Raw genomic sequence first — 228,603 nt, forward strand, 5'->3', positions numbered from 1 at the left:
AATAATATATATTTAGTACAGCTACATATTGTATATATTGTAATCTATATCAACTAACAAATTAATATATTGCATACATGGTATGCACAGAAGTGAAATCGGGATGGTCTTCACCTGAGCACGCGCGAGAATTGAGTCCCAAACGATGATAACAACACACGATGAAACGCAAAGGCTCATGGGTAGACGCTTGTTTATAAACAATGACACGCTGTGGTCATCTGACGCATGCGCAGGTGACGACTCCCCCGCTTTAATTTAACTTGGGCTGGAACATTTGGAATTGCTGAACTGTGACAAGAGCATAATCTTTTCATAGAATAAGTTTATACGGAGCTGACGCCAGAGATAATTCTAAACGTGTGCAGATTTAATTGAACGAGGCAGCTGGTGTTATCTACAATTCATTTCACAACATTGGTCTGTGTACTGAAATAATGCCTGTATAATGTAAGCAGGTGGATCTTTCATTGTTTGAACTGTTAACTCTTTATTCAATTATGTGCAACCTGATTGGAAGGCATTTAATGCGCTATTTCACCAGATGTAGTGACTGTAACAAATTTGCATGTCCATATTCTATAAAACGAGTCTTCGTTTCAACATAAGGAACAGAGCACAAATCTACTGACGTCTCTGTGATTCTGGCCAAGTTACCAGAGGACCCTGCCTGTTTGGTGAATTTGTGAAACTGGGGACATTCCAAGACCATTGAATTGTGTTGCTGTCATCTCTGCCATACCAAGTGTTTGCCTTACGTGACTGGTTTCACCCAAGCATCGACGCCTCACCTGGAAGTCTTCAGAACACAGGTAATATATACACAAACATGAATCAGCCATGCAGCTATTAGTTCTCCTTTATACCGCATTACTAGTTTGGTAATCTCTAAAATTATTCAAAATTTCTTTTAATGCCGCTAACCGGTAATTATTTTATTTTACATCGCATTCAAGTTGTTATTCTTTATTATTTTGTCATTTTGTTAAATTAAATGTACCGTTTTTTATTTTATTCTTTTATTCTTTTTTATTCCATGTACCAATCACGGCTATTGACTAAACAGTGCATTATATTCCTGTTTTCTGTCTAAGCATTTATTTCATTTTCCAAGCTTTTTCCATGAACATCCATGTTGTAGATCTGCACGTGAAAACTGTGTATTTTTTTTATACAAACTTCATCCATTTTCAATTGACGGTTCACAAACGCCTTCAAGTTTAACGTTTGGGGACAATGGTTCACGTAACTTCCATGCAGGCTCACGTGGCGTTGTTAAATTACTTCAAATTTCAAAACTGCGAGTTAGTAACAGAATACCACAAGCCGTCGAAGCATCCTCAATTATTTATATTCTGAATCTAATTAGTATTACTAACCCGTCCTTTATTCTATTTGTTAATTATACCCATAAGTTGACACAACAAACCCCTTTCCTTCCGCATTTTTTGAATATTTATAAATTTTAAAAAGCAGTTGAATCCAATCAACGAGCCCAGTGTGAAGTGATTTCTTTGAAAATATTCCAATGTCATTCTATCACACGATTTTGACGAATATGGCCTGACTTATTTGAATTGTGAAAATTACAAATGTTTATAAAAATGATGGGAACGGGTTTGTTGTGTTGATAATACCTCGCGTACCAAATTGGTATTAAACTATGTTCGTCGCACGATTATATTATGTTGTTTCAACTGATTACATCAACTGCAACCACAGCATTTCCATCAAATTTAGGTAAACGTGTTTTTGTTACTTTTACGTAATTTCATATTTTCGACATTCGATTGTTGTCTGCATACGTAACGGCCCTGACGTAACGCGAGTGTCGGTTCTGTAACACCACGAGTTGCGTGAATATGACATAATACCAACAAAGTATAACGACCTTGAATGGAAATACTAATACGAATATAATATTTGTAGGAGATAACAATATTATTCAAGATAAAAATTAAATTAAATACTTCGTCTCTGGGTGACCTGGAACAGTTGGTGTTAGGCGCCTAACCTTTCACATGCTTAACAATTCATAATTATATTATTTGTGACAGTATCGTAAATTTATTTTGTATTCTTTCTTGATTTTTAATATTTTAAAATATGAACCTTAACGTTACTTTTGTTTATACAACCCATCCACTCCTACGTGTAATATTGAACTTCAAAAAAATAATGTTTGGTCCATGGCTCACGTTTAATATTCTAAATTTATAGGGCCGTTCCCTTGTCATGTTTGCTATTTGATTGTTTTCACGTGGCCTCAGTTTGAGATCTGCCACATAAAATTGTGAACGTACCATGCAATGTATTATCTTCAGAAGGACGGGAGATTTCATCATAGTCACTGGTTACGTAAACATAATACAAACAATGATTGTGTATTATTCTGTGTATAATTCTGGAGGGAAAAATGAACTTTTTATAAACATTTTACCTTTTTTTGACTTCGCGCACAGATTAAATTTGCCAAATCATTGCTTCATCTAAAACAAAATTGTTTGTGTCCGATTTCACTGACCCTATTTGCATTTTTTTGTTACAAATGTATGTTTTCAATTTTACCCCCTGAAAACCTTTCGGATTTTGTATGATCCATCCTTCACCGTAAAGTGATTACCACATAAATATGTATAACTTTAATCGCAAATAGACGAATAAAGTCGTGCTTAACAACCTTGAAATCTTGTCGATAGAGGGCGCCACTGGAACATCTGCAGACATTGCTCAGCCTGAGAATGTCTCATGCGAGGTAAATGTGATATCTGACCCTAAGATGTTGTATAAATCAGTGATGAGTTTATAAATTTATCAAAGACGTATGCACTTTCAATTATGGTGGCGTAAATATGTAGTATGAGAATCCATATGTTTCGTTTCATGATGTTCAAATAATATTAACCACAAAAAGACAAGTTCCGTGATAGTCACGCTGTTGTATAACTACTACCTCTTAATCATATATACTAGTAGTCAATTATTCGTAAAGCCACCCGTCATGTGTGTTGTTGCTACACGTTCAAATTTACACCTTTGTCTAAATGAGTAGCGGAATACTATACCTGGCAACACAGGGACTCATTACAGTCACTTGGTTCTGAAAATCAATAAATACTATTTTTTTTTAAAAGTTATCCGCTATACGAATATAAATAATAAGTTTATTTATATGCGTATAGCGGATGATTTTTATTTTTTAAATAGTATTTATTGAATTGTAGCCCAAGTGACTGTGACTCATTACTACATGCGATGGGAGCACGTATAGGAATGAACCCTTGTGTCTTGCAGTTGTTCAGAATTTGCGCTTGTGGGGCATTTTGAATTTGTTCCAGGTCACTACCTCCACATAATACAGGAATGAATGGATAGGAAACCGTAGAGCGGATATGTTTAAGCCAACGAAATGAACCCCATATCAGATTCATGAGAATCGGTAAGTTGGATTTAATCGTACAATGATCTTGACAATATTGGGGGAAAATGTTGTTAATGATTATGATTTGTAGATGTCACTTTATGATAAATACCCGTATGTTCAATGCAGTCACGTGATTGATATTGACGCAGTCTGTCAGAGTAAATAGTCGTAATCCTTAGCATTTATGCCACGTGATTAGATCAGTCTACCCATGGAACTCCCTGGTCTACCAGACCAGTCAGCTGGCGCACACGTGATAATAAAATAAATACGATATTTACTATATTTACTATATGGGGGCCGGTTTTATCTTACAATACTTCCGCCTGCACTTCGTGTCAAGGTTCAAAAACCACGTGATATAAATACAATGAATGGGGTGACGTCGTTGCATAGAAAAGAGTGTTGATGTTACGAATTTCAATAGAAAATTTCAATTTAGTCGATTAGGGTGATAATACATGTTGCCAATACAACGCATAAAACTAAATAAATAATATTTAGTTTTATGCGTCATTCAAGATGGCGGCCCCCATATATTAATTATCGTATTTATTTTATTATCACGTGTGCGCCAGCTGACTGTGTACCAGACCTGCTTATTGAGGGCGATGTTACCAGGGATCGCTCAACGTTGTATTGGCAACATGTATTATCACCCTAATCGACTAAATTGAAATTTTCTATTGAAATTCGTAACATCAACACTCTTTTCTATGCAACGACGTCACCCCATTCATTGTATTTATATCACGTGGTTTTTGAACCTTGACACGAAGTGCAGGCGGAAGTATTGTAAGATAAAACCGATAGACGTGACAACTGTTGGCTAACCATGGCTACGGCAGAATCGAAAATACTTGAAAAAATCGATGACAACTTTCTTGTATGTACGGTGTGTTCTGAGAGATACCGTAATGCTAAGATTCTACCATGTCTGCACAGTTTCTGTGAGCAGTGTATCGACAAACTGGTAGAGAAATCGGGAGGTAAGAATATACCCTGCCCAGTGTGTAGACGAGTTCATGACCTCCCAGAAGGAGCCAGCAGTGTGCAGTCGAACGTCTTTTTACACGAGTTGGTCGTCTTACTTGGAAAACGAGACAAAAGGACAAACGAAGTAGAAAAATGTGAAGGGTGTCAGCGAGATCCGATGACCACCCATTGTATTGATTGTGCAGTAGGACTGTGTGACATTTGTATATCGACCCATAAACGACTTCCGTCTACGAAGTCCCATAAACTGATGTCACTGCAAACGTACCAGGCTGCAAAGTCAGCTGATATTGCTACGGTTCAACCGCCTGTCTACTGTAGTCATCACCCTGGTAACCAACTGGAATTACATTGTGATACCTGTGATATTCCAATTTGCGTCGCGTGTGCCGCTCTAAATCATAAAATAACTGATCATAATTACCGATATCTGAAAGACGCTGTCTCCCAGTATACCACGGATTTGATCAAGGTGACAGACATGCTAGCAGAGAAAGGAAAAGAAGCTACGGAGAGCAAAGAAAACGTTCAGCAGATGACAGAACTGCTAGAAAATCGATTTAGTGAGCAAGAACATAAACTAAATGTTCATATTGAGAGGGTGGTGGCAGAAATCACGGCTAAAATTCGTAAAAACGGAGACGAGTTGCTGCATGAAATGAACAAGGTTTTCAGTGAGAGAAAACAGAATTTGCATGCGCAAATGAAAGAACTGGAAATTGCTGAAAGTGATATGAAACATGCACGTGACTTTGCCACACATCTAATGAATTATGGGAATGCTGCACAGCTAATGTCTGCTAAGAAGGGAATGACGTCACAGATAGATGAACTGCTGAAACTAAAAACCAAACAGCATCCAGCTGAACACGACTACATGGAGTTTCAAAGCTATGATGACTTCTGTGAGACCAAAACTCTGGGTGAGATACTTCACAACAAATACATTTTGGAGATGAAAGATGTATCCACATATCATCGGACTGGTGATGATGTATCCATAACCATGGCAACAACTGATGGCAATGTGGTGGACTTTGTGGCACTAAAACAGAAAATCCAATCTAAAATGAAGACTCCATTCAACGCGATAGAAGAAGTGGAAGTGACTGACAATAAAGACGGAACTTGTAGTCTGACATATCAGGCTAAGTTAGAAGGGGTTCATGAATTGACAGTTTTAGTGAATAACAAATCAGTGCAGGGTTCACCTGTTAAGATTAATGTAATTCCTAAATATGGGTTGGTGGGTAAATATTGTAAATATGGGTCAGGATTGAGTCAGTTTAATTGTCCTCTGGGTGTCCTGATAACCAGTGAGGGGGATGTATTAGTTTGTGACCATGGAAACAATAGACTTCAATTACTGACCTTGGATGGAAAACATAAACGAATGATTCAAATCACTGGTTTTAATAATCCATTCTATCCATACCTTGTTGCAGAGTCACAGGATGGTAATTATTTTATAACAGACAGTAATAACAGACAAGTAGTTGTATGTAATAACAATTTTGAACTAATTAGATGTTTTGGCATTGGGGAACTGACATATCCTGTTGGTATTAGCATTAGCCCTGTGAATGGAAGGGTATATGTTGTTGACAATAATTCCCATTGTATAAGAATCTACAACCAAGATGGGGGATATATAAAGTCAATCGGATCATGGGGTGATGGGGACTGTCAGTTTGAATATCCTTGGGGAATTACTACTGATAGTAAAGGTAATGTCATTGTGGCAGATCAACATAACCACCGCATACAAGTACTGACTGGTGAAGGAGAATTTCTATTCAACTTTGGAAGTCATGGAAATTCTGATAGTCAACTACAGAATCCTTTAGGTGTAGCTACTGATACAGATGGATATGTGTATGTGAGTGAATATGGTAATAGGGTTAAGAAGTATGACTCTGATGGTCAATTTGTATGTCGTATTGATAGTCCTGCTGATGGGTTGAGTGGTCCCCGTGGTATCTGTGTCACAAATGATAAACCATTTGGTAAGGTTGTAGTGGCTGATAGTTGGAATCACTGTATTAAAATATTTGCACAATAGTTTAAATAAGTTTATTTATCAATAGTTATGAATAATTAACCTTGTATTCCTCAATGAATCTACAATGTTATTACATTGACATCCACCATTTACAAATTGTATAGTGTATGTGAATGTGACCTTATATATTATATATACACCCTCGTTCTCTATTTGTACAGATGTGTAATTTCAATTGTAACTACTATGCATTTCAAGAATGAGTGATTTTTTTTGGGGGGGGTGGTTTAAAAGAATATTAAAATATTTATCTTGGACGATTTTCACGTTTCAATTTAAAAATGCTTTCATTTGCTGTAAAATCCATTTGGTAATGCCTATTACCCATGAGTCTTTGCAGTGTTCACTCCATTATTGTCCAATTTACTGCCATGTACACAACATGTATACCATCAAATTTGTTTAAAATTAGTGATATTTGCCGAGAATTGTACTAATTTTGTTTTTTGGAATAGATTGTTAAAATGTGAAACGTATCTGTTTTGGGAAATAAGCCAGTGTCAAAGCAGGTGTTAATGTCGTGGCTAGAGGGCGTCTGTTTTTATCCAGGACATGTGATTGGTTGTTTTCAATTGTCATTTTAAAAATATTTCATATAAAACAAATTTATGCCTTGATAGTAAATTTTATGTAATGTAATTTTGAAATTCACAAAATTTCAAACAATCTGAAGTCACTTTAAAATTTTGTTTTGCGATTTCGCCATCTAAATATGCAAGTCAGTATTTGATAATTTTGAGTCATCTTTTCAAGCATTACGCTACAACTTTTCATATTTTAGCAGACATAAGATTATATTTAGTCAATACATATATATTTCAACCATTTTTTTTCATTAAAAAATAAGTAGTTTGAAATTTAATATTTGTGAAATTCTTATGGATTTATAGTTTCTGTATTCCATGCCTTTAAACCCAAATATCACAGATGTATGGTTTGTGTTCTGATATATTATTATCTATACCAGAAAACGAGGTGATTTTATAATAAACTAGTCATTGTAAGTACTGATTTTGATTGTATTGTATTGAAGGTGTAATCAATCCTACAATCATTTTTAGTTGTCTTATGTAGATCTGTTTGGTGACATCTGAAATGTAATTATTCTGTCATTCAAGTTGGTAAAAAAAAGAACGATGCATTATGGGAGTCTGTGCCAATGTCAACATCCATGCATGACTATAAGCCTGCACATTGTGGCATAATTGACATTTTTGACAACCATTATACGCAATGTTGGGTGGGTGTTGAGTATGGGTCAGCATCTTCAGTTTTCTTTGCCCATTTATTCAGATTTGTAATTAATTTGTAGCTAATTTTAAAAATTTCTTGGTTAATTATAACATCAATTTCCAGGAAATCTATTTTATGGAACTGACAATATGTAATATTGCTTCTCGTTTTTAATGAAAGATTTATGCAACATTTCGTATAGCCTGAAGTTGGTTAAAATAGTAGTTAGTTTCTCCAATGATGTTTAGAAGTTCTTAGTGCAAACTTGTACAAAGTTTATTTTGGGGGTCATGACACAGTGTCTGAACATGAATCTCAATGCTTTATAGGTTCATACTACAATTATACCTCCCATAGACGACAATGTAATTGAAAAGCAGGGCTGCCCGTAGACGACAATGTAATTGAAAAGCAGGGCTGCCCGTAGACGACAATGTAATTGAAAAGCAGGGCTGCCCGTAGACGACAATGTAATTGAAAAGCAGGGCTGCCCGTAGACGACAATGTAATTGAAAAGCAGGGCTGTCCGTATACGACAATGTAATTGAAAAGCAGGGCTGTCCGTAGACGACAATATAATTGAAAAGCAGGCCTGTCCGTAGACGACAATATAATTGAAAAGCAGGCCTGTCCGTAGACGACAATATAATTGAAAAGCAGGCCTGTCCGTAGACGACAATATAATTGAAAAGCAGGCCTGTCCGTAGACGACAATATAATTGAAAAGCAGGCCTGTCCGTAGACGACAATATAATTGAAAAGCAGGCCTGTCCGTAGACGACAATATAATTGAAAAGCAGGCCTGTCCGTAGACGACAATATAATTGAAAAGCAGGCCTGTCCGTAGACGACAATATAATTGAAAAGCAGGCCTGTCCGTAGACGACAATATAATTGAAAAGCAGGCCTGTCCGTAGACGACAATATAATTGAAAAGCAGGGCTGTCCGTAGACGACAATATAATTGAAAAGCAGGGCTGTCCGTAGACGACAATATAATTGAAAAGCAGGGCTGTCCGTAGACGACAATATAATTGAAAAGCAGGGCTGTCCGTAGACGACAATATAATTGAAAAGCAGGGCTGTCCGTAGACGACAATGTAATTGAAAAGCAGGGCTGTCCGTAGACGACAATGTAATTGAAAAGCAGGGCTGTCCGTAGACGACAATGTAATTGAAAAGCAGGGCTGTCCGTAGACGACAATGTAATAGAAAAGCAGGGCTGTCCGTAGACGACAATGTAATTGAAAAGCAGGGCTGTCCGTAGACGACAATGTAATTGAAAAGTAGGGCTGTCCGTAGACGACAATGTAATTGAAAAGCAGGGCTGTCCGTAGACGACAGCTAGTCGATTCACGTACTAGCATCTTCACTCCTGTCACAGTAAGAAGGAATAGCCAACTTTAAAATACAAATGAAATAACATACTGGGTACAATCAATTGTCAAATGAACACCAGATCCAGCTGGTTATTTATTGAAAAACAAAATGTATTCTAAATTAACAATAATATTTTTAGTTTTGTTTTGTCTATAATTTATTTAAAATTAACAGAATCTACAGACTCGTTGACACATACATTAGAAATGTTTTCCTTGTATTCTACAATCCAGTAGTGTTTGTATACCTTGAATAAAAATAATTTTGATACTAAATAGCAAATTGTCCTTGAATATAATAAAATAAGTGATATTTGTTGTGTATTATGTACATATTTACATCAAAACACTAATAATTTTTATCTAGCAATTCGTGATTTCTATATTGTTTACCCAGTTGAAAACATTACAATCATTTGTTTACAGTATATTATGATGTGATATATTACATGTGTGCCCGTTTGTACGGCAATTGTATCAACTGACCCCCCCTCCCTGTAAGCATCATAAGGGTTTTTGAGTTTTGTACAGTTCACAAGAAATATTATTCAACAGACCCAGCAACAGTGTTTCTGTCAAGTGTATTATATAGCTTTAGTGCTCCAATATTTCCGAATTTGTTGCCATACCAACTGCTTTTGCCCAACAATTGGTGACTTTCCGTCCACTGTGACATCTTGTATAATGAATTAATGGCATGGACCGAACGTTTTGTGATGATACACAAATCATTTGATTTTGAACTAGAATTTTCTTTTAATGCCCAGAAAGTGATCCTTCAGAGGGTATTATGGTGTTGAGATATTCTTCCTTGACCATCAAATTATATAGGACATTATTGAGAGCGAAAAAGCCTCAAAATACTTTTATGTTTGTACAATCTTACATGATGACCTTTGATTTTGTTTCTACGTTTGATTTCACGTATAATGCAGGATGTTGCAATGAATGGAAAATTCTCCATTGGTGAAGTTGCATGTATAATTAGATTAAAAACTGATACAGCCTTTGAAAGATAATATACAAAGATAATATGGAATCATTTACATGTAAAATAACATCTTAAATATGATATAAATTTTACAAAATAAGCTTTGTAAATGTACAATATCAAAAATACTATTTACATTTATTTACAATATAACGTAAAAACAGGAAATGTAATTTAAATAATTTTAACCTGTGTAAACCAAAGTGATGTACCTTTTGTGATTTACAGGAAATAAGATGAATCCAGTCAGAGGTATTTTGGTAAGTAAATTAGAAGTAATCTGGGAAATTAATGGTCAGTTTATTGACTGGATCCCAGTTGGCATAGGGTTTGGTTTAGACAAGTTTTACTGTGGTACCATACTTTCTCTAATAGCTAGTCACTATTTCAAGCCGGTGTCGCAGTTACTGGTATACTGCCCTCAATGGTACTTATTATATACAGGGACACAGACTGGAGAATCATGGCAGCAGTGGGTTTGTGTATCTCTGTTGTGTACCGCTAACCAATCATGGTAGTTTTAGTTATTATTCGTCATGCAATTGATGTGCCGAGAAGGCAGTGTCGTGGCAATAATTGCTAAATAAAACAGTTGTGTTTAACTAGATCATGCACAGAGATACGAGTAAGAGTACAGTAGATGGAATATAATTTCTACTGAGGTACAGACTTGTCGTTTGAACAAATCTGTGAAAACAAGAGAACCGAGTAAGAGCAGCAGCCAAGGACTAGAACCGAGTCTATTAGTACTATACGCTTATATAAATAGCAGAAATGTGTTCACGTTTGTCTTGTGTGCACTTTTCACAAAGATGTGCTTCTATTAGGTCAAATACAGTTTGGTATAGGAATGACAAATCTCTCCATTGTATTGAAGGAACATACCACACTGCTGTTTACATTTCTTTTTCATTATATGGTTAAAGGATCTTAAGATACTACACAGGAGGATGCATTATCACCATAATATTCCTGTGTATCGTCAGTTGACAGTTTTGGAATACCATCAAGTTCCTTTAAATCTGGTAAAGTCTTGAATACTCTGAAAAGATAACATAATATTATACGTGTTAGTTATAAATACTTAATTCTGTATAATGTGATGAATATAAATGTATATAGTATTTTTTGTGAAAATGCGAACAATTGTTTTTTAATTCACATTTTTCAATTATTTTAGAACCAAATTAAGGAGTTTCACTCTTCCTCGGCGCCTAAATTAAAGATTTTATATTGCCCAAGAACGTGTTTATGTGGATTGGTGTCAATGTAGAAGATAGTGGATAAAAATTAAAACGGCATTAATTATTTCATTTTAAAAGAAATGATGCATTTGGCTGCTGTATCATGAAAACATGACTGTGACATTTAAAATTTCGCATGTACCGGATTCTGCCGTAAATTTGCCAATTCGAAAAATCTTCCTGGGCGGTTTCACGGCTGGTGGACCCTTATTTGGGGTTCAAATTTTCAAAAAATTATCATCAAATATGTTTAGGGGGCATATATTTTCATTGAAAAATCCACCTAAGCCGATTTTCAACACCGGCAGTTGGACCACCCAAAACCAAAGAAACCATTACAGAAGCTAATCTAAAATGTTATACATTTTTTTTCTTGCTGGATTAAAAGTAGACAGCGCATCTTTCTCCAAAAAAATCACATTAACAAACCTCGTGCGCCAAATACAATTATATTGTTTCATTTTATTAGTAAAAGACGTTTCAAATAAAAACGAACTGCAACTGCATTGCTTAGTAGCAAATGATCGCGGTATCTCAATCCGGTTATGCTGTGTTTTACAATTGTTGATTTTTACCGAGTAATGATTATAATAACGTGCAAAAAATAAATTCGTTGAATTGTTATGAAATGCAAATAAATTTCAACTTGTTTCATCGTAAGCGAATGTTTCCGATCGCATTTTCTGCACTCGCATCTCCTCGATGCTGTAGAAATGAATATCCGCCATGTTTGACCTGAGACTGTGTTCTTTGACCTGACTATCAAATCGATAATTAACCAATGAAAACGATGGAAAAGTGTTCAAAATACCATAGCTCATATAAATGTTAATGTTATTGAACGCAGCACGGAAGAGATTTGCCGATGTTGTTGTACGATCTTTTGGCTTGAATTTTGATGGAAAAGCGGCATGATTTGTTTTTAAATAAAACAAATGGTTGTTTTCAAAAGATAAACTGAGCATTTAACGAATAATTTAACATTGTTTACAGTGATAACAGCTCATTGTCGAAACGAAGATAACCCATTCACGCTAGTCACAATAAACATCAATACTCTTGAATGGGCGACTACGGCAAAACTTTTAGGCATCAGAAATGATTAAAATACCACCTTAAAAAAACTGCCGAAAAATCGCCCTGGGCGGTTTCTTGATCCCAATTTTTTTTTTTTAACCCGAACTGCCGTTTAACAGCCCTGGGCGAATTTACTGCAGAATCCAGTAGTATACAATACTGTAGAAATGTGGGTATTCATTGGGTTAAATTATGGTGGTTTAAATAAATTGTGTCGATATTCCAGAAGTTTCAATTTCATTGATTTGGGAATTAAACAACGCTACACCGGTATTCCCAGTGTTTCAATTTAGCATACATAGCTATGAGCAAAATGAGTAAAAATGACAGATGTCATATGTGACTTTTGAATTTTGAGAGATTTTCTGGGTATTATACAGGCCTTGTCTATAATTCAAATTCTACACATTGTATACATCAATGAACATAACATTGAGAGTGACTTCAGTGAAATATCTCACCTGTATCGATAATTCTCTGTAAAGACGAGGGGATTACCTCTCATGTCTAAACTTTCCAGTGGTGTCCGCTTCCTTAATACTGCAAGTCCATCCAGAGTTTGGATATGATTGTCAGCAAGGTTTAAGATCTTCAATTGTGGGGCTTTGGGAAGGTACTGGAAATTAAAATGAAACGTGTACAATATGTGAGATTTTAACTGATATGACTGTAAACGTTGAAACCTGAAAGTGTCACAAATACAACTTGGAGCGGGACAAAATATGATGGTCACCACGCAAGTGTCTAAGTCACGGCTTTTATTAGAGAAAATAACATAAAAAATAACAAATTTAGTGACAATTTCAAAATACAAAGCATCATGAGGGCTCAGTATTTGTACTGCTAACAAGACCACAATGACAATTATTTATCACTTGGTGATTATAGACCACAACCTGACATGTGTACCAAATTTAAATCAAATTGGTTCATGCATGTTCAAGTTATGAGCCTACATTCCCAGCACATTCGTGTTCAGCAAGCACTAATAACACATGTGATCAATCAAAAAAGCATGAATTCTTAACCCCCAAAAATGATACTTGAAAATATCAAGAAAGTACAGCCTTTATAAGAAAAGAAAACAAGTTTACTGTAAATGCATTAATTATTTGCTGGTTTTATGTGAACATAAAGAATAACAATAGAACTCATTGTTTTCCTGTCAAGTTCATGGACTTAGAAAAACAACAGTGAAATGGCTTGAAACATCGAAATAGTGAAAATAAATTGTTTTACAGTATTATACAAATAAACTGCCTGTGTGCACCAGCAATAGAAACCAGACGTAATGTACACATACCATTGTAATGCATAATTATTGTATGTGAGCATACAAAAACAACATTTACTGTCTATATTAAGACTTACCATAGTGTTTACATGTTAAATGAATACTTACCTTAAAGTGTTCAAAATAATTCATGCACAATGTCAGGTGTGTACATCTGAAATAGATCACGTCAGCAAGACAGAATTAGTATTACCCAGCACCAAATCAACAGTAACAAAACTTATAAATGGCGTTGTTTTTCCCATAATTCATTTTGGCTATCCGTGGAGTCTTTTATAATAAAAAAAAAATTGTAATCATTGTTTTCTAAATTTGTTGCATGCAGCAGTCTTTTTTATGCAATAGCAGAAAAAAACAATAATCTAATGCGTCAATTGAAGTTAGTGAGGTTAGAATGATCATCGTAGAGTGATGTTAAAGTTCTAAGACATATCCAGACTGTACACAACACAGAGAAGGCAGATTTGAGTGTAAAACTGAATAGGTCTGCACAATGTAACAGACCATTTGTGTACCAAGTTCCCTTGAAATAGAATAATTAGTACTTCAGATACGGTAAAATTCCTTTTTGAGGCCACGGCTTTAATTAAAATTCATTTTTTCAATGGACGAATTTAGATGCGTGAAGTCTTGGTGCGGCTTTAATTAGAGCATTCACTTCGGTAATAGTGGGAATTTTTTTCAGAAAACAAAGGCCAGAATGGATAATGATATGCTAATGAGATGCACGACACTCGATTGCAACTTTGTTGCGATTCTAAGGCACTTTCGAATTTTTACACACAGACAAACTTGTACACAAACGAAATTTCACACTGTATAACATACTGCACAATAAATAATATCTACAAATAGATTTGTATGCATTTGCAGATTACGGTACTGTATACTACAATCTCTAGAATGGACTAATTCGTTAGCACCGGTCACTCTTTTAGTAACCGTGCAGACAGCCGTCTGACACAGTCGATTGCGGCATGTTCGACTTCCGGCAGAGTGACAGTAGATTCCATGTTTAATCTAGACATCGGGGAAATTCAAATAAAAAAGTCAATAAAAAAAAATGATAACGAAAAAAATACTCAGTATATTATTTAATGTAATATATATTTATTTTCTTATTTTTGATAAGTATATTCTAAAAGAAGTCAAAACAAAAACGAATGCATTCTTAGTAGCAAATGATCACGGTAACGGTCATGCTGCGTTTCACACAAGTGAATAACTTACTTGTTTTCGAAGTATAACAATTGCTGATTATTAATCAGTAGTGATTACAATAATGTACAAAATATAAATTCGTTGAATTGTTGTGAAAATTCAAATTAGTTTCACCGCAAGCGAATGATTTTGGTCACATATAAATGCTCGATCCGCCATGATATCCGCCATGTTAGTTCAAACATCTTTAGTGACTTGAAACTGTTATGTTGACGTGATAGGTCAAGTCGCTAATTAACCAATCGAAACGCTGGATGGTGGCAACGTGATTAAATTACCATAGCTCTTTTAAATACGTTAATGTAGTTCAGCGATCTCATGGTAAACGAAACACGGAAGAGATTTACCGTTGTTGTAGTGCGATCGTTTGGCTTTGATTTTGATGGGAAAACGGCATGATTTTTTTTTAAATCAAGAAATTAGTTGTTTTCGAAAGATAAGCTGAGCATTGAAGAAGAATTTAACACTTTTGAAGATAATAACAGCTCATTGTCGAAACGCAGTTTAGCCAGTCACGTTACCCACAATAAACCTGTACTCTGGAATAAGCGTCAATGACTACGAAAAACCTTAATTAGAATATAATTTAAGCGTCGGGAATCATTGAAATGTTCGAAAAATTATGCCTTAATTTAAAATTAAATGGTATATCTTTTTCTGAAATATGTGATGGCTGTTTGGTTTGTGAAAGTTTGGGGTGCGGCTTATATTGCAGACTTTTCCCTGGGATCAAAACTTGTCAATTTCAACATGAAACAATGTCTCAAGTTAGGGGTGCGGCTTCTATTAAAGCTGCGGCCTTAAAAAGGAATTTTACGGTATTAGTTTGAAAGCTTAAAATTGGTTAATTATGCAATTTAGGAAATTAACATGTACAGATTTTAACTCAAAATTAATCAGATCTGTCTATTGTCTTAGAGCATCTATGTACCAAATTTCATTGAAATGTGACAATTAGTACTTGAGATATCAGTGGAAAAGCTGAAAATTAACTAATTATGCAAACAATTGATCTCTGCATAGTCATTGAGTATGTACCAAGTTTCATTGAAAAAGCATCAATTAATTATGCAAATTAGGTAATTAATATGTACTTATATTACTCTAAAAACTATCAGGTCTGTGCAGTGTCCTATGACATCCATGTACGAGGTTTCATTAAAATGAGATGATTAGTATTTGAGATCAGTGGAAAAGCCGAAAATTGATTAATCATTATGCAAATTAGGTAATTAATATGCACGGATTTTCACCTAAAACTAATCAATTCTGCGCATCTATGCACCAAGTTTCATCAAAAAATCCGATGTATGGTTCTTGACACACACACACGCACGCACGCACGCCTATTGCATGCTTTGCACATGGCAGTCAATGAAAATGTATTTACCTTGGTAAAGAAACGGACTGCAAATTGGTAAGAGTATTGTCAGCAAGATTAAGTCTTTCCACACGAATGAGTCTCTTTAAAACACGGACAAAATTTTCAAGCTGATATCGGTGTCCCAGATCTTGGTATGACAAGTTGACATCCTGTAAGAGAAACAAAACTTATAATAATTTCAATGTGATTCAGACCAAAATGAATTAGGGGGTATTATAGAAATTTACAAAGTGTGAATTTACGTTCACAATTGGATCACTTCAGGTGGTTCACAATTGGTTCACTTCAGGTGTGCCATAGATGAGGTTTTGCAATATACTGTACACAGATAAATTTCAAAATGAACGCCATTAGCAATGATGGACATTCTTATTTCTGCAATGAATCCTATTTCAGATGATATGATATTCAGACAGTAAATATTGTCAATTATAAGACAAGAAGAAAAATTACAATAACAAGTCATTGACAATGACACAGTCCCCGTTAAGTTCTCTTTTTGCTCGTCATATTAAAGCGGAGGGGTTGTCGCGAGTGTGTCCTTGAAACTCAAGTTCCAAGTGGCGTATACAACAGACGTGTTTCGTGTCATAGTAATATGGCCAAAATAAAAACAGCCGTTATTCGGCCATCTCTGATCTGATTATGAAACACACTGATATGTATGATGTATGTGCCAAATACGAATGAAAATAGTACATAAATTGTGGAAATATAGTAGTAAGGCCAAAAAGTCAGATGGCTGTCAATCGGCTATCCTTGATCAGATTTTGAAACAAATTGTCATGGACATGCATCCTAACATGTATAAAGTACATTTTAACTGACAGAGCACGTCCAAGATACCGCATAAAAAAACAAAAACAAGATGCCTGCCAGTCGACCATCTTTGATCCAATTGCGAAATAAATCGTCATGGACATGTATAATCTATGTACCAAGTTTGAATGACAATTGACAAAGCATGTCCAAAATACAACATTTTCAAAAAACAAGATGGCTGGCAGTCGGCCATTTTGAATCGAATCGCTAAACCACTGCATTTGCATATGTCCCACATAAGGTACTGGGCACATGCAAAGAATGAACGAAATCGGTCCAAGGGAATCTGAAATATGACTCCGGACGGACGCACGGACGGACAGAAGGACGGAGACCGAATTATAAGTCCCCGTTTTTGGACTTCGTCCGAACGCGGACTAATAAAAAAATAACTGATATAAATACTGGTCACATTTGGCACACATAATACATGCAAAATACATTATTTTTAGGCGAGTAACACGTATCTATAAATGCAAGTGACTCACCGTACAGTTTTCCCAGTTTTCAGTTTTATTTCGATGATCTAATTTATCCTTTCCAACTTTGGAATGATGCAGTTTATTACCGTCTTCATCTGTCACTCTGTACAAGTTGTGTTCTTTTTTCTCTGGTGCTTTCCTAACCCGTGGACAGTTTAGTTCGTTTCCCTTCACGTCGGTTTCTCTCAAATCATGCCATACCGAATGGGGTAATTTATGGGACGGTAACTGTGAAACCAAACATGTGTACAGACAAATTCAAATTGTATTTTATACTAGTACATGTAATTTATGTATTAATTCATCCAGCTTCTATATACATAATGTTATAATATAATCTCCAAATAGCACATCAGACAGGACATGATATTAATGCTATTATGCACCACGATCAATTCCAATAAGAACCCAACTTACCTGAGTGGAGTCCAGTCTGTATGGTGGTGGTAGTCTTGGCTTCTTTGTGGCAAATAAGGGCACACTGGGTTCATTGTAAGTCAGCGATACAGCAGTAGTACTAATACAAATTTAAAGACACAACAGCAGCTTCAGTATATCAAGAACTCAAGTCACCCTAATAACAGAACACAAAAATACTACCTCACACGGAAGCCTGTCACCAAGTTGCATTGATGTTGTCATGACAATGCTATGGGGCGACGCTAGTCGATAGAGGGCGCTATCCACTATCATATGATAAAATTTAGAACAATGGTTTAATGAAGCATTTTCTTGATCAGAAATTTCAGAATCCAATAATATACCCTCTTTTGATTTATACGATCTTCTAGAAAGTGCATCGGGTTGGTGGTGTAGTTTTCCTTTCTTATGAGTTAAAACGAAATTGTAATTTTGTAAAGCCATAACCCATCTGCAATCACGACCCGAGAGATTTTGGTTTTTAAAGAAATGCAGTATGTTTCTATTATCGGTGTAAATCTTGAATTGTCTACCTGCCACGTAACTACTACAAGATTTGACGGCATAATATAATGAGTATAGCTCCAAATCTCCAATTGACCAACGTGCTTGTTGTTTTGATAATTTGTGACCTGACGCGAAAATTAATCTTTGTTTAGAATCTTGTACCTGTTCTAGAGTGAAGGCCACTGCTTTAGTACTGGCATCGCAATAAATTTTGAATTCTTTGTTAAAATCTGGGAATCCTAAAACTGGATAGTTACATAACTTATCTTTCAACTCGACAAATGCCTGTTCACATTTGTCTGTCCATACGAATTTAGTGTTAGATTTCGTTAGGTTATATAATGGACTAGCAATTTCTGAAAATTTCTAATGCATTTTCTGTAATAATTTGCTAGACCAGTGAAAGCTCTGACTTCGCGTACTTTGGTGGGATGAGGATAATTCGCAATAGCCGATATTTTCTCTGGATCCGGCGAGATACCTTCGGCTGACAGTACGTGCCCCAAGAATTTAATCTGACTTTTAGCAAATTGGCATTTACCTGGTTTCAGTTTTAGACCACTTTTAATGAACGTCTGCAGAACAAAATCTATATGATGTATATGCGATTCAAATGTAGGGGAAAATATAACCATATTGTCAATATATATCATGAGGTATTTCCATAATACATTGTTGAAAATAGTGAATAATGTTCTTTGAAATTGGGCACTAGAGTTACATGAGCCCATGGGTACACGCTTGTATCGATACGAGTTGTTTGCTGTTTTAAACGTTGTACAGTCCCTGGAATTCGGAGATGATTCTAATTGATGAAAAGAAGACTGTACATCCAGAGTTGTAAATAGAGTAGGTTTATTAACGCCCATAGATTCTAGACAATCGTGTGCTTTGGGGAGGGGAAAATTAAACGGGATGGTTTGTGAGTTGAGACCTCTAAAATCACACGTAAAACGTATTTTTCCATTTGGTTTAGTAACTAGAACGATAGGAGCTCCCCATTGACTGACTGATTCCTCAATTATGTCCTGATTTAACATTTCGGTAATTTGTTCATTAAGGGATTCTCTTTGATTTGGGTTAATTCGACACGGTTGTCGGTTTACTGGACGCACGCCAGGTTTTAGTTGAATTTCATGAGAAAAGATATTACAAAACCCAATTTGACCATCTCTGCCAACGAATGCTTGTTTATTTCGCAGAATCGTATCCCTTAGTATTTCTCACTCATGTGAGTCAATATTAGATTCGGATAATTTAATTTCGGAGAGTAGATATTGATCATCCTCACATAAATTGGGTTCCGCAGGAGTATTAGTGGGATGTTTGTCTGATTCAGGGAGAGGGACAATCGTAGCTTGAGAGGGCAATGGGCAGAAGTTCCCCAGTTTTGTGTTCTTTTTTATATATACTGTATTATCTGATGGGTTAAGAATGCGAATGTGGATTTTATTTTGTTTAGCGGTAGTAAGAACTCGACCAGTTGTATATCCTTTAGCTGTGGTATGGTTAGCTGCAAACGTTGTCCCAATTAGGCTATCTGGCAATTTTGATTTCAGTCGGGCCACTTGAATACTTTCAGTTTTAGGTGGAATAGCGAAACTATGAGCAGCGGAAAATGTTGTAGGCGTTTGAAAATTAAATTTATTGGAACTATAATCTACTTTAACTTTATGTATGGCCAAAAAGCCCTGGCCTAAAATGCTATCTTGCCATAATTCTGGGATAATGTGGAGACGTAATTTTACTTTCTGAGAGCCAATAATGCCAGAAGTTTCTAAAACACCTTCTACTTTTAGTGGATCACCCGAAGCTGTAGTGACTCTAGAAACTGTTGGATTAGAGCGCTGAATGTGGCGGAGGGAGGGAATTTTCTTGAAAATATTATTATTTGCGCAACTTATCATGGCACCACTATCTAATAAACATTTAATATTATAGCTCTTAATTTGAACATTAATCAAATTATCAAAATATATGTCGTGCGATTCAGGGAGGGCAATGGAATTTAATGGGAACTGTGATGGGTTAAGTTTATTGTGATCATTTGAACCAGACACACCACCACTTACCGTGACTGGTTGTGGTAGTTTAAAGACCTCTGATTACATTGAAATGCTTTATGGTTTTCCGAACCACAATTATAGCAAGCAGGACGAGAATTGCGGTCGTGGTAATTTTGTGGTTGTCGTCGTTTATAGTGCGAAGGCTGGGACCAACATTCAGAATTGTCGTGACCTGGTCAGTTGCAAAAATCATAATATTTGCTAGATCTATGCATGCATTTCTCTGTAGCGTGACCCACCATTTGGCAATTTGAGCAGTACAAAGGTTTACGGTGGCTAGAAAATGTACCATTACTCCTTCCTTGGGCATATCCATCACCCTTTTGTGAAAACCTCGGAACGGAGTTTGTCAAGTCAGAGTGATGTCGATTATGTTGCGGTGTGCGTGAGTGTGATGTACTCTGAGAATGTATGTGGTTTATACTGTCAGTAATGTTTTGTTCGTCTTTACTCATCTGAAGCTCTGATAAATGTTTTGTGATTTCTCCCATTTGTAATTGTAATTTATCCAGTTTCGTCGAAAGTGTGTGGGTGGTCAGATTATTAGCGCTAGCACTGGGTACGCCAGGAATTAGTTGTACGACGGTTTGTTCAGATTCTTTGGTATGTGCGATAAATTCATATTCATAACATATATCCAACGCCTCCTCCATGGTTTTGGGATTTTTTAGAATGATATACGGAGCATACTCGCTTCGCAAACCTTTAAGAAACATGATAAGTAAATTGTCGGTGTCGCCATTAGATTTCTCGATCTCTAAAGTTAAAACACGCGCATATTCTGCGGCACTTTGACATATCTGTTGTTTTACATTATCCAGAGATTTAGATACAAACCATTCGGGAGATTTACTGCGAAAATGGGTTTTAAACTCGGTTTCTAGTTCCGTGAATGTAGTTTTAATTCGTTGTGAAAGATTCCTATGCCAATCAAATGCTAAACCGGATAAAAATAGTGGCAATGCGCGCAACGTTTTTTCTTCCGCCCACTGATTGAAAGTACATAATTGGGTAAATTGGGTCCACCATGATATTGGATTACAATCACGGTCGCCATAAAATTTGGGTGGTGCGAACGATGAACCTAGACTAGCGCTTCGAGATTTTGTTTCGTTTTCAGACAAAGTTTTTACGTGAAGAGTTTGTTCAAGAGAGGAGGAACGTAGGTTGTCTATTACATTGTGTAATTGTTTCAAGTCGTCTAATGTACTGGTAACAAGTTCAAGTTTTTCTTCAATGTTAGACACAAATTCTTGGGTTCGAGTATGAGTCATTTCGTTTAGTTTAGCTCTAGATCTTGTCTGAATAATACGAGGCAAATCAGAGGCCATACACTAAGTATATATCAAAATTAATAAAATAGTACGTACCTTAGATTGAAGATAATCTTGTGTCTTGGCGTCGAGTGGATTCTCCACCATGTAAACAATGCGGGTTTTGTCTATCAGGGGTTGTTATGGGTGGATGGTTCGTCAGGTTGAATACACGGGAAGTGGTTGTAACGGGGAATGGGTAACTCGCAAGGCAGTAAGTGGTACACTAGGATCGCTCGACACTTATACGCACCATTCAGTCATAAGGACACCAGTAATATAGTATAGCCGGATATTTATTACAACTACAATCGTCACCATAAGCCCCCGGTCCTCTTCTCCCTTAATACGCTAGAACCCCCCATTTTTATAAACGACAGTGTTAATCGTTCAACCAATAGTCTAAATACTTTGCATGCGTTGTCATGACGGCATGTGGACTCCGCCAGTGAGGGCGTCGCCCCATAGCCTCGTCATGACAACATCAATGCAACTTGGTGACAAGCCAGGCATAGCCGACAAAGCGGGCGTCGAAGTACGAACACAGTTGACAGCTGCAAGTCACATGTAAAAACAACAGACACGAGGATCAAGTCACGTGCAACAACAACAGATACGAAATAGGTCCCTTCTTTTGTATTGACCCCCTAAGAATTGCTAATTCCCCCTTTCGAACTCTTCCCCGAAAAATAATATATCGCCCTTTTAGAATATATTGACCCACAATTTGATCTTCTGACTTGTTACTGATTTGAATGGTGAGTGGAAATTGAGGAAACACCGTTAAAACAAATTTAAGTAGGTCGGTATTCGAGGTCATTGTGAATAACTTGAACCTGCTGATGAGACAAGGTGTCTCTCAGAACGTTTCCCAGCATGTATGTGGTACGTTTTTTTTTTAGTTTTGTGGGAAACTTTTGAAGTGAATATAATTAACTTGGGGTCTTACACTGGAGTTGAGTCGACTGAACGACGGAAATGATCCTGCATGATTGGCAGATCAAGTTCAATAAAAGTAAAATAAATTCACGCCGCACATTCTAATTATGGTGTGAAACCTATATGAAATCAACGCCTCGGACATAAGAAGTATACGGTCCGTTTGGTGCTAAAACGTGAGGACATGTCAAGAAATTGCAGAATTAGTTTATATAATTACAACAATGTCCTGTTGTGTGTTATCATTATCATATCATACTAATTTCCATATATCGACGAACACATCTTGGTCTGTCACGCTTTGATGTGATTCGCTGCAGCCATTGCTAGCACATGTCACGTGAACCCTTTGATCCGAAACAAAATAATTCTTCAAACACATCAACAAATTGAAAACGTGACACTTTTAAAATAGGAGAAAAATATAGCGTTCAAAACATGAAGAAAACAGTGAGTCACCTAGCCACAATTCTATATGGTTCACACTACAATTTCAAGTCACAAAAGCAGAATAAAAATAGCTGAACGAGAACAATAAAAGTGCCTATCAGATCAGTGATAGTCATCGCAAAGTTTTAGAATTATACTTCTAGTAGTTGACGGACATCCAAAATGAAGATATGTCAAAGCGTCGATATTGTTACCTCTAGTCGTCTAATATTTAAGAGGTCTATTATTCTTAGAGGTTTTACTAATATTTTAGATTAAGAACGACGACACATCTAAACGCATTTGTCGATTTAAACGACACCGTACAATAAATCTTGAATATTCCGGATGTTGTCATTCTTACCGTGACAATAGTTGCTGAGGATAATCATGTGCCGATTAGATATTGTTTCCCATTGACCATGGCAGCCTGATTGATGTAGCACTCTGAGTCGTTGCAGCGTGGATCGTAGTGTGCAGGGGTAATGAAATGTTATGTAATGCTGAACACATACAGTAAAATGCCATCGACAAAAAATGCCAAACTCCACAAAACGTACCTACACATGAATTGATGACATCACGAAATACACATCAAAATAAAGACCTGAGGTAACAACTTGAATAACAACTACATGTATTCGAAATTTATGACTGTCAAGGTTTTCTTTTTCTTTTAATTCTGATAGTGCACATCCTAAGCTAGCTTTGAATAATATATATTTAGTACAGCTACATATTGTATATATTGTATTCTATATCAAGTTTAACTAACACATTAATATCTTGCACACATGATATACACAGTAGTTGAATCGGGATTGTCTTCACCTGAGCACGCGCGAGAATTGAGTCCCAAACGACGATAACAACACACGATGAAACGCAAAGGCTCATGGGTAGACGCTTGTTTATAAACAATGACACGCTGTGGTCATCTGACGCATGCGCAGGTGACGACTCCTCCGCTTTAATTTAACTTGGGCTGGAACATTTGGAATTGCTGAACTGTGACACCCGCATAATCTTTTCATAGAATAAGTTTATACGGAGCTGACGCCAGAGATAATTCTAAACGTGTGCAGATTTAATTGAACGAGGCAGCTGGTGTTATCTACAATTCATTTCACAACATTGGTCTGTGTACTGAAATAATGTCTGTATAATGTAAGCAGGTGGATCTTTCATTGTGTGAACTGTTAACTCTTTATTCAATTATGTGCAACCTGATTGGATGGCATTTAATGTATGCGCTATTTCACCAGATGTAGTGACTGTAACAAATTTGCATGTCCATATTCTATAAAACGAGTCTTCGTTTCAACATAAGGAGCAGACCACAAGTCTACTGACGTCTCTGTGATTCTGGCCAAGTTACCAGAGGACCCTGCCTGTTTGGTGAATTTGTGAAACTGGGGACATTCCAAGACCGTTGAATTGTGTTGCTGTCATCTCTGCCATACCAAGTGTTTGCCTTACGTGACTGGTTTCACCCAAGCATCGACGCCTCACCTGGAAGTCTTCAGAACACTGGTAATATGTGTACACAAACATGAATCAGCCATGCAGCTATTAGTTCTCCTTTATACCGCATTACTAGTTTGGTAATCTCTAAAATTATTCAAAATTTCTTTTAATGCCGCTAACCGGTAATTATTTTATTTTACATCGCATTCAAGTTGTTATTCTTTATTATTTTGTCATTTTGTTAAATTAAATGTACCGTTTTTTATTTTATTCTTTTATTCTTTTTTATTCCATGTACCAATCACGGCTATTGACTAAACAATGCATTATATTCCTGTTTTCTGTCTAAGCATTGATTTCATTTTCCATGAACATCCATGTTGTAGATCTGCACGTGAAAACTGTATTTTTTTATACAAACTTCATCCATTTTCAATTGGCGGTTCACAAACGCCTTCAAGTTTAACGTTTGGGGACAATGGTTCACGTAACTTCCATGCAGGCTCACGTGGCGTTGTTAAATTACTTCAAATTTCAAAACTGCGAGTTAGTAACAGAATGCCACAAGCCGTCGAAGCATCCTCAATTATTTATATTCTGAATCTAATTAGTATTACTAACCCGTCCTTTATTCTATTTGTTAATGATACCCATAAGTTGACACAACAAACCCCTTTCCTTCCGCATTTTTTGAATATTTATAAATTTTAAAAAGCAGTTGAATCCAATCAACGAGCCCAGTGTGGAGTGATATCTTTGAAAATATTCCAATGTCATTCTATCACACGATTTATAAATTTTTGGCCTGACTTATTTGAATTGTGAAAATTACAAATGTTTATAAAAATGATGGGAACGGGTTTGTTGTGTTGATAATACCTCGCGTACCAAATTGGTATTAAACTATGTTCGTCGCACGATTATATTATGTTGTTTCAACTGATTACATTAACTGCAACCACAGCATTTCCATCAAATTTAGGTAAACGTGTTTTTGTTACTTTTACGTAATTTCATATTTTCGACATTCGATTGTTGTCTGCATACGTAACGGCCCTGACGTAACGCGAGTGTCGGTTCTGTAACACCACGAGTTGCGTGAATATGACATAATACCAACAATGTATAACGACTAATACTAATACGAATATAATATTTGTAGGAGATAACAATATTATTCAAGATAAAAATTAAATTAATACTTCGTCTCTGGGTGACCTCGAACAGTTGGTGTTAGGCGCCTAAACTTTAACATGCTTAACAATTCATAATTATAATATTTGTGACAGTATCGTAATTTTTATTTTGTATTCTTTCTTGATTTTTAATATTTTAAAATATGAACCTTAATGTTACTTTTGTTTATACAACCATTCCACTCCTACGTGTAATATTGAACTTCAAAAAAATAATGTTTGGTCCATGGCTCACTTTTAATATTCTAAATCTATAGGGCTGTTCCCTTTTCATGTTTGCTATTTGATGGTGTTCACGTGGCCTCAGTTTGAGATCTGCCACATAAAATTGTGAACGTACCATGCAAAGTATTATCTTCAGAAGGACGGGAGATTTCATCATAGTCACTAGTTACGTAAATATAATACAAACAACGATTGTGTATTATTCTGTGCATAATTCTGGAGGGAAAAATGAACTTTTTATAAACATTTTACCTTTTTTTACTTCGCGCACAGAGGCAATATTTTTTTGAAGATTAAATTTGCAAAATTGCTTCATCTAAAACAAAATTGTTTGCGTCCAGACCTTATTTGCATTTTTTTGTAACAAATGTATGTTTGCAATTTCCCCCCTGAAAACTTTTCGGATTTTGTATGATCCATCCTTCACCGTAAAGTGATTACCATATAAATATGTATAACTTTAATCGCATTTTGGTGAATTATAATGATAGACCGTCACAACACAGTATCATAATAAAATAGATGAGTGAACTCCAACCACCTTAACATTATTTGCAATGCACACTCGTGATTAAACAAAGTCTTAAGACATTTTTAATAATCGTTGCCCTCTTTCTCTGCTTAACAACCCTGAAATCTTGTCGATAGAGGGCGTAACTCGAACATCTGCAGACATTGCTCAGAATGTCACACGCAAGGTAAATGTGATATCTGACCCTAAGATGTTGTATAAATCAGTGATGAGTTTATAAATGTATCAAAGACGTATGCACTTTCAATTTTGTTGGCGTAAATCTGTGGTACGAGAATCCATATATTTCGTTTCATGTTGTTCAAATAATATTAACCACAAAAAGACAAATTCCGTGATAGCCACGCTGTTGTAAAACTACTACCACTTAATCATATATACTAGTAGTCAATTATTCGTACCCGTTATGTGTGTTGTTGCTACACGTTCAAATTCACACCTTTGTCTAAATGAGTAGCGGAATACCTGGCAACACAGGGACTCATTATAGTCACTTGGTTCTGAAAATCAATAAATACTATTTTTTTTTAAAGTTATCCGCTATACGAATATAAATAATAAGTTTATTTATATGCGTATAGCGGGTGATTTTTTTTTTTAAATAGTATTTATTGAATTTCAGCCCAAGTGACTGTGACTCATTACTACATGCGATGGGAGCACGTATAGGAATGAACCCTTGTGTCTTGCAGTTGTTCAGAATTTGCGCTTGTGGGGCATTTTAAATTTGTTCCAGGTCACTACCTCCACATAATACAGGGATGAACGGATAGGAAACCGTAGAGCGGATATGTTTAAGCCAACGAAATGAACCCCATATCAGATTCATGAAAATCGGTAAGTTGGATTTAATCGTACAATAATCTTGACAATATTGGGGAAAATGTTGTTCATGATTATGATTTCTGTTCATGAAGTTACTTTTTTATTGAATAAAAAAAACAATGGTATATTTCGTTCAAATAATTAAATATATGTTCTTGTTTCCTAATTTTTTTTTTGGTAATGTGGAACAAGGCCTCGTATACGTCAGTGATTTGTAGATGTCACTTTATGATAAATACCCGTATGTTCAATGCAGTCACGTGATTGACATTGACGCAGTCTTTCCGAATAAATAGTCGTAATTCTTAGTATTTATGCCACGTGATTAGATAAGTCTACCAGACCTGCTTATTGAGGGCGATGTTACCAGGGATCGCTCAACAGTGTATTGGCAATAGGTATTATCACCCTAATCGACTAAATTGAAATTTTTTATTGCAATTCGTAACATCAACACTCTTTTTCTGTGCAACGACGTCACCCCATTCATTGTATTTATATCACGTGGTTTTTGAACCTTGACACAAAGCGCAGGCGGAAGTATTGTAAGATAAAACCGATAGACGTGACAACTGTTGGCTAACCATGGCTACGGCAGTATCGAAAATACTTGAAAAAATCGATGACAACTTTCTTGTATGTACGGTGTGTTCTGAGAGATACCGTAATGCCAAGATTCTACCGTGTCTGCACAGTTTCTGTGAGCAGTGTGTCGACAAACTGGTAGAGAAATCGGGAGGTAAGAATATACCCTGCCCATTGTGTAGACGAGTTCATGACCTCACAAAAGGAGCCAGCAGTGTGCAGTCGAACGTCTTTTTAAACGAGTTGGTCGTCTTACTTGGAAAACGAGACAAAAGGACAAACGAAGTACAAAAATGTGAAGGGTGTCAGCGAGATCCGATGACCACCCATTGTATTGATTGTACAATAGGACTGTGTGACATTTGTATATCGACCCATAAACGACTTCCGTCTACGAAGTCCCATAACCTGATGTCACTACAAACGTACCAGGCTGCAAAGTCCGCTGATATTGCTACGGTTCAACCACCTGTCTACTGTAGTCATCACCCTGGTAACCAACTGGAATTACATTGTGATACCTGTGATATTCCAATTTGCGTCGCGTGTACCGCTCTAAATCATAAAATAACTGAACATAATTGCCGATATCTGAAAGACGCTGCCTCCCAGTATACCACGGATTTGACCAAGGTGACAAACATGCTAGCAGAGAAAGAAAAAGAAGCGAAGGAGAGCAAAGAAAACGTTCAGCAGATGACAGAACTGCTAGAAAATCGATTTAGTGAGCAAGAACATAAACTAAATGTTCACATTGAGACGGTGGTGGCGGAAATCACGGCTAAAATTCGTAAAAACGGTGAAGCGTTATTGCATGAAATGAACAATGTTTTCAGTGAGAGAAAACAGAATTTGCATGCGCAATTGAATGAACTGGAAATTGCTGAAAGTGATATGAAACATGCACGTGACTTTGCCACACATCTAATGAATTATGGGAATGCTGCACAACTGATGTCTGCTAAGAAGGGAATGACGTCACAGATAGATGAACTGCTGGAGCTAGACACCAAACAGCGTCCAGCTGAAGACTACTACATCGAGTTTCAATGCTATGATGACTTTTGTGAGACCAAAACTCTGGGTGAGATACTTCACAACAAATACATTTTGGAGATGAAAGATGTATCCACATATAGGACTGGTGATGATGTATCCATAACCATGGCAACAACTGATGGCAATGTGGTGGACTTTGTGGCACTAAAACAGAAAATCCAATCTAAAATGAAGACTCCATCCAACACGATAGAAGAAGTAGAAGTGACTGACAGTAAAGACGGGACTTGTAGTCTGACATATCAGGCTAAGGTAGAAGGGGTGCATGAATTGACAGTTTTAGTGAATAACAAATCAGTGCAGGGTTCACCTGTTAAGATTAATGTAATTCCTAAGAAGGGGTTGATGGGTAATTATGGTAAGAACGGATCAGGAGTGAGTCAGTTTAGTTACCCTCGTGATGTCCTGATAACCAGTGAAGGGAATGTATTAGTTTGTGACAGTAAAAATATTCGACTTCAATTACTGACCTTGGATGGAAAACATAAACGAATGATTCAATTCATTGGTTTTAATAAACCATTCTATCCATACTTTGCTGCAAAGTCACAGGATGGTAATTATTTCATAGTAGATGATAATAACAAACAAGTAGTTGTATGTAATAACAATTTTGAACTAATTAGATGTTTTGGCATTGGGGAACTGACATATCCTAGGGGTATTAGCATTAGCCCTGTGAATGGAAGGGTATATGTTGTTGACTATAATTCCCATTGTATAAGAATCTACAACCAAGATGGGAGATATATAAAGTCATTCGGATCACAGGGTGATGGGGACTGTCAGTTTCAATCTCCTTGGGGAATTTCTACTGATAGTAAAGGTAATCTCATTGTGGCAGATAGCTGGAACCACCGCATACAAGTACTGACTGGTGAAGGAGAATTTCTATTCAAGTTCGGAAGTCATGGAAATTCTGATGGTCAACTACATAATCCTTCAGGTGTAGCTACTGATACAGATGGATATGTGTATGTGAGTGATTATAATAATAATAGGGTTCAGAAGTATGACTGCCATGGTCAATTTGTATGTCGTATTGATAGTCCTGCTGATGGGTTGAGTTTACCCCTTGGTATCTGTGTCACAAATGATAAACCATTTGGTAAGGTTGTAGTGGCTGATTATGGGAATAACTGTATGAAAATATTTGCACAATAGTTTAAATAAGTTTAATTATCAATAGTTGTAAATAATTAACCTTGTATTCCTCAATAAATGAATCGGCCATTTACAAATTGTATCTATTCTACATAACCCTAGTTCTCTATTTGTACAGATGTGTAATTTCAATTGTAACTACCACGCATTGCAAGAAGGTGTGAATTTTTTTTGGGAGGGGGGGTTTAAAAAAATATTAAAATAGTTATCTTGGACGATCCTCGCGTTTCAATTTAAAGATGCTTTCATTTGCTGTAAAATCCATTTGGTAATGCCTATTACCTGTGAGTCTTTGCAGTGTTCACTCAATTAATTGTCCAATTTACTGCCATGTACACAAGATGTATACCATCAAATTTGTTTAAAATTAGTGATATTTGCCGAGAGTTGTACTAATTTTGTTTTTTGGAATAGATTGTTAAAATGTTAAACGTATCTGTTTTGGGAAATAAGCCAGTGTCAAAGCAGGTGTTAAGGTCGTGGCTAGAGGGCGCCTGTTTTTATCCAAGACATGTGATTGGTTGTTTTCAATTGTCATTTTAAAAATATTTGATATAAAACAAATTTATGCCTTGATAGTAAATTTTATGTAATGTAATTTTGAAATTCACAAAATTTCAAACAATCTGAAGTCACTTTAAAATTTTGTTTTGCGATTTCGCCATCTAAATATGCAAGTCAGTATTTGATAATTTTGAGTCATCTTTTCAGGCATTACGCTACAACTTTTCATATTTTAGCAGACATAAGATTATATTTAGCCAATACATATATTTTAACCATTTTTTATCATTAAAAAAATAAGTAGTTTGAAATTTAATATTTGTGAAATTTTTATGGATTTATAGTTTCTGTATTCCATGCGTTTAAACCCAAAATATCACAGATGTATGGTTTGTGTTCTGATATATTATTATCTATACCAGAAAACGAGGTGATTTTATAATAAACTAGTCATTGTAAGTACTGATTTTGATTGTATTGTATTGAAGGTGTAATCAATCCTGCAATCATTTTTAGTTGTCCTATGTAGATCTGTTTGGTGACATCTGAAATGTAATTATTCTGTCATTCAAGTTGGTAAAAAAAAAGAACGATGCATTATGGGAGTCTGTGCCAATGTCAACATCCATGCATGACTATAAGCCTGCACATTGTGGCATAATTGACATTTTTGACAACCATTATACGCAATGTAGGGGGTGGGTGTTGAGTATGGATCAGCATCCAGTTTTCTTTGCCCATTTATTCAGATTTGTATTTAATTTGTAGCTAATTTTAACAATGTCTTGGTTAATCATAACATCAATTTCCAGGAAATCTATTTTATGGAACTGACAATATGTAATATTGCTTCTAATTTTTAACAATTCATATAGCCTGCAGTTGGTAAAAATAGTAGTTAGTTTCTCCAATGATGTTTAGAAGTTCTTGGTGCAAACCTGTACATCATTGGTGAAACTGAGAGCATTCAGTGTATGAACATGAATTGTGAATTTCAATGCTTTATAGGTTCATACTACAATTATACCTCCTATAGACGACAATGTAATTGAAAAGCAGAACTGTCCATAGACGACAATGTAATTGAAAAGCAGGGCTGTCCATAGACGACAATGTAATTGAAAAGCAGGACTGTCCATAGACGACAATGTAATTGAAAAGCAGGACTGTCCATAGACGACAATGTAATTGAAAAGCAGGACTGTCCGTAGACGACAATGTAATTGAAAAGCAGGACTGTCCGTAGACGACAATGTAATTGAAAAGCAGGGCTGTCCGTAGACGACAGTGTAAATGAAAAGCAGGGATGTCCATAGACAACAGCTAGTCGATTCACGTACTAGCATCTTCACTCCTGTCACAGTATTAGAAGGAATAGCCAACTTTAAAATACAAATGAAATAACATACTGGGTACAATCAATTGTCAAATGAACACCAGATCCAGCTGGTTATTTATTGAAAAACAAAATGTATTCTAAATTAACAATTCTATTTTTAGTTTTGTTTTGTCTATAATTTAAAATTTACAGACTCGTTGACACATAAATTAGAAATGTTTTCCTTGTATTCTACAATCCAGTAGTGTTTGTATACCTTGAATAAATATAATTTTGATACTAAATAGCAAATTGTCCTTGAATATAATAAAATAAGTGATATTTGTTGTGTATTATGTACATATTTACATCAAAACACTAATAATTTTTATCTAGCAATTCGTGATTTCTATATTGTTTACCCAGTTGAAAACATTACAATCATTTGTTTACAGTATATTATGATGTGATATATTACATGTGTACCCGTTTGTACGGCAATTGTATCAACTGACCCCCCCCCCTGTAAGCATCATAAGGGTTTTTGAGTTTTGTACAGTTCACAAGAAATATTATTCAACAGACCCAGCAACAGTGTTTCTGTCAAGTGTATTATATAGCTTTAGTGCTCCAATATTTCCGAATTTGTTGCCATACCAACTGCTTTTGCCCAACAATTGGTGACTTTCCGTCCACTGTGACATCTTGTATAATGAATTAATGGCATGGACCGAACGTTTTGTGATGATACACAAATCATTTGATTTTGAACTAGAATTTTCTTTTAATGCCCAGAAAGTGATCCTTCAGAGGGTAATATGGTGTTGAGATATTCTTCCTTGACCATCAAATTATATAGGACATTATTGAGAGCGAAAAAGCCTCAAAATACTTTTATGTTTGTACAATCTTACATGATGACCTTTGATTGTTTTGTTTCTACGTTTTCACGTATAATGCAGGATGTTGGAATGAATGGAAAATTCTCTATTGGTGAAGTTGCATGTATAATTATTAGATTAAAAACTGATACAGCCTTTGAAAGATAATATACAAAGATAATATGGAATCATTTACATGTAAAATAACATCTTAAATATGATATAAATTTTACAAAATAAGCTTTGTAAATGTACAATATCAAAAATACTATTTACATTTTTGTACAATATAACGTAAAACAGGAAATGTAATTTAAATAATATTAACCTGTGTAAACCAAAGTGATGTACCTTTTGTGATTTACAGAATTTACAGGAAACAAGATGAATCCAGTCAGAGGTATTTTGGTAAGTAAATTAGAAGTAATCTGAGAAATTAGTGGTCAGTTTATTGACTGGATCCCAGTTGGCATAGGGTTTGGTTTAGACAAGTTTTACTGTGGTACCATACTTGCTCTATTAGCTAGTCACTATTTCAAGCCGGTGTCGCAGTTACTGGTATACTGCCCTCAATGGTACTTATTATATACAGGGACACAGACTGGAGAATCTTGGCAGCAGTGGGTTTGTGTATCTCTGTTGTGTACCGCTAACCAATCATGGTAGTTTTAGTTATTATTCGTCATGCAATTGATGTGCCGAGAAGGCAGTGTCGTGGCAATAATTGCTAAATAAAACAGTTGTGTTTAACTAGATCATGCACAGAGATACGAGTAAGAGTACAGTAGATGGAATATAATTTCTACTGAGGTACAGACTTGTCGTTTGAATAAATCTGTAAAAACAATAGAGCCGAGTAAGAGCAGCAGCCAAGGACTAGAATCGAGTCTATTAGTACTATACGCTTATATAAATAACAGAAATGTGTTTGTCTTGTGTGCACTTTTCACAAAGATGTGCTTCTATTAGGTCAAATACAGTTTGGTATAGGAATGTCAATTCTCTCCACTGTATTGAAGGAACATACCACACTGCTGTTTACATTTCTTTTTCATTATATTGTTAAATGATCTTAAGATACTACACAGGAGGATGCATTATCACCATAATATTCCTGTGTATCGTCAGTTGACAGTTTTGGAATACCATCAAGTTCCTTTAAATCTGGTAAAGTCTTGAATACTCTGAAAAGATAACATAATATTATACGTGTTAGTTATAAATGCTTCATTCTGTATAACGCGGTTGAATAAGGTAAATATACCATATAGTATTTTTTTGTGAAAATGCCAACAATTTTTTTAATTGACATTTTTCAATGTTTCGTTTCGCCTATTTTAGAACCGAATTAAAGAGTTTCACTCTTCCCCGGCGCCTAAATTAAAGATTTTATATTGCCCAAGAACGTGTTTATGTGGAGTGGTGTCAATGTAGAAGATAGTGGATAAAAATTAAAACTGCATTAATTACTCCACATATGCATATCTTAAAAGAAATGATGCATTTGGCTGCTGTATCATGAAAACATGACTGCGACATTTAAAATTTCGCATGTACCGGATTCTGCCGTAAATTTGCCCATTCCAAAAATCTCCCTTGGCGGTTTCACGGCTGGTGGGCCCTTATTTGGGGTTCAAATTTTCAAAAAAATATCATCAAATATGTTTAGGGGGCTTATATTTTCATTGAAAAATCCACCTAAGCCGATTTTCAACACCGACAGTTGGTCCACCCAAAACCAAAGAAACCATTACAGAAGCTATTCGAAAATTTTATACATTTTTTTCTTGCTGGATTATAAAGTAGACAATCACATTAACGAACCTCGTGCGCCAAATATAATTATATTGTTTCATTTTATTAGTAAAAGAAGTTTCAAATAAAAACGAACTGCAACTACATTGCTTAGTAACAAATGATCGCGGTATCGCAATCCGGTTATGCTGCGTTTTACAATTGTTGATTATTACCTAGTAATGATTATAATAACGTGCAAAAAGATAAATTTGTTGAATTGTTATGAAATACAAATAAATTTCAACTTGTTTCATCGTAAGCGAATGATTCCGATCACATTTTCTGCACTCATATCTCCTCGATGCTGTAGAAATGAATATCCGCCATGTTTGACCTGAGACTGTGTTCTGACGGTCAAATCAATAATTAACCAATGAAAACGATGGAAAAGAGTTCAAAATACCATAGCTCATATAAATGTTAATGTTATTGAACGCAGCATGAAGGAGATTTGCCGATGTTGTTGTACGATCTTTTGGCTTGAATTTTGATGGAAAAGCGGCATGATTTGTTTTTAAATAAAAAATAGTTGTTTTTAAAAGATAAACTGAGCATTTGAAGAATAATTTAACATTGTTTACAACGATAACAGCTCACTGTCGAAACGAAGATAACCATTCACGCTAGTCACAATAAACATCAATCCTCTTGAATGGGCGACTACGGCGAAACCTTTTAGTCATCAGAAAAGATTAAAATACCACCTTAAAAAACTGCAGAAAAATCGCCCTGGGCGGTTTCTTGGTCCCATTTTTTTTTTAAACCCGAACTGCCGTTTAACAGCCCTGGGCAAATTTACGGCAGAATCCGGTAGTATACAATTCTGTAGAAATGTTGGTATTCATTGGATTAAATTATGGTGGTTTAAATAAATTGTGTCGATATTCCAGAAGTTTTAATTTCATTGATTTGTGAATGAAACAACGCGTACACCGGTATTCCCCATGTTTCAATTTAGCATACACAGCTATAAGCAAAATGAGTAAAAATGACAGATGTCATATGTGACTTTTGAATTTTGAGAGATTTTAGAGGTCATTGGGTTGCCCTGCACATGGCAACATCTGGGTATTATACACGCCTTGTCTATAATTCAAATTCTACACATTGTATACATAAATGAACATAACATTGAGAGTGACTTTAGTGAAATATCTCACCTGTATCGATAATTATCTGTAAAGACGAGGGGATTACCTCTCAAGTCTAAACTTTCCAGTGGTGTCCGCTTCCTTAATACTGCAAGTCCATCCAGAGTTTGGATATGATTGTCAGCAAGGTTTAAGATCTTCAATTGTGGGGCTTTGGGAAGGTACTGAAAATTAAAATAAAACGTGTACAATATGTGAGATTTTAACTGATATGACTGTAAACGTTGAAACCTGGAAGTGTCACAAATACAATTTGGGGGCAAAATATTATGGTCACCACGCAAGTGTCTAAGTCACGGCTTTTATTACTGAATTTGAGAAAATAAAAAAACAATCCATTTTCATGAAAAAATAACAAATTTAGTGACAATTTCAAAATACAAAGCATCATGAGGGCTCAGTATTTGTACAAATAACAAGACCACAATGACAATTATTTATCACTTGGTGATTATAGACCACAACCTGACATGTGTACCAAATTTAAATCAAATTGGTTCATGCATGTTCAAGTTATGAGCCTACATTCCCAGCACATTCGTGTTCAGCAAGCACTAATAACACGTGGTCAAAAAAAACATGAATTCTAAACCCCCAAAAATGATACTTGAAAATATCAAGAAAGTACAGCCTTTATAAGAAAAGAAAACAAGTTTACTGTAAATGCATTAATTATTTGCTGGTTTTATGTGAACATAAAGAATAACAATAGAACTCATTGTTTTCCTGTCAAGTTCATGGACTTAGAAAAACAACAGTGAAATGGCTTGAAACATCGAAATAGTGAAAATAAATTGTTTTACAGTATTATACAAATAAACTGCCTGTGTGTACCAGCAATAGAAACCAGACGTAATGTACACATACCATTGTAATGCATAATCATTGTATGTGAGCATACAAAAACAACATTTATTGTCTATATTAAGACTTACCATAGTGTTTACATGTTAAATGAATACTTACCTTAAAGTGTTCAAAATAATTCATGCACAATGTCAGGTGTGTACATCTGAAATAGATCACGTCAGCAAGACAGAATTAGTATTACCCAGCACCAAATCAACAGAAACAAAACTTATAAATGGCGTTGTTTTTCCCATAATTTATTTTGGCTATCCGTGGAGTCTTTTATAATAAACAAAAATTGTAATCATTGTTTTCTAAATTTGTTGCATGCAGCAGTCTTTTTTATGCAATAGCAGAAAAAAACAATAATCTAATGCGTCAATTGAAGTTAGTGAGGTTAGAATGATCATCGTAGAGTGGTGTTAAAGTTCTAAGACATATCCAGACTGTACACAACACAGAGAAGGCCGATTTGAGTGTAAAACTGAATAGGTCTGCACAATGTAACAGACCATTTGTGTACCAAGTTCCCTTGAAATAGCATAATTAGTACTTCAGATACGGTAAAATTCCTTTTTGAGGCCGCGGCTTTAACTAAAATTCATTTTTTCAATGGACGAATTTAGATGCGTGAAGTCTTGGTGCGGCTTTAATTAGAGCATTCACTTCGGTAACAGTGGGAATTTTTTTCAGAAAACAAAGGCCAGAAGGGATAATGATATGCTAATGAGATGCACGACACTCGATTGCAACTTTGTTGCGATTCTAAGGCACTTTCGAATTTTTACACACAGACAAACTTGTACACAAACGAAATTTCACACTGTATAACATACTGCACAATAAATAATATCTACAAATAGATTTGTATGCATTTGCAGATTACGGTACTGTATACTACAATCTCTAGAATGGACTTATTCGTTAGCACCGGTCACTCTTTTAGTAACCGTGCAGACAGAGTGACAGTACATTCCATGTTTAATCTAGACATCGGGGAAATTAAAATAAAAAAGTCAATAAAAAAAATGATAACGAAAAAATACTCAGTATATTATTTAATGTAATATATATTTATTTTCTTATTTTTGATAACGAAAAGTATATTCTAAAAGAAGTCAAAACAAAAACGAATGCATTCTTAGTAGCAAATGATCACGGTAACGGTCATGCTGCGTTTCACACAAGTGAATAACTTACTTGTTTTCGAAGTGTTACAATTGCTGATTATTAATCAGTAGTGATTACAATAATGTACAAAATATAAATTCGTTGAATTGTTGTGAAAATTCAAATTAGTTTCACCGCAAGCGAATGATTTTGGTCACATATAAATGCTCGATCCGCCATGATATCCGCCATGTTAGTTCAAACATCTTTACCCTTACGAAAATGTTCTATAGAAAGTCTATAAAACTTTTGATAGACTTTCTATAGACTTCCATCAACATTTTTCTATTGATTTTTATAGAAGTTTTTCAAAGAATTTCTATAGAAAACATATAAAAGTTTTATAGCATTTTCGCCCGTTGTTCTATAAAAGTTCTTTAGAAAATTCTATAAAATTCCTATAAACATTCTATAAAACTTCTATGGAAATCCTATAAAACTTCTATAGACATTCTATAAAATTTCTATAAACACTCTATAAAACTTCTATAGACATCCTATAAAACTTCTATAAAACTCCTATAGACATCCTATAAAACTTCTATAAAACTCCTACAGACATCCTATAAAACTTCTATAAACATTCTATAAAACTCCTATAGACATTCTATAAAACTTCTATAAACATTCTATAAAACTTCTATTAACATTCTATAAAACTCCTATAGACATTCTATAAAACGTCTATAAACATCCTATAAAACTCCTATAAACATTTTATAAAACTCCTATAGACATTCTATAAAACATCTATAGACATTCTTTAAAATTCCTATAGACATTCTATAAAAACTCCTATAGACATTCTATAAAAACTCCTATAGACATTCTATAAAAACTCCTATAGACATTCTATAAAACTTCTATGGACATCTTATAAAACTTCTATAGACATTCTATAAAACTCCTATAGACATTCTATAAAACTTCTATAGACATCCTATAAAACTTCTATAGACATCCTATAAAACTCCTATAAACATTCTATAAAACTTCTATAGACATCCTATAAAACTCCTATAAACATTCTATAAAACTCCTATATACATTCTATAAAACATCTATAGACATTCTATAAAATTCCTATAGACATTCTATAAAAACTCCTATAGACATTCTATAAAAACTCCTATAGACATTCTATAAAATTTCTATAGACATTCTATAAAACTCCTATAGACATTCTATAAAACTCCTATAGACATTCTATAAAACTCCTATAGACATTCTATAAAACTCCTATAGACATTCTATAAAACTCCTATAGACATTCTATAAAACTCCTATAGACATTCTATAAAACTTCTATAGACATCCTATAAAACTCCTATAAACATTCTATAAAACTTCTATAGACATCTTATAAAACTCCTATAAACATTCTATAGACATCCTATAAAACTCCTATAAACATTCTATAAAACTCCTATAGACATTCTATAAAACATCTATAGACATTCTATAAAATTCCTATAGACATTCTATAAAACTCCTATAGACATTCTATAAATCTCTATAGAAATTATATACAATGTCTATCAAAGTTAAATGCTGTAGCATTTACATACATAATTCACATCCAATCTTGAAAAAATAACGAGCACAATACATGTTTTATGTCATATATTAAATAATTCCTCTGAAGTTTCATACAGACTCAAAAAAATTGCAATAAGTAAATATATACTTTGTCAATAAATTAAACTTATATCAATGTGGTTAAGTAGGTGTAAATGGTAGGAACCGCATAATAGTTTTTTTGCTAGAAATTGCGATAACAGAGTAAAAAGCTTTTCTTTCTTATGATTACAACTGCATCATACACTTTGGACTTGAAGAACTGCTGATACTACAGTCTGTAATGAAACAAAACAAAATAACTAAATTAATAAATGTACACATTGTTATAGCAGCATTCTACTTGCATATACAGTATGATGCTAAATACAACTGATGTCATTACGATGCAGTAGTGTTTTATCATTCTTGTGCAATGGAATATTTAGTTTTGTTTTCAAAATAGCAAACTTGATTAGGTTCAAGGTGAACACAACCCTAAATCCTATATACTAAATTATTTGGAATACAATTGTCATGACAGGGGTTGCAGATATCAAGAATATTGTAGTCGGTATTATATTTTAGACGTCTAATGAGAATAAAATTAAGACCTTCAACTGGTTCTAAAATACTTTAAAGCATGTTATTTTAGCTAATTTAAACCATAATTTCAAGAATTCACTCATTTACCTAAATTCAAATTCATTAAAATGGCATGTACCTATTTCAAAGAAATACAAAAAGTACTCTTACTTTAATGTACCAATATGCACTGGTTTTAATTTGGGTTATTAAATACAAGTAAAAACAACTTAAATAAAAATGTACTACATGTACATTAGGAGCAAATGATCATGCCATTTCACAGGTGAAACTTAATTAATTTAATGTAATAATATGCACTGGTTTTAATTTGGGTTAGTAAATGCATTTCACAGGTGAAACTTAATTGTTTTGTTGCAATTGTTGATTATTACTCAGTCGTAATCATAAATGCATATAAAATATCAGTTTGTTGGTTTGTCATGAAGTAGATGTACAAGTAAAATTTATTTTCATTCTAGCAGCAAATGTTCATGATCGCTGCACACACAAACTCAATGTAAAATAAAACCCGCCATGTTTATTTTATGCATCAGCTGACTTGAAATTGTACGCATTATTTGACCTGATAAGTCAAACTGGTTGTTAACAATTCCGAATGGTTAGGGTTAAACATATCCAGGAATTTTTGATAAATTGAAGATAAATTGAAAAAGTACTGTGGAATACTTTATTTTTGCTGGAAATAATTTTCACTGAAAAGGCTTTTTGGGTGTTTTGCTTGGAATTTATTTCCACTGATTTTTGATGAGTTTAATGTGAAATATAGGAAAAAAGTATATTTGCTAGATTTTATTTTCACGGAATCATCCCTTCAGCGAAAATAAATTCCAAGCGAAAATAAAGTATTCTACAGTATTTAACACTTTTCAGCACGATATCAGCTAATTGTTAAACAGAGTTTACCTATTCATTTTCGTCATGATTTTGTATCCTTGAATGGGCTTCAATAACCATGAAACAAAGTTTTGTATGGGTGTTGTATCAATCAAATTCTTTAGCATTAATTCAATAATGATTGTGCGTATGCAGTTATTTTTTAACTTAAATTTTTATTGTTTTTTCATGAAAGTTGAATTTCTCTTTAATTTTGGTTTTACTTGTTTTACTTACACAAAATCTAAAGAAGTTGTACACACATTTTTAACTTACATCCGAGATGCAAAAACAATTAATTCTGGATCTAAGGAAAATGTTATCCATGTATAAGCTCATATTCATTAGAAATAAACTTCAGAAGTTTCAAATTACACAATGTGACACTCTATTTATAAATCATTATTTTTGAAAATCAAATTAAGAATACAGAGTTGTCAAGGACCAGACTCAGACACATGCTCAGTCATTGTAAAGTTTACTTTACAATCCTCATTTGCATAATTTATGCATGACGCTATTTTAAAAATAGTAAACAAAGGAATAAAATGAAAGAAAGAAAAAAATTATAATATGGTGTGTCATCTTCATTTATATTGTTCTCAAATGAAACTTGAATTTACATGGCAGGAAAACAATTACATTTGAACCACTTACCGATCTACAGGCTTCATAATGCTCTGACAGCATTATCTCCTTTGTCTTGAATCTTTGTCAAACTTGTCTAGCTGGGGAGATCCCAGAAAACTGTCTGGGTTATGATCACAACTCCTTCCAGACACCAAATAAATGTGCATTGATTTTGTATCCATGTGTACTCTGCTATTTCACTGAGTGCCTGCCCTCAGCATAAATGCAAGGTGCACACATGCTTCAAACATTTGAACTGAGAACAATCAACAGCAACTAAGCAACAGTCGGCCATTTTGAAAAGTGCATTGCATTATGGGAACCCCAGTCTGGTCAGGAATGAAAATTGAGGGCGCTTCAGTAGTGGGGGGTGGTGGTGGTGGTGGTGGTGGATAGATTGACAGAATGTAGGAATGAAAACAAATTTTAAAACACATGTTCTGACAACCTCAGTTGAGCACTTCATATTAGTAGCAATTACAATAAATGATGGCTTATGACATACAGTTTTAGGTTTCATAGAAGTTTTATAAGAATCGTATAGTTTTTTTTATAAAATATTTATCTAGAAACCAATATGAATGAAAGTTAATAGTAAAACAAATTACATGTATGTCATGTCCTAACCACCTCAGTTTAGCACTACTCATTAGTGGAAATTACAATAATTGCTGGCTTTGCATTTATTTTTGGGCTTTTGACAAACAATATTAGGTTTCATAGAAGTTTTATAAGAATCGTATAGTTTTCTTATAAAATATTTACCTAGAAAACAATATGAATGAAAATTAATAGTAAAACAATTACATGTATGTCATGTCCCGACCACCTCAGTTTAGCACTACTCATGAGTGGAAATTATAATAATTGCTGGCTTTGCATTTATTTTTGGGCTTTTGACAAACAATATTAGGTTTCATAGAAGTTTTAAAAGAATCGTATAGTTTTTTTATAAAATATTTACCTAGAAAGCAATATGAATGAAAGTTAATAATAAAACAAATTACAAGTATGTCATGTACTGACCATCTCAGTTTAATACTACACATTAGTGGAAATTACAATAATTGCTGGCTTTGCATTTATTTTAGGGCTTATAACATACAATATTAGGTTTTATAGAAGTTTTAAAAGAATCATATAGATTTTTGATAGATATTTTTTTATAAATTTTAGGAATGAAAAACATCTCTTATAACCATTTTTCCATTCCTGATTTGAGTTTACAAGCGAGAATGAGATGAATACAATTTAATAATGAAACCTCATTGTGTAAACAGAGTTGATCTGCTCTTCAGAAATTCTTTAGAAATTCTATACAGATTCTACTAATCAGAAATAAGACTTTAATAATACACTATATTGACTTAAACATGAAAAATTATATAAGAAATCTCCCCTCATTAGAATTAATGTAAATACAATCAGTTTATAAAAGACCTAAAGAGAATCCTTAAAATGTCTATAGAAATGCTATAAAGAAAATCTATACAAATTCTACAGAAAAGTCAAGTCTATTCAGATTCTATAAGATTTCTACAGAAGTCTATACAAGTCTATAGAAGTTTTATAGAACTGTTTCGTAAGGGTAGTGACTTGAAACTGTTATGTTGACGTGATAGGTCAAGTCGCTAATTAACCAATCGAAACGCTGGATGGTGGCAACGTGATTAAATTACCATAGCTCTTTTAAATACGTTAATGTAGTTCAGCGACCTCATGGTAAACGAAACACGGAAGAGATTTACCGTTGTTGTAGTGCGATCGTTTGGCTTTGATTTTGATGGGAAAACGGCATGATTTTTTTTTAAATCAAGAAATTAGTTGTTTTCGAAAGATAAGCTGAGCATTGAAGAAGAATTTAACACTTTTGAAGATAATAACAGCTCATTGTCGAAACGCAGTTTACCCAGTCACGTTACCCACAATAAACCTGTACTCTGGAATAAGCGTCAATGACTACGAAAAACCTTAATTAGAATATAATTTAAGCGTCGGGAATCATTGAAATGTTCGAAAAATTATGCCTTAATTTAAAATTAAATGGTATATCTTTTTCTGAAATATGTGATGGCTGTTTGGTTTGTGAAAGTTTGGGGTGCGGCTTATATTGCAGACTTTTCCCTGGGATCAAAACTTGTCAATTTCAACATGAAACAATGTCTCAAGTTAGGGGTGCGGCTTCTATTAAAGCTGCGGCCTCAAAAAGGAATTTTACGGTATTAGTGTGAAAGCTTAAAATTGGTTAATTATGCAATTTAGGTAATTAACATGTACAGATTTTAACTCAAATTAATCAGATCTGTCTATTGTCTTAGAGCATCTATGTACCAAATTTCATTGAAATGTGACAATTAGTACTTGAGATATCAGTGGAAAAGCTGAAAATTAACTAATTATGCAAACAATTGATCTCTGCATAGTCATTGAGTATGTACCAAGTTTCATTGAAAAAAAATCAATTAAATATGCAAATTAGGTAATTAATATGTACTTATATTACTCTAAAAACTATCAGGTCTGTGCAGTGTCCTATGACATCCATGTACGAGGTTTCATTAAAATGAGATGATTAGTATTTGAGATAATGATTAATCAATTTTCGGCTTTTCCACTGAATCATAGTAATATGACCAAAATAAAAACAGCAGTTATTCGGCCATCTTTGATCTGATTATGAAACACACTGATATGTATGATGTATGTGCCAAATACGAATGAAAATAGTACATAAATTGTGGAAATATAGTAGTAAGGCCAAAAAGTCAGATGGCTGTCAATCGGCTATCCTTGACCAGATTTTGAAACAAATTGTCATGGACATGCATCCTAACATGTATAAAGTACATTTTAACTGACAGAGCACGTCCAAGATACCGCATAAAAAAACAAAAACAAGATGCCTGCCAGTCGACCATCTTTGATCCAATTGCGAAATAAATCGTCATGGACATGTATAATCTATGTACAAGTTTGAATGACAATTGACAAAGCATGTCCAAAATACAACATTTTCAAAAAACAAGATGGCTGCCAGTCGGCCATTTTGAATCGAATCGCTAAACCACTGCATTTGCATATGTCCCACATAAGGTACTAGGCACATGCAAAGAATGAACGGAATCGGTCCAAGGGAATCTGAAATATGACTCCGGACGGACGCACGGACGCACGGACGGACAGAAGGACGGAGACCGAATTATAAGTCCCCGTTTTTGGACTTCGTCCGAACGCGGACTAATAAAAAAATAACTGATATAAATACTGGTCACATTTGGCACACATAACACATGCAAAATACATTATTTTTAGGCGAGTAACACGTATCTATAAATGAGAGTAACTCACCGTACAGTTTTCCCAGTTTTCAGTTTTATTTCGGTGATCTAATTTATCCTTTCCAACTTTGGAATGATGCAGTTTATTACCGTCTTCATCTGTCACTCTGTACAAGTTGTGTTCTTTTTTCTCTGGCGCTTTCCTAACCCGTGGACAGTTTAGTTCGTTTCCCTTCACGTCGGTTTCTCTCAAATCATGCCATACCGAATGGCGTAATTTATGGGACGGTAACTGTGAAAGCAAACATGTGTACAGACAAATTCAAATTGTATTTTATACTAGTACATGTAATTTATAATTCATCAAGCTTCTATCGTATGGCTACATAATGCTATAATATAATCTCCAAATAGCACATCAGACAGAACATGTTATTAATGATATTATGCACCATGATCAATTCCAATAAGATCCCAACTTACCTGAGTGGAGTCCAGTCTGTTTGGTGGTGGTAGTTTTGGCTCCTTTGTGGCAAATGAGGGCACACTTGGTTCATTGCCAGTAAGCGATACAGCCGTAGTACTAATACAAGTTTAAAGACATAACAGCAGCTTCAGTATATCAAGAACTCAAGTCGCCCCAATAACAGGACACAACAATACTACCTCACACGGAAGCCAGTCATAGCCGACAAAGCGGGCATCGAAGTACAAACACAGTTGACAGCTGCAAGTCACATGTAACAACAGACATGAGGATCAAGTCACGTGCAACAGCAACAGATACGAGGATCATTGCTGCTCTCCAAATGGGTCCCTTCTTTTGCAATGACCCCCTAAGAATTGCTAATTCCCCCTTTCTAACTCTTCCCCGAAAAATAATATATCTTCCTTTTAGAATGTATTGACCCACAAATTGATCTTCCGACTTGTTACTAATTTGAATGGTGAGTGGAAATTGAGGAAACACCATTGAAACAAGTTTAAGTGGGTAGGTATTCTAGGTCAGTGTGAATATCTTGAACCTACTGATAAGACGATGTGTCTTTCAGAACGTTTTTCAGCATGTATGTGGTACGTTTTTTTTTAGTTTTGTGGGAAACTTTTGAAATGAATATAATTAACTTTGGGGTCTTACACTGGAGTTGAGTCGACTGAACGACGGAAATGATCCTGCATGATTGGCAGATCAAGTTCAATAAAAGTAAAATAAATTCACGCCGCACATTCTAATGGTGTGAAACCTATATGAAATCAACGCTTCGGACATAAGAAGTATGCGGTCTCTTTGATGCTAAAACGTGAAGACATGTCAAGAAATTGCAGAATTAGTTTATATAATTACAACAATGTCCTGTTGTGTGTTATCATTATCATATCATACTAATTTCCATATATCGACGAAGACATCTTGGTCTGTCACGCTTTGATGTGATTCGCTGCAGCCATTGCTAGCACATGTCACGTGATCCTTTTGATCCGAAACAAAATAATTCTTCAAACACATCAACAAATTGAAAACGTGACACTTTTAAAATAGGGGAAAATATAGCGTTCAAAACATGAAGAAAACAGTGAGTCACCTAGTCACAATTCTGTATGGTTCACACTACAATTTCAAGTCACAAAAGCAGAATAAAAAGTCAAAGACTAGCAACAGCTGAACGAGAACAATGAAAGTGCCTGTCAGATCAGTGATCTCAGTGAATTTCACATGAATAGTCATCGCAAAGTTTTAGAATTATATTTCTAGTAGTTGACGTACATCAAAAATGAAGATATCGAAGAAACGTTTCAGTGATGTGAATGAGTGTCACGTTGGCCGGTCAAAGTGTCGATATTGTTACTTCTAGTCGTCTAATAATTAAGAGGTCTTATATTCTTAGAGGTTTTACTAATATTTTAGATGATGAACGACGACACATCTAAACGCAGTTGTCGAATCGTACGACATCGATTTATCCACGAGTGGAGTGTGAAGACAGTAAGCTGAAACAATAAAATTCGAAAATACAGGATGTTTTCATTCTTAGTGTGACAATAGTTGCTAAGGCTAATCATGTGCCGATTAGATATTGTTTCCCATTGGCCATGGCAGCCTGATTGATGTGGCACTCTGAGTTGTTGCAGCGTGGATCGTAGTGTGCAGGGGTAATGTAATGTTATGTAATGCTGAACACATACAGTAAAATGCCATCGAGAAAATGCCAAACTCCACAAAACGTACCTACACATGAATTGATGACATCACGAAATACACATCAAAATAAAAACCTGAGGTAACAACTTGAATAACAACTATTCGAAATTTCTAACTTTCAAGGTTTTCTTTTTCTTTTAATTCTGATAGTGCACATCCTAAGCTAGCTTTGAATAATATATATTTAGTACAGCTACATATTGTATATATTGTTATCTATATCAACTAACAAATTAATATATTGCATACATGGTATGCACAGAAGTGAAATCGGGATGGTCTTCACCTGAGCACGCGCGAGAATTGAGTCCCAAACGACGATAACAACACACGATGAAACGCAAAGGCTCATGGGTAGACGCTTGTTGGTAAACAATGACACGCTGTGGCCATCTGATGCATGCGCAGGTGACGACTCCCCCGCTTTAATTTAACTTCAGTTGGGCTGGAACATTTGGAATTGCTGAACTGTGACACCCGCATAATCTTTTCATAGAATAAGTTTATACGGAGCTGACGCCAGAGATAATTCTAAACGTGTGCAGATTTAATTGAACGAGGCAGCAGCTACAATTCATTTCACAACATTGGTCTGTGTACTGAAACAATGCCTGTATAATGTAAGCAGGTGGATCTTTCATTGTTTGAACTGTTAACTCTTTATTCAATTATGTGCAACCTGATTGGATGGCATTTAATGCGCTATTTCACCAGATGTAGTGACTGTAACAAATTTGCATGTCCATATTCTATAAAACGAGTCTTCGTTTCAACATAAGGAGCAGACCACGAGTCTACTGACGTCTCTGTGATTCTGGCCAAGTTACCAGAGGACCCTGCCTGTTTGGTGAATTTGTGAAACTGGGGACATTCCAAGACCGTTGAATTGAGTTGATATCATCTCTGCCATACCAAGTGTTTGCCTTACGTGACTGGTTTCACCCAAGCATCGACGCCTCACCTGGAAGTCTTCAGAACACCGGTAATATGTGTACACAAACATGAATCACTCATGTAGCTATTAGTTCTCCTTTATACCGCATTACTAGTTTGGTAATCACTAAAATTATTCAAAATTTCTTTTAATGCCGCTAACCGGTAATTATTTTATTTTACATCGCATTCAAGTTGTTATTCTTTATTATTTTGTCATTTTGTTAAATTAAATGTACCGTTTTTTATTTTATTCTTTTATTCTTTTTTATTCCATGTACCAATCACGGCTATTGACTAAACAATGCATTATATTCCTGTTTTCTGTCTAAGCATTGATTTCATTTTCCAAGCTTTTTCCATGGACATCCATGTTGTAGATCTGCACGTGAAAACTGTATTTTTTTTTTATACAAACTTCATCCATTTTCAATTGGCGGTTCACAAACGCCTTCAAGTTTAACGTTTGGGGACAATGGTTCACGTAACTTCCATGCAGGCTCACGTGGCGTTGTTAAATTACTTCAAATTTCAAAACTGCGAGTTAGTAACAGAATACCACAAGCCGTCGAAGCATCCTCAATTATTTGTATTCTGAATGTGATTAGTATTACTAACCCGTCCTTTATTCTATTTGTTAATTATACCCATAAGTTGACACAACAAACCCCTTTCCTTCCGCATTTTTTGAATATTTATAAATTTTAAAAAGCAGTTGAATCCAATAAACGAGCCCAGTGTGAAGTGATTTCTTTGAAAATATTCCAATGTCATTCTATCACACGATTTTGACGAATATGGCCTGACTTATTTGAATTGTGAAAATTACAAATGTTTATAAAAATGATGGGAACGGGTTTGTTGTGTTGATAATACCTCGCGTACCAAATTGGTAAGCCCTCTCTCAGTGACCTTTGTAACCAGTGACAACGGGTCTCCCTAACGTCACAGTAGAGGCACTCGAAGCAGACAAATTTATAACACAGGTTCGGATTATGGCATGGACAGCTTCACCGATATTTACCAGTGCAAGGGAGGTGTATGACCAAACACATGAAATAGTTTCTCACAAAAAATTATTTAATAAATAACAACAACAAAATTGCACACTGGCTAACTATACACAACATCAATATAGTTTAGCCTAAAGCAGCAAAATGTATACACTAGACTTAGAATAGAAAATACTAAATGCCCAATACAATTTCTCCTATCAGTAACAGGAATCCACTCAAAATTTACAACTTACCACAATGTCAGTAAGTATAACAATTTAGTACTCGCCCTTTAACAAATAGGCCAAACATAAGAATAGTTAAAGGGGTCTACGTAAGATATACCACAGAACAATCTATGTTTAGTTCTCAATACAGGAATATGTAACAAACGCAATAGAAATACGGTTTATGCTCCCTAACGCTTAAACGCACAAACCCGTATAACAACAATTTTAGCCGGAATGGCCGAAAATGTAAAACAGAAAACTGAGCGCGCGGTACGCTGAATAGTGCGACGGAAAGGCCAAATATATGTCAGTCGCACAGACAATGAAAACGTCAAAACACACGATAAACGCTAAGTAGCCAGATTCATTGAACAATCAAGAGAAAATTACTATAAATGCAACAAGTTATTCATTGAATCCGGTACTCCCGAAACTCTTCACTGATAGTGTACTCTATAGGGCGGTAAATTCAAAGGACGATAAAATACACTATGTCGTAACAAAAATTAAAATTATACGCTACAATAAAAACAACTCATATGGGGAAATTACTAAGGAACCTTAGATTATAAAACATATGGCATGCACTATCGAAATGGGTCCAACTGAAGTTTTTATGGACACAGTATACGGGACTCACGTATCTTCAACGGCGGTTCTGTCGGTCCACAAACTTGATTTCTTCGTACACAATAAACGATGCTTGAAAAACTTCAAAAGATCCGGAATTTCTGTCACATCCACGCTGAGTTTCTCTGCAGCTTGATTATTGACTTTCCGAGCACATAGTCCGTCAAAAATGTAGAAATATTCAAAATGTTCCGGAGACTTCTTGTCGCACGTCAGCTCACAACATCCGCCATAACAACCGCCTCCCTCCGTCTAGCTCTTAGGTAGGTTCGTACCAATTGCAAGAAGGCCGGGGGACCAATCTAAAATCCCTGCAACTCTAAATATTTAAACCCTAACTACGAAATTTATATCATCTAAAATTATAATAATACTATAAAATAATACAACCCATGAAGCGAAAAAAACAACGCGCTGACACAATACAAAGTCATAAGCGGTGCGCAGCAAAACCCTCTAAAAAACAACTGGTCATGAACCCTACGCGTGTTGAAATCATGACGTCACTCACATAGCAACTTTCCAAGACCAACTTGTCAACAAAAGTCACGCCGTTCAGCCCATACTGCGTCAAATTAGAACACACTCATAAATTTTAAAACACAAGAAAATTCCCTATCAAAATAGCACGAAAACGACCAAAAGAAATACTGCTTACTCCTAGGAATATACAAGACAAATATATAAATAACTCAAAATATAAATGTAACTCAAAAACTAGGTCACCGACATAATTTATGCAAATTATCCTTGGCACCAGAAAGATCTTCAAAACAAAACGCGCTGGTTAATACAACTCAATGCTGACTAAATAATAAAAATGAGGGTCTCGTTCACAATACAAAATGAACTACTCTAGGTGATTTTAACCCAATCATGTGTGGCCTACCTACACTAATATCCTCCTTTGAGGACAACAAATTAACCCCATGGGTCTAATACCCATTGGCGCAACTCGACAGAAGTCGTGGTTACACCCTCCCCTTTCAATTCTAAAGCGTCCTCGCTTACTAATGCATGTGTTCAGTGACCCGGATCTTCCTTCTGTCTTCCGGAGACCCCAGGATCATCTTCATCTGTGGGACCCCAGTTTGAGATTTTTGCCTCCTCTGCTCCGTCTTCAGGTCACACGACGCAGGTTTGGTTTAATTTAAAAAACTAATAGTATGTGTTTGTAAATGAGCAACACAGTATTACGGAGACTACATGCCTAAACCAGGCATACTACGGTGCCAAGCCACACTAGTTCACACTACTCCCATCTGGAGTTTCATTGACAAGGCTAGAAGTCACAACAAATCCAAACGTCACCACAGTACTCATCAGTAACACGGAAAAAATCCTAAAAGCAGAAACATACACTCTGACTGCTCACCAATCCTGTATAAATGTGCTTAGTGCACTAAAGGATCAAGACAAAGAGATACCAGAAGGGTATCCTAATACATCAGGTGAAAATGCTTTTCTTACACACGTATCCACACAATTCACAAGAAATAAAAGGCAACTCATACTGTTTGGTAATCCCGCCAAAGTCCCGTCCTTATTAGAGGCCAAACTTTCCTAGCTAATTAAATAATTTTTCTTCTTCCAGTCATGTGAGTCTACATCTCTCACTATTCAACAACTCTTCCTGTCCATCATTTTATAGCACTTCATCACTAAATCCAACATCTTGGACATCATCTCATTCCTATTGTTCCATTTAATGTCCACGGATTCGTCTCTATTTGTGAGGCATTCTTCATTTCGCAGTATTTGTCGTTGAGACCATCCAAGCCTATTCGGCGGTTTCCTTTGTCTTCCTGACCTTCGGGGTATCGTTCTTTCAGTATCGGTAGTTGAGTCTATGTTTTCTTCATGATGGGGTTCAATGGGCTCTGATACCACTTCCTCATAGGTTAGTTCCTCCTCAGCAAGATCTTTCCCCATGACACTATCGATTCTCTCCATCATGTCTGGACTCTCTGGGACTACTACGCTTTCCCGTGTAGTGGGTTCTGACCTGCTTACACTATCTTCTACCCGCCACACCATAACAGTAGGATCATCACTACTGGTGCTATCATCATCTGCATCATACTCCATAGCCACTTCCTTATGTGTTTGTCTTGTCACTCGACGCACTTTCGAAGGTGACTTTTTCTCGATCGGTGCAAAAGGTCTCTCTGGATATGGTATGGGGAGCGAACTACATCGCAGTAAATGGTTACGATGCAGGATACGTTCTGGACCTCGTCCATCTTCCCTTTTTATGCGGTATACAGGCAAATCCTCACGATCCTTCGCCACCACTACGTACACCTCAGATTCCCAACGATCTGCCAATTTATGCTTTCCCCGTATATTCAAATTTCGAACCAGTATGCGGTCACCAGGTACAAGCAAGGCCTCTTGTGTCTTGATATCATATCTCCTCTTATTTGCTATTTCCCTCTTCGCAGCATGTTTGCTAGCGATGATATAAGCCTGCTTCAAGGATCGTTGCCAATTCTCCACATACTCTCCCACATCATCCGTGACACCACCATCTGGTATGTCTACACCTAGTAGCAAGTCTACAGGCAATCGTGGCTCATGACCATACATAAGGTAATATGGTGTATAACCTGTCGCCTCATTGACAGTACAATTATAAGCATGTACCATGGGAGAGATGTACTGTTTCCAGTTTTCCTTGCCTTTTGCATCTAACGTCCCAATCATATCCATCAATGTTCGGTTGAACCTCTCACACTGTGAGTTAGATTGAGGGTGGTACGGTGTAGTGCGGGTCTTGCGAACTCCCAGCAACCTACAAAGCTCGGCAATCAACTTGCTCTCAAAATTTCGTCCCTGATCACTGTGTAATCGCACCGGAAACCCATAGTGCAACAAAAAGTGTTGCATCAACACCTCTGCAGTGGTTCGGGCTGTCTGATTCTTGGTGGGGACAGCAACAGTATAACGCGTAAAATGATCTGTCATCACCAATATATCCTTATGCCCTCCTTTGCTGGGCTCTACGGTCAGAAAATCTATGCAAACCAAGTCGAGCGGATGACTAGAGGTTAAATGCCCCATAGGCACTCGGATGCGTCCATCCGGGGTGACTTTTCTTCGAGTACAACGGTTGCATGTTTCAATTTGCTGGGCCACATCCCGTCGCATGTATGGCCAATAAAAACGGGAACGCAACAGCTCAAGCGTTCTATCAACTCCAGGATGACCCATGGTGTCATGGAGGGCCTCCATGGCAGTTCCCCGGTACTTTGTTGGCAGCACCAGCTGAAAATAGTCTTTTCCATGGACATCCGTCCGTCCACGATACAGCACACCATTACGCAAACACAACTTATCCCACTCTCTTAATACCAACTGGACTATCAGGCTTTCCTCAGCCCTCTCCCGAGGTGTGGCCTTTTTCTTCCTTTCTACATACCATCGAACCCTAGAAATTATCTCATCCTCCTGCTGCTCTTGCCTCCACTGCATGGGCGACATACGGGGTAGTGCAGACTGAGTTACCCACTCCTCCACCTGAGCTTTGTCATGCTCTATGACGCTAGCAGCTATACCCATCACCTCAACACCAGGGACTATGGCTGTCTTCTCACCTTCCTTTACCTCTGAACATAAAGCTTTAACTGATTGTCTTCCCATCTTTACTGTTTCGACAGGCGGTACCCAGTCCATCCAATGATGGCGGCCCTCACTATTGGTGGAGTGGCCTTGAGAAGGTCTTCGCGACAAACCATCAGCATCTCCGTTTAATCGACCTGGCCGGTACAATATCTCAAAATCAAAAGCAGCAAGTGCTTGCAACCAACGATGCCCTGTAGCATCTAATTTCGCAGTTGTTTGGATGTATGTAAGCGGGTTGTTGTCTGTGATTACAGTGAACTTCCTTCCATACAGGTAGTCTTTAAAGCGATCAGTCACAGCCCACTTGAGGGCGAGAAACTCTAGCTTGTGAGCTGCATAATTTCTCTCACTCCGAGATAAACGCCTGCTAGCATAGGCTACAACCCGTTTCAGTTTCCCCTCTTGCTGGTACAAGGCTGCTCCCAGCCCCAAAGTACTGGCATCAGTGTGCAGCTCAAATTTCTCAGCATAATTAGGATAAGCAAGCACAGGCGGGTGGGTCAGTCGATCGATTAAAGTATCAAATGCGTGCTGGCACTCGTCTGTCCAAACAAATGAAGGCCTTTCTGCTGCACGAACCATCCTCATTTTTCCTTGCTTATTTACTCTCTGATATAACCCTATTGTCAGGTCGTTCAAAGGTTTGGCAATCTTTGAATACCCTTGAACATAGCGTCTATAGTATCCTGTGACCCCCAAGAAAGTCTTGACCTCACGAGCATCCCGAGGAACAGGCCATGACTTCAGAGCCTCTGTTTTGGCTGGATCTGTCTGTATCCCTTCAGCTGAGACAACATGCCCCAAAAACTTGACTGACTTTCTAAAGAACTTGCATTTCCGAGGCTTCAGTTTCAACCCTGCCTGTTGTAACTTCTGAAATACCTTCCTCAACATGTTGAGATGATCTTCCACAGACTTCCCATAAACAATTATATCGTCAATATATACAATACAACCATTATAAAGTAACTCGCCCAAACACTTTTCCATCACCCTCTGAAATCCAGCTGGACTTGTGGCCAATCCCATAGGCATGGTACGGCATTCAAAATGTCCCACTGGTGTGGTGAAGGCAGTCTTCTCAACATCTCTAGGATCCATCATGATCTGCCAGAAACCATGTGTCAGATCACACACTGAAAATACTGTTGCTCCTCTCAAGGCATCAAAGGCTTCCTCAATACGAGGCAAAGCGTAAGCATCCTTTATGGTCTTCGCATTTAACCTACGATAATCTATGCACAGCCTCATAGAACCATCCCGCTTGCCAACCAAGACAATGGGTGCAGCATAAGGGCTGTGGGATTCCTGAATAATCCCGCAGTCTAACATTCCTTTCAAAATCTGGCGCAACTCCTCATACATCCCTGGGGGAATACGTCTGTGTCGTTCACTCACTGGAATATCGTCCGTTAATCGAATCCTGTGTTGAACTAGGGCACATACTCCCAAATCATTATCATTCTTTGAAAACACCTGGTGTTCTTCCTTGAAACACTGTTTGACAGGAGCTAATTCTCCTGGTTTTAGATCGGCCTCTGTCAAGTCAACATCAACTCCTTCAACAGAGAAAGTCACTCCAGTATTCCCAGGCTCCTTTTCATCCTCACTTTGGTGTTCAGCCATTGCTGATCGTTGTCCTTGACTTTTTATCCAGCTGACAGAATGTGCCTCACCCAACACCTCTCCTGGGCGGATAGAAATATTGGTGTCAGTGGTATTACTGACCCTCACAGGCACTTCGATCGTCTCCTACAACACTTCAGAACACTGGCACTTGCACTCACAGCCACACATCTCTTCGTGCGAGGGGTAGGCTCAATAGTAACTATATAGGCATCACCAGGTGTGCCTCCTTTCACACAACCCATTATGACCTGGTCTGTGTCAGGTCGTATTGTCCTTGGATAGGGAACTAACGCTCGCACCTCACCCAGTCGGCCTTTACTTCCTACGAATCTATCTCGTCTTTCTATTTGCCTACATATCTTTTGTCCCACTACTGACATCCGCATTGAGTGTACCCGCTGTTGACTGCGTGTCTTTCGTCCCATGGTTATATATTTAAAAAGTATGTTCGTCCCAACTGTGAAGGGTATGTCTACATTGTAGTCATTATCTGGAGATACCAAAAGCACCGTGTCATACTCTTCTAGGGAGTCAAATAGCTCCAATGGGAATGACAGCTTAAGCTCAACATATCCTATATAAGGAAGGACCTCTCCTCCAGCTCCTGTTACCACAAACTCACTCGGCAAGGGATCCACAGGGCAGTCCTTGAAATTCTCCATGTAACATGAATGCGAAATGGTTGACACCTGAGAACCAGAATCAAGAAGACATTTAAAAGGTTTCCCATTAGCAAACATTGTCTCTTTGGGAGCAATGCCCACAATCCGCTTCCATGGATCAGTCTTCATCAGGTATGGTATTCTCTCCTGCTTAGCAGACATAGCAAAACCTCCTTTTGAGGGATGCCTCCCCTGGTTAATGGGTGGCCTAGCAGCTCCACTTGGACCCTTTGGCTGATATTTCCCCTGGACAGAAGATTCAGCTGTGGTACATGTGCCCGCCTTAACATTTGTCTCAGGGCATCGCGGAGAAATATGTCCCTTTTCACCACAATTGAAGCATACTACTGGTCCACCAGAACGTCCACTTCCTTTTTGAGCCATAGGACAACGGCTGACCCTGTGACCAATCTCACCACAACCGTAACATCTCATAGGTTCTCTCTGAGTGCGTATAACAGGTTCAGTATTTGTATTAGTACCCATCATTTGAACAGGATTTACAGCAGCAGCTGGTTGTGTTGAGTTGTGTGGCGGAACACCAGAGAATGACTGATACTGTTGTGTGCTATGCATTCTCAACTCTATTTCATTCTGTCTAGCCCACATTTTATCCATCTGTTCCTGTACATTCGCCATCATCTTAGTACTCATTGATACTGCCTCAGTCAGCAATTCCATCTTTTTATCATCTACTGTGGTCTGTGCACTTTTCACATGAGGACTTCTTTTAGCCGACTCCTCCTTATCATCCACCCTCGTCTGGTGTAGTCTTGCTGCGACCGTCTTCTTAGGGGTATCCTCTCTGCACTCCCTTTTCAGCCAGTCAGCGTTCTCTTGTTCAACCACTCGTGCCTCTAACCAGAGTTCGCGAAAAGGCCCTTTATCCAGGTATTTCTGTCTTAATGTCTGTTTTATAACTGGGTCTTTCAAATGGGACCAGAATGCAGTCTTGAGTGTATGGTCCATATCAGCCTCTGCTATTCCTCCTCGTTCTTTAACAGCATTCAATTTCAGCTGCAATCTCATACCAAACCGTTTAACATCTTCCGATTCTTTCTGGTCACAGTTCCTATTGAAACTTTGCATCAATGCATAACCATCACCTACTTCTCCATAAGGGTAGTCCAATGCCTTAAATATTTCATCAATTGTTGCATGGGGTCCGAAATTAATAACGTATTCACCTGCCTCCCCTTTCAAACTTCGACGTACAGCAGCTGTTAGAGAGCTAGCTGACAAAGTCGGGTCAGTTTTAAGGCCTTCAATTTGTGCTTTCCATGCTCTGTAAGACACATCTCCCTTGCAGCCTTCTCCAGAGAAAATAGACACTGGCGGCTTGGCATAACTCTGATGGCTCGCCACCCTACGCAAGTGGTCATCTCTACCACGATCACTATCCCAGTATCCTGGGGTAGATGGATGCCGATCATATTCTCGTCTCTTTTCCCTTTGGCGGCGTTCTTCACTTCGTCTCTCCCTTTCTAGACACAAGACTCTTTCAAATTCCTGGGCTTCATCTTTTTCACGTTGCATATTCTCTTCCTTGTCTAGTGCTTCACATGCTTTTCTCCTATATTCCTCCTGTTTAATCTCATATTCCTCCTGGTCCAACTTATTATTCACCAAGTCTAGAAGGCTACGCTTATCATCCTCCATCTTCGCTTTCTCTTGTTCTCTTTCTTTACTACGGAGAGACTCCCTCAGTCTGCTATACATACCAAGTGGCTTAACATTCATGGGGGTGTCCCAGCCATTAGCCTTATCGTCAACATCCTTTAGACCAAGGCCTCCTGGTTCTTTACCTCCAGTAGCCATATTATAGTGGTGTGTGTATCCCTAGTATCGAGAAACCCCCACCAGACAATAAGCTCAAATAATCACAATACACTTCCAGACTCAAACTCACAGTAATATAGTCACCAGTGAAAAAAACTCACAAATCAGCGTAGGGAAAAAAAAACACTGTGCAACACTACGTGTTTACAGGTCAACAATATAATATCTAAGGTATGCTTCGCACAATCACCCTACAAAATAGGCAGAGAAAAAAACTAAGCCTACATACACCACAAAAAAAATCAACAAGCGCGCATAGCAGGATGCAAATGACAGGTTCAGTGACATAAGATCTCACTAAGCAAAAAAATACAGTTTCTCCACTCTACAAACTAAAAGGACAGAGCATGTGAAAAACTGGATTTTCTCTCACACCTTTTGCACAAGTAAAAAAAATTCTGCTGTCAACAATTTGTTTACACCATAACACGGCCATCAAAAGTTGGGCGCCAGTCTGTAAGCCCTCTCTCAGTGACCTTTGTAACCAGTGACAACGGGTCTCCCTAACGTCACAGTAGAGGCACTCGAAGCAGACAAATTTATAACACAGGTTCGGATTATGGCATGGACAGCTTCACCGATATTTACCAGTGCAAGGGAGGTGTATGACCAAACACATGAAATAGTTTCTCACAAAAAATTATTTAATAAATAGCAACAACAAAATTGCACACTGGCTAACTATACACAACATCAATATAGTTTAGCCTAAAGCAGCAAAATGTATACACTAGACTTAGTAATTTCAGAATAGAAAATACTAAATGCCCAATACAATTTCTCCTATCAGTAACAGGAATCCACTCAAAATTTACAACTTACCACAATGTCAGTAAGTATAACAATTTAGTACTCACCCTTTAACAAATAGGCCAAACATAAGAATAGTTAAAGGGGTCTACGTAAGATATACCACAGAACAATCTATGTTTAGTTCTCAATACAGGAATATGTAACAAACGCAATAGAAATACGGTTTATGCTCCCTAACGCTTAAACGCACAAACCCGTATAACAACAATTTTAGCCGGAATGGCCGAAAATGTAAAACAGAAAACTGAGCGCGCGGTACGCTGAATAGTGCGACGGAAAGGCCAAATATATGTCAGTCGCACAGACAATGAAAACGTCAAAACACACGATAAACGCTAAGTAGCCAGATTCATTGAACAATCAAGAGAAAATTACTATAAATGCAACAAGTTATTCATTGAATCCGGTACTCCCGAAACTCTTCACTGATAGTGTACTCTATAGGGCGGTAAATTCAAAGGACGATAAAATACACTATGTCGTAACAAAAATTAAAATTATACGCTACAATAAAAACAACTCATATGGGGAAATTACTAAGGAACCTTAGATTATAAAACATATGGCATGCACTATCGAAATGGGTCCAACTGAAGTTTTTATGGACACAGTATACGGGACTCACGTATCTTCAACGGCGGTTCTGTCGGTCCACAAACTTGATTTCTTCGTACACAATAAACGATGCTTGAAAAACTTCAAAAGATCCGGAATTTCTGTCACATCCACGCTGAGTTTCTCTGCAGCTTGATTATTGACTTTCCGAGCACATAGTCCGTCAAAAATGTAGAAATATTCAAAATGTTCCGGAGACTTCTTGTCGCACGTCAGCTCACAACATCCGCCATAACAACCGCCTCCCTCCGTCTAGCTCTTAGGTAGGTTCGTACCAATTGCAAGAAGGCCGGGGGACCAATCTAAAATCCCTGCAACTCTAAATATTTAAACCCTAACTACGAAATTTATATCATCTAAAATTATAATAATACTATAAAATAATACAACCCATGAAGCGAAAAAAACAACGCGCTGACACAATACAAAGTCATAAGCGGTGCGCAGCAAAACCCTCTAAAAAAAAACAACTGGTCATGAACCCTACGCGTGTTGAAATCATGACGTCACTCACATAGCAACTTTCCAAGACCAACTTGTCAACAAAAGTCACGCCGTTCAGCCCATACTGCGTCAAATTAGAACACACTCATAAATTTTAAAACACAAGAAAATTCCCTATCAAAATAGCACGAAAACGACCAAAAGAAATACTGCTTACTCCTAGGAATATACAAGACAAATATATAAATAACTCAAAATATAAATGTAACTCAAAAACTAGGTCACCGACATAATTTATGCAAATTATCCTTGGCACCAGAAAGATCTTCAAAACAAAACGCGCTGGTTAATACAACTCAATGCTGACTAAATAATAAAAATGAGGGTCTCGTTCACAATACAAAATGAACTACTCTAGGTGATTTTAACCCAATCATGTGTGGCCTACCTACACTAATATCCTCCTTTGAGGACAACAAATTAACCCCATGGGTCTAATACCCATTGGCGCAACTCGACAGAAGTCGTGGTTACACTATGTTCGTCGCACGATTATATTATGTTGTTTCAACTGATTACATTAACTGCAACCACAGCATTTCCATCAGAACACCTAAACCCCAAACAAATTTAGGTAAACGTGTTTTTGTTACTTTTACATAATTTCATATTTTCGACATTCGATTGTTGTCTGCATACGTAACGGCCCTTACGTAACGCGAGTGTCGGTTCTGTAACACCACGAGTTGCGTGAATATGACATAATACCAACAAAGTATATCGACCTTAAATGGAAATACTAATACGAATATAATATTATTCATGATAAAAATTAAATTAATACTTCGTCTCTGGGTGACCTCAAACAGTTGGTGTTAGGCGGCTAACCTTTCACATGCTTAACAATTCATAATTATAATATTTGTGACAGTATCGTAATTTTTATTTTGTATTCTTTCTTGATTTTTAATATTTTAAAATATGAACTTTAACGTTACTTTTGTTTATACAACCCATCCACTCCTACGTGTAATATTGAACTTCAAAAAAAATGTTTAGTCCATGGCTCACTTTTAATATTTCTAAATTTATAGGGCCGTTCCCTTGTCATGTTTGCTATTTGATGGTGTTCACGTGGCCTCAGTTTGAGATCTGCCACATAAAATTGTGAACGTACCATGCAAAGTATTATCTTCAGAAGGACGGGAGATTTCATCATAGTCACTAGTTACGTAAACATAATACAAACAATGATTGTGTATTATTCTGTGTATAATTCTGGAAGGAAAAATGCACTTTTTTATAAACATTTTACCTTTTTTTGACTTCGCGCACAGAGGCAATATTTTTTGGAAGATTAAATTTGCAAAATTGCTTCATCTAAAACAAAATTGTTTGCGTCCGATTTCACTGACCCTATTTGCATTTTTTTGTAACAAATGTATCATGTTTGCAATTTCCCCCCTGAAAACCTTTCGGATTTTGTATGATTCATCCTTCACCGTAAAGTGATTACCATATAAATATGTATAACTTTAATCACATTTTGGTGAATTATAATGATAGACCGTCACAACACAGTATCATAATAAAATAGACGAATAAAGTCGTATGAATTGCCATAATTGGATCACGGAATCAAAATGATCATCGTCCCTGGGTGAACTCGAACCACCTTAACATTATTTGCAATGCACACTCGTGATTAAACAAAATCTTAAGACTTTTTTAATAATCGTTGCCCTCTTTCTCTGCTCAAAAACCCTGAAATCTTGTCGATAGAGGGCGTAACTCGAACATCTGCAGACATTGCTCAGAATGTCACACGCAAGGTAAATGTGATATCTGACCCTAAGATGTTGTATAAATCAGTGATGAGTTTATAAATTTATCAAAGACGTATGCACTTTCAATTTTGTTGGTGTAAATCAATGGTATGAGAATCCATATGTTTCGTTTCATGATGTTCAAATAATATTAACCACAAACAGACAAATTCCGTGATAGCCACGCTGTTGTAAAACTACAACCACTTAATCATATATACTAGTAGTCAATTATTCGTAAAGCCACCCGTCATGTGTGTTGTTACAATACGTTAAAATTCACACCTTTGTCTAAATGAGTAGCGGAATACTATACCTGGCAACACAGGGACTCATTACAGTCACTTGGTTCTGAAAATCAATAAATACTATTTTTTTTTAAAAGTTATCCGCTATACGAATATAAATAATAAGTTAATTTATATGCGTATAGCGGATGATTTTTTTTTTTTTAAATAGTTTTTATTGAATTTCAGCCCAAGTGACTGACTCATTACTACATGCGATGGGAGCACGTATAGGAATGAACCCTTGTGTCTTGCAGTTGTTCAGAATTTGCGCTTGTGGGGCATTTTGAATTTGTACCAGGTCACTACCTCCACATAATACAGGGATGAACGGATAGGAAACCGTAGAGCGGATATGTTTAAGCCAACGAAATGAACCCCATATCAGATTCATGACAATCGGTAAGTTGGATTTAATCGTACAATAATCTTGATAATATTGGGGAAAATGTTGTTAATGATTATGATTTCTGTTCATGAAGTTACGGTATGCATGTTATTTTTTTATTGAATAAAAAGAAACAATGGTATATTTCGTTCAAATAATTAAATGTATGTTCTTGTTTCCTAATTTTTTTTGGTAATGTGGAACAAGGCCTCGTATACGTCAATGATTTGAAGATTTCACTTTATGATAAATACCCCTATGTTCAATGCAGTCACGTGATTGACATTGACGCAGTCTTTCCGAGTAAATAGTCGTAATTCTTAGTATTTATGCCACGTGATTAGATCAGTCTACCAGACCTGCTGAGGGCGATACATGTATTATCACCCTAATCGACTAAATTGAAATTTTCTATTGCCATTCGTAACATCAACACTCTTTTCAGTGCAACGACGTCACCCCATTCATTGAATTTATATCACGTGGTTTTTGAACCTTGACACAAAGCGCAGGCGGAAGTATTGTAAGATAAAACCGATAGACGTGACAACTGTTGGCTAACCATGGCTACGGCAGAATCGAAAATACTTGAAAAAATCGATGACAACTTTCTCGTATGTACGGTGTGTTCTGAGAGATACCGTAATGCTAAGATTCTACCATGTCTGCACAGTTTCTGTGAGCAGTGTATCGACAAACTGGTACAGAAATCGGGAGGTAAGAATATACCCTGCCCAGTGTGTAGGCGAATTCATGACCTCCCAGAAGGAGCCGGCAGTGTGCAGTCGAACGTATTTCTAAACGAGTTGGTCGTCTTACTTGGAAAACGAGACAAAAAGACAAACGAAGTACAAACATGTGAAGGGTGTCAGCGAGATCCGATGACCACCCATTGTATTGATTGTGCAATAGGACTGTGTGACGGTTGTATATCGACCCATAAACGACTTCCGTCTACGAAGTCCCACAACCTGATGTCACGACAAACGTACCAGGCTGCAAAATCCGCTGATATTGCTACGGTTCAACCACCTGTCTACTGTAGTCATCACCCTGGTAACCAACTGGAATTACATTGTGATACCTGTGATATTCCAATTTGCGTCGCGTGTGCCGCTCTAAATCATAAATTAACTGAACATAATTGCCGATATCTGAAGGACGCTGCCTCTCAGTATGCCACGGATTTGATCAAGGTGACAGACATTCTAGCAGAGAAAGAAAAAGAAGCGAAGGAGAGCAAAGAAAACGTACTGCAGATGACAGAACTGCTGGAAAATCGATTTAGTGAGCAAGAATATAAACTAAATGTTCACATTGAGACGGTGGTGGCAGAAATCACGGCAAAAATTCGTAAAAACGGTGAAGCATTGTTGCATGAAATGAACAATGTTTTCAGTGAGAGAAAACAGAATTTGCATGCGCAATTGAAAGAACTGGAAATTGCTGAAAGTGATATGAAACATGCACGTGACTTTGCCACACATCTAATGAATTATGGGAATGCTGCACAACTGATGTCTGCTAAGAAGGGAATGACGTCACAGATAGATGAACTGCTGAAACTAAAAACCAAACAGCATCCAGCTGAAGACGACTACATGGAGTTTCAAAGCAATGATGACTTCTGTGAGACCAAAACTCTGGGTGAGATACTTCACAACAAATACATTTTGGAGATGAAAGATGTATCCAAATATCATAGGACTGGTGATGATGTATCCATAACCATAGCAACAACTGGTGGTACTGGGGTGAATTGTATGGCACTAAAACAGAAAATCCAGTCTGAAATGAAGACTCCATTCAACACGACAGAAGAAATGAAAGTGACTGACAATAAAGACGGGACTTGTAGCCTGACATATCAGGCTAAGGTAGAAGGGGTGCATGAATTGACAGTTTTAGTGAATAACAAATCAGTGCAGGGTTCACCTGTTAAGATTAATGTAATTCCTAAGAGGAGGTTGATGGGTAATTATAGTGGGTCAGGATCGAGTCAGTTTAACTATCAGAGTGTCCTGATAACCAGAGAGGGGAATGTATTAGTTTGTGACAGTGGAAATAAACTACTTCAATTACTGACATTGGATGGAAAACATAAACGAATGATTCAATTCACTGGTTTTAATAAATCATTCTATCCATGCTTTGCTGCAGAGTCACAGGATGGTAATTATTTCATAACAGACTTTAATAACAAACAAATAGTTGTATGTAACAACAATTTTGAACTAATTAGATGTTTTGGCAGTGAGGAACTGACATCACCTTGGGGTATTAGCATTAGCCCTGTGAATGGAAGGGTGTATGTTGTTGACAATTATTCCCATTGTATAAGAATCTACAAACAAGATGGGAGATATATAAATTCATTCGGATCAGAGGGTGGTGAAGACTGTCAGTTTAAATCTCCTTATGGAATTACTACTGACAGTAAAGGTAATGTCATTGTGGCAGATCAAGGCAACCACCGCATACAAGTACTGACTGGTGAAGGAGAATTTCTATTCAAGTTTGGAAGTCAAGGAAATTCTGATGGTCAACTACAGTCTCCTTTAGGTGTAGCTACTGATACAGATGGATATGTGTATGTGAGTGAAAATGGTAATAAAAGGGTTCAGAAGTATGACTCCCATGGTCAATTTGTATGTCGTATTGATAGTCCTGCTGATGGGTTGAGTGATCCCCGTGGTATCTGTATCACAAATGATAAACCATTTGGTAAGGTTGTAGTGGCTGATCATAACAATCACTGTATTAAAATATTTGCACAATAGTTTAAATAAGTTTAATTATCAATAATTTTAAATAATTAACCTTGTATTCTACAATGAATCTACAATTTTATTACATTGACATCAACCATTTACAAATTGTATGTGTCATGTGACCTTATATATTATAAATACCCTAGTTCTCTGTTTGTACAGATGTGTAATTTCAATTGTAACTTCCATGCATTGCAAGAAGGTGTGATTTTTTTTTTGTTGGGGGGGGGGGGGGGTTAATAATATTAAAATAGTTATCCTGGACGATCCCAACGTTTCAATTTAAAGATGCTGTAAAATCCATTTGGTAATGCATATTACCCATGAGTCTTTGCAGTGTTCACTCCATTATTGTCCAATTTACTGACATGTACACAAGATGTATACCATCAAATTTGTTTAAAAATAGTGATATTTGCCAAGAGTTGTACTGATTGTTTTTTGGCATAGATTGTTGAAATGTGAAACGTATCTGTTTTGGGAAATAAGCCAGTGTCAAAGCCAGTGTCAAAGCCAGTGTCAAAGCCAGTGTCAAAGCATGTGTTAAGGTCGTGGCTAGAGGGCGCCTGTTTTTATCAAAGACATGTGATTGGTTGTTTTCAATTGTCATTTTAAAAATATTTCATATAAAACAAATTTATGCCTTGGTAGTAAATTTTATGTCCTGTAATTTTGAAATTCACAAAATTTCAAACAATCTGAAGTCACTTTAAAATTTTGTTTTGCGATTTCGTCATCTAAATATCCAAGTCAGTATTTGATAATTTTGAGTCATCTTTTCAAGCATTACGCTACAACTTCTCATATTTTAGCAGACATAAGATTATATTTAGCCAATACATATATATTTCAACCATTTTTTTCATTAAAAAATAAGTAGTTTGAAATTTAATATTTGTGAAATTTTTATGGATTTATAGTTTCTGTATTCCATGCGTTTAAACACAAAATATCACAGATGTATGGTTTGTGTTCTGATATATTATTATCTATACCAGAAAACGAGGTGATTTTATAATAAACTAGTCATTGTAAGTACTGATTTTGATTGTATTGTATTGAAGGTGTAATCAATCCTGCAATCATTTTTAGTTGTCCTATGTAGATCTGTTTGGTGACATCTGAAATGTAATTATTCTGTCATTCAAGTTGGTAAAAAAAAGAACGATGCATTATGGGAGTCTGTGCCAATGTCAACCTCCATGCATGACTATAAGCCTGCACATTGTGGCATAATTGACATTTTTGACAACCATTATACGCAATGTTGGGTGGGTGTTGAGTATGGATCAGCATCCAGTTTTCTTTGCCCATTTATTCAGATTTGTAATTAATTTGTAGCTAATTTTAAAAATTTCTTGGTTAATTATAACATCAATTTCCAGGAAATCTATTTTATGGAACTGACAATATGTAATATTGCTTCTCGTTTTTAATGAAAGATTTATGCAACATTTCGTATAGCCTGAAGTTGGTTAAAATAGTAGTTAGTTTCTCCAATGATGTTTAGAAGTTCTTAGTGCAAACTTGTACAAAGTTTATTTTGGGGGTCATGACACAGTGTCTGAACATGAATCTCAATGCTTTATAGGTTCATACTAGAATTATACCTCCCATAGACGACAATGTAATTGAAAAGCAGGGCTGCCCGTAGACGACAATGTAATTGAAAAGCAGGGCTGCCCGTAGACGACAATGTAATTGAAAAGCAGGGCTGTCCGTAGACGACAATGTAATTGAAAAGCAGGGCTGCCCGTAGACGACAATGTAATTGAAAAGCAGGGCTGTCCGTAGACGACAATGTAATTGAAAAGCAGGGCTGTCCGTAGACGACAATGTAATTGAAAAGCAGGGCTGTCCGTAGACGACAATGTAATTGAAAAGCAGGGCTGTCCGTAGACGACAATGTAATTGAAAAGCAGGGCTGTCCGTAGACGACAATGTAATTGAAAAGCAGGGCTGTCCGTAGACGACAGCTAGTCGATTCACGTACTAGCATCTTCACTCCTGTCACAGTAAGAAGGAATAGCCAACTTTAAAATACAAATGAAATAACATGCTGGGTACAATCAATTGTCAAATGAACACCAGATCCAGCTGGTTATTTATTGAAAAACAAAATGTATTCTAAATTAACAATAATATTTTTAGTTTTGTTTTGTCTATAATTTATTTAAAATTAACAGAATCTACAGACTCGTTGACACATACATTAGAAATGTTTTCCTTGTATTCTACAATCCAGTAGTGTTTGTATACCTTGAATAAAAATAATTTTGATACTAAATAGCAAATTGTCCTTGAATATAATAAAATAAGTGATATTTGTTGTGTATTATGTACATATTTACATCAAAACACTAATAATTTTTATCTAGCAATTCGTGATTTCTATATTGTTTACCCAGTTGAAAACATTACAATCATTTGTTTACAGTATATTATGATGTGATATATTACATGTGTACCCGTTTGTACGGCAATTGTATCAACTGACCCCCCCCCCCCTGTAAGCATCATAAGCGTTTTTGAGTTTTGTACAGTTCACAAGAAATATTATTCAACAGACCCAGCAACAGTGTTTCTGTCAAGTGTATTATATAGCTTTAGTGCTCCAATATTTCCGAATTTGTTGCCATACCAACTGCTTTTGCCCAACAATTGGTGATTTTCCGTCCACTGTGACATCTTGTATAATGAATTAATGGCATGGACCGAACGTTTTGTGATGATACACAAATCATTTGATTTTGAACTAGAATTTTCTTTTAATGCCCAGAAAGTGATCCTTCAGAGGGTAATATGGTGTTGAGATATTCGTCCTTGACCATCAAATTATATAGGACATTATTGAGAGCGAAAAAGCCTCAAAATACTTTTATGTTTGTACAATCTTACATGATGACCTTTGATTGTTTTGTTTCTACGTTTGATTTCATGTATAATGCAGGATGTTGCAATGAATGGAAAATTCTCCATTGGTGAAGTTGCATGTATAATTATTAGATTAAAAACTGATACAGCCTTTGAAAGATAATGTACAAAGATAATATGGAATCATTTACATGTAAAATAACATCTTAAATATGATATAAATTTTACAAAATAAGCTTTGTAAATGTACAATATCAAAAATACTATTTACATTTTTTACAATATAACGTAAAAACAGGAAATGTAATTTAAATAATTTTAACCTGTGTAAACCAAAGTGATGTACCTTTTGTGATTTACAGAATTTACAGGAAATAAGATGAATCCAGTCAGAGGTATTTTGGTAAGTAAATTAGAAGTAATCTGGGAAATTAGTGGTCAGTTTATTGACTGGATCCCAGTTGGCATAGGGTTTGGTTTAGACAAGTTTTACTGTGGTACCATACTTGCTCTATTAGCTAGTCACTATTTCAAGCCGGTGTCGCAGTTACTGGTATACTGCCCTCAATGGTACTTATTATATACAAGGACACAGACTGGAGAATCTTGGCAGCAGTGGGTTTGTGTATCTCTGTTGTGTACCGCTAACCAATCATGGTAGTTTTAGTTATTATTCGTCATGCAATTGATGTGCCGAGAAGGCAGTGTCGTGGCAATAATTGCTAAATAAAACAGTTGTGTTTAACTAGATCATGCACAGAGATACGAGTAAGAGTACAGTAGATGGAATATAATTTCTACTGAGGTACAGACTTGTCGTTTGAACAAATCTGTGAAAACAAGAGAGCAGAGTAAGAGCAGCAACCAAGGACTAGAACCGAGTCTATTCGTACTATACGCTTATATAAATAGCAGAAATGTGTTTACGTTTGTCTTGTGTGCACTTTTCACAAAGATGTGCTTCTATTAGGTCAAATACAGTTTGGTATAGGAATGTCAATTCTCTCCATTGTATTGAAGGAACATACCACACTGCTGTTTACATTTCTTTTTCATTATATTGTTAAATGATCTTAAGATACTACACAGGAGGATGCATTATCACCATAATATTCCTGTGTATCGTCAGTTGACAGTTTTGGAATACCATCAAGTTCCTTTAAATCTGGTAAAGTCTTGAATACTCTGAAAAGATAACATAATATTATACGTGTTAGTTATAAATACTTAATTCTGTATAATGTGATGAATATAAATGAATAATATACCATATAGTATTTTTTGTGAAAATGCGAACAATTGCTTTTTTTTAATTCACGTTTTCAATTATTTTAGAACCAAATTAAGGAGTTTCACTCTTCCCCGGCGCCTAAATTAAAGATTTTATATTGCCCAAGAACGTGTTTATGTGGATTGGTGTCAATGTAGAAGATAGTGGATGAAAATTAAAACGGCATTAATTATTTCATTTTAAAAGAAATGATGCATTTGGCTGCTGTATCATGAAAACATGACTGTGACATTTAAAATTTCGCATGTACCGGATTTTGCCGTAAATTTGCCCATTCGAAAAATCTTCCTGGGCGGTTTCACGGCTGGTGGACCCTTATTTGGGGTTCAAATTTTCAAAAAATTATCATCAAATATGTTTAGGGGGCTTATATTTTCATTGAAAAATCCACCTAAGCCGATTTTCATCACCGGCAGTTGGACCACCCAAAATCAAAGAAACCATTACAGAAGCTAATCTAAAATGTTATACATTTTTTTTCTTGCTGGATTAAAAAGTAGACAGCGCATCTTTCTCCAAAAAAATCACATTAACAAACCTCATGCGCCAAATACAATTATATTGTTTCATTTTATTAGTAAAAGACGTTTCAAATAAAAACGAACTGCAACTGCATTGCTTAGTAGCAAATGATCGCGGTATCTCAATCCGGTTATGCTGTGTTTTACAATTGTTGATTTTTACCGAGTAATGATTATAATAACGTGCAAAAAATAAATTCGTTGAATTGTTATGAAATGCAAATAAATTTCAACTTGTTTCATCGTAAGCGAATGTTTATGATCGCATTTTCTGCACTCGCATCTCCTCGATGCTGTAGAAATGAATATCCGCCATGTTTGACCTGAGACGGTGTTCTTTGACCTGACTATCAAATCGATAATTAACCAATGAAAACGATGGAAAAGTGTTCAAAATACCATAGCCTTTTAAATGTTAATGTTATTGAATGCAGCACGGAAGAGATTTGCCAATGTTGTTGTACGATCTTTTGGCTTGAATTAGGCATCAGAAACGATTAAAATACCACCTTAAAAAAACTGCCGAAAAATCGCCCTAGGCGGTTTCTTGATCCCAATTTTTTTTTTTTTTAAACCCGAACTGCTGTTTAACAGCCCTGGGCGAATTTACTGCAGAATCCGGTAGTATACAATACTGTAGAAATGTTGGTATTCATTGGGTTAAATTATGGTGGTTTAAATAAATTGTGTTGATATTCCAAAAGTTTTAATTTCATTGATTTGGGAATTAAACAACGCGTACGCCGGTATTCCCCGTGTTTCAATTTAGCATACATAGCTATAAGCAAAATGAGCAATCAAAGAAAGCTTAGAAAGAACTCCCATGTGCTGAGAGTATTGGAGACACATTAAATATAATTCGAAATTACTTAGCTGAAAACTAATTATGCAAATCAGAAAATTAATATGAACAGATTTGAGTGTAAAACTAATGAGGTCTGTGCAATGTAACAGAAAATCTATGTTTCCAAGTTTAATTGAAATGTGATTAGAACCAAAAAATTATGAATTATTATGCTTATTAGGGAATTAATATGAACAGATTTTTACCCCAAACTAATTAGGTTTGTACATTGTCCTAGAGCATCTTTGTACTAAGTTTCATTGAGATTGACTTCAGTAAAATATCTCACCTGTATCGATAATTCTCTGTGAAGACGAGGGGATTACCTCTCAAGTCTAAACTTTCCAGAGGTGTCCGCTTCCTTAATACTGCAAGTCCATCCAGAGTTTGGATATGATTGTCAGCAAGGTTTAAGATCTTCAATTGTGGGGCTTTGGGAAGGTACTGGGAATTAAAATAAAACAAGTACAATATGTGAGACTTTAACTGATATGACTGTAAACGTTGAAACCTGAAAGTGTCACAAATACAACTTGGGGCGGGACAAAATATGATGGTCACCACGCAAGTGTCTAAGTCACGGCTTTTATTAGAGAAAATAAAAAAAATCCAGTTTCATAAAAAATAACAAATTTAGTGACAATTTCAAAATACAAAGCATCATGAGGGCTCAGTATTTGTACTGCTAACAAGACCACAATGACAATTATTTATCACTTGGTGATTATAGACCACAACCTGACATGTGTACCAAATTTAAATCAAATTGGTTCATGAGCCTATATTCCCAGCAAGCACTAATAACACGTGGTCAAAAAAAAACATGAATTCTAAACCCCCCCCCAAAATGATACTTGAAAATATCAAGAAAGTACAGCCTTTATAAGAAAAGAAAACAAGTTTACTGTAAATGCATTAATTATTTGCTGGTTTTATGTGAACATAAAGAATAACAATAGAACTCATTGTTTTCCTGTCAAGTTCATGGACTTTAGAAAAACAACAGTGAAATGGCTCAAAACATCGAAATGGTGAAAATAAATTGTTTTACAGTATTATACAAATAAACTGCCTGTATGCACCAGCAATAGAAACCAGACGTAATGTACACATACCATTGTAATGCATAATTATTGTATGTGAGCATACATAAACAACATTTACTGTCTATATTAAGACTTACCATAATGTTTACATGTTAAATGAATACTTACCTTAAAGTGTTCAAAATAATTCATGCGCAATGTCAGATGTGTACATCTGAAATAGATCACATAAGCAAGACAGAATTAGTATTACCCAGCACCAAATCAACAGAAACAAAACTTATAAATGGCGTTGTTTTTCCCATAATTCATTTTGGCTATCCGTGGAGTCTTTTATAATAAAAAAAAATTGTAATCATTGTTTTCTAAATTTGTTGCATGCAGTAGTCTTTTTTATGCAATAGCAGAAAAAAACAATAATCTAATGCGTCAATTGAAGTTAGTGAGGTTAGAATGATCATCGTAGAGTGGTGTTAAAGTTCTAAGACATATCCAGACTGTACACAACACAGAGAAGGCCGATTTGAGTGTAAAACTGAATAGGTCTGCACAATGTAACAGACCATTTGTGTACCAAGTTCCCTTGAAATAGAATAATTAGTACTTCAGATACGGTAAAATTCCTTTTTGAGGCCGCGGCTTTAATTAATGGACGAATTTAGATGCGTGAAGTCTTGTTGCGGCTTTAATTAGAGCATTCACTTTGGTAACAGTGGGAATTTTTTTCAGAAAACAAAGGCCAGAAGGGATAATGATATGCTAATGAGATGCACGACACTCGATTGCAACTTTGTTGCGATTCTAAGGCACTTTCGAATTTTTACACACAGACAAACTTGTACACAAACGAAATTTCACACTGTATAACATACTGCACAATAAATAATATCTACAAATAGATTTGTATGCATTTGCAGATTACGGTATTGTATACTACAATCTCTAGAATGGACTTATTCGTTAGCACCGGTCACTCTTTTAGTAACCGTGCAGACAGAGTGACAGTACATTCCATGTTTAATCTAGACATCGGGGAAATTAAAATAAAAAAGTCAATAAAAAAAATGATAACGAAAAAAATACTCAGTATATTATTTAATGTAATATATATTTATTTTCTTATTTTTGATAACGAAAAGTATATTCTAAAAGAAGTCAAAACAAAAACGAATGCATTCTTAGTAGCAAATGATCACGGTAACGGTCATGCTGCGTTTCACACAAGTGAATAACTTACTTGTTTTCGAAGTGTTACAATTGCTGATTATTAATCAGTAGTGATTACAATAATGTACAAAATATAAATTCGTTGAATTGTTGTGAAAATTCAAATTAGTTTCACCGCAAGCGAATGATTTTGGTCACATATAAATGCTCGATCCGCCATGATATCCGCCATGTTAGTTCAAACATCTTTACCCTTACGAAAATGTTCTATAGAAAGTCTATAAAACTTTTGATAGACTTTCTATAGACTTCTATCAACATTTTTCTATTGATTTTTATAGAAGTTTTTCAAAGAATTTCTATAGAAAACATATAAAAGTTTTATAGCATTTTCGCCCGTTGTTCTATAAAACTTCTTTAGAAAATTCTATAAAACTCCTATAAACATTCTATAAAACTTCTATGGAAATCCTATAAAACTTCTATAGACATTCTATAAAATTTCTATAAACACTCTATAAAACTTATATAGACATCCTATAAAACTTCTATAAAACTCCTATAGACATCCTATAAAACTTCTATAAAACTCCTACAGACATCCTATAAAACTTCTATAAACATTCTATAAAACTCCTATAGACATTCTATAAAACTTATATAAACATTCTATAAAACTTCTATTAACATTCTATAAAACTCATATAGACATTCTATAAAACGTCTTTAGACATCCTATAAAACTCCTATAAACATTCTATAAAACTTCTATAGACATCCTATAAAACTCCTATAAACATTCTATAAAACTCCTATAGACATTCTATAAAAACTCCTATAGACATTCTATAAAAACTCCTATAGACATTCTATAAAACTTCTATGGACATCTTATAAAACTTCTATAGACATTCTATAAAACTCCTATAGACATTCTATAAAAACTCCTGTAGACATTCTATAAAAACTCCTATAGACATTCTATAAAACTCCTATAGACATTCTATAAAACTTCTATAGACATCCTATAAAACTCCTATAAACATTCTATAAAACTCCTATAGACATTCTATAAAACATCTATAGACATTCTATAAAATTCCTATAGACATTCTATAAAAACTCCTATAGACATTCTATAAAAACTCCTATAGACATTCTAAAAAACTTCTATAGACATTCTATAAAACTCCTATAGACATTCTATAAAACTCCTATAGACATTCTATAAAACTCCTATAGACATTCTATAAAACTCCTATAGACATTCTATAAAACTCCTATAGACATTCTATAAAACTTCTATAGACATCCTATAAAACTCCTATAAACATTCTATAAAACTTCTATAGACATCTTATAAAACTCCTATAAACATTCTATAGACATCCTATAAAACTCCTATAAACATTCTATAAAACTCCTATAGACATTCTATAAAACATCTATAGACATTCTATAAAATTCCTATAGACATTCTATAAAACTTCTATAGACATCCTATAAAACTCCTATAAATATTCTATAAAACTCCTATAGACATTCTATAAATCTCTATAGAAATTATATACAATGTCTATCAAAGTTAAATGCTGTAGCATTTACATACATAATTCACATCCAATCTTGAAAAAATAACGAGCACAATACATGTTTTATGTCATATATTAAATAATTCCTCTGAAGTTTCATACAGACTCAAAAAAATTGCAATAAGTAAATATATACTTTGTCAATAAATTAAACTTATATCAATGTGGTTAAGTAGGTGTAAATGGTAGGAACCGCATAATAGTTTTTTTGCTAGAAATTGCGATAACAGAGTAAAAAGCTTTTCTTTCTTATGATTACAACTGCATCATACACTTTGGACTTGAAGAACTGCTGATACTACAGTCTGTAATGAAACAAAACATAATAACTAAATTAATAAATGTACACATTGTTATGGCAGCATTCTACTTGCATATACAGTATGATGCTAAATACAACTGATGTCATTATGATGCAGTAGTGTTTTATCATTCTTGTGCATGGAATATTTAGTTTTGTTTTCAAAATAGCAAACTTGATTAGGTTCAAGGTGAACACAACCCTAAATCCTATATACTAAATTATTTGGAATACAATTGTCATGACAGGGGTTGCAGATATCAAGAATATTGTAGTCGGTATTATATTTTAGACGTCTAATGAGAATAAAATTAAGACCTTCAACTGGTTCTAAAATACTTTAAAGCATGTTATTTTAGCTAATTTAAACCATAATTTCAAGAATTCACTCATTTACCTAAATTCAAATTCATTAAAATGGCATGTACCTATTTCAAAGAAATACAAAAAGTACTCTTACTTTAATGTACCAATATGCACTGGTTTTAATTTGGGTTATTAAATACAAGTAAAAACAACTTAAATAAAAATGTACTACATGTACATTAGGAGCAAATGATCATGCCATTTCACAGGTGAAACTTAATTAATTTAATGTAATAATATGCACTGGTTTTAATTTGGGTTAGTAAATGCATTTCACAGGTGAAATTTAATTGTTTTGTTGCAATTGTTGATTATTACTCAGTCGTAATCATAATTGCATATAAAATATCAGTTTGTTGGTTTGTCATGAAGTAGATGTACAAGTAAAATTTATTTTCATTCTAGCAGCAAATGTTCATGATCGCTGCACACACAAACTCAATGTAAAATAAAACCCGCCATGTTTATTTTATGCATCAGCTGACTTGAAATTGTACGCATTATTTGACCTGATAAGTCAAACTGGTTGTTAACAATTCCGAATGGTTAGGGTTAAACATATCCAGGAATTTTTGATAAATTGAAGATAAATTGAAAAAGTACTGTGGAATACTTTATTTTTGCTGGAAATGATTTTCACTGAAAAGGCTTTTTGGGTGTTTTGCTTGGAATTTATTTCCACTGATTTTTGATGAGTTTAATGTGAAATATAGGAAAAAAGTATATTCGCTAGATTTTATTTTCACGGAATCATCCCTTCAGCGAAAATAAATTCCAAGCGAAAATAAAGTATTCTACAGTATTTAACACTTTTCAGCACGATATCAGCTAATTGTTGAACAGAGTTTACCTATTCATTTTCGTCATGATTTTGTATCCTTGAATGGGCTTCAATAACCATGAAACAAAGTTTTGTATGGGTGTTGTATCAATCAAATTCTTTAGCATTAATTCAATAATGATTGTGCGTATGCAGTTATTTTTTAACTTAAATTTTTATTGTTTTTTCATGAAAGTTGAATTTCTCTTTAATTTTGGTTTTACTTGTTTTACTTACACAAAATATAAAGAAGTTGTACACACATTTTTAACTTACATCCGAGATGCAAAAACAATTAATTCTGGATCTAAGGAAAATGTTATCCATGTATAAGCTCATATTCATTAGAAATAAACTTCAGAAGTTTCAAATTACACAATGTGACACTTTATTCATAAATCATTATTTTTGAAAATCAAATTAAGAATACAGAGTTGTCAAGGACCAGACTCAGACACATGCTCAGTCATTGTAAAGTTTACTTTACAATCCTCATTTGCATAATTTATGCATGGCGCTATTTTAAAAATAGTAAACAAAGGAACAAAATGAAAGAAAGAAAAAAATTATAATATGGTGTGTCATCTTCATTTATATTGTTCTCAAATGAAACTTGAATTTACATGGCAGGAAAACAATTACATTTGAACCACTTACCGATCTACAGGCTCCATAATGCTCTGACAGCATTATCTCCTTTGTCTTGAATCTTTGTCAAACTTGTCTAGCTGGGGAGATCCCAGAAAACTGTCTGGGTTATGATCACAACTCCTTCCAGACACCAAATAAATGTGCATTGATTTTGTATCCATGTGTACTCTGCCATTTCACTGAGTGCCTGCCCTCAGCATAAATGCAAGGTGCACACATGCTTCAAACATTTTAACTGAGAACAATCAACAGCAACTAAGCAACAGTCGGCCATTTTGAAAAGTGCATTGCATTATGGGAACCCCAGACTGGTCAGGAATGAAAATTGAGGGCGCTTCAGTAGTGGGGGGTGGTGGTGGTGGTGATGGATAGATTGACAGAATGTAGGAATGAAAACAAATTTTAAAACACATGTTCTGACAACCTCAGTTGAGCACTTCATATTAGTAGCAATTACAATAAATGATGGCTTATGACATACAGTTTTAGGTTTCATAGAAGTTTTATAAGAATCGTATAGTTTTTTTATAAAATATTTATCTAGAAACCAATATGAATGAAAGTTAATAGTAAAACAAATTACATGTATTTCATGTCCTGACCACCTCAGTTTAGCACTACTCATTAGTGGAAATTACAATAATTGCTGGCTTTGCATTTATTTTTCGGCTTTTGTCAAACAATATTAGGTTTCATAGAAGTTTTATAAGAATCGTATAGTTTTCTTATAAAATATTTACCTAGAAAACAATATGAATGAAAATTAATAGTAAAACAATTACATGTATGTCATGTCCTGATCACCTCAGTTTAGCACTACTCATGAGTGGAAATTACAATAATTGCTGGCTTTGCATTTATTTTTGGGCTTTTGACAAACAATATTAGGTTTCATAGAGGTTTTAAAAGAATCGTATAGTTTTTTTATAAAATATTTACCTAGAAAGCAATATGAATGAAAGTTAATAATAAAACAAATTACAAGTATGTCATGTACTGACCATCTCAGTTTAATACTACACATTAGTGGAAATTACAATAATTGCTGGCTTTGCATTTATTTTAGGGCTTATAACATACAATATTAGGTTTTATAGAAGTTTAAAAGAATCATATAGATTTTTGATAGATATTTTTTTATAAATTGTAGGAATGAAAAACATCTCTTATAACCATTTTTCCATTCCTGATTTGAGTTTACAAGCGAGAATGAGATGAATACAATTTAATAATGAAATCTCATTGTGTAAACAGAGTTGATCTGCTCTTCAGAAATTCTTTAGAAATTCTATACAGATTCTACTAATCAGAAATAAGACTTTAGTAATACACTATATTGACTTAAACATGAAAAATTATATAAGAAATCTCCCCTCATTAGAATTAATGTAAATACAATCAGTTTATAAAAGACCTAAAGAGAATCCTTAAAATGTCTATAGAAATGCTATAAAGAAAATCTATACAAATTCTACAGAAAAGTCAAGTCTATTCAGATTCTATAAGATTTCTACAGAAGTCTATACAAGTCTATAGAAGTTTTATAGAACTTTTTCGTAAGGGTAGTGACTTGAAACTGTTATGTTGACGTGATAGGTCAAGTCGCTAATTAACCAATCGAAACGCTGGATGGTGGCAACGTGATTAAATTACCATAGCTCTTTTAAATACGTTAATGTAGTTCAGCGACCTCATGGTAAACGAAACACGGAAGAGATTTACCGTTGTTGTAGTGCGATCGTTTGGCTTTGATGTTGATGGGAAAACGGCATGATTTTTTTTTAAATCAAGAAATTAGTTGTTTTCGAAAGATAAGCTGAGCATTGAAGAAGAATTTAACACTTTTGAAGAGAATAACAGCTCATTGTCGAAACGCAGTTTACCCAGTCACGTTACCCACAATAAACCTGTACTCTGGAATAAGCGTCAACGACTACGAAAAACCTTAATTAGAATATAATTTAAGCGTCGGGAATCATTGAAATGTTCGAAAAATTATCCCTTAATTTAAAATTAAATGGTATATCTTTTTCTGAAATATGTGATGGCTGTTTGGTTTGTGAAAGTTTGGGGTGCGGCTTATATTGCAGACTTTTCCCTGGGATCAAAACTTGTCAATTTCAACATGAAACAATGTCTCAAGTTAGGGGTGCGGCTTCTATTAAAGCTGCGGCCTCAAAAAGGAATGTTACGGTATTAGTGTGAAAGCTTAAAATTGGTTAATTATGCAATTTAGGTAATTAACATGTACAGATTTTAACTCAAAATTAATCAGATCTGTCTATTGTCTTAGAGCATCTATGTACCAAATTTCATTGAAATGTGACAATTAGTACTTGAGATATCAGTGGAAAAGCTGAAAATTAACTAATTATGCAAACAATTGATCTCTGCATAGTCATTGAGTATGTACCAAGTTTAATTGAAAAAAAATCAATTAATTATGCAAATTAGGTAATTAATATGTACTTATATTATTCTAAAAACTATCAGGTCTGTGCAGTGTCCTATGACATCCATGTACGAGGTTTCATTAAAATGAGATGATTAGTATTTGAGATCAGTGGAAAAGCCGAAAATTGATTAATCATTATGCAAATTAGGTAATTAATATGCACGGATTTTCACCTAAAACTAATCAATTCTGCGCATCTATGCACCAAGTTTCATCAAAAAATCCGATGTATGGTTCTTGACACACACACGCACACGCACGCACGCACGCCTATTGCATGCTTTGCACATGGCAGTCAATGAAAATGTATTTACCTTGGTAAAGAAACGGACTGCAAATTGGTAAGAGTATTGTCAGCAAGATTAAGTCTTTCCACACGAATGAGTCTCTTTAAAACACGGACAAAATTTTCAAGCTGATATCGGTGTCCCAGATCTTGGTATGACAAGTTGACATCCTGTAAGAGAGACAAAACTTATAATAATTTCAATGTGATTCAGACCAAAATGAATTAGGGGGTATTATAGAAATTTACCAAGTGTGAACACGTTCACTTCAGGTGTGCCATAGATGAGGTTTTGCAATATACTGTACACAGATAAATTTCAAAATGAACGCCATTAGCAATGATGGACATTCTTATTTCTGCAATGAATCCTATTTCAGATGATATGATATTCAGACAGTAAATATTGTCAATTATAAGACAAGAAGAAAAATTACAATAACAAGTCATTGAAAATGACACAGTCCCCGTTAAGTTCTCTTTTTGCTCGTCATATTAAAGCGGAGGGGTTGTCGCGAGTGTGTCCTTGAAACTTGAGTTCTAAGTGGCAGATACAACAGACGTGTTTCGTGTCATAGTAATATGGCCAAAATAAAAACAGCCGTTATTCGGCCATCTCTGATCTGATTATGAAACACACTGATATGTATGATGTATGTGCCAAATACGAATGAAAATAGTACATAAATTGTGGAAATATAGTAGTAAGGCCAAAAAGTCAGATGGCTGTCAATCGGCTATCCTTGACCAGATTTTGAAACAAATTGTCATGGACATGCATCCTAACATGTATAAAGTACATTTTAACTGACAGAGCACGTCCAAGATACCGCATAAAAAACAAAAACAAGATGCCTGCCAGTCGACCATCTTTGATCCAATTGCGAAATAAATCGTCATGGACATGTATAATCTATGTACCAAGTTTGAATGACAATTGACAAAGCATGTCCAAAATACAACATTTTCAAAAAACAAGATGGCTGGCAGTCGGCCATTTTGAATCGAATCGCTAAACCACTGCATTTGCATATGTCCCACATAAGGTACTAGGCACATGCAAAGAATGAACGGAATCGGTCCAAGGGAATCTGAAATATGACTCCGGACGGACGCACGGACGCACGGACGGACAGAAGGACGGAGACCGAATTATAAGTCCCCGTTTTTGGACTTCGTCCGAACGCGGACTAATAAAAAAATAACTGATATAAATGCTGGTCACATTTGGCACACATAACACATGCAAAATACATTATTTTAGGCGAGTTACACGTATCTATAAATGAGAGTAACTCACCGTACAGTTTTCCCAGTTTTCAGTTTTATTTCGGTGATCTAATTTATCTTTTCCAACTTTGGAATGATGCAGTTTATTACCGTCTTCATCTGTCACTCTGTACAAGTTGTGTTCTTTTTTCTCTGGTGCTTTCCTAACCCGTGGACAGTTTAGTTCGTTTCCCTTCACGTCGGTTTCTCTCAAATCATGCCATACCGAATGGCGTAATTTATGGGACGGTAACTGTGAAAGCAAACATGTGTACAGACAAATTCAAATTGTATTTTATACTAGTACATGTAATTTATGTATTTTATAATTCATCAAGCTTCTATCGTATGGCTACATAATGCTATAATATAATCTCAAAATAGCACATCAGACAGAACATGTTATTAATGCTATTATGCACCATGATCAATTCCAATAAGATCCCAACTTACCTGAGTGGAGTCCAGTCTGTTTGGTGGTGGTAGTTTTGGCTCCTTTGTGGCAAATGAGGGCACACTTGGTTCATTGCCAGTAAGCGATACAGCAGTAGTACTAATACAAGTTTAAAGACATAACAGCAGCTTCAGTATATCAAGAACTCAAATCGCCCCAATAACAGGACACAACAATACTACCTCACACGGAAGCCAGTCATAGCCGACGAAGCGGGCGTCGAAGTACGAACACAGTTGACAGCTGCAAGTCACATGTAACAACAGACATGAGGATCAAGTCACGTGCAACAGCAACAGATACGAGGATCATTGCTGCTCTCCAAATGGGTCCCTTCTTTTGCAATGACCCCCTAAGAATTGCTAATTCCCCCTTTCTAACTCTTCCCCGAAAAATAATATATCTTCCTTTTAGAATGTATTGACCCACAAATTGATCTTCCGACTTGTTACTAATTTGAATGGTGAGTGGAAATTGAGGAAACACCACTGAAACAAGTTTAATTGGGTAGGTATTCTAGGTCAGTGTGAATATCTTGAATATTTTTCGGCATGTATGTGGTACGTTTTTTTTTAGTTTTGTGGTAAACTTTTGGAATGAATATAATTAACTTGGGGTCTTACACTGGAGTTGAGTCGACTGAACGACGGAAATGATCCTGCATGATTGGCAGATCAAGTTCAATAAAAGTAAAATAAATTTACGCCGCACATTCTAATTATGGTGTGAAACCTATATTAAATCAACGCCTCTGACATAAGGAGTATGCGGTCTCTTTGATGCTAAAACGTGAAGACATGTCAAGAAATTGCAGAATTAGTTTATATAATTACAACAATGTCCTGTTGTGTGTTATCATTATCATATCATACTAATTTCCATATATCGACGAACACATCTTGGTCTGTCACGCTTTGATGTGATTCGCTGCAGCCATTGCTAGCACATGTCACGTGATCCTTTTAATCCGAAACAAAATAATTCTTCAAACACATCAACAAATTGAAAACGTGACACTTTTAAAATAGGGGAAAATATAGCGTTCAAAACATGAAGAAAACAGTGAGTCACCTAGTCACAATTCTGTATGGTTCACACTACAATTTCAAGTCACAAAAGCAGAATAAAAAGTCAAAGACTAGCAACAGCTGAACGAGAACAATGAAAGTGCCTATCAGATCAGAGATCTCGGTGAATTTCACATGAATAGTCATCGCAAAGTTTTAGAATTATATTTCTAGTAGTTGACGTACATCAAAAATGAAGATATCGAAGAAACGTTTTAGTGATGTGAATGAGTGTCACGTTGGCCGGTCAAAGCGTCGATATTGTTACTTCTAGTCGTCTAATAATTAAGTGGTCTTATATTCTTAGAGGTTTTACTAATATTTTAGATGACGAACGACGACACATCTAAACGCAGTTGTCGAATCGTACGACATCGATTTATCCACGAGTGGAGTGTGAAGACAATAAGCTGAAACAATAAAATTCGAAAATACAGGATGTTGTCATTCTTAGTGTGACAATAGTTGCTAAGGCTAATCATGTGCCGATTAGATATTGTTTCCCATTGGCCATGGCAGCCTGATTGATGTGGCACTCTGAGTTGTTGCAGCGTGGATCGTAGTGTGCAGGGGTAATGTAATGTTATGTAATGCTGAACACATACAGTAAAATGCCATCGAGAAACTGCCAAACTCCACAAAACGTACCTACACATGAATTGATGACATCACGAAATACACATCAAAATAAAGACCTGAGGTAACAACTTGAATAACAACTATTCGAAATGTCTAACTATCAAGGTTTTCTTTTTCTTTTAATTCTGATAGTGCACATCCTAAGCTAGCTTTGAATAATTTATATTTAGTACAGCTACATATTGTATATATTGTATTCTATATCAAGTTTAACTAACACATTAATATCTTGCACACATGATATGCACAGTAGTTGAATCGGGATTGTCTTCACCTGAGCACGCGCAAGAATTGAGTCCCAAACGACGATAACAACACACGATGAAACGCAAAGGCTCATGGGTAGACGCTTGTTGGTAAACAATGACACGCTGTGGCCATCTGATGCATGCGCAGGTGACGACTCCCCCGCTTTAATTTAACTTCAGTTGGGCTGGAACATTTGGAATTGCTGAACTGTGACACCCGCATAATCTTTTCATAGAATAAGTTTATACGGAGCTGACGCCAGAGATAATTCTAAACGTGTGCAGATTTAATTGAACGAGGCAGCAGCTACAATTCATTTGACAACATTGGTCTGGGTACTGAAACAATGCCTGTATAAGGGATTGGTCAGTTACTTCGGCCTAGGGGGGGTCGGCAGATTCCATTTTGCCAGCTGTAAATCTCATTTGACCCACCCCCTATCAAATAAAAAAAGTGGGTGACCCCCCCCCCCCCCACATTATATTTTAAAACTTAAAACATGCTGACTCCCCTAAAAAAACAAAGAAACATTAACAGTTTTGGCTCTGACATGATTACAAAATGTATTATATGTGCATTGAAAATATCATGGTTTGCCATAATTTTGACATATTTTTTTAGCGTTTGCATTTAATAGACCATTACTACAGAAAAGGCTGCAGGAAGGAGGGAAATCTATTCTGCTAAAGATAGTAAATAAAAGCAAAGCTGTGGAGTACTTACTCGATAATCGCCCTTATAAGATAGGAAAAGAGGATTTGAATCTAGGCGGTTTGAACTCTTTGAAAACTAAGTTGGATTTAAAATATCTTTCATATCTCATAGACCAGGAAAGCTTTATACCCGAAGCACAGTCTGTGCTTATGAAAACAAAGGAAACTTTGATTTTTGCTTAAATTTGTGTTGGATTTTGGTATTTTACAGAGCAAAATATGCATATTTAAAAGTTAAAAAAACAAAAAAAACCATTTATTTATTTTTTCATCATTTATTTTAATTTATATATCAGCATTTTCACAAATTTAACTTTTTTGATTTGCTGAACAAAAACTAATTTGTACTAATTGCTGTGTTGTCTTTCCGTCTCCTGTTATAATTGGATAAATCCAGTAAATATCTTATACAATATAGTGACTTCAGACTTTAAATAAAATAATCTGAACTTAACTGTATAATTGGGGTTCTAGCCGCATTGCATAATCCGTTAGTTATTTGGCAACTTTAACCTCAAAATATTTAGCCTATAACATTTCTTGCATCAACAAATTTATAGGCAATATAGGTAATAGTTATTATTAAGAACACATGTGTACGATTAACTTTTTTATCGTTTGTTCTGAAATAAAATTTTTAAAAATATATGCATGAGCGCGTGTGTGAATTCTGGAAAACATGATATCAAAAACAGGGTGACCCCCCCTATTCGCACAATCAAAAACAGGGTAACCCCCCCCCCCCACTGATCCACCGACCCCCCCCCCCTAGGCCGAAGTAACTGACCAATCCCTAATGTAAGCAGGTGGATCTTTCATTGTTTGAACTGTTAACTCTTTATTCAATTATGTGCAACCTGATCGGATGGCATTTAATGCGCTATTTCACCAGATGTAGTGACTGTAACAAATTTGCATGTCCATATTCTATAAAACGAGTCTTCGTTTCAACATAAGGAGCAGACCACAAGTCTACTGACGTCTCTGTGATTCTGGCCAAGTTACCAGAGGACCCTGCCTGTTTGGTGAATTTGTGAAACTGGGGACATTCCAAGACCGTTGAATTGTGTTGCTGACATCTCTGCCATACCAAGTGTTTGCCTTACGTGACTGGTTTCACCCAAGCATCGACGCCTCACCTGGAAGTCTTCAGAACACCGGTAATATGTGTACACAAACATGAATCAGCCATGTAGCTATTAGTTCTCCTTTATACCGCATTACTAGTTTGGTAATCTCTAAAATTATTCAAAATTTCTTTTAATGCCGCTAACCGGTAATTATTTTATTTTACATCGCATTCAAGTTGTTATTCTTTATTATTTTGTCATTTTGTTAAATTAAATGTACCGTTTTTATTTTATTCTTTCATTCTTTTTTATTCCATGTACCAATCACGGCTATTGACTAAACAATGCATTATATTCCTGTTTTCTGTCTAAGCATTGATTTCATTTTCCAAGCTTTTTCCATGAACATCCATGTTGTAGATCTGCACGTGAAAACTGTTTTTTTTTTATACAAACTTCATCCATTTTCAATTGGCGGTTCACAAACGCCTTCAAGTTTAACGTTTGGGGACAATGGTTCACATAACTTCCATGCAGGCTCACGTGGCGTTGTTAAATTACTTCAAATTTCAAAACTGCGAGTTAGTAACAGAATACCACAAGCCGCCGAAGCATCCTCAATTATTTATATTCTGAATCTAATTAGTATTACTAACCCGTCCTTTATTCTATTTGTTAATTATACCCATAAGTTGACACAACAAACCCCTTTCCTTCCGCATTTTTTGAATATTTATAAATTTTAAAAAGCAGTTGAATCCACTCAACGAGCCCAGTGTGAAGTGATTTCTTTGAAAATATTCCAATGTCATTCTATCACACGATTTTGACGAATATGGCCTGACTTATTTGAATTGTGAAAATTACAAATGTTTATAAAAATGATGGGAACGGGTTTGTTGTGTTGATAATACCTCGCGTACCACATTGGTATTAAACTATGTTCGTCGCACGATTATATTATGTTGTTTCAACTGATTACATTAACTACAACCACAGCATTTCTATCAGAACACCTAAACCCCAACAAATTTAGGTAAACGTGTTTTTTTTACTTTTACATAATTTCATATTTTCGACATTCGATTGTTGTCTGCATACGTAACGGCCCTTACGTAACGCGAGTGTCGGTTCTGTAACACCACGAGTTGCGTGAATATGACATAATACCAACAAAGTATATCGACCTTGAATGGAAATACTAATACGAATATAATATTTGTAGGACTAAACAATATTATTCAAGATAAACATTAAATTAATACTTCGTCTTTGGGTGACCTCGAACAGTTGGTGTTAGGCGCCTAACCTTTCACATGCTTAACAATTCATAATTATAATATTTGTGACAGTATCGTAAATTTATTTTGTATTCTTTCTTGATTTTTAATATTTTAAAATATGAACCTTAATGTTACTTTTGTTTATACAACCATTCCACTCCTACGTGTAATATTGAACTTCAAAAAAATAATTTTTGGTCCATGGCTCACTTTTAATATTCTAAATTTATAGGGCCGTTCCCTTGTCATGTTTGCTATTTGATGGTGTTCACGTGGCCTCAGTTTGAGATCTGCCACATAAAATTGTGAACGTACCATGCAAAGTATTATCTTCAGAAGGACGGGAGATTTCATCATAGTCACTGGTTACGTAAATATAATACAAACAATGATTGTGTATTATTCTGTGTATAATTCTGGGGGGAAAAATGAACTTTTTATTAACATTTTACCTTTTTTTGACTTCGCGCACAGATTAAATTTGCCAAATCATTGCTTCATCTAAAACAAAATTGTTTGTGTCCGATTTCACTGACCCTATTTGCATTTTTTTGTTACAAATGTATGTTTGCAATTTCCCCCCTGAAAACCTTTCGGATTTTGTATGATTCATCCTTCACCGTAAAGTGATTACCACATAAATATGTATAACTTTAATCGCAAATAGACGAATAAAGTCGTGCTTAACAACCTTGAAATCTTGTCGATAGAGGGCGCAACTCTAACATCTGCAGACATTGCTCAGAATGTCACACGCAAGGTAAATGTGATATCTGACCCCAAGATGTTGTATAAATCAGTGAGTTTATAAATTTATCAAAGACGTATGCACTTTCAATTATGTTGGCGTAAATCTGTGGTATGAGAATCCATATGTTTCGTTTCATGATGTTCAAATAATATTAACCACAAAAAGACAAATTCCGTGATAGCCACGCTGTTGTATAACTACTACCACTTAATTGTATATATTAGTAGTCAATTATTCGTAAAGCCACCCGTTATGTGTGTTGTTGTTGTTACACGTTCAAATTCACACCTTTGTCTAAATGAGTAGCGGAATACTATACCTGGCAACACAGGGACTCATTACAGTCACTTGGTTCTGAAAATCAATAAATACTATTTTTTTTTAAAAGTTATCCGCTATACGAATATAAATAATAAGTTCATTTATATGCGTATAGCGGATGATTTTTTTTTTAAATAGTATTTATTGAATTTTAGCCCAAGTGACTGACTCATTACTACATGCGATGGGAGCACGTATATGAATGAACCCTTGTGTCTTGCAGTTGTTCAGAATTTGCGCTTGTGGGGCATTTTAAATTTGTTCCAGGTCACACTACCTTCACATAATACAGGGATGAATGGACAGGAAACCGTAGAGCGGATATGTTTAAGCCAACGAAATGAACACCATATCAGATTCATGAGAACCGGTAAGTTGGATTTAATCATACAATAATTTTGACAATATTGGGGAAAATGTTGTTAATGATTATGATTTCTGTTCATGAAGTTACTTTTTTATTGAATAAAAAAAAACAATGGTATATTTCGTTCAAATAATTAAAAATATGTTCTTGTTTCCTAATTTTTTTTTTTTTTTGGTAATGTGGAACAAGGCCTCGTATACGTCAATGATTTGTAGATGTCACTTTATGATAAATACCCGTATGTTCAATGCAGTCACGTGATTGACATTGACGCAGTCTTTCCGAGTAAATAGTCGTAATTTTTAGTATTTATGCCACGTGATTAGATAAGTCTACCAGACCTGCTTATTGAGGGCGATATTACCAGGGATCGCTCAACGTAAATTGAAATTTTCTATTGAAATTCGTAACATCAACACTCTTTTCCGTGCAACGACGTCACCCCATTCATTGTATTTATATCACGTGGTTTTTGAACCTTGACACAAAGCGCAGGCGGAAGTATTGTAAGATAAAACCGATAGACGTGACAACTGTTGGCTAACCATGGCTACGGCAGAATCGAAAATACTTGAAAAAATCGATGAAAACTTTCTTGTATGTACGGTGTGTTCTGAGAGATACCGTAATGCCAAGATTCTACCGTGTCTGCACAGTTTCTGTGAGCAGTGTATCCACAAACTCGTACAGAAATCGTGTGGTAAGAATATACCCTGCCCAGTGTGTAGACGAGTTCATGACCTCACAAAAGGAGCCAGCAGTGTGCAGTCGAACGTCTTTCTAAACGAGTTGGTCGTCTTACTTGGAAAACGACACGAACAAACAAACAAAGTAGAAAAATGCGGAGGATGTCTGCAAGGGTCAGTGACCACATATTGTATTGATTGTACGTTTGGTCTGTGTGATATTTGTACTTCTGCACATAAACGTATTCCGTCCACCAAGTCCCATCATACGATGACAATGCAAGCGTACGAGGCTACAAAGTCTGCTGATATTGCTATGGTTCAACCACCTGTCTACTGTAGTCATCACCCTGGCAACCAGCTGAAATTGTATTGTGACAGCTGCGATATTCCAATTTGCATCGAGTGTATCGCCATAAATCATAATATAACTAAACATAATTGCCGATATCTGAAGGACGCTGCCTCCCAGTATGCCACGGATTTGACCCAGGTGACAGACATTCTAGCAGAGAAAGAAAAAGAAGCTACGGAGAGCAAAGAAAACGTTCAGCAGATGACAGAACTGCTAGAAAATCGATTTAGTGAGCAAGAACATAAACTAAATGTTCACATTGAGACGGTGGTGGCAGAAATCACGGCTAAAATTCGTAAAAACGGAGACGAGTTGCTGCATGAAATGAACAAGGTTTTCAGTGAGAGAAAACAGAATTTGCATGCGCAAATGAAAGAACTGGAAATTGCCGAAAGTGATATGAAACATGCACGTGACTTTGCCACACATCTAATGAATTATGGGAATGCTGCACAACTGATGTCTGCTAAGAAGGGAATGACGTCACAGATAGATGAACTGCTGAAACTAAAAACCAAACAGCATCCTGCTGAACACGATTACATGGAGTTTCAAAGCAATGATGACTTCTGTGAGACAAAAACTCTGGGTGAGATACTTCACAACAAATACATTTTTGAGATGAAAGATGTATCCAAATATTATAGGATTGGTGATGATGTATCCATAACCATGGCAACAACTGGTGGTACTGGGGTGAATTGTATGGCACTAAAACAGAAAATCCAGTCTGAAATGAAGACTCCATTCAACACGACAGAAGAAATGAAAGTGACTGACAATAAAGACGGGACTTGTAGTCTGACATATCAGGCTAAGGTAGAAGGGGTGCATGAATTGACAGTTTTAGTGAATAACAAATCAGTGCAGGGTTCACCTGTTAAGATTAATGTAATTCCTAAGAAGGGGATGGTGGGTAAATATGGTGGGTCTAGATTCAGTCAGTTTAATAGGCCTGAGGATGTCTTGATAACCAGTGAGGGCGATTTATTAGTTTTTTATAGTGAAAATAGTCGACTTCAATTACTGACTTTGGATGGAAAACATAAACGAATGATTCAATTCACTGGTTTTAATAAACCATTCTATCCATACTCTGCTGCAGAGTCACAGGATGGTAATTATTTCATAACAGACAGTAATAACAAACAAGTAGTTGTATGTAATAACAATTTTGAACTAATTAGATGTTTTGGCAGTGAGGAACTGACATCACCTTGGGGTATTAGCATTAGCCCTGTGAATGGAAGGGTGTATGTTCTTGACAATTATTCCCATTGTATAAGAATCTACAAACAAGATGGGAGATATATAAAGTCATTCGGATCACAGGGTGGTGGGGACTGTCAGTTTAAATCTCCTTGTGGAATTACTACTGACAGTAAAGGTAATGTCATTGTGGCAGATCAATGCAACCACCGCATACAAGTACTGACTGGTGAAGGAGAATTTCTATTCAAGTTTGGAAGTCAAGGAAATTCTGATGGTCAACTACAGAATCCTTTAGGTGTAGCTACTGATACAGATGGATATGTGTATGCGAGTAATTGCGTTAATAAGGTTCAGAAGTATGACTCCCATGGTCAATTTGTATGTCGTATTGATAGTCCTGCTGATGGGTTGAGTTCTCCTCGTGGTATCTGTGTCACAAATGATAAACCATTTGGTAAGGTTGTAGTGGCTGATTATAACAATCACTGTATTAAAATATTTGCACAATAGTTTGAATAAGTTTAATTATCAATAATTTTAAATAATTAACCTTGTATTCCTCAATGAATCTACAATTTTATTACATTGACATCAACTATTTACAAATTGTATGTCAAATAAAAATATTGAAATAGTTATCCTGGACGATCCCCACGTTTCAATTTAAAGATGCTGTAAAATCCATTTGGTAATGCCTATTACCCATGACTCTTTGCAGTGTTCACTCCATTATTGTCCAATTTACTGACATGTACACAAGATTTATACCATCAAATTTGTTTAAAAATAGTGATATTTGCCAAGAGTTGTACTGATTGTTTTTTGGCATAGATTGTTGAAATGTGAAACATATCTGTTTTGGGAAATAAGCCAGTGTCAAAGCATGTGTTAAGGTCGTGGCTAGAGGGCGCCTGTTTTTATCAAAGACATGTGATTGGTTGTTTTCAATTGTCATTTTAAAAATATTTCATATAAAACAAATTTATGCCTTGGTAGTAAATTTTATGTCCTGTAATTTTGAAATTCACAAAATTTCAAACAATCTGAAGTCACTTTAAAATTTTGTTTTGCGATTTCGTCATCTAAATATCCAAGTCAGTATTTGATAATTTTGAGTCATCTTTTCAAGCATTACGCTACAACTTCTCATATTCTAGCAGACATAAGATTATATTTAGCCAATACATATATTTCAACCATTTTTTTTCATTAAAAAATAAGTAGTTTGAAATTTAATATTTGTGAAATTTTTATGGATTTATAGTTTCTGTATTCCATGCGTTTAAACCCAAAATATCACAGATGTATGGTTTGTGTTCTGATATATTATTATCTATACCAGAAAACGAGGTGATTTTATAATAAACTAGTCATTGTAAGTACTGATTTTGATTGTATTGTATTGAAGGTGTAATCAATCCTGCAATCATTTTTAGTTGTCCTATGTAGATCTGTTTGGTGACATCTGAAATGTAATTATTCTGTCATTCAAGTTGGTAAAAAAAAAGAACGATGCATTATGGGAGTCTGTGCCAATGTCAACATCCATGCATGACTATAAGCCTGCACATTGTGGCATAATTGACATTTTTGACAACCATTATACGCAATGTTGTGAGTATGGATCAGCATCCAGTTTTCTTTGCCCATTTATTCAGATTTGTAATTAATTTGTAGCTAATTTTAACAATTTCTTGGTTAATTATAACATCAATTTCCAGGAAATCTATTTTATGGAACTGACAATATGTAATATTGCTTCTCGTTTTTAATGAAAGATTTATGCAACATTTCGTATAGCCTGCAGTTGGTTAAAATAGTAGTTAGTTTCTCCAATGATGTTTAGAAGTTCTTAGTGCAAACTTGTACAAACTTTATTTTGGGGGTCATGACACAGTGTCCGAACATGAATCTCAATGCTTTATAGGTTCATACTACAATTATACCTCCCATAGACGACAATGTAATTGAAAAGCAGGGCTGCCCGTAGACGACAATGTAATTGAAAAGCAGGGCTGTCCGTAGACGACAATATAATTGAAAAGCAGGGCTGTCCATAGACGACAGCTAGTCGATTCACGTACTAGCATCTTCACTCCTGTCACAGTAAGAAGGAATAGCCAACTTTAAAATACAAATGAAATAACATACTGGGTACAATCAATTGTCAAATGAACACCAGATCCAGCTGGTTATTTATTGAAAAACAAAATGTATTCTAAATTAACAATAATATTTTTAGTTTTGTTTTGTCTATAATTTATTTAAAATTAACAGAATCTACAGACTCGTTGACACGTACATTAGAAATGTTTTCCTTGTATTCTACAATCCAGTAGTGTTTGTATACCTTGAATAAAAATAATTTTGATACTAAATAGCAAATTGTCCTTGAATATAATAAAATAAGTGATATTTGTTGTGTATTATGTACATATTTACATCAAAACACTAATAATTTTTATCTAGCAATTCGTGATTTCTATATTGTTTACCCAGTTGAAAACATTACAATCATTTGTTTACAGTATATTATGATGTGATATATTACATGTGTACCCGTTTGTACGGCAATTGTATCAACTGACCCCCCCCCCCCCCCTGTAAGCATCATAAGCGTTTTTGAGTTTTGTACAGTTCACAAGAAATATTATTCAACAGACCCAGCAACAGTGTTTCTGTCAAGTGTATTATATAGCTTTAGTGCTCCAATATTTCCGAATTTGTTGCCATACCAACTGCTTTTGCCCAACAATAGGTGATTTTCCGTCCACTGTGACATCTTGTATAATGAAATAATGGCATGGACCGAACGTTTTGTGATGATACACAAATCATTTGATTTTGAACTAGAATTTTCTTTTAATGCCCAGAAAGTGATCCTTCAGAGGGTAATATGGTGTTAAGATATTCTTCCTTGACCATCAAATTATATAGGACATTATTGAGAGCGAAAAAGCCTCAAAATACTTTTATGTTTGTACAATCTTACATGATGACCTTTGATTGTTTTGTTTCTACGTTTGATTTCATGTATAATGCAGGATGTTGCAATGAATGGAAAATTCTCCATTGGTGAAGTTGCATGTATAATTATTAGATTAAAAACTTATACAGCCTTTGAAAGATAATATACAAAGATAATATGGAATCATTTACATGTAAAATAACATCTTAAATATGATATAAATTTTACAAAATAAGCTTTGTAAATGTACAATATCAAAAATACTATTTACATTTTTTTACAATATAACGTAAAAACAGGAAATGTAATTTAAATAATTTTAACCTGTGTAAACCAAAGTGATGTACCTTTTGTGATTTACAGAATTTACAGGAAATAAGATGAATCCAGTCAGAGGTATTTTGGTAAGTAAATTAGAAGTAATCTGGGAAATAAGTGGTCAGTTTATTGACTGGATCCCAGTTGGCGTAGTGTTTGGTTTAGACAAGTTTTACTGTGGTACCATACTTGCTCTATTAGCTAGTCACTATTTCAAGCCGGTGTCGCAGTTACTGGTATACTGCCCTCAATGGTACTTATTATATACAAGGACACAGACTGGAGAATCTTGGCAGCAGTGGGTTTGTGTATCTCTGTTGTGTACCGCTAACCAATCATGGTAGTTTTAGTTATTATTCGTCATGCAATTGATGTGCCGAGAAGGCAGTGTCGTGGCAATAATTGCTAAATAAAACAGTTGTGTTTAACTAGATCATGCACAGAGATACGAGTAAGAGTACAGTAGATGGAATATAATTTCTACTGAGGTACAGACTTGTCGTTTGAACAAATCTGTGAAAACAAGAGAGCAGAGTAAGAGCAGCAGCCAAGGACTAGAACCGAGTCTATTCGTACTATACGCTTATATAAATAGCAGAAATGTGTTTACGTTTGTCTTGTGTGCACTTTTCACAAAGATGTGCTTCTATTAGGTCAAATACAGTTTGGTATAGGAATGTCAATTCTCTCCATTGTATTGAAGGAACATACCACACTGCTGTTTACATTTCTTTTTCATTATATGGTTAAATGATCTTAAGATACTACACAGGAGGATGCATTATCACCATAATATTCCTGTGTATCGTCAGTTGACAGTTTTGGAATACCATCAAGTTCCTTTAAATCTGGTAAAGTCTTGAATACTCTGAAAAGATAACATAATATTATACGTGTTAGTTATAAATACTTAATTCTGTATAATGTGATGAATATAAATGAATAATATACCATATAGTATTTTTTGTGAAAATGCGAACAATTGCTTTTTTTAATTCACGTTTTCAATTATTTTAGAACCAAATTAAGGAGTTTCACTCTTCCCCGGCGCCTAAATTAAAGATTTTATATTGCCCAAGAACGTGTTTATGTGGATTGGTGTCAATGTAGAAGATAGTGGATGAAAATTAAAACGGCATTAATTATTTCATTTTAAAAGAAATGATGCATTTGGCTGCTGTATCATGAAAACATGACTGTGACATTTAAAATTTCGCATGTACCGGATTTTGCCGTAAATTTGCCCATTCGAAAAATCTTCCTGGGCGGTTTCACGGCTGGTGGACCCTTATTTGGGGTTCAAATTTTCAAAAAATTATCATCAAATATGTTTAGGGGGCTTATATTTTCATTGAAAAATCCACCTAAGCCGATTTTCATCACCGGCAGTTGGACCACCCAAAACCAAAGAAACCATTACAGAAGCTAATCTAAAATGTTATACATTTTTTTCTTGCTGGATTAAAAAGTAGACAGCGCATCTTTCTCCAAAAAAATCACATTAACAAACCTCATGCGCCAAATACAATTATATTGTTTCATTTTATTAGTAAAAGACGTTTCAAATAAAAACGAACTGCAACTGCATTGCTTAGTAGCAAATGATCGCGGTATCTCAATCCGGTTATGCTGTGTTTTACAATTGTTGATTTTTACCGAGTAATGATTATAATAACGTGCAAAAAATAAATTCGTTGAATTGTTATGAAATGCAAATAAATTTCAACTTGTTTCATCGTAAGCGAATGTTTATGATCGCATTTTCTGCACTCGCATCTCCTCGATGCTGTAGAAATGAATATCCGCCATGTTTGACCTGAGACGGTGTTCTTTGACTATCAAATCGATAATTAACCAATGAAAACGATGGAAAAGTGTTCAAAATACCATAGCCTTTTAAATGTTAATGTTATTGAATGCAGCACGGAAGAGATTTGCCAATGTTGTTGTACGATCTTTTGGCTCGAATTAGGCATCAGAAACGATTAAAATACCACCTTAAAAAAACTGCCGAAAAATCGCCCTAGGCGGTTTCTTGATCCCAATTTTTTTTTGTTTAACAGCCCTGGGCGAATTTACTGCAGAATCTGGTAGTATACAATACTGTAGAAATGTTGGTATTCATTGGGTTAAATTATGGTGGTTTAAATAAATTGTGTTGATATTCCAGAAGTTTTAATTTCATTGATTTGGGAATTAAACAACGCGTACACCGGTATTCCCCGTGTTTCAATTTAGCATACATAGCTATAAGCAAAATGAGCAATCAAAGAAAGCTTAGAAAGAACTCCCATGTGCTGAGAGTATTGGAGACACATTAAATATAATTCGAAATTACTTAGCTGAAAACTAATTATGCAAATCAGAAAATTAATATGAACAGATTTGAGTGTAAAACTAATGAGGTCTGCGCAATGTAACAGAAAATCTATGTTTCCAAGTTTAATTGAAATGTGATTAGAACCAAAAAATTATGAATTATTATGCTTATTAGGGAATTAATATGAACAGATTTTTACCCCAAACTAATTAGGTTTGTACATTGTCCTAGAGCATCTTTGTACTAAGTTTCATTGAGATTGACTTCAGTGAAATATCTCACCTGTATCGATAATTCTCTGTGAAGACGAGGGGATTACCTCTCAAGTCTAAACTTTCCAGTGGTGTCCGCTTCCTTAATACTGCAAGTCCATCCAGAGTTTGGATATGATTGTCAGCAAGGTTTAAGATCTTCAACTGTGGGGCTTTGGGAAGGTACTGGGAATTAAAATAAAACAAGTACAATATGTGAGACTTTAACTGATATGACTGTAAACGTTGAAACCTGAAAGTGTCACAAATACAACTTGGGGCGGGACAAAATATGATGGTCACCACGCAAGTGTCTAAGTCACGGCTTTTATTAGAGAAAATAAAAAAAATCCAGTTTCATAAAAAATAACAAATTTAGTGACAATTTCAAAATACAAAGCATCATGAGGGCTCAGTATTTGTACTGCTAACAAGACCACAATGACAATTATTTATCACTTGGTGATTATAGACCACAACCTGACATGTGTACCAAATTTAAATCAAATTGGTTCATGCATGTTCAAGTTATGAGCCTACATTCCCAGCACATTCGTGTTCAGCAAGCACTAATAACACGTGGTCAAAAAAAACATGAATTCTAAACCCCCAAAAATGATACTTGAAAATATCAAGAAAGTACAGCCTTTATAAGAAAAGAAAACAAGTTTACTGTAAATGCATTAATTATTTGCTGGTTTTATGTGAACATAAAGAATAACAATAGAACTCATTGTTTTCCTGTCAAGTTCATGGACTTAGAAAAACAACAGTGAAATGGCTTGAAACATCGAAATAGTGAAAATAAATTGTTTTACAGTATTATACAAATAAACTGCCTGTGTGCACCAGCAATAGAAACCAGACGTAATGTACACATACCATTGTAATGCATAATCATTGTATGTGAGCATACAAAAACAACATTTATTGTCTATATTAAGACTTACCATAGTGTTTACATGTTAAATGAATACTTACCTTAAAGTGTTCAAAATAATTCATGCGCAATGTCAGATGTGTACATCTGAAATAGATCACATAAGCAAGACAGAATTAGTATTACCCAGCACCAAATCAACAGAAACAAAACTTATAAATGGCGTTGTTTTTCCCATAATTCATTTTGGCTATCCGTGGAGTCTTTTATAATAAAAAAAATGTAATCATTGTTTTCTAAATTTGTTGCATGCAGCAGTCTTTTTTATGCAATAGCAGAAAAAAACAATAGTCTAATGCGTTAATTGAAGTTAGTGAGGTTAGAATGATCATCGTAGAGTGGTGTTAAAGTTCTAAGACATATCCAGACTGTACACAACATAGAGAAGGCCGATTTGAGTGTAAAACTGAATAGGTCTGCACAATGTAACAGACCATTTGTGTACCAAGTTCCCTTGAAATAGAATAATTAGTACTGTCTATTGTCTTAGAGCATCTATGTACCAAATTTCATTGAAATGTGACAATTAGTACTTGAGATATCAGTGGAAAAGCTGAAAATTAACTAATTATGCAAACAATTGATCTCTGCATAGTCATTGAGTATGTACCAAGTTTCATTGAAAAAAAATCAATTAATTATGCAAATTAGGTAATTAATATGTACTTATATTACTCTAAAAACTATCAGGTCTGTGCAGTGTCTTATGACATCCATGTACGAGGTTTCATTAAAATGAGATGATTAGTATTTGAGATCAGTGGAAAAGCCGAAAATTGATTAATCATTATGCAAATTAGGTAATTAATATGCACGGATTTTCACCTAAAACTAATCAATTCTGCGCATCTATGCACCAAGTTTCATCAAAAAATCCGATGTATGGTTCTTGACACGCGCACGCGCACGCGCACGCACACACGCCTATTGCATGCTATGCACATGGCAGTCAATGAAAATGTATTTACCTTGGCAAAGAAACGGACTGCAAATTGGTAAGAGTATTGTCAGCAAGATTAAGTCTTTTCACACGAATGAGTCTCTTTAAAACACGGACAAAATTTTCAAGCTGATATCTGTGTCCCAGATCTTGGTATGACAAGTTGACATCCTGTAAGCGAAACAAAACTTATAATAATTTGAATGTGATTCAGACCAAAATGAATTAGGGGGTATTATAGAAATTTCCAAAATGTGAACACATTCTTCACTTCAGGTATGCCATAGATGAGGTACAATTAATTTCAAAATGAACGCCATTAGCAATAATGGACATTCTTATTTCGGCAATGAAACCCATTTTAGATATATTCAGACAGTAAATATTGCCAATTATAAGACAAGAAGAAAAAAAACTGATATAAATACTGGTCACATTTGGCACACATAACACATGCAAAATACATTATTTTTAGGCGAGTAACACGTATCTATAAATGTAAGGAACTCACCGTACAGTTTTCCCAGTTTTCAGTTTTATTTCGGTGATCTAATTTATCCTTTCCAACTTTGGAATGATGCAGTTTATTACCGTCTTCATCTGTCACTCTGTACAAGTTGTGTTCTTTTTTCTCTGGTGCTTTCCTAACCCGTGGACAGTTCAGTTCGTTTCCCTTCACGTCAGTTTCTCTCAAATCATGCCATACCGAATGGCGTAATTTATGGGACGGTAACTGTGAAAGCAAACATGTGTACAGACAAATACAAATTGTATTTTATACTAGTACATGTAATTTATGTATTTTATAATTCATAATTCATCAAGCTTCTATCGTACGACTACATAATGCTATATTATAATCTCCAAATAGTACATCAGACAGAACATGTTATTAATGCTATTATGCACCATGATCAATTCCAATAAGATCCCAACTTACCTGAGTGGAGTCCAGTCTGTTTGGTGGTGGTAGTCTTGGCTTCTTCTTTGTGGAAAATGAAGGCACATACACACTAGATCCATTGTCAGTCAGCGATACAGCAGTAGTACTAATAATATTAAAATAGACAAATCCAATTTCATATTGTTAAAAATGCAATAACATTTTTTTTAACTACTATATACTTGTTTGTTTTTTTTATCGAAGGAGAAAGCACCGGATTTTTAATCATATGGCGGTCGATACAACAACAATTTATTAACTCATAACAACCTACTGAAGGAGGTTAAAGGTTACAACAACAACAAAAATTACAGAAAAAAATTAATCAAATTACAATGGCTAATAGTTTAAAGACAACCAAAAACAGACTAAATTGAAGTTAGTAACGGAAATATATAATAAAGTAAAATGAAACACCAACAAAAAACTATAAACTGAATATAAAAACAAAAACCCAATGAATAGGTGTATAAAAAAAAAAAAGTCAATGACTAGGTGCTGCTGTCTAATAGCAAAGCTGTATTTCAGATATTGTGTCAAGAGGAATTGCTAAGTTATTATTTCACATTATTTTTATGAATTTATTTTCAGGTGTGAGATTAGTAAAGTCAGGTATAATCTTTTCAGCTTCATTGTATAAAACGACCCTCTCTTTACTGTATACTGGGCATATTATGAGGAAGTGATGTTCATCTTCAATATCATTTTTATTACACAATTTGCAGATTCTGTCGCTACTTTTGATTCTGTTGTGTCTTCCTTTTTCAATTTCTAAACTGTGATTGCTCAGTCTGAATTTAGTTAGGGTACTTTTCAGTTCTTTATTTTTTAGCTTAATTAAAGGGGAACCGCTCAATTCCTTGGATTGCACCAAGTGCTCATGGGTAATTAACTCCGCCTCTGTCCACTGAGTAAATGAATGCTTATCTTTCCCCTGTACCGCTAATCCCACAAAACAACAACTGATATAAACATCCTAAGAACGGATTACAATTTGCTTGTTTAAATATAACATGGCAATTGAATTTCAAACAAATACAGAGCAGTCTTCATGTGCCATGGTTTGAAACATCGCGCGCTTGGTAATTTATACATCGTCAGAAAAAAATGACGCAGAACTAATTCAAGTTGATGATGGCCAACAAGAAAAGGCGGCAGTCCACCGGATACACACGACCAGGTTTTTGCTAAACGGTCATGAAGAAAATACGTCGACTCAAGTTTATTTGTCTGTTTCCGTTCCGTTACAGTAAACCTGAAAACGAAACTTCCTATGCAGATTCTGTATACATACTACTGCTTCAGACTACTAATATAACAAGTGTGAAACACAAAGTCAATGACTTCGGTTTTCATATTTCCGTCACAAATCGGTAAACAGAACGTGTATTTACTATTGCCCTCAAATTACCATATAATATTGACTAATTGGTAGAGACGACAATGAAAAAGTTTACTGTTTAAGTACAGGTTATTATACGGAAATTCCCGTGATAAAATATCCAAATCATTAGTAAAGAAAAGTCGCTGCGACATCACGGGCTTATCTTGTAACCTGTTTACGACACTCGTGTGGAAAATCAAAATGTACTCGGGTGGTACCGGCTTGTATCTCGTGTGAGATTTGAGTTCTTGTGATCTGGTGGGTGAACGTCGGGTTGACTTTACAGTCAAAATCAAATGAGCGGTGAGGGGGAGAAGAGCGTTCTGTCAAAACAATTTTACCGTAGACTCAATTTTAACGACCAATCTGCAGCGTTGTATTTATTATAAATAAGAATCCAAAAATAGAATGCAAGGCATGAACGAAAACAATCTATTGTAAAAGATATGAATTGGAACTGCCTGTGACGTGTTCTCTGGGTGCCGTTTCATCCTACAGTCAAATACAGAAACAAAAACTGATTTATTTTCTTATGCCAAGACCTGGTTGTTCATGCATTTCAAGCATGGCGTATTTACTTTTTGTACTCTGTACTCTAACAGAACGGTTATTTCTTGCACGCCTACCAGTATTACGCAACTACCATTTGCAGCTCATTGCAGTCTGACACTTATTCACTGTACCCCTTCCTTTTTCCAGACTGTCTAGAAAGTTATACAAAAAGTTTCATCTCTTTGAAAACAAAAGTCTTTGCCGTACGATCAAAAGAAAAATGTCCACATAGTAGTAACCAACATCGTTCTGGCGTTCCTTAAAAAAAGTTTTTAAAAAACGAACACTGCATTGCTTAGTAGCAAATAATCACGGTAGCGCAATCCGACCATGCTACGTTTCACAGTTATTATTATTACTTGGTAGTGATTATTAATAAGGTACAAAAAGTAAACTCGCTGAATTGCGAATGATTTCTACTTGGATATCCGAATGTTATTGAAATTGTTTACTGTCTTACATCGTCATGTCCCAGTGATACCGATGGTTAGACCATGGAGGTGGTTAGACATAGACAACTACGTAACGATAATGCTGTTTGTAAACCAACAAGCTTTGTAGTTTGAATAAACATCTAGGGGATTTACATTTTCGTTTACTCAAACTGTGATTGACAGGAATTGTGCATACATTAGCCACCATTTTTAACTCGTGATTTTCACTGGTCGCGGCACGTTTCGACCAAAAAAAAAAACATTTATACATCAAAAGCCAAACCAGACGAATGTAGTCGCTAGCGTACATATTCATGTCCCCGTGGATATGTATTTGGAACCACAGCTTGATCTCCAAACATCGTAAATGGCATATTTCACGGAGCTCCCGCCACGGTGTTAGCTGCTTGGTTCGGATTAGCATACTAATACGGTGGCCATCCTGGCCCTTATTTATAGTATCGGTTCCCCTTTAAGTAGTTTTCCAAAATGATGTTTGTTTTAAATTTTTTGCAAGTCCTCAGTTTGTTTTTTGTATTAGTGTTTTGTCTGTTATCATCATTAATTGAGTTAATCCAATGCTTTATAAATACATTTTTTATTTTATCATATATCCGTGACATTTGTGACGATTTTAGCTCATTATTGTCAATATCTGATAGTGTTGTATTTGTAGATTTCAGTACTGAGTTAAGTTCATTGTACCACTTACTTTCTATAGTCTATAGTTAAGTAGGAAGGCTTCCTTAATGGGGTTTTGAATTTTGTTTAGGTGGTTTGTATATTTTATTAACTGTTTTTAATGAATAAATCAATAGGATATCTACCCAACTCACTATAAATTCCCAATTTCGGAGTGTTTTTTGAAACGCCTAGGATGAAGCGACAAAAGCTGAGGTGTACATCTTCTATAGTAGAGTTGAATGAACTTCCTTCAGCCCATACTTCACATCCATATATAAGAATTGGTCTTATTAGTTTATCAAACAATGATAACAATAATGAGGGACTGCGGCTTTCATTATGACCTAATTTGGCTTTCAAAGAGAATAATGCTTTCATTCCTTTGTATTTCAGATGTTTCATAGCCGCTTTAAATTTTCCATTAGGACTGAGAACAATACCTAAATAATTATAATTTCTCACGATGTTAATCTCATTCCCTTCAAAAAAGAATAAATCACTGTCATAGAGTTTATTATTTTTATTAAAAACCATAATTTTTGTTTTTTCTGTGTTCACAGCGAGTTTCCATTTCTGTGTGTATTTTGAGACATTATCAAGGGCATTCTGGAGGCCACTTTTGGATTTAGAAAGAATAACTATATCATCTGCATACATGTACATTAGACAGCTGATTGGTGTGTTATTTAAATTTGGTGGATAACATGATTCATGGTCCAGGGTATTAGTTATGTCATTAATAAAAATGTTGAAGAGTAAAGGGCTCAGATTACACCCTTGCTTAACACCCAGTGTTGAATTAAATTGATTGGTTAGTCCATCTTTCATTTTTATTTTATATTTTATATTACTGTACATACTTTTAATAATTTGATACATTTTACCTGTCACCCCACTGTTTAATAGTTTCCAGAATAGACCATCATGCCAAACACTATCAAAAGCCTTTTTCAGGTCTACAAAACAGGCATAAATTTTGTTTGTTTGTTTTAGCTTCTTTTTTTTTTCATTCACTGTATTTTCATGCTGATTGTTGTTGGTGTGTTTTTCAATAATAGTTTTCAATATCAATAGGTTGTCAGTTGTACGACGACCTTTTCTGAAATATATACACTGTCAAGATATGTATCAACGTTATCATGCCGACTGGTTTCATTATGACCTACCGTTTGCTAATCTATGACTGTACACGTCTTGAATTAGCGGTTGTTTTGTTCCGTGTTTGTAAGCACGGTAGTTAAAAAGAAGAAAAAGTCGTTATTGAATTTATGATTTTAGTCCTCCAGACTGACGTGGAAAGGGGAGTAAAACGATCATTACTCATTTGTTTACACTTGCATTCAAAGTGGAATGAAGACAAGAAGTTCAAGATGGCCGCCCGGATTCCGACGAGAAAAGCAATCCACTACAATCTTGGTATCTAATACTAACCTTGTCATGATGACTTGGTTTATGCAGACGTAGCCAGAAAATATGTCAGCCAGTAATCTCCAACACCAGGCGGTCAAAAACTATAAACCATACGGACTGCGACCACCTGAGGATTGCTGGTCTATCAGCAGTTGTCAATAGCGTACGTATCTACGGTTTCTTAGTAGCAATGACGTCATATCAACTTCGCCCTCATTCGACAAGTAATACAGACCTTTTGTTTACAAACTATTACGCCCAAAATTTTTACAAATATATGCAAGTTTAAAACAAGGATGTTGTCAAAGATAACTCATCAACTATAATAAAACAATTAAAAAAACAAAAAATTCAATAATTATGTGAGAATGCATCTTAAACGAATATGTTCGCCTGAAATTGTGCCCATTTGAACCTTTTGTTTTTTAAGTGAAAAAGCCATCAACAATATCATCGTCTTTACGAATAATAGGGTACTGAATTTATAGGCGAATTGGCGTCAGTTTAAATACGGCTATTCAGATACAAACAAAATTCCATACTAAAAGTAACACGGCGTTGAAATGCGCGCGTAGGTGGAATCAAACGCGCGCGTTCTTTGGTTCTAAAAGTTCTATTCTTGGTTCTTTCGGGTTGCTGTGCAACAAAAACAATCCCATGTGGAAGTTCATTTCTCAACACATCGCGTTAAATCCAGCTTTAAGTACGACCTAACTCCAAAGATGACTACGAATTGCGTGCGAATAGATAGGAAATTTGACGACAGGAACGTCAGAGTAGCCTGCCAAAGTTCTCCGAGCAAAAAATGTATCACTGTGGCTTCTGGACAAGATGAGACACCGATCCCGACAAAAAGACGTTGGCGATCAAACCGGAAACGAATGTTTCTTGTACAGGGAAAGGTACGTACGTCCAGACGTTTTTTTTTTTTTTTTATCACTATGGTTAAATATTTCGACGTGTAAAAGGTCAGTTACGGTTTGCAATGTTCAGTTCGTTTTTTATACTTAACTTGCATTTAGAAAAATGTCAAAACCATGGAATCTGAACAATGTAAACGATGCCGTTGATAAGAGACTTATGTTAACTGGTGGAAGTAAACGAAAAGCCTTGACATCGATAAGTTTGAACAATAAACACAAAAAGTGTGAAAAGACGTAGATATGGTTATTTTTAGCGTTTATTATTTTTAAAACCTGTAAAATGAATTGTTCACAAAATTCACTCTTCTTTTATTTACAATCTGACTTTAGATGGAAAACGATGTTAACGACGACGTAGATAAAATACACGCTTCAGTAGACAGTGAGCGCAAACGAAAAGCCATGTTATCGATTGCCCCAGAAAGTAAACGTGTGCGTTCTCAACAAAAGCAGGTATGTAAGAAACATATGAAACCACGTAAACATCGGTTATTTCAAGTCATTTTATATTTAAAATATGTCAAAATGTTCAATCATAACTATTTGTTTTTATTTACGACCTGGGTCCAGATGAATGAAGAAATACACGAGAACGAAATGAACAAGAAACCCGCGCGAAATGGTGGGAGTAAACGAAAAGCTGTGACATCTATCGCTTCACAATGTAAAAGAGTACGTTCTCAACAGGAACAGGTACGTACCAAATATATACTGACACAGATATGGTTGTTTAGTCAGTTGCATGTACAACCAATTGTTCACAAAGTTAACTGCTCTTTTTATATACAACCCGTTTTTAGATAAATGACGAAACCATGGATTCTGAAAGTGAAATGAACAATGTGAATGACGCCGTTGACAAGGGACCTGTGTTAAATGTTGGGAATAAAAGTAAAACTGTGTCCTCTATTTCTTCTGACCAGAAACGAGCGTGTCCGAAGACTGACATGGTGCGTAGAGTTAAAATTTAAACAGTTATCGTCAAATCATTTGTGATCTTTAGTCATCGGATGTGAAAATATTTGGCCACTGAGTTAGTAAAAAAAAAAACTCAATGAAATGTAAAATACTATAAAATTGTTCGCAAAGTTGAGCATGTTCCTTTTGTTTACAGATAAACACAGCCGAGAAGCCAACAAGCTACGCTGATTTGGGAACTCCAAATGGCAGCAATGTGAGTAACCTGAATGATGGCAGTCATGCAAGAAAAGCTACAAATGCCGAACTACTCACGTTCCGTCACCGTCTACATAAATCGGAAAGCACAATTACTGTAAATGTGCATGACGGGCTTGGTGGGTCTTTTGAGAGAGCGCCACCACACGAGGAAACGATGCCCATGGAGGGCGTAATATCTTCAGAAGGAATACCGCTTTTTTCATACGAAGAATTTAAAGAATGGTTTAACGAGAGTCAACAACGGAGGTTCCGTTTGCTCCATGAGCAGCAGCTGTTAGTAACAGAGTATCAAATGGAGTATCAGTTGACGGCGCCACGTTACGTCATCTTGCGAGATTCGTCTAATAACATTGTTCAAACTCAGGTATGTTCCCGATTTAGATGGACGGCGCCCTCTGCCAAAAACGGCTTAAGGAGGCTTAATCGTTATTGAGTCGGCGAACAAACACATTTTAAATTGTTTTAGTGACAGATTTTCTAAACAATTATCTGATCAATAAAATATTTTAACTTTTTAAATTGTATGTGTTGCCGTAGATTGTTCATGGAAGCCAGTGTACCCAGTGTAACGTCATGAGAAAAGGACAGAATTTAATTGGTTGCCATCCATTGTACGTACAGTACTCTATACAGTACACACCTAATACCCGAAAACGACGACACCGGAATCACGAATTGGAGCTGGACAGTGGTGAACCTCCGACAAAAGTGAAAATCGACAACTTGGGAGAAAGAAACTTCATAGATGGGATTCGTTTGAAGGTAATAATTGTAATTATTAAATTGCGCATGCGCGTTCGAATTTCATGTAAAACAAACAAGCATAATTCGGTGAGCACTGCAAGGCAATACTATTTTGCTAATCAAATCATATATGGAATCTTTGTCGTAAACGGTGCGCAAAATGTTTCCGCCTTGAAACATGCCTGCACTTTTAACTAAATGGAGTTGTCAGTTAATATTCATTCTTGTGAATATTGTTTTTCAAAACGTGATAACTGTAATACATATACACTATATTGAAAACAAGAGTGTAAACAAAACCGTTCTGCCGTACACGTGTACGTGAAAAGATTGCTCACCATTTTTAGTTGACGACCAATCATATTTCTATGTGGCCGTCAACATGCAGTACCAGAAAACAATATTACATGTAAAACAACTACATAACCTCGTTCAGTATTCTAGTTTGATTTCGATCGTTTGGCGGATTCACACTCCCGGGGGGGGGGGGTTACTCCAAGTCAGACCTGATACCCATGCTGAAGTATAGCTTTTCAAAAAAGCCTCTCAACACGTATTTATTTTTGTGAAATTATACCCCTTTTCAAGTGCAGAAACTTAAAATAGGCACCCTATATACATACTAAAATCAAACTGTTTCTAAATAGGTGATTTTCCGAACAATTGCGAGATCTCGCGAGATGCATGAAAGACGCGCGTCGAACGTCTGCCGCAAAAATCGAACGATTTGATTTTGAACTAGAATTTCTTTATTTCGCAGCTTACATTGACCGGCCGATCTTCGACAGAGGAATATTGCTTCCGAATACCCTTACTTAATCGAAATTGCCTACCATCAAATGTGGACAGCACATTATTAAGCATGGAAATGTTCCCCAAAATACTTCGCGTTTGTCGAATCCCACGCGATGTTTGACGCGACTACGACGCTATGACCTTTGTTTGTCCTGTTTTTACGTTCGATTTCACGCATAACGCGTGATTCTCGCAGTGTACGGAAAATGGTCTATTGAGGTAATATGAATTCATGAGAGATTTCTTTTTTTCCGCACTTTAGTACCCTAACATGCGTTTTTTTACTTCAGTTTGCGTACCATATTTTATTCAGAGAACCCCCCCCCCCTTTCACTGGTACGCGTACGACCAAGTGCGCCTGTGAGGGCGCAATAGTTCACATCGACTGTAACTCGTCTTAATCTACTTCTTTGGTGCAGGTTGACGAACCCACAATCAACTACAACAAACTCTACGCCGATCTGACCAGTGCTGAACAGGCCACATTTGATCATCGGGATGTGGTCCGTACTTGGATTGACGGTCAATACCAATACACAGCCAGAAATAATATCACACGAGCGGCCAAAACGTGTGATATCGTACTTGGTGATAAACAGTTTTACATGGGGTACAGTATGCCTTTTGTCACATTATAAAACCTGATTACGTGATAAGACAGAACGTTCTAGTATCTCCAGAAAAGTAATTATTTGAACACCACAGTCATCACGCTACACGAGTTCGATTTTCGTATTTTATGTTATCTTTCATCGTTTAAAATAAAGTTTTCTATACTAAATTCAAACGTATTTTTTTACAGAGGCTGGGGTAGTCTTGATTCTGAGTATACTATTTCTGGTGCCAGCTCAGTCTGCGAGATAGATGATGACGGGCCCGGGAGATGAGACTGTAGTTTTTTTTTTCGTTTTTTTTTATAATGTTTTTGTGGCAGGCGACAGTTCCGGACATTGAATGTCGCTGTTAATATTAAATAATACAGATTGATTGTATAAACATTCTTGTGTGATATCATTATTTGTGGCAAAAACAAACGCTCATGTATTTAGGAATAGGTGGATAGGTGCTTTGGATTGTGGGAAAATCAATGTTTATCAACACGAATGTTGCACACATAAAGCTGAAATGGAACTATTTTTGTTTGAAGAATTTTTTTTTATTAAACTTAAAATTGAGATTCAGATACAGACAAGGTTAAAATCAGACAGCAGCAAAATACAATATTTAAAAAACAAGTCTTATTTCAGTAACATGAAAACAGACCATGATCTTATGGATATAATATAAACAGCGGAAATTCATGTTAAAAGATCCAGTCCATTAAAAACAGTGAAATCAACCTCACAAAATTAGCAGCAGCAGGAGTTTCAGTAAATAATCAGCCAGTAAACATAGTGAAACTAATCAAGCATTGCCATTTTAGAATTCTACATATTGTGATATCGTACAGATCAGCACCATTCAAGCAGAATTAACTCAGATTAAAACATAGTGAAATCATTGAAGCCTTGCTAACAGTCTTGTACTTTTAAAAATTGTTAAATCCTATTACATTCAAAATGTCCATTCAGTGACATGTACATACACACACAAAAAGTACTTTAATAATATAAACAGGTTTTGAGCATTGCCATGTTACCGAGTAGGCATCAGAGAGACATCTGTTGATTGTACGATTATTTACTTAATCTATTTTTCACAGAAAACTATAAATGATTTTTATTTGCTGGAATTTTCTCGAAGCATACAAGGAATGAGGCAACAGTTAAAATAATAATACAAAATAAGATGCATATATAATAAAAACCATTACAACTTATATTAAAAATATATTTACCGGTAAAATGAAAACAGAATCAATCAACCAATGCATAGCAATGTTTGTAGTACCATTATAATAACATTATTATTATATTATCTTCCCCATCTAACCGCTTGGTTTAGAAAGCCCAGAACTGAGCAAAATGGAGAAAATTATTGGAACTTTCTCGTTATGAACGAAAACACATGCCATCTTCAATGAAAAAACCATGTAAGTGTTCCATATGTTAGGATGCACATAAATAACGCTGCACGCAATTACTACGGCAATACGATAACAGATGTATAATAATACAGCATCAACTTACCAAGTTTAATTGAAATGTGGTTACCAGTACTTGAGATATCAGTGGGAAAGACGAATCATTATGCAAATTAGGTAATTGATATGCATGAATTTTTACCCCAAACTAATCAGGGATGTGCATTGTCCCAGAGCATTCATGTACATGTACAAAGTTTCAGCAAAATCCATTAAGTGCTTCTTTAGATATCTGTGAAACAGGTAATCATCCATGTAGCAATAAATTACTGCAAAAGCACAATATGCGATAACAGTGAAGATGATCAGAAATATGGCAACCTCTTTTCAAATATAGAAAAATTGACACTATCACGTACATGGTAACCTAGCAACAGGCAAACCTGGAACTTATCTATATATTACTCATTTACATGTCTGATAATTATTATTTTTTTCACTTTTTCTTAAATTTTCTAAAAAAGTTAATTATTAACCAAAGAGATGGTATTTAACATTGTCTATAGCACTATACATGAAAACATCACAATATATAAACATAATTTCCAGCTTTCTTCAAAGTAATTCAGATATTTTAGTATAAAAACAAATGTCTCATTGAAAAAAAAAAAGTGCTGCATTTAGATGTGAATAGATTCATAAAACATGCAAGATAACAGAAAATTTTAGCTGGCTTTAGTCCAAGTATTTTGTACAGGTGTCTGTCAAAAATTACTGATTCACTGAGACAAATATGAACTGCCTCATTGTGTGACTACTGTATTATATGAAAAGTAAAAAAAAAAACACCCTTTATAAATAGCTATCATGTTGCAAGCTCTGCTTTGTATGCAAATCAACTTAAATAGTTAGTTGGTGTCCATTGGAGGGAGAAGTCAACAGTACTGTTGCCTCCTGAGAATCTACATCTTCAAACACTGCAATCTTTGAAGTGCGTTTTTAAACTAGTATCATTCTGTTCTAATAGCTGAAACATATTCCTGTGAGTTTTCATTTGTCGAATGAACTGTTTGTCAAATACAGAATACATATATTTTAGAATAATTTTCTTTTTAAAATGTGGATGAAATGTTTTGCTTTTAATGTATTGTTTTTGATTTGATAACTTTGAACTAAACAGATTTTCTATTAGCTTCAGATCTTGATCAAAGTTAGGCACCCAGTTCGTAGGAGTGCTTATATTGATTTTCTGACATCTTGTTTTCTGTAAAGATTTTATTGGTAGGTTTGCAAATGTGTATCAGACTGTGCAATCTCTCCATGAGTTGGTTTTGAAACCAAGTATGGGATTCTGAGATACATTACCAAGGATATTATTACAAGATAAATCATTTGCTTCATTGAACACATACAACAATGCATATTTCCACTGAGATCAGTGACCTTTGATGTGTATCACCCAAGTAGAAACAGTCAAAATATTTTATCAGATTTTCTCAATTTTTGCATGATATTTTCATACAGGACATCTGTTGTTCATACTCAGGGAAGACTTAATACTTATGAATAAGGTGACCAAGTTTGATAAATTTTGGAATAGAATTAGTAAAGTTATTATGCACACAATAACAATTATTAACAACGACAACGCCGGACAAAATACACAATTATAGACATTTGAATTACAAACTGTAAGATAAATCAGGCCTTCAAAAACATTTAAAAATCATTTCATTACCATACTGACTGCTAAAATTGGATAGTAAAGAATCGTTGATAACTTTTTTATAAAAAAAAAAACTCCAGACAATACAGTTGAGAATTGATTTAATTAATATTCAAAATGGCGGCATATTATATCACTTCTTCATAGAGCTGATTGATACAAATGACATCATTGGAAATTATCGAAAAACCGAATACAGTCCATGACGCCACACGTATCAACCTTCTCTATGAATACCCTGGGTATGTAATATCAGGTGCACAACTGTGAACAATATGTATCCTGTCACAGGAGAAAACAAAATACACCAACACTATGTTATAAAATTATCAATCATTTTCCTTATAACATAGGTAAAATTATTTTCTGTTTTTAAATATTTTTCAGAAAAATGAACTTTTTCATACAGTTATAAATACAATATCACTTTTTATGTAAATGAAGTTGTACCTTGCCCATCCCATGAGGGCATACTTCGTGTAAAAAGTAACACTCTTATTATGAGAGATTCAAATAGTATACATACATTAAATTTAGGTTAGCCAGTTAAAAATGTAAAAAAGCACTCATTTCACAGAATTTCTGTAAAATAAAATACAAATACAGCCGAGCATGTTTATAAAAACAAAATTTAAATTGATTTGAATGTATTAAAAAACAGATTAATCAATAAAATATGCATAAAGTTTAAAACCCAAGATTCGATATATACAAGTCTTCGCTATAAAATGATGTGCGTTCATCAGTTATTAAATTATAATTCTACACATTCCGGCCGCTTGATGAATGCCTGTAAAACATAATGTGTATATTATTATTTACCGTTCGCTAATAATGATTCTGATCAATGATTGCCATGTTTCTGAGTTTACAATTCATTAAGTGCTATACAGAGTGGTTTGTGTCACACTAATTCATAAGAAGATAAATGAACTTCAACACTTTCATATCCAATAGACTTCAAAAGTCATTTTGGGCGATTTAGGACCTGTTAATGACACTCAAAAATAGACTATATTTGTTTGACTTACATGTAGCGCGCAGGGTACTCAGCTCACTCAGTTTTGTAGGGGGTGTGTGCTTAGTCAAGCACCCCCCTCAAAAAATTGACCTAAAGACAATTGTCATTTAGCATTTGCCAGATTAGGGGGAATAATACGTTTTTTTTTCGGTGGAATCAAATTGCGAAATGAGTTGAAAAATCATTGATTTCCACAACACATTTACAATGACGAGACAGAAATGATCAAAAAAATATGCACATTTTATTACAGTATTAGTTATGTATATACCATCAAAATTGACGGTATATAATTATTAGGGTCTGTGGGAAAACAGTTGATGTTAAGAGAGTCATCATTATCTTCAATGAATGTTTTAAATTTGAAAGCAAACTCTTGCGACGAAACAATTTCCATCACGTTGCTATCTCGCACGATTTGACCTTTAACATTGTCCTTTGACCTGATAGGTGACCTGATCTGATTAACCAATCAAAATACAGGGTTAAACCGATGCAATTCTCCAGGAATTGATTTTGGCAAAAAACGATAACTTTTGAAAGATAACTGAATATTGAATGAAGTACATGTATTTACTGCCTTTCACAGTTGTTAACAGGTCATTGTCAAGGCGTAGTTTACGCATGATTACAATGGTCTATGGATTTGCACAATATTGTCTGCGGTTGATATCCACACTGTGTTATATAAATTTGATTACCGGTATTCGGAAAAGTCAAACAATGCTCAAAGACCAGGTTTGCCGAGACAGTCAAACTTTGAGCATTTTGGAAGAGATGGAAGATGGAAATGTAACCCAGTAAACCATTATTGCCTTCAATGTATACTTTGCAGTATTCACGTACTAACCGGATCATGAAATTGATTAAAACTATAAAGCCATATGAGATCTCAGACTTACAGAATATTTCAGGACTTGTTCATCAGCTTTGAGCGTGACTTCCACCGTTGTAAATATCTCCAATACCTGCTTGGTTTCGTTGGGATGTTCCTCGGTTTTCTTCCAGATCATTGTCAGTGACGGTTTATGCATACTCTTATCATAGGTGTGTGCCTTCAAAGGCAGTGCCTGGGGTGAACAGTAAGAAACCAAAATTTAGGAAAAAATATTTTAAAAACATGGCAAACTTCATTTAAGGCAGTTTGAGCCCATTTCAAAATCTGCATTACTGAATTACTCAAGTTACTGCACATGTATGCAATGTATTATGATAATATACAATGGGAGGTTATTTCCCATATTATTTAAATAAAATAATTTTTTTGAAATGTTTATATTTTGGACTCTTGTATCTCGAAAAAATGTCTGGTGACCCCAATCTTTCTTCAATTTCTGTATTTTAATTACATGAGCCTATAATAATAAAAATATTATCACAAACTTTATTGGCAAAATATGATGAACATAACACATGTATGTGTTCTGACTGTTTTGTTACAGTTTGGAAAACACTCACATTACAATAGACCCTTTTGATGACACCAAACTTGAGAATCAATACATCAACAGACTGGTCCAAGACGGCCATCACCATCCCTTTCTCATCTATAGGACCACATTCCTAGGAAAGCAAATAAAGACTAGTTTCACTCCTGGCTACAAACTTGAATCTTTTATACATCGAGCGAGATCAATCAGCATGATCGGGATTCAAATCCGATCCAATCCAAGATGATCAATACATTTTTAAGCTGTTACAACTATTTGTGTTTTCTGTTTGGTCTTGGCTCATGTTTTATTATAGGTTTAACATTGGAATAAAAATGAACGTCAATCTAAAAAGTATATCAAAAACGAAATTAACCAGAAAATATCTAGAACAAAATTTGTCAAAAAATATCTAGACTGAAAATTTGTCAGAAAATATCTAGCCTGAAAATTAGTCAGAAAATATCTAGAACAAAAAGAATAGTGAATACAATTTTTCTATGTTTTTAGGGGTGTACAATGATGGGTTTGCAGTGGACAGGCAGGATTTTGCATGTGAAATATATTCTACCACCCATATGTATTGGCAAACAGTACACTATATATGTGTGTGTGTGTGTGCAATATAATGACCAATCTTTTCAAAAAATAAAACTGTATAGATATTAAAATCTGAAGCACCAAATAGTATATATTGATCCATAATGTAAGTGAATGTACAATAAACAAAATTAGACCCAGTCTTACCTTAATAAAGACAGAAAAGAACAGCTCTCCGCTGAGTTCTTGTACTCGTTTAGATGCAGTCTTTCTATCATTGCAGCGTTCTGATTGCTTTTGTATTTCCGTTTTGTCACTCTTCACTTCGGGTCCACAATCTGAATATTTGGATAAAAATGTGTTATTTCCATGTTATTTCAAGTATGACACCTACTCACATCCCCACTGATTTTAAATCAATTAAGTTTTTCTTTTGTTATCAAGATTCCATGTCTGTATCACTGTTGTATTGTTAGTACTGTATAATCTGTATTAGAAACCGCTACTTCTATTAAAATGGTACAATATGCAACAGAGGGGATGTGGCTTCTATCTACTACACATACAAGAAATGATGAATTTTTGGTTTTCAATTACAGATTTTATGGTACTTATAGACTGTCGACAGTTCTCAGGCCTACTGAGAAGTCACTTATTTTCAAACGCCATAGATGTGTTAACGAAGGCTTTTCAAGCGAGGACCGTAAGGCCCAAGAGACTGCTATTGCAAGTAAACGCCCTCATGCAGCATTACATGGAAATTTCCCGGTTCCTGTTGAGACTTGTCACTCAAACTACTACTACTTCCTGTTTATTGGTGGCCTGTTTCACTCATGATTGGTTGATCGATGTATGACCAAGTTTGAGTGATAAGTCTCAGCAAGAACATCACTTGGCAATTTCCACGTAATGAGGGATTACATGCTATAACAGTCTCTCGGGCCTTACGGCCCTCCCTTGAAAAATGCCTTCGGCATTTGAAAATAAGTGACTCTTTATTAGGCCCGAGAACTGTCGACAGTCTACGGTACTTGTACAAAAGTGAAAAATACAGTATTATATTTCAGACAATCATGTCTATTTAACTTATGAAAAATAGAAGCCAGAGAGTTTAAGAGCCTGTTTTCAAACTGGCACAAGTATCAGTTGCAAGCACAATCAGTAACGTAGCAATCAGGGAACATTCTCACTCAAAACTCACCTAATGTTACATTACTGTATTTGTGAATTATACCGTACATGTCAGAATTTGATTGACTTTGTCATTCAGCGACTACGCAATTATTTGACAAGATATTCTAAAACTATGGAACACTGTTTTGAACACTTCTTCAGATGCTCCAAAAACAAAAATTTAAGTGACCTTATTTTGGGAAATGCAGCGAACATTGAGCTTGCGATCTTACCAAGACACTGAGCTAAGAGTCTATGTACAACGACATCAGCATATCTTCTGATAGGTGAGGTGAAGTGGGTATAGAACGGCACATTTAGAGCATAGTGTCGGTAATCATTTTCATCGGCTATAAAACCAGTACAAAAATATTTTGCCATCTGAAAAATAGAAATTGGCAGATATTGAAATGATTGTGTAAAATTTTAAAAGTAAAAATGAAGAAGCTTGTCAGATATTCTATTTGTGTGTATATACTTGTATTTAAAAACTTTGCTGTATCATCGTAATAACTCTGTATTTTTGTTTTCTCAGTGTCATCTGTGCTTACTTGAGAAACATACATTTCGCCATCTTTTATTTTTATTTTCTTTATTGGCATGTTATCAAACTATCAATACGGATACAAGTTTAATAAAACAATTATTACACAGTATAAACCTGCATTTTTCCTATATTTGGAAATTCTGTCCAATTGGTTAAAAATCAACAAAGCAAAAATTAGCCACAAAAAAATACATACAAATTTGTAAAATATTTCACCAACAGAATTTTAGGTTATGTAATCAAATGTTCTGTTGTTTTTTATGACCAAACGAAATGAAGTTAGGTGACTATATATGGAATACAACTTTAGTCATAGTAGCCATATACATATGAACACAATGTATCCACTTACTTGCATGGGTTTGGAACATAGCTGAACCAATATTTGACTTCTAGATTTAGAGTAATCGTCATCAGCATAATATTTCTTTAGAGAAGACTGTAGAGAAATACAGAGAAAAATATGTATCAATACTTTTCTCAGGTGTTTAACTAAGAAAGGTTTCATTGTATACAAAAACTCTGTGAACTGAACACTTGTTTTAGTCCCTTTGGATGTTCAGCTTAGACAGGTTACATTGTATACAAAACCTCTGTGAACTGAACACTTTTTTCAGTCTATTTGGGTGTTCAGCTTAGGCAGGTTTCATTGTATACAAAACCTCTGTGAACTGAACACTTTTTTCAGTCCCTTTGGATGTTCAGCTTAGACAGGTTACATTGTATACAAAACCTCTGTGAACTGAACACTTTTTAGTCAATTTGGGTGTTCAGCTTAGACAGGTTTCATTGTATACAAAACCTCTGTGAACTGAACACTTTTTCAGTCTATTTGGGTGTTCAGCTTAGGCAGGTTTCATTGTATACAAAACCTCTGTGAACTGAACACTTTTTTCAGTCCCTTTTGGTGTTCAGCTTAGACAGGTTACATTGTATACAAAACCTCTGTGAACTGAACACTTTTTTCAGTCCCTTTGGGTGTTCAGCTTAGACAGGTTACATTGTATACAAAACCTCTGTGAACTGAACCCTTTTTTCAGTCCCTTTGGGTGTTCAGCTTAGACAGGTTACATTGTATACAAAACCTCTGTGAACTGAACACTTTTTTCAGTCTATTTGGGTGTTCAGCTTAGACAGGTTACATTGTAAACAAAACCTCTGTGAACTGAACACTTTTTTCAGTCTATTTGGGTGTTCAGCTTAGACAGGTTACATTGTAAACAAAACCTCTGTGAACTGAACACTTTTTTCAGTCCTTTTGAGTGTTCAGCTTAGACAGTTGAGCATTTATACTGATTGACATGTGACATATGGTGTGGATATTGACTATCATTTATCATCACTAATACAAATCCCATCATGCATTGCTGTTCAAAGTTGGCTTGTATGCAGTGGTAACACGACTAGAATAGGAAACAACTCAAAAGTCTGGTGTACATCTCAGATTAATACATCTCACAAAACTTGATTTTGAAACATAGTCCCTTTTTGATCATCAAACAAATAAACTTGCATGTGATTCACCAACTTGATGACACCCTAAGATGCTGAAGTATTAATCACAATCAAATTTCCAGAACTGCAGTGATGCTTGGCAATTAATAATAACACTTCAAATGGGAATATTTTGTGATGACTGTAACTGTTGCATTACATTACCGTCAGAGGCCTCATACAAATTTTTACCCAATAAATACAACTTTAATATTATTGAAATTACCTGAAATGTGAACACTCACTCACGACGACCGCCGCCCTTTGATCTGTCAATATTATTTCTAGAAGGTTATACTGGTACAGTCAAATCTGTGTATAGTGACCGCCCAAAGGACTTCATCAAAATGATTTTTATAGATAGGTGGTCTTCATATGGAGGTTCAATTTTTTCAATGGATCACCAACTCTTACATTGAACTTAATATTTGGCCAGAATGTGATGAAAAGGTACTGTTGCAGCGAAAACCCATTTATTTGAGTTAAACTTGAGAAAATTAAATATTATTCTACGAACGAACTACTAATAAAAGTGGAATCTTCAAAAATATTGCTGAAAAGGTGGTCACTATAAACATGTGGTCTTTATAGACATGTTGCTTATACATTATGCTTTGGGAATACCTAAAAGTGGTCACTATAGACAGGTGGTCTTCATATAGAGGTAGTCACTAACACAGGTTTGACTGTATAATGTTTAGGTCAAAGCTTACCTGAAGGTCACCTGCGGTGGCAGCATTAATATGCAAGCCCATACGTTTACATGTCACAACAACGTCATCAATCATCTTGGACTTTGGTGGTGGATGTCGTCTTAGTAAAGATTTGGTGGGGAATGACTTGTAAATCCTGTGTGCTACCGCCATGTTAGCAAGTAACATGAACTCTTCAACAAGCCTGCAAGAAAATACTATTGTTATACATCTGTTAGTGAATCACCATTCAGTATCTTACCTTATTGGGAAATGTTAGTTCCAAAAAAGGAATGAGGATGCAATGTTTCCAAGATGGCTGACAGAAGTATCTTACTATATTAGGAAATGCTATTTCCAAGATGGCTGACAGATGTAGCTTACCTTATTAAGAAATGCTGGTTCCAAAATGGCTAACAGATGTAGCTTACCTTATTAGGAAATGCTGGTTCCAAGATGGGTGACAGATGTAGCTTACCTTATTAGGAAATGCTGGTTCCAAATAATGAATAATGAATGATGCAATATTCCAATATGGTTGATAGATGTATCTCAACTTATTGAAAAAAAAGGCCAGATCCATTTAAGGAATGATGATCAATATTTCCAAGATGGCTGACAGATATATTTACCTTGTTCCAGCAAAAAAATAGGTCTGTGTATTTTTTTTTTATTTTTTTTTTTTTACAAAGTTTATAAACTTTTATTTGTGCTGTAACTCTCACCTGTTACTGTCCTTCTGTTCATAAACTGAACATCCATTGGGAAGACCAGATTCTCGGTTAATTGTAAATGCTAATTTAGGTTGATCGAGTCGTAGAGCACCATCATCAAAACGCTGCTTTCGTAAATTCATAGCAACCTAGTAATGAGTAGAGAATAAGGACTGTATAACATCCGTAAATGTTTTCTAATTTGTTACAAAGGTGTTCAAAATCCAAAATCAAAGTATTACAGGAGCTAGATAGTCACCAAACACAACAAACAAGTAAAGAGACCCCTGATAGGTTAGAAAGCAGGATGATAGGGATGGGTAGCCAATGGGAGGCAGTCATGTATTCATGCAGATTATGTAAACAAGTAAAGAGCCCCCTGATAGGTTAGAAAGCAGGATGATAGGGATGGGTAGCCAATGGGAGGCAGTCATGTATTCATGCAGATTATGTAAACAAGTAAGGAACCCACTGATAGGTTAGAAGGTAAGATGATAGAAACGGGTAGCCAGCAATAGGAGGAGGTCTTGTATTCTTTACCTTATGCAGATTAAGTACACCCTGTACAATATCCGATATATTATATCTTGGTATGATGTCTGGTAATTCGTCAGTGTTCCATATTCTGTCTGGTTCTTCAATGATTCCCTGTGCATGCTGGTAAGTCATCTTCACACATGAACTTATTACACTCCGTCCAATCCATTCATCCAAAATCTATAAAAAAAAAAAAAAATTATATATATATATACATTTAATGCAGGGTTCCTTGAAACTGTTGTTTGTTAGAGATACACTGCACACTTATACCATATATAATTCATGCAGGGTTCTTTGAAACTGTCGTTTCTCAGAGATACACTGCACACTTATATCATATACAATTAATACAGGTTCCCTTGAAACTATCGTTTCTTAGAGATACACTGCACACTTATATCATATACAATTAATACAGGGTCCCTTGAAACTGTACTTGTTAGAGATGCACTGTATACATGTACTTATACTACAAATAATACACACTTACCTTTCCTTCCTCACTTATTTTCCAGATGACACTGAATGTCAAGCGGTCTTCGGCAGGATTCAAACTACAGAGTTGTTCACACAGTAACCGTGGTAACATGGGAATAACCTAACAAATGTAACAGAATTCTCATAAAAGACCTTGAACTTGCTTGATAATCTTCTCCAAAACCGTCCGAGGTGTCCAATACGGTATTTGCTCTATTAGAAGCACATCTCCAATATAGGCGGCATGTCAGACAAAAAATTGCATTTCCGTGGTACAGGTATTATAAATATTCGTACTTCAAACTCATACTGACACATTTATGTTAATTTTTTAACCCCTCCACCTTTTAACTTTGACCACGAAAGCCAATATGAAATTATGTCTATTTTGTCCAAAATAATGCAAATGCAAAAAAATATGTGAACATTTTTTAAGGTAAAAATTATGACTTTCGATAGGTTAAAATGTTAGTTAGGCACGCACATACAGTAACCCATTCATCAAAATTCACTGATCATGTTTTAACACATAGTAGCCAATATGAATGGTATATTCAGGCGATGTGTTAATTAGCCAGACGTACCGTTAAAGTTCTAATAAAAAAAATGACCATGCCCATTTAGTGATTGCAATATGTACGTAATAGAAACCGCACCCCGAACTTGAGCTTTTGATCCCAATTTTTAAATTGATACATTGTAATATAAACCGCGGTTTATAATAGGACTTTAACGGTAGGTGTTCATGTGCATCAGTAAGATTAATAATTACCTTCTGTACTAAGTAGACACTGGTAGCTCTGAAAGATGCCACACTGTCAAGTTCAGTGCCTTCCTGCAGGAAATAACTGACATCAGCGATATGAACACCGATCTCATAGTTACCTGAAAGATGAAATATACATAGCAGTGTCATCAAAAGAACGCAAATATTCAAGACTCCTTCCATCAAATCATTCATCTAAACTCAGTAAGACTATGATGCATAATAATGATAATGCATAGCATATTGCATTGCCTAGTAAAATCACCAATTCATTCCAGAAACTTGTACCAGTATATCTAATTGAAAATAGAGATAATATAAATAAAATGAAAGAAATACCCCCTCCGGTAATCAAAAGTATTGCACGTCTTGTAAATAGATGCTTCACAACACAAAATAAATAATAGTTGTATAATTTTTCCTTTGATGTTATTAGTACATGTATTACTTTTTGGTATTTCTTACCTACATGTATATATGTAGTTTTTCTAGAGATGCAATAAAATGTTACTGTTACTATTCTGGTGATTGAGTGATCGTTTCACATGAGGCAATTTTTGCATCAATGCATCAATAAACATCAATAGATTGCATCAACAAGTTACCTAGGTGTAGAATATAATTTCTTCACCAAGAAGGGTCAGGGAACAACACCTAAATACAAGTCATTGTTAAAGTCCCCATTTGTAGACACCAGAAATATATATGACCTGATGGGTGATGTGTAAAATTTAAAACTTGATTGTTCAGGCTTGTAGAAGATATGGCTCTGTGAAATTGTATTTGTTTAAATGACCACTATGCAGACAACCATTTAGGATTTGATGGTAACAAAAATGTATGTGAAGTCTGATTTGATATGATATCTGATGTAAGTATGAAATTGGAAATTGATTGAATATACGGAACAGGAACTGAATTCTTTAAAACAAAATGGCCACCAGTCAGCCATTTTGAACCCAATCTGTATCAAATCCCATTATGTTCAAAGTACGTACCAAGTTTAAACAAAATTTGTCCATGTACGACTGAGGTCTGGTTCCGGATTGATGAAAATGTGTGATTATATAATGCATTTTTAGCCTTAAGAATAACTGCCGTTTGGCCATCTTGAATCAGATCATAAAACAAATGCATGTACAAATGTATTAAAAAATGTCTGAGTGATGTAAGTGTAAAGTTTGAACTTGATCGGCCAAAGCATGTGCAAGATATGGCTGGATATAGATAGACTGGTGCACACACACACACACACGCACGCACGCACGCACGCACGCACGCACACACGCACGGAGTTCAATCGATTCGTTATGTACAATTTAGTACATACCATCACCAAGCGGTTTGCAGTGTAAAGCATCGTCTAAATCGCGGGCTGTCGCTGGATCAATCGTAAAAATGCACTCTTGCCTCAAATCGCGTCGTAATTCTATCTCGCTGCTTGGGATTTTCCATGGAAGATTCTTCGGAAGACAGTCCAAAGCCTGTAGATTTGATAAATATTGCGTTTGTAGAGTGTTAAAAAAGAATATGGGATTTAATGAAAGGGTAATGGTTGTCAAACAATGCAAGTAACAATATATTACCGTACTCGACCGCGTTAGCGCCCATGCTCGGGCAAGCGCCCACCCCCCACTTTTGCGCAATTTTTATATTTGGGGTCACATTCGGCAAAGCGCCCACCCCTTCAAAATGCAACTAATTTAAAACTTGGTCTTGCGTAACGAATCTTGGTAATCGTTTTTATATGATACAGCGTGGATATCGACCGTTGTGAACATGTTGTGAATGCGTAGAACGCGGTAACCATGCGTAAACTACGCGTCGACAATGACCTGTTAATACAAGTAAAATGCGGTAAATATTTCATGCCATATTCAGTTTACCTCTCAAAAATGGCGAGTTACTAGTTTTTTGGAAAAACTATGTCGTTTATTCGCTGAAATCAATTCCAACAGATCGTACTTCGACATCGATAATTCACTTCCGCATTGCGTTACCGGAAAGTCTTCGGGAATTTCCGAAGAATTGCGTCAGTACAACACAGCATTGTGATTGGTGAATAACCAACTTGACCCAATAGGTCAAAGGACGCCACTGCAGGTGAAATCTGCAAATGCATCATGGCGGAAAGTGATTTTCATCGAGAGTTTGCGTACGATCCAACACCTTCGTCAATGGAGATAATATGACAATTTTGACTTCGACTGTGTTTCAACAGACTCAAATGTTTTTAATTTCGTAAATTCTGGTGGTACGTAATTAATATTGTAATAAAATGTGCATATTTTTTGTGATCATTTCTGTTTCTTCATTGTGAAAATCAATGACGACTCAATTAATTTCGTAATTTGATTTCCCTCAAAGACGTAATCTGTTACTTGATAAATCAAATTTTTCATTTGCACTCTTTTTCGAGGGGGGTGCTCGGGTAAGCGCCCACCCCTAAAAAATCGTAATTTTCTGAGTTGAGGCCCCTGGGCGCTAACGCGGTCGAGTACGGTATGTGTACAAGTATACATTGTTAGAGACCCATATTGAACACAACACAGTGCAAGAACCATGCACCGCCTTTTAAGTACCCATTAGATATAAAGAAATATATCTGTATCAGTGGTGAGTAAAATATTTGTTAAACCAAAACTGACGAGAAAGAGTGTTTTAAACAGGCATACAAGTCTTCAAAATGGCAAACAATCAAAGGTTTTGCATCAAAGTGTTAATGACAATGTGTATTTTAAAGTCGGAGGTCATCACGCCACACATGCATGACATATGGGTCTCATATAAACAAAAATGGTGACTTTTTGCGTAGATCAAGTACGACCTGAAACATTACCAAGCTCTAACTAGGTTATTTTTTTAGTGCCCAGATCAAAACTTCATTAGAACAGTGCATTAGATTGTGGGAAAATCAATGTCTAACAACACAAATATTGCACATGCGCTGTGCCTTTTAAAGAAGTCATAAGGTGTTAAACGGCAGTGGTCATCGCGCCGAATCCTGTTCGATATGGGACTCAGCGACGTATACAATGCATGTAAAATACATTGTTTGTTTACATGAAATTCGAACACCGATCACCGCCCTTTAATGCAGAATTAGACAATTTTTAACGTTTGTAAACATAGCAAACAATGGCTAGATTATTCAAATTACACTTCCAGGATGCACTGGTGCAATCATCCTGTGATTTGCATTTTATATTTGCATTATTTCAGTCACAACTATTTCATTCTTCAATGCCAAATATAAAATTAATATGGAAACATACCTGGTCTGAAAACTCTGAGAAATCCACACCATTTTCAATCAGAAATCCTTCAGTCTCCGGCTCAATCTGACCAGCCTCACCTAGACTTCTCTGCAACATCCTATGAAAGAGAAACAACAAATGAACATCAGTTAATGTTACAATTTAATAAATATGCGGCTTGTATAGAAGTAATATGTGATCTTTACATTCACTGTTACTGTATTTGTGCTTATGCAAATGACAGAGGTGTTTCTGTGGTCAAAATAAATAATAATTTAATAATTAAGTATACAATAAATGCGATTTTTGGTTCATACATGTATGCACTTCTAGTGGAGATGTGCTTCTAATAGCACAAATATGGTACATGTATTATATGAGCTCTTTAATTTATTACAAGCCACAAGTCATTATAAAACAGAAAAGTTTTAAAAATTAAGTTCTCACAGACTGCATTGATATACATTGTAACTTAAAGAGGAAGCTGTCAATCTCTTGGATTACACCATGGAATTGCAAGACACTAGATGTACTGCCACGGTTGTGCATGCTTTCGATTCATCACTATGGAAACCTGATTTTTTCAGAAACAACTTGAATTCCCTTGAATTAATAACAAACATTTGTGAAGTATCAAAACAGCAACGTACCCAGTGGCAAATCCTGAATCCTCAGGCCAATCTGTGATTCTTGCTACGAACAAGACATTTGAAAAGTCACCAGGTCTTTGTATAAAACCATCCGGACACTGTGCTAAGGGTACTTTGATTCTTGGTAAGCGATGGTCTATTGGACAAAACAATGCATCTTGGGTATCCTAGTAAAAAAAAAAAAAAACTTATTTAACTTGGGATTCAAACCAGCAGCAATTGTTACCCTGCATGTCATGTGACTGAAATTGTCATGTGACTGTATTTTGATAAATGTTGTCATGATAAGGACCTGTTCATTTACAAAAATATTTTCCATCATAATTGAATAAATTATTATAAATCTATTCACCACTAGACTTTCTCACCCACAATTGTCTGCACTTTTTTCTTATATTTCTGGAAATGAACCTTAATTTGGAGTCAAAAAATGAAATTCAAGTCAATTTTCAGTTTTTACTCAAAGAGTTCGGTTATTTTTGTTTAAATCTTCTGAATTTGTGATGAAAAGAGGAAACTGGTGGTGAAAATGTTAATTAATTATTGCACAAGTGCAATCAGCAAAGTAAAAATGTAAAAAAAAAATACCTTCTCAGGAAGTGTCTTTAAATTCCCAGTTGCAGCCCGTGAATGTTTTTTCTCAATAATAAACACCACTTTAGCAGTTTTCTGTAAAAATTTATCTGGAATGTCAGCAGGCTTTAGTACATCTTTTGGTTTTTCTGTCTGCTGAGCAGCGTTGTCAAACAGTGACCTGACAACTGGCTCCAAGTTACCCACCGCATCCTTCTCATCAACAGCCATGTTTTTTGAATCCATTGTTGATTTACTCATGTCAGCTGATATGGCAGTGTTGTTAGAATTCAGGGTCAGTTTACTCATATCAGTTGATACACTGTCTTGAGTAGTTAAGTAGTTGTCGTATTCTTTCTGCTTCACCTGAAAACAATCATTTTGTTTAAATCTCAGACATGAATTTCATGACATGACTCATTCATTCTTTTTATTGCAAGTTTTTGGACCACATTGTAAATAATTATTTCTCAAAAGTTTTGAAAAACATGGAGAAAAAGGTAACAAAAATGATGTACAATCGAAACAAAACGCATAACATGAATAAGAAAAATAAATTATGCATGTTCAGGGCTCATCAACAAAATGAGTTACATTGCACCCTAATATGGACAATAGAACACTATAAGAAAAAGTAGACATTACCTTCCATTCAGACTTAGCTAGTAACTGCACAGCGACAATATCACCGGTTAAGGCTCTGTTACGGGCATGGATTCCATGAAGGTAAATGTCAGCTTTGTTTTCCTGGAATGAAGAGTTGGATAGCGTACAAGTAAATTAAAGCACAACAACTAAACAAAGCCACTAGCCATTGATTATTAATTATAATTGTTTACATACATCTCATCTCCAAGTTTGCACTTGCGTTCAATTCCTTGACCTTCGCTTCGACCCAGACAAAAAAATCTGATGTACAATCAATCATTTCCCAGAATACATTGGGCTTCTCTAGGCCACTCAAGGAAATTTAGATAATCAGATACATTTTTTATTGCTCTCATCTGAATTTTTCCTAGAGATAAAAACCTAATTTGCATAATATAGATAATTCAATATATCAAAATATGCTAGTAAGTTATGATGATGTCATAAACATAAGACAAAGGTTCTGTATTTGCTGGCAACTGATAATAATAAGTTCCAAAATAACAAGAAAACACTTTTTTTTAACTACATGTAGCATTCTCAGATTTCCAAGGGTAAACATGTAATATATCAGAAAAAAAACATATTTTTACTAGAGTTTATTGTCATAGATTTAATTTAATCATTCAGCAAAAACAATTACAACTGTAAAAACACATCTTTTTAGTTTCCATGTAATTTCACTAATTCAAGATGTTGATAATTTAGCAAAAGATTGTTGGCACACACTAAATTAAAATTCTATTAATTCATGAATTGAGTCAAATTTCCTAAAATCTCTTACATCTAATTCAACATGTTTTACAGTATAAATCTGTAAATATCAACTACTGTAAACGACTTGATTTTAGCTGGAAATAATTTTTGATGAAAAAGCATTCTTGGCTGTTTTGTATGTACTAGTAGTTTATTTTTACTGATTTTTGGTGAGTTGAATCTAAAATATAGGAAAAACATAAATTTTGACTACTTACTGGATTATCAATGTAAGCATCTTCAAAATTTCTTGGATTAATTCGTAATGATCCCTGAATTAATTCTCCTTTTTTAAGTCCAGCAGAGACCTCAGGAGTCGACATGTAGGGCTCAAAAGGCTGTAAAAGAACATGATAATGCGTTATTGAAATTATACAAAGCCATTCAATAGAACAATGGTTGTAGTTAGATTCTGCCAATTTGTGTGTTCGTTCAGAGTTATTCTGAGAGCTGCTTTCAGGGCCAAAATATTTCAGAGAAATCACCCGAAAAAAGCAAACAAGCAATACCAACGTTCAAGATACTTTAAATTAAACATTAATGGTACAATAGATAGATGTTTGGAAAAATATTTTAGTGGTTATGGTAAGATGCTATGAACAAGGATGAAACAAAATGGCAGATTTGATGACTTACTCAGAAACAAATGTCACATGACATGAAAACAACACATGATAAATTCACTCACCTTGGTCAGCTTCCTTGGAGTAGAGCTTCTATGATGTCTATTTCGGTGTTTTGAAGAGGATCCTTGTTGCTTTGAACCAGGTGTACCATCATAGTCACATTGCTGATAATTCGGTGTTCGAGGTGACCCTGGATGGTCTCTATCAGACCTGGGGCTATGATAACGACCACGTGGGGGTGTATGATTTCTAAAATCATTGGGGTATCTATGGTTACCAGGGTTATGTGGTGATCCCGAGTTGTTCCTACCCGAACGTCCATGGGGTGGAGTTTGATTTCGGAAATCATTGTAGCGTGTAGGTCGTGACCTTCTAGTATCGTATTCTCTAGGAGATGAGTTTACTCCACCAGATGAGGGCCTGAAATCTGAATTTGGCACCGTAATTTGAAAATTTTCCCTTCCATCTGGCAATGCATTTTTACCACTCGACTGTGGAGCAGAATGTCTCTTTGTCCTGCCAACAGCAACTTTGTCATGTACTGCACAACTGTCACTAGTGCTTACACCAGTTTGTTCGCTTTCTTCTCTATTTTGTCCACCACTTTTAGATCGCCTTTTATTCCTCTACAAATTATATTTGCAACCATTAGCATGAAACAGTAATATGTACATCAATTGCATATTAGCATGAAAAGGTAATATATATATCATTTGCATATCATTAGCATGAAACAGTAATATGCACATCAATTGCATATTAGCATGAAAAGGTAATATATATATCATTTGCATATTATTAGCATGAAACAGTAATATGTACATCAATTGCATATTAGCATGAAAAGGTAATATATATATCATTTGCATATCATTAGCATGAAACAGTAATATGCATATCAATTGCATATTAGCATGAAAAGGTAATATATATATCATTTGCATATCATTAGCATGAAACAGTAATATGCACATCAATTGCATATTAGCATGAAAAGGTAATATATATATCATTTGCATATTATTAGCATGAAACAGTAATATGTACATCAATTGCATATTAGCATGAAAAGGTAATATATATATCATTTGCATATCATTAGCATGAAACAGTAATATGCACATCAATTGCATATTAGCATGAAAAGGTAATATATATATATCATTTGCATATCATTAGCATGAAACAGTAATATGCACATCAATTGCATATTAGCATGAAACAGTAATATGTATGACATTTGCATATTATTAGCATGAAACAGTAATATACATATCATTTACATATCATTAGCATGAAACAGTAATATGTACTGGTATGTCATTTACATATTATTGGCATGAAACAGTAATATGCATTTTGTTTGTATTCATTGGATTTTCATTTCATTATTTTTTGGTAAAAAGTAAAATAAATTCACATAAACATTGTTTTACTGCCAAATTCATGAACATAAAACCCAATGAAATTGCTCAAATATCAAAAATATATAGTGAAAATAAATGGTTTTACAGTATCTGCAGTAAAAATGTAATTTCATTTAAATCAAAATGAAAGTGTTATTTTGTGTTAGTTGTAATCGTCATCTCACCCAACAATCTCAGAAATAATTTTTAAATTTCAATGATATGAGAAAATTATTTATTTTTTTTTCACTGGGCTTAAAAAAACTGAAAATGCCAGGCATCACGAATAATTTTATATTTAAGTTTTTTTTACAGTGACCATGTAAAATTGAAGCAATTTAAATAGATTTGTCATCTGGGCTGAAAAAACCCCCCTAGATGAAGAAATTTTGCTTTGTGATAATTTTGGAACGCCCCTAACACTTTTATTTTGGAAGGTTTCATTTTATAGCACAGCTTTAAGATATTCAGTGTTGAGAAAAGTCTGTCTAGATAATAAATTGAAATCTGAGTAATCATGAATTTCTCTTACATGTCTCTTTTTCTTTTTCTTTTGTGACGCATCTCCTTCTATGGCATCATCTTTTGGCTCAAGCGTCGTCACCTTGACTCCCTTCTCATTCTCAATTATCTCTTGTTCAATTATCACATCAGCATCTTCACTGTCCACGCATACAGCTGTATTGCTAGCCATCAACTCCGCTAAGTTTAGTTTTCTAAAAAGAAGAATAGTTTAAAGTCTGCACTCTTCAGATCATTCCTGGAATACCATGCCTTGTGAGCTGTCTGATCCACTACACTGGTCAATAAAAACAAACAAGGAATGCTAAAGATTGATCCTCATCACAGACCACATAAATTACAGAAATAGTATGAAAAGATTATTGAAAGTACTACCTTAAGTTTTATTTATCTTTGGACTGTTACTATTATTATGTTAAGTACTTGATGGTCTAAATATGCATGAAAAGCGGGAAATATCTGATGATTCACTTGGAATGATTGACACGATAGACACACCCATAAATGCCACTATGTGGTGCAATAAATGTAAATGTCTTTGTATTTTTCCCATGATTCATTGCGTGAAGATTACTGAAAACTGATATGGCGATGTTATCTACGTAAATGGACTAAAATATCACCACTTTTATTAACATACAAGTGAGGGTGCGAATTTGAAAGTATACATCTTTGTAGCACTATTCATGAAGTCTGTTGATGAAAGGACAGTTTTAAGATAGCAACATTCCTATAACCAATGGAATCTCTACATTGATAATCAGGATTTACACAACTTTTCTGAAGTGTATACCTCAAAAAAAAAATTTTTGGCCTGAGAAATGACATTGTGTAAACGGAGCATGTACATTTCTGAAATGAACATACACAAGCGTGACTTTGTATTTGCATTTACTGTCACTGTCACTGTCATATTGTTTCAATTACCAAAACAGCAACATTGCTAGCTATTAGTTTCTGACTGATTTGCTATGCACACCTGGAGATTGATACACGATTAGAACAAGTTAGGTCAATCCAACCTGAACAATTGACGTCAAACAAATAGTGAAGACACATTGAATATAACCAGAAGATCACAATGAGATTGCCTTTCAAATTATTTCATTCAATCATAGAACTATAAACCACAGGAAGAACAACCACTTCTTTTCCTTTAAACTATGATAGTTGCTGCGAGGTCGAATGTTTATTTTGACTGTTTACTTTGTCGCATTAAAAAATAAGCCAATTTACGCAAATGAACAGAGTCAATCAGACGACTTTGAGAGATCACGTGATCGAGTTGTTTTGGTTAGGCCAGACTTTTTTTATTCCATGTTTCTCGAGTTTTTATAAGAAATTTTTTTTGAGGAGGGCGGAAAAAAATAAAATTAATTCTTTTTTTCCATTAGATTTGTGTGATTCTCAAAGAATTGTAAGTGAGATCATTGATCGGAGAGAAGAAATTAAATAAAATTTTATTCCATGTATAACCTTGTTTCTCATCTGCGCAGGACTTCGGTACTCCAACGAAAATGCAACTTGGGTTTGTTATGTCGGCATGCAAAAAAAATTTTTTTTTCCGCAATTTACGCTGAAATAAAATTTTATTTTTATTTTATTTTCGGCCCCTGCTCATTCAGCAGGTTCGCGAAACAAGGGATAATAAAAGTCTGGCCTTATAGCATAAAAAAACAATGGCACCAAGACAAAAACACTGATAAATGAGCGACATTCAACGAGGGGAAAAAAACACATTGCCACTTCTGGCGATCGAAGGGAAACACGGAATAACAGGATATCTTGACAACAAACAGCATACCAAACCCCATGTTTCACAAACTTTCGCAACCTTATTTTTTCGAGGGTTGATAAAATCCAAAAAGTGGAAAACAACATTGAAAATGATGAAAACTCGCTAAATTTCGACCCGTTGCATAACTTCCGGTACACTGATGGTCACCCTGCAGACCGACTTGGTTGCGCATGCGTAGTGAACAAAATATTTTCCTGCGCAGATATGAAATATTTTTTTTTCAAGTTTTACGTTCGCAGCAAAGCGGTTGATACAGGTGTATATCGGCGGCAACTAACATGGAGTATGACTAATGTCATGGAAACATAAGCGAAAGCACTGTAAGATAAACTAAGACAAAGGTTTTTCTAATCCTCTTAGTTTTGTTGTTCTTCCTGTGGTTTATAGTTCCATGATTCAATCGTATAAATTTCTAAATAATAAATGACAAAGTTAATCTTTGAACAAAATGTATGTACTGACACAGTATGAAATGTCAAGACACAGTCAATGGTGTGTTTGATGCATGTCATATCGTTGGTAAATGCGCGCACCCTCTTAAAATGTGTTTGAACTTACCAGTTCTAATCATGTAACAATCTCGAGACGCACATAACAAACCAGTGAGCAATTTAGCTGGCAATATTGCTGTTTTGGTAGAACAATAGGCAGGACTCCAGAAGACGTACCTACACTTTATGCAATTTTTTTTAATTATACTAATTTATTCATGACGTAGCAGTTTCTGTGCTCATGAATATTCATTAATTTGTGGGTCAATACATTTTAAAAGGGGCGATATATTATTTTTGGGGGAAGAGTTAGAAAGGGGGATCAGTAATCATTAGGGGGTCAATACAAAAGAAGGGACCCATTTGGAGAGCAGCCATGCTCCTCGTGCCTGTTGTTGCACGTGACCTACAGCTGTCAACTGTGTTCGTTCTTCGTCGACTGGCTTCCATGTGAGGTAGTATTCTTGTGTTCTGTTTTTCTGACTTGAGTTTTTGAATTCGCTGTTTATGTTTTTAACGTCTTTCATGTCTTTTGTAGGAGTGTCCAATCCGTGATTCGAACATGCGATCTTTGAGTTGCCAGCGCACTGTCTTGTCCACTGTACCACGAGTGTCTTCACACAAGAGATAGGATTTAAGTCCTATTCATAGGAGCACTGTCTTCACTAGCATTCAAAAATCTAACTAAACATACTGGATTCAAACCAGCGATCGCTCACATTGCTGACATAGTACAAATCAACTGAGCTATGTGGGTAGTCATGCAAATTGAATAATTTGTTGTCATATTTAGCTTTATTGCCAAATAGTGTTTGCGAGAAAAAAATGGGCAGGCAAGGGAATTGAACCCAGCTACTCCTGATCACTATGTAGAGAACTAACCCACAAGACCACGATGGATTGACTGGTTGTGTTTGCATTTGATAAGAGTATATAGTGTGTATATATATAGAAATACAACATATTTCTATTATTGAGTTACAATTGTCCAAAAAATTGGCAATTTTGTGTTTTTACTTGTGTAAACTATATACATGCCATAACCCGTTAGTGTACATTTTGCCAATTGGGTGTTTGCCATTTGCGTTGCCCATACCTGACCCGACCCTAACCCTAATGCCAAGACACGTTCCTGTTAATAATTCCGTTGCCCATACCTGACTTGACCCTAAACCTAATGCCAAGACACGTTCCTGTTTATATTTGCTCAATAATGATACTCTGTTGTGCACTGTCTGCGGGTAAGTTGCATTGATGTCAACTGATTAAACAAGTCGCGTTTAAGTAATTTCCACTATTAACAAGTGGTTAAATTGTGACAATAAATGTGTGGACAAATATTTGAGATTAATTTTGGTGTAGACAACTCGTTTAATTATTTTACACCATTACAAGTTGTTAAATTGAGAGAATAAATTTCTCAACAAATATTTAATACTTAGTTTGGTGTAAACAACTCACGTTTGATTAATTCCCACAATTACAGGCTGTTAAATTAAAAGAATAAATGTGTGGACAAATATTTTAAACTTATTTTGGTGTAGACAGCTCTCGTTTGATTAATTCCCACAATTACAAGTTGTTAAATTGAGAGAATAAGTGTGCGGACAAATATTTTAGACTTTATTTTGGTGTAGACAGCTCTCGTTTGATTAATTCCCACAATTACAAGTTGTTAAATTGAGAGAATAAATGTGCGGACAAATATTTTAGACTTATTTTGGTGTAGACAGCTCTCGTTTAATTATTTTACACCATTACAAGTTGTTAAATTGAGAGAATAAATGTGCGGACAAATATTTTAGACTTATTTTGGTGTAGACAGCTCTCGTTTAATTATTTTACACCATTACAAGTTGTTAAATTGAGAGAATAAATGTGCGGACAAATATTTTAGACTTATTTTGGTGTAGACAGCTCTCGTTTAATTATTTTACACCATTACAAGTTGTTAAATTGAGAGAATAAATGTGCGGACAAATATTTTAGACTTATTTTGGTGTAGACAGCTCTCGTTTAATTATTTTACACCATTACAAGTTGTTAAATTGAGAGAATAAATGTGCGGACAAATATTTTAGACTTATTTTGGTGTAGACAGCTCTCGTTTAATTATTTTACACCATTACAAGTTGTTAAATTGAGAGAATAAATGTATGGACTAATATTTGAGTCTTATTTTGGTGTAAACAACACGCGTTTGATTAATTCCCACAAATACAAGTTGTTAAATTGAGAGATTAAATGTGTGGACAAATATTTTAGACTTATTTTGGTGTAGAAAAGTCGCATTTAATTTACTTCCACAAATTACAAATTGTTAAATTGAGAGAATAAATGTGTGGACAAATATTTGAGACTTATTTTGGTGTAGACAACTCTCATTTAATAATTTTACACCATTACAAGTTGTTAAATTGAGAGAATAAATGTAGGGACAAGCATTTGAAACTTATTTTGATGTAGACAACTCTCATTTGATTAATTCTAACAATTACAAGTTCTTAAATTGACAGAATGAATGTATGGACAAATATTGACCATTATATTTGTGAGTAAATACCTGTTGTTTAATTAATTTCCACCTCTACAAGGTTGTTAAATTGAGAGAATAAATGTGTGGATAAATATTTGATACTTATTTAGGTGTAAGAACTCATGTTTGACCAACTTCCACCATTGCAAGTTGTTAAAATAATGAAATAAATATACTGGTATCCTTGGATATTTAATTTAATTGTGAAACTTTCTAACAAAATGTTAACAGCTGGCTTCGAACCCTCAATCAACAATTCCGCAGACACAGTATAAATTCCACAACACCACAGAAGATATTCGTCTGTTGCCTGAATTGTTTTCGTAATATAGGGAACGTCATCGACACTTTAACAAAACTTACCTTGACTTGGGTCTTGTTTATCTCTTGTGACTGGAAACTGTTGAACAAATTGCTCGTCGTCCAGTTTAATACGTAAGTTATTTTATTATTTATTCATTCAGTTTTGTATGGTGGAGTTTTGTGAGGTTTATTATTTTTTCGCGACGTTCTTTGCTTACTTGTTTACGGTTTGAGAGATTTCAGTTTATTTGATTTACGTTTTTTACGGTAGCTCTGAGCGGGACTCGAACCCACTGTCTTTTCAAGCTAATTTTGTTTTTATTTGATGGCACGCTTGTGTACCACGCCACGACGTTGGTCGTTAAGTGGTGTTCATTTTTCTAACTACTCCAGTGTTCCGATGAGTTGAACGGAAAAGCCAAAACGATTGCTCGTTTCTGATTGCTTCGGTTCTGGTGAGTGTGTATCTCGTGTGATTCGAACCCATGTCGTTTGTATTGGGCGTTTTTTTATTTCCCATGTTGGCTACGCCGTAATATGCAACCACTTCCCCGTTTTATTGTGATTTTGAGAGTGTTTAATGATGTCTTCCTCGCCCGTCACGCCATGACCCACATTTCAACCACACGGCCATTTTGCAACAAGTACGTGACACTCGGCGTGACCCGACTGACTATATGATCGTTCTGTTCAACTGTTAAGCTAGGATTTATTACCGTTATTATCATTATATTGTCACATGATTTGTTTTACCTTATGTGTAATGTCTTAAGTATCTTTATTGTAATTTGTATATACCAATTCGTATATACCAAGGAAACGACCCCGATTGAAGGTCATGTATTTTGTGACGTCACCAATTCGTGTGTAGGTACGGCTTCTAGATCCGTGCCGAACAATATGGCGGTGACAGCAACAGCTATTCAGAGTTAGTGAGTGACACCACAGAATAACTGATCCTTACCAGAATATCGTATATTTATTCGATCCGTCCGGAGTTCTACAGCAAGTGTAACTTCATATGTCCCAAATCACACTGAATTATATTTTCAAATGCAAGCCAGAAATGACAGTGCTGGCAGTAGAATGAATACTGGTCTGATTCGACGTTTACTATTTTAGTATTGCGAGTCGGTACAGTCTTGCACAAGAATTTCATACTGCGCTCATATGAATGAGTCAGGTCGGTGTAGATTGCACAACTTGATTATTCTGGGAGTCCGCGCGACTCACTGAAAAGTATTAATATCACGCGTATAAATCCTGTGTCAATACGTTTTATGACGCGCACATGTCCCCATGCTTTTGTTTATCTCTTACCTGTAAATTCTTTGTTACCACCGCTGGATCAATATGTACTGAAGTCGCTCAAACTTGCAATGTATTGTTAAAAAGTGGGGTGTGTATTCTTTCAATTTTTCGATGAATCCGCTGTTTTGACATATGTGTGTTTGTTGGCTGTGTCTTTTCTCACACGTCTCTCGGTATGCCCGCGTTTGGCGTACTAGTACTTATGCGAACGCTCACAACTGACGTCACAACTACTAGACTGATTCGGGATTGTTTTGCTAAAACATTGGATTTTACAATCGAATGTAATAATATTTAGTAACATTAGTAATGTGTATTTTCCCACTCGCAATGTGCGCTTTCTACGTCTTTGATAATAATACTTTAGTTTTTATTTTACATGTAAGTGCGCCACCATATGTTGGAAAGTATGAAATAATCGTACACATTTTCCCCGAGTCTATACTATTTGCCACAACTATGGATACCACTGAATAGCGGTGAAAGCATAGTCGCCCTCTCGTGATGTGAGGATGCGTGTCCAACCTTATTAAAATCCGATTCTGGTTGCGACGCACATGTACTAGAAGTTGAAGAGTTAACCCGACTGGGCGTGTAGTCAACGGTAGTAAATGATTTCGCAACAATATCTCAAAATTGTGTCCGGGTACATATGATGGGTACTCGTGGTTGCCCGAATTATTGTAAAGTTTTGAAATTTGAAATACTGTTGATTTTTCATGAAATAATTTCAAAACTGATGGCCACTTATCATAAAAATGCTTATATAAACATGCCTAACTTAGGAGCTATATGTCCAGTCTGTCAGAATATTCATTCACTAGAAATCGTTAGCAAACTGTCGATCTGAATAAATGTATTTCTTTATTTGTTGTTATTTTGGTATATTTATGACTAATTCCTTGATTTCACTTGCCGTTATAAAGTTTGTTTATACACGGTAGCTCGACCGTCTTAACCAGTCATAAATAAACAAAAATAAATAAACTGCAATAAATAAAATTTTAAATTAAACAAATGAAATCTATATCTACATCGGATTTTAATAAGATTGCGCATGCGCTTGAAGGAGATCAATGATCGTGCCAAGTCGCTGATTTGCCGTAACAGTACTGGTATCCTTTGAACAGAATCACTCTCTGTTTTAAGGTATTATCGTAACCAGTATAATTAATAAATTTGAGTCTATAGTTCTAGGTGAACGTGCCGGTCTCTGACCGCGATCATTTAAAAGACACATTCAGCTTAATATCTGGGGCACACGTTTGAAATGTGTGAATAAATTTGCTAAGAAAAACGTGTTTATATTTTATCTTGATTAGAGAATCAGGAAACGGACAACTTAAATCGAATAGTTTGTCTCAATATTATTATTTTCAACATATGCCACTTTATACCCAGAAGCAAAGATAGCGGGCGCATACAGTTTTCGAAATAAAATAAGGAGCGTGTCACATATATATGATCCGTGAAATAATTATCATTTATTAGACATATTAACACAGTTACTGTCTTCAGGAAAAAAACAACAGTGAGATCACGGGTAGACTTTAGACCATCGAGATCTCGTTGGTAGCGAGAGAACAAAGGGGACAACAAGTCAAGTGACTCTCTCGCTCTCTAAACGAGATCTCAGCGGCCATTTGCTTCTAATGCCAATCACAAGTAAAACGCAACAAACAACTATTTGAAAGCAAAATAAAAGACGCCAGATATATAAGTACAGTTTCATTTTTCATTGGCAAATCTTTGAATTTAAATTATGAATAGATGGAATTTAGTAATATTATTTATAATTGAACTAAATTAGCATAGCTGCTGCAAAACACACGAGCCACATGCATTTGTTGGTGTTGTGTGCGTAATTCAGAAAAATCATGTAATCATGAACTCAAAATACCAGAATGTTCTCCATTAAGCTCGATGTCTGTAGCGCAAAACACAATTCCATTTTTTTTATTCAAGTTTAGGGCCTACTACTAAACAGTCCCTCGCCCAATCATCAGAACGTATTCATGCAATTAAAATGCTGCCATATTATATGAACAAACATTTGTTGTAAAATTTTCGTACGTCGTATCGGAATGACTTGAGAAAAAAATCAATTGCTTCAACTTTAATTTGTCGAGTCTGACTCGTATTAATTTTAAATAAAGACCGTAAACCATTAATTTCTGCGTGTGCCTATCAGTTTCTAATTTGTACATGTAACACACACTTTTAGCGAACTTAACTCTGAATGTGAATACAATTTGTCAACGTGTTTCCTGAAAAGGGTCGCGAGCATAGGAGATTTCAATATAATATTAAAAAACCATGAGTAGTCTACGTTAGATGATTCTGATATTCTGCATGTTGGCAATCAAATTGGATTTGTGTTTTACCGTTAAATACAATGTTATTTTCGCAACACATGACGAATGTGCGTATTTTATCGAAAAAAAAATGTTTAGTTGTGTGCTATAAGAAGATTGTTTTTAGTTAAATGATAAATCGTAATCAAAACAACAATAAAAACCAGACAAAATGTCATTTGCAATAAGATATTTACTTCGAACGACTTTAAGCACTGGTCGAGTCACGTCCATGACGAGATCTGGTTAGGACCTGGGCGCACTGATTGGGCGAACTCGAAAGAATAAGCGCGCACTGATTGGGCGAACTCGAAAGAATAAGCGCGCACTGATTGGGCGAACTCGAAAGAATAAGCGCGCACTGATTGGGCGAACTCGAAAGAATAAGCGCGCACTGATTGGGCGAACTCCAAAGAATAAGCGCGCACTGATTGGGCGAACTCGAAAAAATAAGCGCGCACTGATTGGGCGAACTCGAAAGAATAAGCGCGCACTGATTGGGCGAACTCGAAAGAATAAGCGCGCACTGATTGGGCGAACTCGAAAGAATAAGCGCGCACTGATTGGGCGAACTCCAAAGAATAAGCGCGCACTGATTGGGCGAACTCGAAAGAATAAGCGCGCACTGATTAGGCGAACTCGAAAGAATAAGCGCGCACTGATTGGGCGAACTCGAAAGAATAAGCGCGCACTGATTGGGCGAACTCGAAAGAATAAGCGCGCAGTGATTGGGCGAACTCGAAAGAATAAGCGCGCACTGATTGGGCGAACTCGAAAGCAGAGGCGGCGGCACGAAATTTTGCATGAAGAGCGATATCTGAAATCTAGACCCTCTGAAACGCCATTTCCTGCATTTTGAGGTGCAAATTTTGCTGACGCAAAGGGTTTCAGCTTGATTTGGGGCGACGCCCAAACATTTTATTTCGGGAGGGCTCTATCCCCCCCCCCTCCGATGCCACCGGTACTGACAAGTCCTTGACCGAACCTCTTGGATGTCTCCAAACACAATCATTGGGACAATAGTATATGGAGATACGAAACTGCGGAAGTGAGATAATAAATGAATTCTAAAGTCACTGGTATTCTATACAATGTGTTTGTAAAATATTGAGTGTGGCGCCGAGAAAGCTGAAGTTAAAACAAAGGGTGCGAGATTGCCAGTTGTTAATTGATGTATCATTTGAAATGAACAAGGGTGGCTGTTAGTTCGAAGCCAACCCTGGTCCGATGTGAATTAAGGGATGTTGGGCATTCCTTTTCCTATTTGTCAACGATATCATACATCCAGTCTGTGCCATATTGTCCATGTATCATCGGTAATTACGTCTTTAGTTCCATAGTAGATATAACGTGCGATCTCCCCGACCGTATTGTTCATGGTTTTAATGTTTTCAGAATTTGGAAGTGGCTGTCTGTTCGCTACTGTTTGTTTATGGTAAAAATGTATACTATATCTAGGGAGATCCCAGTCCATGGGACTGAAATATTCCATCACCCAGTCATCACAGTGGTTGATATTCCGGTTAAAGCTGAAGAGCTCTATGTGTAGTAGATCCCGGTGTTTAAACGCCATATTATTAGCATCCCATACTGATGTGCAGGCGAAACAGCGAGGTTGGAAATTCCGGTAGCTCTCGTAGTACATGCGCAGATACTCTGAGTTTTTATTCGCTAAAATGACGTTGTTGCTGAGTCTGCCGTCACCGGGCCGGTTTGCGACATAATCGTAGTAGCGTAGCGATTCGAACGGTTTAAACAACCATATATCAAGGTCGAAATACACGCCACCGTACTGCAATAAAGCCTGCAAGCGCAAAACATCTGATTTGTGGTTGATTATTCTAATTTTAATCCCAAAAATGGATTCCGGCGTTTCGTGGTGAACGATCTCCAACACGGGGATACGTTTCGCTTCGTTCCACCAGTAACCTTGCGGCTCAGGGTCACAGTCGGTGTGAAACAGCATTCTGTCTGGCTTCATTGTACGGTATACACTAACGATACTGATTAAGTTGTAGAATTCGAAATCCGGGCACCCGACCCACGTGAAATGGGCAATATTGGGTACTACTGGGTGATCATTCGGTTTGAGCTTCCCGAGAAACCACTGAATAGATTCCGGTTCAAAATTTGTTGACGTGTTCCATTTTAATATCCGCTCTGTCGCACTACCTTCGAGAGAGAACAAGTTTCGCCGTGGACATACCCTCCCTTTTTTGAACTTTTTAACAGAAACGTCTTTCGTTTTCCCGGTTTCTGTCTGTTTGGTGTGTTTTGAATTCGTTTTCACTACAATATTTCGCTGCATTCCATCGTCTTCAATGATACCCTCGTCAGAATCACCATCGCTGACGTCATTTTCCAACACATCACCCGGATAACCAACATCGGAACGAACCGTCGACGTGCTCTCAGTCGTCGGCGTTGCTATTATCGTAGAAAAGTCTTCCTCAGTGTTCCATTGTGACCCAACGTGATACGTCCTCTCAGTTGAATCCGCCCCGTGTTGTTCCATGTCTGTCCGCTCCATCTCAGTGTTATCCTGTTTCGGTTTATGTCGTCTGTGTAACAATGAACCAATCACCAACATCACAATAACCCCAATACACAATAAGATGTTGAATCTCCTGCCGATAGAGAAATACCTGGCCACTGCGCGTCGTGGCGAAGACATCATTCAAGGCGTGTACTTGTCTAAAATAGTGTCTGTACAGGTTTACACATTCAGATAATGGGCACGGAACCGTCCATACACATAACAGCCACTCTATCACGAATGTAGCAGCTTGCACCCGGAGTGCGACCCTGCATCATATAGCATATTAAAAAGGATTATATTTCGGTGAATGGTTTAGTTATTAAAAAAAAAGCCTAATTATTATGTTTATCTACAACTGTAGATTTTTTTTTGGGGCGGGAGTCACAATCACCTCTCCAATAAAACGATACCTGTCCATGCTGGTAGATCATGTTCCCGGGAGGGCAGATTTTTTTTTTATTTTGTGGGCGGGGCTTCAACTGTCAATCTCTAATCGCGTGTGTTGCGTTACTGTAAAGGCATTTATTTCACCAACATTTTAATATAACTATGTTGATATTTTTAACTTATTAACTGGGTTGTAAGTTCATGAATTTTCCAGAAAAACAATGAGTTGTATTGTTATTTTACATACTAGTAATCACCGTGACGTGGATTTAATTTAGCGGATTTTACTAATCAACGAGCGAAAATAAAACCCAGTGAATAATTAATGCATTCACAGTATATTATGTATTGAATTTGAGGAATGGTATTTAAAAAAAGCAGGAATTCATAACCTACGAATCTCCAAATTGAGGAGATAAAAACAACGCATAAGCGTGTTTTCTCTGTTTCACGGCTTTAGAATAGACTGGGATGTAGACGATAAACGTCTTCATTTCATCGTAATTTCACCTCCAGAGGGCGTGACTAAATTGATAGACAAATTCATTTTATCAGTTCTCTAATAGTGGGTAAGTGCACAGTTTCTTCAATTTAAGTGCTATTACATTTATGGTAGATTTGTTTACATTAATATTTTTAGTGTTATTACATTTATGATTACTTTTCTATTACATTCAGGTGCATTATGGGTAGTAATGATAAGAAGCTAATAATGGGTCGAATACAATACGCACATGTCGTATTACAGTGCATTACATTGTAGATTTGACCCACGTGTTGTATGAAATGTACTAACATCAGAATTGGAATTTGTTTCAAAAAAAGTACTGCAGCTGGAGCTGATATTGTAAATTACGACATCTTGATTTAGCACAATTACAATTTAGCTACAATAACATGCTAGTTAAAGGGTGGTAGTCGTCGCGCCACGCATGCTAGATATATACTTATGTGTCTCATATAAACACAGATGGCGACTTTGACTGTTGCGCAGATCAACGAGTACAAACTGAGTCGTTACCAAGCTTTAATGGGGTATTTTTAGGTGATTGGAACGAAGGTATCAAAGTATTCACCGACGGTAATTAGTGCAAGTCGCGCTCAGATCAAACCTCATACTTGTGATTTTCATTAGAAGAGCGCCTTGGATTGTGGAAAAATCAATGTTTATCAACACAAATGTCGCACATGCGCAGCGCGACGACCACCGCCCTTTACAAGACATGTTTTACAGAACTCCAAAGCACACACCAAAAGTGATGGCCAACATCCTCGACGTTTTTGATTGGATCATGAAATACAAGAAAGCACTTCACGGATGGAGGACGGTATCTTCATTTCCCGTTTGAATTATAGTTCAATGTAGGCAAATTTTGGAAAATCCATTGAAATTTGGAAAACGTTGTTTATTATACTGTTTTATATCGATATTATACATGTAAATATAATGATATGAAAAGTATATGCATTATTAATATGACGGGGAGGTACATCCAAACTAACGAAATGCTTGCACGACTTATTTTTTAGTTACATTTTTCTCATAAATTAATTCTATATGGCCATTCAAATTATATTATAAATATTCTTTTACTGTGACGAATATCAAATGATTTCCGAATTTAGTCTAGACGCTGTTATTTATATAACAAAAATATTCCCAAAAAAAGAGTAAAAAATAAAAAAAAACTTAAAATCACACCTATCAAAAATTATTGTGCACTGTTGTGCGCGTAGCATGCAGCAAGATAGGTAATGGTGTGTCTGTGCAAGCAAAATCTTAAAAACCTCTGAGCGAATTTTCATAAAATTTGGTGCATAGGTGCAGAAATGATTCGTTTTAGGGTCATGTATGTGCGATTAAGTTTTAGCATGTGTGATCACAATCTCAAAAAACCTCAGAGCGGATGTAAATCAAATTTTGGTACACAGATGGGGAAAATGTGCATATTAAGTAGCTAATTTGCATACCAATTTTTCCATGCAGCCTAATTTAAAAACTGCTTTAGGGATTTCACCGAAATTTACTAAATAGTTAGATTTGATGAATTTTCAGACTTTTTTTAAGAGAATATTCGTATATTCTATTTTTCCAGTTTGAAAACCTGTCGAGGTGTGACTCAGTAGAAAATTGAAATTTAATGTATGCTTGAATTTGATAAAATAGTTTTGTTTTATATGAAACACCAATGAGTGTACATTTTCTGTTTTCACTTGAGAACATGAATTACGGTCGCTCATTGTCCCATCCATCAATAGATCATACTTGCCATGACTACGTTTTATGCAGGATCGATGAACAGTTTAATTATCACAATAAGCAATTTTCAAAAATTATTTTTATTCTACATATGTACATACGATTGAAAAGTGACACTATTGAATGATTTTTACATTTTAAGAATGAAGTACTACATTTTTATGACTTCAATGTATTGTCTGTGTGAGAGAACGATGCAACGTAAGATTGTTTTGGTTTGAACATGTTGTATGTAAGTAATAGTCTTTATTGGAGTCGTATCTTAAAAATGGACATAGATCTAAGTACGATAAAAACACTTTATTTTTTCAAAATGGAATTATTTTGTCCATGTTTATTTCATTTATGCACGAAATGTGTGATAATGTAGTATTGTTATGATAATACAGCAGGAAAACGTGTTATCGTGGGATATGCCTTCTGAAGTCAAAAACAAGACGCCATCTACGGCGAAATTTGGAGAATGGCGTGAAAAGACAAGCGGTGGGCTTCACGAACAGTATTTTTTTTACCGTTTTTTATCAAACAATATTCATGGGAATGACTGGGTCAGAGAGAGATAACACTATTTGCCAGTGAGTCACCAGTGGCACTGGGTAGACCAGTGAGTCGATATTATATCCACTGGTGCACTGGGCTTACCAGCGAGTCAGTGAGATAATATTATCTCCACAGTGGCACTGGGCGGACCAGCTAGTCAGTGAGATAATATTATCTCCACAGTGGCACTGGGCGGACCAGTTAGTCAGTGAGATAATATCATCTCCACAGTGGCATTGGGCGGACCAGCGAGTCAGTGGGATAATATTATCTCCACAGTGGCACTGGGCGGACCAGCTAGACGGTGAGATAATATTATCTCCACAGGTGCACTGGGCGGACCAGCTAGACAGTGAGATGCCGGCATGAGGGATCGACCATTTGGTATCGTTGGGTTAGCTGGAAGATTTGTTTGAACAACACAGAAAAACAATTACACTGGTCACACTCTTTCACCACCCCACCCCCATGATTTCAAATATTTGACTCTTAGTGCATTTTTGTAATAAAGGTAAGGAGCTCAGTATGTTAATAAACTCCCTAAGTTTATAGTAGTTTGTCGCATGATATGCTTTTATTCGCCATGTTCAATTATGTTAGGCATGTGTGTGTGTGCAAAGAACAGCATCTACATCTAACTAAGGTAATAATTTCATTGCTAAGGGATTAGCTCCAAATGTTAGTAAATCAACAGGTATATATTGAATGAGGTCTTCATTGTAAGTTAATTTAACCTAAGACAGTTTACACATACATTAAAACTTGTATTCAGTTCAAACTTTATTGTATCATCCCAACAATGGTCAGTTGAAAAACTGTTAAATAGTATTGAAAACAAATAAATTGTATTACAAAACTCTGATATTTCCAAGGAACTAAATAAATTATTTGAACAACAGTGAAACAATTGAAAAAAAAAAAAAAAAGCAGGGAGTAAAATCAAGGAAGTTGTAATGATTTGTTTAAATGAACAACTATGTAAAAAATTCAATCCAGCTGTAACATTTTTTTTAATAATAGAAGTCAAGCAGAAAAGGATAACAACATTTTGGGTTACACATTTTCATAAATTTGCTTAATTTTGTTCAATGTGTCCTTTCTTAACTGCGACCCTGCTGTTAAGTTAAACCCAAAGTCAATGATATCTTTCAAATCTACATCTTCTAACCATGGTTTTTTAGTTGCACCTTTTCCAATATACCAAGGCATAATCTTTGATGTATACGTTCTACTTTTATACCAGTGTATTCGGATCATATGACCATTCACAGACTGAACACATCCTATTTGAGGATAACATCCCTGATATGATAATAAATTCGTAGCAACCATGTCTCCAACCTCAACACCAATGCTCTGTTTCTTGATTGCCGCTTTCAGTCATTTTGTAATAGGTTTTCCGAGGTTTACCTAATAATAAAATATAGTTCAGAATAGTTATTTAAAATGAAACATGCTGTGTAAAAATAAATACAACAACCAACTGAGAATATATGTCATATAAAAACCTGTATGTATACACACAGAGCAGTGTGTTGTCAAGTCACCTAAAATTATATCTCTTTTTTTGAATTTTCAAATCATATAGAATCTTTTATTTTATCATTTTTAGTGATAAAAAGACTTTCTCACATCTTTTTGAAAACCACTAGACCATTGGATGAACAATTGTCAAATTGATTGATTCCTTCCTCTATCAGACTACAGTAATTCATTTAAAATATTCTATTACTAGTATCCTGACTGATTGATTTTATATTGTTTTCTCATAATGCATCTGAAACAGCATAAATATGTCAGCTGACTGACTGGTTGAATTATACTTACTCCTTGTAATATTAATGTACTGGTAGTGGGAGAATAAGTATTTTTTTAATGATTCTTCATTTATATTTTCAAGGTTTACATTACTTGGATTGAGAACTAGTTCTGATAATTATTTATTTATTATTTGTTTGTTTTTTTACAGCAAAACATGGTGTTTTTGTGAATATAAAGTTCCTGATGATGTGCAGAAAACAAATCTGTGGTTGAAAAAAGATTTAATGGATCAACTGTTGAAAGTATATACTAAACCTGGTGGTACTGTATTATGTGTTAATGTAGGAAATGGTATGTTTCTTCACATTAACCTGATAGAAGTGTCTTCACTAACTAAATAGCAAAAATATTATAAACTATGATTAATAATTAATTCACTACATTAAGCCATACTTACCTCACACCTTATTAGTAAAAAGATATCCATTGAAAATTTTGAGCATTACTCGATTCATGCCCAATTACATTTCATTTGAATCACAATTCAAAACAGACTAACAGTGGGTAGATGTAGTTTGTATAGAACCCATTCTAACAATTTCAGGTATCAATGAGAGCATACTTTAATATAGTTTATCATTGTAATAACAGCTTAATCTTTTTTTTTATATTTCAGTGAGTGCAGTAAAATCATGCATAGAACACTATACCAATTGTATTTATTTGATGGAAGAAACCACTAACACACTTGAATGTGCTAAAATGTATGAAATCCTGGATATTTATACCAAAAGCAGTGATGAGCCAGAAGACAGTGTGACAGAGCCTGAAGCCAGTGTGACAGAGCCTGAAGCCAGTGTGACAGAGACAGAAGCCAGTGTGACAGAACCAGAAGCCAGTGTGACAGAGACAGAAGCCAGTGTGACAGAGACAGAAGCCAGTGTGACAGAGACAGAAGCCAGTGTGATAGAATCTAACAAAACAGTGAAAGAAGAAAAAAATGAAATATACAATTTCTATGATGACAGCGATGATCTATTCAACCAATAAGGACTAGATGAATCTATGAATAATAGACTAGTGAATCGGTCTTAAATGCTGTAGGTGGGCCTTATAGTTATTATAGTCATCAGTGATAACACAGAATGTTAGGCCAGTTTTGTATTTATGTAGCGAATCAGCAGGCCATTCTTGAGTGCACTGGAAAGAGCACTCTGAATGGCTTGATTTCAGGCTATGAGGAAATTTGTTAATACAATGTAGTTTCATTATATACTGAGATTATGAATCTCATTTGTTATTTACTTTTCTTTCAGATTTTCTAGTTTTTAATTGATTTTTGGTTAAACTATTTGTTACCAGTAATGGATAATTTGGCTTGGTTTTCGTTTTGGATTGCAGAAGTTTTTTAGCGCTGACCAATATTCACTTTAACTTGAATAACTCATTCCTTAAAAATGTAGGAATTGAATTCTCTTTTTTTCAGTTTAGTTTTTCAGTTTTTTTATATTCTTTTCTTCAGCTGCTTCATTTCTATAATTTTCAATATTTAAATTAGGATAATCATCAGTTTTTCTACAACACTAATTTTAAATCTGTTATATGTTTCAATAAAAGTTTAATTTTTGTACAAGAAAAATTCTAATAAATGTAGTTACGTTATTTTATTGGTGTATAAACAGTCATATTATGTATAAATATACAAGTTTTATTTTAAACACAGTCTCCCGGGGATAGAATAAACATAGTTTACATCGTGATTTAGAGAGGCCGTAATGCATACAACCACTTTCGATCGTAAATATACTCTCAACGCGACAAAGGGATTCCCTTCATCTTTATAAATATTTATATATTCAATGGTAGTTGAATCAAACTGGCAGCCAGTCAATAAATGATAACATAACAACTTGAAGCCCAATGACGTCATTTAAAAACATAAAATTTATAAAGATAAAATAATGAGAGTAATGAAATCAAACTATAAAGATAAATAAGATGTTCATGTTGACATTCTGTTGTGTATACTGTGACATGTGCCAATGATATATATTAAACATTCAAAACACGAACAATCTCACCGTCTAGCTGGTCCGCCCAGTGCCACTGTGGAGATAATATTATCTCACTGACTCGCTGGTCCGCCCAGTGGATATAATATCGACTCACTGGTCTACCCAAATAGTGTTATCTCTCTCTGACCCAGTCATTCCCACAGGCGCCTGTGGTCATTCCCATGAATATTGTTTGATAAAAAACGGTAAAAAAATACTGTTTGTGAAGCCCACCGCTTGTCTTTTCACGCCATTCTCCAAATTTCGCCATAGGTGGCGTCTTGTTTTTGACTTCAGAAGGCATATCCCATGATAACACGTTTTCCTGCTGTATTATCATAACAATACTACATTATCACACATTTCGTGCATAAATGAAATAAACATGGACAAAATAATTCCATTTTGAAATAAATAAAGTGTTTAAAGCATGGTTGTCATTCCATGTTAGAAACATTCAGAATAAAAAAAGAAGATACATTAGTATAAAAAAAACTAAACTAAACAAAACTCCAACAACATGAAGGCTTTTCCAACTGATATTTGTCACTGTCACTGTACTCAACCTGGCATATATCGAAATATGAACATTGTCCATAATTTTGTGTCATTTTATCATTTCTAAGCTTTCCTGGCAACCGACTGCACAATGATAAATACTAGTATGCTTGTGAGTATTTGCCGTGGAGCGCCACCTCAGTGGTCTGCTGTATGGTGGCGCTATTTTTTCCCGCTTTGACCTTTTATCCACTTAAAATGGCGGAAGAGTTGTTTCGTTGGGATGCACACGGAAATAAAAAGAGAATGCCGTGGAGTGTTAAAGTTCTGTCACGTCTCAATGAACAGAGAGACAAAACTATGTTCTGTGACATGATTGTAACCGTTGATGGGCATGAATTCAACGCACACAAATGCATGCTGGCTGCTTGTAGTCCTTACTTCGAGTCACTTTTCCGTAGCAACTTAATGGAAGCCCGGACGGGTAAAGTTGACCTTCAATGTACTTCGGTTGAAGGGATGCAGTCCATTTTGAATTACATGTATACTGGTGAGATAGAACTTAGCATGGATACCGTGGAAGACATTATTAGCGGCGCAGACCATCTGTTATTGACAAGACTGAAGCGAATTTGTGAGAAATTCATCGTGCAAGGTACTGCATCCAGTTATCGTTGTTTGCGGGCCTTGCAGTTAGTAGAGGCATACAACCTTGAAAAATGGGTGAGTAACATGGCGAATATGGTCTTAGCCAGGCGATTTTCCGAGGTACTACAAGACAAACAGTGTCAGCCACTTATAATGGAGCTTTCTGCTGACAGATTGTGTGATGTATTGTCACATGATAAGATGACGGTCAAAAAAGAAGAGGATTTGTTTGAATTTATTGTGAAATGGACGAATCATGCACCCACAGAGCGAGCACAACAGTTTACTAAATTGCTGAGTAAATTACATCTCATTGATGTCGATAAAAGTTATCTGATTGACTGCATACAGGAAGAGCCTCTAGTTCAGCAAAGTATGGAATCTAGAAAGTACTTTACAGAAGCTCTTCGATACCATTTGTTGCCAAACAGAGTAGATGTCAAGGGAAAATTAAAGCCACAGTTAAAGCCTCGCACAACCAGATTGATGGATATAATTATTTGTGTTGATAAACTTGGTGGTTGTTTATATAGTTATGTACTTGAGGAAAATGAATGGATGTCCTGTGGTACAAGTTCAAGAACAGAACAGACACCCTGTTATGCTGGTGTAAAATTAGGAAATCTGCTCTTGTGTGCTAAGCAGAGAAGAACTTGCGGAGGGGAAAAAAATATGTATGATCCTTTGAGTAATAGTTTTATAGATGGTGCTGGCACAAAACACGAGTATGGACAAGGCTCTGCAGTTGTGTCTAATGGTAAGATATACACATTTGGGGGTGGTCCACATTGTCAATCAGTGGAAATGTTTGACCCTGATAATAACGGCTGGATAGAGAAACCATCGATTCCTAGAGAACCAGGTTATATTCTACACACGGCTGCCACTAAGGATGGGCATATCTACGTCATATGTTATGAAAACAATCGTTTTCTGACAGTTTGGTGTCTTGATAGAGATGATATGTGGACTTGTGTACTTGAATATCGAGGCATTGAAATAAAAGAAGTTCAACCAACATCTTGCATTCAGCCATGCATTTCAATTGAATCGTTAAACGGGATTGAAGTGGAACTACCAGGTAAACAGAAAGTCGTCATCTCAAATGACCCTAACCATGAGGTATGCATCAAAGATTCCACAATGCCGCAAATTCCTTTTCCGAGAATTAATGCTGGTATATGCAATGTAAATGGGGACATCTACGTCTGTGGTGGTCTTGCAAAGAGAGAACACTACACCAAGTTTGGTGACACTAACTCTGTGTGTATGTTTAATTCCTCCAAACAGATATGGAAGAATTTACCCAGCATGCCAAGGAGAGCAGAGATTGTAGGGTGTGCCTTGTTTCAGTCACCGCATGAAGTTTACTCTCCTTGATTTAGCAAATTGATTTTAAAAAGAGGTTGTCCCTATTGTTGTCGTATCTTATTCTATCAACTCTGAAAATTTGTGATTTTTTTAGATTTGGCAAGCAGTGCTGTGCATCATGTCTAAATCAATACGGAGAAGAAACATTGTCTTGTTGCCATAATCATGCATTACATAAAGTATACATACAATATCTTGTGTATAATTAGGTAGTCACTACTAGAGCATGTGAATGAAATAGTTCTTAAAGTATTGATTAACACTGTCTTATCAGTGTTTATTTGCTGCCATAGTAACATCTGTCGGTAGATTTCATATGCATACTCTGAAGTTTCACCTGTTTGTATTTTAACATTTTCTGCATTCAAGGTACATCTCAAATAGAGATACAGTAGAATACTTTATTTTCGCTTTAATGGAATTAATTTTATCTATTTTCGCTGAAGAAATGATTCAGTGAAAATAAAATATACCTTTTTTCCTATATTTTACATTCAACTTGTCAATTATCAGTGAAAATTAATTCCAGCTAAATTAAAGTATTTTACAGTACATAAATATACTGTTTTATAACAGAATGTCAAATAATATATTAAAGCTAATACAGTATCTGAGAACCAGAAGATACAAAATATGAAGAAGTGCTTATTAGCGCAATATGTTTATTTATGTATACAAATTGTAGCAACCCAGTGCTGTCATCTTTTATCTGAAAGCTAATTATGTTTTCTGACAAGGTGTTAGCAAAATTAGAACTTGTTTCATAATGGGGTGGTTATTTAGTTTTTAGAGCTAACTGTTCCATAATTTTGTTTTTCTTTTAAGAGCTGTTTTATAATTTCGTTTTTTTTTACTTTTTAGAGTTAACTGTTTCATATATACATATTAGTATTAAGTTTCATAATGGAGTGGGGTGTTTATGTAAGTAGTACAACCAATATTTACTGTGTTCACATCTGTTTTGTGCTTTACACTGAAGTAAATTACCTCAGTATATGGTTGCTAAAAAAGAACCACGCTTGTAGCATAAGAGAAAAACTGGTGTGAATACATTACATAAAGGAGTTTAAACCTCGCTTGAAGCTGGATATCAGCATAGGTGAAACTGTTATGTAATAATTGTCATAAATGGGCTTAAATATGGAGGAGATGACCCCCAGCGACCATTCACAACAGGTGATATACGCATTAGCATCTCAAAATGAATTTGAGTGTTACAGTCAACCGTAACTTTATTTAAGTTATTTTAAAGCAGGTGAGCTAGCATTGTTCGGCAAATTTTAGGCAGCTTAGATTGTTATTTTGACCTGTATACATTGTTAAACTCGAAATATACCGATTGGTTCTAAAATAGAATTGAAACAACATTAGCTCCATGTTCTAAAAAATTGATGTTACCGGGTACATTTGTAACTGTAATATTGTTAACTATTATTGCTCGATATATTGAAAAAATACACACAAGACAGAAACGTGTGTACTCAAACCATGCCTCCCATACCATTTGACTCTGTTATCGCTGCGATAGTGTTATTGTTGGGAGTCAGGACCTATAACCCCGACTATGTGAAGAATTAGGTTGGGAATAGCTATACAAATGAAGTCGTGAATATTTATACTATTTCACTAATAGCAGTGTGAGCTATGTAGTGTGTATGACATATAAATTGTTACCGTAATCATATCTTGTAGTAGTAGTTCTAAGTGTAACTGTCTTTATGGTCAGCAGGTGTCACAAGGCAAAATTTAATCACAGTTTGCCTGCTATTTGGCTGTGCCATATTTGTTCTGTTTTTTTCATAGTTATTCATAAATTTTATCTTTTTTATACATGTCTTCGATTAAAGGTATTATGGTTATTCATTATATTTAATATCCAAAGCCTTCTGACAAATGTGTATTTCTATAAATATTCTATATAATAAAATTACAATCTTTTAAAACTGTTATTGTTAGATGTGTATGTTTTTCACCGATCTCTTTCACCATTGTAGGTGCAATGTGACAGACATGCTCTGTGCGACATAATCTACCGTAATTAGTCCCCGTTCGAATGCAGTCTGAAAATGGTAACCTCTGTGCGGCACCTGTTCAAAATTGTCAAGAACCAATCACAAGACTGGTTACGAACGAGTTGAGCTAGGCTAACCGAATCGTAATTGCGGTGTGGCTCGTAACATAATCTACCGTAATTAGTCCCCGTTCGAATGCAGTCTGAAAATGGTAACCTCTGTGCGGCACCTGTTCAAAATTTTCAAGAACCAATCACAAGACTGGTTACGAACGAGTTGAGCTAGGCTAACCGAATCGTAATCTCTGTGTGGCTCGTAACCAGTCTTATGATTGGTTGTTGACACATTCTGAACAGGCCACGCCTCCAACTGTGCCGTGCGTTCGGGCCAACCGTTAATTAATGGAGTCAATTTGATTTATTCTGCATATATAGGTAAAATATAGGTAAGGCTTTGGCGAAATTTGAAAGAGCAACTAATATTCTTCAACCTGGTATTTTTTATAGATTTTATTTTTCATTCTGTTTCTGTTTTTTCCAGTTTAAAAAATATGAGCTCGCTGGAGCCTAAATCCCGTGTCTATTTCTTGCACTAGACCCCCCACTAGGGAGTGCGTACAGTTGATTATAGTTCCTGGGCTCCCTGTGGTTGTTTCTTGTAATCTCAGCAAAGAGTAATTTTTAATTTCTGTTGCATAAACATATATGACTATAGCCACCAGGAGATGTACTGATAATCTTTCTGCGAGTTAGCAATTCCTGACAAATTTATGGTACTATTTCTGCTGCGATCACATCAAAATTACAATGCATTAATTCCCTACAGGCGACACTCTATAATTCAACTGTCCATACAAGCTAATAGTAAAGCCGAAAATCAGGGTTGTTGAACGAGTTCCCAATAAGTCATGTTCTCACAATTTGAAAATACCGGTAAGTAGAAAAGAATGATTTCTCTATTTTTAAAATCAAATAAAGTAAACCATACCATCACAGTAGCTAAATGTTCTAAAATCAAAGCTGAATCAACCTCTCTGATATTGACAATGATAGACAACTTGACCAAGCTCAGCAAGTATTTCATAAAATTCCACTCACAAATTTGAAGGATTTGATATAATATTTAATAATATAATACAATTTTAATACAAGTATACCAACCCTTAGCAAAAAGTTGTTTTGAAACTCAAATGAATTTATTATTGTTCTATGTGACCATGTGCTTTCATACAAGCTACAATTGTAGTGTGAACACACCTACAGAATCAATATATTAATGGCATGGACACCATTCCTCCCATTCTGTGCAATTAACATGAAATTCTACATGACAGACTTTTAGAAAATATATAGTTATAAGATATAAGGATTTGCACAAAATTCAGAATATATACAGATATAATCAATGATTGGTTAATTTGTTTTTTTCATTAAATAATTATTTCATTTTAAGAAAAAAAATAGCCAATGATATGCTTCTATTAACTACAATTTCTATGACAGAATCCAACCAATGCTGAGGCAGTTTAGATATCCATAAATGTAGTTACTTTTAGTATCCAATCACAGCAGCTCTTACTGTTATGGTACAATCCAATCAATAGTGAGGCAGCTTAGATACTATCCAATCACAGCAGCTCTTACTGTTATGGTACAATCCAATCAATAGTGAGGCAGCTTAGATACTATCTAATCACAGCAGCTCTTACTGTTATGGTACAATCCAATCAATAGTGAGGCAGCTTAGATACTATCCAATCACAGCAGCTCTTATCTTTACACCCCAACAGTCTTCCCAGTTATTTAAGAAGTTAACAGAGCATTTTAACTGGAACATGAAGTCTTGAAAATGATTGAAAAAGTAGGACTAATCATGATACAGAAATCCTGAAAATTGACAACTAAAAATATACACCTTATACAGACCAGTTAAAAGAACATGAAAAGAGGATATCATTTGCAAGCATGGTATTCTCAAACTAAAGATGTCTGTTTTCAATTTGTATTGCTCATTATCAACAATTTGTTTTCATAATTGTTTGTACAATTCATTCTCATTTATTTATTTACAATTTTACTCCCCATCACCAATAATACTTTTTTTTGTTTCTGAACTTAAATAATGTCAAAAATAGCTTATATATTGTTTTCAAAACAAGAAAATTAACATAAACTAAAACATTTAAATTAGTCCAAAAAAAGTTTAAAAACAAAATATTTTTAGTACTGAAAAAATGACTTGTACATAATATAACAATATTATTTTGGGATACTCAATAATGTATTCAGTTTGATAAAATTTAAGATAAATTAAATTTCATTGAAAGATTTTGCACATTATTTTCTGTAAAATTGTATTTGTTTATTTTTGGACCAAATGAACAAAACTTCTCATTGCCTTGATCAAATTATTCGAAAAAAAAATATAAGGAAAAAGTGTTTTGGTGGAAGGTGACAAGAGCTGACTTTGTTGTTCAAAAGGTTTCAGGGCGGTGGTTGGCACACAGCGCATATTCGAGTTTCATGTAAACAGTCAACTGTAATTTACACATGTTATATACTTCACTATGAGTTCTATTTGATTATCCTCTTTACTTTTTTTTTAATTTTACTTGACTATGTTCATCTGCTATAGAAAGAATAATGTCAATAAAGTTATCTTATCTTATATCGAACAGGGCGCGGCATGACAACCGCCGTCCTTCATATAAGAATTGTTTTCTGGCGACTGTAAGAATGAGTAAATTGTGATGAAAAACAGAAAGTAAATTTTGTATGATGTACAATTTTTAAGTTTCCAGTTTAAATTTATTTTGACAAATTTACAAACTTCAATCAATCTGATATAGGTTTTGATATTCTACAAATCATACAAAATAACAATAAACCTAAAATCAGATGTATTGCCTGAAAAATCATATATACAGATATAATATGTCCATGAATATGACAAATGAAAAAAAATCTAACATTTTATGTAAAAATAAAAAATAATCTAACATATTAAAGTGCGACAATAGTCACGCAACTCGTGTTAGATTTTTGTATAAAGAAACAATGTATTATAAACGTGTTGCATACATGTACATCGCTATTGGTCAATTTCGAACACTGCGGCATGACGACTATAGCGCTTTAAATAATATAGGGAAATGAAAATTGATCTAACATATATTAAATGGACAAATGAAAAATGATATAAAATGTTATATAATATGGACATTTCAGTCAATCAATCAATCAAATATTTATTTTGCCTAATAATGTACACTTGTAATTTACAAAACAAATTGAAAGAAACATTTGATCACATACTGATCTGGAATAAATATTTGGGGCAAAATAAACAAAATTACTCAGTTTATTCTGACTCCATGGTGATTTTTGTTGTTAAAAATTTGATCGTATTTGCATGTAACAGTAAAAGTTTAATTTTGGTATTTAATAAATATTATTCAAAACATCATGCTAATTATTTCTATGGCCATCTAATGTGATATTAATATAATAAATTTGCTTTTGATGTGAGATACAAGACACCAATGTTTACATAGCAACCATTTTTTTTAGAAGCTGAGCATTCATTTACAGGCAAGGAAGTAAATATACAAACATTTAACAAGTTACGTGTCAAGCCTGGTAAATAATTTATGTGAGGGACCTGATTACGATTGTTTTTGCAGATTTAGTGGGAACTGTTCAATGTTCAATGCAGATGTATCAAAAGTAAAATAATTACTGTAGAGTTAGCCCGACATGTAGGTGTGAGTGGCGCCCTCACTACACCCCACTAACGCCGGACAGAATAGTGTATGTCTCGTCGTCAAGATGAATACTGCGAAATCCCAAATTTCATGCCTTCTTGCAATGAGTTTCAATGAATATTCATTTTTGTCGTCATGGTAACACCGCCAATAAAAGCCGTGTTTGCATTGTTGGCAAAAATCATAGACTGTTTTCAACAAGATGATGAACATTGGGCGGAAATTTGAATGGTTACGCTTTGATGACGCTCCTGCAATTTGATTGATAGCAACAAAATATCGTTGGGGAAGTTCTGTCAGGCGTGTGTTGGGTTTTGAACACAGCGAAGAGCTTCACTCACACGACCTTGTCAGGCTAACTCTAGATCAAATAAATCATGTGAGATGTCACACATATTGCTCTTCACTGCCCTCTCTGGCTTTCTGGATTTCTTTTTCCCAAGGTTTTAATGCTCCACTTCTGTTTTGCTTCTTTCTTTCCTTTTCCAATCTCGCTGCTCGCTGCCGGTCTTCTTCCAGTCTTCTCTTTCTTTCTTCCTCTTCTTTCCTCTCTCTGAAGAATAAGTTTATTGAAATACATCAAAGTTTGAATATGAGAACGAAGAAACAAAATGAAGACAAAAATTCCATCCTTTAATAGTCATCAACACTAATCCAATCACATTTGTTAATAATTCTAGTTCATTCCAGTATTCTGGAAAACAACGCCCTCAATCTTGTCTCATTAGTAAGACTAGGTTTATTCAAAATGATTGAAACACTTTTTAAGTCAATTTGGCTGAAAAATTTGAACAGCGCCCTCTATGGATTTATACACAATTCCAAAAACCTCAAGAACACAGATAAGAAAATCGTCATTAACCAAGCAATGATTTATCACTAGGATACTGGTAGTCTGCAATATAGCTTTATTGGGGTAATAGGACTCTTATGCAATATAATCGGTGGTCTGATGTTGTGCCAATCACAGAGGAAAACAGGATTGTGTCTTATTTTGAAATATCAAAATTAAAAAAAAAACACTACACAAAAAATGCACTTAGCAAAACATGCAGCCTCGGCTGAGATAGCTGTTAGCAATGAACATATCAATTAAATAATGTAAGATTTCATCACAAAATGAACAAATCTGAGAAAGGTCCAACTGCAGTGCCTGTATGTATAATATCAAAGCATTCAGACTGGTGATTTTCAACAAGATGACGAAAATATCACTTACCAAAAATGGCAAAAATATTCACAATTAGAGAAATAAAAATATCACCAAGAAATAAACAAATCTGAGTGAGGTGAGGTGAGTATCAAAGCCATCAGACTTGTAGTTTTCAAGAAGTAGAAAAAGTAAAAAGTTGATGCGAACAACGATGGACACTCACTCGTATGATAATCATATGCATATCAATCACATAGTCGACAGCGAAGATAAAAATGTGAAAAATGTGCTTACTGAGCTGCAGCTTCCTCTTTTTTTCTCAATAAATCAGCTTTCCAGGCGGGCAAATTCTTGTATTTATTTTCTTGCTCTTCCTCCTGGGTATGATAAGAAAATAAATATAGTCAATGGAATGTCTGTTTGTTGAAATATAAAACGAACAATTTGTTTTTAAAGATATACGTTTTTATACGTTAGTATGTCAGCTGAAGTTTTTTTCTTTATTAAGAGTGAGTGAGAAGAGACTCAAAAGTAATGAATTGGTTGTTACCTAGCAACCAAAAAACTTTTTGCAAGTTAGCCAGATGTTAAAGGGAAGCCATCAATCCCTGGGATTGCATCATGGGTCATTGTTTATGTTGTTTACACTGTTGATCTGTCTCTTGTTTTGCATTGTAATTTTAATCCAGTGTTAAAAGGTAACGGTAGTAATCATTGCATTGTATCGTGTTCGATATGGGTCCCATAGCGATGGGTACAGCATGTGTAAAATACAATATTTGTTCACATGAGATTTGAACATGTGCTGCTATTTAAATAAATTTGCAGTGGAATTAAGCTTAACCTCTGTTCTTTTGTTTTTTATTGAAATTGTAATTTTGTATGTGAATTCGCTCCCAGAATAATCTGAGAAGCAATGTCCCAATAAAATACAATTTGGTACATATACTGAGTATGTACTGAAATAATCATTTGCCTAAAAATTTTATGTATATTTAATTCACAGGACATTTCTGGCAATATCACAAAATTTAATCCTAATTTTTCCTTACATTTTCAAAGATTGCAAAATACCTCTTTCAAATGTCACTTGGTTTCCCTTGACAAAGTATGTCATAATTTTAAAGTGAGAAGTGCTCCAAGGCACCTGATTGGTTACACACCTAGCCAATTACAAGATACATGAATAAATTAAATAATCAAGGTTTAATAACATCAAGGTACTTTAATAGCGAGAAAACTAACTATGTTATACAAAGTATTATAGTCAGCTGTGAAACAAGGTCACACATTTCAAAATGGTCATTAGCAATAAGGCCCAGGCAAAAACACTTTTTGATAATTTTTTTTTTTAAATTACTGTACAAAGTACAGAAATTTATTTTAACTTGCATTTTCAACTTCTCATAAATTGTTTTTTTTTTATTATTTAATTTAACTGAAAAAAAAAACCGAGCATTGACCAAAAATATAAATTTGTTTGAGCCAACCTTTAGACTGGGCGGGAATCAATGGGGTCTGATAATACAGTGGTACAACTTTGACTTGTTATTCATGCAACCCATTTTACCCACATCCATGTACCAGCTGACACAGAGACATGGTGTCAGCAAATAGTACTTTTCATGTAAAATGTATGTTAATTTCACTTGACTCACAAACGATCACACAGAAAACATAGCGCACATGAACTAAATGAACCAAATAATAGCCTGGATTAATGCAATTTAATTTAATGAAATGTTTATATTAGTAATGCCTGCTACAGAATTTCTAAGTCTAATGTTAATTATAATTTTAAAAATGAAAAATGCATAATGTATTGAAGTGTATGGAAATATTTAGATATTATTATTATTTGTTTTCAGATACCTAGATACACAATTGTAATTTTCTTTTCTACATACTTTTTAAAGTGGCCAGGGTTGCCACCTGTGCTTGTGTGGGAATTGAGTTCTAAGTGACAATAACAGTGGATGATGAAATGCAAAGGCTTATAAGCAGATGCTTATTTGTAAATAGTAACACACTATAGTATGTGCGTGTGAGGATTCCCCATTGCCATGAAATATTAAAATTTCACACAATTTATAGAATCCCCAAACACTAACGTTCCCACAAGCATGAATTATACAAATTGTTTGTCACTATATAGTAACACATTACGGTAATCTTATTGGTCAATGTGATCACCACGCTGTCTTCATGAATCATTTGGGCTATTCTCGTAATAAAAACATAATCTAGTTTTGATAAACATTCTTATTATATTTTTTACAAAAAAACAAAAACTGATGATTTAATCAATTGATAATAAGGTGATTAATGGTAATATAAAATGAATTTGGTATAAAGCATGAAATTACAGGACTATGATAAAAAACACAATTAGTCACTTATGAGGGAAACACAGAAGGTATTATCACACACAATATTTCTTTTTACCCTTGTTTCATAGAGTTTCCGTACAGCGGGTACAACTTTACCTTCCTCTAGCTGAGAATAATAAGACGCAGTGAGAAACAGAAAGAAACAGAGAAAGCGGTATTATAGAAATATAAAGCAATACACAACATAGTTGAGACATTGCACACCTTGCAGATGTAACACAATGTGTGGAAATGAAAACAAGACAGTACAGAACAGAACGCAGACGTTGTGAAATATACCCTTCCCTATTCCATGATTTACTGCCAATACTTAGTTTACTCTAAATTCCATGATAATTTTTGATTAAACTGATAAAAAAAGACATTCAGATGTGTTGTGTAATAAATATAATTTCAACTGAATTTGTAAAAAACAATAAAAGTTATAAAAGTTTAAAGACAGCCGACTTTTACAACTTTACCATTTATATTATTAGAAGAGGTGCATGCTGGGAAATAATGTCACCAAATTGTCATTGGTTCTTCTCATGATAATAAACAGCATACAATTGACAGTAAAATGCATAGAAATGAGGGAAATTTACATATACATAGACGACACACAGATATAAATACTAATGGATTAAGCAACGAAATCAAACAAATGAAAATACAAAGACAAATTGAAATAAAACAATGAACAAATTTGAGGGGATTTGGCTTGGAGCAATTAAAATACAGCAAATCTAGGGATGGCTCAGAGAAATAAAACAAACTAAGTTTTGTGGGACGGCATTCGATTTGATGCTTCAAAGTGCCCTGAGTGACAACGCAGTCCTGCTGCAATAAAAGTAATTGTATAAAAGAAAATGTAATTTTTAAAGTAAATTTTTATGCGATTGTATCAGTGAGAAGCTAAGCGAAGGAAACTTGTAAAAAATGTATACAATTTATTTGAAAAAAAACACACTGTTGCATTTTATATTTTCCAAAAAAAAAATTGTCAACTTCTGCACTAAAACTCAGTTCCTAAACAACTATTTATTACTCAGTAATTTTGTTTTCCACCATTTTTTCGAGCAAGCAGTGGCAGTAAAAAACTTCATAAGTTGAATGAAAGCAGAGAAGTCTTAACGCACCCTGGGCCGCTACAAAACGTCAAATCGAATGCACCTGTGGAAACAGAATTATAGTTTGAGATGAAATAACCCACCTTCTTTTTCTTCATATTTTCAGCCGCTTCTTTAGTTGCTTGTTCGGCTGCTTTTCTCGCCATAATCTGACGTTTCCATTCCGGGATGGGTCTACCACCATCATCTGTCTTCGGTATTTGATCTATTACATCCTTAGCTGAGAAGACTTTACCTCCTTCACCAGTTGGTGTGGCTGAATTTATATCAATATCCATCTAACAAAAGTGATGAAGAAATATTTCTCATTATTAGCCAATCAATCAATCAACCAACCACTCATTCTATCCTCCTTATCTCATCACTTCCCTCTCACTCATCTTTCACTCACTACTTATTTCTCCCTACTCATCTCTTGTTACTCACCCCTCTCACTCATTATTCACCTCTCAATCACTACTCATTCACACATGCATTGACTCACTATTCACCCCTCTTTCATTATTCACTCACTCACTCACTCACGCACCTTTCACTACTCATTTACTATTCATCTCAAACTCACTATAATACTCACTCACTCACTCACTCACATCTTACTCACATCTCACTCACTACTCCCCTTCCACTACTCATTTACTATTCATCTCAAACTCACTATAATCATCACTCACTCACTCACCTTTCACTAATCATCTCAAACTCACTATAATCATCACTCACTCACCTTTCACTAATCATCTCAAACTCACTATAATCATCACTCACTCACTCACTAACTCATTATAATTATCTCTCACTCACATATGCATTGACTCACTACTCATTTCTCACTTACTAGTTAATCACTACTCACTTTGCATTCACTAAACTTTCACTCACCTCTTATTCACTACTCACATCCATGCACTTATTAATTCACTTACTACTCGCCTCACCCCACTCAGTTCTCACTCAAGCACTAACTCACCCAGTCCATTAACTAGGTAAAAAAAAGAATCAATTTAAAGGTCAATCAATCAATCAATCAAAATTTAACACATGCTTTTTGCACTTACCCGTTTACTGACAGCATTACTTCTTGGTTTATCTCTCTGCAGTGATTTTCCAGCTTTGATTTCAGCCATTATGTCATCATGTGGTGTGACTGAATTGTTTTCTGTGTTCACCTGAAAAGCAGTATGTGAGAAAATGAATTACACTCATGAGCCAATAAATCAATCAGTGAGTCACCCAGCCAATCAAACTACCAGTGAGCCAGCCACCCAGCCAATCAAACTATCAGTGAGTCACCCAGCCAATCAAACTATCAGTGAGTAACCCAGCCAATCAAACTATCAGTGAGCCAGCCACCCAGCCAATCAAACTATCAGTGAGTAACCCAGCCAATCAAACTATCAGTGAGTAACCCAGCCAATCAAACTATCAGTGAGTAACCCAGCCAATCAAACTATCAGTGAGTAACCCAGCCAATCAAACTATCAGTGAGTCACCCAGCCAATCAAACTATCAGTGAGTAACCCAGCCAATCAAACTATCAGTGAGTAACCCAGCCAAACTACCAGTGAGCCAGCCACCCAGCCAATCAAACTATCAGTGAGTCACCCAGCCAATCAAACTATCAGTGAGTAACCCAGCCAATCAAACTATCAGTGAGCCAGCCACCCAGCCAATCAAACTATCAGTGAGTAACCCAGCCAATCAAACTATCAGTGAGTAACCCAGCCAATCAAACTATCAGTGAGTAACCCAGCCAATCAAACTATCAGTGAGTAACCCAGCCAATCAAACTATCAGTGAGTCACCCAGCCAATCAAACTATCAGTGAGTAACCCAGCCAATCAAACTATCAGTGAGTAACCCAGCCAAACTACCAGTGAGCCAGCCACCCAGCCAATCAAACTATCAGTGAGTAACCCAGCCAATCAAACTATCAGTGAGTCACCCAGCCAATCAAACTATCAGTGAGTAACCCAGCCAATCAAACTATCAGTGAGCCAGCCACCCAGCCAATCAAACTATCAGTGAGTAACCCACCCAATCAAACTATCAGTGAGTCACCCAGCCAATCAAACTACCAGTGAGCCAGCCACCCAGCCAATCAAACTATCAGTGAGTCACCCAGCCAATCAAACTATCAGTGAGTAACCCAGCCAATCAAACTATCAGTGAGCCAGCCACCCAGCCAATCAAACTATCAGTGAGTAACCCAGCCAATCAAACTATCAGTGAGTAACCCAGCCAATCAAACTATCAGTGAGTAACCCAGCCAATCAAACTATCAGTGAGTAACCCAGCCAATCAAACTATCAGTGAGTCACCCAGCCAATCAAACTATCAGTGAGTAACCCAGCCAATCAAACTATCAGTGAGTAACCCAGCCAAACTACCAGTGAGCCAGCCACCCAGCCAATCAAACTATCAGTGAGCCAGCCACCCAGCCAATCAAACTATCAGTGAGTAACCCAGCCAATCAAACTATCAGTGAGTAACCCAGCCAATCAAACTATCAGTGAGTAACCCAGCCAATCAAACTATCAGTGAGTAACCCAGCCAATCAAACTATCAGTGAGTCACCCAGCCAATCAAACTATCAGTGAGTAACCCAGCCAATCAAACTATCAGTGAGTAACCCAGCCAAACTACCAGTGAGCCAGCCACCCAGCCAATCAAACTATCAGTGAGTAACCCAGCCAATCAAACTATCAGTGAGTCACCCAGCCAATCAAACTATCAGTGAGTAACCCAGCCAATCAAACTATCAGTGAGCCAGCCACCCAGCCAATCAAACTATCAGTGAGTAACCCACCCAATCAAACTATCAGTGAGTAACCCAGCCAATCAAACTATCTGTGAGCCAGCCAACCAGCCAATCAAACTATCAGTGAGTAACCCAGCCAATCAAACTATCAGTGAGTAACCCAGCCAATCAAACTACCAGTGAGCCAGCCACCCAGCCAATCAAACTATCAGTGAGTAACCCAGCCAATCAAACTATCAGTGAGTAACCCAGCCAATCAAACTATCAGTGAGTGAGCCAGCCACCCAGCCAATCAAACTATCAGTGAGTCAGCCAGCCAATCAAATCAGTGAGTCACCCAGCCAATCAAACTATCAGTGAGCCAGCCAGCCAATCAAACTACCAGTGAGCCAGCCACCCAGCCAAACAAACTATCAGTGAGTCACCCAGCCAATCAAACTATCAGTGAGTAACCCACCCAATCAAACTATCAGTGAGTAACCCAGCCAATCAAACTATCTGTGAGCCAGCCACCCAGCCAATCAAACTATCAGTGAGTAACCCAGCCAATCAAACTATCAGTGAGTAACCCAGCCAATCAAACTACCAGTGAGCCAGCCACCCAGCCAATCAAACTATCAGTGAGTAACCCAGCCAATCAAACTATCAGTGAGTAACCCAGCCAATCAAACTATCAGTGAGTGAGCCAGCCACCCAGCCAATCAAACTATCAGTGAGTCAGCCAGCCAATCAAATCAGTGAGTCACCCAGCCAATCAAACTATCAGTGAGCCAGCCAGCCAATCAAACTACCAGTGAGCCAGCCACCCAGCCAATCAAACTATCAGTGAGTAACCCAGCCAATCAAACTATCAATGAGCCAGCCACCCAGCCAATCAAACTATCAGTGAGCCAGCCACCCAGCCAATCAAACTATCAGTGAGTAACCCAGCCAATCAAACTATCAGTGAGTAACCCAGGCAATCAAACTATCAGTGAGCCAGCCACCCAGCCAATCAAACTATCAGTGAGTAACCCAGCCAATCAAACTATCAGTGAGTAACCCAGCCAATCAAACTATCAGTGAGTAACTCAGCCAATCAAACTACCAGTGAGCCAGCCACCCAGCCAATCAAACTATCAGTGAGTAACCAAGCCAATCAAACTATCAGTGAGTAACCCAGCCAATCAAACTATCAGTGAGTAACCCAGCCAATCAAACTACCAGTGAGCCAGCCACCCTGCCAATCAAACTATCAGTGAGTCACCCAGCCAATCAAACTATCAGTGAGTAACCCAGCCAATCAAACTACCAGTGAGCCAGCCACCCAGCCAATCAAACTATCAGTGAGTAACCCAGCCAATCAAACTATCAGTGAGTAACCCAGCCAATCAAACTACCAGTGAGCCAGCCACCCAGCCAATCAAACTATCAGTGAGTCACCCAGCCAATCAAACTACCAGTGAGCCAGCCACCCAGCCAATCAAACTATCAGTGAGTAACCCAGCCAATCAAACTATCAGTGAGTAACCCAGCCAATCAAACTACCAGTGAGCCAGCCACCCAGCCAATCAAACTATCAGTGAGTAACCCAGCCAATCAAACTACCAGTGAGCCAGCCACCCAGCCAATCAAACTATCAGTGAGTAACCCAGCCAATCAAACTATCAGTGAGTAACCCAGCCAATCAAACTATCAGTGAGTAACCCAGCCAATCAAACTATCAGTGAGTAACCCAGCCAATCAAACTATCAGTGAGTAACCCAGCCAATCAAACTACCAGTGAGCCAGCCACCCAGCCAATCAAACTATCAGTGAGTCACCCAGCCAATCAAACTATCAGTGAGTAACCCAACCAATCAAACTATCAGTGAGTAACCCAGCCAATCAAACTACCAGTGAGCCAGCCACCCAGCCAATCAAACTACCAGTGAGTCACCCAGCCAATCAAACTATCAGTGAGTAACCCAGCCAATCAAACTACCAGTGAGCCAGCCACCCAGCCAATCAAACTACCAGTGAGTCACCCAGCCAGCCAATCAAACTACCAGTGAGTCACCCAGCCAATCAAACTATCAGTGAGTCACCCAGCCAATCAAACTATCAGTGAGTAACCCAACCAATCAAACTATCAGTGAGTAACCCAGCCAATCAAACTACCAGTGAGCCAGCCACCCAGCCAATCAAACTACCAGTGAGTCACCCAGCCAATCAAACTATCAGTGAGTAACCCAGCCAATCAAACTACCAGTGAGCCAGCCACCCAGCCAATCAAACTACCAGTGAGTCACCCAGCCAGCCAATCAAACTACCAGTGAGTCACCCAGCCAATCAAACTACCAGTGAGTCACCCAGCCAGCCAATCAAACTACCAGTGAGTCACCCAGCCAATCAAACTACCAGTGAGCCAGCCACCCAGCCAATCAAACTACCAGTGAGTCACCCAGCCAATCAAACTACCAGTGAGTCACCCAGCCAGCCAATCAAACTACCAGTGAGTCACCCAGCCAATCAAACTACCAGTGAGCCAGCCACCCAGCCAATCAAACTACCAGTGAGTCACCCAGCCAGCCAATCAAACTACCAGTGAGTCACCCGGCCAATCAAACTACCAGTGAGTCACCCAGCCAGCCAATCAAACTACCAGTGAGTCACCCAGCCAATCAAACTACCAGTGAGCCAGCCACCCAGCCAATCAAACTACCAGTGAGTCACCCAGCCAGCCAATCAAACTACCAGTGAGTCACCCAGCCAGCCAGCCACACAGTTTAAAGTCAATCAATTTTTACAGCAGGTCTCACAATTATTAGGGCTGCATGTTAGCAAACTTGTTCACTAATTTGCCAACTACTTTGGTTTTTATTAAATGCAAATGAGCTACAATATGAATATTACCTTTCAATCTGTCATCATCAAATGCCAGTTTTTTTTAAATAAATTTGTTAGGTTTTACACGACTGAAAGATATGCAAAATTGTTTGCGATGGTCAAATCTGCTTTATCAAAAACAAAGTTGTCAACAGATTACTAAACTTGTTTGAAAACTTGCTGCCCCAATACTTCTGAGACTTGCTTTAATACATATTGTTTACACGCTTACCTGTTTACCAACATTATTACTGATCTTTTGAAGTGATGGTCCCGCTCTTATTTCAGCAAGCATGTCAGAGGTCAAAGGTCCTTGTGAGGAAACTGGTAAAAAAAAAAGATAAATAGAACAGTGATGAGGAAATTTTATTTTCAAAAGAACAACAGGAATATACTATAGATACATTTATACATGTATATAGATTCAAAGCCTAATTAAGCCAAAGAAAAATACGTTTCATGTCTAATTATTGTGCATATCGGTTTGAAACCTGTGCCTCACACTTTCATGTAATGATAAATTAATGCACCACATATAATAGCATGAAGAATTAAATTTTGTATTTTTTTATCACGAACAGTGGTTATAACAAATATATTCACCTGGGACCTTCATATTTGTACTAATAAGGTTCGACTGTACTGCATCATTTTAAATTTTAAAATGTTAACAAGCAGCCTGTTGGCTGATATAGTCCTGCTATATAGTAAAAATTGCATTTTTTTACCAAAAATATTCACTAAAATTAATTGTCACAAAATGAACACATTTGTCAGAGGCTCACCTAAGGTGTCGTATAAAATATCAAAGCAATCGGGCTAGCAGTTTTCAAGAAGATGACGAAAATAAAACTTTTTACCTAAAATATTTTTCAAATTTAAAGATTTGAAAATATCATTACAAAATCAACAAAATTTAGGGAGGTCATCAGTAACTTTGATATATGCACATATGAAAAATTTTTTTGCAACACCAACCAATCAAAACAAAGAAGAAAAACTAGTAAATATACTTAAAACGAAATACAAAAATATGTTAATTAATTTAGCCAGATTTGTATACCAAGGCTTCTTAATGAGAGAAAACTACATTAAATCTAAATTACCTGCTGCCTCATAAAAATAGGGTTTCTGCTTTGTTTTGTGTTTTTGTGGTTGTCTTTTGTTTTTTCTCTATTTTTTTTTTTATTTTTCTATTTTTACCTTACAACATTTAACTTTATTGTATCACGAACAATATCTCAGTTAAGGATACGTTTATCAATAAAGATTATTATTATTATTATTCATCGCAATTTCATTAAACACCAGAGCATAAAAAAAAATGCGATGCAACGTCTGCAACGCAAACTCACCTGTAGATGAAGACATGGTGGATGCTGGACTGGTACTCCCGTTTTCCTTCCACTGAGCTCCTCTAGATGGTGAGTTGGCATTGTATAGTTGTTGGTTTGGAGGAGGAGGAGGGGGTGGAGCTGGGGGTACTGATGATGTCTGCACTTGAGGTGGAGGAGAGGTTACCGTTGACGATGAGAAATGTGACGGATGATTCAACGAAGGGGGCGGTTGAATTACAGGCGTAGGTTTTTGAGGCTCTTTTTTTGCAGGTGGTGGCCAATTGAATTTAGTGGATTGCATGTCATTACTGGTTGTTGTTGAAGATTGCAATGGAAAAGTTGGTTTTGGTGCAGCTTGAGGTGGGGATTTGTGTTCTTTCTCATTAACACTTGGCGATGCATTAGGCTGTATCACATACATCAAAGAATCCAAGTTTGGTGGGTATTTTCCATGCGTAGACATAGGACATGCATCACCATTTGTAATATTTTCTTTTTTCGGAGAATGGAAGACTTGATTATTTTGTGCGGGGGGTGCAGGTGGTGGTAAATCAGGTGCAGGTGGGATAACTACTGTATGTGTTGAATTTATGTTTGGTTGAGAGTAATTTCCATTGACCACTGGAGGTGGGGAATCAAGTCTTCTATCTCTTACTAGAGGTGGCCTCTTCATTCCCTCTCCAGTTTCAGCATCCTGGCAGTTTCCCTGTGAAGAATGACCTCCATCAGTGACATCCAAGTTCCTTTGCCGGGGAGAGTGTTGTACCTCCACGACATGCTTTGCATAGACACCAGTACCATTACTGCTACTGGAGGAAGTTCGAACTTGAGGATTCTTTATTGGAGATGAACGTAAATTCTGGAAAAGAAGAAAAAATTTTCATTAGTGAATGAGATGAACTCGTGAAAAAAATAATCTGCTGGGCAATGTTGCAATTTACATTGTTGTTTTGTAAGTAACATTTCTATTCAGCTAGCAGTATTGTGTATCAATTCATCCAGCTAAGTCAAAACAATGCAACAATGTATCCATATCTCAGACTAAGCGGTGCCTTGTATTACGCTTGACGTGTCCAAGTCGTTCGAAGCAAACCGTTGGTGCACTCAACTTCTTGAATTGAAAAAAACGCTACATTCAATCTAAAAGAATCAAAATTCTGAAATGGTATAATTACTTTTTTTTCAACACTTCTGAGGTATTTTGCACATTCGTTGTTGCCGCAGGCTTTGGCCAAATCAGACGCGACTAAACCATCTTTATCTTCAATATTGACATCACAACCGAATTCAACTAAGACGTGTAAAGACTGGAATAAAAAATAGATTCATAAATACGAGTCAGTTGTCTTTCTTACTTGCTTTCAGGAACTAGAGAAAGAATGTAAGTGTAATTGAAAATGTAACAAGGTTTGTTTGATATGACCAATAATGCACGTGTTGTGCAGCTAAATTGAACAATATTTCAAGTACAAGTTCATAATGGCAGGTAAATGTAATACACCAGGAATAGTAGTGATTCAATGTGGTCACCTCCAGTTTATTACTTAATATGTTTTATTTTAGTATTACAGTTGCAATGTCGGCAATGTTCAAATTTGAGTAACTTGAAAAATCCCATGTGAGATTCGTTGAAACCCCAAGAAGCTAAAAACTCAATTACATCTGAATCTACAAAACTATTCAGTGATATTCGGCTATCCTCGGGGGCGGACAACCGGGCATTTCCACCGCTTTGCAACCATCGCGGTGAAAACAAAGGCCAAAAACTGTACTTCAGGATGTTTGTTGAGACCCCCCTGAACAGTGTAACAAGATTAGCCCTGCGTGTGTAACATATATAAATTGGGTTGTTCAGGATTACTTTAAAGTTGAGTTTGTGTTGTTTTCTCGAATTTTCATTGGCTCGACCGGCGTTCCACAGCAGCGCATACAGAGCCCATAGAAATGCATGTACAGTGGTGCGCGTCTTAGCAACGTGGAACGTCTTGTGACGTAGCTCCGCCCCGAGGATTGGTAAGAAACGCCAGAAATGGATATTATGCAAACGTTGTTGCAGTTATTATAAAAATCAAATAACTAAGTTTCAAGCAAAATGTGATGAGACCTTACTTCGAGTTGTCCATGTTCTGCTGCATCATGTAATGGAGTACCACCAAGGCTATCTGGCTCACATCCACCACCGTGAGACAACAACCATTTTAATATGTGAGTGTGCCCTCTACTGGCAGCAAAGTGTATTGGTGTAGCACCATCATTGTCTTTTTCCATTGCTGATACACCTTGTTCTCGTACCTTGAAAAATGAGTGAATAGTGAAACTATTGATGCCTTGTAAAGGTGGAACTATGTATAGTAAGAGTAGTCAGGATAATACATTAGAATAGTGGTATGTTAAAATTACGACTGTTTAAAAAGCAGTACAACTGGATAATAAGTTAATGTTCAACAAGTAATAATTGAATGACAGTGATCTATACTATGAACTCATTTGGACTTGTATTGAAAAACACTCAATGTTACAATCGCTACACTACACTACACTACACTACACTACACTACACTACACTACACTACACTACACTACACTACTGTTACCACTATACTACTGTTACCACTACACTACACTACTACTGTTACACTACACTACACTACAATACTACTTTTACACTACACTACACTACACTACACTACACTACACTACTATGTTACCACTACACTACACTACACTACTACTTTTACACTACACTACACTACACTACACTACACTACACTACACTACACTACACTACAATACTACTATTTTTACACTACACTACACTACACTACAATACTATGTTACCACTACACTACACCACACATACGCAACACTGTGCTGCACTACACTACACTACACTACAATACTACTTTTACACTACACTACACTACACTACTATGTTACCACTACACTACACTACACTACTACTTTTACACTACACTACACTACACTACACTACAATACTACTATTTTTACACTACACTACACTACAATACTTCTGTTACCCCTACACTACACCACACATATGCAACACTGTGCTGCACTACACTACACTACACTACACTACACTACACTACAATACTACTTTTACACTATACTACAATACTACTGTTACCACTACACTACACTACGCAACGCTGTGCTGTGCTACACTACACTACACTACACTACATGACACTACACTACACTACACTACAGTACTACTTTTACACTATACTACAATACTACTGTTACCACTACACTACACTACACTACGCAACGCTGTGCTGTGCTGTGCTGTGCTGTGCTACACTACACTACACTACACTACACTACACTACACTACACTACAATACAATACAATTTTTGAACTCACCAGCCATTCAACAACATTCAGATGTCCCATTTGAGCTGCTGCATGTATCGGTTGCATGCCATCATTTGCCTTCAGATGCACATTCCCGCTACCGTTATGTACAAGATACTGTATACACTCTAAATGGCCGTCTTGTGCCGCAAAGTAAATTGGAGTGGCACCATTATCGGCTTTATTGTTTACTAAACTGAAAGACGAAAAAAACAAAACATTTACAATATGTTATTTTCATAAAATAAATGCTATGGACATAATGTTGTGCATTTCACTATTGGTCGTAAAAGTTCTAACATAACCTAAAACATGTGTGGGGTTCAAACGATAGATCTAGACAACATAATAATTTAAATAATGACAATTAACACATTTGTGGGTAATTCAACCTATTAAACAGAGTAAAAATTATATCACAATATATATTATATATGCCAAGTGAGTGTATGATACAAATCATGGGTACAAAGATCATGTTTTTTGGAAAAATTTCTATAAGAATTCATGTCAAGGCATTATTTCATGAAAAATAAATACACGTAGTATCCCTTCTAATAATTCATACAATAAGAATTACTCATTTTATAATAACATTTTTTCACTATATGTCACTAAATGATATTTTCAGATACGACGAGATCTTTCCCCCATAAGAACCAATTTTAAATGGCCTAAACATCATCGTTTCCATGGTTTATTTTAGCCATTTTTTATCTAAAAAATATTTCTGTGACCATTTATGCCAGTTACTGTAAAAAAAAAAAAATTCGCTTGGAATTCATTTTCGCTGAAGGAATGCTTCAGTAAAAATAAAATCCAGCAAATATACCTTTTTCCCTATATTTTGCATTCAACTCAGCAAAAATCAATAAAAATTAATTCCATACAAAACACCCAAAAATTCAGCGAAAAATATTTAAAATAATTCTAGCTAATTTACAGTAATAAATAAAACCAAAGAGTGACCAAATTGTGTGTTTAAATACACAGCAGACATTTGCTTTCAGAACTCACAGGAGGGCTTGACAACAATAACTCACAGGAGAGCTATGACTATTATGTCAAGATTGTTGCCAAGCAACAATAAAATAATTTTAAAGACAACTAAAAATAAATAAAAAAACTGGCATGTCTGGAGATAAACCTAGTACATGTAGAGAATTACAAAACAATGGTAGAACAAAAGTACAGACTTGATAGATAAAAAAAAATATGGAGGTACATGTAATTAATGTTATCTGATGGCGGGACTACAATAGGGTTTTGAATGTTAGCAAAAAATCTTATCTACTGCTAAACAGTTTTGGGACTATTTTTTCATGGCACAGATGTTGAACTGTTTTTTTTTTCACTATTATTCCCGCTATATATTAATAGTGAAGAAGTGGAATTTTCAACATCGTACATACTGTTTAGAAATATACAAGTGCAGTTGATGACCAGTTTTATTCCACAGTACGAGTAAGTAGAATCAAACTATCAGATGCATGCTTTTTTAATTCAAAAATGTTAATGATTCTGATTTTTTTTTACTACGAATGATCAGATTATTGATTTTTTTTTTGGATGTGTTTGAGACAATGAAAAGCCAAAGTGTTTAAATAGATGCAGGTCTCCATGCTGTGATCATGCATGCTATGGTTTTCCAATTGTGTGCATGTTTTTTTTTTTAATTGCACATAGTTAGCTGGTGTACATTGCAATTGACCATATATGTGTGGTTGGATGTGATGTTTTAAAATTTGTGAAAGCAAATCTGATACATCATGAATGGTGACAATTATAAATTGCGATTTCTATAATTTGTTGTTACTCAAACATTTTGCCCACTATGTGCAAACAATGATTTCATGAAATTTCAACTTTTTTCATCACCAGACTTTCTGGCCCAAATTTTCCTGCACTTTATTTTCTTATATTCCTCAATATTTCTTGAAATGAACCATAATTTTATAGACAACTAACAAAATTTGAGTCAATTTTCAGTTTTCACTCAAACAAATTGGCCATTTTTGTCCCAGTCTTCTGAAGGAAAGTACAAACTATAAACAGGACTATTTTGCGAAAATTTGTGATAAAAAGAGAGAACCGATGGTGAAAGGTTGAAATACGTAAATAGTAATATCATACCAGTCGTTCAACAAATAGGGTCACTTTTGATTTTAATATTCCAGAAATCATATATCTATTGCGATGGAAGCCACCATCTTGCCTATCTTCCTACAAGTGCACATGTATATATCATATGTACATATCTGTATATAACAACAACCATCGCATATATGCGTTGATTCTCGCATTAGCCAGGCTACGTTAAACCTTAAGACAAACTTCAAAACACAATTTTATTTTAAGTAAGGTAAATGGACAAATTTTGCCACCAAGCTTTTTACAGGTGTCCCCTGATACATATGGGCCTTTATAATTATTATGCCATTTCAAGACTCATAGAACTGACTGTCTGGAAAATCATTCTGGTTCAGTGATATTTATTGAAGGCCACATACATTTTACTCACATTTCAAAAGAAATTATACTAGCACTATAATACACTGTTAGTATTTTATCGTGAACTACAAAATCTACATCCAGTTTTACTGTTTAGGAATAAAAAAAAATATTTAAAATGATGAACTGTAAACTACATTCCTAAGAAATAATGAATGATTCATTGCGTGCAAGTTGTAACATATGGAGGTTTACGAAAGGATCTAGCTTATACAGTACATACACAGAGAACTGGTTTTCTTTTCAAAAACATTCATTTAATAATTCACAAACTATGACTGAAATTAAAATACAATATGTTGCAAATCAGAAAAATGAATAGAGCTGCATAAAGTAATTTTGTGCATGTACATAGCCTTTTTTATGTATTTAAATTTGTTCACTAAAACTCTTGTTGAAAATGTAGCATAGAAATGAAGGGGATTTAAATTTTGGTTTTGATCATAAAAAAATTGTGATTTCAGTTTTGATCATAAAAAATTTTTAATTTTAAATTTCTAATGATCTTATCCTGGGTATACATACTTAAAGGCCGGTGGTTGTCATGCCACACATCTATGGAATATGGGACCCACACATGTCTTAAACAGAGATGGCCATTTTGACTCAACAACAAGCAGACCAACAAGTACAATCTGAGAGGTTACTAAGCATGAAATTTCCTTGGGAATTGTAAAGTATTGAAGGAGTCACCAGCAGTATTTAGTGCATGTTGCACCTAGGTCAAAACTCGAACTTGTGATTTCCTTTAGAAGAATGCATTGGATTGTGGGAAAATCAATGCTCATGAACACAAATGTCGCACACGACGACCACTGCATCACACACAACAAAAATGTTGTAACATACTTTTAACAGGACTGAGTGCGAATCACGTAATGAAGCATGATTGTATACGAGAAGATCAACACCCCTGCATTGTTACAAACATATGCAGATTACTGTTTAAAAGTGAAAGAAGGAAATGATACGCAGTTAAAAACAGAAAGCTATAACATACATGTGTATGATTCATATGACCTTGACATGTCAGATTTACTGAGGAGGAAGTAATCGTACCTCGTCATTTATACATTGACTAGCAGTGAGTCATTTTGAATAGTCACACACAGAAAAGAATTTCTTTTTTAACATCCAACCTACCTTCCCCGTAACAATAGTGCTAACAAAATTGGAACAAACAGCTCAGAGCGCACAATAATTAAAATTGACCCCCTCCCTAAATAAGAAGACTACATGTATGTTTGCTTTGCGCATGTTCTGTTTATCAGCTGCCCTGACCTTTTATCACCACTTCCCTCTTTTCATCACAAATTCACAAAATAGTTCTGTTTATGGTCTGCACATTCCTTCAAAAAATGGGGACAAAAACAGTCAAATCTTTTTGAATAAAAACTGAAAATTGACTGTCTGCTCCAAAATTGGGGGTTCATTTCCAGAAATAGTGAAAAATGTAAAAAAAAAAAAGTGCAAAATAATTTGGGTGATAAAGTCTAGCAGTGAAAGGTTGAACAGAACTAACTTTATAGAAATCCTACGCCAATATGAAATACCCAAGATAAAGTTTAATCAGCTTGTTAACTGCTGCGGAAAAATATAGTTTGTGAAGGTTATAGTTTCCGGTACCTGAAGTTGCAAACTAAAATATTAAGAACTCTGATTTCTGTTTTTTTTTTTTAATTTTGCTATTATTTAAAAAACAAGCAGCCTATCAGCTGAGATAGCTCCGCTGTTAGCAATGCACATTTCAATTAAAGAACTGAAGACATCATTAGAAAATGAACAATATGTATAGTATCAAAGCAATCAGACTTATAGTTTTTAACAAGTCGAAAATATCACTTTCTACCAAAAATGACAAAAATATTCACAAAAATTAGAGAATTGAAGATATCATCACGAAATGAACAAATCTGAGAAAGGTCTACATGTAGTATCTATATATGTAATATCAAAGCAATTGAACTTTTGGTTTTTAACAAGAAGTCGAAAATATCACTTTCTACCTAAAATGACAAAAATATTCACCAAAATTAGAGAATTGAAGATATCATCACGAAATGAACAAATCTGAGAAAGGTCTACATGTAGTATTCTATATATGTAATATCAAAGCAATTGAACTATTGGTTTTTAACAAGAAGTCGAAAACATCACTTTTTACCAAAAATGGCAAAAATATTCACCAAAATTAGAGAATTGAAGATATCATTACAAAATGAACAAATCTGAGAAAGGTCTACATGTAGTACCTATATATGTAGTATCAAAGCAATTGGACTTGCGTTTTTTAACAAGAAGTCGAAAATATCACTTTTTACCAAAAATGACAAAAATATTCACCGAAATTAGAGAATTGAAGATATCATCACAAAATGAACAAATCTGAGAGAGGTCCACATGTAGTATCTATATATGTAATATCAAAGCAATCGGACTTGCGGTTTTTAACAAGAAGTCGAAAATATCACTTTTTACCAAAAATGACAAAAATATTCACCAAAATTAGAGAATTGAAGATATAATCACGAAATGAACAAATCTGAGAAAGGTCTACATGTAGTACCTATATATGTAGTATCAAAGCAATTGGACTTGCGTTTTTTAACAAGAAGTCGAAAATATCACTTTTTACCAAAAATGACAAAAATATTCACCAAAATTAGAGAATTGAAGATATCATCACAAAATGAACAAATCTGAGAGAGGTCTACATGTAGTATCTATATATGTAATATCAAAGCAATTGAACTTTTGGTTTTTAACAAGAAGTCGAAAATATCACTTTCTACCTAAAATGACAAAAATATTCACCAAAATTAGAGAATTGAAGATATCATCACGAAATGAACAAATCTGAGAAAGGTCTACATGTAGTATTCTATATATGTAATATCAAAGCAATTGAACTATTGGTTTTTAACAAGAAGTCGAAAACATCACTTTTTACCAAAAATGGCAAAAATATTCACCAAAATTAGAGAATTGAAGATATCATTACAAAATGAACAAATCTGAGAAAGGTCTACATGTAGTATTCTATATATGTAATATCAAAGCAATTGAACTATTGGTTTTTAACAAGAAGTCGAAAACATCACTTTTTACCAAAAATGGCAAAAATATTCACCAAAATTAGAGAATTGAAGATATCATTACAAAATGAACAAATCTGAGAAAGGTCTACATGTAGTACCTATATATGTAGTATCAAAGCAATTGGACTTGCGTTTTTTAACAAGAAGTCGAAAATATCACTTTTTACCAAAAATGACAAAAATATTCACCGAAATTAGAGAATTGAAGATATCATCACAAAATGAACAAATCTGAGAGAGGTCCACATGTAGTATCTATATATGTAATATCAAAGCAATCGGACTTGCGGTTTTTAACAAGAAGTCGAAAATATCACTTTTTACCAAAAATGACAAAAATATTCACCAAAATTAGAGAATTGAAGATATAATCACGAAATGAACAAATCTGAGAAAGGTCTACATGTAGTACCTATATATGTAGTATCAAAGCAATTGGACTTGCGTTTTTTAACAAGAAGTCGAAAATATCACTTTTTACCAAAAATGACAAAAATATTCACCAAAATTAGAGAATTGAAGATATCATCACAAAATGAACAAATCTGAGAGAGGTCTACATGTAGTATCTATATATGTAATATCAAAGCAATTGAACTTTTGGTTTTTAACAAGAAGTCGAAAATATCACTTTCTACCTAAAATGACAAAAATATTCACCAAAATTAGAGAATTGAAGATATCATCACAAAATGAACAAATCTGAGAGAGGTCTACATGTAGTATCTATATATGTAATATCAAAGCAATTGAACTTTTGGTTTTTAACAAGAAGTCGAAAATATCACTTTCTACCTAAAATGACAAAAATATTCACCAAAATTAGAGAATTGAAGATATCATCACGAAATGAACAAATCTGAGAAAGGTCTACATGTAGTATTCTATATATGTAATATCAAAGCAATTGAACTATTGGTTTTTAACAAGAAGTCGAAAACATCACTTTTTACCAAAAATGGCAAAAATATTCACCAAAATTAGAGAATTGAAGATATCATTACAAAATGAACAAATCTGAGAAAGGTCTACATGTAGTACCTATATATGTAGTATCAAAGCAATTGGACTTGCGTTTTTTAACAAGAAGTCGAAAATATCACTTTTTACCAAAAATGACAAAAATATTCACCAAAATTAGAGAATTGAAGATATCATCACAAAATGAACAAATCTGAGAGAGGTCCACATGTAGTATCTATATATGTAATATCAAAGCAACCGGACTTGCGGTTTTTAACAAGAAGTCGAAAATATCACTTTTTACCAAAAATGACAAAAATATTCACCAAAATTAGAGAATTGAAGATATAATCACGAAATGAACAAATCTGAGAAAGGTCTACATGTAGTACCTATATATGTAGTATCAAAGCAATTGGACTTGCGTTTTTTAACAAGAAGTCGAAAATATCACTTTTTACCAAAAATGACAAAAATATTCACCAAAATTAGAGAATTGAAGATATCATCACAAAATGAACAAATCTGAGAGAGGTCCACATGTAGTACCTATATATGTAATATCAAAGCAATCGGACTTGTGGTTTTTAACAAGAAGTCGAAAATATCACTTTTTACCAAAAATGACAAAAATATTCACCAAAATTAGAGAATTGAAGATATCATCACAAAATGAACAAATCTGAGAGAGGTCCACATGTAGTACCTATATATGTAATATCAAAGCAATTGGACTTGCGGTTTTCAACAAGAAGTCGAAAATATCACTTTTTACCAAAAATTACAAAAATATTCACCAAAATTAGAGAATTGAAGATATCATCACAAAATGAACAAATCTGAGAAAGGTCTACATGTAGTATCTATATATGTAATATCAAAGCAATTGAACTATTGGTTTTTAACAAGAAGTCTTAAATATCACTTTTTACCAAAAATGACAAAAATATTCACTAAAACTAGAGAAATAAAGATATCATTACAAAATGAACAAATCTGAGAGAGGTCCACATGTAGTACCTATATATGTAATATCAAAGCAATTGCACTTGCGGTTTTTAACAAGAAGTCGAAAATATCACTTTTTACCAAAAATGACAAAAATATTCACCAAAATTAGAGAATTGAAGATATCAACATGAAATGAACAAAACTAAGAGAAGTCTACCCAAGGTACATATACACCAAGTATCAAAGCATTCAGACTTGTAGTTTTCAAAAAGAAGTCGAAAAAGTAAAACATTGACACGGACGACGACGGACAATCACTCATATGATATTACATGTAACATAATATATCAATAAATAAAATGGCATCAAGAAACACATAGGATGTTGAAATATTATAGCCAGTAAGAAGTTATACAAACTCAATATCATTGGCATTTATTTGAGTATCAATAGTAGATATTGAAGGATACAAAAATGTATTTTAAAATTAAACAAATGTATAATATGTTCTGGTTGACAGACAGACAGACGGGTGGTCAGACAGACTGCCAGATTATTTTTACTGGTATACATGCAGACATTCCTATGTATTACATCATTACACCTGTAATCAGGAAACTATTGAAATTTCGGGACATCCTAGTTACAGTGTCATTGGGTGATTAATTATTAAACGGCACATGAAATTTGAAAACAAATGTATTTCCTTGTTTTGTTTTGTTTGTTTTATTTCATAACAGTCTTTAAATTTTATATCCTGACTACAACTCAAGACTTTTTCAACAGTTCTCAAGGAGTACCAGGTAAGTGCACTGCGAGTTATGCGAGTTGTTAAACTTTTTACCACCAGTTTCCTCTTTTCATCACAAATTCACAAAATATTCCCCTTTATAGTATGCACTTTCCTTCAGATGATTGGGACAAAAATAGCAAAAATTTGAGTAAAAACTGTTGGCTCCAAAATTATGGTTCATTTCCTGAAATAATGAAGAATATAAGAGAACAGTGCAGAAAAATTTGGGCAAGAAAACATATTTTTTGAATTTCATGAAATGTATCAATGAAAATGCGCTAATTCTAGGGAGTACCGGGTAATAAGGAATAAAAGTAATATGTGCAAAGGAAGAATTGAGATCTTAATAGAGGTTGATGTGATCCCTAACTAGCAAAGTTCTATTGATTTTATCCCCAGATTTCAAATAATATTTCTTTTCAAGTGTTGTTGTGTACAAGAGCAGATATTCAGTTTTTTTACCATTGAAGGGTTGAATTGTAGTGGTAGACCTACAACTGTATATGTTAATTATCTTTGATTACTGGTGTTGATGGTATGGGGTTTAAAAGGTTGGTTTCCCATTGGACAGACATATCAAAACCAACAGTATGTTATAGTTTTGCATATACATCAAAGAAAAACTTTATCAAAATGTCAACTTGTTAATTTTTCATGTTATAATATGGAATGACAACTTCATAATTACAATTGCCATAAAAACCAATATTATGTTATCGTTCCTCATATACATCAAAGAAAAATATCAAAATGTATGCTTGTTAATTTTTTATGTTATAATATGGAATGACAACTTTATAATTACAATTGCCATAAAAACCATTATTATGTTATAGTTCCTCATATACATCAAAGAAAAATATCAAAATGTATGCTTGTTAATTTTTTTTATGTTGTAACATGGTTGCTCAGTAATCATTTAAAATGACAACTTTACAATCACAATTGCCATAAAACAGACAGTAAGTTACAGCTTTGCATACATATCAGGGAAAAAAACATTATTAAAATATCTGCTTGTTAATTTTTTATTTTTACTCATTAATATTTTATGACTTGTACATTTAGTTCATACATTCAACCTTATATTACTTCCTATTATTCAAACATAGCTCCAAACTAGGTCAGCATGTCAACATATGGAACAGAAACAAATTTTGTAATGGAAAATACATTTCTGTGACCAACTTTAAATCCTTGCAGAAAAATAATTTCATAATTTATTGTATTTTAAAAATGAATTATGTTGACATGCAGTTATTGTTTTAATGTTAATATTAAAGTTAGATATAACTGTAAAAGTTTAAATTCCACATATTCATATAACATCAAAGGTTCCTAAAATGTACATGTGGATGTGACAACCATTTGGATGTCATTTTCAACAGTCTGGAAGTGGGTGACCATTTTCTACTTTTGTCATCTTCACAGCTTTATTAGATTGTATAAACATAATAAAAATGCACCAGAAATCCAAATTTTGACACAAAAATAACGAATACGGCAATGTAACCAGTGTTAGGGTTAAACAGTAGCATACACAGAAGTTGGAATTTAACACCAAAAACAAAAAAGTATCTAGAAGAGGGTTCAGTTTCAGTTTGGGGCTGCCACCATGATACAAAAATGTACCTGTTGCATGGCCTATTGGTTAGTGTATCGGTTTAGCATCACAGATATTGCATGTTTGACTCCCACGGTCGGCTGCACACTTGAAAGTTCAACAAAAGAGACTATATTCTGCCTAATTACCAGGCTCAATGCTTTCAGGGAGTATGCTGTCCAGTGTTGTCGATATAAATGTTCAGTACAAGTGAAATGTAGTAATGAAAGATCAATGTTTTTTTAACACAAACACAGATTATAGATTGTGTTACTGTCAGTATTGTACCCATGTGGAAACTTTGAACTGAATTGGACTATATCTTACAGAGGAAATAGCATGAAAGAAAATTAAAAGATTTGGAATATACCAATGACATTACACTTTTTTCATCAACATTTAAGTATTTAATTTAAACGAGTTTGCAGCCAAGACTTGACTCAAAATTACTGGTAATACCGGTATAATAAAAACAGTAGTGTTGAGACTGACAGCAAATCAGGATAGTCATACATGGCCAAAGTCAGTTAAAAAAGTGGTGGGGTGCTGATATAAACAACAGAATCTACAAAACTCTAGAAAATTTGAAATTCTGGCAAGGTTGCATTAAAAAACCTAACTAGACTATTGCATTTCCATTCCCACTTTAATGGGTGCAAGACATGAAAAGTCAATGAAAATAACAAGAGGTACACAATCAGTCATATTTCATGTTTATTGAGTTTTGTTGATATTGATGACATATAAATTAGACTAATTTGAGCTGTTTAATCCAAATGACATTTATGAAAGTCATTGTAACTGCTTGCCTTCAAGATGTACCCAATGGAGGTTCACTGCTGTAAATTTCTTTGACACACAAAAAATACAATTAAATTGATGTCTGTCACAAATGAAAGTTGTTTACAATGTTTGTAGTATATGAGCCAGCCATTCAGTGACAACATAAAGAAACCATTTTTAGCAATATTAAAGACATTATATTTACTGGAATGGTTGTGAAAATTGAAAAAAAAAACTTTTCATTCATTACTCATAATTCAAATACAAGCATATATACACAGTAGAAAGGAGACAAAGGTTAAAGTAACAGAACTTGTAGAAACATGCATGGTTCCCTTGTGACATTCATGTGAGACTTGACAGGTGGAACATAACCTAATTATGTCAGTATCACCAAGAAACACCAACAATTTTGCACAAAAAAGTGTATGTTTTTTTCTCCAAGTGGGTGGTAGTGGAGGGAGGTTGGAAGGAGGTTTCCCTAGGGTTTCTGCATAGACAATGTATTTTAAAATGCTTCACAAGTCTGAAGCATTGTAGAGTTAAAGATGATGGGTGTGCTTTGTTTATACAATATTATTTATAAGTATAAGGCACACAGATCAAGGCCTTTTATTGTTTTGAGTATAATGAATAATTTATGTTACTGTCATTTAAAAGTTTATGGAGTCACTGCACTGCTCACTTTGCTATTTGGGTAAACAGACAGAGTGGATTTTATCTACAAATGTTTATACACTGTATGTACCTTGTACCGGTAGTATGTGATCCACATCAAACATGAATAGCCAATTCCATATGTGTTGCATGGGACCCACACACTGAACATGTGATGACCAGCATATATGATGCGTGGGACACACATTGAACATGTGACATGTGGTGTCATGTTATGACTTTGTGGTACACATTTTGAATAAGTGAAAACTGGTGTACATGTTTAATGGAACTACCGGTAATACCAAACTCAAGATACTGGTTTATACTTGGATAATAGGTCTTAGAGTCCATGGTACTCAGCACCCGCCTTGAAAAATTAGGCAAATGAATATATGTCGCAAAGTAGGAAAATTATTACGGGTACATCTATTTGGGGTAAATGATGAAATTAGTTGCGTCATCACTGATTTTCACAACACTCAAAATTGGAGGCAGGCGCTTGTTAGTCAAGCATGAGGGATAAGTCAGACAAGTATGGTACATGTATGAAATGTAATTAACATAAAACAATTGGTGTATATATGTACCATATTTGCTCTCTTAGATGCATACATGAATTATAGGTGTGTTTCCATGGGAACAATAAAATAGAATAATAATTCAATATACCGTAAAATCTGTATTAGAAGCCGCATCCCTAATAGAAGTCGCACCCATTTTTTTGGAATAATTGGAAACCAAAAATTCATCATTTCTCATATGTGTAGATGCTTTAATAGAAGCCGCATCCCCTCTGTTGAATTGTACCATTTTAATAGAAGCTGCGGCTTCAAATACAGATTTTACAGTATGTTTATGCATGGTTTATATATTCTTCTATTAGAGTTACGATACTTATACGGTATGTCACACTGGGCACATTTTAAAAATGCAATGACTGGCATATCGGACCCATTGACTAATAAAAAAATTCACAAAATAAAAAGAATTCCAACTGGCACCTGAATTATTGTCCTGGCATGAAGGCTATTATCCACTCCACTTAACAGGTAGAAAGAAAGAAGTCATTGTGTGAAAGCAAGTCAACTGAAACATCAGTAAATGACCACACTGCCTAAATACTCAAAGAATGTGTAAGACGATGACAAAGTTCACCTCTAAACCATTACAAAAGGCTTCTAGACTTTGATTTTTGAAGCCTATCTGTAACTCTTATTGTGGCATTCGAGAAATACTTTATGCTATGTTACTTTGTCAAATTTTATCTAAGGCAATATGGTATTGTTATTATAGGAAGCACACAGACTGAGGCACATCTTTCATTACCGGTATTTGGATGGTTACTGCCACCATGTTTGTGCAATTTGTATATATTTATTTGTCTATACTTTCTGAGTTAATTTATTAGTAAAATAAAATGAAATGACCATTATTTCCCATATTTTTTGAATGGTAACACAGGTCACTTTTTCACACAAGTCAATCAAAAACAACACTTGTTAAGATTATTTGAACCAAAACTGAAACACTGAAATTCTTTCAAACTTACACATACCAGTAAACTAAATTGTGTGTACACAAGAAAGATATAAAGAAGTATTTCTCATCTCAGACTTACTTATAAATCAATCATCTCCAGATATCGCAAAATGAAAATACACACACACAAAATTTGTCTCTGCTGATTTGATGATCATTCAAAGCACCAAAGACATAATACAGTGCGTATACACATTTCACTTATTGCATTATTTTCACTTGGAATTGATTTTCATTGAACGAATGAATCAGTGAAAATAAAATCTAGAGAAAGTACTTTTTTTATATTTTACGTTATACTCATCAAAAATCAGTGAAAGTTCATACAGAACACTCAAAAATGTCTTTTCAGTGAAAACTAAATAAAAATAATGTATTTTACAGTAAGCAGGACATTTTTCACACATTGTACTGGTATATGCTAAAAAGGAACCCCGGAAACCATGTAGGGCAAATGCAGTGCTCTAATATGAGGTTCACCATAAAACAATAATTTATTAACTTACATTCAGTCACTGGCAGCATTTTATGTACATTTAGAAAAAGGGCAGGGAGACAGTTTATATACCTATACAAATATGTACATGGATTTCAATATTTTTTTCGGGAGGGGTGGGGTGGATTTTCAAGCTATTGGACCAAACACTGGTAAGCCAGATATTTGTCTGCAACTTGAGTGCTCATGATCTGACCCCAAAATGTCACTGCACCCCTATTCAGGGAGTGGTAAACTGGGTATCTCCAGAATTGCCCTCTTCTTTACCTCAGTATATGTTTATTTATTATGTATGCCATAATTACAGCACTCGCGTCTCCCAAAATAGCATTACATTACAACTTTACAATAATTAATTAATTTTTAATTAACTATTATACTTATACTCATCCAAACTTAGGCTATATTAATTAAATATTTTTTTTCGACAAAGCTGCTAATTGAATGTTTAATATTTATACAATACTCAATACAACAGACTCAAATATTCACATTCCTTTGTAACACTGTCAATAAACTGTTTCTCCTAAATGTTTGGTATATTAACTATTCCAGTGTGCAACAGTTGTTGGATCATGCATGTTGGATGCTACATAAACAAGCTTGGGTAACACACATATAACATGCATGTCATGACAATTGCCTTTTAAAAGTGTGGGTCCCATGGGACGTGTACAGAGTGTATAAAATACATTGTTTGTTTTTACTGAAAGTTATATGTGTGTGATATTGGTCCCATGAGACGGTGTGTGATATGGGTCCCATGAAACAGTGTGTGATATTGGTCGCAAGAGATGGTGTGTGATATGGGTCCCATGAGACAGTGTGCATATGGGTCCCATGAGACGGTGTGTGATATGGGTCTCATGAGACGATGTGTGATATGGGTCTCATGAGACTGTGTGATATGGGTCTCATGAGACGGTGTGTGATATGGGTCCCATGAGATGGTGTGTGATATGGGTCCCATGAGACGGTGTGTGATATGGGTCTCATGAGACGATGTGTGATATGGGTCTCATGAGACTGTGTGATATGGGTCTCATGAGACGGTGTGTGATATGGGTCCCATGAGATGGTGTGTGATATGGGTCCCATGAGACGGTGTGTGATATGGGTCCCATGAGACGGTGTGTGATATGGGTCCCATGAGACGGTGTGTGATATGGGTCTCATGAGACGGTGTGTGATATGGGTCCCATGAGACGGTGTGTGATATGGGTCCCATGAGTCGGTGTGTGATATGGGTCCCATGAGACGGTGTGTGATATGGGTCCCATGAGACGGTGTGTGATATGGGTCTCATGAGACGGTGTGTGATATGGGTCCCATGAGACGGTGTGTGATATGGGTCCCATGAGTCGGTGTGTGATATGGGTCCCATGAGACGGTGTGTGATATGGGTCCCATGAGACGGTGTGTGATATTGGTCCCATGAGACGGTGTGTGATATGGGTCCCGTGAGTCGGTGTGTGATATGGGTCCCATGAGACGGTGTGTGATATTGGTCCCATGAGACGGTGTGTGATATGGGTCCCATGAGTCGGTGTGTGATATGGGTCCCATGAGACGGTGTGTGATATGGGTCCCATGAGACGGTGTGTAATATGGGTCCCATGAGACGGTGTGTGATATGGGTCCCATGAGACGGTGTGTGATATGGGTCCCATGAGACGATGTGTGATATGGGTCCCATGAGACGGTGTGTGATATTGGTCCCATGAGACGGTGTGTGATATGGGTCCCATGAGTCGGTGTGTGATATGGGTCCCATGAGACGGTGTGTGATATTGGTCCCATGAGACGGTGTGTAATATGGGTCCCGTGAGTCGATGTGTGATATGGGTCCCATGACACGGTGTGTGATATGGGTCCCGTGAGACGGTGTGTGATATGGGTCCCGTGAGACGTAAACATGTGTAAAAGATATTATTTGTTTACATGGAATTCAACTGCCACCCACACAGCAACTACTGTCCTTCAAAGCACCAATCATAATGCAGTGCCATATTAGTTATGGGTCCCATGCCAAGGATACAACATGTGTGAAAGACATTTTTTACATGAAATTCCAACTTATAACCATAACCCTTTAGCCCTAAAATTTTTACAAAATTGTTTCTGTAATTTATCAATTATTCTGAAAATACTGATATTGTAAATGACAGTAAATTATATCTATGATCTTGATCTTACACGAAAAACAATTAAAAAAAAAAAAATTCCAATCAGAAGCCAAGCCAAAAGTCCAAGAAGCAAAAATATTTTCATGCAAATAATTAGAAATTATTTATAAAATTTTTATCAGAATCTCAGAAACAATAATAATAGTGACTCATAATAAACAGGTTATTATGAGTCATTAAAATTATCCTGTCCTGAGGTCATTAGCATTTAACCTTTAACCTTTAAAGGAGGGGGTAGCCATCTTGCTTATTAATATTTTATTAATAACAACACTTCCTCAATAACTTCATATTATTACAGAAATTCATATTATTTATTTAAAATAAAAAAAACTGGAAAATACTGTTCATTTGCAACTAATGCTATTTTTATTCATGATATGGGACAGTGTGGTAGCTACTTTTTAAAAAAAAAAGGAATTATTTTTTACTGCATATTATGTATTATTATACATCTGTCACCGTAACGCCATAAGTTACAGCGTGCCGTAATTTTGCGGTATTTTACAGGGTATTTTCATACTACCATATTAGGAAATGCGAATTCCAAATATGGAATTACGTGCGTAAGCGTCCTCTAATAATAAAAACAAACATGGCTGCCATCAGGATTTGACCGGACTCCACACAAATAAGTTCGCTGATTCTGTTCTAAACTTTTTGGATTTCGGCATTCCCATGATGTATCCTTGAAAGGAAAAGATGTATAATAATAAGGTTATTACAAAGATACCTGAAAGTATGCACTCAGACAGTACGCTGTCGCATCGACCTCCGCTGCGCGTCGGTCAATACTGCCGCTGTACTGTCTTCGTGCATACTTTCAGGTATCTTCGTAATAACCTTATAATATTATGATGGGGAACCTTTTACCAGTTCAGTCTGGAAAAACCTTGTCTAATTAAACACAAACAGAACAACAAATTACAGCATTATAATGACATAAGTGGTGAAAACATCCAGGGTTATGAAAAGGTTTGTAATTCTTAATAACCTCCTGCTATGCATATACATGGACACACTATTTACTGCATAACAATCCAAATATTACAGTTGCTAGATATCAATCAATTTAATTATCCGTAGTTGGCAATAATTAGTCGTTATAAATAAATGTCATTTTGCTCAATTTGAGTCGGATACCCAGAATTTTGGGAACCAATTGGTTTATTTAAAAGAAACCAAAATACTAATATTTTGTAAATTCCTAGTAACGGTAGTCAAAATAAGTTACTAATTTTGGAAAATGGTAATCAGGAAAAGATTTGGCACGCAATTTACGTATATTTAGTTAATCTTGTAACTAATTTGGTTGCTATGTCTAACTTCTGTGGTTGCTAGGTATAACCAAATTTCCAAGTAATTATAAGCGAAATTGAACCTACTAAAAATACTTCAAGTGAATCAATATAAATGCCAGTCATAAACATAAGGTACTTAATCTGAGAATAAATATTTGTAATCCAACTAGACTAAAATTACATAGCAAATATTATGAAAGCAATTTAGATAAAAAATAATATTGACTTGTAGGTGGGTATAAGCAAGTATTAGATAAATAGGGATAAACTAACAATTTAATCAGTAAACACAATGTTTTGAGTATACATACCATGGACAGTATATTGCTTTAATAGTCCTGTTCTGGCTACATCAAATACGGGCCACATTCCCTCTCATAGTGAGACTATATACGGGCTGAGATTTGCATATTAGTCACAAATGCATTTATGCAAATGCAAAACAGCAGAGTTAAGAAATGCTCAAATTTGTTATATAAAGATAAACAAGTCTTCAGTCATTTTAACTATGATTACTCAGTACATTACCTAGGAAGATATACATGTTCGTTCACCATGGTTCCATGGTAGTTATAAAACAATACCAAAACAAATTCAGAAAGTGCAGATTGCAGAATAATAGGAAATAGTCTCATCGCCATTTTTTTTTGAAAATAATGTCTCTTGATGTGCTCATGTTGTTTGTCATGTATGGAAATTGCATACCGAAATGAAAAGGTATGAACACGTAAAATCAGGCAAAATTAGTAAATCTTCCAAACGAACATTGAATACAATATAGTTTTAATCGCTTAGCCTAAGCTAAAAAGATGTTTTAAGGATTTGCTGTGCCACCCTTCCGAATCTTTTATTAATTTTTGTCTAGGATGGGGAAATAAAAGTTTACTGGTCTAGGATAGAAAAAGATTTTTAAATTTTTATAATTTATCCTTGAAAATTACTGTAAAATCTGTATTAGATAATTGTTTACAGTATTTTATAATTTATAGATAAATCACCATGTCGGTTTGCTTGATTGGGTGTGTTGTGTGGATAGTATTGTGGTAATAAGACAAATATTTAAATCACCATGTCGGTTTGCTTGATTGGGTGTGTTGTGTGGATAGTATTGTGGTAATAAGACAAATATTTAAATCACCATGTCGGTTTGCTTGATTGGGTGTGTTGTGTGGATAGTATTGTGGTAATAAGACAAATATTTAAAGAACAAATATTTGCCCAAACATGTTTCAATAACATAAATCAAGTTTCTCTTGAAATTATTATTGAAATTATTTTTTGTGTCAGGTATACAACTGATAATTAGGGCAAGAGTTCGTCAGCGTCCCCTCACCCACAACTCTAATCCTAACCCTGCCAATCCAGTACTCCTCCATTTCAATTCTATATACTGTAAAATATTTTATTTTTTAAAAATAAAATATCTTAATCTATTCAATAATCTTTCTGGAATTATTTATTGAGGCAAAAGTATTTGTTATCATGCTAATTACCTGATGAATATGAATATGTTATTAATATCACCTTGCAGGAATACACGAATTGATAAGGCTAATACTGTAAAATCTTTATTTGAAGTCGTGGCTTTTATTAGAATGGTACAATGCAACAGAGGGGATGCAGCTTCTATTAGAGCATCTACACTTATGAGAAATGATGAATTTTTGATTCTCAATTATTCAAAAATAATGGGTGCGACTTCTACTAGAGATGCGACTTCTTATACAGATTTTACAGTACAATGTACCATCCAACAGATCAAAAACTCTGATGTGAACAATTTTCAGTGAATACAAATGACTCAGTTTTCTAGTATGTATCTGTTTAAAAGCTTAGTACACAGTACCTCTATCATAGACAGACTGTGCAAACGAGGTTACGTCATTATTTGACAGGAAAGCAAATATTGTACGCCCTGCTTTTACAAATGCAATTATTAGATAGTCTGTGCCAGCTGTGCGTTACAGTGAATTTCATAAAGACATGAATTATGTAGAAATTTATGAAATATTTATAAAATTTGTACTTTGAAAAACCTTCGCACTACATTCAAAATATACTTTTATTGGTTGTGGAAGCCATTTGTAGGCTTTCTTCAATGATTGGCCGAAATACTGGCATCTGTTAACATATGATTGGTCTGCTGGTATTCAACCAACATTTAAAATTGATAAAATATCCACAAATATTTAATATGAAAAACATTCATGGTTTTATGAAATTTACTGTAAAGCCAATATTCAGCCAAAACTTTATGTTTCAATTAATTGTTCTGCTGTCATGTGACAAAATATACAGTAGGCACATTTTTATGTGTGTAGTCTCTATATGGTATTATTACCACAGATATCTGGTATTCAGATAATTGGGTTTATAATTAACCCATGTTGTTGCCACATTTTGACTGATTTTACATATTTTTTCATAATTTTTTTGATAATTTTGGACTAAATAGACACAATTTCCTATTAGCTATAGGTTTTGATCAATAAATTATAAAACAAGCAGCCTATCGACTGAGATAGCTCCGCTGTTAGCAATGCACATTTCAATTAAAGAACTGAAGACATCATTAGAAAATGAACAATATGAATAGTATCAAAGCAATCGGACTTACAGTTTTTAACAAGAAGTCGAAAATATCACTTTTTACCAAAAATTACAAAAATATTCACCAAAATAAATAGAGAATTGAAGATATCATCACAAAACAAACAAATCTGAGAGAGGTCCACATGTAGTACCTATATATGTAATATCAAAGCAATCGGACTTACAGTTTTCAACAAGAAGTCGAAAATATCACTTTTTACCAAAAATGACAAAAATATTCACCAAAATTAGAGAACTGAAGATATCATCACAAAATGAACAAATCTGAGAAAGGTCTACATGTAGCATCTATATATGTAATATCAAAGCAATTGAACTTTTGGTTTTTAACAAGAAGTCGAAAATATCACTTTTTACCAAAAATTACAAAAATATTCACCAAAATTAGAGAATTGAAGATATCATCACGAAATGAACAAATCTGAGAGAGGTCCACATGTAGTACCTATATATGTAGTATCAAAGCAATTGGACTTGCGGTTTTTAACAAGAAGTCGAAAATATCACTTTTTACCAAAAATGACAAAAATATTCACCAAAATTAGAGAATTAAAGATATCATTACAAAATGAACAAATCTGAGAGAGGTCCACATGTAGTACCTATATATGTAATATCAAAGCAATTGCACTTGCGATTTTTAACAAGAAGTCGAAAATATCACTTTTTACCAAAAATGACAAAAATATTCACCAAAATTAGAGAATTGAAGATATATACATGAAATGAACAAACCTAAGAGAGGTATACCAAAGGTACATATACACCAAGTATCAAAGCATTCAGGCTTGTAGTTTTCAAGAAGAAGTCGAAAAAGTAAAACATTGACACGGACGACGACGACGGACAATCACTCATATGATAAGCTCCGCTCGACAAAGTCGACAGCGGAGCTAAAAATATAAAATATGAGTTGGTTAATTTGTAAATGGTGACACATGCTGACCTTTGCATTCAAAGCAGGCATGCTAGATGCTTATGCAGGTAAATTAAAATTAGGTAAAAAATATTTTAGCAAACAAACTGTTGATACGGTGTTCACCAAATCAGGAGCATCAAGCATTAGTTTGCCAGATCAAAACAGTGCTAAACACAGGGCCTAACTAATGTATTTCAGAGTGTGGGCTATATATAGATAAAGGCCCCTTTATCTACTTATTGTTTTTTTTATTTTATTTATTTATTTATTTATTTATTTATTTATTTATTTATTTATTTATTTATTTACTTGTATATTTCACGGAGGAAATATGTTCCATAGCATTATTTTGCAAATTAATGATTCCTTGTCTAAATCAGAGAGCAAAATTTTATAACTAAGAAGTAGCCCAAATGATGTGTGTTATTGCATGGATTATTAGTTGTGTGTGACCCCATGATAAACAGTCCTGTACAAGGGTTAAGTACCAAGCAACTAAGCTTTGCAGGTCAGATCAGAATACCAGTATTTTGATATGCCAAGTACTTACTGTGTTGGTATGTATACTTCAATGCCCATATTTGGCTACAGCTCTGTTGACTGGCACTGAAGTCCAGATATGGTTTACCTGCCCTAGTTTTGTATAGGCCCGTTTATAGATCTTTAATATGGGCTCATAAAAGATAATCCTGATCCAAGACAGCTAAAGTGATTTAATTAAAGTTACACCTTGTGAATTGTTATGTTATTTGTTTAAGATTAAATAAGAACAATAGGCATTGTTAATAAAATAACAATACCTGTCGTGTGGAAGACGTGTTATCGGTGAGCAATTAGATTGTCCAGCCACGGTTCAAAAGACTGGATGGTCCAATATTCCACGTTGGAAATCATGTTACATACCTTGGTGCTTTTTGTAGCAGATAAATAAGACAGTTTTTATCCCCTCTTGCAGCCGCGAAATGTATGGCACTAATTCCATTGCCGGCTCGTTTGGTTACGTCCATACCTTGGTCTTCAACTAGCCAATGCAAGAGACTTAGATGACCAAACCTGGCAGACAAATGCAGGACATTGCAGCCACTGTTGTCAGGGTCGTTCAGCCAACATCCACCCGCGTTATCTTGTAGCAACCACTGCAAGCATTTCAATTTACCCGCAGCCGCAGCATCATGCGAAGGGTTGGCTCCATTTCTAGTTCGCTTACTTCCCGTCAAACCAGCGCCTAATATAAGCCATTTAAGCGTTTCTAACTGCCCCGACCGCGCAGCATAGTGACAACAAGTTGCTCCGAACCGGTCACACACTCGATCGGAAAGTTGACGTTGCTGCAAAAGATATTTCAGCGTTTCTGTGTCGCCTTGTTTGGCGGTTTCTAGTATTCTGTCGGAACTCATTGTGAATCTTGACACAATAATCCTGATATTGTGATTTTTAGAGGAGATTAAGGAACTCTCGTCGGATAAATTTCAGGACGTCCCATCGACGTTCTAGCTCGTTCGGCCGCCATAAATTTATTTCACTGGGCGTGACCTCGAAAAGTTGAAACACCTGCGCCGCACCATTTTGACGTGTGAAATAACAATGGGAGAAATTACGTTTACTTACGTTATCCAAGTTTTAATAATCCAGGAAATTATTTTTAAAATAATATATCTGAAATATTTTAAGATTTAATCGTATAATATTGAACACATACCAATTTGTATTCGCTACAATTCATGCATCACCGAGCGCTTGACTCCTTGACTAAAATAGAATCTCCCTCGCTTCCGGGTTGGCTAAAACGCATGCGTAAAAAGTGAAATCCACTGACTGTGAACTGACATTCAGAAAGTGGTATTTTATTTCATGTGTGTGCACACAATAACATCGAAGTAACAAGAAATAACAGTGAAATGTCTGGTCTCAAGAGAACATCACGTCCAACTTCGGTGATCACCCAAGGGTTGTACGGTTCGCCGAGGTGAGTCATTTGTCAAAAGTTTTTACCTCAAATATAATTTGTTAGCATGCGTGTTATACGCTGTGCGGTTGGGCGTTTAGATCTGAAAAAAAACTTGTAATTACGTCGTGGGTTTTGCGAGTAAAGTTGAACTGGACAACGAACTTCAATTACTGCATAAGTATATGTAATAAACGGCTGTAATATAATTTCTGAAAACATTTAACAACAGTAAAATGTCATTCGCAGTGAAAAAATAATATAAAAATTGCAAAGTATGCATAGAAACAGCATAAAACTTATTAATATTATCAGAGGTACATTACTTGGGGTTTGCAACTCGCATAGTACTGTATTGTGACATCATGTCAAGATCCCATTCAAGTCTCTTCTCGTAGATAGCGAGACTGAGGCTACGACCTTCTGACATGACATATATCAATGTTCAAGGTTTGTAATGAAAAAATTAAACTTTTCTTGCCACTATCGTAGTGAAAAATGTAATACATCGAAAATGTACAGAAAATATAGTTCTCGTAATCCGTCATATCGTGGGCAGCTATTTTGATCCACCTGGACATCCCAGTATCCTAGTTACCTCGGGCATGCACATTCGCATTTTTCTGAGTTGGAACGCTTATGCGAGAGCGAGATTGTGATGGGATCTTGGTATCATGTCACCGTTGTTGCAAACCCCAAGTAATGTACCTCTGATATTATAGACGTCAGTGATATATGTTGTTTAATACATGTAAGTACAATTCGGTATCTTTTGTTGTTCGTTTGGGATATGTCTTTCCTAATAATGTAAGATGGCTAGTATCCTGGTCAACACTACAAAGGATGATGTCTTAAACTTAACAGATATACTATGGCAGGTGTTTATGACCCAGAAAAAAGAAAAAAAAACTTCTTTTCCATAATTGAAGTCATGTGGATATTTTTTTTCCATTATAACATTATTATTATTTGCTAATCTTCTTTTTTCATTTTGGATTTGTCATGAATCAGTATTGAATTTTTCTTTAAATTCTGACAAAATACTTAAAACGAGTATTTTCATATTTTTTCAAACTGATGTGTGCATGATGGCAAGAGACACTAATTTTTTCCGAAGTACTAGTATACTTGGCTGTTAAAACATTCCAAGTGCAAGTTATAAAAATTTAGGTCACTTCCTGGTTAGCATTGTTACACAATTCAGTAGAAGTGTTTTGTTGTGTTTCTGAGAAACCAGTTCCTAGCTGATTAATAAGGTTATGGTAGAAATAAACTGAACATTACATACACTGAATTTATTTAAATTTAATTCATTGTTACACAATGCTCGTTTCCAGTGGGAGTATTTTGTTGTGTTTCTGAGAAATCAGTTTCTAGCTGATCACAGTAGGTTCCGTCTGAGCAACCATAAACTAAAAATTTAAACAGGGAGTTAACCAAACCAAAACCGAAATAAGAAAAAGAATCTGCGAATTGTGTTTGAATAATAAAGTAGAAGATGAGTACCATTTTATTATTAAATGTCCCTTTTACTAAAAAAAACACAAAAAGCACTATTTGAAGAGACAACTAAACATATTATAAACTTCATAAAAATGAGTGGCTACAACAATTTTTTAAAAGTAATGGTGATACAAACCTGAATGTACAAATACCAGTTGCCCAATTTATCGAAAATAGCACGAACCTTAGACAGCAACACCTTCTGGCAAATTAACATAAATATTTCTTTCATTCCTTTTTCATGTTTCATTGATTTATATTGCTTATTTTTATTATTATCTCCAGTTTTTTTAATTGTATTTTTTTTAAAAACCATTGTCGTGCTTTATATAGTAATTTTTGTAAAATTTGTGCATTTAAATATGTGTTTTAGTAGTTCCTTCTGAGGAATTTTAAGTGTCACAATGGTAGAGATACACTATGGTAGAGATAAACTTACTGTAGAATACTTTATTTTCGTGTGGAATTTATTTTTGCTATTTTCGCTCAAGGGATGCTTCAGTGAAAATAGAATCCAGCGAATATACTTTTTTTCCTTATGTCTCAAATTAAACTCGTCGAAAATCAGTGAAAATAAATTCCATACAAAACACCCAAAATTAATTAATTAATTAATTCCAGCAAAAATAATGTATTTTACAGTACCTGAATTTATACAAATTTAAAATTATTATAGACCTGACCATCACAATTTCACCTAGTGTTTCCCATCTAGCAAGTGTATGTCTGGTAACAAATGTCTCACTGTGCACATACCGGTACATGAATAACATCATAAGTGAACCATACCCCTGCACACATGCACAAAATGTAAGTGTAACAGCATATATTCTTGGGGTCCTAATGTATCGTTAATGTATGTTTGAGCTCAGTTACAGTGTTGAGGGACTGTGGTTTGAGCAATGACTCTAGTGAGACAGTAAGGCATCTGGACTCTTGTGGTGAGGCAGCCGGAGTGAGGCAGTTGGGGCTCTTGAATCTAGTGAAGAATTAGGGCATCTTGACCCTATTAATTTAGCTAAAGCTTCTGCAATCTCATTGTGTGAATCAACTTTTCCCTTTATTAGCTACATCTTGTACTTAGCTAAGATAGCTTGAATAAAACTTATATTTTCCAGTGAAGGTTCTATTGCAATTTAACATTGTCACATAGGCCACTTGTTTAGTATTGCATGACTCAGTATTGTAGGTGCAGGAGGACCATGTCTGAAATCAACAAAGACGTTATCATCATATATTTGTGGGATTATAAACAATGAGAATTACACAAGAAAAACATGACAGAAATTTTATTAATTTAGGGTGGCTACTGAGATATTCTTATTTGGAATTGTTGTAAATTGCTACAAGAGATTCTGTTAGTTTTCTCTATAATTTACATAACATTGCACCAGAATTTACATCACATACACAAGTACATTTATTGCACATGAACAAGTCTACTTGCATATAAAAGTAAACAATGAGTGAATTCTTCCCCTTCCAAAACAAAGGGTACCATAATTTATGTAGAAACATCCCACAATGCATTGACAACAAGTCACATGACTACTTTTGGCCAATCAGGAGTTTTACTTTCTTCTCTGCTCACAAGTATAGAATCAGGAAAATCATAGATGTAACTACTGTAAACCATTTAATTTTCAGTGCTAGAAATGTTTGCAATGTGACGATTTTATTCCACTCATGAAAAAAAATTTCACGAAAGTCACTGACATTCAGTATTATTGGACAGCAAAGAATTTTTCACTAATACAAAGATTTTCACTGACTCATGAAATGCTCGAAATTTTGACTCGCAGAAAATTAAAACTGTTTACAGTACACCATCTCCACTAGATGCTAATCTACAAGCATCTGGGGGGGGGGACCTGAAAAGCTGATTATATTTGACAGTCTACAAACTGCAATAGTTTTCAAAGTTTTGCGATCTCAGCTGTTGGAAATCTCTCTTGAATTCTTTATCTCAACATTGATTCTAAGATAATACTAGGTATGTGTATACAGTAATAAATAATATACAGTGATTATGCTAATGTTATGCAAATTAGATTGTTTTTGTCCAATGATACTGACTTATTTTTCAGTACAAAAAAACACTTTGAATCATTGTGGTGAATCAATATTTCAGCATTGTGCATAAGTGGAAAATATAGAAAAAAAATATTTTTTTTGAAATTTTATTTTATTGTTAATTTCATATTTGTGAAAATGATTTTCTCCCCCTCTATGATTGAACTAAAATGACATGCATATGTTTTGACCAATCAATCAGAGTGAAAATAGCGCCACCAAGAGGCAGGTTTCAGATCTTGATGACTAATTATTTGGTATTTGTAGCATAGCAAACAGCAAATTTTATTTTGTACATTAATTTTTCTACACTTTTATTATGATAATTATGATTATTTTATGAAAATAATTCTCTGCATTTTACCGATAAAGACTAATTCATTATAATGCAGTGTTGACCAGGGTTCACCTACATACAAGCACACCTAGGTGATCAGTTATTGTTATGCGAATATGATGACCCCTCATTCATTCCAGCTTTTATTAACATAACTAAGGGGTCAAGGGGCAAAGTACATAGAATTTATAAAATAGGGAAAAACACAGGACATTGATAATGTTACTGCGAGGGGTGCTGAGTTAACCATGATGCGACTGATTATTATTGAGCGTTATCAGCCAGGCGACTACCGAGGATAAACCTAGCATCATGTTTTCTCTTGGACAGTGCAATTCCATGATGAATGGCGACACAAATAAGAATGAGGATATAGATTCTGAGCTCTCAAGGTGGGTGTAGACTGTTTTTCACACAGGGTGCCTTTGAGCTATTCATTCATTCATTCATTCATCATTGACACTTAATTGTCTTCTTCTATTGAATCACGGTCTTTTGAAACCAAGATGTCAACAGTGTGTTCAGTTTTTAAGACACTAAACCTTAGTTCATCCATTGCAAGTTTAAGTTTTATACCTATGTTATTTTAATGCTTTTGAAAGTGCCTCTCCCTGTATTTGATACTGGAACACAGATTATATCGATGAATGTTTCATAGAAATATAAACCCATGTCATTTTATAGTAATCATGCACAACTCTACTCTTTCCTTGATTAGTGTGTGACACCCTTTGAAATAATTACATGTCATTATAGTGAAATTTGGTCGATGCATGAATTAAAAAAAGTCTTAATTTAGCTAAAGCTTCTGTAATCGCATTGTGTGAATCAACTTTTACCTCTTATTAGCTACATCTTGTACTTAGCTAAGATAGCTTGATTAAAACTTATAACTTGTCAGAACACAGTCAATTTATCTCCATAAATTATAAGACTTCTTTCACCAAAATGAAGCAGCAGGAAAAGTTACATCACAGTCCCTTTAGATAGAGGGACCATGGAGGTATACCTCCATGGAGGGACTGTGGTTACATTTATTATTAAGTTGTTACATTGTCAATAGTTTACATAGACCATGTTTGTAAACGTAACTTGATGCTTGTGTACTCTTTTCGTTTTATCATTTAGTTTATTTGATTTTGTAGTTTATTTATATTTATTTTTTGACATGTCTTGTAAGCACAGCAGCAGTGAGGTCACTAAAAAACTACAAAGACAACCAACAAAAATTGCATAACAATGATAAACAAAAAGTGAAGACAAACAGCAAATTATGTTGCATTTACAATTACATGTACAAAATTTCCTGATTATTAAACACAACCAAAAATACGTTACACTGAGTGATTATAATAGATTGACTGCTCTACTTTGCAAGTCAGTTGTGTTTCTGAACACAGTCCCTCTATCCACATTCCCTCATGGACTGTGCTCTATCAAAGGGTTAGATCATGGAAGGTAACTGTTAGTACCTTCCGTGGTTAGATAAAGCATGGAGGTAAAAATAGATAAAGGGACCGACTGGTCTGGTCTGTTCTGAATCAAGAATTAGATATATGCATGTTGAATTATTAAAATATAACATATTTTGACCATAGAGCTAAAAAATAGATTTTTATTTTTACCTCCAGGTTTTGACTATACATGTAGGCACACCTGTGTCATTTCCCTATCTTCGTATATAGTAAAAAGTGTAAATTTTTGGTGCGATAAATTTTCCCGATTTAATGATTTCATGGCAATTGTAAAGGAAAAATCACCGACACTGTTACAAAATTTCGTGATTTTCCCTGACCTGCTAAATTCATGTAAGTCTGTCTCTTGCAAGATTAAAGACGTTTACAGTATGATATATACTACTAATGGAGCAAATATGTTTTTGGCAATACTGTAAAATCATTTATTTTCACTGGCATTTAATTTCACTATTTTGATGTTTGAGCCTTTTCACTGGGTTTTAATTTCATGAATCAGTTTCAGAATTTACAGTTTTGCATATGTTCACACAGATTTATTTAATTTAGTGAATCTTACTTATTAGCGAAAATATTGAAAATAAAACCTAGTTTATAAATAATGCCTTTACTGCACCATTTTTGTGGCATTAGTAATGCGTATATGTTTCTATGCGGTGCCTGTGACCTTGTAATCAGGTGATATTAGTTGCACATGTGTTTAGAGCTGGTGAATGCATTACTGTGCTGATATGAGAGGTAAAACATCTCCGTGATTAGAGTAGATACATGCACATGCACGTGTAAATACCAGTGTTTCTACAGAATCAGGTGATATAAATCTCCTATGCTCACGTGGTAGTTGACCCATGGAGCTAAAAAAAAATCCATAGTTGACCCGATAAGTAATTTGTCTGGAGGAGAAGGGGGGGGGCTCACATTTTCAGCTATAACTCCCAAAGTTGGATTCACTGGTATTTGGGATGACAAATTAACGATGTAAGTCTGTTTCACATTTAGGTACCTAAGGCATGCACAAATATTTTGTTTGTTGAGTAAATTAAATTAAAATTTGGTTTCCTTGTACCTTCATGCTTTAACACAGCCAAAATATCTTTATTTAGGTCGTCCTAAAACATCCTTTTTACTTTGGAATGTATATTTGTTATGTCAGAGGTGTTCAACATAACTGACCTCAATGGGATATTTCTTCTTGGCGTTTTTCTGTATTTATGTAGAAAATATCAACGGAATGCTTTCTTAATTCGTCCTGGAATTCTCCCAACTAATTTAAATCGTGCATGGCAATTTTATTTTAGATATGGTTTGCTAGACCACAGTCCCTCCACTGTATTGACTCCACTGGAGGGACTGTGGCGAGACTAAATACAGGCAAACATTTAAGCTAATCTTGTATGATTCCATATCTCCTAGCTAGACCCAATTGTGTTCACTCACTGGTTAGCTAACAAATGTCCAAACTTGTTAAGAATATACAAATCTTCAGTTCTTGTAACTATTATTATTATACATCTGTTACCGTAACGCCATACGTTACAGCGTGCCGTAATTTTGCGGTATTTTACGGGGTATTTTCATCCTACCATATTAGGAAATGCTAATTCCAAATATGGAATGATTACGCGCGTAAACGTCTTCTAATAATAAAAACAAACATGGCTGCCACAAGGGTTTGACCGGACTCCATACAAAGAAGTTCGCTGATTTCGGCATTCCAATGATGTATCCTTGGTAGGAAAAGACTTATAATAATAAGGTTATTACGAAGATACCTCAAAGTATGCACTCAAAGTATGCTGCGCGTCGGTCGATACTGTCGCTGTACTGTCTTCGAGCATACTTTGAGGTATCTTCGTAATAACCTTATAATCCTCAGTACATTAACCAGGATGGTGTACACGTTATTGCGAACAGTTGTAAAACAATACCAAAGCAAATTCAGAAATGCAGATTGCAGAATATCATGAAGTAGTACAGAAGACAATATTTTGGAAATGGTGCATCGAAATGAATAGTTGAATATAATACTAGTAGTAAATCTTCCAAATAAATACAATTGGGTTTTGAGACTTAGCCCCAGTCTGAGTGAAGTATTTGCACACACATGATTAGCCCATATAAGTTGTGTTCACGTTACACAAAGTACAAGCTAAGATTTAAGCTGATTTAGGCTTATCTTGCATATTTGCATTTCGGCTAGACCCAATTGCGTCCACGCACATGGAGGGCCAGTCGTTAGCACGGGCTAAGGGGTGCCATTAGTTGGTGACCTTTGGTAAGCCGCTATTTACGAACGAAAAATGGATGACACGCGCGAGGTTCTATTTCTGCTTCTGGCATGTTTCGTTCTAATTTTGAAGCGACGTGCACAGGAACGCGAGAGAAGACTGACCACTTATTTGGATGCACATAAACAGTATACAACGGGCGTAACAGAATACAGTGTTTTATTAATGCATGTCGTAGACAGCGAACCAAATTTATTTTGTCTACGATTGGAGCTGCTGTACGCTCTACTACAGTGACCCGATTAGTGTGGAAGTGAGCGCGGAGTAATGACTGGTGGAATAGTGTCGTTATACGAACATGGGACAATTTTCACACCCAAAGGTCGCCGCAGAGGGCGCTTAGCCCTGGGCTAAGCGTTCGCGCATACTTCGTTAGCCCGTGCTAAGGTCTAGACCGCGTCTTAAATTCGGATCAGATTTAACCCGTACTTAGCATTCCTTAGCCCGTGCTAAGCGTTCACGCACGTTTTCTTAGCACGGGCTAAGGAATTTGACCTCTTAGCCCGTGCTAAGGAGCTGTGCGTGAACGCAACTATAAAGAATCTGGACCGGGTTTTATAAACAAATCAGATTTAACCCATACTTAGCCTAAAGAGGGTCTATGGTACAAGATAACATTTTTGATCTTATAGCGCATGCTAAAAAGCTGTGTGCAAACGTAACTACTAGTATACATGTACATATTTACAGTAATCATTGATGTTTTCATTTGATCTCCAATGTTGTCATTGTTCAGAGTAAATATTTGTTATAAAATCAACACAATTAAATTTTTGTGATTGCTTTTGTGGAACTTTACACTTGATGTGCTGAACAGTCACACTCAACTTTTCAACATCCTTTTAGCAAATTACAAGATTTAAATGACAAAATATTTTAATCCCTTGTTTTGACCCCTGACCCACCTAATATTTGCGGGGTTGTCCCTTAACATCACCTTATCTGCATGTGATCGTACACTGTGCTAGCGTTGCTGATACAAAAGTTAGTTTAGAAGCTGCACCAAGGTAGGAACCATCATTGATTTAGTTCAAGATAACAAAAGATGAATACAAACGGAGACTGATTTACTGATCATTAGGTGTAGTAATTACTATATTGACTCTGGTAATAGTACATCTATGTGTAAATAGCAGAGATGACCATAAAATTCAAAATTTTTCAGTTTAGCATGTTTTGATACAAGCATAAATATTTTGAATTTTTTAGGAAAATTTTTTTGCAAGTCAGTGAATATTGAATTTTAAACATCAATGTGTTCAGCAATTGTGCATACATACTGTGGAATACTTTATTTTCGCTGGAATAAATTTTCACTGAAAAGGCTTTTTGGGCGTTTTGCTTGGAATTTATTTTCACTGATTTTTGGTGAGTTTAATGTGAAATATAGAAAAAAAGTATATTCGTTGGATTTTATTTTCACGGAATCATCCCTTCAGCGAAATAAATTCCAAGCGAAAATAAAGTATTCTACAGTAATCAATAAATACTAGTATATACCTGTTATCTTTACACCTGTTTTTTGTTACTTCTTTAACTGTCAACTTTAAACAAAAATGTGTATAAGATACAACCAAGTACATATACGTTATTATGACTACAGCATACGTGATAGGGTTGTAAGGCATACATAAAGTAACATTTCATTAATACTTTGAAAAATGGTCATCCCAGTGTCCCTTTCAAGGCAAAAGTACGTACTGTTAAAGGTGTATTGCCCAAGGGAAGAAATACATTAAATTAATGGGTTCGGCCGTTAACAATGTGGTTATTTATTATACATGTATGTGGAGGTAATGCAGAAATCAAACTAAGTGTACCTGAACTGGTGGTAAAGTTTTAGTTTCTGTCAGGTTGTGGAATTAGGTGCCGATCAGACCAACAGGAGAATGGTTGTTTGTTTTAAGAGCGCAGACTTAGTGATTACGCGAGCAGGTCTTAAAATACATGTACATGTATGGTTTAACAAGTGGTACGTATGCACGAGTGATAGTGTTTTGCTAAGACTGGGATGCTGGTATCCAAGGTCCATTTATTTGGCCGTACCCTCAACCACAGAGGTAAAAAAAGATTACCTCTACGCCTCAACATTGAGACGGCCTAGGATGGAACTATGTAAATCAGACAATGGGTATCAGCATAATTAGCGAAGTATGGTACTGTTTTCAATAGAAATGCACATAAACCAAAATATTCTAGCCTTGCATGTTAGAGTGATGGAAATTGTTTCAATAATTTGTCCATAAATTCAACTTTTCTGTTTACATTTACACATTCGCTTCTAATAAAGCAATTACCGGAAGCTCTATCTCAGCACTAAACATTAATGGTAATGGAATAACATTGGAACCATGGGGCTCTAATGTCTAGTGTTGTTGTAGGAGGGCTACTGTCAATCTAACAAATCAACAAAGATGCTACCATCGTTTATTTTGGGGATTATGAACAATTGTAATTATGTAAGAAACACAAGACTAATATTTGAATAATCCAGAGTGACAGCAGAGTTGACCTTCAATGAAAATAGTAGTGTTCAGTGCTACAACAGATTCTTTTAGTTCTCTTGTGGAACTATAAACCACCTATGGTTCTCTACAAGTAGAACATGTTTCACAAAACCATAGTTGCATTGTCCGTATGTTTATAAATATGACCATGTGCGAGTAAGTAACAAGAAATGGGAAATCAAGGAAGAAGCTATGCAACCCTAACTAGAAGCTAAATCTACAAGCATTTGAGGGAATTACCTAAAATGTACATTATAATTATACATAGGGTAGTGTAAAATACCTTATTTTAGCTGGAATTAATTTTCGCTGAATAGACTTTTTGATGTTTTGTATGTACCGTAATTTATTAGTCCCCGTTCGGACAAAGTCCGAAAACGGGGACTTATAATTCAGTCTCCGTCCGTCCGTGTGTCCGTGCGTCCATCCTGAGTCATATCTCAGAATCACTTGGACCAATTCCGTTCATTCTTTGCATGTGTCTAGTACTTTATGTGGGACATATGCACATGCAGTGGTTTAGCGATTTGATTCAAAATGGCCGACTGGCAGCCATCTTGTTTTTTGAAAATGTTGTATTTTAGACATGCTTTGTCAGTTTTCATTCAAACTTGGTACATAGATTATACATGTTAGGATACATATCCATGATGATTTATTTGACAATTGGATCAAAGATGGTCGACTGGCAGCCATCTTGTTTTTTGAAAATGTCGTATTTTGGACATGCTTTGTCAGTTTTCATTCAAATTTAGTACATAGATCATACATGTTAGGATACATGTCCCCGACCGTCCGTGAGTTCCTGAGTCTGTTCGTCCGACCGTCTGTGTGTCCGTCTGTCCGTGCGTCAGTCTATCCAACGTCATATTTCAGAATCCTGTGGACCGATTCCGTTCATTCTTTGCATGTGCCTAGTACCTTATGTGGGACATATGCACATGCAGTGGTTTAGCGATTCAATTCAAAATGGCCGACTGGCAGCCATCTTGTTTTTTGAAAATGTTGTATTTTGGACATGCTTTGTCAGTTGTCATTCAAACTTGGTACATAGATTATACATGTTAGGATACATGTCCATGACGATTTATTTCGCAATTGGATCAAAGATGGTCGACTGGCAGGCATCTTGTTTTTGTTTTTTTATGCGGTATCTTGGACGTGCTCTGTCAGTTTTCATTCAAATTTGGCACATACATGTACTTTATAAATGTTAGGATGCATGTCCATGACAATTTGTTTCAAAATCTGGTCAAGGATGGCTGATTGACAGCCATCTGACTTTTTGGTCTTACTACTATATTTCCACAATTTATGTACCATTTTCATTAGTATTTGGCACATACATCATATATATCAGTGTGTTTCATAATCAGATCAAAGATGGCTGAATAACGACTGTTTTTATTTTGGTCATATTACTATGACACGAAACACATGTTTTGATGTAAATAAACAATCTGTTGTATACGCCACTTGGAACTCAAGTTTCAAGGACACGCTCGCGACAACCCCTCCGCTTTAATATGACGAGCACAAAGAGAACTTAACGGGGACTGTGTTATTTTCAATGACTTGTTTCCACTGATTTTTGACAAGTTGAATGTAAAATATAGGAAAAAAGGTATATTTGCTGGGTTATTTTCACTGAATCATTCCTTCAGCGAAAATACAGTGTTTTACAGTAGTTGGGTGTTTAAATGGATTCATGTGGGGGGAACCCTGGTAAGAGGTTTGGAAACTTTGGTAACAATTATTTAATTACCACGGGCAAAACACTGACATTATTTACATTGCTGAACTACCTATAATTTAAAGTGTGTTCTTCCTGTTTTTGTTGGTTTGGTTTTATTGGAATGTGGTGCACGTTATTTTCGGAATATGCCTTGTATCACCGTCACTCACAGCCTGGTTACTCTTTTTTAGTAACTGTGCTCACAGAGACGGGGCTTGTATCAGTGAAAAATGTTCACAGCTTACAGCAATTCCAGGCACTGATTTGACGCTGAAGTAGTGCTAGATGTTGATAACTTACTACAATAGGTTACACACTTTGTTTTTAAATTCACAGAAGTTGTAACTAGAAACATAAACATCGACTACAAATCAGAGGAATGATTGACAGATATTGCCCAAAGTCAGGTACATCTAGACTTTGAGGCGCGTCTGTCTTTCATTCACTTTTGGTCAGTCATCGTGTCGATTGCGTGTCTACAAATCGGCATTTGTCCAAGTTGTTTAAGCACCACGATGGAGAAGCAAGGAGTCAAACAACCCGTTGAAGTGAGAACAAGAGTTGTCGATTTGTATTTTCGTGGACTGTCATTTGTTGAGATTGGAGATCGAAATGGTGTTTCAAAGCAGACATCTTATAATATCGTCAAACGGTTTGTTACCACCGAGAGTATCCTGCCAGGAAACTGACAACGTTATAAACTGTCAAATATTATAAAACATTGCGACCACGCATTTACGGACAGGAAATTCAACAAAAACTACTTGTGTACGGCGGCAACCCTCCCCGGACGTGTGATCGTGTGTTGCCAGTGATAAGCTTGGTGGCACATCAACCTTTTGGTTCTCATCGTCGAGAACTAATAATTGAATAACGGGCATTTCCATGGCATAATAGGAATAATGCACTTTGATCAATAATTCTGTCATGATCAGTCGGTCAGCTGGTTTCGTAAAATAGCGTTCTTTACATGGCCACCACTTTATGCGCCCCTCTCACTGAAATAACATGTGACGCAAATTGAAGTACGAAACTAAGTTGAGAGCCTCGATCGTTTATTGGAGGAGAAATTCAAAACTAATGTACCGCCACTTTTATGGGCGGAGCTTTCTTCCGGTGCGCTTCAAATTGCAGACATGCTGTCTGCATTATTTGTAACAACTTCTGTAAATTTGAAAACAAAGTGTGTAACCTATTGTAGTAAGTTATCAACATCTAGCACTACTTCAGCGTCAAATCAGTGCCTGGAATTGCTGTAAAACATTTCTTTTTTAATATTTTGAACAATAATCAGAGAAATAAATCTGATAAAATTTACAGTAGTAACTAACTCAGTCAAAACATTGCAAGGCGGGTCATTGGCCCAAACAGAAGGCCATCAACTTGCTCCTTGACCTGTGTTCCAGGTATAAACAACACATCTGGATTTACCAATAGACTTATTGTTCAGTTGACAATAAATTCTAATGTAAAAGTGAAGGTTATTTTATTTTGTTTGTCTCTACGTCTAGTTATTTTGCTAGAATAGAATAGAAAAGGACATGTGTGGGGGGGGGGGTCCCACATATGCAAATTGATCATTGCAGTGTTTAATAAAGACACAAAACACATACTTTCTAGTAAGATGTATTATAAATATGGAGTACTATGAACCACTTATTAATTTTCATAGCTCGGAAATTTCACAAATTTTGTGAGTCAGTGAAAATTTCTCTGGGATCACACCAGAGTGTCAATGTTTTTCCCGAAATATTTTTATCACAAATTCCATGTAATTCCCAAATCGCGAATAATTTAAAATGTTCACAATAAACCAAAACCAGAGTAAACACAAAATACTGTAAACAGTTTAAATTTCGAAATAATATTTTAAGAGAATATTTCATGAAATTCACTGACGCATTGTGTTGCTGGGACAAGAGACATTTTCAGTGTCACAGCAGATTATATAAATATATTGTATTATTGCTTTGCATCAATTTCCAAATAAAAATGTTTCAGCACTTGTTGTTGAAAGTGATAAACTTAACCTTGGGCCATCCTTGATTAAATAACAAGCTGTAATTGATTCTTTATTTGTGTGTTGGGTAATATTTATCTACACACCCCAGTGTTGATGTGTCAGGGATGGAAATTAAATGTCATTAGGACGTTTGACAGCATTGTGACAAGATAAACTGGATATTGGGGTTCTACCGTAGTATGATGAGCGGCTGACAGGATAAAACCATTGCCAATACAAACTAGAATCATAGACAAAACAGCGAGTGAAAGCTGAAGGTCATCAAGGGAGTACAAATACAAACTGTAACAGCCCATTTATTATGTTGTTTATTACTATCACCAGTGTCATGACCTGGCTTAGATAGCCATAGATAAGATGGTCATGGTCCTTAGAACACTTGAATTTGGGTGTCTGCTGAAAGTTCTACTTACATCTAAGATTATAAAGTGGGTAAACCGCTATACTTGAATTTCTTATTCGGAGAGGTGAGTTGTGGATGTTGTTTCTTTCTGTACAAGTGTTGTTACCATCATCAGTTATTGCATAACTAACATACTGTAGAATACTTTATTTTCGCTTGGAATTTATTTTTGCTGTTTTTGCTGAATGGATGATTTCGTGAAAATAAAATCCAGCGAATATACTTTTTTTTCTATATTTTACATTAAACTCGTCAAAAGTCAGTGAAAATAAATTCCATACAAAACGCCAGAAAAAGCCTTTTCAGCGAAAATAAAGTATTCCACAGTAGTATATAGCTCTCACACAATGCACAGTCAAACCCGTGTTAGTGACCACTTCTATACAAGGACCACCTGTCTATGGTACTTGATAAAAAAAAAAAAAATTTGATGACTCTTGTCTGAATCATCAAATTTGTTACATTTTGAACAAGAAAAAGACCTTACTTTAGCTAAAATAAAATAAGTTCCTACATGTAGTAATTCATTCATTCAGCATAATTATTTTGTGGTGTTTTCAGTCAATAATGGACCAAAGAAATGCATCCCACTTGTCTTTTTAGCTCCGCTGTTGACCTCGTCGAGCCGAGCTCATAAGAGTGATTGTTCGTCGTCGTTCGTGTCAACTTTTTACTTTTTCAACTTCTTCTTGAAAACTACAATTCTTATTGCTTTGATACTTGGTGTATATGTACCTACGGCAGATTTGTTCATTTCGTGATGATATCTTTAATTCTCTAATTTTGGTAAATAATTTTGTCATTTTTGGTAAAAAGTGATATTTTTGACTTCTTGTTGAAATCAGCAAGTCTGATTGCTTTGATATTATACATATAGGTTCCTCAAGTTGACCTCTCTCAGATTTGTTCATTTCATGATGATATCTTTAATTCTCTAATTTTGATGAATATTTTTGTCATTTTGGGGAAAAAGTGATATTTTTGACTTCTTGTTGAAAACAGCAAGTCTGTGTGCTTTGATATTATACATATAGGTACCTCAAGTTGACCTCTCTCAGATTTGTTCATTTCATGATGATATCTTTAATGCCTAATTTTGATGAATATCTTTGGGAAAAAAGTGTTATTTTTGACTTCTTGTTGAAAACCGCAAGTCCAATTGCTTTTATACTATACATATTGTTCATTTTCTAATGATATCTTCAGTTCTCTAACTGAAATGTGCATTGCTAACAGCAGAGCTATCTCAGCCGGGAGGCTGCTTGTTTTAAATTGTTAAGATATCACCATGCTGACGTTATTTATCTCTGTTCATTTTGGCCATCTTTGGGGACTTTCAGCTGGCGATGTTTTACGGTAACACTTGTTAGGAATGAACAGTTCTATGCACCTTACAGGGCAATTTATTAGAACTATTTTGCAATATTTTTCTACACACGTTGTATGGGTAATTTGTATAAGGCCCATATTGAACACAATGGAGTATAATAAAGTGGGGGCGTAACATTGAACAAAAAATTAATCAGGGGTAAGGTGTGGGTCTTTAAACTTTCGCATATTTGAGTATGGTATAATTGTACAGTAATAGTGGTTCTATTTTTACCGCTGAAAACCTACGTCACAAACAAATCTTCAATTGTGATATCTGCAAGTGCTTTGTGTCTAAAATAACATTTTGACCAGCAAATTGTATGAATCAATATTTTTGGTGTGGTCTATATTTTACTGGGCTACAATATTCTTGATGCTGGGGATTTTAAATCAGATGATATCAAATTTTGACAGTTTTTACATTTTTTAAGTATTTTTATGTAATTTGTTTGTTCATTTTGAACCAACTAGAATTTTGACTTTGACAATTTATTTATTTTTTGTTGTTGTGAAGTTGGCATATCAAAAGGTTGATGTAATGGATGATTTGTTAGCTAGTCAGACTAGACTGAGGCTGGACTGACGTTAGATTGAGGCTAGACCAAGGCTAATTTGATGTGATATTGTGTTGTATTTTATCACAAAATGAAAACACATTTTTCCATTCAAAAAAAAAAAAATTGTTAAAGAAAGTACATTTTCATGTTGAACCATTCTCTGATAATTATATACAGCCATCCATGCATTTGTGTGCTGCGTCACAAACTGGCATTGATCTCTTTATCTGTCGTTTTAACATCACAAGTGATGAATTTTCATGAATTCTACGAGTCAGAACATATCTCAAAATACTATAGTACAGGTCACAGAGACTTTCATGAAATTTTGTCCTCAAAACACTCAGTAAATAAATAAAATAAAATTATTGATCACTCGGGGTGGGGGTGGGGGGTGGTGGCGAGTATCGGGGATATTATGTGGTATGGTTTTGCTCTCTACTTAATGGCACAAGAATTTTTATAAGATTTCTAAAAAATATTCTATAGTAAAGTTATGTTTGTGCATACTTTCTATAGAGACTCAATCAGAATTCTTTCTATTCAGTCAAATCAATGGTACCAAACCTTGAGGTATTACTGCTAAATGAGTCATTTAAATAATGGTATATTTTAAAAAGCCAAAAATATCTGACAATACTTTTTGAAAAATATGCCCTTGGAAAATATTTTGATTCTGGTTATTATGTACTTTGTGTAATTTAATTTTTTTTTCTAGACGTATGCGATCCATTTATGCTCGAAGCCCAGTTGCGACATTCGGACCAAAGGCCCACATGGTGAAAGTACCCAAGTCACAGATAATGTAAGTACTGTATATTGCACCAAGCTTTTAGTGAAGACTAAAACTTTATTTTGACTTGCATATTTGATAACCGATCTTGACATTACATGGTTCTGAAGGAAGTAAAGAAATGTTCCTTCAGCTAACTTTAGAAACAAAATATTTTTCAAAATGGATGTGTGGGGGCGCTATAACACCACTTGGTGGCGCTTTAATTCTCTTTCAAAAGACCTTCACTTTGATGTTAACTCTATCACAATGTGTATGACTTGTTGTAGTAATAGATACTTGAAACTTGTGTTTTAAATGTCGATTGTTGTTTAATTACTGTTCAACAACTCTATTCTTGTGTTTTTTCGCAATATATTTACCAGGCATGTGACAGACCCTTCTAGTCAAAAATTGACCTGGCAGGAACCTCCTTTGTCAGTTCTCATAATTAAAAAAATATCAGATGAACAGGTTCTAGAACATTTTAAAGAGTTGGCAACATGGTTATCTCAGGTAAGGATGGAGTGATTGATTATTTATAGGGGGCAGCAGCTTTGGGAGTAGGTGTGGCAGTGATAGACGTGTAACAAGAATTGACATGTACATTTTTGCCACTGCTGTCCAACATCTAAACATGATACATATTGTTTGTTTATGTTGCCATAGCAACCTTGTCAAATCATTATATTTCTGAATAAGGACTTGTATAAATATTTTCCAACATGGTTATTAAATTACTTGTATAAACATGTTAGTACTTGACATAAATTGATTGAAAATAAATTCCAAAATAATCAGGAATATATATATAGTGCCAGTGTGTTCATGTTCATGAATTTAGAAAAGAATTCTAATGATAGTTAATATACAAAAATGTCACATGACTACTTTTGACCAATCAGAAGCATTACTTATTTTATATCAGACCAGTAATCTATATAAAATAAAACAATGCATTCTTTCCTTACAAAAACAAACAGTGCTGTAGTTTATGTAGAGACATCCCATAATGCATTGCATAACATGTCACATGACTACTTTTGACCAATCAATTATAATGTATTCTGTCCCTAGGAAAAACATATGATAGTGCATGTAGAAGCATCGGTACTACAAGACCCAGGCATTACAGAGGATGAGTTATTTAGTAAAATTAAAAACAATTTATCATCATTCACAGAAGGTACGTACTCGCAGGTTTTGCCATTCTCATCGGATACAGAGCTGTAGTAGTCAATTATTTGATCATGTAGAAAAATAATTCTGAAGCAAAATTAATTTTTGTCACTATCAATTTTCGGTATTTGATAATATATTTGTGGAGATTTCACAAAAGTTGCCATTTCAAAGAATCACAATTCCTTGGGTGAGTGTGCCACAGAAGGCCAATTCCACTGGCTGAGATTCATTCACTAATGAATGTGACTTTGGGGGAACCTTGGTTAAGGTCTGCAGGTGCTTGTGTTCAACCGAGCCTGGTTGACGCCAGGATAGCGCATTAAATTGATAGAGAGATGGCCACACAGCCCTGTCATGTATTCCCAAACATGAATATGACTTCTGTGACAAAAATGCACTATGTGTCGTCACTAGCACTTGCAATTTGCACATACAAAAAAAGTCAGGAGAGACAGCAGTGACACTCAACTGTCGCCTGGGACAAAAAACTTTATTGAAAAAAAAATATTTTTCTCTTGTGAAATTAAAGCAAGTGCTGTATATTGAATCAAAATATTTTTTCTGAGGTTTCTATTATTCAATGAAAAAAATCTGTGCCCAGTAAGCATAGTAATAAAAAAACAATCACAAAGAAAAGATTTTACTATATTTTAGTTAAAAAAATAATTTTAGTTAAAAAAAAATGTAAAGGCTCATGTTCTACAAATTTGTTTATTTTTTTTTTTTGGAGCTAAAATGAAATATCATATGTTTAATTTTTCGGTGTTTCCAATGTTCATTTTGCATGGATTAAAAAATATACAGAAATGATCCAGTCATTTACTACCTCTCTTTTTTAGCCCCAAAATTTAATTTTTCTTTGATTCTGTTAAATTGGTAGTTTTTATCATCTTTTCAGCGACTTGAAAAGAATACAATAACCAAATAACTGAATCATATCTGGTCTCCATGGAAACTGAATCATATCTGGTCTCCATGGAGCAGATCAGGACTCGCTTGAGAAGAACTGTCTGCTGGTAATTGCCTCCATCAGGATCCTTATCCTGATTTCAGATGCGGTTGCCATAGTGTCTATTTTAACAATGATGTAATCAAGCACATCTTAATTGGCAATGCTTATCATTTATACCATCCCTGACATGGGGAGGGTTGTATAATATAGATACTATCATAGTCTCGTTCAACTGTAACAATTCTTCCTTTTCAGAAATGAGTGACTATATTATGTATAATCAGATAAAAATAGACCGTGATTTGATAATTTTTATTAAAGTACGAGTTGACTGATGTGATGTGGTTAGACTGAACACTAATATCTGACACACTTGCAAGGACGACTGTAATGTCGTTTTATAAAATATCGCTAAGAGATGAGGAATTCAGTAAAATTAGATTTCAGGTTTATAAGATTTGATCGCAGATTATTGGTACTTTTTTTTATTACTCTCTCACCGCAATTTAGATTTTGTATGAATATGAATAAAAAAAAATATTCTTACTTATAACATAACAAAGTATTCAAGCAATAACTTGAATGAATGAATACGAATCCAAAATGTATTACAAATCCTGTATAATGATGCTAACTTCAGCAACATTAAAAAATGAATGAATGAATACGAATCCAAAATGTATTACAAATCCTGTATAATGATGCTAACTTCAGCAACATTAGAAAATGAATGAATGAATACGAATCCAAAATGTATTACAAATCCTGTATAATGATGCTAACTTCAGCAACATTAGAAAATGAATGAATGAGTAAGGATCCAAAATGTATTACAATAACTAGTGTAAATACACTAGGTTCTTAATTTTACTATTTTTGCCGTAAAAGTAAAATCCGCTAAAGTCAATACCTGTGAACATGTCAAATAACAATAGAACTCATTGTTTTCCTGTCAAGTTTGTAAAGGTTAAACACAGTGAAATATTAAAATTAAATGTCAGTGAAAATAAATGGTTTTGTAGTATATAATGAAGTCAGAATGAAGGTGGAAACGATTTAATGTTGTTACAGTAAATTTTAATTAGTCAGGCTATCTACTGTTGAAAGAACATATATAAGATTTTGTTGTTGTTGATCATTGTTCCTAATGGGAAATTACCGGTATATTCGTTTAGTCTAGATTTGCAAGTAAAAAAAAAATTTCTGGCCACGGGTGTAAAGACAGTTCATTCTTCGTTGAATTAATTTTTCATTTGTTATACACTCGTTCTTTGTGATGTGATGTCGTCTGATTGCCACCTCACAAAATTGCCACCTTTCAAAGCTTGAAAAGCTTTCTCAATGACGATGTGATCTTTTCATCATCTATGCCAGTCTTTGACCTCTACGTATTTTCCTTATCGACACATTATATATCGTACAACTGTATTCTGTATAATCTTGTTAAAATATCAGCACCGCAACCGCACATGTCGGTACACGTGTTGATAACGAGGACAAGACAATTACAGCGATGATGAATTGTGACATTTCAACATGTCACTCTCTCTAATACAGTGTACCTGGTATATTCCATGTCTGTACATGTACTTATACCCATGATGCACTGCTCTGATGCCACTTGAAGGCTGTAAACAATACATTTTGCATTGCATCATGGTACATGTTATTATTCTGATAATTATCTTATTTTGCAGGAGATGATTTATCAACTAAAATAGACTTTATAATTTGTCTCGGCGGGGACGGTACACTTTTATACGCATCATCACTCTTCCAGGAGGTAGGTTATGTCATTTTTGTATGGTTCATCATTTTGAATTTTTCATTCCTCATGATATACTGGTATTAATAAATATATGTATTTTTTTTTCATATAAACACTTGCATTTAATTTTAAACTGTATAAAAATACAGTTGTTGAATTCAATCTACCGTACTAGTTGCATGTGAGTTTAATAATATATGCAAATTTTAGTGATTTTTTTTTTCGTTCCCTGTGAGAGAAGATGAGACCCCAACATATACCATTGCATATTTCAATGTATCGCAAGATTTTCGGATCAAGTCCTTGACTCACGAAATTCACAAACAAATCCCTCTTGCATAAATCAAAACAGTTAACATAGATTCACAAATATGCAACCTATAGTAAGTTTGAGTTCTGTAGTTTACACATATTCATATCAATTAAAATGTCAAAAAATTTAATGCAAATTAAAATATGCTTCACTTTTACAGCCATTTTGTTTGGTATACCTTTTGGTAACTTAATCATCTAAGTCATTGACTCATTGACTGGTCCAATTCATGATAATGATGCAATTAAAACTGTTTAGGTCAAACCTATCTCAACAAGAGAAATCAAACTAATACTGAGGGACACGTTGAATATCAATAGAAGATGCAATTTCCGTTCAATTTATTTCATCCAGTTGAACAAATTACTGCATGTTATTAAAACAATTTATACAAAATGTGACAGTGTGTACAGACTTAAGTCTTGCATGTATATAGACATATTAGTAGCTGCTGATCAGGCATATGGAAGCATGTATAGATGCTACGTAGATTGTATTTTGCATTGATTTGTTGCTCTCGTCATTCCATTTTGTTCAAAATTTGTTTGCTCCATTTCCAATAAAGCCAGTTTTATAAAAATGTTATGTGATTGTCTTGTTCATTTTGAAGGGTGATTTGTAAGTTGTTCATTGCAAGGCGACATATAAAACTGTTTCTCTCAACTGTCTGTAACAAAACGGCACACCCTTCAGAAAAAATGGTTTGATCTAAATTCACAACATACTCACTTGCCGAATGTGACCCCGAATCTAAAAATTGCGTAAAAGTGTGGGGGTAGGTGCTTGACCGGGCATGGGTGCTAACACAGTCAAGTAAGGTTAATAATCTTGAGATGAGAATTGAAAAAATTGTTCTTGAAATGTATTCTTAAACTATCTTCTGAATACTGTCTCTGGATTAACTTACTCCAAAATTTTAGTTCAGTTATTTGCAAATTTGCTGTACTTTCCCCCAAAGTGAATGCTAATTTTGAATAAAAAACAATATGGTATAGCTAAGAGATGATTTCTAAAAAGATCTAAAATAATCTGGTATTAACATGCATATTTTTGATTACAATAACAATGAAAGTGAAGTGCTTTGAAGCACAGCTTGTAATTATTGTTTTACTCATAAAACAATTATTGGAAAAATGAAAAATTTATTATTCAGTAAAATAACTTGTACAAATATATTTATGGTGTTCTATGTTACTGAGTATTGTAAAATACTTTATTTTAGCTGGAATTTAGTTCGGCAGAAAAGGCTTTCCCGGTGTTTTGTATAGAGTTCATTTTCACTGATTTTTGATGAGTTAAATATAAAATTTAGAAAATAAGATTGATTTTCACTAAATCATAAAATAATTCCAAGGAAAAATAAAAGTATTTTACAGTAATTTGAAAACTGTGAATTTGGGATTGGAGTTCCTTTATTGCACTCGAATGTTATTTTTTTTGCAGTCAGATCAAAAATGGCAAACTGGTTGCCATTTTCTAAAAACAATGTTGTCTATATTGTTAGAGATGGTTTGTTCATGAAATTCATTGACATTTGAGAGTAATGCTTAATGCCCCTATAAATCAAGTAGCATCACCTGTGGTTCTGTACAGACAGCTGCATTATTCAGCCATTTCATTCTGGGGGAGGGCTGTGACTGATGCATGAGGGTGACAGCCTTAAAATAGGAATAACCAACAAAGTATTTGATCGGGATGATATAGAGACAATTTCAAGTACTCAAAACCAGGCATGTCAAATGTTTGATGCATGTATGTATGACACGGCACGACCACTGGTTAAATCAAAATACCTCAGATCTGTACGTGATGGCTGCCAAATATCATTCACAGCCAAGGATTGTTGGAAAGTTGTTGTTGTTTAGACACAAGATGGAATTACCATATTTAGTCGCAAGGTCTTGGGAGATTTTGATTTATCAGACAGGTTGTTTTATTTTTTACACAGTAAATTTAAATCTGTAATGCCTTATCAGCAGTGAATGATGTACATTTACCATTTGTTAGTTTTAATAATGGACTGCTCTGTGACATGGTTTCAACTAATAATAAAATAAATATGAAATACACAATATATTATAAATTAATGATAAAAATAAAGTATAATAAATATCATTATGTATGCAAATATTACTAGACCTTGATGTAGACTTCAAGCACAGCAGTATGTTTGTTTTCTGTCACACCTTTTAAATGATGTCATATTGTTCTTATTGTGTTATAGGGAAGCGTTCCTCCAGTTATGGCATTCCATCTTGGATCGTTAGGATTTCTTACTCCATTTGATTTTGCCAACTTCCGTGATTCGGTTACAAATGTTTTAGAAGGTGAGTCCTCACTCCATGTGAAGTACACTGATGGGTTAGAGGTTGAGACAATATCTGTTATTCAGTCAATTTCTCTGCCATTTTGAATCTTTTTTTATGTTTTACAAAAAGCTCATGGTCAAAATTTGATATATTCTTATCAAAGTTGTTCAGCAAAGTTTGGAATTTTGGCTATATTCTATTCCGACTGTCATACAGAAATTTAACACTGAAGTTAGAATAAATGTTTTTGGCGGGAAAATAATTTTAAACTGGACGGTACTTTGGTATTTCTACATGTTTTGTAGGTGAGGCTCCTATCATGTTGAGAAGTCGGTTGAAATGTTCCATAGCAACAGATGAGGCTGGTAGTTCTCCTGAGGAATCTGATGACAGTGATAGTGGTGTATGTATTTTGTCAAGAAAAGAAAATATTTTGCCACCACAGATTATATGCAGAAGACAGGTGAGAATATTTACAGCTAAAGATGTATAACCTATAAAGGTCAAAACCAGGATGTGCGAACCAAAATGGTCAACACCAGGGTGTATGACCCAAAAAGGTCAAAACCAGGATGTATGACCCCAAAAGGTCAACATTAGGATGTATGACCTAAAAGGTTAAAACCAGGATGTATGACCCAAAAAGAACATCCACGATCAAGCATGATCAAGGGATTTATTGCCCCAAAATGTAACTCAGGGTCATAGAATTTTTTAATTTTTTAGAGAACTCTACTACAACTTTCCAAGGCCTAGTTGCTAATAGTGATGCTGAAGGACCCACAATGATCAAGAAATTGGCTTGCTTTCTAAACATAGTAAAAATGTGGGCTGTATATTTCCAGTGATTTACCTGGAAATATAAAACCAAACCACAAAGCTTCACAGATTGTATTAACTTCTATGTTTTGCAGGTGTTAAATGAGGTGGTAATTGACAGAGGTCCTGCTCCATATCTATCACATTTAGATTTGTATCTAGACGGTAGACCAATTACGTCAGTCCAAGGAGATGGTAAGTTCATTTATTGTGATATGTTTTTGAAGTCTCTGAGACATGCCTGCAGTGCATCATGGGAATCAGTCATTGATTGAATATATAAATGTGTAATGTGAATACAAATATCTTATGATATGATATTTCGCACTTGTGTTCCAGGTTTAATTGTCTCCACTCCAACCGGGAGCACAGCATATGCTGCAGCAGCGGGAGGTGCAATGTGTCATCCTAATGTACCTGCCATACTGATTACACCGATCTGTCCACATTCCCTGTCATTCAGACCGATTGTAATTCCAGCTGGTGTGGAATTGAAGGTAATTTATTATTGTACATTTGTGATTACCTTGCCTGTATCATCAAAGATGGAAGGGAAAGGTATATTAAGGGAAAAAATTCTGTCCAGGGTTGTTATTGCTGTCGTCGTTAATAATTGTTAGTGTGTGCACAATAACTTTACTAATTCTATTCCAAACTTTATCAAACTTGGTCACCTTATTCATCAGTATAAAGTCTTTCCTTAATATGAACGACAGATATCCTGTATGAAAATATCATGCAAAAATTGAGAAAATCTGATAAAATAATTCGACTGTTTCTTCTTGACTGATCACTGGTGGTACACATTCAAAGGTCACTGATCCCAGTGTGAATATGCATTGTTGTATGTGTTCAATGAAGTAAATCATTTATTTTGTAATACCCAGTAATATCCTTGTTTGATCATGGATGCAACGACCACAGATAGCGAGAGAACCATGCCATTTATTTTTGCCCCCAAATAGTTTTTCATTCTGTCATTATATCTACTATTCCTATGACCTGTGTAACCATGGTGATTGGAACAGTTAAGTTATGTTGGGAGAGAATGGGGAACGTGTGACTCTCGCTCTCAATGAGATCTCAGCGGCCATTTCTGTCAAAGGTCTATTACACATATCAATCATTTTAATTAATTTCTGATTTAATGCTGTAACTTTCACAACACTTAATTTAAAATATTAACACTGTATACCACATACAGTAATGGCGGTGTATATCATGTTGCGCTACCCCCAAATAATTTGAAATATTTCCCCCTCAGTGAATATTGAAATGAATATTAACGTGGTCTGTATATTTAGGTAATGGTGCCTGTTGACGCGAGGAGTACAGCATGGGCTTCCTTTGATGGACGGAATCGACAAGAAATTCAAAAAGGATGGAGGTATTGTCAGATATTATCATACATTGATTGTGTCTGGGCCTTGCATAATGAACATAAGCCATAAACGGTGGTAAATACTTGCGAAAGTTACCATGACAACCATCTCTATTGAAATGTTTGCAGCTAAGTAGCTTCAATATTTTAATGTTAAAGTAATCTTATTAGTCCCCGTTCGGACACAGTCCGAAAACGGGGACTTATGTTTTGACCTCTGTGTGTCCGTGCGTCCGGTATCTGTATCTTGGAATTGCCTGGACCAATCACAATCAAACTTCACACATACATCATACATGATATTATACATATGCACATCAATTTGTTTCACGATCTGATTCAAGATGGCTGAATGGCGGCCATTTTTGTGCTAAAAATCATCAAAATCAAGCATTTCTCGGCTGTTTACAGATGGATTTTGTTCAAACTTGGTATATACATTAGACATTATAGGACCTTGATGCAAATAATTTTGTTTTTCAGATAAGATTCAAAATGGCCGACTGGCAGCCATTTTGTATAAATGAATGTGGTTCTTGTGCCATATCTCTGACTTGCTTTCACTGATTATGTTCAAATTTTAAATATTCATTATACATCATGTCATAGATTCAAAATGGCCGAATGATGGTCATTTTTGTGCTAAAAAATCATCAAATATCAAGCATTTATTGGTGGATTTCGTTCAAACTTGGTACATACATTAGACATTACGGGTTCTTGATGCTCGTCATTTTATTTTTCAGATTGGATTCAAAATGGCTGACTGGCGGCCATTTTGTTTTAATGATTGGGCTTCAAGAGCCATATCTTATAAATGCTTTGACTGATTATATTCAAATTTTATATATTCGTTATACATCATGTTATATATATACATGTATTCAAAATACATGTAGCTGATTTTGAATGCTGTTCCAGAGCAATATCTCTCAATATGGACAAGTACTTGTTTGACGATCAGATACAAATGTCAATCATTTTAATGTTAAAAAATCATATTCTGACATGGTTATATTCCAGCTATATTACTATAAACAAAACTATATATCTTAAATTTGATAACTAACGGGGACTGTGCCATGCATGGCTTGTTTTAAATTGATAGGCAATGGTATGGTGTCTATCCATCTAAAAATGTCTAGGCTGATAACGTTTTGACTACCAGAATATTGATTTTTCAATTAACATTAATTATTGAATTTTAAAAAGTTCACAGCACATTAAAAGGTCAATTAAGGCTTTGATCATATCCCTATGACAACAAATGATCATTCACTCTCTCAATTACTGTAAACTTCTTTCGCATAGAAAATTTGTGCAAATTTCGTGAGTCAGTGAAAATTATTAAATTTTGTAGCAGTGTCAGCGACTTTTTTTTCACGAATACCATAACCTCATCAAATCGTAAATGTGCCTAGCAGTGAAAATTAAGGGGTTTATCATACAATAATATGAGGTTATTATGAGGATACCTCAAAGTATGCACGAAGACAGTACTGCTGGTGTATCGACCGATGCGCGACGTACTGTCTTTGTATCCTTGTAATAACCTTGTTATTACACATTTTTTCCTTCCAAGGATACACCATTGGAATGCTGAAATCAAAAATGTTTAGAACAGAATCAGTGAACTTCTTTGTGTGGAATCCGGATACTAGTAACTCTGGTGGTAGCCATGTTTGTTTTTATTATTAGAGGACGCTTAAGGTAGAGATGCAGTTTATTTGGCTTGCTTTTTAATTGAGTAATTAGACAATGAAGATCGTATTATATATCCAACATGTTATATATTTTCTGAAAGCTTATTATACAAACTTTGTAAAACTTGTCTTTATTTTAAATATCCAGAATGCGTTTTTGATTTTGGGTCAAAAATATGCTTTTTTGGACAAAAGTGGTTTAAAAAAAATTAGCTTAAAAACTTCAAGTCCGTTTGTGGGTAAAATTACATCACTGGATACCTTGGTATACTACTAATTCAAATGCGTCCACTCATCTCTCTAACGGCTTTCAAAGTCGCACAGCATGACCTCAAAGTTCACTCTTTTCTATTTTTACATAATTTATATATCCATGTTAATTGCAGACTTGTTATTTTTGTTCCACTCGCCGTAATAAACTGTCCGGACGCACTTTGAAGGGGGAACACCTTGTCAATAATGTGTGAAAATTTCGAGGCAAATGGCCAAAGCGTCTATCAGCTATTTTAATTTAAAACCCAAGAATTCTCCAAAAATAGAAGACGAGAAAAAGGCTTATTTGCATATTTGCGCGTTAAACCGGGAATTACTGCTTTGTCATACTTTGTCATACTTTGTCATACTTTCTAGACTATTGAAAATGAAAGTTAACGTATAGACATAGACATTTTATGTAAAATCGTTGGACCAGAACAACTACTCTTGAATATATAAATCAGAAACACATCATTCATACCAGTGTTTTGATGGGGTCGGTAAAAACACGTGGCAATGCCCAGTAAATATGGCGTCATCTCATGAATTATTAAACAGGGGGCGGTCCTAGGAAGGTGACCTTTTATCACGATCAAAACATCATGGCTTCTCTTCGGTGTATTTTCAATAAAAAATCTACGAGTATTTCAGAGCCTATGGTTTACTGTGAAGAGTACAAAGTGGGATATTAAATTATTTATCCTTGATGATTTTTATGTAGTATTGAGAACCAACTCCCGGAAGCGAACGCACAATAATGAATAATCGCGTAATCCTAGAATCGAAACGCGAGGCACAGAAGTTTTGTTCATCGTTTCCAATCCCATTTTCCCCACTGCAACATATTTGTTAAAAGAAATATTTGAATTCTGTTCATTTTTTAAGGAGGCATTTATATATTTTTTTCCGATTTTGGCAACGCCTTATTCAGGGATTTTCTAAGACAGTCGCAGACAATCAGCGCACGGATGTACGTACAAAACATGCTGTTGTACTACCGGCGACGGTCGCCTGCAAGAAGAGAGCTCCTGCTCCTATATAAACGTAAAAGTTTTAAAATTTCGACCGGTTTTAAATAATTAATGTTGGAAATCTGACATGTTTTAAGAGTGCAAAATTAAGGTGCATTTTCGAGCGGTCGAATTTTTCTGAATAGAAATCGGCAAATGAAAAAAATAGGAGTGCTAAACAGTGTGCTTCGTTAGTTTAAAAAAAAATGGAATGTCCGTCAAATTGACGTAAACTTCCCCATTTTTCACGGAAAAAGCAAAGGTCGTGGCCGAGTTGCAGGCTATAAAACTCAAAAATCAAAACAAAATCATCAATCAGTAAGTATTATGACAAGGAAAACAAAACATCAGACGCGGAGAAGCGGTCAGCGCGTCAAAAGAGTTGTTACCGAAATGTATCAAGTTACCTCTCTCTGTGATTTATTTTTCATTGAAATTATTTGGCTGTTTTCAATTAATTTTAGCGTACCTCTGCAATTTATTTTAGCATTGTCAGTTGTTTGCTTCATTGAATTAAACGGAGTTCGTCCGGTTGCAAACAAAGCTGTCTCGCACCACATAGCAAAACTTGCGAATGATCGAAGTACAGGTACCCATTGGACAAAAGATACACAAAAGTTTGTATCTCCCCGACCCAGTGCAATATATCCGGTTAGAATCAAAGCTCACGTGCCCCTTATTTGAGGGACCAGATTCTGCCGTAAATTCGGGATGGGATTTAAAAAATAAATAAAATGGGACTTTTAAGGTGTATTTTGACGTCATTTTCTAAGTTTTACCGTAGTCATTGACGCCTATTCAAGAGTATGATGTTTATTGTGACTACCGTGAATGGGTAAGCTTCGTTTCGACAATGAGCAGTTATCACTGTAAACAATGTTAAATTATTCTTCACATGTTCAGTTTATTTTTTGAGAACAATTATTTAAAAATAAAATCTCTCAGTCAATCAGAAACTCGGATTCATGCCTTCAAGGAAAGTCATGTTTGGACGCTCACATCGATTTTGTTTTTTGTTCGGTGGGCTGATGCCTTCAGTGTAGCTTTTGCTTCTTCCGACATAGAAATCATCTGAATCTTCTTTCTACCTCTCTTTCTTTTCACACCACGCATAATGTAATGATAAAAATAAGGAAAAAACGCTGAGGAAATATAATGTTTGGTTTGCTAGCGAGCGAGAACTGATTTAAGATTAATTGCACATGCGCGTAATTGAATGAACTATGACCCGTACAATCTCGATTTGCATATTGTCAATCAAAGGTCCTGTTATTTGGTTACTCATGCAAATTAGGCAATTGGACATAAACATTGCCACGTGTGAGTGTTTTTTTTATTTTTAACCAGAAAATAAACAGCAATTTTAACGGTGTTCCAATAAGAATTCATTGGTCAAATTTTCACAGAATGTTCTTTAGATAAAAATCTATATAAAAAACAAAAATCAAAGAAAGCTTAGAAAGAACTCCCATGTGCTGAGAGTATTGGAGACACATTAAATATAATTCGAAATTACTTAGCTGAAAACTAATTATGCAAATCAGAAAATTAATATGACCAGATTTGAGTGTAAAACTAATGAGGTCTGCGCAATGTAACAGAAAATCTATGTCTCCAAGTTTAATTGAAATGTGATTAGAACCAAAAAATTATGAATTATTATGCTTATTAGGGAATTAATATGAACAGATTTTTACCCCAAACTATTTAGGTGTGTACATTGTCCTAGAGCATCTTTGTACTAAGTTTCATTGAAATGGAATAATTAGTACCGTGGAAACTCCAAAATTTCGACCCCTCTAAAAATTCGGCCGCCTATTTATTTGCCGGGTTTCGGTGTTTTATTTACCTCCAAATTTTCGACTCCACTAAAAATTGCCGACTCATTCTTATTCGAAAATTGCGACCAGTTTTAGTTTTCCCCCAAACGAAAAAAAAACCGATGTGAGCGTTCAAACGGGACCTTCCTCGAAGGCATGAATCCGGGTTTCTGATTGACTGAGAGATTTTTATTTTATTGGTAACGAAAATATATTCTAAATAAACGAAGTTTCAAATAAAAACGAACACAAAAATCTCGGCATGCTGCGTTTCTGAATTGTTGATTATTACTGTACTCAGTAGTGATTATAATAATGTACACAAAATAAATTTGTTGAATGGTTATGAAATACAAATAAAAGTCAACTTAGTTTCATCGTAAGCGAATGATTCCGGTCTCGTATAAACGTTTGATGCTGTAGGATATCCGCCATGTTCTCTTAGGTCAAATCGCTAATTAACCAATCAAAAAGCTGGATGATGCCAACGTGTTCAAATTACCATAGCTTATTTAAATATGTTAATGTTATTGAACGCAATGTGGAAGAGATTGATGTTGTAGTACGATATTTTGGCTTGGATTTTGATGCGAAAACGGCATGATTTTTTTTAAATAAAAAAATTAGTTGTTTTTAAAAAATAAACTGGTCATCTGAAGAATAATTTAACATTTTTCACAGTGATAACAGCTCATTCTCGAAAGGAAGCTTACCCGCTCACGCTAGTCACGATAAAAATCATACACGTGTACTCTTGAATAGACAGACGTCAATGACTACGGTAAAACTGACTCTATTTTAGCCGGCAGGATTGATTGAAATGTCCGAAAAATGATGCCAAAATACACCTTAAAAGTCCCATTTTATTTTCTTAAATCCCATTTTATTTTTTATTCCAAGGGCGAATTTACGGCAGAATTTGGTCCCTCAAATAAGGGACACGTGAGCTTTGATTCTAACCGGATACATTGCACTGGGTTGGGGAGATAGTTTGCTAAACTTCCATGTATCTTTTGTCCAATGGGTACCTGTACTTTGAACATTCGCAAGTTTTCCTAGGTAGTGCGAGACAGCTTTGTCTTTTGACCTATTAGTTTTGTGCTGACCTCTTCTCCGCGTCTTGATGTTTTGTTTTGCTTGTCATAATACTCACTGATTGATGACTTTGTTTAGATTTTGAGTTACAACTCGGCCACGACCTTTGCTTTTACCGTGAAACATGAGGAAGTTTACGTCAATTGACGGACATTGAATTTTTTAAAAACTAATGAAGCACACTGTCTATCATCCCCATTTTTTCATTTGCTGATTTCTATTCTGAAAAATTCGACCGTCCGAAAATGCACCTTAATTTTGACTCTAAAAACACGTCACATTTCTAACACCAATTATTTAAAACCGGTCGAAATTTTGGAGTTTTTACGGTACTTTAGATATCAGTGTGAAAGCTTAAAATTGGTTAATTATGCAAATTAGGTAATTAATATGTACAGATTATTCAGGTCTGTCTATTGTCCTACAGCATCCATGTACATTCATTGATATGTGATGTATAGTACCTGAGATATCAGTGTGAAAGTTGGTTAATTATGCAAATTAGGTGATTAATATGCACAAATATTTACCGGAAACTAATTGGGTCTGCATAATTCTAGATTCATTGAAATGTGATGATTAGTACTTTAGATATCAGTAGAAAAGCTGAAAATTAATTATGCAAATTAGGTAATTAATATGCACAATTATTTACCCTAAGACTAATCAGGTCTCTGCATAGTCCTAAAGGATCTATGTACCAAGTTTCATTGAAATGCGATGATTAGTACTTGAGATACCCATGGAAAAGCTGAAAATTAACTAATTATGCAAATTAGGTGATTAAAATGCACAAATATTTATTGAAAACAATCAATCTCTGCATAATCCTTGAGTATGTAAGTACCAAGTTTCATTGAAATGTAATGCTAACTACTTATATCAAATGCTGAAAATTAATTAATTATGCAAATTAGGTAATTAATATGTACTGATATTACCATAAAAACTATCAGGTCTGTGCAGTGTCGTATGACATCTATGTACCAAGTTTCATTGAAATGTGATGATTAGTACTTGAGATATCAGTGGAAAAACCGAAAATTGACTAATCATTATGCAAATTAGGTAATTAGTATCCACGGATTATTACCAAAAACTAATCAAAACCTAGCATTAGTTCAGAGCATCTATGTACCAAGTTTCATCAAAATCCAATGAGTGGTTGTTTAGATATCAGTGGAACAGTCATGGAACCACTAAAAAATAGCTAATTATCATGCAAATTAGGTAATTAATATGCACGGATTTTTACCAAAAATTAATCAAATCTGCGCATATGTTCAGAGCATCTATGTACCAAGTTTCATCAAAATCCAATGAGTGGTTCTTTAGATATCAGTGGAACAGTCATAGAACAGCTAAAAATTAGCTAATTATCATGCAAATTAGGTAATTAACGAGCATGGATTTTTACCAAAACCTAATCAAATCTGCACATTGGCCCAGAGCAATCTATGCACCAAGTTTCATCAAAAACCGATGTATGGTTCTTGAGATAGCAGTGGAACAGTCGGACACACATACACACACACATACACACATACACACATACAGACACACTAACTGCAAAGACTCCCATTTTGTGCTTCGCACATGGGAGTCAAAAACTAATGAAGCACACTGTCTATCATCCCCATTTTTTCATTTGCTGATTTCTATTCTGAAAAATTCGACCGTCCGAAAATGCACCTTAATTTTGACTCTAAAAACACGTCACATTTCTAACACCAATTATTTAAAACCGGTCGAAATTTCGGAGTTTTTACGGTACTTTAGATATCAGTGTGAAAGCTTAAAATTGGTTAATTATGCAAATTAGGTAATTAATATGTACAGATTTTAACCCACAATTATTCAGGTCTGTCTATTGTACATTCATTGATATGTGATGTATAGTACCTGAGATATCAGTGTGAAAGTTGGTTAATTATGCAAATTAGGTGATTAATATGCACAAATATTTACCGGAAACTAATTGGGTCTGCATAATTCTAGATTCATTGAAATGTGATGATTAGTACTTTAGATATCAGTAGAAAAGCTGAAAATTAATTATGCAAATAAGTAATTAATATGCACAATTATTTACCCTAAAACTAATCAGGTCTCTGCATAGTCCTAAAGGATCTATGTACCAAGTTTCATTGAAATGCGATGATTAGTACTTGAGATACCCGTGGAAAAGCTGAAAATTAACTAATTATGCAAATTAGGTGATTAATATGCACAAATATTTATCGAAAACAATCAATCTCTGCATAGTCCTTGAGTATGTAAGTACCAAGTTTCATTGAAATGTAATGCTAACTACTTATATCAAATGCTGAAAATTAATTAATTATGCAAATTAGGTAATTAATATGTACTGATATTACCATAAAAACTATCAGGTCTGTGCAGTGTCGTATGACATCTATGTACCAAGTTTCATTGAAATGTGATGATTAGTACTTGAGATATCAGTGGAAAAAACGAAAATTGACTAATCATTATGCAAATTAGGTAATTAGTATCCACGGATTATTACCAAAAACTAATCAAGACCTAGCATTAGTTCAGAGCATCTATGTACCAAGTTTCATCAAAATCCAATGAGTGGTTGTTTAGATATCAGTGGAACAGTCATGGAACCACTAAAAAATAGCTAATTATCATGCAAATTAGGTAATTAATATGCACGGATTTTTACCAAAAATTAATCAAATCTGCGCATATGTTCAGAGCATCTATGTACCAAGTTTCATCAAAATCCAATGAGTGGTTCTTTAGATATCAGTGGAACAGTCATAGAACAGCTAAAAATTAGCTAATTATCATGCAAATTAGGTAATTAACGAGCATGGATTTTTACCAAAACCTAATCAAATCTGTGCATTGGCCCAGAGCATCTATGCACCAAGTTTCATCAAAAACCAATGTATGGTTCTTGAGATAGCAGTGGAACAGTCGGACACACATACACACACACATACAGACACACTAACTGCAAAGACTCCCATTTTGTGCTTCGCACATGGGAGTCAAAAACTATTTTTGATTGAAATTCACAAATAAACTGCATCTCTACCTTAAGCGCATGATCATTCCATATTTGGAGTTTGCATTTCCTAATATGGTAGGATGAAAATACCCAGTGCAATATCGCGAAATTATGGCACGCTGTAACTTATGGCGTTACAGTGACAGATGTATAATACCGGTAATGGTCAATCATGCAAAGTAATGAATGCTCTTATCATTCAAAACTAACACTGTTCATGCCTCTTTATTTCAGTGTCAAGATTACAACGTCGATTTATCCAGTTGCTTCAATATGCCGTGATGATCAGATCAGTGATTGGTTTGACAGCTTAGCCGAATGTCTGCATTGGAACGTCAGACATCGGCAAGGAGTGAGAAGACAGAAAACAAAGGACATTGCTGAAAAATAACTGCATTTACTAATATGGAAAATTGGTGGGTCATATAAGAAATATCCAGAACCAAATATGGACATATTTTGTGCATAATATGAAAAAACTGGTGGCCTGAAAATTTCCTGGACTAAATATGGCAACACTTCTTTTTTTTAACAAGACATAAGGGGTATGAATTTATAACCGAATTTACTATATGGAAAAATGGTGGATAATCAGGTGTCACATACTAATGACCAAATATGGACACTCTAAATATGGTCTGCACTATTTCAAATAAGGTGAAGGCCAAGTTTTTAAATTTCATAAATGACATTTTCTGATTTTAAAACAATCATTTTTTGTGGCCGAAAAATCTTTTTTCAAAACTTTTATTTATGTATATACAAATATATTTTGAAACATTGGACAAACTTTGAAATGTCACTTGAAAGATAATATTTTCATGTTTCATTTTCAACGTCATGCTTCTACGAGATGAGAAAAAAACTGTTACACGTAATTTTATTTTATTTTATTTTATTTAAAAAAAAAAAAAAAAAAATAGAACTATACAAAATGCATAGTAGACAGAACGGCCACACAATCATTATTTAGGGGATGAAAAACATGTACGTGAATGATATAGTGGAATTGGTTATTTGGCAAATGGCCACTGCATAATTAACTGAAAGTTGGTACATCTTTTTAGTGCCCCTACAGTGGTAGTTGCTAGTATTTCTTTTGTTTTTATACAAGTAAATTTTACTTTCCGAAAAGTTTTACACGGAATAATTGAATTTTCTTGCAGTGAGCAAACATTTTTTTAACAATACTATTTAATACACATTTATTATAATTTCCAGAACTTATATATGCGTTTTGTATCGAGGGTTTCTTTGAAGGATGTGGTAAATTACTTGTGAACCATAATTAACACAATGCTAAGATTATTTCATTAACTTTGAGCAATATTGTATTTTCAATAATGTGCAAAATATTTTATTTTTACCGTAATTTCTTCATTATCAGAGGCATATCTCAATATAGATGCACATAAAAGTGCCCATATATATATGTTATTATTGTTAATATTTGCATGATTTTAATAACTTTGTAGTGTCCATACACATATCAAAAGGCATCGCAATCGTCATGTACGTAAGCAAAACCGTTGTGACGCTTGAACAAAATTGCATAGCAATTGTTGCATTCTAATGAATTACTTAAGTTATATATAAATAAAAACATGTTTCAATATTACTGTGTGGTTCAATGAATAATTCAGATTTTCCTCTCTCATCTCAAGAAAAATGTTATTCATTCTGTATCAAATGTTATTGCATTTACACAATTGATATCTAAAAGTTCTTCGTGTACACAGTCTGTACCTTGTCACTGGAATCATTTTTCCATAAAACTTATGGTACATAGAGAATACCTTTGTTGGCATAAATTCCAGTTTTTTTTGTTTTGTTTTTTTCACAAACGCTGGAATCACATCAGATTTGGATGAATATTTGTAGGAATATATATATCAACTTATGCCTCACGAACTGTAACACTCGAATCAGCAATTAACGCACGACATATGTAGCCAATGAGAAATTTGGCCCAAAATTAACTATACCATTTGTTATGTTCAAAGGATTGATTTGGAACGCTTGTATTTTGTACAGATTCATAACACTATTAAATTGTCTAGTGGCATCAAATCCAGAGTTATTGGGGAACCAG

At 35.1% G+C, this 228,603-nt stretch overlaps 11 protein-coding genes and 4 long non-coding RNA genes across 21 annotated transcripts; 7 read left to right on the top strand and 8 right to left on the bottom strand.

Moving 5' to 3' along the window:
• The first annotated feature begins 4,259 nt into the window (after positions 1 to 4,259).
• Positions 4,260 to 6,482, top strand: LOC146733946 (E3 ubiquitin-protein ligase TRIM45-like). The gene has a single exon (XM_085508428.1). It carries the CDS (start codon positions 4,260 to 4,262, stop codon positions 6,480 to 6,482), a length of 2,223 nt encoding a protein of 740 aa, XP_085364554.1.
• Positions 6,483 to 28,054: 21,572 nt separating this feature from the next.
• On the top strand, positions 28,055 to 31,306 carry LOC100371427 (tripartite motif-containing protein 2-like). Its single transcript, XM_006820010.3, has one exon. It carries the CDS (start codon positions 28,114 to 28,116, stop codon positions 30,334 to 30,336), a length of 2,223 nt encoding a protein of 740 aa, XP_006820073.3. The 5' UTR covers positions 28,055 to 28,113; the 3' UTR covers positions 30,337 to 31,306.
• Positions 31,307 to 34,022: 2,716 nt separating this feature from the next.
• On the bottom strand, positions 34,023 to 37,815 carry LOC146733947 (acidic leucine-rich nuclear phosphoprotein 32-related protein-like). The gene is made up of 4 exons (XM_085508429.1): positions 37,787 to 37,815; positions 36,954 to 36,999; positions 35,997 to 36,151; positions 34,023 to 34,223 (listed from the first exon to the last, which is right to left on the bottom strand). The coding sequence occupies exons 1-4, from the start codon at positions 37,813 to 37,815 to the stop codon at positions 34,112 to 34,114; spliced, it is 342 nt and encodes a 113-aa protein (XP_085364555.1). The 3' UTR covers positions 34,023 to 34,111.
• A 1,801-nt stretch (positions 37,816 to 39,616) lies between these two features.
• Positions 39,617 to 41,985, bottom strand: LOC146733948 (uncharacterized). Its single transcript, XR_014931666.1, has 2 exons — positions 41,703 to 41,985; positions 39,617 to 39,862 (listed from the first exon to the last, which is right to left on the bottom strand). It is a non-coding gene; the product is annotated as an uncharacterized LOC146733948 (long non-coding RNA).
• A 3,167-nt stretch (positions 41,986 to 45,152) lies between these two features.
• Positions 45,153 to 45,510, bottom strand: LOC146733949 (uncharacterized). Its single transcript, XR_014931665.1, has 2 exons — positions 45,437 to 45,510; positions 45,153 to 45,245 (listed from the first exon to the last, which is right to left on the bottom strand). It is a non-coding gene; the product is annotated as an uncharacterized LOC146733949 (long non-coding RNA).
• Positions 45,511 to 62,457: 16,947 nt separating this feature from the next.
• On the top strand, positions 62,458 to 65,881 carry LOC100370907 (tripartite motif-containing protein 2-like). Its single transcript, XM_085490447.1, has one exon. The coding sequence runs from the start codon at positions 62,632 to 62,634 to the stop codon at positions 64,846 to 64,848; it is 2,217 nt and encodes a 738-aa protein (XP_085346573.1). The 5' UTR covers positions 62,458 to 62,631; the 3' UTR covers positions 64,849 to 65,881.
• Positions 65,882 to 68,776: 2,895 nt separating this feature from the next.
• Positions 68,777 to 81,440, bottom strand: LOC144362090 (uncharacterized). The gene is made up of 7 exons (XM_085508430.1): positions 81,400 to 81,440; positions 80,776 to 80,875; positions 80,354 to 80,575; positions 79,082 to 79,224; positions 71,584 to 71,629; positions 70,659 to 70,813; positions 68,777 to 68,898 (listed from the first exon to the last, which is right to left on the bottom strand). Exons 1-7 carry the CDS (start codon positions 81,438 to 81,440, stop codon positions 68,787 to 68,789), a joined length of 819 nt encoding a protein of 272 aa, XP_085364556.1. The 3' UTR covers positions 68,777 to 68,786.
• LOC144362089 (uncharacterized) lies at positions 74,234 to 76,578 on the bottom strand. The gene is made up of 2 exons (XR_013422543.2): positions 76,319 to 76,578; positions 74,234 to 74,479 (listed from the first exon to the last, which is right to left on the bottom strand). It is a non-coding gene; the product is annotated as an uncharacterized LOC144362089 (long non-coding RNA).
• Positions 81,441 to 87,444: 6,004 nt separating the features above from the next.
• On the top strand, positions 87,445 to 90,875 carry LOC144360363 (tripartite motif-containing protein 2-like). Its single transcript, XM_078013164.2, has one exon. The coding sequence runs from the start codon at positions 87,783 to 87,785 to the stop codon at positions 89,997 to 89,999; it is 2,217 nt and encodes a 738-aa protein (XP_077869290.2). The 5' UTR covers positions 87,445 to 87,782; the 3' UTR covers positions 90,000 to 90,875.
• Positions 90,876 to 91,653: 778 nt separating this feature from the next.
• On the bottom strand, positions 91,654 to 102,836 carry LOC102809781 (uncharacterized). The gene is made up of 7 exons (XM_085490448.1): positions 102,655 to 102,836; positions 98,167 to 98,275; positions 97,738 to 97,959; positions 97,255 to 97,397; positions 96,328 to 96,373; positions 95,378 to 95,532; positions 91,654 to 93,643 (listed from the first exon to the last, which is right to left on the bottom strand). Exons 1-7 carry the CDS (start codon positions 102,660 to 102,662, stop codon positions 93,532 to 93,534), a joined length of 795 nt encoding a protein of 264 aa, XP_085346574.1. The 5' UTR covers positions 102,663 to 102,836; the 3' UTR covers positions 91,654 to 93,531.
• Positions 102,837 to 103,419: 583 nt separating this feature from the next.
• On the top strand, positions 103,420 to 104,005 carry LOC146733950 (uncharacterized). The gene is made up of 2 exons (XR_014931667.1): positions 103,420 to 103,535; positions 103,887 to 104,005. It is a non-coding gene; the product is annotated as an uncharacterized LOC146733950 (long non-coding RNA).
• A 3,403-nt stretch (positions 104,006 to 107,408) lies between these two features.
• Positions 107,409 to 134,510, bottom strand: LOC100372341 (DIS3-like exonuclease 2). Its single transcript, XM_085490449.1, has 20 exons — positions 134,303 to 134,510; positions 127,865 to 128,048; positions 125,989 to 126,552; positions 125,519 to 125,638; positions 124,542 to 124,643; positions 123,912 to 124,262; positions 123,324 to 123,490; positions 122,692 to 122,791; positions 120,747 to 120,900; positions 119,423 to 119,535; positions 118,664 to 118,771; positions 118,174 to 118,350; positions 117,646 to 117,782; positions 116,942 to 117,125; positions 115,087 to 115,173; positions 114,421 to 114,568; positions 113,222 to 113,352; positions 112,503 to 112,607; positions 111,947 to 112,114; positions 107,409 to 110,813 (listed from the first exon to the last, which is right to left on the bottom strand). The coding sequence occupies exons 2-20, from the start codon at positions 128,024 to 128,026 to the stop codon at positions 110,778 to 110,780; spliced, it is 3,114 nt and encodes a 1,037-aa protein (XP_085346575.1). The 5' UTR covers positions 128,027 to 128,048; positions 134,303 to 134,510; the 3' UTR covers positions 107,409 to 110,777.
• Positions 134,511 to 146,944: 12,434 nt separating this feature from the next.
• LOC100372491 (kelch-like protein 3) lies at positions 146,945 to 148,714 on the top strand. The gene has a single exon (XM_002739540.1). The coding sequence runs from the start codon at positions 146,945 to 146,947 to the stop codon at positions 148,712 to 148,714; it is 1,770 nt and encodes a 589-aa protein (XP_002739586.1).
• Positions 148,715 to 151,817: 3,103 nt separating this feature from the next.
• Positions 151,818 to 191,629, bottom strand: LOC102809429 (uncharacterized). Of its 4 annotated transcripts, none has more exons than XM_085490454.1 (11): positions 191,572 to 191,629; positions 169,466 to 169,652; positions 168,187 to 168,369; positions 167,253 to 167,384; positions 166,096 to 166,936; positions 164,973 to 165,064; positions 160,191 to 160,301; positions 159,216 to 159,410; positions 158,079 to 158,129; positions 155,928 to 156,010; positions 151,818 to 155,033 (listed from the first exon to the last, which is right to left on the bottom strand). In XM_085490454.1, exons 2-11 carry the CDS (start codon positions 169,520 to 169,522, stop codon positions 154,868 to 154,870), a joined length of 1,911 nt encoding a protein of 636 aa, XP_085346580.1. In that variant the 5' UTR covers positions 169,523 to 169,652; positions 191,572 to 191,629; the 3' UTR covers positions 151,818 to 154,867. The 4 variants fall into 4 exon arrangements, with proteins under 4 accessions (XP_085346580.1, XP_085346576.1, XP_085346579.1 ...); XM_085490450.1 differs by lacking the exon at positions 191,572 to 191,629 and adding an exon at positions 190,776 to 191,379; XM_085490453.1 differs by lacking the exon at positions 191,572 to 191,629 and adding an exon at positions 173,111 to 173,217.
• Positions 191,627 to 228,126, top strand: LOC100372789 (NAD kinase-like). Of its 4 annotated transcripts, XM_085490459.1 has the most exons (12): positions 191,627 to 191,838; positions 196,061 to 196,122; positions 208,808 to 208,894; positions 209,248 to 209,377; positions 209,939 to 210,047; positions 212,693 to 212,778; positions 215,301 to 215,403; positions 215,691 to 215,848; positions 216,300 to 216,399; positions 216,544 to 216,701; positions 217,509 to 217,591; positions 226,746 to 228,126. In XM_085490459.1, exons 2-12 carry the CDS (start codon positions 196,070 to 196,072, stop codon positions 226,900 to 226,902), a joined length of 1,224 nt encoding a protein of 407 aa, XP_085346585.1. In that variant the 5' UTR covers positions 191,627 to 191,838; positions 196,061 to 196,069; the 3' UTR covers positions 226,903 to 228,126. The 4 variants fall into 4 exon arrangements, with proteins under 4 accessions (XP_085346585.1, XP_085346584.1, XP_085346583.1 ...); XM_085490458.1 differs by lacking the exon at positions 196,061 to 196,122; XM_085490457.1 differs by lacking the exon at positions 191,627 to 191,838 and having other exon boundaries at positions 195,906 to 196,122.
• Positions 228,127 to 228,603: the final 477 nt, after the last annotated feature.

This window comes from Saccoglossus kowalevskii, chromosome 15 (assembly GCF_978046115.1).
Source record: "Saccoglossus kowalevskii chromosome 15, keSacKowa6.1, whole genome shotgun sequence".
Classification (NCBI taxonomy): Eukaryota; Metazoa; Hemichordata; class Enteropneusta; family Harrimaniidae; genus Saccoglossus; species Saccoglossus kowalevskii.

Bases quoted from the DNA above. Each gene is read 5' to 3' on its own strand.
- LOC146733946 (XM_085508428.1), top strand. From the start codon at position 4,260: ATGGCTACGGCAGAATCGAAAATACTTGAAAAAATCGATGACAACTTT.
- LOC100371427 (XM_006820010.3), top strand. From the start codon at position 28,114: ATGGCTACGGCAGTATCGAAAATACTTGAAAAAATCGATGACAACTTT.
- LOC146733947 (XM_085508429.1), bottom strand. From the start codon at position 37,815: ATGGAATGTACTGTCACTCTGTCTGCACG. The intron at 37,000-37,786 runs GTTACTAAAAGA...GATCTATTTCAG, and splicing joins ACTGTCACTCTGTCTGCACG to ATGTACACACCTGACATTGT. The intron at 34,224-35,996 runs GTGAGATATTTC...TTATCTTTTCAG, and splicing joins ACAGATAATTATCGATACAG to AGTATTCAAGACTTTACCAG.
- LOC100370907 (XM_085490447.1), top strand. From the start codon at position 62,632: ATGGCTACGGCAGAATCGAAAATACTTGAAAAAATCGATGACAACTTT.
- LOC144362090 (XM_085508430.1), bottom strand. From the start codon at position 81,440: ATGCAGGATCATTTCCGTCGTTCAGTCGACTCAACTCCAGT. The intron at 80,576-80,775 runs GTAAGTTGGGAT...TTGCTTTCACAG, and splicing joins ACAGACTGGACTCCACTCAG to TTACCGTCCCATAAATTACG. The intron at 68,899-70,658 runs GTGAGATATTTT...TTATCTTTTCAG, and splicing joins ACAGAGAATTATCGATACAG to AGTATTCAAGACTTTACCAG.
- LOC144360363 (XM_078013164.2), top strand. From the start codon at position 87,783: ATGGCTACGGCAGAATCGAAAATACTTGAAAAAATCGATGAAAACTTT.
- LOC102809781 (XM_085490448.1), bottom strand. The intron at 97,960-98,166 runs GTAAGTTGGGAT...TTGCTTTCACAG, and splicing joins ACAGACTGGACTCCACTCAG to TTACCGTCCCATAAATTACG. The intron at 95,533-96,327 runs GTAAGTATTCAT...TTTAATTCCCAG, and splicing joins ATTATTTTGAACACTTTAAG to TACCTTCCCAAAGCCCCACA.
- LOC100372341 (XM_085490449.1), bottom strand. From the start codon at position 128,026: ATGGCTAGCAATACAGCTGTATGCGTGGACAGTGAAGATGCTGATGTG. The intron at 125,639-125,988 runs GTGAGTGAATTT...GTTCTTTTACAG, and splicing joins CTCCAAGGAAGCTGACCAAG to CCTTTTGAGCCCTACATGTC. The intron at 118,351-118,663 runs GTAAGTGTGTAT...TTTTTTTTATAG, and splicing joins AAATAAGTGAGGAAGGAAAG to ATTTTGGATGAATGGATTGG.
- LOC100372491 (XM_002739540.1), top strand. From the start codon at position 146,945: ATGGCGGAAGAGTTGTTTCGTTGGGATGCACACGGAAATAAAAAGAGA.
- LOC102809429 (XM_085490450.1), bottom strand. From the start codon at position 191,269: ATGAGTTCCGACAGAATACTAGAAACCGCCAAACAAGGCGACACAGAA. The intron at 166,937-167,252 runs GTAATTATACCA...CTTCTTTTCCAG, and splicing joins TCAGAAGTGTTGAAAAAAAA to AATTTACGTTCATCTCCAAT. The intron at 158,130-159,215 runs GTGGGTTATTTC...TATTATTCTCAG, and splicing joins AAAATATGAAGAAAAAGAAG to CTAGAGGAAGGTAAAGTTGT.
- LOC100372789 (XM_085490457.1), top strand. From the start codon at position 196,043: ATGTTTTCTCTTGGACAGTGCAATTCCATGATGAATGGCGACACAAAT. The intron at 209,378-209,938 runs GTAAGGATGGAG...TTCTGTCCCTAG, and splicing joins TGGCAACATGGTTATCTCAG to GAAAAACATATGATAGTGCA. The intron at 210,048-212,692 runs GTACGTACTCGC...CTTATTTTGCAG, and splicing joins TTTATCATCATTCACAGAAG to GAGATGATTTATCAACTAAA.